The sequence below is a fragment of the Balearica regulorum genome, chromosome 10 (genome assembly GCF_011004875.1).
Source record: "Balearica regulorum gibbericeps isolate bBalReg1 chromosome 10, bBalReg1.pri, whole genome shotgun sequence".
Classification (NCBI taxonomy): Eukaryota; Metazoa; Chordata; class Aves; order Gruiformes; family Gruidae; genus Balearica; species Balearica regulorum.
The window spans coordinates 2,531,489-2,819,463 of NC_046193.1; the positions used below are offsets into that span (position 1 = coordinate 2,531,489).

The following is a 287,975-nucleotide window of genomic DNA, read 5'->3' on the forward strand; positions in this document are numbered from 1 at the left end:
GCTCTTGGACATCATTAGAAGATTCAGAGGATCCTAAATTTGCCTCATTATGGTTCTTAGTCATCAAGCATTTTGAAGGAGAGCCCACATTTGCTTTATTATTTGTATACTGAAGGCAATTTATAGATTAGAGTTGAATACGTCAGAATACCTGGTCTGCTTATAGATACTAACATCGCCTGCAGCTTTTTGTTTATGAGAACAATCTTTCCGTCTGTAGAGGCTTGAAACCCTGTGTTAATTTTTATGAGACTTATCTGTCTATTTGTATAACCTTGAAGTAAGTGTTACTTCTGCCTTGACGTATCAAGGAATTTTTTTTCAATTCATGCTTTTCCTTCCATCTGAATTGTTTAGCCATAGAAATGTGGAAATCTTTTGGTTTGAAGGTGGGTTTTTTTTGTTTTCTTCTTTTTTTTTCTTTTTTTTTCTTTTTTCTCTAACATACTGCAGTAATATCTATTCAGTAATAGTCTGACTCAGAATTAGGAGCCAGGTACTGAAAACAAGTAAAACAAAACTTCAGAATTAGCTCAAGAAGCCATGGATGAATAAACAGGCAAATGTGGTTAAAATAATCTAACAATAACAGAGGCCTAAATACTGAAATTATTAATATTTCTAACCATTTTACAGCAATATCTCAGGTAAAGTTTCATTATAAAGTTAAAAGAAGTGTGTTAGCTGGACACCTCCACAGAGTTCAGATTTAGCTGTGCTGAGAACAGAAACAACGCTGTTCTCTGTGCAAACTGCTGGAGAATATACCCATTGAGTTTAAGTGTCTGAATAATAGAGGAGCCCTCCCCAAAAATCTAGGCTTTAACATGCAAATTTTTTACAACTCCATGAAACTGGGAGCGTTCCAAAAAATGGCAGGTATTAATGAACATCTGATTGTGACTATAAAGTCATACTTTGAGTCTAGACTTTTAATAAGTTCATAAGTAAAGCAGAAATACAAAGCATAGGTTCGAGTTTAATTAAATTGTGTGGATGAAATAGGCATATCTAACTCAGTCCAGATAAATCAAACAGGGCTTTCAGAGAAGTATTACAACTACCATATCATTTTATTTCTTTTGTAAGCATTATATTCTTTTAGCAAGTTCATCCTTTGAACAGAACTCATAAAATATAAAGCAGAAACAGTAATATTGACTTAGGTACAAATTAATCAGATTTTGTAAATACAGATTTTTAACAGATTGAGACAGGAGAGGAAAAAAAAATTACTTAGTCTGATTTCCTGCTTAAGATAGATTTTTAGGTAGTATTTGGTACCTCATTAAATGTTTCTTTTAGAAAGATAGCTAATCTTAATTTGAAGAATCAAGAGATGAAGAACCCATGAATTTTCTTTGGTAGTTAAAAATATGCCTTATTTATAATTTTAATTAATCTGTTTACCAACAGAGTGTGGGTTTTTTCACACATGGAACATAGAAAGCCAATCATTTTTGTATTGGTAAAGAAATAAAATAGGCTACAAATATATTATCTATTGTATAATTAATTCTGGAGTTCCTTTATACAGTAATAAAATGGTCATAATAAAGAAATTATCAATTTCTCATACAGCTTCTGTTTGCATTATTTGATTGCACAGTTTTTGATTATGTGGACTTTCTCCTCTGCTTATCTGAGAGAATTCCTAAGTTTGACTGGGGCCTTTAAGCATTATAAAATAAGAATGAAGTGTCAAGCTCAGGCCTTCCTGAATCATGGGCAGTTCTTCCCTAAGTTCAAAGAGAAGCAGAAAAAGGCCTGTCAGCATCAGTTCTAGTTTTAAAATTAGATGATGACTTGTCTTTACAAAAGATCAATTCTACTTTGTTTTTCTTATTGGATATAAAAGTGTTAGTTAGTTCTTTTCATGTAAAAGAACTGCATTTTATATTACTTTAATCATTCCAGTTTTCATGGTAAGTATTTTTGAAGAGTTTGATGCATCTGAAAAAAACCCAAAACTTGTTTCTGCGTACACTTATTACTGAGTGTATATTATTAATATTTTAATTATTAAGAAAATTTGAAGCAGATTAAATTGAACCATATGGCAAATATAGACCCACTGAACTGAGAAAGAGTACTTTGTGCAGTCTCAAGATGGATAAGGCTATTAGTATGGACCAAATAACCTCCCTTAAACATTTTTATGTCTCTTTTCCATCTTAATGAATGATTTTTTTTGCAACAGGTCCTAAGGTGTGCCAGGTAGGGTTTTATGGTTTGATCCGAGGTTCAAACAATTAATATATTCAAGAGACTCTGTCTATGATATTGTGATTTTTAGGACTGGCTTGAAAAGGGTAGAAATCTTATAAGGATATAGAAGTGAAAGATTTATACCTCTTCCTCTCTCTGCAGATATACTAGTTCCAGTTTTCACTTAATTATTTTGATGTTTCCATTGTGTCTATGCTTTAAGTCTCTAGGTGCATTACAGAAGTTTAAAATCACAAATCATACGGTGTGTCCCATCTCAGTATTCTGGATAGAATGAAAAAATATCTAGCCAAACTTCTAACATCTAGAGGGCAATCTCATACACTAGCAGTGTGGCTATAAATCTAGCAGTCAAGAACAAGTTCTGATTGTGGAAATTGCATTGGTTTAAAGTAATGGAGTTTAAGCAAGCTAAAAAACTATTGTATTGCTGGCTTTTTTAAAGTTACTTTCTCTTGGGTTATGTAATTTTTGAATTAATATATCTGGTGTTCTTTTATGGATAACAAGAACTTTGTCTTAGCGTATCTCATTCTGTCTTTATTGGCAGTTTTTGGTCTGGGAAGATATTTTTGTAAATAGTATTTCATAATATTCCACTACACTCCTATCTTCATTTTTCACATTCTCTGTATACACACTTTTACTTGAAGGAAATCAGAAGTTTCAACTGCTATCAGTGGTGTTCTATACGGATATATGGCAAAAACCTATAGTATAAACCGCATTTCTTTAAGTGATGGTAGAGGACTATCCCTTGGTATGATTCCAAACTCTTTGGAGATTGCACTCCAGTATTGTTATACTGCATTTAGTATGCTGTGCCTCGGATCCAGCAAAAGTGATAGGGCTAGGCATAATACAGATTTTCCATAGATAACTGTAGAGCGGGTCAAAACAAGAACCCTTTAAACTAAAAGTGATCCTTCTTTTCCTGAACTTTGAGGCTTAGATAAAAAGAGAACAAAAACCAAATCATGCCTGCTTTAAATTCACTAAAGCCAAGATCACACCAGGCTGCCTACCTCTAATTAGAATGTTTTTTTTCATGATCTTTGGTCTCTCCCCAACTCTTGACTTCTCTGATTTCATTCTCTCTTGAAGAGAATAACTTTCTCTCTAGGGTTGTCCGGTTCTTCTGTAAGTGGATATTATCTTCATGTTCCAGTCCCATTCTGATCAAACAGGTCCAGATTGTGTATCACACACAGATAGCAGACAAAAGAATATATAGGAATAAAGAGGCTGAAGCATATACTGCTATCCATCAGATTTGTTAATCCGTCAGAAATTGATTTCTGAAGGAATCATTTTAAAGCAACCAAAAATTCATGGCCATTTTGAGTCTCATTTAAAACGTTTATCCTAATGTCTTGGGTGATTTAAGTTAAGACAGATTTATGAATGCAGCTTACTCAACTTCAGAAATTCAGATTTCTACAACTGTACGTGCTTAGACATCTTAAATTAGTAGCTGATGCAACCAAGACTTAGAGTTGTGCTAATATAAGATGGGAAGGAGGTGGCTAGTCTTGTGGTTAAAGCATGGGACTAGCTGCTGAGAGGTCTAGGTTCTATTCCTGGTTGTGTCACTGACTTCCTGTGGGTCACTAAGTCACTTAGCTGTGCCTTGTTTTACTCATATATAACATGGAAATAATACTTAATTGCTAAAGCACTGTGAGACTGAAGTCATTAGAGTTTCTACAATTATTTTACGCTCATAGAAGGACGTTGTGACCTGTGTCAGCAGGTCAAAACCTCTATTCCTAATGTCATTCCTTTCATGTAGTTTGCTATGTCTTTCTCAGACAGCAATCCATTGATTCCAGTAAAGACGACTAAAACCCTCAAAAGTGCAAACTTTAACTTAAAGCATCTAGAGAACTTTGCTTCCAGGTTCCAGTTAAACATTTGTTCATGAAGAGAATTGAGTTTTCTTTGTGAGAGTGTGAGAAAGGTAGTTTTGTGGTATTTACTCCCTCATAATTGTTAAAAAAGAATTAATTCCCCCCCTCCCATTGTTTCTTTTGGAGGACTGTGTGAAGATCTCTTGGTACTTCCATTTCCTATAACCTTTGTCCTGTTTTATAGTTTTTATACATTGTTGTGATGGAATTAATTTGAAATACTATTTTTAAAATCCCTGCTTTTTACATATTTTACTCTAATCTCCAGGGGTGCTCCAGATAGATGTAGGAAATACTGTCGGTCAACTAAATGCTGATTCTGTAGAAAAACAGTATACGCTGCAGCTACTAAATCCCAGCGAAAGTCATGGAATCTAAGAGCATCTCCTGGTATACTGCCTAGCCATAAGGATTAGTTTCTCAGCATTTCAGTCACAGTGGCATGGATCTCACGTTCACGTTACCACAGCTTTTATTTCTATTGCAGAGGGAAACTCTGGAGGGTTTTAAACCAAGGAGATTGGTGTGTCTTTCACATGTCTGGTAAATCAGGTTCATATACTTAGATACTTAAAAGCATTTTGAACATTTTGTAATTCTCCAAGACAGATAGAGATAGTAAAGACTGAAAGAGAATTGGATTGCATTCAGACTATCCCATAGATTTAATTGTGTTAACTGAAATACCTTCATTACTCTCTGAAATACCTTCATTACTCTTTACAGCAAATGGATTGCAGAGCTTTCAGTAACAAAACCAAAGACTAAACTAAGCAGTTTCTCGTTTGTCTTTGTGATTAATATATATTATTATAATGCTAAGCATCCTAAAATTATGTCATTTTAGTAATATCATTTTTTCTGAAAGAAAAAATAGGAGGAGTGGCATAACAGTAAAATGGAAGCATCCTTTACTTATATCTCACAAATTGTATTGCAGAGGCTTCTTTTTTCCACGGAAGTGGTGACCACTGAGGTATACTCCAACAAAATACACACAAAACTCTGGCTTCTAACTTTTACACATGGATTCACAGGCAGTGGTGTGAGACTACTGACAGCTGCATAGTGAAAAAGTACATACATTTTTGTAGTATTAGGGCATAATATTTTTCAAATGTTGTTTTGTGTAAATGTACACAGATGCTAAACTCAAAGGCCTCAGATGACAGTTTCTACTGCGTAAACAGTATCTGCTTACTCTGTGATTAAATCTTCAGCATAAAAATGTGCTGCCAACATGCATGGAATTTTGCTGGGCAGAGAAGCAGTAACTTTAATCCTTACTGATCATTGAATATTGTGTTGCAGAAGTACAAGAAAATTAAATATGGTCAGGCAATAGAGCTTGAAATAGCTATTATATTAAAGTCATCATGTTTCATTCATGCAAATAGTTCCACTGGTTTGTCAGCTGCTCTTCTGAACTGACTCTTGTTAGTCTTTTAAATAAATCATTATTTAAGATCTTAAGACTTAAAAAATAAAGTTAATAACTGGTTTTTAGTCTGTGCTAACCATTAGAGGATGCCAGGTAACTTTAGCAGTGAATCAGGGGCTATTTTGGGAGAAAAATATTACAATAATTTGCAGGAAATAACCTTTTTGTTCCAAAACAGCTGTCATTGAACACTATTATATCTACAACAATTAAAATTATCTTTGGTAACTTTTAGTATTTGGCATTGCTCCATTATTGTTCAGTTAAATATTTTTCAAGTATGTTAGGACTTCTGCCCACTGTGTGCTTGAAACCCTTCATTATCAATACAGAAACTCTCTCATTTTTGTCATATTGTAGTCTCTCATGGCAGGACATGTGATATCTTGTGTGAAGATTCTTTGCCATTCTATAGAATGGCAACAGGACTTCTGCTGAGCACTGGTGACTCAACATTTACAGTATAGAATTTGCTTTTTAATGTAAAGTGTTGAATGCCAAAATAAAAAAAAAATAATAAAAAGGAATGTACTAGCTAACATATAAAGTGAATTAGGAAACATGTGCAAACATCCTGGTGAATTTAAATAGCTGGTTGGATCAGAAATGGAGGAAAAATAACATTAGGTCAGGAAAAAAACACAAAGCAGCCAGAAACCTTGTATTTCTAATTTAGGATATAAATACTCACTGCTAAAAAATTCTTTGTTACAAAATGTAATTGATTAAAGAAAGGCAGTTTTAGGGGGTGTTGTTGGTTGATGGCTTTAATATGCTTCAAATACTAATTAAAAATATTTCCACAGTGCTGGGATTTTTAATTCTCTTAGGTTGTAACTAGCTGATGTGCAACTAACGTTTTGTGTGATTTGTTTTTCAGAATGAAATGTTTATTACTTGTATTGTAATAGCACTTGTGATTCCTATTTATGGCTTTGAGTCCTCAGTATTAGCAGAGCAGAACTGAAAGAGTATGCTCTTCAAAGAGTCTATCATACGTACGTAACATATGGTAATGTTTTATTAATAGCACATTTGCATACTATGGTATGCTTACTTGTATTTGCATCAGTATAAGTTAATATAGAAGCGTCCCCTCAATGTGACATGTATCAGATACCATCAAACTCATTTTTCTACATAAGATTTTACTCTGTGAACCTAATTATTAGTATTTTCTTACCCTATGTATTGTTGTGTTAGCCAAAAAATGCAGTCTTGGGATATATAGAGGATATTGTGTTTGATTTCTGGTATTTGACTTTTATATATACTAATAAATAATGAAATGTAGCAGTTTAGTACACTGTGGAGTAGAACCTGGCAACCCCCTATTGTTTCAGTGAACTAAAGTAAATTTAATCTGAACTCTCCTACTTCCATTTGAAAATTTCTGACATTTGGGCTGCATCACCCCTTTATGTGTTTATTTGTCTCTGTGGACCTTTCATTGTACTGTGTACAGTTCTTTGGTCCAGCAGATGAACCCGAAGTAGTACTAGGTTACCGAAGTATAAAAAATAAGGGTAGAATGGTGGGACAGAAAATTGGATTAAATTGGAAAATTATAATTGAAATTTATTTTGTATTTCATTTATTCCAGCTCAAATATGCTTACTTCTTACAAAGTATCCACATATAATAAGTGATTTGTGTTGTGTGGAGTTAGACTCTTTGCTAATTTTTTTGCTATAAATAGGCATTATATATAATTCGAATTATAAATCACTGCAACCCAATTTTTTGTAAGGATAACATATAACATACAGATAATAAAATGTATCACAAAGCAGGATTTTCTTGTCATAGCCCCTCTTAGAGTATAACAGTACAAACTGGGTCACAACTGAAGTTACATTTTGAGTAACAGCTGGTTTTCCATAATTTGTTTTTTCAATAATCATTTACACCTGCTTCAAATGAACACAGAGTGAGCAAAACATCGTTTTAAATGAGGGTGAAAAAACTTTACAGCTACTTCTTCCAGATAGACCACAAAAGTTTCAACTTGCTGGGGAATAGTACTGATAATTTCACTCCTAGAAATGGATGGATTACTACTGAGACAATATGGAAGTTGCAGCAAAAAAGCTTTTTGGGAAAAAATGGCTTGTTTGTAGACTGTGACTTCAAGGACATTTTTGCAGGCAGGATAGAGCAACTTCTCATCTAAATTACAGTTGTATATAATGGAGTGAAAGCATAAGAATAAATGTCCAAAATGCAAAAAGCAAAAGTTCAAATTTAATATTCTATATTGTAATACTAGATGCAGAGGGGGAGTATTGTAAGATTTTAGCTTTCATTGTGATTATTGGGAGAAAAGATAGCAGAATGACTTTTGTCTCTAGATATATGTTGAGAAGATTACTAAAAATGGGAAAAAATGTTACTGGTTTTAAGAATTTAGCCTGTTCCTCAGAATGAAGTTATTAAACCCCCTAATCTTAGCTCAGAACAAAGAAGTGATTTAGGGTAACTGCTCTCACATATGGCAGCAAACTCCTTCCATTCTATCTTTTCTGTCTCCAGTTTCCTGTTTACTCATCACGTGGCTGCAGTCTCTTTTTGTCTGGAGTTCTTTATTCATGAGTGTACCTTTTTTAATTTACTTGACTTTTTTTTGGTTGGAAACCTCAGCTCCATTTGTACAGGTTTTTCCCTGAGCTATTTGTTACGTAATGTTCCTATTTTTTAAATTGTATGATGTGCTCTCTTATGGTCTGACATGTTTACCAGTTCAGGTTTTGAAATGCTTTTAAACCTTTCTTCAAATTAATGTTTGTATTTTTGAGAAACAGTCCTTGTAAAAATATATGCATGTCTATTACTGCCAGTATTTTTTGAATCAGCAGTATATCTTATTTCCTAGTTACATTAATTTTCTTCTCTAGCACTCTGAAACCACTTAAATAGGGATAATTAATAATGATTTCTAGTAGCAAGGTGAAACTAGGAATGTGGAAAAGAAAATAAGGCAACCTGGTATGAGATCTGAGGGTGTGACAGCAAAGCCAAATGTTAAATTCACCTCTTTCTGATTGTATTATCTTCCTGTCTTTTAAGAATGATTATCTAAATATTTTATATTCATGTTTCTAGAAGATCTGGTAAAGTTATTTATAAGACTGTATTTGTGTTCCTTCACACATCTAAAAGCAATGTTATAGATATTTCTTCTCAACATTTTGAGTAGTGTTGACTTCCAGCTACACTTTTACACTGTACTGCTTTTCCCTATGCCAATTATCTATTACCCTTAAGCTTAAATAATAACAATTGAGCCGGTGCTGATGCTCTTCCGTATGACCATTTAAATAAATTATAAAACTTCCCCATAACTAATTTCAAACTGAAATATATCCTTCAACTCATATTAAAAGTAGAGAGTTGCCCTGGACTTAAGCCAGTCTTTTAAAATCCCTTTTAAGTGAGAAAGGACTAAAACTGTTTTAGTTTGCTTAACTGTTATCTTGTAACCATTGGGTTTCTGTTGGAGAAATTATCAGTCTGCCTATGCCCCCAAGCTTTTAAAAATCTTTTCTTTACACTTTTGTTTCTATTAAAAAGGCCGCCACACCACTCTTGCTGATGCATTAAGACAGAGCACAAGTGGGCATATCCTGCTGTCAGAAATGTGCGCACATGTGACTTACGACAGGAATTGTGTGGGTGTCTGAGATCAGAATTTGGTCCAATGCATGCTCTGCCTGAATTAGCATCCCTTTTTGCTGTGCAGTAGCAAAGAACTTCACCCAATGTCCAAAAAAGGAGAGTGCATCGTGATCTGCAAGTGCGCAGCTGGGGTCCCAGGGGGTCTGGCTGGAGCCCTCGGCAAGTTGGCTTCCTGATGGGAGAGCGAGAGCAGGGAAAGGAGGGAAACTTTCTAATGTAGCTGATAAATGGTGTGTATGGTAGGGGTGGGGTCACAGACAAAAGGAAAAAAAGGCGTTCTGAGGTTTCTTATAACAAGGAGCAGATTTTCTGTGTTCTTCTGACCTCATTATTACATTAGCTGAAACACTGTCTTGATTTTCTTTTTGTGCTTGGGGAAGCAAGGACCTCGGAGGGCTTTTTGATCTCTTCTGGGTACTTTGCAGCAGTGATTCCAGGTGTATGCTTCAAAACACATCTTTTAGAAAAAAAGGGCATTAACAAGAACCAGTTGTCTCTTTCTACTGCTGATTCTCTCTGTTTCAATTAGACACCTTTTCTATTCTCAACCATTGCCATCTTTTCTATTCTCAACCATTGCCACTAAAAGGGATTACAGACTAACACAAACTACTTAAAAGAAATACTTCCTTAATATAGAAATTTATGCTTAGTATGTAGGGCACCACAATACCAACAACTAAAATCCCAAACATCAAACCAAAAGTAAAATAACTGTCAGAATCATGATTAAAAAGACTTTCCAGATTTTTGATTCACATAATAAAAAACATTAAGCAAAACCAAAATTAAATTTAAGAAGGGTTGACTTCTTAGGTCTGCCTTCTACTTGTATTTAAACACAGATCTCCTCTTAAGTTTGAACTTGTTCCTTAGAAAAGCCTATACTTTGAGTCCTAGAGATGCAATAGAAAGACCTAAGAACGTGCTGCAGGCTGCCTGAGCTGACGGAAAAGAGTCTTCTTGAGTCCTGGAACTTTCTGCCCTGCCCGAATGGTGCATCCTGTGACATGTTCCCCAATATCCCATTTGTCCTAATAAGGAACTGGCCAATCTAACAGTGGGAAATGGAATTCAGAGGAATAATTCCCCCAGAAATTTAGGGGGAGTTCCCTTTCGAGGAAGAAGGACAGCTACAGTTTGATTAATCGCCTTCTGGGCAGCAATGTTTCAGAAAAGACAGACTGCAGGTGGGGAAAACTGTGTGTGAGAGAGGACCTGTCCAAGACATGAATGTTTCTAGGTTTATTTCCTGATAATGTGGGTCTAAGACTGTTCACATCAGACCTTTTGGAGAATAGTTTTTCCAGCTATAGAATCTCATTTGTTTTTAAAAGTTTTTTTTTTGTTGTTTGCAATTCTGTTGTTTTATCTTTTGGTGCTAAAATTTTTTAAGTCTGCTTTGAGCTTTCTAAAAAGGATTGCATTTCTTTCATGTGTGATGTTACCTATCCTGTGATTAGAAAAACTGGCATTAGTGAGACACGTTGAAGAGAAACATAGAACCTGAATTACCTATCGTGCTCCCTTAGGTGAATGTCTTTCACTGGTAGTTTATGGGCAGAAATGTTAAACATTAAAAATCTGCTCAATTGTGTACAAGATTCTTTGAGTAGATAAATGACCCTGTAATAACTTAAACTCTTAAAGCAGATGTTAATTAGGCTGTGAGTAATTTTTAAAGCATTGCCATAGTGATAGTTTCCAGAAGGTTTTCTGCTCAAAGTAGAATTTGTGAAGTTCCTTTTACAAAGTGGCTTTAGTTATTCCTGGAATATAAGTGAATAAAAATGTTTGCATAAATTACTACTTTTTAATGTTCTTTTAGGTTCTTAAACCAGTAAGGTGATCTGACCTGTTTATGGACTTCCTTAAAGGATAGAGCTGTATTTTGAATGATACAAAAGTTGAGTAAGTTTTCTGTGTCACAAAAGATCTTGTGTATTCTCTGTCAATTTTAAAAGTAGCATTGTAGTACTAGCACTTAAACCACAATCCCATACATAGAGTCACAGCAGCATAGAATTGTTTGGGTTGGAAAAGACCTTTAAGATCACTGAGTCCAACTGTTACCCTAGCACTGCCAAGTCCACCACTAAACCATGTCTCTAAGTGCCACATCTATACGTCTTGTAAATACCTCCAGGGATGGTGAGTCCACCACTTCCCTGGGCAGCCTGTTCCAGTGCTTGACAACCCTTTTCGTGAAGACATTTTTCCTAATATCCAATCCAAACCTCCCCTGGTGCAACTGGAGGCCATTTTCTCTCGTCCTTTGACTTGTCACTTGGGAGAAGAGACCGACCCCCACCTGGCTACAACCTCCTTTCAGGTAGTTGTAGAGAGTGAGAAGGTCTTCCCTCAGCCTCCTTTTCTCCAGACTAAACAACCCCAGTTCCCTCAGCCGCTCCTCATCAGACTTGTGCTCCAGACCCTGCACCACTTCATTGCCCTTCACTGGACACGCTCCAGCACCTCAGTGTCTTTCTTGTAGCGAGGGGCCCAAAACTGAACTCTGTACTTGAGGTGCAGCCTCACCAGTGCTGAGTGCAGGGGGACAATCACTGCCCTGGTCCTGCTGGTCCCACTGTTTCTGATACAAGCCAGGATGGTGTTGGCCTTCTTGGCCACCTGGGCACACTGCTGGCTCATATTCAGCCGGCTGTCGACCAACACCCCCAGATCCTTTTCTGCCAGGCAGCTTTCCAGCCACTCTGCCCCAAGCCTGTAGTGTTGTCTGGGGTTGTTGTGACCCAAGTGCAGGACCCAGCACTGAGCCTTGTTGAACCTCATACAGTTGGCCTTGGCCCATTGATCCAGCCTGTCCAGATCCCTCTGCAGAGCCTTCCTACTCTTGAGCAGATCAACTTGGTGTCATCTGCCCAGTGACTGAGGGTGCACTCGATCCCCTCGTCCAGATCGTTAATAAAGATACTAAACAGAACCGGCCCCAGTACTGAGCCCTGGGGAACACGTTTACTGTCACTACCATGGAACAACTTACATCAATGTAGTTATTTGTATGTGTGTGTCAATGACTGCAGGAATCACGACTTCATTTTATGTCTAACAGTAAGATGAGCAGAATATCATCTCTTGCTCCTTTCCTCATAACTATGGGTAGTCTCTGAGGGGGTGCTTTGCCCCAGTTCTTTGTTTTGGTTAGTGGTCTGCGGTCCATTATGGAAACCAGACATTTGTGAACTGAAGAAGAAAACTGAAAAAAAGAGTTATTCTCTGCAACTTTATTTCTCAACTCTGAAAAGCTATTTCAGACTCCTGTGCAATGATAGTTGCATGGATGAAAGCTAGTAAGCAGACAAATACCCATTCCTACTGAAAAACAAAACATACTTCTTGTACAGAAAAAAAAACACATTAAAAAATGGAAACTGTGACTGACAGCTTTTGCTTGGACTTCTAAACACATGATTCCTAAATTTGAGGGAGAGGATGATGCTAGAAAGTGTTAAACTCATGAGGTGAGAGAAGGAACTTTTATAAAGTTATTAAGTTCTAAAAGATGTTCTATACAGATGTGCTTTGCTCAAGTGTTAATTTGTGCCTGAAAATGATCCTCAAGTTGTCTCCTTATGGACAACTTTTCCCTGAATCTTCTCCTTTTCTGTGGACACTGAGGTGCTCTTTTATCTTTTCTCCCAGGATAACTGTGTGCCAGGTATTTCTGCCTGACATCTTTTGTTGGTGGCTCATTATAGAGTGTTAAGACTGAGAAAAGGTCCTGACATCTTTCAGCACAGCAGCTTTGCATTATCAGAAAGTTTTTCATTGATGTAGGGTTCTATTTTGGCTGTATGTGCCAGAATGGATTTACAGACATGGCATCTTTATGTTTGATTTCAACACAACCAAAGAATCCATTTACCAATGAGATAAGAAGTGATGGAATATTAATAAAAAAAGTAATGTTTTCTGAATTACTTAACAGTTTATATAGGCTTCTACATTGCAAAGACCATTGGAGGACTATTGATACAGCTTAAGTGTACTCGTGTGTGGGAAGCTGTACTAGAAGAAAGTGAGAGCGCTGCACTGCACTTTATTGTTACAACTTGTAGACATCAGGGACTCAGACCAACCTATAGAAGGTAAAGGTCAATTGACTCAGTAACTATCTGTGTGTGGGGGGTTCTACTAGCAGTGGAAACTGGAGAAAGAGGTAAGAGATGTAATAGTTAGGATTTCAGCTACACAGATTCAAATTAAGAATATAATTGAAACAAGTCATCTAGAAAGTGATGTATTACTACCCAGAGCCTACAAACCAAGTTGTAATATATCTCTAGAATATACAGGTGGTTATCAAGAATTAGTTAAAGACTTGCTGAGCAATTTCTGGGGAGGTTTGTATGCCTTTGTATTATGTGGGAGATCAAATCAGATACTAATCTTTCCTGTCTTTAACATCCACATCTGAATTTTGAAGATTGGTAGTATCAAACAATTATTTGCCTTTGTCTGGAGTTGCTTTGATGCATTCTTTCCACTATGGTAAATAATTTAATGAATAGTAAAATCCATGTAATGTTTCTCTTCACATCAGGTTTATTATCTGGTGGGGTTTTTTTTTCCCCCTGTATGTTTCCTTCATTCCTTCCATAATCTAAGTAAGTGAAAGAACATCAATGCTTACAGTATTTTATTTCCTTTGCAGTGCTACTTCTGCTTTATAGTTTAATTCTGTGAAATTCTGTATTTAATCTCAGCTTCCTAAATGTTCAGATGTACCACTTTCTGGTTCTTCTCTAGTTTTATATAAATGCAAACCATTTGGCGTGTCTGACATCACATATTCTGCCAAACAGCAGAGAAGCTAATTGAAATACTCTGAGTATTTCAGTTTCAATCTGTGGGCCAAATTCTCAGTTGTCATCAACTCAGTTGTCGTAATCATGGAGCTCCGCAACACTACGTGGATATATGCTGATACAAACTGAGACTATGGCCTACTATCTGTAATTGAGATCCGTTGTTCAGTTGCCTGATGGAAAGGAAATTTTTTTTACATCCTGGTGCTGTTTTCTCCAGCAACATGGTTTCTCAGTAATTGCCACCTTTGTCCTCCTCATTACAGAATGTGCTATATCTAGCAGTTAAGATGAACTGTTGTACCATCCAGGATTGAATGGGGCAGCGGTCACATCCACTCTTGGCAAATAGTTTCAGCCTTGGATCCTGTTTCTTGTATCCTGATGCTGAGAGTTCTGTTTACTACAGTTTTCACAATAGCCTTTGAGAATGAGTACTCTGAGAACACAATAGTGTACCTCCAAAAGAGTTGCCAAGAGGAAAAAAAAAATAGACTTCCTTCTTTGGCAGTGGTAGAATATAGGTAAGGCTAAGCAGCGTTCTTAGCCGGCAAGAAGGGCATAACAATATATTTTGACTCCAATAGCTCGAATGAAGTTTCCTTTGAGAAAATGATTTTTTCTTAGACAAGGGGAGTCTAGAATGACTTTTCTCATTAAAGAAGATTGCATATCAGGGATAGAGGAAAGGAGGATGGAATTCAAATATTTAAGGAGAAAGAAAACTGTGGACATCTCTCTCATAATTCTCAACCTGCTATAGACCATAGGTAGCAAGAAATGCAATTTAAAATAGAGGATGCTGTGAGTGCCTATGAAAAATATTAGGGCATCTTGTTTATAGGCAATGTATCACAACTGCTTATTAAATATCATTAAGAGAAATTCTAATATGAAAAAATAGACTGTGATATCATGAGTACCCAATGAGATGTTTCTGGAAGTATAGGAGCAGTCAGAGAATGACCTGGGATGTACAGGACTACTACTCCTCATCGGGTACACTGCTACTTGATCTAGTTCCCAGGAATTTTTTTCTTATTTGGGAGAAAGACAGAGGGGTTGAGGTAGGAAGGAAGGAGGATATCCATTCTACTTTTTTTCTCATCTGTGGAGAAGGAATGATATATCTGGCACTGAGGTTGGGCTTGGAGACCAACCATGACTCCTAGAAGCGACATGGCAGAGGTAACGGTGCTAAGGAAGGGACTGTGCATGCTCTTTGGTTTTTTATACTATAAGGGAGCGTATCAGTAAAGGGCTGGAGGGATAAAAATCTAAATGAGAATACTTTATTGGGAAAGGGAAACAGAAGAGACAGACATATAATAAAGGAAGAAATAGGAAGAGAAAATAGATGAGTAGAGAAACTTCAGCTTCTAGATTCCCAGTCGTTAAGATTTCCGTATAGACTGAGATTTTAGCAGTACGGGTGCTGATTTTGAGTTGGCCAACAAAAATGAGAGCTGTAGTCTCCTAACTCAGGTACTAGCCTGATTGTGGGTGTTGTGTATGCATGAGGCTTTGTTGTTGTTTTTTTTTTTTCTTTTCAATTATAGTGTTAGTTTTGTTCATCAGGATTTACAACGGAATTAGTCAGACTTCCACTCAAAAGACATGTTTTTTAAATTAAGCTTCAACCAAAGAACAAATGGATTTAAATTACAGAAAAAAATGTTCCATAAAACTTTGAAAAGTTCAGTAAAGCGCCAAACATAAATTCTAGAGGTCTGATGAAACCCCCTGTACTATAGGCTCCTTTTTTCCTCATCTCAGCTACCCTGTGAAGGATTTCAATGCCGCTGCTTTAATTTGCAATGCCTTCGAAATAAAATAGGACTTGTGCCTTAAACACATCTAAATCTTTCCATAATCTCACTTTATTCCAAACTTCCAATGTCTGCGTTTCAGTAATTACACCGAGGGTGCTGGAAATTGCGACAACATCAGTAGAGTATAGGTGAGCTATACATGGGTCATCCATAGGGCAGGTGTACCCTGGTAAGGCACGTTGGAAACTTTTTCACGTTATACTGGCCAGATGCAGTGATTGCTCTGGGGAAGGGGAGGATGAGAGAATGAGCGTGGGCGGTACACGGGAATTCACTCTGGTTGGCTGAAGGCTCCACTCTAAGTAGAAATATGCTGACTTTTGTATGTATGTGATAAATGTGTTTTAAGAATAGCAGTGATTTCTTAATCCAGTTTTGCAAGTACAAACAATTACAATGCCTTGTAAAATAGTTGCTTAGATTCCATAGTCCCAATGTAACAAAGATCAAACTGCTTTGCAGCTTCTGATGATCGCTTTTACTCCTGTTTGAAGGACGAGGGGAAGGAATACCAGAGTTTGAAATCAAATATTCATATCTTAATTTCTTTATATGAACTTCTGGGGAAAAATATTAGAAATGGATCCTAGTGTTTTATTCTTTATTCATGGATGGCAGTAAGTATTGGCAGCTTTAAACACAGTGGCTATTTTGTGCTATAAATGTGGTATGAGTTTTCTGACGACCCAGTGTATATTGAAGTACAGAAGAAAAGCATTTTAGTTCTTCAGGACAGAGCAAACCAGTTTTTTCTTAACACTTGCTACACTAGTGATGGGATTTGCTAGATTATGCAGTTCTTTTTAAGGCACATGGGGGATGAAAATATTTTATTGCTGTATGTATGCAGCTATATTTCAGTTTCGAAAGGGAGAAGAAAGCATATAATTACATTTAAGCTCTATATGCCCAAAAGAACCCAAATCTGGATCTTCATTTAAAATAAGAAATGTGCATTACTGAGGTATTCTCTTATTAAGCGCAATCCCTAATGAACAGTGCTGCAGTGGCATTTGAAAACACACAGAAAATAAATCGGCACAACGTGACACTGGGGGTTTTTTTTTGCGTGTATAAGATAATCCCAGGACTGATCTGGCATATGCTGTCTGAATTGTCTTGCATCCCAAGGGTGAGTTACTAACACAAGGCTCCACCATTGAAGGTGTTTACCCTTTTAAAGTAGGGATTACAGAATCTATGTACAAAACTACAGTGTAAAAAATTATGAAAATGTGGTTGGTTTTTTTTTTATAACTGGGATGCTATGATGTTATGAGTTTAATTGCAATTGTATCTTTCCTATAGGTAGCGTAGCCAAGATCTGTTTCAGAGCCCATGGGTGGAAAAAAAACCAAGCCCTGTTTCTCTTCTTTTTCTGTTCCCTCATTTCCCTCCCATCTCCCTATTGTCAACTGGGGGAAATTGGCAATGAGGTTGTGTGTGTGCACGCTTGGGTTGGGGCCAGAGGAACAACCCCAAAAGCCTCCTTCCTGCAGCTGCGATAAACAAGAAAGTGAAATGTAGTGTGTGCATACACTCAGCCAAAGAACTTGACACAACAATTTTAATTGTAGAGGTATTTTTTTCTTTTTTGTTTTTTTTTTTTTTTTAGCATGCTAAGTTTTTTCCTTTGCACCAGGCTTTTAAAATCATGCACTAATTTTCAAAAGGATTTTGTGATCATAGGTAAAATGTAGGACATGATTTGGCTATATTTTTGTAGGTCATTCAGTTATTTGTAGCTCACTGTCTCTCTGTTACTCATACTATTTCCTCTTTTTGCAAACCCTTTTCATATGATTTCTTATTGTCTGGAGGTGGAAGTTTCCAAGCTAATGCTGCTCAAGCTGAGTTTAACAAAAGAGTAAAAGTGAGGAAATAATTAAATATATTTGAATTTTATCACACTTTCAGTTTTAATAGTATTGGGACTCTTAACTGCCATATAAGTAGTTTGGAACAAAAACTAATACAAGCTTGTTGCTGTACCACATTCGGTAATAACTTCAAATTTCCTTATGGCTATGGGCAGTAGAATTTGTCTGATCAAAAAGTGTACATTTCCACTACTTGATTAGGAGCAACTCCCCTATTTGCTGCAAAGTATAGGGTTCATGGCATGTGATTAAGCAATTATATATGCCATTGCCCCCTGCTGGAAAGCATCTGAAATACTTATTTCTAGGTAAAACACACATAAGGACAATTTTTTTTTTTTTTCTTCCCTTAGTTACTCAGGAATTATTGTCATGGCACACACGTTCCTCCTTCCAAATTGATGAACGGCTTCGGTTTTCAACATTGAAACTGAACTTAGTAAATAAATTTAATAGCAGTGTCTCAAAGTGTGTTGTGGCATTAAGACAGAGGAAGCTTAATTTGAAAACTAAAAGAGAACAGCAAGCTGTCTTATCGAGATTTGTTTCATGTCTTTAATATTTAACATTTTGGCATAATAATAAGCAGGCAATATAAGTTCAAATTCAAAACATAGGTGTAAAGATATAAAACCCTTATGAGCAGCTAGAAATGAACTGAGATTAGTTAGTAGCCGTCTCACAAAATCAATAAGATCGATCTCCTGAGTGTTTGCATCAGGCAGAAGTCGTATCAGATGTTTGTCTGACGTTGGTGGAACTGGGTGGGGTAGCAGTTGTTGAACGGCTGCAATGCCTTTGCTTTTGGTGATTAATGCAAAAGCAAGGAACTTCTAACACGTGAACATTGTATTAACAGCGGCTCAGCCAACAGTGTAATGACCGAAACAGTCATTGAATGACAAATCAGTAATTCAGTACATAAGCAGTACTACTTTCAGGATCTCTGTGCATTGTAGAAGGGATAAGATAGCAGAAAACTTAGTTAATTAATGTATCCTATTAGTTTTCCTTTTTTTGCTTTTGTTTGGATAATATTGTAAGTCATTCAGAATCGTTACAGAAGTTTTCACTGTGAGTTTTGGGTTTGGTTTTTTTAAAAATACAAAATATGTGGTAATTATATTAATTAATATCAGGAAGCCAACAGCCAAAGAACAGCTACAGAGTGTCTCTAGGGAGACGATGGCAATAAACTTGGAAAATCCGTTCTAACCAAATCTGCTGAAGAGAGAAGACAGGCGTTTTGTGTTGAAGTGAGTTTTTGGCATACATTTTCTGTACACTGTTACAAAAGCTTATGTGCTCGGAGTAAGCAATAACACAGGTCACTGAGTGCAATCACATATGAATTATATATTGTGTGCATTGTGAAGCAAGAGGCTGATGTGAACTGTCTTTTCTCTTGGTAATTGAAAAGCAAGTCTTCGGAGCAAGATGCACAGAACTAGTGAACATAGATACGTAAGTTTGAAAAATATTTCATTGTTCAGAGAGCACCTCATAGTGATTTTTTTTTTTTTTTTTTTTTTTTTAAATTTACTCTGCTTTTGGGAAAATCCCCATCCTCCCCCAGAAGCATGAAAGACTTGCTAAGCCTTGGGGCCCAGTGCTGTTCTGGGTGAACGATGGATACCCATCTGGGCTTCTGTCATTGCAGATGGCACTGGCAGTGCCTCCGGGCTCTCATGGAACAGCTCGCCTGTCGCTCTGCAGTGGTTTTCTTGGAAGGGTCCTATGGCCTCTTGATCTCTGTTGACCAACGTTTCGTCCCTGTGGTTTATCTTTCACAACAGAACAAGTATATTAGTATTCTGGTATGCTCTTCATTTCACTGCCACTTTTCCTGTAAGGCAGCATAATTGGTCATAGCTAGCAGTTACCTGCTTTTCAGGATTTTTTTGGTAAAATAACTCTTTGAGAAGATAGCTGATGCTTTGGAGAGAAAGGAGGCTTCTGATTTTTTAAGCAGCATGTTTCTACCCCTCTTTAGCCCTGAAATTTTTATTGGTATCTTGAAAACTACGGAACACAGTATTTGCATTTGGGAAACAAGTATTTCCTCCATTAAGAATATACCCTGTGAAATACCGACATGCACACTTCCATTTGTTTGAAACGTAAATGATCCTTGTGCTGGGTAACAATCAATTTTGCAATGTTATGGCCTTTTCTGGCTTGAATCCTCCTTATAGCACACACCTGTTTTTTACCCCTCATTGATATTAAAGTAAGTGTAATTGGCTTGTAAATGTATCGGACTCCTTTTGGTGTGGGTTTTATGAATAGAGTATGCTTACCATAGCAGCAATTTGGGTGCCAATATTTCACATAGAAAACCAGTCTCCTCAAAGTCCAGTGTGTTCCAAGAAAGTGACCAACTCCTAGAAAAATGACAGAAATTAGTTTAATTATTGTAAAACAACTTTCAGTGGTGTTGCAGCAAGATCAGCTAAATAAGCAGAAAATCACTTAGCCTTTTTTGTGTGTCAGAAGCTAAGTAACTGGGGGATTGATCGGTGGTGCTGTTACATTGCTTTCAATGCTGATTCAAAAGGGCATGTTGCTGAAAACCACAGCTGGCATTAAGATACTTTTCTAGATTAGATGGATTGTATTTTAGAACTGTATTGTGCAAATTGGGCACAAAAGTTAGTCTTGACTTCATCATTATTTCATCGCCTATTTGAGACTTATTGAACTTGATGCAAAGGAAATGGCAGACTTCAAAAATTGTTTTTAAAGTTCCGTTCAAACTTCATGAATACTACCTAGAATATGCAAGTTCTTATTTCAGGAGAATGAACAGAATTTCTGGAACACGGTATAATATTTGACAATGATTGATTGACTTAAATGAATGTGGTTCTTTTCTTGTCTGTGTCAATTTTATCCCCATATGTTTGTAATTGTTAGGGATCTTTTCAGAGTCCTTTTCTAAGAACGAGGCTAACTGGAAACGTAGCTTTCAGATTTTTCCAGTTCTTGAAGGCCACTTTTTAAACGTAGCATAGCCCAAAGGAAATGTTTGGTCTGTCATTGATGATGAAATTTAGTCAGTTAAGGTCTTGTGATATCTTGTTAAAGTATACAGAGATTGTAATTGCTTCCTGTCAGCAGTCAAGGAAGTGATTTAAATATTAGAAAGCAGGGACAGAATGGAAAGCAAGGTGTGATGGTCTGAGCTTTAGTCAGAGGACGCTGTAGTTTTGAGAGCAGAGGTGCCAACCTCGGCTGATGCTGAGTGGTGAGGCAGAAGTGTAGACAAAAGGCCAGATACAAGTATAAACTGCCTGCAGTTGGATGCTCACTCCAGTACTCAATGACAGGCCAAACAGCAAAAGTCTTCAGAAATGGGTATAATTTTTCCTGATTCTGCTATTTCTAATGCAAACTGACTGATTCAGTGCAGACTAAAAACAAATATGCAGGTAGGTTTACTCAGTTTTCACAAGTCTTTCTTGTGAGGGAAGGAACATCAGCATGCATCTTCCATGGGTAACTTGCACAGTTGCAGTCCTCTTTCAGAAGAGGTTTTGGCAATCCTTCCAAATTTAACTTTAACTGGGGCTGGCTTAACGTAAGGGATGCAAACTCATCACTTAGAGGGAAGAGGAGAAAAGCCACAAGAACTGTCCTGTGGGGTCAAACCAATGGGCAATATAATTCAGTATTCCATCTCTAACTAATGGCAATATGAGAAGATATTAAGAAAAAGATATTTTACATAGTTAATTTTGATAATCATGGTACTTTGGTGTAGTACCCAAAATATAGACTACTGATTAATGAGAATTTCCTGAAATGTTCTATTTTTTCTTTGAACTGCTATAGAATGGACAAAATTCTGCTTTGAGGGGGCCAAAATCAAAGAAAAAAGGACTAATTAATCACCAGAATTACCCAGAATATTTGCTCTGTCAATTAAATTTTAACTCCAAATTAGAATTTCCTGTGCTATATGTTGTACTAACTTGCAGAAGTGAGCTGGTAACTCAGTAGGGAACAGCTGCTGAGCTGTTGAAACAAATTTCCTGCTACCACTGCAAAGAAAGCACGTGCTAGAATGGTATCGGTGAACTTTGCATGGCTCTTACACTGCTCTGAACAAAGGCTGTCAAGCTATTTCTGAGTAATCTAACATTCCCATTTTGCCTGTTTCATGGCATTTTAAGAGAAAGTATTAGCGAAGGTTCACCATCTTCCAACCGGAAAGAAAATGGAAACGCATTCTTCTGTATTGCTGAGTCACTCTGACACTCTGAGCCAAAAGCTGATGCAATTCTTCTTTTATCACCGGAAGATCTCTTTGGTAATCACAGACACACCTCTTATTTCAATAGCTTCAGTAAAGGGCTGTTGATTCCTCAGACCTAACCCAGCGCGTACAAATCACATCGTTGTTTTCTAGTCACAATCTCTAAGAATAAAGGTTTAAAACTTGAGAGGCTGCAAGGGGCAGGTATCTAAGGGAATTGCAGTCTTTTGTCATGGAATTGCGAGGTGGCTTAGGCACAGAAATCCAGAGGAAAAGCACTTGGAAAATATGGAACGTTATTCTAATGTTTTGATGTGTATTTAATTCTTTACACTAGTTAAAAATTAATTTTGTGCTATTTTCTACAATAATCTGTTTTTAATTGTAGCAGAAATTTGAGCTTTAACTGAGTGTAAATACAAGCACTGTAAAATAAATTCTCCATTTTTCAGTCACTTCTATAACGCTGTTCATAACACATATAATAAACATATAACTAAGCAATTTCTGTATGAAACTAAGTTAATAATGTTTTGTTACTAATGGAACGAGGACCTGCAATGTTGTTTCATTTACTTTCTGTGATCAACTTGATTAAGGAGAGATGATACTGCCCTAAGAGTGTTAAGCTTGATCTGGTAAGAATTGTAATTAAAATTTTACTAACCTTTGCATCAAAGGAATAAGCCCAACTTTAGCAAAATGTTAAGCTGGTGTTTTAGTTGGCTATAACATTAAGTACAAATGAAAAATTACAGGCATTCTCAGGAGAGTTGAGAGGAATGAGAGATCAATGTATTGCTTGCTTTACTCTCAGAAGATCTCCAGTTTAAAAAATAATTGATATTCTTTCTTCCACACCCTTCTGCCATAATTATGTAAAGAATCTGGATTATGCTTCCGACTTGATTTAACTGTTTTATAATAAGTCACAAGCATACCTTGCCTACTTGATGATATTCCTTTAAGGTTGTGCCAGTCTTTCCATTATTAAATCATGTTTAGTGTTATATACTGGTTACTTAAAAAAATTCATTTCAAGCTTGAACTTGCTGTGCATTCTGAGCTAGCCATATGTGTGAGGGAGCACAAAAAGCATCAGTACTATTTAGCAACTTAGCACATTTTTCAGTTTAATGGAAATTTTGGCTTTTCTTGAAAAAATGTTTATCATAATGAGGGCTTGAGTTTGTTAGTGGGGAGAATACGCACAAAAATAATTAAGATCTGCATTTTGTGTATACGGTCTGTGTGCTGCCCCTATATATTCCTCCCTTCGCACCCACCCCCCATCATAAATCTGACCCATTTGTAGAAAGTTTGACTTTTGGTTTGAACAGGAAGCAAGCAACTAAAAAGGAAGACTTGTGTGTAAAGAGTAGGAAGGATTGTAGGTTTTAAACACAGCAGTTCAGATAGATAGATAGATACAGGAGTCCTAGTTACCCACTCTGCTACGATTCTGGCTTGTTAGTTCTTCTGAAATTCAGTATTAGATGAGAATCGAAAACAATGGTGGGTCTTTTTCTAACCTTTTTACTTATGGATTTTCCCCACACCCCATCCATTCCCCAACCCCCACCCCCCACCCCCCGTATCCCAGAGAAACGCAGAGACTTTGCAACTCAGTATGGCTGACCAGTCTAAAGAAATTTTTAGTTTGGAGTGCTATATGTTTTGTAGAACAAGGTAGAGATTTTTAATAGCTGACTTAGTGTTTTGGGAGCGTTCAAAGTGAAACACGAGGTCCCTTACGGGTCACTACGTAGAATTCATAGCTGGTCAGCGTACTTGCTCTCCTCCCTCTGAGTTTTATGGATGACCTACTGAAGGTCAAAAAGAAATGTTGATTTCAAATGCCTACACCTCAAGAAGATGTAGTAAAACATATTTGAAGAATTACTGCAAGGACAGTAAAATCTCCTCTTCCTGGCTTTGGTCTGAAGAACAAGTGTCCAAGTAACTTTATCCAGCAGCTCTATTTCCCAGTACTCTGGTAAATTTGTTGCTGACTCCAGTAACATACCTTTTTATACTTTCAGTCTAAAAAGTGACCTGGTCTGTAGTTTTTCTTGGACATAATTTTACTCCCCATTTTTCAGAACAGATGATTGAATTCAGTCTTTTCATTCAGTCAGTTTTTATTATCTGCTATTTGTTAAGAGAACTCAGGCCACTTAAGCCTCCAGTTTGGTTTTTTGTTTTAGGGGGCCTTTTGTTTGGTTGTTTGTTTTAAATCTATTTTAGGTTTTCAGTGTAGTCAGAGTTAGGCTAATAAAGTCATCCTAATAACTCTTTGAAAGGTACATTTATTATATCTAAGTCTGATGTTGTGAACACCCCTCACACCCAAGCTCTCAACTACAAGTGCATCCTGTGCTAATGCCTAATGCTATGTGGGATTGCCAAGTGGTCTCTTATCCAAATACTTACGAGGCTGGGGACTGCTTAATCTCTGAGATCAGGGAGACTTATTCTGATGTGGCTGTAGACTCTAGACAGTTAAATTTGCAGAAATCCACTGAAGGCAGTTTGCTTTTCAGAAGTTGCTGAGGGCATAATTTGGCTTTTTGCAGTTTGAGGGTGGGCTGTTTAACCTGAACAAGTTCCAGCTTGTTCAATTGTAATTTAACAATATATTTTCCCCATACTTGCTGTGTTCCTCCCAAGAGATGCTTGCATCTCCTTGATGCATGAAAGAATACCTGTATTTAATGTACATATTAAATAAGTCGGTAAATTCTCACATAATTTTACATTTAAAAGTACTATTTGAGGTGTGTGTGTATATATAATTTTGTCAGATGCATGTATAGAAATAAACCAGTCTTTGCTCTTCCCTTTTGTACCTCCTCAAGACATGTAATCTACAAAGCAGGAGAATTGCATGATAAAGTGTGCCAGAGTGGAATGCATAATTATTCCAGAGGAGGGTAAGTCAGTTCAGAACTTGTACTAACATTCTTAAGGGCAGCACGAGTCTTCTTGCCATGAAATTACATCAGCTCTCTGTGGCCCAGAGTCAATGCACATGCTTTCCCTTTCTAGTAAAAAAAGGTGTGAAAAATGCTAATGTCTTCAAAAATGTACTGTAGAACAAAGCTGAGTGAACGAATATTACGGTGTGGTGTTCACCTGTAAGTGAACTTAAGGGGGGGAAGAGATTGAGGCATTGTAGTTTTAAAACAACTGGTTCACTTTAATAGATTAAGTCATGACTTGCAAACAGACAAAAAACATCTAAATAAGAAAAAGAATGCTTCCTTGATCCTAGTTCAGAGACATTCCCATAACAGGTGGGGCAGAGGCCTTTAAATTACAGGTCTCCATATACCCAAATTTGTTACAATTCCATCAGGCAATGGGAAAAGACATTTTACAGTAAATAGCAGTGGATGCGGCTAGCAACACCCATTTTCAAGATTGTTAGAAGATGAATGTTTGGTTGGAATTGTGTAGTAGTAACAACAACAGAGTTGGAATCTGTTCTACATGGAACCACTACCCAGTTTCCTAGGACTCTTGAGATGACGCATACAGCACTTACTGCCAACTAAGGTACTCCGATTGTCACCAAGACAAACAGTTAACTAACGCAGCTCAGCGCAGTTCTGATTTACTATCATTTCTATGTAGTAATTAGACCTGGTTCAGCTAGTGGATAGGGAGTGACTAATTTCCATTTCCTCATGAGGAGAGGGGAGGAAAGGAGCATTTCCTTCTTAAGCTAGAGTATCTGGCACTTGCAGCTATTTTGGTGGATTGTGCGAGACAAATCGTACATAGACTGCAAGCTGATAGGGCACCTTGGCAGCAGAATTTGTTTGCTCACTGGATTCTAGTGGCAGTCTCTTTAGTAGCATGCTGTCTTTCTTGCTGCACAGGGCCAGAGCAGCATGTGGTCTACACATAACTGAAGAAAATAAAGAGTATGTGGGGAAAACATGCCAAAGATATATCCACGCTCATGACACTACTGTTACTGCGGGTCACAAAAAAAAGAAAAATGTGCAAAAAAGCAGAGACTACAGGAGTTTGGCTTGAACCCACCAAAACTATGAAGTATTCAGTGATGAGAGATACAGTCAGGATAGTAATCTACTGTTTAAAGGGCCCATCTGGAAGATTTACATAATCATCAGTTGGAGAGATCTGTACAGTAGATCTCCAATTAGAGCACCCTTGGCAAGGGAGGTGTTAGCTTATGGCATGCTGCACTTACTGAAGGGATGCTTTGCCCCTTCTTCTTTCTTTGTATGTTAAAACTCCTCCTCACTTCAGGGGAAGAGGCATATTATAAGTGAAGCTGTGAGACGCTGACGTTTCATTACAGTGGGTGGGAATCAAATAAATATATTTTTTTTCCTCACATTGAGATCTTCTGATTATCTGAAAAATTTTTGCCCAATAGCTCCAGTTCCCACAAACAGTATTTCTGGAGACTTAAATGGCAGAATTTTATGTAACGTACCTGAGGGGTAAAGGAAAAGAAACATCAGCCTATCCTGTTTTTGCTTAACAGCAGAGCTACTAGAAGTCTAACATCCATGGACCATATTAATTCTTTAGGTGATAGTCTTGACTGTTCTGAGTTACAGTAAAATCAAAACCACACTTTAGGTTTTGCTGCAGCCTCAGGAAGGCACACAGCATACTAGCAAAGCACAGCTCTTGTTAATTTTAGTTTCATGCATCTAAAGTACTGTCTAGCACTTCTTCAGCACTGCAGTAATTCTGTAACTGATGGAGCAGATCTAGCTATAAAATATTACATCCCTATACTAGATCAACTCTTAAAAATGGTTGTCACTCAAACACTTGTAACAGACTTTTGAGAAGCAGTTGTCAAATTAAAAATGGTTAAGTACCAGCCCATATACATTCCTTCTTTCTTTTCTGTTTCTCATCTGGATAGACAGAAGTTCTTTTGTGTTGCCCACCTATATGCTTTTAAAAAAATCTACATAATCTTCTACCAAAATTTCATTCTTAGTTAAGAAAGCAAGACAAGAACATGAACAGTCAGCTTTCAGTTATTACTACTTACTCAAGCTATCTGCATGGTGTCAGGAAGCATAGATCAGTGCAAGGTGAGAGTAACAATTCAAAATCTTGCCTTTAAACAAAAATTCAGCTATTCCTTAGAGCTTATAAATCCTTAAAGTAGAATTTGGCTGATTGGGATTGGTCAGAAAAACAGGCACATGTGAGGAAAGTAGAAATGATTAGGAGGAGAGACAAATGCTAACAAAAACCATGTGGAAAGAATTAAGCTCCCAATTAATCCATTCTTGGTCTTGTCAGGTTAGCTTACATTTTCCTCCATTTCTGTTACCCTGTTACCATCCATCACTTTTATAGAACAAAGATTTAGCCATAAAGCCAGGTACCTTCTCCTCCATAATGTATATTCTCTACTGGGAAACTTAAATGTCAAGTAATGTGAAGTTGATCAGTTTTTAAACACCGCATCCACCCTTGGAAGTTCTGAGCAATGCCACTGCTAAGAGAAGTCAAAACTCCAGTACCAGTAAAAAATACTGCTTTTTTAAAAAAAAAAAAATTAAAAAAAATCCTCTTTCTAATTCTTTGTAACATAACCTGTGGGAAAAGAAATCCATACCTCTTTTATTCCTGGGCTCTCTTTAAGTGAAACAGGAGGATAGTCTTTCTGTTGTTCTTCTCAGCTTATTTCAAATTTAAAGAACTCACTTGATACTTTAGACATTATTTGAACTCTTTCTCTTTTTAAAAAGGTTAAATTTTATTTGAATTCTTTTCTTGAATTAATTTTTGAGCTGCAAGAATCTAACTACAGATGAGCAAATCAATGCTTCATAAAACTTAAACTATCATCTTGAGGTGGAATATTTTTCCTTAGAAAATGAGGAGGAATTGAGGAAAACAGGATTTCTGCAAATTTGGCGGCTTATTTACATGACTGAATATGCATTTGGAAAACTAATTTCTAATTTTAGGTACCTATTTTGAAAATTCTGATGAATTTACATCACTGTTGCGTATCCTGCCTAACCTCCAGCTGCCACTGGAGTACAGCCCAGGTCTCCCACAGCTCCTGTACCACACCTGCCAACCCCTGCACGGCTGTCTTGGTCACCAAGATGGGCATCGTGATAAGAGATCTGAAAAGGCACTGGATAGTTGTGTTGAACTTAGCCACCTGCATCCTACCCAACCTCCATGGAAGCTGCTGTTGATGGACAACTTGCTAGGAAATTTATTTCTAGTATTCAACCAAATACTGGCAACACCCATGTCAATGCACAGACAATATGCACCAACATTTTCAATTTTGTAAATAGGAGCTTTATTGTATGCGAACTGTTCATTGAGACAACACTGGCTCAGAGAAGTGACTTTGTTCTTGTGGAGTAGGAAGTATACAAAGCACACACAATATTTACAAAGTACCTTGGTACTATTTTGACTAATTTTCACTGGAGAGCTAGTGGTTGTTTCAAAGCTAGATTAGTCACTTTGCCCATAATTATAGTATCTTGAAATCTGCTTCAGTGTTTTGAATTGGCTTCAGGCCTAGTGGTCAGAAAATGGCTGCATCTCAATCTTAAACTTGATCAGTAGCTCTGCAGATTTCATATTATCCTGATTTATAAGTGAAAGATGAAAAAAAGGTGGAGTGCTGTACATGGAAACCTGTGGCATCATAAGCTGCATCTCCACAGAAAAGGTGCAAACGAAGTGCAGACCTTACGTTCCTAGGCTAATGTCCATAAAGTTGAACAACCACAGACACTCAGATTATTTCTGTCACCATTTATGGAACCCTAGATAGCATTGTATTGGATAACTGCGTATTTAGAGCTTGTGCGTGAATTCAAAGCACAACCTATTTCATGAAGACAAAATGGACAATAAATGTTTCAATAGATTTTTTTTAGAAAACCCCATTTTTTTCTGATTAGTTTTTTGGAGATGTGTTATAGATTGCTCAAAAATGTCTTAACCATGAAACACTGCATAAGGAACATAAGCATGCATCAGCTTGCATGTGACACGCTTTAGCACGCTCGGAGGTATAAAGAAGTTTTGGCATCGTGGAGAGGCAATGTGTTATGTACATTGTGTGGGAGGATACACCATGCAGATTTGATTGCATCATCTTGCTTTTTTTTTTTCTTTTCTTTCTTTTTTTTTGTTCCAGATGGTAAAACAAAGACTGTAGTGAAACCCGTTTTCTCCCAGGAAGAGGTGGGAGGGAATTTTATATGAGCGAGAAACTTTGCCTCAAGTCGAAATCTGGGGCCTGGACTAATGAACTACCTGTAATTCACATTGTACTAAATATTGCTGAAACTAGGCATGTACTAATCATGAACCGTGCCAAACTATGCATAATTGCTATGCTTTCTCTGTAGCAGTAATTAATTTGCGTTAGCAACTTTGATTAATCTTTCTAATCTAAAAGTAAAGTGCTTCTCAGACATGAAAGGCTCTATAACTGCTCAAGGTTGTTATTGCAGCCCAGCGAAGGGTGTTTCGATCCAGTGGGGGGCAGGAGGGGGACAAAACTTTAAAAAAAAGTATCTAAGTACAGCTGATATTTATGAACTCTTATAAAAACTATTAACAGTTAAAGCATTCTGTTCTGCCACAGAATTCATCGTCTAAACTACAGGCTTCTGTACACACTACATTCCTCCTGAAAGAAAAGGGAATTGTCATTAGTTCAGTAAGAGGGCTTCTCTGAGGGCTCTTCCACAAAGACGAGGGTTATATGCCGAACAGAGAGACCGAGATTCCAGCCTATAGAGGGCAATGCTAGGTATTTAACGTTTGTAACATCGCAGTGCAAACTTACCCATAAACTCATTTTAGTCTTGACCTGGAGGAGAGCATTGTGCTAGGCACGATTGTTCAACTACAATATTGAGTCAGTCCTCGTTGCAGTCCAAAAAGGGTGTCAGCTGCGTTGCCTGCGAGTGATTTGGACACGTCTGCTTTTCAGGAAATATATATGCTAAGATCGTCAACTTAGACTGTGTTGACAAACAGAGCTATCAGATGCTAATGTACAAACTAAATTCTGACATCACTGGCGATTAAAGTTTCCATACTTCATTGCCAACCTCCTGGCCTGAGCCAGGCTCTTCACCCAAAGGAATCCAAAACGGCTGAAAGGATTTACGTCATCAAATGGTGACTGTGATTTACCCAGACTTCATGAACTATTGGATCAACAAGCAGTAAAAGTTCTGAGGCAAATAGATGTGTCTCCACAGACCCATTACAAATCCCATAGGGTTTTTAAGTTAACGTCGTGTTGCTCGTTGTCTCCCTCAGACATGCTAATATTACAGTTCATTTTTCTTGTTTCCCCTGTTAGCACTGTTTCCTGGCAAGGAACACTGCTGCATGTAATTCATGATAGGCAGAATGACGTGATGATCATTTGGAAATGGATAGTCTAGAGATTACTAATGAACTTCCGTTTGACTTTTAGATAATTTTTTTAAAAAAAATTGCTATTAACTCAAAGCTTTTGGAAGTTAGAGAAATATTTTTAAAATATGCAACTTATTAGAAATGTAAATGCGATTCCTAGAATTTATAATTTTCTATGATGCTGATTCAAAAAGGGAATTATTTGTGGTAGTTTGTTTTCTTACAGTTGCGGTTTGTGACCACATATTTTATAATCATAAAGCTATCCTTTTGATATCAGTCAAAATAGACAATATATATTGATGTTGAAACAAGCTTTGTAGAAGACAGTTTTTAAATCAGGCATGGGACTTTACATTTATTAGAAGGTGTTCACAAAAATAAGGGTAACATCATGCATATTCTTTGCAACTAAACCCAGTTATGGTTACAATTTGGAAATAAATTTAAGTAGACATATGGAGATACAGTAGTACATACACACTCTTATTTATGACATTAAGTTAGTGTACTGATAACTCTCAGCAATACATCAGAAGTCTACAACCAGCTGACGGAAAGATTGTATAAGGAGGAAGAAACTGCTGCCATTCCTCACATTATTCATGTGGCTTGACAAGAATGTCAGTGTGAACTGCCTCCTAAATTTGGGAGGCCAGAACAAGTCAAGACTATACTTTTGCAGTACAAAACATTTACACACAAAATACACATGCATTGCAATGCATTGGAAATGGGTAAAGCAAGGAGAAACCCATTACTCAATGCTTTATTAACACAATTCTACAAAGGAGTCTCAAATAGGATTATATAGTTCAGTCACAGTAAGGCCACAATATTACAACGGATAAGGACCTTAGAATTCGGCATTCTGTGTTAGTAATAGAACCCTTCCTTCTTTCTAGGTTTTTATACATGATCCTGAATGGTATCTCATCAAAGTCCTTCCTTTTTTTTTCTTTTTTTTTAGTTTAACATATTGCTTAATACAACAGTTAGCACAGTAGAGAAGGGTACTGTCACAGGGAAAACAAAACCTATGTAACATTCACGTAGTTTAGACTATATGCTAGGTGCATTTAGATGAAGCTGGCTAATCAGAAAAAAGACTAGCAAAGGATTTCCTCAAGTTTCGAATAGTTTCAGCTTTTGCTTCGTCTTCATTCACAGATGATCGGAAGAAGGATGATTCTGTGAAACTGAAGGCATTTGTCAAAGACTGCGACTTGCTGCAAGACAAAAAGGCAACATGTTTTGTATGGTCATATAGTCTACCAGCTTCCAGCCACATACAACTTGTACAAACTATGAGAAAAGGAAAAATGTCCATGAGATGTAGACAGCTGGTGTGTGAGAAACTGGATATTCAGCACAAGCAATAGAGTTAGAGGTAGCAAACAGAGCTGCTGCAGCACAGCGCATTCCTGCTTTGGTTTGAGAAGTAGGATAGTCTTTTTCTTTAGAGAACACACTGCTTTTTTCACAGATCTGAAAGAGTGTATTCCAGTAAATTGGATGATGTAAATTAGAACTTGAGAGAAAAGTGGGCCTGCCTGCTAAATCCAAATCACCACCCAACACAGGATGATTAATAATTGTGTTCATTAGGGCTGCAAACAGTTATGCACAAAGAAAAATTAGGTATATCGGCAAGAGTTTGAAGAATTAACCCTAAAGGATTCTACAGGACATTTGATCCTTAATAGAGGCTTAATGACACTTTATATCTTTTTTTAAAAATCCCCAAATCAGATATAATTTTTCTTGTCTACAAGGAGTTAGTCTAGCAATGCTATTCTGGTTTTAGTGCTATCGTGTAACCACAGTGGAAGTCTCTGTTAGCATGAATAAAATAACATACAAGAAGGAAGATGTCTGAAGTTTAAAACTTTAACTCATTACTTGTCAGAGAAAATATTTAAAAAGTAGGCTTGAATTCAAATAGAAAACATTAATGAGTTATAATCTTTTTATGCAGATATCCATGCATTAGTAACACTAGTTAACTGATTTCAGTTTTATCTCAGTACAGTAACAGGATTTCAGTTTTGGCTATAGTAAAACTGAAACACTTCTTATTCACATTGTCTTATACTCTTCACGGTCTGCAACTTCTCTACCTCTAAACTAATAATGTACAGCAAACAGTGCTACAGGCGTTTTAGGTTTTTCATAAATTATAGTTGTGTTAATGAGAATAGACTGATAAATGTTTGTTTGTACTCACTGAAAGAGGGAGGGTGGGAAGCAGCACTTGACTTGATTAGTAACACAATAAGTAGCCTAATTAAATATTTATTCACAGATTAATAACATGTACATACAGGTTAGGCAACAGCATGTGGGTGAATACAAAGCAAACACATGCAAATAGAGTTAATCCTACAGGCAGGAGATCTGAGTCTTGGTGTGGACCTGAAGCTGCTTCGTGGAAGTTAGAAAAACTACTCCTCTTATGGCTTGCATCTTAAAAAACTTTAACTTCTCCTTGTTTATTTTAAGTAGAGACTATTCTCTTCCATGTGAAGAAGAGAAAGATGAATCTAGATTTGAACATGGAATTTGCCTTTCTCCTAGAGGAAAGGGAGAAAGCTGGGAAACAGTACGTGGTACCTCTGTCCCTGTCCTTAACTGTTTTTCTTAAATGTCAGAAGTTCACGATTTAAGTTTCAAGCTATAAGCTAGTTTCCATCTTGCTTAAGAAAATCGACCTCCCTATTCTCTACGTATACTTAAATAATGGATGAACTAATTTGAGTTTTATGACTATAAATCAGAATAAAGAAATACACTGTCCTAGGAGGACAAGGAAAAGATTGTCGTCTTTGCATATTGTCACCTGATGCGTCTTTTCCACTGAATCGAGCGCAGGTGAGCACTCAGAATTGGTTCACACTAGTATTAGCATATGAGTAGGTGGAAAAATACAAGGGGATCCGTGTTCCTTGGATAAAACAAAGACTACAGGCCAGACCGTGCTTACCAAAATAAGTAGAACGTGTCTGTGACTCTACCGGCAATAGTGTGTGTCAGGATCGCTCTCTTGAAAAACAGCAAATCATTGCTAATACCTTCCCTGTGTTTTCTGTTCAGCGGGTTTAGGCTGTGAGAGGGGATACAGCTACAGATCCTTTCCATATTATTATTCTTTACTGTAGCCCACGGCTGGCTAGATATGGCAACGCTGGCGTGCTGTGCGTTAGGGAACCTTCCAGCAGTGAGATGACTACAGACGGTTTTCTGTGCGAGTCCCCTCTGGCCAGGGCTGGTGTGAATGGCTTGTGCTCTACGGTCAGCAGCAGCGCGTAACGCGAATGAAGCGCGTCCCTAAGGAAGCGCAGTGCGGCAGCCACTGTCTAGCACGTTCGGTTGTTCCTGAGATAGGCCTTCTGAAACTGGAATCTGCTGTCTGAGTGACTGCAAGGTTAAAAGTTGAAATAAGACTTCCTCTTTTCTGTGCAGGCTGACAGCACACCCAGATTGTGAGTCAGTGACGTAAAAAGGAGAAAACAAATACGAGAAAGATGATGAGTTTTCAGACCTAGTTGGGGCAGAAATTGCACAACTAATATAGGGCATAACTAATGATACTGTCTTACTAACTGTAAACAGCGAACGAGCTTTTTGAGATGTCTTAACCTCATTTTAGACTTGGGACCATATGTACATTTTTCCCAACTATTAGACCATCTCCCAAATTACAGTTGCGACAATGAAATCCGTGTTATGGGGAGAAAAGCAAAAGGATAAAGCAAATCTTACTTAAGTTGTGGATGAGACTGAGGCTTCTGTTGCGGAGCAGGCTGTGGAGCGGGCTGTGGAGCTGGCGGTGGAGCTGGCTGCGGCTGCGGCTCCGCTTCCTTTGATAACCTGGTGCTGGAAGGACCTTGAGCCTGGGGACGCGGTTGCTGAGTTGTAGGTCCAGGCGGACGCTGTGGCTGGGAAGCCGAGGGCTTTGCTGACTGCCCAGGGGGGTACACGCGCTGGGGCTGCAATGGCTCCTGGCTTTGTGATTGCATTCCTTGGGGTTGCACTGGGCCCCCTAGGTTCAGTACAAGAAAAACTTCATAATGTTATAGTATCAAAGAATTCTTACTAGATTTCATATCCAACACTTTATAATAATCTTTGAATGTGATTAATTCTACTTTTGAGGCAAAATTCTATTAATATGGACTGCCGTCTCTTGCAGTCAATACTACTAATCACAGCTGGCACATTAGTAACTTGCTTGGAGCCCCTATGATTCATCCTTAAAATTGCTAAGTACCACCAAATTTATCCCAGCAGTAGCGGTACTGACTTCCAATCCAAGCAATGGAGTTAACACCCAGTATAATTTTGGCCCGGCTAAAGTAGAGGCTGCGAGATAATCGAATATACCAGCAATACCTACTTCAGCAATACAGCCAGTATTTTCTGTGTAGGTACTGCAGTTTTGCTCCTCCAAAGTTTTAAAATTATTTCTGTAATCTTCCTCTTAGATTCACTCTTATAGCAGTAAAACAACTTTATACTGTAATTTTCTGGCTAATTTAAAGTCTTTTGATAACTTATTTAACTCCTTAGTGAAATATGCCAAGAACATTACAAGAAACACAGGAAAGTCATTACTAATTCTTTACCAAGGAGGTATTTCCACTGAGAAGGAAGCAGACTGGCAAAATACTGTATCAAGTGTGACACTACAATGTGCAGCAGACTTTGGTTGTGAAATCCATGGCTGAAAGATGCTACATCATCATACAGAGGGGTTTTGGTTTTTTTTTTTTTCTGCTTTCTGACTGAAATAGTGCTGTGTCAGGTATCAGTGGGCATGCTGCTTTTATCTCATATCAGATGTCTGAATGTGGTTTTCTGGGCTGATAGTTGTTATAACTGAATCTTTATTCTCGCACGTGACAAGGCACACGGGACATCTGCGTTAAGGGGAAGAAAGGACAGGATGAAATTCTGAGCCATTTGTTTGTATAATGTTTCAGTCAGGGTAAGAGCTTTGCCGAACAGTAAATATTATAGAAGACAACTGATCTAGATGTTCTGAACATTTGGGAATTTTTAGTCTTACGTAGATATTCAGTCCCAGTAAGAGACTTAATCTATTCAGGTCTCTAAAAGAAAACCTTCGTATCTGGAAGTACTGCTGCAATACACGATATTTTTTTTTTTTTTTAAATTGCTATTACAGTTAGCTTTCCACTTACTATATGAGATTTCAGTGTATGTGTCTGAGAACAGCATGTACTAATGCTTCAATAAGTTTTAATACAGTTGTATCAGCGTGTTGTGGTGTAGAAAGATAAATAGCACGTACTGTATGTTAAGGAATGTGCCTTCATTGTTTATTAATTTGAACCACTTTCGTAGGAAATATTTGAAGGTGATAACATGGTCTTGCAACATCTTAATAAGGATCGTTTTCTTATTAGTCTCCTTTCACTCAATATTGAAAACCAGAAAGGTTTCTTTCCCCCACTTGTACATACAGGCTTGAATGCCAGAAACTTTACACTGAAGACAGATATAACTTTCTTTTATTGCACATTAAGCTGTACAAGATATTTCACATAAAAGATATACTGCTGTCACACTTCCAGCATTTGCTCACTTTCTTGCAGCTGGGTTGTACAAAAGGCAACAATCATGAAAGAAACTTTTACCAAAAATAACTCAACAAAACTGAACATTAAGCCTACACTGTAAAACATCTGTTCCCTGTTACCCACAATATTGCACCTAAGCATGCTTACATGCAGAGAGACATTTTGGCTTGCTTCTCGTCTGTGGTATGTAGTAATAGTGTGTGCCCTTGTAAATCCTTTACAGTCAACAAGCCGAAAGCTTATCTGAAACACCCATCTCCTCTTTGCACACACAACTCACAAACGTCGTGTGAAAAGCACTTGTGAATGCTTGTACTACTACATGCAAAAAATACCAACTGCTTTAAATAAAACCAATCATCAGATTCATGTCTTCACCCCAGGGCAGTATGGTTTATTCACTTTTATGGTGTCTGGAGGGGAGGATTTGTGAACCTGATCCTAAGTGGAATTTTCTTAATATAGAACAAAATAGCCAATGCCATCATTGGAATGATCACTGACCCAGACAAATGCTGATCGCTAAAGCAAAATATTCATGTAATTTACTGATAGGTAGTAAACAGTAGCACTTACCACAAACATTTAAATAGCTAATAATGCATACCTTAATTCTCATCTTACCAGCCAGCTTGTACAAATAAAAGAAACACTAAGAATGATGATTCTCACTGATAATTTTTTCCAGTGTTTGTAGGGAAAACAGAAGTAGAACATAAGGCTGTTTTCCCTTTAAACAAAATTGTTTGCACTAAACTAATGGCCACTACTCATCTTTGTACATATTCAAGATTAAAATTATAGTTTTGTGGCTCACTTGCAACTAAGCTTTATGGTATGCTAGCAGTGTGTAGCTTGTGATTCTAGGCTAGATTTCTCACAACAGATTAACTGCCTGCCTGTGTATTTCTCATAATATTACATTATAAATTGGTTATGCAAAAATCACAAATAATTTACCTACAGAAAATCTAGCAGTTGTCAGACATCTCAAGTCTTTTTGCATGTTTGATTTCAAGCAATTGTTATAAACCCTATTTATGTGGATAACGCTGGGACTGAATTTTCTTCATAGCTATCTGGGTAGTTCTAGGTTTTACACAGTAGACCTGAGTTGGTAAAGAAAACCGCTGACGTTTTTGCCTTGCCTTTTAATCACAGGGCAAGATCCCGAGCTGGTTAAAGGTACCTTGGTCTACCATCTCCTAACATCTCAGTATTTGAAAAAAATGAGCTCTTACAGGAAGTTTAACAGTCCTTGAGGTACTTCTCACCAAAGAATCTGGGATTTAACTCTTAGGTAAGCAGAAGATTTTTGAAAGTATTTGCATTCGTTTTCATTAAAAATCTCCATAGATTACTAATTCAGAATGACAACAAAAGGTACTACTTAATTGAAATAGGATACATTAAATACTCACACTTTCACTGAGATATTGCACATAGGTGGCCCATTTACATAGCTTTGTAGCTAATAATTTAATGCAGAATTACTAAAAATATGAATACCAGTATGTAAAATAGAAGATATTTTAAATATTCCTTGGGAAGAACTGTATCTTCTGGAGTCACTAAAATATTAGACTTCCACTTGCGTATAAGTACAACTCAAATGTTAACAAACTTTATAAAATTATAAATAAAAAGCCTCACTAGCAAATTCTAATCTAGACTTTTAAAAATATATCTGGATCACCTGCCTATTAGTCATGCACACGCACAAAAAAATAAAGGCTATGAGTACAGTGTGCACACACTCACAGAGTAAGCAAAACTATTTAGATTTGAATCTCGGTGGTATTTTACTTAACGATATATAATACTCAAAAAATACTGTCTAACCATCCATAATGTACAGTTGCACTGGGCTCTAAAGAGGCACATTCTTTGTACACTGTTGACAACAGCCCTGAAATCACAAATTTTACAGAGAAAGGTAGGTAAGCATTACACGCACAGACATGAACAAGTAAACAACCAGACAGTATAGTTGACACTGCATAGAAAAAACACAGTCCAGGTCAGCACTGAAACAATGCAAAAATTGAACAAAACTGGTATGTTTGCTTTTGAGATTGTGTGTTTGTTTCTTTTCTTTTTTTCATTTTTGCTTTAACCCTTGCTTTTAGTCTCAATTATCTAAGTAGCCTGGACTTGTTTTGGTCCTACTGCAACGCCATTACAGTCGAGAATGTACTGTAAACAACCTTGAGGTGGTGGTCGCTGAGGTGGGATTTTGTTTGGCTCTGGCTCCTTTAGTGATCCACTCTGGAAAATACATTTGAAAACAGAAGAGAAAAAAAATTAGAGTAGCTTAGTTCCAATTTTCCACTAATTTGTCTTTATTTTCATTAGAAATCTCTTTATTGGTTGGGGCCGAACATATACTTTTAATTTACTCCAGATAACATTTTCTAATTTAGTTGCTGTCTGACATGATATATGAATCCTGGACTAATCCAAAGCTGAGTTCTTAAAAAAAAAATTGTTTTCCCTTTGCAGCATGTGATCCCGATACACGGAGTGCCTCCTCAGCTCTTACCTCTATTTGTGTACAGCTTTTCTCCCTCAGTTCCTAGCCCCTCGAACGCCTTTTCTGTATCTCACTGCTTCTGCTCTCTTTTTTTAGGATAGACTGAATAGAAAATGGACTTCAACAGATACCTTTGTGTAATTTAAGAAATAATTTCTTCTTAATTACATTCGCTTGTATCTGGAAGCACTAGCACAGCAGGATTTTTTTTGCTAGTGATATTTTCACTTTGATTTGCTGACAGTAAATGGGAAGGGAGATGGACTGCTTTAGGTTAGCTGTTTTGCTAAGCAAAATGAAAGAAGGAAGCAAAAACCACAGACAAATAATAAAAATAATTGAAATTACTTCATGCTACTCCATCTGACATGTTATTAGAAACACATGTAATACTTAACTTTTCAAAACAGGAGATTTATTTGGCAGTATCCTTTTCAAATGTATACTTGTCGAGAGGAAAAGATGGGCCTGAACCAAAACCTTGGAGCAGAACACCCTCCGGGAACATTAGCATTTGAATCCAAACTTTGTCTTAGGCCCATCTCTAATATTTTGAAAACTGAAATATGTTAAATCATTGGACAGAATAGCTTGGGGTTTTTTTTAAGGATCCAGAAATTAAACTGCCATCTGTCAAGAGGGAAAAAACCCAGAGTGTATTAAATAGTAAATGTAAAATTAATTAAACATGTTTCTTGCAAAGCTTACTTTTTTTTTCTGATAGATTTGTATTTGATCTTAGAACCACAGAAATAAATCTTACTCATAGTGCTGTGAATTCCTGCACAGCAACGAGAAGTTACACTTTTAAATGCTACAAGACAACAGCGCTCTATCGTATGCAGCTGTTGCAAATCGCTTTGTCTGCTTTAGCTATGTAAATAAAAGGACGTAGGACAGGTCCAAAACTCTAATTATTGTGAATTACCAACCTTCAGAAGACCAAATGAGGCGTAAAAATGATACGTACAAAATGAATGTGGCAAAATCGGATCCTTACATTAGCTGAGCAGTTACATAGTTCTCGGAAAGCATCACTGTAAGGAGGAGGATACGTGGAAGAGAATTTCAAAGGGAAAGACAGCCACCAGAAAATGTTAAAGTGCTTTAGTGTGGGTTAAAGTCTTCTCTGTTTTGTTTCTCTCCTTCCTCTAATTTTCTGAACCACATGTAAAAGCTGACATTCTATCCTATGTGTGTTTCAGTAACGTTAAGTATTTGCGGTATCCACTGTCTAACGCTCGTGAGCTCACTGAAACAACGTGCATTTACATCGGTAACTCCCTGGATACCTTGAGAAGTTGCCCTGGAGGAGCGAACTCCTTTCATACTGAGTCCCATTGTTCTGGCGCACCCGGCACCCTCCTCTGCACGCCTGCAGGGCCCCCGGGTGCGGGTGTTGCAGAGCGCCTGTCTTTCCTTTGGGGCTGCGGTGACACATGGCGCTGCCCTCAAAGGGAAAGGAGAAGCACTCGGGCTTAAGGACCTCCAAGAGTTTCTTTCTGGAGGACCAAGCAGATCACGTGACTGTTGTTAGAAAGCGTGCAGACTATTTTATAAGGAACATTGCCACGATTACCACGCAACAGACTTCCTAGCCTCACAGAGGGCCCTAAACCCACCCATACGGTTCCCGGCAGCAGCAGAGGATGGCTAGGGAGGATATGAGCGTTGCTATTTTTCTACTAAAACAAAAGTAAAAGAATTATGTAGGCAAAACTCATCTTTTATTTAGAAACTGAAAACACAGGCTGGCAATTTACATTCACATCTACTTTAATGTTAAAACAACATCTGCAGGGCCTCTGTCTCCTCCATGCCTTGAGGCTGAAGCAAATCTGCCATTTGTTCTTGCTCCGAAATGGTCTCAGGTTTTATCACACACACACACCACCTAACTGACTTGACATGACAACATCAGTACTTATGCAATCTGCCTATCTCTCCATCTTAGAAAGAAATTATTTTATCCTAAATTAAGCTTTCAATAAACCTTATAGAAGCTTGCTAATCCTTACCTCAACTGTTCTGAAAGTTCAGAGCCTTTCTGTTGAAGATGTATTTCCCCCTCTCTAGTCACTGACTGCAGCTGTCCTGATTTACCACCCACACATCCTTTTTTTCACCAGCTATCACCTGGTGCTTCCAGGAACCTCACCCACACTCCAGGCCAATCACATGGGTATATTACTTTTGCTAATTAGCCAACCCACCCAGGCTGACCCAAAAACTCTAATTAGCATTACATTCCTAATTGAGAAATCTTACTCATGGTTTTTCAATGGGCTGTAGTAATGCAGTCCTTTTCAAGAGCCTTTCTTTCAGACAGTCAGAAACCTTGATACTTGATATTAAAGACAAGCTTTGAACCAGTCTTGTTTGCTGTCCTGAGCCAAGACCTCTAATAAAATCCAGGCTTCTTCTAAAACACCAGTTGTTGGCAAATTGACTACAGACTGTTATTTCTCACCTCTCCAAGGTGGTGTGCCAACGTAATTGTAAGAGCTGCTAACTCCTTATAGGCAACACAATCCCTCTGAACAGAGATGCTGGACTAGACCTGTCCTGCAGATGTATTCACCCCTCTTGGTTTTTTTTCTTGTCTTTTTTCCTTTGTTGCCCAGCCTAGAAGCTCATCCTCCCACCACCTTCTTTTAGTACAAACACGTTTTCCTGCACACAGTTCCGATCTACAAACTTGCCTGTTGCTGAGTTCAAACGCTGCAGAACTCAAGGACCAGAATGCAGAATAGATCATGGAAAATGACCCTGAACAGATTCTTGTTTGGATGCTCCGGGCTAAAGAGCAAAACTAGTAGTACAGAGGCTAGAAACGACAGTGTTTAGTATGGTTTAGGATGACCTAAGGGAGGTGTGGTAACTGCTGTCGTAAGGAGCCCTCTTGGTTTTCATTTTATGAAACACAACATTCATATCCCATCCAAATTCCCCAAAGAGAAGGAACTGCTGATGTTGATAGTAACGTTATATAGAACTGCTTATAGAATCTCTCCTGTTCAAAGGCGATTTACTGTTTATACAACTATTCTTAAAAAATACAACTTTACTTGTGGAAACCTCTAAGCCACATGAATGCTGAAGTATACTATAGCGATTTCTCGACTCTGCGCGTAACAATTGATGCTTTGGTGGCATAATGGTCTTTAAGGATATTGGCTAAGTTAATTATAACCAGAGCAGAAAACCCACTACTTGTCTAGAAGACAGATGTCTCTCAATGTCTCTGTAGCACTGCCTTCCTTTCCAGACTTACCTGAAACAGTCACCTTAGAATTTTAGGTGTAGAAATGGAGGAAGGAACTATTTGTTCTTCAAAGCTTGTTGTATTAGAATTTGATCAGTGGTATTACTTCTTTTTCTACCTTGTATATTTATATAAATGCAGACTGGATTCATATATACTTGAATAGTCTGAAGAATGTTGAAATGGGTGGGAGCAAAAGCAGCAACTTGGCAGCAAAATAGCCCTTGGGCAAAAGAGATGCTAAACTGAGTCCCAGCAAAAATTGATTTTGATTTGGCTGAGTTTGAAGATTTTGTGAACTACAGTTGGAGCACGTATAGTTGTTCTTGGGTTTCGTTTGGTTTTCTTTGTAATGCAACGATAGAAGCTTTTCATAGGTATTTCAATATTTGAAGGGAAAGCCATGTTTTTCAGGTCAAGAAGTAGAGGGATCAATTGAGAATTGCCAAAATACGAGCTCAGTTAGATCTCATAAAGGAAAAAAGAATAAATCGTAAAACAATTAAGTAACAGGATAACTAAGAAAAAATGTGATTGCTAAGCAGAGAGGTAATTTAAGTAGGTGTCAATAGTAAATGAATGTTTAAGGTGTCCTAGATTATGATAAATACAGCAGCAAGGGCAAGGTGGCAGGTGGGATAAAAGCTAAAAATGAGATGAAGATGAAAAATCAAAGATCTTCCTGGGCTCATATTGGTCAGACCAGATACTCTTCATCTCGGAAATTAAAACCAGCTGACTCATGAAATACAGAATTCCATACCAGAGATCTCTAACAACTGGAAAGGTGCAAGTTACACGGGAGAAGGTTAAGCACTAATATTACAGGAATTACATTGTGGGTAAGGAAAGGGCTGCTGAGGAGACAGGCAGGTTATTGAAGGTTATTGAAGGAAAACAATGGGGGGGGATAGAACTGGGATGTAGAACTCCTGTAGAATTTTCATTCATTGAGTTGGCACAAAAAATTAGTGGTGTGCTACTAAAACTTGTACATGATACAGAGCTGCAAGACTACAGGACCAAAATATCCTAAAGAAAGAATGAAGTTGATGAGTGAAGTTTATAAAAAAAAAAAAAATTTAAATGCGATGTCCAAAATAATTTATGGACTAATAACATGCGTCTGTCAGAAATGCAGAGCTCACGAACTGAAATCTAACGGGAAAGATTTGTGCAGTGCAAAAACCCCAAAACTTATCACACGCTCAGTGAAGTATTTCCAGCCAGTGCTGGGCATGATGCTGTGTATCATTTACATCAGATGCTCAAGGATGAATGTAAGCTGATCAGGTGCAGAAAAGTGCTATTAAACTGACCGGGCAGATGGACGAGTCTATACCTGCAGCATTGGGAAGGACATGTCTTGCTTAGTTTAGCAAAATAAAGGCTTGAAGGCAGTACAGTTTCTTTTTATAAATATATTATAGTGGTAAAGAACTAGGCAGAAACCAAGCTGGACTAAAGGACAGAGCAAACCAAGAAGAAATGGGTATAAACTGAGTAACACTGGGCTGGAAATAAGCACATACTGTATCATTTAGCAAAGCAGTGAGGTCTTGATGTGGCTTTCAGATATGGAGCATCCCAAAATAAGGAACTCCTTAGCACCTTGTTGCTTACTGCTTTATACATTTGATGTGTGGTGAGTGTGGCAGGGACACTGACGGCTGCTGGTTCAGACCTTACTGGGTTTGGGGTGAATCTGCCATAGGTGATATATCTGCTTTATAGTATTGCCAGCGGCGCCGAACAGGACCACAAGGGGTTTGCTATTTATGGTATTATATATTCCCCGTGGACTGAGAAAGGCAGTGAAACAGGGCTAGTTACAGCTATAATGGAGAGATGTGGCAAGGCACACCTCGAAAAGAAGCCACCTTGGCTTTGTCTAGTGCAAAGGGGGCAGCTAAAGGAGAGTTGGCTCCTGCTTTTTACAGTGTTTTGGAGTACTGGTATTTAGTCTTGCCCTTCTCCACTGAGGAAATCTGTATGGAAAAGATACTCTCGGCGAAATTGATGCCAGGCTAGAGTTTCTCATGAGGTTGTGATAAAGAATTCAGAAATTTAGAGCAGCTTTTGTTATTGCTCAACCAACTTTCCAAACTACCCATGTAAAACCATTAAGATCTTCCTCTCAATGGGAAGGAAAATGACTGCTAAGAGCAGCGTAATTTTTACTTGAAATAGTATTCACAAAATGCACTGGAAAAGATTTGCGTTTTTTTAAACATCAAGAAGTATTCTAACTTGGATTTATAGACAAAGTGCTTTTCACTGCTAGATAACTAATTAATTCCTAGAGAATAGTTTCCTTCTTGAATTTTTTTACACACAGTCTTAAAAATGAGTACCCTGGTATGGACTCACTGCTGTTAAAAGGTACACTCCAGTGTCTTCCCTGAGATACTGAAACAGGTGACCTCCCATTGTCCATTCCAGCCCTATTTTCTGTTATTCTGTTGAACAAAAACGATCCCACCCACCCCCCAAAGAGATGAGGTTTCTAGAGAAAAAGTAGGATGTTCATTTGTCAGGGATAACATTTCTTAAGAAGTAGCATCGCCTGTAGAAGCTAGATGGTCTCCTCCCAGAGCCAATCAGTAATTCCAATGCAGTCTTATTTTATTGCAGCTCTTGCTCAAAGAAGCCAGATTTCAACTTCTGTTTTTGAACAGGGAACATTAAAAGTCTGCAGTTGCAACAGCAGCTTTCAGGCAGTTCCTTCCAGTGAAAAAATTGCTCCCCATAGACAAAGAAGGAATGTGGACTATGGGATAGGAGAGAGCTCCCCCTGCGTGCTACAGCAGCTGAGACGCAAACATGTATGCGTGCATGTTTGTACCAAAGAGCTGTGAGAAATGACAGGCAAGTGGAAGTGGTACAGCACATCCAGAAGACTGTCCACCTGCTGGAAAGTTAAACTTCCTTACCCCTTTCTCAGTGTAGAGGAAAAGGTACCCCTTGGGGCTTGAGAGTGCTAAAATCCTATGCTGTTCTTTAAGTTGTAAGGAAGGTTTTGACCCTTGAACCCAGGGACTTTGACCCCGGCTGATGCTATGCTGCATCTGCTCCTCCAGTCTTTTAAAAAAAAAAAAAAAAAAAAAAAAAAAGCAGCAGATTTTTTTAAAAAACATGGGATGGCAAGTCATCCTTGCATGAACGGGAAGAGATTAAGATCTGCAGAAGTTCATCCTGAGCCACAAAGATCCATCGTTACTGGATCCATTCAGAACTGAAGTTTACACTTTGAAACAAGAGTCAGGGAAAAAGATGGTGGAGCTAACTCGAGACCAGAACGCTACTATATGAACCTCTCCATCAACGGTTGCACACGTTTCTCTTCTTGCGTCTCCTGGTGCGGCACAAGTACACAGCCACACAGAGGAGGTACTGGTGGTTGGTCTGAACTCTGACAAGCTTCCCGAGTCTCTCCTAGGAGTTGAGAGATACTGGAGAATGATATATAAGCAGCTGAAGACAAGCTTGCTCTACTGGCAGCTAGCCAGACGGAGCACCGATCCACCACGAGATTAGTGTCTGAAGCTGGGAGCGGGGGAGGTTGCTTCTTTTTTTCCTACGGACAAATCAAGAATATTTGAAAATGAGCTGCTCTGTTTTGGATTTTTCTGTAATTTCTCTTGGTGCTTATCCTTGTTTAAAAAATTTAATGCATATTTAGCACATAGTCCTTACTCAAAATAAACTGTGGCAATGACTGCTGGGGAGAGGGACAGAATCCTTGCAAGTTAAACATGGAGTAAAGCCAAATAGCTTTGCTTAACACATTATGATTTAAAGGTCAGAGAAATCAAATAAAAAAGTCAAGTGGAGACAGAGAATGATAACAAAAAAAAGTAGATGGGAAACACCCACCACAGTGGGGAAAGGAAAGGAGACCAAGGAAAAGCCTCCAAAAAAAAGATATTTCTATTAGGTTCAGCTTAAATAAACAAAATCAGAGAGTAAAAATAGATGAAAAATAAGATAAAATAAAAAATCAAAAGGATGTTATATGATAGTAATTATAGCATTAAGACAAAGCAGAGAGATCTAACTGAGACTTTCCTTTTCTATTTGTGTATATGGCAGCTATTGCCTGTTCTGTAACGATGGGATTACTGCTTTCCTTGTTTTCACTTCAAAAAGGCTGGGTTTTTGCTCTATAATGGAATAAGGACATTTTTGAAATCTCCCCAAAAATGCCTGTGGGACAAGAAAGCTATTTCTCATAGAAGTCTACTAAGTGCTTATAAAGGCTCATCTATAGGGGTGGGCTCATGATTACTGAAAAAATTAAATGTTTTCCTTGTTCTTGAGGGTAGTCACCATGGAGTTTCAGAATTGTCAAAGATAGCGTCTGCTTCTGCCAATACAACTGGCAGATTGTGAGATGATCAGAAGATCATCTGGCAGAAGATAACAAAAAAGTTAACAAAAGCCTCATTTTGTTGTGTGAATGAAGACAAAAAGAGAAGAGTATTTTTGTTATGTTTGAAATAAACAAGGAAAAGTATCTATTAACTAGTGATACTCGTTACCTTTTTCAGTTTTAGCTAGCATTTTGTTGCCTCCTATAGTATAAAATGATTAGCATTAAGGCTATAGCACTATATCCTACAGACAACTGAAGTAATCCTCATCATCCTGGTCCTGAAAGGACTCTCAGGTTGCCTGTGAAGCTTTTTCCTTCTGGCTCTTCTAACGAGTATTTCTGTGAGCAACTCCTTCTCTTACCACGCTTTGCTCGGCTTGTCTGCAGGGATCATGTGCTTTTCCAGGTACACTGCTGGTGATGAGCATTCAATATAGAGTATTCAGAAATAAAAAAATAATAATATCAGGCCACAACCTGAAAGCTTTTATTTCATTTGGACAAATTTCTGTTGATGTCAGTAGAAATTCTGACCAAATAATCCCAAACCTTTAATATATGGCCCTTAGTAAATTCTCTCTTACAGTCTAAACGTCATCAGATCCCTTCAGAAGGGCACTGTAAAGGCACATTTGGTTAGCTCTTGGCACATCATTTCCAAACAAGCTAAGAAAGATAAGCACTTGTTAGTGTTTTGATTTAATCATCCTCATTTAACGGCTACATTCACAGCTAACCACCAAAAGCGTTTATGTAGACATTTATCACTAGCAAGTATCCAGCAAGCTATTTACCTGTTACTTCTGTTGATGAGTGAGACTAAATAAGCAACAGAATTGAGCAATACATACGTACCACCCTTACTAATTACTCCATCTACTGGTACAGGATCTTAGGAAGTATTTCAAAATAGGTTATCTTAACTTTCATGATCAATTTGTTAGTAAAATCTCTGCTCAACATTTGTATATGGCATCCCACTGTTTTTTAATTCCTGTCAATAAAAAAAAAACCCCTTGGGATTTCTTTTCCTGCATGAACTTTGTTTTTAATATATTACAATACCTGAACATCAAGTTCAAATGCTCAAAATAAATCAAGCTTTGTGTAATTATATGGACATCCTTCACCCAGCAGTTAAAAGTCTGAGTCTCTGCCTCTGTTGTGATCTCTGTCACCTCTATGAAGAACACAGTATCTGCCCTGAATAGGTGTCTTATTCAAAGCTGGACAGAACAGCCTTGGTGTCGGGCGGAAAAAAAAAAAAAGCTATCATTTTATACTTGTGATAAATAAACTTGACTGTTGTAAATTTTGCTGGAATGGAGTGTGCCTCAAATGTGGCCTTTTACCAGGATGTGGTGAGCTCAGGGTCCATACGTGTTTATTTTCTTCTGCTTTTCTTAATTCCATACATTTATATTAGGATCTAAAAGGCTAAGAGCTGTTTTTCTTGTATTTTCACAAACATAAAATAACTAAAAAGGTTAAAACCCCTTTGATTAAAATAAGCATCTCCTCTTCCAAATACGCACAGCTAAACATTGTGTGTGCATATATACACTTATATATACGTACGCATTAAGGCAGCACATTAAAATATGTTCCATATTAAAATAATGAAAATAAAGGAAATAAATACATTACAATAACATTGTGAGAAATTTTTGAACAGGGAGCATTTAGTATTTGTAAAATGCATACCCAATTTCTTGTTTAGTGTGAGACAGCTTCTCTAATGCGCTGGAATATTAAATAATATGCAACTCTCAAAATCCGTTCTCTCACAAGAGAAGGAGTCACAAGATGTCGCTGTGATGCAAATAACCAAACCTCACTGCAGGAAAAGGGGCATTCACTCTGGAGCGAACCTCCAGTATTGCAGAAATGACTTGTAAAAATCGTTTTAAGGTGACAGGGGTAAGGATGGCTTCTGAAAGGGACTGTGTTCAGTGTTCTGTGACGTAGTTACGTCCCAGCAATATTTGTCATTGTTCCTTACGAGTTTTGAGGACAAGGTTTTAGATTCTCTGCCAGTATTTTTAGGAAGGCATCTTGCTGCTGCCTGATCTCCCTTTCAGCCACAACAATAACTCAGTAAGTATTTTAATATGAAAAGTCATTTGGTTACTAGGGACTACGATGTAAAAGAGCTTCCAGGCAGACGGACAGTGCAAGTGGCAAAGAATAACTATTTAGATTTTGTTTGTAGTCATCGATGGCTGTCAAAGTGCATACGGACTCTCTGAGGTAAACACTGAACAGAAAAAAATGGCAGATTATAGATTTAATGTGTTCAAGAATCACAGAATCTGCACCTCTGAGGTTTCAACACAAGCGAGGCAGTTGTTTGAGGTCCCTGCCTTCGGAATTTGCTCCCTCCGGCTCTCTGACAGGGAGCACTTTGTTGGCCTTCAGAACATATTGCAAGGCCAATCATTTCCATCAAGATTTGGCTGCGCAGCTCTAAACAAAGACTTATTTTCCTAATCATTGGTTTGTTTTCTGATGGATGGTTAATTGGAATAGTACTGACCATTGCGGGCATTTCTAAATTGAAGCATTCTTTTATGTACGATGCACCCAATGCCACAGTAGTGGGTAGATTATAAATGATTTTTAAAAACCCATGTAGATAATCAGGGAATTCAAAACATGGCACATCTATAGCTGTACTATTGCCTGTAAACCGTTCATTTAAAAGCAGAAGTAGCAAAACACACGTTTTACTCTGATATTTATATTCCTTTGGTTTCTAAGACCACACATACATATGCGCATAGTTGATTTGGGATAACTTACTGGTTTTGCATTTTATATGACCTGCAGAAATATGCAGTATCCCCCTGCCCCGCGAATGAATGGACTGCATTTCTCAAGATTAGGAAATAATTTCTCAGATTAGAAAAGGAGAAGACTATTCAAAGATGAAAGGGACAGCTTGTTTTAACAGACTGATTTTATTCTTAGGAAAACAACCTAGCTAAAAATTAACTACACAGGAGGTGATACCTGTTTTAAATACTATAGATCTGTTTCACGATTTTCCATTAAAGCTGGTAAGATGAATGGGTATTTGCAAATAGCACCTTCTGTAGAAATTCAGATCCCCTCTATCTGTCCTAAACTGGTGGATAATATGACAAGGCAAATTTTAAGGAAGCAGAGTCTGATTAACTGAGAGGAAAACTAACAAACATTGCAAATATTCTGAAGGGTTATCTCTGGCTTTGGTCAACTTTAATTGATCCTTTTAATTTAAGGATAGGATAAAGGAAGATAATTAATGTTGAATAACATCCTGTTGCTATTAGCAAAAGCTGGATTCTTCAGTAACCTAAACTTAGACATCTAACCAGCAAATACTACCTTTGGATTCATCCAAACTTTTTTGTTTGAGTGGAAAAACCCGTTTCATGGACATGATGAGTGACAGCAATGACTGAGGAATTTAGGACCTTTCTTAAAATCTTCCTCGTGTCCTGTTTTCATTCTGGACTTATGTAGGCAGTTTTTCTTTGGAAATGAGTAAAAACTTTATTTACATACCACAGATACCCAGTTTCTTTGAGTGACATCAGTAATCATAAACATTCCTCCTTCTTCTTCAAAATCCAGGGAAGCATGCCTACCCATGACCTTACATTTTCCCCAAAATGTGAAATATCAAGTGCTCTAAATGACTGTGAATCTATTCATGGTACAATAATGTCTATTACTGTTGTAAATTTTGTTTTATGTTGACTCGTATGCTCTGGGAAACTCCAAATTTCACTCTTTGCTTCATTTTAATATACGGCTAATTTACTAGTCCTAAAAGAAACTATATCTTGGCATAAGGTTATTTATTTTTTCCCCTTCTTGTCTTTCTTTTTTAGTGCTCTTTACAATGGACTTGAGTCATGTTGGATGGAAACTTCTCCATTGTATGTGGTTCCGTGGTTGAAACAATTTTGTGCTTAGTTTCAAGTGGCTGTAATATAAATAGAAGCCACACTACTTTTTTATGTGGGATGGTGTATTTTTATAACTTAAAGCATGATGATATATTTGAAGAACAAATTAGTCATTCTGCCTCAAGAACTAGTCTGTCTGAGGTATGCCACAAAATTGTTTTCAAATTGTTTACCTGGTGTGGAGCCTACTGGGAGTAAAAATAGATTCTTGATTTAGGCTTGGTAATTCCTGTATTACAGTTTGGCTTACTCTGTTGCTTAGCTGATTACCATGGAACTGCGCTGGTCTAGAGCAGCAATACAGTCCATAATAGTTTATGGTCAGAATGTATCGTCATGATTTATTCCTTCAGTATATTAAAAGAAGTACATGAAAGTTGTAGCTGATAATGCTGCTCTTGATCAGACCTGCTGCCTAGCTAGGAAGACACGAAAGATGCTATTTAGCATTTATATAGCACTTTTCAGAGAGTCATAGAATTGTGGAATGGTTCAGGTTAGAGCAGACCTTTTAAAGATCATCTAGTTCAATGCCATGGGCAGGGACACCCTCCACCAGCCCAGGTTGCCCAAAGCCCCATCCAACCTGGCCTTGAACACTGCCAGGGAGCCAGGGGCAGCCACAGCTGCTCTGGGCAACCTGTGCCAGGGCCTCACCACCCTCATCATAAAGGATTTCTTCCTGATATCCAATCTAAATCTACCCTCTTTCAGTTTAAAACCCCTTTCATGTCACTGCAGACCTTGGTAAAAAGTCTTTCTCCATCTTTCTTATAAGCCCCTTTTAAGTATTGAAAGGCCACAATAAGGTCTGCCTGGAGCTGTCTCTTCTCCAGCCTGAACCACCCCAACTCTCCCAGCCTGTCTCCATAGCAGAGATGCTTCAGCCCTCTGAGCATCTTGGTGGCCTCCTCTGGACTCACTCCAACAGCTCCATGTCTGTCTTGTCCTGGGGACCCCCGAGCTGGACGCAGCACTGCAGGGGGGGTCTCAGGACAGCAGAGTAGAGGGGCAGAATCCCCTCCCTTGACCTGCTGGTCACGCTGCTGGTGATGCAGCCCAGCACACGGTTGGCTTTCTGGGCTGCAAGCGCACATTACCAGGTCATATCCAATTTTTCATTCAGTAGTATCCCCACGTCCTTTCTGCAGGGCTGGTCTCCACCAATTCATCACCTGGTCTGTGCTGATGCTGGGGTACTGCCACGATCCAAGTGCAGGACCCTGCCATCCAGGTCCCTCTGGATGGCATCCTTCCCTCTAGGGTACAGACTGCACCACTCAGCTTGGTGTCATCTGCAAACTTGCTCAGGGTGCACTCAGTGCCACTACGGATGCCATTCACGAAGATATTAAACAGTAGTGGTCCCAGTACAGACCCCTGAGGGACACCACTTGTTACTGGTTTCCATTTGAACATTGAGCTGTTGACTGTAATTCTGGACATGGCCATCCGGTCAATTCTTATCCATCCGACAGTCCACCCATCAAATCTGTATCTCTCCACTTTAGAGGCAAAACGTTTATGTTCTTAAGAGACTTTCACAAAAATACCACACTCTCAGAAGTTATTTAAAGCATCAATAAAATAAACTTCACAATTTGTAAGCATGGAAATGGAAACACAACGAAGATTTCCAAAGGCTGAAAGGTAGCAAGGCCAGGGGCAGAATTCTGCATCCCCACACTTTAACTGTCACGCCATGTAAGACAAAATAAGTGAAATGCATCCATTTGCAATCTTTGACACAAGTTTTCTAGTACGCTAAACATCTTTCAGGAGTTTCCTAGGTTTGAAAGGCATTTTCATTAATTGCAGCACATAAAAAAAAATTATCATGTAATTTCATTTCTCACAAGAACAACAAGAACTATTGTCTTAGTATTCTTTCTGACATCCTCAGAGCAAAGATTGTCTATGACAGTGCTTCCTATTATTTCCATGATATTTTATACAGATGTAACTGAAAGGAAACAAGACAGAGCCTGGTAATTCACCGAATCCACAGTTTACTGGTAAAATCACACCAATACTTGCGCTACTTGTTTGTATCTGGAGGTAATCTCATTAAACATGACAAACCTATAAACCATGTTGATAACTTCCTGAATCCTTGTAGTTCAGGGTATGTCTGCATAGTTTTCCAGAGGAAAATTTTAAGCTTAAAGTTAAGCTTAAAATAATAAAGTAATAAAACAAGATAGTCTATTTTAAACTCAAAAGCTTCCTACCTGAGGCTGCTGAGTGGCAGTGGGTCTCTGAGGAGATGGTATAGAAGTTTTGGACAACATTTGGTTCATTTTGCTTACGACTAGATCAGTTATATGTTGCCTGTCTTCAGTCTGATGCTCACCAATCAGAGGCATTGCACAGTCCATGACCTGTGAAATAAAATACATCTGCTAGTGATAGGGCACCAAAGTCCTTATTCCACATCCGTGTAGAATGTCAGGTCATCTCTTTACTTAATTGTAAGTAGTGTGGCTGCAGTGCAGCTGATGCAAAAAAGAAGTAAGAATTTCTACAAAGAAAGCAGGGTATCAGAGAGGCAAATAAAAATGTGTACATTTCCATTCTCCATGGGGCAGGCTAACTGTTCAGCAATTATTTAATTCAGACAAATAAAACTAATACTGAATTCAGTCACGTCGGTGGGTTATAAACATTTGTTATTTCTACAGAATATTTGTTATTTCTACAGATATTTGTTATTTCTACAGCGTATCTACTTTAGGCGCATCGGCGTTTGTTTCGGGGGAAATAAAAGCGTAATGTAATAACCCCAACTATTATTCACAATGGCACTGGACATTCTTATTTCAACAATAAAAGGATTTAATTCACTTTGAGAAACTACAATCCTTTTTCTAGCAAGGCTATTCAGAAAAAGGTGAAGGTGTGCCACCTGCAGCCCTGCGTCCTGCTGTTTCTCACCGGTATGGATCACAGGTGACAATACAAACAATAGCATTAATAAGAGGCTGTCAGGGATAAAGCAGTTCATTAGCGATAACGTACTGTGTGGATGTCATTATATCTGACCCAGTTAGATTCTTTGTACACACTGAGTTGTGTCCATCTAACTTTCAGTCCGTGAAAAGCTGTCCAGCCGCCAAATTTCACGCAAGATTTCTCACTAGTGTAGGCAAATCACGCCCTAGGCACAATATTACGCTCTGCTGGGAATAGAGAAGGAAAGAATCATCGGTAAGGGATCCTCACGGGTTTTGCACAACTGCAGAAGGATCGGTGAGTTTTATGGGGGTGTTTTAGTACTTCCAAAAGCGCACCTTCCTGTGCCTCTTTGGCTTCTGAGGTTCCTTCTCTACTGCAGGTAAATGGAACAAGACTGAATAGGTTCAACAGAGTCAAAAGAGTGCTGGAGGACTCTTGCTGCCACAGGCAACTCTTAAGTGCTAATGGTCAGAGAAAGACCTTAAACCGCCCTCGCTCCTATCCGACCTCTTGCAAAAGGACTAGAAGGGGAGCGCTGCTGCTGGGAGGCAGGGCTGTTTTGGCTAGGGAGGCTGATTCTCGTCTCTTCAAGTGGGCATTCTGCTGTAGGCTGTTGCCTTGAGCTATTTTTGTTAGTTACCCAGCTTGTGCAGTTGAAGGGAAGATACTGAAATTTTGTGATAAGACCTGATTCTGCAAATATTTACAAGGTGGAAGAATTTTGTTATCTGTAGGGGTGCCACAGGGATCAGACCCATGAGCATAAAGCTAGTGCATCTGCACTGTATGGATCCCTCCTGAGGTGGAGGGGCTATAGTGGGGACAACAAAACTCTTTATCCAGCAACCCCCACACGACACTTTATCTCCTTTATAGACAAAGAGCACAGTTTTACCTTCCTTCTTTTAGATATTCAGGTGCTTCTAGGAATTAGACACACAAATTGGGTATTTAAAGAGATGTTTGGATTTAAAAGAACATGCGTGTCCATTATAACTCTGGAATATAATCTTTCATCTTTCACAGCAGTTGGGAATGAGCTGCATTGTAAATAATATTACCTAAACTTGAGGATTTTCAAAATACTGTGCTATAGAAATTCTTACTGAGGCTGACAAAAGACTACTTTGTTCTAATAATGAGATTAGTTTGAAGCCCAAAAGCATTTACATTATTCTTCTGTTTGTCCATTTACAAGAGACACTGGCACTGTGTGTTGGCAACCAAAATGTCAGCAACATTTTTCTGGGATTTTCAGATCTAGCATGTCTCCTCTAAGCTTCCTCACAGCTAAAAGCCTTTAAAATAACCCCAAAGTACACAATGAAATGATAACTGAAATCCAGAGCAAACGTTTCCTAAGAAATTAATGATTTTTTTTCCACTCTTGGGCCACATCAACAGTATTGCAGAAATGCTTAATAATTACACAGTAAGTTTCTATAAAACTTACCATATTTTTTAATAAACATATTTTTAAGTGGAATATAACCAATGTCTTTAATTAATTGAGAGCAAAGTAGTGAACCCATATTCCTGAATGGGTAAAATGTAGTCCAGCTGGTTGCGTAGCTCTTGAAATACAAAATTTTTCTGGATTTACTTTAGTATTCACTTCCGCTGAGTTATTGGTATTTCTTAAAATTGTTGTAACACTTAAAGTTCCACTTCATTTTATCATGAGTTTTTTCTTGCAAGAGTAACACGCCTGGAGGGATGAGGCAACCGTATGTGCCAGATACCTGGGCCAGGACTTTAAAATGTTAATAATGACTGAGTGTTAGAATGTCTTGATGTCAGCGTGAAACAGACTGGATGTTTGGTGGTCCGCTGCAAAACGTCTGATTTTCAGAGAGGGAGTTATGTCTGTGGTCTAAAAATCTGCCCCCCCTGGAAGGCAGGCATTAATGACAGTTTTGAAAATGTTGCCCCTCTCACTACTGGGTGTATGTTACTCCCCTCTTACCCAACCACAGAAGCAACGGTTGTATGTTTCACAAGTATGCAAAGAAAAGCTCACTTTGTTTACCATCCACTTACATGAAAAAAAAACCAACCAACTTGGAATGACTGTGAAGCAAATTGCCTAAAAGAAGATCCTGCCAAAGGATTAGAGAGGATTAAGATCTGGAGTACTGGATTTTGACTGAATTTCTATTTTTAAATACTTCTATAACAGAGATATTGCCATGTTTACCAGAACATGTGGGAAAAGTGTAATTCTCTGGCTAAGGATAAACAAAGAAGCCTTGAGGTGTTGCTCAAAACTTCATGCCCACTTCTGTAGAGAAGATCTTACGTTTCCTGAAGACAGTATTTTAAGCATTGCTGCCCTATTCATATACTGAGGCAGATTCAAACGCATATGACATTAAAAACCATGGCCATTTGGCCTTGACAATCTTCTGTCACTTGGACAGGTTTTGATGTCATTAAACCCCCTTTTGTTTGTTGCCATACTTAACAAATGTTGTCGGCCAAAGATACGGTGAACCTAACACTGAACAAGTACTGAGTCAGATGCCAAGTCCCGAATGATGATAAGCTATAATGTGTTCTGGTGCTTTCCTGAAGTACAAAGACAGGAGCCAAAGTGGTAAAAAGAGAAGGAAAGGCATTGGATTATCAAGAAAACTACTGATCCCAAAGTGAAATGTAAAAGATCAGCAAGGTTTAACAGCGGTTCAGCTGCAGGACGCTGCTCAGTTTAATGCCTGACGGGACTCTGCGAGGCCACGTGGGTGGGCAGAGGTCAGAGCTGGCCGGAGGCCGGAGGGGCTCTTACCACGTGCACTGCTGAGAGCGAAGGGCTGGAGGGTCCCCAGCACCGCATCTCCGCCCGGCCATGCCCCTGCCTGCTAAGAAGAGGCTTTGCTCCCCTCTCGGTGTAACCGCCGCGGTGACTCTCAAGGAGAGAAGTTAACTTTCCTAAGAGAGCTGCTTCTGCTGTTCCTTGGCAAAGCAGCTAAGATCAAGGTGAATACTTTACAGGGTGGGTTTTGTTGTCTTTTTTTTTTTTCTTTAAGAGAATGCAGTCTGTTTTCCTTCCTAGTAAAATAATTAATGACAGTTATCAGAAATCAGTCATGTTTTATATAAATGTATCTTAAGACTTAAAAATATTTTGGGCAATGCTGACAGTTTTTAAAACCCGTGAATGACTAACAGGAATGTCACGCTGGCATTTCCCCCACGTTAGCGGACTTGACAAAGTTTAAACATACACAAAGCATCCTGTTTATAAATAGTCTATTTACAGCCTGTGCTAGTTTTAAAATATAATTTCAACACAGCCATTATTTTTTTTTTCAGTACCTACTTCAGCTATTTAAAATATTGGAGTTTCCCAGTAAGAGGATTTCATAGAAAAAAAGACATCTGTAATTCATAAAGTCAAATATGTTACTTTCGCAGATGCCAGTAAAAACACGGGTCACTATGAATTACGGTCACTTAATTCATATCACTTCTATCTGTAATTTATATGCATTTCAGTAACCAATTCTATGGGAACAATTTCTCTTACCACCCAGAAACCATATTCTCAAATGCACTTAACACATCTTCGTATTAAACTGTAAGAGACTGAGTGTGTATATTTAGCAGTAGCAGCAGAAACGTTTAAGTCAAGACAATACTGTGATGAAACAAAACACTGACTTTCAGTGATATGACCTTTCAGTGAATATTTTAGTCTGTGCCCTCCACTGCTAGTGTGGATAAGGCAAATATTTGAAATTTGGGCTGCAAGACAGAGACTGGCAAGAAAGAGAAGAGAAACGCTGTTTAACTCTGGTGAATACGAAAGGAAACGGGATGGGATTAATAAAGGAGCCAGTGCAATTATAAGATATCAGTAATTGCAAAGGGATCATCATGGCTGAAGGAGCAGCTACTCTGACTGCCACTTGCCAGACGCAGTTCTCCATTACCTAAGATGTTTACCACCAAAGGATCAAGAAAGATCTCTGGCTTCGAGCTCTATGGAGACCAGCCCAAACGGTGCTGGGAAGGACGGAGTTGTGGAGGTTAAGGGAAGGGCAAAGGTAAAGAACTCTGTCGATATGGCAGAAGAAAAAGGCGGTTGTCAGGATCCTGAAATACAAGAGTATGAAGGAACGGCTAGAGGGCTTGCAAGTCAGAAGTGCCCAAGGAGTCTGACAGAATAATGATGTGTGGATTTCCGATGGAAAAAGACCTATGAATGAGAGGAGAAGATATGATAATTGGTAAATGCAGAGCGAGGAGAAATTAATTTCATTGTGAATCCAGGTAATTTCGAAGGTCCGTGCTCAGGAGTGTGAGGAGTGAGAAAAAACATTTACTTTGGTCTGTGAATAAGAGAAGCGGGACTGTGTTGTTGCTTTAGAATGAATGTGTTATTCTTCTGTGTTGTTTCTGTGGGACCTGGATGTCTCCAATTGCGGTGAAAATTTTGACTGTAAAGGCAGAGGCTGATACAGATTTTAATTTAAGAGTTCTAAATTTGGGGAAAGTAACTGACATTAAGGAAAACTATTAGTTTGAGGTGGTCATTTAAGACTGAACGGGACGTAAGAAGAGATGGTGTGATTTCTGAGAAGGAAGGGAGTGACTGGATATGAAGTAATCACGGGGCTTTCCCTGAGGTCTCTATAGCAGATGCAGGAATAATTTGCAATTGGAAATGTAACCACACCTGAGAGGTCGGTAGGGGATAGTACAGCAGAAAATCAGTGGTGACGGCTAGGAAATTTTTACAGTCCCTCCTGTAGTGGCTGAAGAACAACATTTGCAGAAAAAGAAAGAACAGCTGGAAAAGTGAATCAAGCATTCCGAGATGAAGGATCCAGTGCCTACAGACAAATTTATATGGTCTTGTTTTAATCTGGAATGAAAACAAACCAAGCAAACGATTTCTATGTCCATTCAAACTTGATGGATGAAGCTGAATTTGTATGTTGCAAGCTCATGCAAATGTAGTAGATTAAAAAAAGTCTAAAAAATATCTAGAAAATGCAGTTAATATATCTGAGAAAAATTCAAGCACTTTGACGAGAATATGTGGAAGGGATTGGTTTAATCTACAAAATAACAATTAAGCTAACATCACAATGAATTTTACCTGTGTTCACTGCCCTACTAATAAAGTATGGTTCATTATGAACAAAAGAAAGCATTAAGATGGTCACACATAAGAAGTGCTATTGTTGCTAATTTAAAAAGTTACAGGTATTTTGACAACAGATACAGTAAACATAAATATTATGTGAAAGTAATATTAGTGAATAATTATTCTTAGGATGGAAACCAAATTATTAACATTATTCACACAGGTTAATAATTATTGCTCCACTCAATTGAAAACTAGTGTCCTAGCAAAACAAATTCACCTTCTCCATTAACTATGTCTCTAGATACGCTTTACTTTACTTTTTTGTCTAAAAGAACGGCTGATGTCATTATTTCCGGAATGGTGTCTGGAAAATTTCAATGGATTAAATCTGTTACTTCCAAAATGTAAAAAAAGGCCCAGAAGAGTTCATTGAATAAAGTGAATTATTTCTATCACATGAAACCCACATATGCATTAATGAATTCAGCACTAATGCATCAGAAATTTGGAAAAAATCTTAATTAAAAAGGCTAGTTTTTTCTAGAGTTGTACCTGCTTAGCCATTTCTTATTAAGTTATATTAAGTCCTATTAGGAATAATTAAGTTATATGAAGTCCTATTAGGAAATGTAGGAACGCTCCTTGTTTTGGAAATATGAATCTTCACAGAAAGATGTGGTCTTAATTATAACTTAGTTATATCAACAAACGAGTAATTTTAGACTTCAAAACTTCTTATAGTACCAGATCGTAAATTATGAGAGACTTCTGACTTTCTCAACTATTACAGCTGGCTTTAGGTCCCTTACTAACCTGAAGAGAGATTATTCTTTGATGGAAGGAATACCACGTCAGTATGTAAAAAAATCATGACCATTATTATTTGCCACTCCTGCACATATTTATGTGCCAAATCACATGATTTAGAGATAAAGTTCTGTTTCTAGGGAGTTTTTAAAAATCTGTTTATTATAGGAGACTTCTATCTACAATATTGGCAAACATGGTAGAAACAAAAGTCCCTCTCATTTTTTTTTAGGATAGGGTCAGAGCAACTCTGAAGTTAGCCATGCTTTGAGCAGAAGGGTGGAGTAGGTGACCTCAATTCTAAATATGTCTATGATTTGTGATACACCACTTACAAGGATATTACCAAATATTACTAACAGAATATATTTTCGTATCTTTGTCCAGTCTCTGGTGCTGAATTTTGGAAATGTCTATGATTAAGATAGAAGAATAAGGAAGCGTAGCTTCTGAGCACTTGCAAGTACAGTATCAGGGGCTCGTGCTAAGTAACCTCGTGCCATAGTTAGTAGCATAGCTCTGAATCGTAGATTGAATAGTATAGCTGGCATTTCCTAGAAAGCACAACTGTAAGTAAAATTGTGCACAACTCCTGCAGGAGGTCCAGGTTTCTTCTGCCTGTGCTCCCTTCTGATGTATTCCTTCGCGTACTTTGGCCAATATTATTCAGGACACTGAATATGGGAATATGGATGTCTGCAAAAGAGCGTCCTTATGCTGGTGCTCTACACCTTACACAGTATATATACTCTGGTATATGTTCTAGGACTTTGACAGACTGCAGCACCTTCAGGAACGGTGTCTGTTACACCAAGATTTAAAAAAAAAAAAGAAAAACCATCAAATTCTGTTTCTTAATTTCTTATATTGGCTTACAGTGGCAGAAAATATTCTTTCCAAAATCCAAACAGTTTGCATCTTTCTAGGTTATAAAGACTTGGAAGCTAATTTTAATATAGCTTAGGGTAAAAATAAGCAAGTAGAAATAAGACACCTGCGGCAGCCACCCACCCATTCAATTTTGAGCAAAATTTGGGAGACTGCCCGTGAGGCCACTTTAAAGGATTCTGTTACATTTGTTCTCTTTTACTGCATTCATCATCATGATATGAGCTTTTGTTTAGCTTCCCAGAGGTTTGGTTTTCCAAGAATGAATCACGAAAAATAATATTCTTTGGAGTCAGAAACATGAACAATGCTTAAGTATCTGTTCCTTCTAGATTAAAACTACAGGCGTATTAATTTGAAAAGGGAAAGATTACAAGTCTGTCTTCTATTTCAGAAGTTTAATGAACCTTAATTTGATGTCTTATTAGCAAGAATTGGTGAGACAGTTAAAAAGCTGTGTGTTGCAATGATGTGTTAATAAAATTCTTGTTTCTACAGATAGTTTCTGGCATGGTGATGCCTGGAAGCTGAGTATTCCAATTGAGATGAAAAGAATAGACACTAAATGAATAGCTAAGATTGTTATACAGAATAGTAACTTGGCCTTCCTCCTGATCAACCTGACAACCCTTCCTTTTAGCTAAGTGATTCTTTAGTTCATTGCTTCCTAGTAGGAGTTTAGAGATAGCTCTTTGGACTAAAGGAGAAACAAGAAGAACCACCAAGTTGTTCTAGAGAAGAAAATTTCTTCCAGGGAACGACTTTTAGAAAACCACGTGCTTACAGCCCCCATCTAAGAAAACCAGAGACCTTGTAGCTTCACAGAAAACAGAGGTAGTATTGTGTTGGAATAATATTACACCTTCAATATTTTGTCCTTCCTGTCTTCAGACAAATCGGTCTGGATTTTCTTCCTGGGGATGCAGAAGGTATCCCTCAACTGCATAGTGAGAAGGCACAAATGGACATCCTTCAAAATTCCCCTGGGAATAGCATTTGCAGCAGTGTGGAAAGATGAACGGTACACTAAATGTGTATACTTTTCTTAATGTTGGGGAAATAATAGTAGTATTGGCTTCAGCTTGTTCAAATGACTAGAGATCTCTAGGGTGGCTATACAAATAGGAAGACACTGATGCACAAACTAGCACTGGGGAACCGAACCAAATCTATAAAATGGACCCAAATTTAGCACCCAAAGCTATAAAATGTGAGAAGCTGTACTTAAACTGCAATTTCTTGCTTTTTATTACATTGAGACTTACTTGGTCAAAGGAGCATGCACATCCCACGAGGGAGACATCTGCAAGAAGCTAACAGTAATAAAGATCTGTGTACTTCTTTATTTCTTAACAAGGTTTATGTATGCAGAAATTAAGTGTCTAGAACTATACTTCAGTGTCACCAAACATCCTTTAATTTTATTACAGGAGATCCCTCTGAAGTTAATTTCTGTCTAGAGTGCTGAGGATATGAAGGATACTTTAGCAGAATTCTACCCTAACTCACATCACTTGGAAGCTGGCTGAAATCTGTCTATGCCTTCCTACTGGTGGTTACACTGCTTCAATGTTCCAACTGCAGAATCAGGAAGAACATATCTGCATACATTATTTCCTACATTAGGAAATTCGTATGCTTCTTCTCAGATCATATCTGCAGAATTAAAGTGTAATACAGAAACATTTAGTTTTATAGTAGGTGTACCATCATGATGAAAACATGAGAGCGTAGGTTTCAGTATGGGACTGCGGTTGGAGTGTAACCCTAGTATTTACGGGCTGATTGTCCTGCTCAGCTACTGGTTCTTGATTGCAGCATGTACGTGCTAGCTTTAATAGCACAATTCTTTTCCCATGTTGAAAGTACACAAAAGGCGAAAATTTTTCCTATATTGGTGCAGACGGTCTTGTGGTGTTCATTGTATCATAGAATTATAGTGCAATAACTGTTAAAATTATAGTGTAGTAACTGTTGATGTAAGCTGGCTTTTTATTAGGAAATGATAAGTTTTACAGATGTTGTTGGATGTGAACTTTGCAAACAATCTACATTTCAATGTCTTATCCAGATTCTAAATATTCTTGCTGATGAGCATTACTATCTTCCAAACAATTCAGCTGATTCTGTAGAACAGCAAGAATTACCACGCTTCTATCCACTCTTTCTTTAATTGCAACATCTATTACGTACACTACTTAAAATGCTTTCTAAACCCAGTTCCTGATGTATCCTGCAGTTCTCAGAATTCTCTTTGTTTAAAAGTACGGCTGTATCTGGCACGGAAGATCAGGGGATTTCTTCAGAAGCAGGAAGTGGGGTGCTCTGTTGGTCCATGATATAATTTGCACTGGCTATTTCATTTTCAAAAAAACTGTTCCCCCTTCCCCTCTTGCCCAACAGACCTCCCAGGCCTGATGCAGGAATTAGGTTGTAGACCCGACTTCAGTGGAAACAGTCGAGTTCAGTGAATGAAAATGAAGTGCATTTAGTCTGGCAGGAATTTGCTAACTGAGGAATGCCACAGAAGTGACAACTGTTAAAATAAAGGAGACATCCTTCACTTCCACTAGAAGCAGGAAAGGGCCAACTATTTTTGTACAGAAACAGCAGGATGAAAAGAAATCAGGGAATAAAAGAGATCGGTAGGAGAGACTAAGTAGCGTGGATTGATGCCAGTCATTTCTCAGACCAGCTTTAGTTACCGTGTATAAGAAACACCATTGTTTTATGTCTGAAACCTCTAGTTCTTACAAGAATATACTCTAGTTTTGTATCTTTTTGCACATAAACTTTCAGTTTTTAATTATTACCTTATAAGGTAAGATAACTAAGATCTTAGGTCTTAAAATAATCTACATTATTTCATAGTTTAATTTGTGGGGTCAAAATTTCTTGGGTTAAAGTCAACCAAATCAGCATGAACTATCTCAAATGTAATGAATTAAGATCAATGAGTGTGTGTGGAAAATGCTGAGACCCGTCCTCTGAGGGGCTATGGAACTGCAGAGCATCCCGCAAAGCTTTACATGGCACACGGGAGGTCGCCGAAGCCCAGTTGCTGGAGAGGAGCTTACTTGGGAGCAGCAATCAAGAGGGAGGGGAAAGACCGCACTGTATGAAGGAGCAACAGAGGAGGCTTAGTACGGAATCCTAAATTTTATGCTACAGTTAGTTTTGATACAGTAAGACACAGTACGTTCTGATTTGGCCAGGCAGACTAAGGAAACAGGACTTCTTGACATCTTCCTCAGCATCGCAGGAGGATTAATTCTGTTTTGCTGAAGGTTTAATGCTGCAAGCTGCTTAGTCCTTTAAAGTGCTATTGATTGGTTTGGGAATTATTAGCAATTGCAATGGTGTTAAACAAATTTGTGAAAAGTGAAGAAAATACATAGAGCTGTGACAAGACAAAGATTTTTACTTCTACAAAGCTCTTCTGTTATAAATGGACACAAATAACTAGAGAGGATCAATCCATAATCTCCAGATTACTCCCACAGTTTAGAAAACATACTCTTGCTTTAGCAAGCGTCAACCTCTTTTACAGTGGGGAGATTCGGAAGATCCTTGCCTATCTCCTGAATAAAAATCGAAGAACATGGAAGATGCTGAAGAAATCCTGAATTGCGTGATAGGCAAGTGAGGATATCTTGGTTTATGGCTACAGAAAGTTACATTTATCCATAATAAATTTAAGGTAAATGAGAAGCTTACACTTTTCAAAATTATCTACAGCAAAAATGTCTAATTCATGAAGAATCAGATCTTAAAGGTAACATTTAGGCTAGAAAAAAGTAAAGTTATTTCCACTTCATTCTTAATTTCCCTTTCCATGTAAAGGTATAATTTTGCTGGGGTTCCCTTGGGATAGTGCTATCTATAAACCTTCCAGGAAAAACTAGTAAGCCTGCTCAGGAAAGAAATCATAAGGGTTGGGAAAATGTGACATCCACATTTGGTTTTGTTCTGTAGTTTGTGTACATTTCCTCAAACACTGGAAGACATTACCATATATCTGGTTACTTTTCCCAGCAAGTGTTGCCACTAGCTTGGACATGTGGCTTTGTATTACGATTTAAACATTGCTCAAAAATACACAGCCTTTCCTGAAACGGAAATAAGCCAACACGTAACTATCACAAATGTTCTTTACTTGGGTGTTTGCAACATAAAACATATATTGAAAAGAGTGGGATTGCTTACCTCAAAAATATAATCTTTTCCATCCTTTCCATGTACAGCCTTAACAGCACAGATGTCCAAACCACCAAATATTTCAGAACAGGTGTCAACCCAAAGCTTGTACCTGTTTCATAAAAATAATTTTTTCTGTGAGTATCTCCTCAGGCTTTTGTTGTTCTATAGGCTAAACCTAATAACGTATTAATATGATGTTTCCTCCAAAGTCAGAATTTCCACTATGTAGTCAGTTCTACTGAATTTGCATTTCTCAGAATAGTGGCTTAGAGATACTGGCCCGATTACTCTACTTTTCCCAGCAGAATCCAGAAAAGTTGTGGCTCTGTGTCCTGAACTAGTATTATGCTGGAGTCTGTCCCAGTTTATACTGGTCCAAACATGCATCTGAACTGTGAGTAACCTGAAGATAAGATATGCTGAAGCACAAACAGCGTTTAGCTACATCCCATCCTGCATTTCCAGGGCCCTTACGCCAGTACAGTTTGCTAGTTGTGGCTCTACTTTATGGCAGAACTCCACGGACAGGGGATTTATCATCTGACCAGTTTTTGTGGCTTTGGTGATGCCATGAGGTTTTACAAAGTAGGGAACAGGGCTTCTGTTTTCCTGTGAAATTCAAACTTGCTCATCTGCGCACAGATTCTTGTCTATTATGATTGGCAGTGTACTTAATTATGGATGGGCTTTATTCTTTTACCAGGAAAACTAGAGTGAGAGTCTCCCTCTTAAATTACAGACCCGACTGTATTCCAAAGTAGCAATGGTATCTTTATACGTACATCGCTTAACAAGGCAAAAGAAAAATCAAGACAAAACAACCCTTAAGATGATGCAAGAGAAACGGATGTATGACACTACGTAAAAGTTACGTAGCATGCTGACAAGGGTAATATTCTTTGTGTAGCGTTATAGACAACTACAGTAGAATCAACAGAAAGGTAAAGAATTCTGAGGCATTCTACAAGTCCTAAAAAAAGCTAGTGCTTCATACGGTGTTGAACATAAGAACTCCTCCATTTCATTTCTAACCTCATGGTAAGAAATGTGGACCGAGGAATGAACAGTTTACCCATTCTACAGGCAGTAATACGATTTATTTTTCTTGCATGAAGAGCTTTATCCATCCTATGAACAGAGAGATTTTCTGACTAACAAGGGAATGAAGTGGGACTTACTAGAAAAAGAGTGAGGCAATTCCTGTGATCAAGCACGGAACTGTTAGTGACATAACGGGGAGCCATAATACTTTGCTGAGAGCGTGCTGAGGTGATGTAAGATGTGTGTTTGCTCAATGGCAAGGATTGACTCGCAGGACACAAAATGGCATTGAGAACTTTCATTAACTAATAGCATAGCTGTGCATGGGCACCAGGAGGTGATGATACGATCTTGACAGGTTATACAGGCAGATATCACGGTCCCACCGATTGAAGGACATGTTTTGCTTTAAAAAACCCCCAAAGTTTTAAAGCAGCCATTTATCACAAGCTTTTTTCTCTTTCATTGGCTAGCGTTTCAGTATAAATGAGAGCTATTTCCTTTTACAGACACTCTCCTGATCCAGCCTTTGAGCCATGATGATAGATTTGCCACATCATAGTATTTTCCATTGCAAAAAACCGGATGTAATAAACATAGCATTTCGCTTCACTGTGGGATCAAAGGAAACTCATTGCTGGGCTGAGAGTCTTATTCATATATAAATATCTTCAGTAATAGCATCCTTTCCAAGTAAACTTATTAGGTCACATTCTTCGTATTTTCTTACATCAAGTTTGTTCCAGTGGAAAAGTTTTTCTTTTAAGCAGAATACAAAGAATTGATACAACTGTTTGAAAAAATCCTGATGCCAATATTTTAGCAACAAAAACAATTTTTTTCCTGTGAGAAACATGTTTTTTGTCCAAAATGAGAGGTTTTTTTGGATGCCTGACAATTTCGACATCTGTAGATGCACTGGCTGACTGGCCTGCTTGCATGCACTTGCTTACGAATAACTTTTTTTTTGCGGTAAAATACCAACATGTATCTTAGACAGTCACAAGGACAGCAAAACTTCTCTTACAGTAAATATCTGGACTTTATATGAAAAAAAAAGAAAGAAGACATTTTCTTTAAAATACCAAAACATCAATCAGATCCATGAAAGTATTTTTAATAGTCTATCTGCTGCCAACAAACACAGAGCTGGAAAAATACAGTTACATTTGGAAAGAGAGGTCTTGGACGGACTAGCCTGTAGCGTTTTAAACCCAAGGTTTGCACAGTAGGTTTGTCAAGAGGTCACGGTTCTTATTTCCAAGAGCCAATATAGTGTGCAGCAGCCTCAGAACTGACAGGCTGAATACAGCCTTGTTCCTCAGGTGTCTGACATGAAGTAGCTGGTGTGCCAGAGGAGGGGTGCACAATTAGCACGGGTCTCTCTTCTTCCGGTCCTGTCTGGGGAGCGGTGCCTCTCTGAGACAGAGGGCTCAACAAGAACGTGGAACATGGAAACGCGCTTGTTCTCCGCCTCGGCATTGTCCCTTCCTCTGCCACCTTCTTCCTTCTCTTCTGAATTTCTAGACCAAGATTTGTATTCAGTCAACAATGTCAGTTCAGGCACTGCTTTCAGAACACTTCTTCCTAATTCATGAGATGTATTAGAAATGAAATGCACGTGCATCAGATTCGATTCTTTTGCTATGCCCTTAAACTACTTCAGCTCCTCAGAAAACTTCAGTTTTCCTTTCTCTTCCTTGCTCTGCTTTGTTCACTTCAGTGGGCAATCAACCAACCGGTGTGGCTGTGTGCTACATACCTCTTTCTGTTCTGAGAAAACATCCATCTTCTCTATGCTCTTCTCTTCATCAGCATAAAAGAGGTTTTGTTTGGTTGGCTAGTGTTTTTTTAATGGGAAAATACCTGTTATGTTGTAATTATCTTAGATTCAAAAGTGGAAGCAGAAGCAAAGCACATAGAGCATTTACAGGGAGGTAGCGAGGCACGGTTAGCATTTCATACTCATTACCCATACTTGGTATTGTTTAGTTTTCCTTACGGCAAAACTAAAGTGCCTGTGTTTCTCCAGACTGTAATTAGACACACTAAAGCACGCTCTTTCTTTTCCCGCTCAGTGAAGGCATAACCTCACTTTCAAAAGGAAGGTGGGAGGGGAGTGAGAAAGAGAAAATAATGTGGCTCCACTCCATCCCCAGAGGGGAGATCAGTGAGGACACAGTCTAGACAGGGGTTGGACAGCAGGGAGCTGTAATTCCCGTCTTACTTGTTTCCACCTTTCTCAGGGCAGGCAATGGTTCAGTTCTTGTGCCTCCTTCAGCTCGTAAGAGGGAACAAGTTGTAGGTTCCAGACTTTAAAAAAAAAACCCCACAACCAAACACCAGAAAAAGACTACTGCTCAACTTTAAAACACCTTTTAGATTACTCTTTCATTGTACAGAGTTTTTTTCAGCTTCCACTGGTAGCAACCTTTAGAGAAGCTGAACAAAAGAAAATTCATAGCCATCAAAAAGCCTCAGGGGTTTATTTTGCAGGGAAAAGAGGTCTATATGTTGTGGAGGAACTTGGAGCAAATGAGCAGTATTGAGAGAAGAGTTCTGTCATTAGAAGACCTGAGCTTCAAAATGGTACTGTGAGGAGGATGTGTTTGACTGCATTGCAAAAAGTATCTGGTGTAAGGATGGGAGAGAAAAAGAAAAGCCCAGTAAACCAAAGTACAGAGCTGGAATGATGACGAGGGAAATAAGCTTCAGTATATCCCAGCACGGGGGTAAAAAGCCTCACAGTAGAGTTTAGTGGCAATTTCAAAAATGCAAAATAAGCAATTTAGTAGGACTGAAAGTAGAAAAGAGAAATATGATTTAGATAGGCAAAGTTAAGACTAGATTGCTTGGTTATAATAGGTGATGTAGAAGGAGGGAAGTTTAAAACACTGTGGCATGGGGTAAGACTGTTAGGTAAAAGAGGACAAACGAACCACAGGAGATGACTGATACGTTGAATCTGAAAAATGGAATTTTCTGAAGGGAATTCCATTAGTTTTCTAGGTGCAGATAGGTATGTAGGAACACAAGGGTGCACGTAAGCACCTAAGGCTGGTACTTAGTTTGGGTGTTACTTAGTTTGGGTAGTAAACTCTGAGACAAGCCATAGGGAAACTCTTGGCTCATATTCTTTCATCTAATTCAAAGGGTTTTTTCCAAAAGGAATGGGAGACATGTGGTTACTGTGGATTGCACATCAACAATGTGATTTTTAAAAAATTCATTGAAAATAAAATTCCATTAATTTTTTAATTACCTTTTACATGAGACTTGACTTACTTATCTGACATAGCAATTTGTTCCAACATTGCAGAGCCCGTGTTTGTCTTCCAGTTTCCAGATATGGAAGTTCTCCTGAAAGGGGGAAGATATTACAAAGACAGCCAGTGGTTTTATATTTTCACTCTTAAATTACTCTGATTTTCAAATGAATACTATATCAGTATTTACACCTTTTTCATATCTGGCAGGTTATAACAGAACATCTACACCGCAAAGAATTCTAACAGGCATCGCAATTGTCAGTAACACGCATTTCACTGTAGGCGTCTTATGAAGTATGACAATGCTGTGAAATCTGTGTTCCCCATTTATTCATTTAAGATCTTTTTTAAAAAAAACCCTACTACAACTAAGTGAAAGTGTTAGCAATAAGCTTTTATCAATTATAAATGGACTGAATAGCTTGTAACATACTATTACTGCACATGCCAAGAAACTGAAGCTTCAGCTTCTCGTTTCAAATCCATACCACTACAGAGTTAGGTCCCAATACTTGAAAATCAAGATATCTGTCTTTTTACCATCTCCAAAGTGATCTCAGATCTGTTTTAGAGCTGGCTTTTGGATTATCCTCCAGTTTATGTCAAGGCTTGAGTATACCATCTTTTATTTAATCTCTAAGAAAATAAAATCATACAAAGGTTTTTTTTTTTTTTCTCAGACCTCAGGACTGAGAAGATTACTGTTTTCTGAAACCTAAATGCTGTACTGGGAATAGGCTAAGGATACAAATTATGAAGTGTTTCCAGTTAGTAAAATAATAGGAACATCTGTAATGTATTAAAAGTATATTAGGCAGCAGCTACAGTTTTCTCTCCATTTTTCTATTAACCTAATTACGAGGGTCAGTAGCAATTGTGAGGGAATGTTGACTTTTCTATGGGAGCCTCATGAAGTTAGCTGAATTTTAGAGCATAAAGTTCTTGTAAGGTGCCATATTCTTTGTGATGTGGGAGAAACTAGTGAGAGGGGAGGGCACATGTTGAGTGCTGTGTGTAAGGTAACTTTGCCCAGTAATAAGGCTATTTCGTGATTTCTACTTCATTTTTCAAGTGGTATTTATTTATATGTCTGTACTTACAAATTAAAAATTTTAAGTTCGTTACCACTCTACGCACATATTCTGCATCAGAGAGCTAATTCTTCTTGCAAATAACAAACTCTATTGCAGACTTGTCAAAGGCATTCACTAGCACGTACTATTTCAGGTGTCTTTTAGGAAGCAAGATGTGACCAAATCAGAAATGTCCTGAAGACTTTTAGCAAGTATTTAGTTTGAGATCCTCAGCTGCACTGATGTAATCTCAGCACTACTGACTAGAGGAGGAAGGATGGTTTGCTTCAAGCCACGCTTTCACTCCCCAAGGTGAAAGGTCCTCGGCCGAACCTGAAGCAGTCTCATGACTGGATGCTGGGCTGGCTGTAACGATGCTGTAGGGACCAGATGAGGACTGAGAGGACTGCTCCGGGCACAGACCTAACTGGTGTGATCTCAATAGCTGGCAGGCTGGAGCCATCGATGCTAGGTCTGTGACACACAACTCCATAACAACAGGGCTGTTCCATCGGGCCACCCTTAAGCGATACGAAAGTACCTGACCAGACCACCTGGCACTTCAACCCCTAGATATGATTTCTGTATTTCATGTATGATTGCCTTTACTGAAGTAGTTAGGTTTCCCACCCTTCTTGACTTATGTTCTGATAATTGCTAAGGGTCTTTCACGTCATTATTTCCTCCTCTTTTACGAAATACTGAATAATATAGAAAAGAACTCCTAATACTTTTGAGTGCTTTGCACTTAGGCTTAACGTGTTTTCACTTGATTTGGTCTTTGCAAAGAAGGAAGAATTGTTTTAAAAGAGGGGAAAAAGGAATTACGATTAGTATAAACAATTCATAGTAACGTGAGCTTCCCCTTTTCAAACACGTTTCTGCTTTATTTAGTACCATTTAAAGTACGCAATCCAAATTGTCTGGACAGGGACTTGTAATCAGAAAAATATGTAGAAATGTCTCCCTACAATTCTTGTGCAGGCAGCCTGCTTAGTGGTTTGATTCTATGGCACTGTCTGGTTGATGCGCTCTACTTTTGTTTTATTGACCTTTTGATCAAAGTACATTAAGTTATGGATTCAGAGTATTGCTTTTGGAGAGGAGATTTAAATTTAGTGTTTTCGTATTTCTGTTTTTCTTCATTGTGTGTGACCCTTTTAACTCCATTTCCTTGAAGTCAGATGAATTCTGTAATGGTACCAAGTGCAGTTAAGTATGTGTCACAAAGCGTTTTGAGGAGCTGTGGTATTTAGAGGGATCCAATGTTGCATTTTGGCTATAATCTCTACTGACAGATGATAAGCACCAGCGTTTTGTGAGTCATGGATCCACTTATACCACAATTTCCCACAGAATTATAAAACTGAAGCTCTTAATAACTCTCTTTAAACTACAAAAACAAATGTTCAGCTGGTATTTTTTGTGGTGGCTCTCTAAGTACTCTGTTCCTGTGTCACAGAACCAAATGAGAACCAGCTGTAAAACAATATTCTACTGACATAATGTATATGTATGCATATGAAGAATTTTTCAGACATTTGGTAAATCTTCTTTTCATGATGGATCGGTAACAATGGATCGGTATTTCATTTTTTGGTGTGATTTAACTGTATGAAAGAACCTAGAGAAAAAAATGATTGCTAGGCTTTTAGCATTTGGATGAACCCATAGTTTCTGAGTAGAAACTTAAAAATAAATAAAAGGTAGGAGGAACAGGCTGTCATTTTAACTTATTTTTGCTGTCCCTTAGGCCAACTGCTCCTTCTGTGAAGAAGAAACATTTATGTTTGAAAATGATAAATTTACCATGGCTGACTCTTCCAAAATTATTCTGGAGTCTGAGCAGCATTTAAATTTCAAGTCAAAGAAACAACTGTAGGGCGCTCTCCTATGAAATGCAGTGGTCCAATTTCTACCATAGGGAACGAACCATCAAGTTACTAAAATTGCGTCTGACTGCTGGTGTCTGGCGGTGTGTCATAACCATTAAGAGTTGGGCCTTATTGCTAAGACTTTTGTCACCTGGGAGCTCTAAGATAGAGAACAATCAACTCCGTTTATTATAAACAACAGAGGAGGGGAGAGATGGGTAGCACAACACAAGAAATCTGCCTGTCAAAGCACCAACAAGAGAGAAAAGTACTGTCCTATGCATCTAACTATCCTTACAGGGAGAGGAAAATTTGACCCTAAGTTGGTGGAAAGATACAAAGGAATCTGATTTAACAAGTCCTCTATAAAAAAAAAATCCCCTTCCAACTGCTCCTTTCTTTAAATGAAAAAATAAACAAAGCTTAGCAGGAAAACCACTCTTATTCTCCTCCTCCCAGGCACAATCAACTTAAAAAAAAGTCTAGAAAGTCTAAACCACTGTCTTTCCAGAGAGTATGACAATGAAGCATGGAGTCACCACATCAGCTCAGAGACTCATCCAGCAGTCTTAATCTTATTGGTGCTTATCAATTTTGCAACAAAAGGTTGAAAGAATATAAGTTTTTGGCTCACATGTATGCTTTGTAGTTACTGCCTATCTTTTGGATCCTGATGTCATATTTGGAGTCTATGAAGGGTTCAGTAGTGGCGTAGGTCTGAGTAAGTGCTACCACGCTGGCTATGTCCTGAAAATCGTAGTGGTTGTCTACCTTGATCTGTAGTCACCATACCACAAGTAAACAGCATATACAAAAGAGAAAAGAGCAATTAGGAACAAAATGTAGAATTCAGTTGCAAATGGCATTCATGAGAAGCATCGGTTTTCACAGTGTCAGTTTATTAAAAAAAGTATTGGTTCTTTTATCTGATTCCCAGATTCTATAACATTCCTCCATTAAAGTATCCATTTTCTAGGCAAAATATTACCTATATTACCTGTTCATTTGTAGGAAGCAATTTGCAGACAGTGGAATTTTATTTTGCTTTTCAATTGGCAATTGTTAATTTTAGATCTGCAGGTTGTAGAATATTTCACGGTGTGATAATATGCAACACTAATTTCTACAGAATTCTTGTTGATTCGGTAAATTGCTCATGTAGCTGAATGTATATGGAGCCCACCATGTACTATCACATCATGTATCTCCCGGGAGGGAAGAGACGAAGGGGTCATGACATCCTGATGAGTGGAGCACATGGAGCACAGAAGGTTGGCTCACGACAGCAGAACCAGTTTCTCTCAGTTTTCCCACTTCTCTGCAAGGAGTCAGGCTTTCTAGGAGGGGGATTTCCTAGTTGTGGAACACTGTGCTAAGGCTGGTACTAAACCCATCAACTTCAACATCTTGAAATAAGAAGGAGGTGGAGAAGTGGAGAATATTGATTTAGGGGTAGAGGGAGAAGGAAACTTTAGAGGGCAGGTGGAGGACAGAGACATTACTTTTGGACAGGGAGAGCACATCTCTACGGTTGACTTCAAGGAAGCTGGCTCAGGTGGGGAGAAAAAGTGACTCGGAAGAGAAGTCTTAGGGCTGGTAGAAAATGGGAGAGGGAAAGCAGAACTGCAAGAACACACTGACCCAAAGTGCATTTCAGAAAGGTCAGGAAAGGAGGCAGGGATTAGTACTTCTCATGTTATCTAATATTAGGACAGTCTGCAACTCTTTGCAAGCCCAGTGTCTTGTTTGCTTGCACTGTGCCCTGGTACTTAGAAGGGAACCTGTGGGCCAGAGTGCCACAGCTGTGAGATGGGATCTGCGCATTAAATGCGGTCTGGGGGGCGAAAAGAAGTCTTAAGGCCTGAGTATTTGCTCTCAGCTGGAGAACAACAGGGAGTAATTTGCCATTTGAGAGCTGCAAAACCAGACACAATGCTGGTTTCAACTTAGTTTCTGAAAACTTAATAGCATATGCGAGTCTAATTACGAGCAATGGAAACAGTACTGCTAGCAATGCCTTTAGGGAGGACCAGGGTACGAGGAGAAGCTTTGCTTGGACTCTGACAGTAGGCATTGCACTACAAAAGGCTGGCATTTAATCTTTAAGGATTTAAAATATTTTATAGCTTAAAAAAATTCTAGATTTATTTCTAGGCATTTGATATGTTGAACATTTCTGTGCATTATTTCCCTTTTCTATGAATGGGAGGTGATCTAGAAAGTTCAGTATAAACATTCTAATACTTCACATATGAAATCCACAGAAACTGCAGTTTAAGCAGTTGGTGGTTAATTCTGCTCTCAATTAAATTGGCTGCTGGATCTCCACTGACTTACTAAGTACAAAATAAAGCAAAACAGTAATAGGCAAAAGAACGTACATACAGTACAACTTGCATAATTACTGAATAAAACACAATTAAATCAGTTTTGTAGTTCTATTGCTATATTATTGCAAATATTATGTTCATGGAGCTTTTGGAGGCTCATGATGATAAATGTAACTATTCTCTGATGATTTTGAAATCTAAAACACTTAAAGCACTGAAGTGTTTTCACCGAGAAAGTGGTTAATCTGTAATGGCTAGAAATTTGCACTGATATCAATGAAAGCGGGATTTAAATCATATCCCATTGAACCATCGTTGTGAGATAAGTGATAGCAAAACAGCTGTACTCACCACTGAAATGCAATTACTTTGGAGAAAGAAAGCAGCAGTTATATAGTGGTACGAAACAGTCACAGAGAATACATTAAAACAGGAAATGAAGAGAAGTTCAGTATCAAGCTGAAACTAATAAAGAACCAAGGCAAACCCTTCCTATATTCCCAGGTCCAAAAAGATGGACCGTGCAAACAGACCTTGACTCTTAAATAGTTTCACTGCAGTCAACTAAATTAATAAATAAGGTTCTGCTTCAGGAAAGCATCTTGGCACGTTTCAAAGAATGTCCTATACGGGACAATGCATGAACTGAGAAGGCATCAATGTGAAAAAATATTAGGCATTTTAGTATTTTCCGAAAGAGAGGTGCTTTCTTGAATAATACACAAGCAGAGATTTGCAAGGGTAGGGATCTCAGACAGAATTTGGACAACGAAAAGTTAAAATACCCAGGAAACAAAAAACATGCGTATTATTTTAGACAAACACCCGGCCTCCTAACATGCAATAAGTAGCATCTGCACCTTGCCCATGCCTGAATGAGCATGTCCAATCTTCACGACGACAGGAAATGTTGGCATTGTTAGCTACAGGGGAAAACAAAAAAGACATATTAGAGAGAGTAACCATGAATCAAATGATTAAGCTACATCATTCATGGAAATTATTTGAAGATGACCATAATGCAGCCAAAGCTGTTGTTGCCATGGGCGTCTTCGAACATGGCATTCATCTGTGTAAGACTCTGTGTTCTGGTGAACGACTGCATCTGTTTTCTCAGTGCTATGGTACTCCCAATACATACAATTGGTGTACTTCTCTCTTAACTTTTTTGTACGCCTTTCTTTTGACTTCACTTTTTAAAATGAATTTTGGCCATTTCCTATTTTATGTTTTGCTAATGTGTTTTCTGACCCATAAACTCAACTCTCCAAGGTTATAATAATTAATGATGTCGAATTAATCACCTTTTTCCTTTTCCCCTTGATTTCCTTTATTTAGCAAGGCTGTAAATTCTTTTTGGGACCACTTATGAAAGCAATGATTTCTAATTCACCAAAAAACCTTTCTTTAAAGGCAGATCCTAGCTTCTGTTACAGAATACCCAAGTTCTCTAGGGAAGGCTACAGCTTCTGCATAGAAAATAATAATTCAGCCACTGATTAGGAAATCAAATTTGCAAAGGCATATGAATATGTTTTATTCAATCAAATGATAATGGTTCCGTCTCTCAGAAAGTTCTGTGAATAACCAATTTTTTTCCATCGTTCATCTGAAGAAGTTTTACATCTCCCAGTCATGGGTACAGCTGTCACTTCTTTTTCTTCCACCTAAAATGTACATATATCGAACCTCTATCAACCAAGCATAAATACAAATACTGAGTAGAACAGGATTATAATTAGAAATAAAAACCTGAACACCCTCCACATGTAATTAAACTGGGCAGCAGTAGGACAGTAGGCGTTATGGGGTCTGAAACCTGCATTTAGTACCAAATTTTAACAGAGTAAATACAATCAAGGGCAAAGCTGATGCTTTAGAAAAATAAACTAAGAATTATTAGAGATTTGATGAGAAATTTATTTTCCAAATACTTACAAAGCACTGTCAAGAGGTTAAATGGAGTTCACACTTATCTCACTGTGCTTTGCTCAACATTGCACAGGAACACACAAGCACAAACAGATATTTACATGGAAGATGTCATGGGATTGTAAATATTGACCGTAAGATCAAGAGAGAAAGAATAGGAAGGTCACTTGGCTTTTGGTAATATCCAAATCTATTTGCAGGGCTATAAAGCTAATTAGAACTCACACATGCTTTTCGTATATTTTAAACATTTATTTTCAATATGATTTAAGGATGCCTGCTTTAAAAATACTTTAACTGAAAGGCAAATCTGCACGAGAACAAGTGGGCATTCACTGCAAGGCACATTATTACTTACCATCAGATTTCCAGTACAATACATGAATCTCTTTCCTCCTTTTTTTTTTTTTAATGGACTTTCTCTGGCTTTCCTAAAATGCATCCCAATGCAATATTGTTTTGTTCTGACTTCTTTTTTTAAAACATATAAAGGATATCTAAGCAAAGAAAAGCAAGTTGCTTCTTTTTTGATGGAATCTCAGTTTCTGCTCTGCCTGATTAGAAGAAAAAGGAGGAATCTTTGGACCTACTCTTTTAACATACCCGAGTTTTCAAAGCCTGATGAAACCAGAGGCTCCCACAGTTGTGAGCTACACAGCACAGGCCGTGGAGGTTTGTCACTGATTTCTGCATCAAACCCAAAGCTAGGGCTAGTATGTTTTTTCAGGAGAAAACCAGATTTCACTTAAAGACTTGCAGTCATGAAAACCTGACTGCAATCCTAGTTAAATTATTCCATTAGTAAAGATGTCATATACGTATCTTCTGCCAGGGCATCCTCCAGATTTGAAATCAAGGGTTACCACCACAGGCGAGCAGAGCATTCTGAAAACCATCTCGTAGTGTTTTATATCACATGTGTAACTGTAGCTGCCACATTTCAGTGCCTGGGTAAAGGCAACTCATATTTTTTTTTGAAATTCTGGGTACTAACATTGTAGGAATCAATAACTATGAAAACTTTAAAAGTCTTTTATTTAACTCTTGTTTAGGAACCATTTCAAGAGTTGGTCTTTAAATCTAAAATACACATAATTGCTTTTTAAAGATCTGTTTCAATCTAACCAATCTAAGTTAAGGCATGTAAGCATGAAAAAAATTTGATTAGTTTCAAAATAGCCAAAAGCATTTGCAAAAGCATTCTACATACAGTAAAGGTCACCTATCCTGCAATTTAAAAATAAAGTTCTTGCTAAACTGTAGGACTGTAAAGTCCTGTGTAGTCAACATCTAGTCACTTATTTATTGCCTTCATATTTTAAAACTAGTCACTTGGTTTTTTTCACATTTTTGGGAGGAGGAGGGGGAACAAATCATTGCCTGACTCAAGATTCATAAGGGCAGCACCATATTTTTATGATTGAACTATAAACTACGGAACCGGGGTTGGTAATGGAAACGCTGACAGGCCTGTAACTACAGCAATACAAATGGCACTCCTGGAACTGAGAGGACCACGTATCTTCCCATGATTCCAAAGCTGTGGAATCCTCTGTGGGCCACAGGAACAAAAACTAACTGAAACAAAAAAAACCCCTAAAAACCCAACCCAAACCAACAACAACAACAAAAATCCCCAAAAAGAAACTCAGAAAAACAGACTAACATCATTTAAGGCAGTAGAGTTCCTGTTGCCCTGGAGTGCGCTATCAAGGTTTCCTGTGGTGTGCCACATCCCAGCACAGAGAAGAGGTGGCTGCAGGGGCAAAGGCCTGAATGCTGCGTTTCAAACATCAGGCAGGAAAAAGCAGGTAGCCCAGAAGGCAGACAAATAGTACGTGATCCCAGCACTTCTCCTCTTCCCATCTGTCCCTGTGACAGGCCCATGGATCCAGGGCTGAGGCAGTTGTTGTTATTTCGGGTTTTGAACAGCATTTCCTCTGTTCCTGCTCTTGCTGTAATGACCGCGGCCGTCCCTTCGTACATGGGGACTGGACACGTGCCATCACACAGTCACTTCCCTGCCACTGACCAGTTTTCAGCTGTGCGTGGTATCGCTCTGTCAAGCAATAACAAAACCTGAAACTTCTTACTGAAATTATAGAAAACTCGATTTGAGGCCTCCCCCGCCTCTTCCCAGTCTGCTCTTTTATGTTAATTCCTGCTTTAACACAACCGGCGGTCTCAAGACTTTTCATACATTTGAGTAAACATTATGTACCCTACAACTGTGACAGTACCACCGAAAACTTACCGGCTACATGGGTTTCCTTTTAATTTACATTAGAGTTACTTAATAGAGAGATACCTTGGAAGAAGATTTCACATGTATCAATGGATCCACTTTAAATAGAGCTGATGATACTAACAGGACTCATTACGTGTTTTCTTTGAAACGTGTTGTTGCTGGGGGAAAGGCCATTTTACAAAAAACAGTGCTTATATTTCAAAGGTTTTCTTAAAAAGTATAAATTCTACTGTGACAAATAAAAACTGAGGGGAAAAAAATCAGAAAAGATCAACAACAGAAATTATATTAAGACATTTGACAAGTTCATGTGTATGACAGATGGAAATGGACTACACCACATGAACCCTTGCACATACTTATAATACACATGAGATACATCTGAGTATTTAAAAAAATAATTAGGATAAACAGGGCTTCTATTATAACTTAAATAACAATGCAATAAACTATAATTATTAATTAGAGAGAAAACAGAATATAGGTGAAGCACGCAATGCAATTTTCCACAGTTGTATATGAGTATGATTGGATTGGTAATACATATCAGTAGCAACTGGAAAAACCGTCATGGCTCTTTGTAGGAACCACAGACAAAATAGTTAAGATCCATTTCTGGTATTTGCTAATACGGTATCATTAATCAAAATAACGTCACTGAGTATTCCAGCATTTTACCAGCTCCTAAAAATGACAAAGGTGGATTCAGTCTATACACTTACATTTCTGTGGTTTTAACTTCTTACACTGTTATTTTAAATAAATGTGAAGTCTCAGTTCAACAGAATCTTAATTTAGAGTAAGCTGCACAACTCACTTCCATGACTAGGACTAGGTACTACTAGCAGTAGGTACTACTTTGATCTGTGAACTTGAAGACATGTTCCCTAGGAGAGCAAAAAGTAGATTATGTTTTGCAGACAAAAGGCAGTAGTAAAAAAAATCTTTTGAAGCAGAATCCTTTTAAAATCTGGATAACAGTATTCCTAGGTTTCAAACTGAGAAATATTTAGCATGGAAGCTGCTTTACTGAAATGACATGTTTTAATGGTTTCTGACATATACTAATAGCACAAATTAAATCTACATACTCAATGACCAGACAAATCTAATGGCTGTTACCACAGGGCACCTTCAAACTGGCAGTTCGTTCACGTTTGACGGGAGTCTTAATGAGTAGAGCAGTAATACTTTAAAATCTTGGCAGACGGGGCGCTTGTCTAAGTGTTAGAAGTCTAACTCTGTCTCGGTTAACTGCACTGCGGAAGGGTTCAAGGACAGAGGAGAATGAGGGATTAAATATTAGGAGTGATTAAATCTGTAATGGAAATACAACAGTATATATGGGGTTAGAATGTGACTGTAATATCCTGTCTGAAAAATCGTCACGTTTTTAATAACATGTCTATCTTCGAATAACTGTATGTTAGTATTTTTCATTCAAGAGCTGATTTACATGCCACTTAACTCTTTACTATCACTTTTTTTTTTTTTTACATAACTACCATTTATTTTACTATTTTCAAGGCAATCCAGTTGAAAACGGTTCTTTTCATGGTCTTGTATGAATGTCACTAAAATTGATTCTGTAACAGGCCTAATATGGTTTTTTAGATGAACATATTTGAAGTTAATTGGTCTACTCCTCAGAGGAACAATGTTTCTAAAATGAGTGGATTTGCTTTTTCAGCCATGTACTTGCAATGGGAATCCAGCAGCTGGCAAGCTGGCTCAAACCTGAGCTTCACTGGTAGACCTTCTAAGTGCCGTGAGATCTGGACTCCACGATCTCCACAAGTAAACTGGAGGGCAAAGTACAAAGTAAGCACTTTCAAACCACTTACAGCAACTGTAATATTCTTTAACTCTTTTACATTACTGATAGGAATACAGACAGCGACCCCTCAACATCTCTCACAGTCACGGATTCTCCATTCATTTTTCACCGCATCTATTCGTATTAGTTTGATAGGAGCAAAGACAGAGCAGCAGGAACTCATGACACACATTATGTCTGCAGTTTTCCATTTGCTTTTTTTGTTTCCCATGCTACTGACAGGCAACTAGCAAAGTAATTATAGTTGCAATTAAACTATTTAGATTTACAGAGACAAAAAACTATCTTAAATGGGAGTTATACTGATGGAATTACTAAATCTAGGGAGAAATTTGACCCAATATTCTAAATTTGCTGAATAAATGCTAATTAAAGCAAGTGTGCATTCAAAGGAAATAATTTGGAAATATATCACAGAAGCATGTCTCTCATGTCATTAAGTCTCACAGAATTAGGTCATGACATCTGTTGGGTTAGCTAGCGTGAGACCGCAAAGCTTTTGAAACTGCTGGTGTTGGAAGCAGTAAGTTATCAAATGATCCTCATTAAGGCTTGGAACGCTTTGGATTTTTACACTTCTGTTGATGTAAATTCTTACATCAAACATTCCTTTTCCACGTCACTAGGGTGATTTGGAAATCGGATTCAAACACAAACTAGGTTGAAAGATTCATTACTTACTAGTAGAACCAATTTTAAATGCCTGAAATCTGCAAAATAATACTGTACTGCACTTCTGAAATGTCAAGATATTTTCAATCTGTTGCATATGTTGTTTTCATAAAAGATTTATGGCTGGCCTATCTTCTGTTCTGATCCCACGTATTAATAATTACATTGAATGAACAGGGAAATGCAGAAAATTCAATCAATTTCAGAAAACACTGGAAAACAGAAAACACAGAAAACACTGAAAAAATTACTGGTCTTTGCTTTTGCTAGAAGATAAGGAAAAGTTGCCAAATTAAAACAGTTAAAAAATATGCTGATCAAATGATATAGGCACTCAAAAAGAGCAAGTACTATGAGAATTGCTGTTGACGCCTCATATAACCCTTAAAAACATGGGTTCCAGATGACTTCATGAACGAAAAAAGCTCCTGACCTGACCTGGTGATGCACAGTAGTAAACAGCTAAAGGGGCTGCGTTCAGAATATGTTTCAGTTTCAAAACTAAGCAGACCCTGCCAGCCAAAAATTAAGAAAAACTAGTTAAGGATAAAACATACTGCTTCCCCCTCCCTCCTCTCTCGAAAGCTGGTAGAGCACATTTTTCTTGTTGAGGAAAGGAAGGAATCCATATTCTTCTGGCAGACTTTGTTTGTTATCCAAACGTAGAGTGTTTGTAGAAGTCTTCACTAGCATCATTCAAAACAGGGGGTGGTGGTGTTGAAATCATCACTTTGGAACTGCCATGTAGTATGTGCAGAAGAACCAAGAACCAGTTGGGCATGAAATTCAAAAATTAAAAAAAAAAAAAACCAACAAAAAACCCCCAACAAACAACCCAAACCAATGAACAATGTAAAAACTGCTCTGCGGACAGGAAGGTATTAAAAAGATGCTACGACTCTGACCTCTGAGCAGCTAATTAACAAAACCATAAAGCTCATGAATACTTATCTACTCATGAAGAACTGCACTATTTTTACACTATACTACTACTTGCATTTTCAATACACTTTCATGAAAATAAAAAGTAGAATCAGTAGTCTGCCATAGTATGTCTCACTAAGAAGTACCGACTACTTCTCTCCTTCCCAAATTCATCACTGTGATTTCCTTTAAACTGAAAATTGTGTACTGTGCGTGCAGTTCCCCCGGAGCAGCAGCAGCAGGGAAAAAAAAAAAAATCCTGTTACTTGAACATATCAACAAGACTCATGTCCTTCCAGTGAACCTGACAAAATAAACTTAACTTTGGTTTTACAAAGAAACAAAACACACATTGTAACTGGAGGCAGCTGGCAGCGCCATTAGTCTGGTGAATGTAGGTTCACTCTTCAGGATTTGTGTAGCGATCAGAGATTTGACATCCCCTTCTTACAAACATACTTCTGCCTGGCCAGTTCATTCTTTGCTAAACTCCAGCCAAACCTAAGGCTCTTGGTCAGAGACTCTATTTAATTTTTATTTTTTTTTTCCCTGAATGGAGTCTAAGTTAGTTGCAAGGTGTGACATAGTTTTACCACAGTATTTTTTGAAGGAATTGTCTGACTAAACATAAACTTTGAAATCACAGCTGGTGATTTCAACCGGTATACACCCGGTTCTGTGAGGTTCAATGACTAGCACGCACCCCACCCCCATTCATACCTGTTGGGTTTTGGCACCGTAGGACATTTTTATAGATGGTAACACTGCCCAGAGATCTCTATATAAAACCAGTAGTGACTAGTCACTAAAAATACTTCCATTTTTTATTTTGTCTAGCTATGAAGCACATCTACTGTTAACTACGTTCAAGTTTGAAAATGAAATGCTGTTTGCTAAATTCTGACAATTATAGATATTTCAGTTGTTTAATTTCTAACCAACATACTCTAGAGAGTATAAATTTCATGCATGCAAGTTCTCTGATAAGAATAAAGCTGACCTACAATTAGAAACACTTCTAATTAGATGAGCATGAAAATCTAAAAAGCCAGTTACTTTCATGATTCTCTTACTGACATCACCACAGCAAGGGCAATTATTATCATTGCTTGTTAACAATTCATCTGCATCAGTGTTTTAAAATGGAAGATTCTTCGTACTATGAGTTTACAAAGATAAGTACAATTTTATTATATTAATTTTTAATATCTAGCCACCTACAGAGTTCATAAATCTGCTTATCACGCTTTTTACTATAGTAAGAAGTATTCTAGTTTGATTTACTTACGCAATTCCGACAGGCACCATGATCATCTTCTACAATCTGAAGTGAAGGTTATTTAGTTAACCAGTTATATATATAGTCACAGTCTTCATCTGTATTATTGTTGGTATTTTTCCATAGGTAATGGAAATAATACCTAGCCTTTCCCAGTTCAGAAATTTTCTGGAGATTGAGAGTCTGGTTTACTAGAGTGTCATCCTGTGATTTCTTCACTGTAAGTCTATTAATTTAAGATAAATCCTTAAAATGTAAGCTTCATACATTAAAGTGCTCAAAGGTTTGCAAGTTGTTCTGCAATTTAAGTATTTTTGAACAATGGTCAGAGTTACATAATATAAACTATTTTATTTCCAAGAGATATAATTTGATTTCTTGTAAATTTACTTTGACTTCTAAGATACAATGTAAAACATAATAAAAGCTGTATATAAAAATAAAACTAGGTAAAGATCATCTGCTAAAAAAAAAAGGCAAAAAAAAAAAAAAAGCCCTCTGCTGGCAACAATACAGAGAACACAGGTTTTTGAAGGTGGTATTCACCGTGGCTTTAATGTCCTCATGGTTGAGCTGACTAGAAAAGCCACAATAGGAAAAAAAAGAGGAGAGGAAAAAAAATGTAGCGACAAAAAAAAAAAAAGATGTTGCATAAACATGACTTACCTCAAGTTCAGTGTTTAAATATTTATCTTTCCAATAATCCCCAGGCAAAGTTCATTTAACCACTCTAGTTCCATGTAATTTATTTGTGGAATATGCATCAGACTAAATCTAATTTTGCTCTGCTTACTTTGGAGAAAGAAAATTAAAAGTAAAATAATGAAGGTGGCCTTTTATTAATTTTTTCTTTCCCAGAAACAGGCAGGAAGAGTCCTAAATCAATAAACAAGCAGAAGATGTACTTTCTCTGGTCTATTTGGTTTTAAGGAAACACAATCTCAAGATAAAGCCAGGGCTCAGCACGCAGCAGCTCTTCGTCACCAGCAGGGGTAGCTCATCATATTCCTCTCTTAATTAAGAAAAGCAGAAACATCATGCTTAAACAGCTCTTGGTCTCAACAAACACAATTCAGATTTTCCACTGCCTTGTACCTTGACAGAAAAAAACTAGGTGTAAAATTCTATCTGTACGGAGTAACGTTTTATACTGCCTTTACACAAGTGGCAAGCCAAGGGAGAATCTGATATGCTTTGTATTATCTTTTTAGAAATATGGGAATTGGAGAAATCTAAAAGCTCAAGTGGATAAAAAGAGGAGCGCTTTCATTTGATCAGTGTGCCAGGTAAGCAGAGAGGCAAATGTACCTTAATTGTGATTTCTTTATTCAAAACAGAGGGTTAAAATAGTTTATAAACTAAAGTGCAGTAGATTGGTCCCAGGGAAAGGCTGGGCCACCGCAATTCCCTCTGAAATTAACAGGCGTTGATGCAGAGTCGGGTACTCTGAGCATCCCTTTTACACACTTCCTTCACCTGCCATTACCACCACCTCCTAAGACTGGACCTTACAAAATCCTCTTGGTACTCACTGAAATCAATACAAGTTTTGACAGGATCTTAGTGTACAAAGTGACACTATCAAGTAAATCTGAACCAGGAACTCCATGTAAAATACCTTTGTCCCCACAACTGTTTTTCAATTAAAAAAGAAGAGTTATCTAAATCAACATAGAAGCAATTTGATGGTAGAACCCCTTTTGATTTTTAATGCCTGTACAGCATGAAAACAACAATTGTCATTAAAAAGAAAAACATTAAGTATAATGGCAGCAAATCAGAAAGAGCAGTTCCCACAGCCCGCTCGCAGAAATTCTGGAGAAGATCTTTGCAGAGACAAACTGTATTTTGATTCTGGCATGGCAGTGTTTCATTCCATTCCAATCATTCTACCAACTATTTAGCTAACTGCTGCCTCTAAACCCAAGTAATATTTTGCCACCTCATAACAAAATTACCCAAATTGCTGTGACTATAAACTGTATGGGGGTTTTTTACTGTAGTATTTAGGAAGTGGCAGCTATAAATACCCTCCCTTTTGAAGCAGACTATAGTACACATGGAGACACTGCAATTGAAAATCCATGAAAGCTCATCTATTTTGTGAACTGCCATTCTAATTTTGAATTTTCTACATGATTCTACAGTTTTTCTACAGGATGTGTACTGTGACTGTATCAGTTAAACTGAAAGGAGTTTTAAGGAAAAATAAATGCGACGTCAAATGAAAACCAGGGAGAAAAGAACTCTAGCAAAGCATCAAGAAGGTGACAGATAAACTGTTAACTGGGGAGAATCCTGCCTGCTATCATTCCAAAATAAGATTCACGTGATGCTGCAAAGGGCTGGCAGGTGGGAGGAGAGAGCAGGTACAGTGAGGAAGGGCAGAAAGAAGCATGGAACAGAGGTGATCTGGCAGTGCTGCCTCTCCCCGTGTCAGCTCGAAGGGCGATGCACCTCACCCATCACCTTTTGCCCCTAGGAACTCCCGGGGAAGAGAAGAAAATATCAAAGTCAGTGAGAGTTTGCTCTGGAGTTCAGGGGAAGCAGCAGGTCACTCCATGGGACTCTGCATGCATGGCATCCAAGAGCAGACCTAGTGTTTTTAATACGGCTCTCTGGGGGCTGTTAGAGGAGAAAGGAACAATGATGGTAATTAATGACCAGAATGCTGCTGATAGATGGTAACGCTTCATAATAAAAATTAACCAGGATCGTGACAACCCACAGTACAAAAAGCCCCTCCAGAATTAGAAGTCCTGTGCCAAATTAGAATTCCCATTGAGAAGAGATGAAGCTGATCATAAATTTAACTGTGGTCAGGTTTCCTGCCTTGTTGCTGTATTGCACACTTCCACAAATACAGTGGATTATCCCCAATCCTCTTTATTTTCTTGCGTTTCATTGGAAAACAGAAATTAGTTGTTCAACGCTAGACTTACTTAGCTAGACAGAAATGAGAAAGAGCCAAGTGTTTTTTCTACTGTGTCAATAATGAATTGAAGGAATCGGTGACTATATCCCTTGATAAATTAACTTTTCTGTTTCTTATTAGCAAGCATTAGCTGTATCAGAGTCCAACCAGGGAGCAGGCACTAGCTTGACTAGTATTATGACATAATTTGCTATGATATCATGGCTTACTCATCACACTAAAGGAAAATTGACATCATAACATGCAGTGTAGTGAAAGAAACCCTGTATTTATACAAATAGTAAAAAGACAAAGTGTTTCTTTTGCTTCAGTCTGCTTATATGTATAAAATGCTGGCTACAATTTCTCTACTACTATTTAAGATACAAGATTATTTTGCTTAAAAGTTACTCGAGGAATATTTCTATTTTTGGGGGAATAATCATTCTATTTTACAAGGTCAAGATCTAACTGTACTGCAGAATGGGTGCTTGAGCTTACGGGGTTTTTTTTAAACTCTCTAAAAGAAATTTTCCTAACACAACAAAAAATACTAACAATATACAATATAAAAAAAGACAATGCAGCTTCAAGCTAAGACCTAATGCTTGCTGATTCTGTTCAGAGGCAACAGGTACTCAATCACTGTACTGCCAGCAGTGGAAGCTACAGGGAATATTTGTCTCCTCTGATGAACAGACTAAAAATGTATTTTCTTGCATTTGAGAGAGCATGTTCCCAAGTAGAGATTTCCAGACTTATTAATTCCCTTTCAAGTGCTATGATGTAAATATGTCTTTGCCTACTGTTTCAGAATGAGGAAAATAGGAGTTCTGCTGAGGTTTCAAAAATCCTTGGCCTTTTACATTTTAATGGTAAGATTGTTATCAATGTTGACATGAAGAAAGGTGAGATGCTCCTATCAAAGAACGGCTCATTAGTTAGACTTGCGTGGGAAGCAGAACAGCCAGTTTCAAGTCCTGGCTTTGAAGAAGTCCACGTACCCCAGGACTGACTGGTGTCCATAGTCTGCTTTTCCTGCTGCTGTTGTGACCAGTTGTTTCACCTTAGGGTTGAGAAACCTTCCAGCCACGAGTTTCACTAAAATCCACATTACCGCTGGAAGGTCTTGTTGCGTACAGCATGTTCCAGGCCTATCCCTTCCAATGCTGACTGGCTCTAGAGAGACCTACGGGGAACATAGTTCTTGAGTAAGAACCTCTCTTGCGGCCCTTTGCTTCTCTAAGTGCTTTAAAGATTCCACCTACGTATGGATGGCTTTGAATGACTCTTAAAAATTATTTCAAGGGTAGCTGCAGGCAACACTATGTGAGATCGTAACTAAACCGTGTTTTATGGCATTTGTACATTTACCATATGAGATTTAGTTTTAGCATGTTTATGCTTCTACACACTGAGTTGAATGTAAGTACTTAATTCTCAACTATGTCTACAAGATAGTTGTGAGTTAATTTTTAAGTTTTCACAAAATGATTTTAAAATTTTGTTATGAGCATCGTATTTTTAGTTTGTACAATTAGTTGGATTGCACTAGGTATAAAGGTCTTTAAGACATGCAGAGCACGGTAGTTTGATGTGCTATTCTGGACAATCTTAGGCAAAATGTGCCTTAGTTAACCATCAGGTAGATAGGCCTGCATGCTCAGTGTTAGAGAAGACAGTTTGCCCAGCATATTTACTTGTTATTTGAATTTTACTGAAACACTAATCAAATAGGTCTATTTAGATCATCTATAGCAGCAGCTGTGCAATGTCATCTGGAAACCAATCAATGGCTCTCAATTATTTCCTTCATCACTTTCCAATCCTACTGCCCTAAGTCAGATTTGAAAATCAATAGTCCTGGAACTACGGACCACAGAGGCCATTAAAATACCTGCTTGGGGGGGAGGGTTGCGACCGCCTTGTAGCTTGAACTTCCTGTGTAAGGTTTCAGCCTCACATCTTTTTTTATCTTTTCACTCACATGAAAAGCTTCCTGAAAGAAGTAAGCTTCCTCCAGGTAAGAGCAGAGATGTTAACAGGTCCATATTATTTTTAAATGTTAGTCCTAGACTTGGATCCAACCTTGTAGATTTGAAGCCAAAACTTCAGCTTGAAAAAATGAAAATCGAAGTATGGCTGTTTGAACTAAAGCACGACATAGTGTGCAATGTTCCAGGCTTGGTTTTGAAGTAGATCTAAAATCAGAAAATGAGACCCAATTCTAATAATTCTGAATTTTGTAGGGTTTGTTTTGTTTTTTTTTTAACAGATGGAGTTTTTTGGGGGGCGGGGGAGGGAAAAAAAGAATCAGAGTACTAATAGTTGTAAAACTGACCTCTCACTGTTCAAAACTAAAATAAATCTGGTGTTGTGAAACATGTATGCATCTATATAAAGATAACAAGCTACTTTGTGTACATCTAAACCCCAAGAAAATACATTTTCATGAGTCTGGACTGAAATGGTTCAAGTTATGTTAATGAATTTTCATTTCCTAAGCTTGATTTGTGAAGAGACAAAATATGCAATCCTTTAAGCAGTCCTGTCCTGTGTGTCAATCTACATACGTATTTTATTACTCTCTAATCAAACCTTACGTTGCTCCCTCATGAAACAACTTCTTTATAAAAAGAGGGCGTGCACATATCCAGATCTCTACAGCAACAAAAGATCTGAAGTCAAAAAAGATTTCCGAACTCTTGTACTTATGTCTGTGTTCCATGTATAACATGAGCCAGAAAATACAGATACAGATCTGTGTTGATTGGGGCTTACATGAATAAGGAATGCAGAGCAAGAGCCGTGCCTCCAACATACACCATTGGTATATTTTTCCTTGTTATTTTAAATTAAATCTGTGATGAAATAATAAAAAAAAAATGCCTTATATCGCCGCTTTTATTTTTAATTCATTATTCCTTGTAACTACCAATTGTTGAAGGCTCACAAATAGAGCATTGAAACATTGCCTTTTCATGAATGAAGTTCTGTCCGGCCTGCAAACAGGGACGTCATTTCAAGAAAATGCAGAGAAGTGCAGGGGAAGATCAGGGACTGCAAATGAAAGCAGAGCTTAAAAAAAGGACAGCTTTGTTTACTTGACCAAAACAGAGAAGAAGGTAGCAGAACTAGTTTTTAAACTCAAGCTGGAGGGAAATTTGCTAGAAAAAGATAAAATCTTTCTTCTGCTAAAGATCATAAAATCAGCTTCAGATACTTGTAAAAGATGTTTTCTGTAAAAGCTTTTGATTATTAATAGTTCTACTGACTCATAACAGCAACATTGCAATGCTTACCAAGGTAACCTCTCTGCTGGTACAATAACTGTCACCAATGATGTGCTTTTTCCTTAAAGGAAGGCGGAGTTAGGAGTTACTGTCGGGGCCATAAATAAGAGGGTCCTATGTCAGGGAAATTAGAAGTCCGTTAACATAAGCGTATACTCAGAGCGAGCATTAGAGGGCTTTCCTAAACCATCCGAGTCTGTCGAAATTGAACTGCATGCGGAAGAAATCAGATAGCTCTTAGGAAGTTTAGCTATAAAGCCACCCGTAAGAAAGCACTTTCTCTTGGCTGAGCGATTAAGCTGTGCTTAAGGCAACATGAATCCTGTACCGAGTACCTTGTTGTTTTCAGTGCTTCTACTTCTGACCCACAGAATTGAGGAGCTGGTGGAGGCGTGCAGCTGTGCCCCTGCTCATCCGCAGCAGCTCATCTGCGACTCGGCTTTAGGTGAGTCAGAACCGCCGCGTGCTTTTAGCTCGGACGGTAGGAAATCAAATGGAGCTACTCCAAGGGCTGGGCTGGGATTTTGTACGGCTCTAGAGGAGTATGTTTAACCAGGTGGCTTAGTCTCTGTAAGGATTTTACAACAAAATGACTGCAGAGAGGGCTACGGGGGAAAAAATGGTAGTAGCTGTTCTGCTTTTCTTGTTTTTCCAGAACATTTTGTGGTTACAAATTGTTGAAATTGCTGTATTATTTAGTGCCTTTTTTTTTTTTTTTTTTAAACAGGAACAGTTTCTATATTAGGTCCTAACTTAAGAGTAAGCAGGGAAGTATACCTGAACTTTCAAATGGCTACTGTTAACAGTATCTGTAACAGAATATTCTCTCTAAATATGTCTGCTAGGTGTAAACTATGCACACAGATATTTTTTATAGCATTTTTGGGAAAAAATAACCCAAACAAAACAACGCCCCAGATAAAAGTCCCCAGTGATAACATGTTGAAACACTTGATCTTTGTTCTGCTCTACTACAATTTCTTTAATTGGTTGTGGAGTTTTTTGTCATTTTCCAAAAATACTGGAGCAGAAAACCGACAGGCCCTTTATTTTCTGCAGACAAACTGGCTACAGCAGTTCTGTATAAATATAACTTTCCAGTCTTTAGGACAATTGTGTTTCCTGATATTCAATCAGCACTCTGGTTGTCAAACAACTTACAGAAAGAAACTACAGATCTCAAAATTAGACTGCATGGGGATAAGAAAATGTGACATTTTGCAGCCTTTCGATTTCATTAGCTCAAGCTAAGGCTGGTTAGCTTCCATCTAGTGTGAACAGTAAATGTAGAACATGAGTTTCCAAAGTGTCACAAAATTAGCATCTCTATGGGGCAGGCAATACCTTCTGCATACTGATCAATTGCTTTTATACCCTGACAGAAAATCTTTGTAGCCATGACAAACTCTAAGCTCTGTTTGTGGCCATCAGTTAAATTGTTTTTTAATCTGGTTGTGTTAAGCAACCTTTTTCATTAAGTTACCTACACCAGGCGTTACAAACTTGGGGTCGTTTGAGGTGTGAAAGAAAACAGAAGTTGTGCTGCCAGGAGTTTAACCATGTATGTGTACATTTAACTGTATTAGTCTGCTGCACTCTTATACACAAGTGACAGTTTTTCAACAGACTTAATGTAGACATTTTTCTAAAGAAACAATTTCACACTATAGAGGAAACTCAAAATACTCATTATGAGCCATCTTCCTTAGGGAAGCCGTTCTGGCCAGTCTTCTTACGTATGTTAAGATTTATTCCATTCCTAGATACCTTTTACAAATGGTAGATGTATGCTACTTGTTATTTATATTTAAATACTGAAGACTGTAAAATAAAACTACTTTATATTTGGACTCGACGCTCAAGCTCTCACTTCTATAAATATTCCTGTTTAAGTAAACTGTACCTTTTGGCTAAGGAATGTTTATATCAAGGATCCCTTTGTTTAATATTTATAATATTAAAACGCTATTTTAAACTGATAAAATGATAGACACATGTACGTAGTCATTCATATAAATATGTGTATACATATTTTTAGATCTGCATTTGCATATATGTAGATATAAAACCTGCTCTAAGTATATAATTTGCTTTGGCCACAACATCTTGCATAAGCAGAGCAAAATCACTTTAAAGGAGCAGGAGAAGAGCAGCGGAGTGCCCGCCCTGCGTAAGAGAAAACTCCACTAACCAGCCTGGCACAGCCAGCCCCGGGGTCCCCGATGCCAGCACTCTGGTTTTTCATGGTTTTTCACTCGGCGTGCAGGCGGGAAGGCTGTGGCCTGGGGCTGCCCCGGGGAGGGGGCAGCAGGAGGCCGGAGCCCTGGACGCAGCACCGTCCCCTGGGAATCCCGGCCGTGCCCCCACGGCTCTGCTTCGCTTTGAGCAGAGCGGGTTGGAAGCCCCACCTGCGTCCTTAGGGCCGGCTGGTTCTTAGCAGGGGCTGGGAAACCCAGGCCGTGCCAGCGAGTATCCTGCCCAGTAGCATGCCTCAAACTTCTCCTGCTAACATCACTGTACTTAGAGATAGTATTTTTAAAGATGTAAGAAGATTAAATTGAAGATTTGTACTTCAACGTTTTGAGACTTCCAAAATATTGATAAACAAAGAAAGGGACAGCTCTTCAGCTACCAAAATCTGTGGGAGTTGAATGCTAATCCAGCTATTTGCTGAGACTATTCAATTTTTTCAGTTATTTTTAAGTTCATCCATCTCTCTACCCAGAAACACATTCAAGTATTTCCTTGCAGAATAAAACCCTAGCACAGCTTATTTAAAAAAACAAACAAACAAACAAACAACAAACCATGCCCTGCCTTTAAATTCTGCAGTAAAGTAAAAACTGAGACCAAGTCTCAGTCTTGCTTATAGAGCTCCAACAACTACATGGACTTCAGCTACTGCTTTATTTCTCATTTTCACTATATATCTGGAACATTTTTAATTTCCTTTAGGATCACTTGTGATTTGGGTGGAGTGCAAATGGAGGTGGAGGGGGTTGAATCAACAGACATTACTTGAGCCACTAACTGAATGTGTGAAGCCACTCAGAAACCTCAGCATATATATGAGATACCCAAGAAAAAAAAACAAGCAGAGAAATTAATTAAGTCTGGGACAAGCTCTTTTCACTTTAACTTTTGTTCACATGATTAGTGCTGTGACACTTTGTCTTCTACTGTCAGGAGGCTTTTGTGGCTTTACTCTCTTTCTAAATACCCAGAGTTACCACACAACCTGAGTAACTGGATAGAAATAACAGGCTTTCTGACAGACCGAGAGTAAGAGAGCACTGGTGGTGCTGCAAGGTGCTGGCTAAAACTAAAACGAGGAACGAGTGACGAGCCCTGCAGGTGTCAGGCGGCTGTACGCCGCAGGATGGACAGAAATGATGGGTAGTAAATCCTGCCTGAATGCTGTGCCAGTCCCGCCGTTGTTAATCTCCCCCCTCAGCCTTGAGAGGTGTGATTTTGTACAAATTTGAGCAGCTTTCACGAACTTCTCAGTAGTTTTAAATTTCACTTCAACGAGAGGTAAATCCTCATTAGTAGGCGGTGCCTAGCACCATGAAGATACACACCCTTTATAAAAAAAGGGAGATGCATTCCTTTTGTGTTCTTCTAACTGGCACTGAGGCCCTCCTCACGTGTGCCGAATGCCCTCCAACCCCACGGACGCCTGCGCTTCTGAACGGGACTGTCACTGGAAGTGGAGAAGGGAGGTTTGTGGAAGAGCAGTTCCTCGCACCGCACTGCTAGCTGTCAGGGCAGGCCCCCCACCAAAGAACCGGGGAGGCTTTCTCCTTACAGCAATGGAACGTGGTGAGGATGTGCTGTTTAACGTCTCAAGTGCAGTAGTGAGGCACCACAGTTTCTAGCCGATACAAGAAAATTCCTCTGATAATGGCTTTTTTGGAGAGAAACCGTGGGTGCAACAGAGTTTATCAGATAGTGTCAAGAGATTGCCCTTTTTGCCACTGACTTCAGTCTTCCTGGACTCAGTTCTAACCCAATGTTCACATCGAATTAGACAATCTGCAGAGAGAAATGGTGTCTGTGGAGAGGCCTGATTCCTTTCCAAGTCTGTCACTTTTAATTCATGCTGGTTTTTCCCCCCTTAGGCATACGCAAGGTTACTTTTTGGACAGTAGGACAAATATGTAAATATTTTGCATTTCTTAGCTATGTAACACCAGTACGCTATCTTTAAAGTTAGATGTATTCTTTCTGATTTAAAGTGCCTGTGGGTTGTTTCTTCTTAAACATATATTGAAAATTATATTTTTACTGAATATTGAGCACCACACTCCAACAGATATGACTAACAGGTCTTGAGTACAAAAAAATATATAATATAGCTTCAGAGAATAGTTCCATAGCTTTGGAGAAGAGTGGTACATATCGAAATATGATGGCAGCTTTACAGCTGGAGCTTGGCAGCATTTTCAGCCTGTTAAAATCTCGTAAGATCACCGAGATCAGACATTGTAAAGATGTGCCAGATGATATATTAAATTTTAATCACATTTAAAAGTAACAGTAAAAATTTTATTTAAATACACCAGAATTAAGTTTTCAAAGTTAGCTCCTCTGGGATAAAATTACAATATGCTATTTCTTTGTTATTGAATCTCATATTAAAACGTTCACGGCTCAGTGTCTCATGATTTTGCCTCTCTGCAATATAATATCTAGTTTTGTATGGGAATGGATTAATTTGTACGTTATTAGAGTGGGGAGTAACTTTACCTGATGGGGAAAAAATCAGCACTGGAAAATGTATTAGGAAGGTAGACAGGACTTCTTCCAAGTTAGGGGAGAAAAGGTGAACAGTGAAATTAAAGCAGACTTTGTATTTCATTCTTACTATATTAACGTTGTGTGTACTCACCATATTCTTAACCTCACAGAGCCTACTTACTGTGAGCAGCATGATTACGCAGACCCTGATTACCTGCCTGTTGAGGTTGATGAGCACCTTCAGCAGGAGTTTTGACACAAAATTAAGCAGCTGTCTAATTAACCTTCATGTGTGTGGGAGTACAGTGTTGACACAGACAATAGTAACCATACCGTGTAGCAGAAGACCATTAAAGACTGGGATGCAACAGACCTTAAGTCTTCTGTGAGGGTTTCAACAGTCGCATAAAAGAATCCCAACTCTTGCCTAGGTGTACTTCTAGAGTAACTCCTCACTGACTGGAAAGGATTATGCAGCTACCCCGTCTCAGTGGTCCCGCACAGAAATGAAAGCTGAGTTTCTACTCCAAGAATTGTGAATTTGATATAGAAACAATGTACTGGGCTTTTGCAGTTCTAGTTCTCTCTCAAACTAGAGGCAAAGCAGAGCACCTGAGCATGTTTCTTGCAAGAATTATTACGAAAAAGCAGTTGCAAGACCATATTAGTGCCATTGAAAGAGCACGCTGCCAGAACAATATTTGCAGAGCCCTAATTATATTAACCAATGAATCATCTTAAAACCAGCTAGAAATTATACTAATCTCAAAAGTGCTGTTATTCATATTTAGTAGGTTTAATGCAGAGGTGCTGAAAATGAGGTAATTCTCTTACCCTCATGCCCTCAGCAAGCGGCTGAGGCAAGCTGAATTCCAGTCCTGTGCTCAACAGAGTCCCACAAGTGTTCAGAAAACAACATTGGCATATAGGAATCATTGAAAGTCGTACTCTTCCCTATGTCCGCTTTTTGTTACATGACTAATATTAAGTTAATTAACAAAAATTATTGAGAAATAGACATTGTAGCCTTAACTCCTGTTTCAACAGACCTGTAAATGATACAAATACCAAAACCACCTTTCACCTATTTTGGCTGTATAATGCCCTACAAAGGGGATACGTTCCTTTACTTCTGTAAGTAAGAAAGATTACATACTATTTTTTCTTACTTGTATGTTATGCATACTCTTATACACATTAATGGCATTTTCAAATAAAATTTAAAAAACCCTAGACAACATAATTCCTAGGAAGTTACTTAGCTTAAAGTAGCTACTGATGCACTTAGAGTGAAACTCAACACAGAATAAAATATCTGCAACCCCACAAAGGCCCATCACTGGTACAAATGCCTGCAAATTACAATTATGTTATAATTGCAGTACACATAAATTTCTTGGCATCGCAGCCTGAAACTTCTAAATGCTTTCAAAAATACAAGGAATGACTGCGGTGCTGTTAATGCCTATGTACACTTACATGTGTTTGTACCTGTCTTTGCTGACTGTTCGATAAAGCACTTGAGTATTCACGTTCAATGAATTGGAGTGCTGCTATGGCAATAGCAGTCAGTCCTTCCATTTGCAGCTAACATTGAATAAAATGTAAGTGAAACAGCTTCCTAGGATAAAGACTGAATTTCCTGCTTGGGAATAGGAAGTATTAATTGAGTAAGATCTACAAATAACCCTACATCTACTTCAGGTTTTAAGGCAGGAGCAAATGTTTGGAGAACTTCAAAATTCCATGTCCAGTTAGTTTCTTAACTTGCTTTTCAGTTCTGAATGTAAGACTTAAATTGCATTGCCAATATCATGCAACTCTGAAAAATAATTTCCAATCTTCTGTAATTACTATTCTTCAGAACCCTGCCATTTAAGCATGAAAATGGGGCTCAGTCTGGAAAAATGCAGTCACTCTCCTTTGCCCGTTGAACTTTTTCATGGCAGCGTTCCCAACAGCTTAAAAGTTGTAGCTGTAAAATGAGGTGGCATCATGAAACGGGACAACAGGACAGAATTTTAAGGAGACAAATCCACTGAGCACAAGACTCCTGTCAATTAGAACACAGCTGACAACCATCAAATAATTCAGCTTTAGTGAAAAAAGCCAGAGCTGAGTATTGTGTAGTAAAATGACATCTCAGAAGAATTATGCCAGTTGCCTGATTTAGAAGTACCTCAGTAACACTGACTCATTGCTGAGTATAAGTGCAGGATAAGAAAATCAGGAACTGTGTTACTTTTATTTAAAAGCATATTATAGTGCTAATAAACTAAAGCCCCACGATTTCACAAACAACATTCTACACACGCTGTGTGGAAAACAAAATGCAAGCTTAGAAACAAGATTCAGTAATATAAAACACAGAACATGAAAGACTGCCAAACTCTTAATCCTATTAATCTACCAACTTTAATCCCTCACTTTCTCATTAAAAAGTATCTCAATAATGTGGGGTTTCTTCCGCACGAAGGACGGGGCATGCAGCTATGAATGGAAATCTACAATAACATTATGTATGTTGTTCTACAGACTTTGGAGTATAAAGAGAGTGTTATTCTTCAGCTGAAATTAGGCAGATGTTGATTACTAGTCAAATGATGTGGTATTTGAGGCTTGTGAAGTAGAGAGAAATATTTCTGGTAACATGAGTAGCAGCTGTAAAAACAGTGCAGAAAAATAAAACTGACCTTGAACAACATTAGGAAATCATGCTATTTTTTAGGTAATATTTAAGTTAAAAGAATACCACAGGTCTGTTAAAAATGCACTCACCTCTTCTATTTGAAACTTTATAAAATCTAGATTTTAAAACTCACTCTCATAAATTGAATGTATTCTTCTAATTTAAAAAAAAAATATCAAACTGCATAATCTTCTGGTTTAACAAGGAAGGCAAACCCAATCAACTGTTGCCTTCAACACAAGGAATTTTTGCATCCCGAGCCAAAAACACACAGAGATTCACAAACCCCTGACCTACCTGCGAGTCCTAATGAGCTTAAATATAGGCGTCCTACGTTCTGAAAGCCTCAAATGGAAATGCATTTTGGATGCAGACTAGCAGTTTTGTGTAATAAAACAAAAAGAGTAACCAAGTTCTGCAAAGAATTTAGGTTGAAAAATAATACAGTGCAAATTGATATCTGTATGAAATGATGATGAAATAATCCTTCGTATCTGCTTTATCGACTTCAGAAATATTCATGGGATTTTCAAGAAAGTGAGTTGTTGGAATGCAGTAATTCTCTCTGAATAAAAATGCCTTGAATAACAGTGAATGATGAAATATCCTAATTTATCACCTAGAAAAGAAAGGTCTCTCACTGTTGTCTTGTGTAACTAAAACATTTGCACAGTGGCTGTATTAATTGGGTGGAGGGACCCATACTGATCAACACGTTAAACCTTTTCCAATGCCTTTGTGACCTTTCCCTTCAAAGTGCAGTACGTAGGTCTAGGCACCATCTTTTTCTCCTTATTTTCTATTTTGCGTTGGGTTAGTAGAATTTAGGTCTGGCCTAATGCTTGCTTTAGACTAATCTTCCCCTTCAGAAATTCCCATGGCGTTTTTTAGCCTGAGTGATGAAACTTTACCATAAGGATTTGATTTTTCAGTTACAGATACAATGGTTATCTCACCACACTTACCTTCTCACACAGCTGGAAGCACCACCAAGACTAGGTGATGCTCTTCCATATATTGCTTTCCAGAAAAAAAAAGAAAAAAAGCCTGCTATTGTTACAGTTTCGTTCTTCAACAAGCTCTGTGGTTACAGATCCAAAACACTTGTGTCCCAATAGTACACTAAGTTCCACTATTTTTCTGATTCCAGAAAGTGTGGTTCAGTTAATTACTGCTGATCATTAATCATTAATGCTGCTGATTTAGTTATTCTACAGATGGCTACAAGCATTTATTGACGGAATATCAGAAAACTAAAATACAAAGCAGGAAAAATAAAATTGTCTTTACATCCTAACTAGCATAAACATCTTATGAACTAAAGATTCCTTGACTTTGGGTCTAGGAGCTGTGGAGGAAGAGTGAATAGTAACAATGCAGACTTACAGTTAAGAAATCCATCCTGCAAACCCAGAGGAAAAGACTTTTTCAGATTCACTCAGTCTTGGGCCAGTTTTGCTGCTGCTGCTGCATTCTGTTTATATCTGGAATTAAACTAGTACGACAGCTTCAAACATCTGAGTGGGGTTACAGTTTGGAAATGAAACTGCTGTTTGCTGATCTGTCTTGCTGAAAGATAAATTGACAGATGGGCTGTTTGCTAAACACATTTGTTCTTTTTCAGCTGTTTAAAGATCATTCAATAGCATCTTGCTCAGTTCTCACAAGAGGAAAAAAAAATGTATAGGGGTTTAATGTTAGGTTTCCACTCCCAAAAGAATAAGGATGATCTGGTATTGCAGCAGCTATCCTGAAGTAATCATCTATCTCCCTATTGAAGTCTGGAACAATTCAAAGCTTGCATAATACTTCAGAAATCAACACCGCAAAAGAATGGCTGCAGTCTTCTTTGTCCTGTAAGCATCAAAAGCAAAAACTGCGTGGAACACCTGCACTGTATGACTGCCACAACATCAGACATCAGAGAGATTTGCCAGATTTATTCTCACTGTGGTGTATTGTTCTATCAATCTCATCACCGAACTGTTAATATCGTCAATAATTTGGCAGCACTCCTGTGGGAATCCAGGAGTCATCTCTGATTGCCCACAAACACTACACAAACCATTTTGACAAGATGCATCAGTTTTCATTCAGTACCTAGACTCAACTTCCAATCTCCCCCCTCACGATCTGGAATCTTCTGTATAAGAAGAAAAAAGTATGTGAATACTCTGAAACTATTTTTCAGAGGTGATGATGGTGGCTGGCAAGTTTTGATTAAAAAAAAAAACCCAAAACCAAAACAACAAACCCAATTGATGGTAAAGCATTTGGACATCCATGGCAGAAGTGGTCTCTAGTTGATGGGAACTGCTTGACATAGAAAGAATTATGGCCACTGTAAACCATAAATATATATATAATATAAAATAGAAGAACAGAATGAAACAGACATATTTTGCATTAAAAGGATGGAACCTAAACCACATGGATGCCCAGTTTTTCCTTAAAGAAGTTAAAAATTAGTACAATAATGAACAGAAGATTAAGCCCTTTCAGTGTTCCAGTAAATTCCTAACAACCAGATTCGGAAAGATCACCAATAAATTTGAATCAATTTGCAAAAGTACAAGTTGCCTAGGAGTTTAACTCAGGATGTTTATTGTAAGTAAGGACAGGGATTTACATGCCTCCAAATTGAAACTGAAGCAATAAAAACTAGAGTAGTTTTTGAAACAGAGTACAGACCTTTTTGCATGCAGTACAGATTATCTCAACTCAAAATATATGAAATGGAGTTACAGAACTAGCAGAGCCTTTTCCTGGCCTGAGAGCAGAGAAAAATGAAGCAAATTATAAATGGGAAGAGGATAAAAAATAATTGCACTTTTATGAGACTATAGTTGGCAAATCCTTCAGCATGAACAGAGAAACCAGAATATTTGCTGTTAAGGGACTCACTTTGAAAAGGTCTTAAACATTTCAGGTTAAGGGCACTTAGTAAGCCATAACACTACTCTCATGGTACTGGCACTTGATAGTATTACTCATTACTTTGTTTCATTAAAACACAGCAGACGTGATCCCTGCTCCAAGCTACCTATGTTAACATACGCACAGATTTCCACCACTACCTACCATATCAATGGAAACACGTATTCGCTTACTAAGTGAATAATATGTGAATGCTCAAGCACCTATATACAGTACAGACGCATCGACTGTATTTCATACCTCTCTTCTCTCTTCTTCAGAGAATTCAGATAAGAGAGCCTTGTTGCTAATTCTTTTGGAAGCTAACACATGCAAATCAAATACTGAATCACAAATGTAAGAAAAAAAAAATCTTTCTCCTAAAAATTATTTCTAAGTGTCCAAAATAATCTGCTTTAAAAATGTCAGTGTATGTAAACCTACATGTTAGGTATTTAATTACTTATTTTAAAACATTAAAATAATGTTAATCAATCTATAACTTTTGCCTTCTTTTGGCAGCATTAGCAATACCTGTGAGTTTAAGCCAAAGTTACGATGCTCCTTTTGTATTGCCAATACTTCTTTCTTCCTTTCATATGTGTTTTGAGAAATTATAATATTTTCTATATACAGATATATGAATACATCTTACATGAATATTTAAGCAAGTTAATTTGTTTTCATCATTGGTGAAATGCAAAGCTTTACAATAAGCAAATGTGGCAATTAAATCTGTTACATAACTGAACAATTTAGCATATTTAGTTAAAAATACGGCAAAGTTGCATAGGGAAAGCTGTAATGCTGTACATGGGACAGCTGCTCTAAAGTATGGAGTAAGACTTTTACAACCTCTTGTACGTATTAGAGGTTTTGTAAGCAATATAAATCAGCGTCCAAAACACATTGTTTTATTTAGAATTCTCTCCAAACTATCTATTCTATCTTTTCTATCCTGTGCAGTATTGCTTTAAAGTGGGTTCATTAATCTTTGCCGGTTGTGACAAATTCTGTGCGGATTCCTCCTTTTTGAGGTTAAGATTATTCTCTGTGCCTGCTGACTCCTTTCCCTCTCCACAAGAAAAGCTAAGCATTAAATGTCTAGTTTCCAATCTAAAGAATAAATTTAATTTTTCTTTTTGGTCATATCTCTGTACTCATGGAACCTACGTATTCAAAACTGTCGTCTTGCGTTCCTCCGGCAACCTTGATAGTTTTACTCAGCAGTATTCTTCTTCAAGAGACAAGAAGGTCTTACAAGGTTTGTAAGATTGTACCATAATATACTGCATATAGTATCTATAGCATCTAGACCCAAAGAAGGTAAATGAAATACTGTGTCTGTACTTTATCTTCAGACTTCAAGGCATTTCTCTGAGACTCCTAGCATTATTTTACCATAATTTGAGTTTAGGTGAATACAGTAGATGCCTGTTCTGCTCAAACTTTTAGTTAGTTTGCTTTCCAGTTGTTCACATTTCCATTCTCAGCCAGTTACAGAGAGATGCCTGATTTAAACCGGAACCAAAGCTGACCTGCAATCATGTATGCTGGCCAACTACTCTGCACACAGAAATTCCACCTGGGGCAGCTCTTTCGTTCTAGAGAGGAAAGAATTACAGTCCCTTCTGTGATTTCATGCTTCCTCTCCTCTCCAGTCTCATACTGAATCCGCTGAATTAACTCACCTCCAAAACTGAAGACGGGCACTGTTGAAAATGTCATTACCAGATTTCCCCCCATTCCTCTCTTACAGAATACAAAGTATTTTAATACTTGTATACTACAAGGAGGGGGTGGTCCTGGTTTGTGCTGATCACGAACAGGGAAAGGGTAACAGGGTGCTAATAAACCCCTTTCTTTCTTAATCCTCTGATTAAACACTCTGACAATAATCACCTGTCATTTTTTTGCAAATGTTTGTTAACAGACAACACTTGGCTTAGTTTGTTCTGGCTGTAATGTAACCTGTGGCACTACCAACGCTGTACTGCAGTCTCTAGTTATTTCAAAGTGGTTTATCCCGATATTCAAATGAAAGTCATCACTATTATGTCATTGGTTAGTTAATTCATCAATTCTGGGAGTTTCCCTTATGATACTGCAAAACAAATACAGGCATATAAATTTAAGAAAACCATTTATAGTTAATTGAAATGAGGAGTCTCAATTAAAAACAGACAGGCATATCTTTATCAGATGGTGTAAAGTTGTATTAGCACCAGTAGGAATTACCACCAGGTAAACTGAGGATTTACTATGAATTTCTATTTTGATACACCCAAGTAGGAAGATAACCCCCATTTCATAGTGGGGGTTACAAAAGGAGCATAAATACAAAAAGAGTATAAACGTAGTTTTACAAATGGTTCATCAAATGCCCTTCCCCTCTCTGCTATTCAGAAGGAAGAATGGAGAGCTCAGAATGAAGGAAAAAGTACGTGCCTGGAAATAATACAGGCGCATCATCCCAGGACCAGAAACAGCCATTTCAGCCCTGCGAAGCCCAGAGCCATCCCAGTTGTTCCCTGGTTTACTGTGCAATTATTTCAGATTGCTGGACCTAGAAAATTGACCCCCACAGCTCCAAACAAACAACTTGGACTCTGTTCTCCTGCGTGTTCTTTCGATAAATGCTTTCAGTGAATGTATAAACCCGAATCGCACCACAGCCACTGTTACATGCCAACCATGTTTTCTGTAGCCTATGAGCAGAACAGCAGAACTGCTATAGCGCAGGAACACCAGCAACTGAGTAAGAATTACTGCAATTTCTGTAGTAGTGGTATTTACTTCCTTTGGATGTATAAAATAGCGCTGGATCTCACAAAAGTGTCTGCAATGAGGCAAAATCCAGAAGAGCAAACCTCTTTCATTAATCTCCATTGAGAAAAAAGAATCTATATATATAGGCTCTTGATAAAAAACCTCACCCCCCAAAAAAAATTATTAAAAAATCACCAAGACTTTTGGACAAGAAGAATTTTTTAATTGAAACATCAAGTTTTGAATAAACTCAAGGTCTCTGCAGCTGGGCTCCTGCAGTTGTCACTGTGGCATTCCCCCTTGAGCCATACTGGGGGTGGGATCCTGCAGGACCCGGAGACATTTATCCAGCAAGTTGAAGCCAATGCCCCCCAAAGAGGAAAAACAGTTCTGTCAGACAGACAGATAGGAGTTTTAAGTAATCTTACAGTAGAAGGGTGAGCAGAAACCGCTGCCTATTGTGAATGTTTTCATTTTGGTGAAAAGACACATTTATATATATAAAGTTCATCGGCATACGGGGGGCTTCAAAATTACGTACTTATGTATTATGTGCCCATAGTTCTGCTAGATTTCATACCGCGTACTCTGACATGTAATTTCAGAAAAACACTTTTGTTTTCTATTTTTGCACATTTGGATACTTTCTTCTACCTGTTCCCATAAATATTTGGGATGCCATCCTCAACCCATTCACCTAACAACAATCCACTTTTATTTAGATCCCTCTCCCTGTGCCACTTATTCCTTGTCCCCAGAAGAGCAATAGCATCTAGCAACAGCTCGATTGAAGTGTCAGACATTAAAGAGACAGGTAAAAATAAGTGCTCAAAAAATCACTCCTCATATTATAGGTAATTAAATGAAAGGGCTAAACTGAGGCAATAAAATATAAGAAAAAAAGAGCTGCCTGAGTCATTATAGCAACTTTTTAGTAACTTAAGTCTTTCTTTTCTTGTCAACACAATTTTTTAAGACTCATTTCAAGGTTTTTGTAGCAAAGCTGATTCTGATTATAAAATTGTGTGATAAGAAATAAACTTTCTTGATTTCTTGAGAGAAAGACTGGTTAAAAGTGAAAAGGATTAAATCTCTATTCAGATAGCTATGCTGTAGTCTGTAAACTTGGTCTGAAGTGAACGGGAGGCTACAACCAAAACACAGATTCTTCCTCACTACGCCTATTTGAAGGATGTTGCTACTCCTAGTTCTGATCTCAAATCTATAAAGGGATCTAATTATCTGGATGTGTCAGGATCTAATTATCTGGATGTGTCAGGACTTATTATTATTATTATTATTATTATTATTATTTTCTACCCCAAGCAGCAAGAATATTCAGCAGAAAGGATGCAGAAGAAACCAGAGATTTTAATTTGCAGTTTAGGTACCTATTTTTGGTGCAGTTATGGAGGTGCCATTTCTAAACTTCACAAGTGGCCTCAGAGGCGCCTAAAAGGAGATAAATCCCAGGGCAAACCAGGAATACAAATGGCTGGCACAGTCCCAGTACTACGGCTTCCCTGCATGCAGAACCACGCTGCTTTGTTCATGGACCTCAGAATCTACTGCAAGGCTAAGGGACAGGATGTAGCCTTTCTCGTTACAAAAAGCAGCTGAGGCATCCCAGTCTAGACAACCTTGCCCTTCTATTCATTAGCCTACCTGCTGCTGAAGGCCTGGAGCTCATTAACTATGGAGTTCTGCTTTAAGCTGCACTCCCTAAACAAAAATATAGTCATTCACAAATTGTAGGTATTACATAGTTTATCACTGATACAATTGAAACTCCAATGCAGCTAATATTTCAAACTGGATGCATCTATCGTGGTGATAATAATCTATAAATCTCTTTTAATTCTAGAAGACAGTGAAATATTTTTCTTCTGATAGAAATCATGCCCCAGAAACAAAAATACTGAACTGAACCCAACTCAAGTAAAACAAGAGTTTAATAGGAGTCTGTATTTCTCATAGTACTGTGATCTTAACACATCTGACAACTTTATTCAGGATGTGCCTTGAATGTTGTTAGAGTCCAAGCAGATGACAAAAGAGATTTTCAAAGCTCCAAGTTTCTGCCTCCCTATCTGTCCATCTTTAAAATTTATACTCTTCTTCGCAATATTTGTATTTTTACGTAAATTTTATTTTTAGGTTTATATATTTAAAATAAGAATGCACATAAGCAATTATGATTTCTTGGTCTTATGTCCAGTAATATCTTAAATATTTTCCTATGTAAGTATTTTTCATTATATAGTTGCTAATATTTAACAGATACTGGGGGGAAAAAAGATCTGATTTAATTGTCAGTTTTTACATTCTGCCTTACCTCCTATTTCTTAGAATAATAAAGTTAATCTGGAGATTAAACTCCAATTTGTTTTCCTTTCTGAAGGAGTAATAAAGTTGATAAAGTTGCCTGTCTTCAAACAATAGTACTGTGACCAACAGGCTAAATAGCATCATCTTAAACTTGAATAAGTACAATAAGACTACATAGAGTAGTATCATAAAGAATATATTATTTAAGAATACTAACTTGTAACAAGGAGAGTAATTCTTCATTGAACGGCATTCCCTTTGTTAATGCCTTAGAAATACCTCAGAGTCCAAAAAGATACTACTTTTAGGGAACACAGGTATTTCAGTGGACGAGGCGCAAGGATTTACTTTATTCTAATTCCACCTGTATCTATGACTTGTTAGGGGGCCTTCAGTATACTGCTCAATTCTTTGTGGCTCCTCTTCTGTGAAAAAGATGGTCATATTCCATTGCATATGTCATTGTAGTGCAGTAAAATTAATCTAATAGCAGTGAATTTCTTTTTAAAAAAGCCCCTAGTATAAGTAGGTCCTCATGATCATAAAAAACTGTAATACACAAGGTGACAGTACAGTTTATTTACAGATCAATAATTAGTGAAGCTAATTTCAGAGAGAATTCACCCAGGTTTGGGAAAGATGCAGTTAATGCCTAACTTTCTACTCTTATTGTATATAAACACTTTTGTATTGTATAAAACTTAACACTTTTCTCCTGACTGTATAAACACAAATATATCCGATGTTATACTCAGTAAGTTCTGCCCTTTACCCAGTTCAAAATTACCTTGTGTTGTAGAAATGGGAGATGCTTATTATTCTTCAGGAAACAAGGAATGAAACTGTTCTTAACACATTTCTGATAATGAATGTGCAATAGCCAAGCTGAGTTATGAAGCTACAAAGTGGGGATAAAAGTTTAAATTTTATAAAAGTACCATGAGTTACAAAATGCAAGTTCCACAGAAATGCTACATCCCACTACTGAAAGATTAGAGTGAATGTCTTTTGAAAAACAGTATATATTTTTAACGCAGGACGAATTTGAGGCAGACTGAATTACTGGTGTTGGAATATGAAGGCTATGCATATGTATTTCATATATGCAAATTCCTCATAAGGAACCAATAACTGCCTGACAGCTAAAATGCCATTATTGCACTAAACAACCAGAGGTTGTTCTCAGTCAAAGAGAGGAGAAACCAAGCCAGCCATGCTATACTTGAAACCATTTCTTGAAAAGAAGTGCAGACTAGGAGGAATCTGAAGTTCTAACCACCCTCTGAACCACGGCCGAAGAGAGCGAGATGGCTCGGCCCAGGAATGCGACATCAGGAAGTGCTTGTGGTTAAAAACAGAAGCAACCACATGAATAAGAGGTTTTAGGAGACAGCTAGACGACACTGATTGAAAAAAAATAATAGAGCATGGAAAAAAAAGAAAAACAAGATGGATTAAAAGGCCCAAAAAGATCTGTGTGCATTTGAATCTGGTTTCAGGAGAACAGAAAAGTAAAACCCAAATAACTAAAGATTTAGACATCCTGTAACAATAAAACTTTCTTGTTGTTAAAAAAATAAAATAAAAAAAAATCTCAATTTGGTCTTCCTTCGCCATCTGGAAGCTTTCTCTTATACAAACAAATGAACGAAACACACAGAGCATAAAAATCGTTTTCATTTTCTTCTACACACCCAGAAAAAGATCTCTTAATGACAAATCCCAAAATGTTATACTTTCAGCCTTGCATAACTCCATGGAGGCCCTCTGAGCAATCATTGATCATCTGTAATGTTCCTCTCAGTGCTAACAAGCAGAATTTAATAAAAATATGAAAATGAGTAATGTTTCAACATTAAACACAAGGGGAAAAGTAGTTTTAATTATTCTACAAATGTTTGCATTGAGTAGGCAGGAAAACATTTCCTGCATATAAACCATGTGATGGCCTTAAGAAAACAATGGAGCTAGCACCTAACTCTCGTCTCACCCCTTACCTTCTATATTGAATGAACTCTTCAATGAGAAAACCTTTTTTTTAGGAAGTAATGATGCAAAGGAAAGCAACGCAAACCAAAACAACATGATTCTAATTTGACCTTTCCAGCAGTATAGCACACACAATCCACAACACTTTTAATCTGGAATTAGATCAAAGCACTTAAGAAGTACTGTTAATTTGTGGGAACATAACACATCTGCAGATGATTAAAGAGATGCTGCCACTTACCATTTGAAATGAGGAATTTGCTGTTCATACTTAAAAGAACTCTTTCCTTCCAATCCAACACATGCAACTGAAATGCTCCTTTAAAAGAGTTTCGACGGCTTGAGAGGAGGGAGCAGTGTGCCAAAAGATAGAGGACTCAAGCTTTGAAGCTGTAGGCATCTGCATCATGTTGATTACTACATCTAGTTTGCTCTGCTAATAAGCGAGGAAATGAGAATTGCCCATTATTAGATGGGACTGACCTCTACTTGGCTGTAAGGAAAAGTACCATCTGGGTTTCTTATTCCTTTTCTTTAGATATGATGTTTAGAGGCCAACGTATCAAAGAAACGTCTTTTTGGGAAAAGCATGATTTTGATGCCAAAAGATCTTTCTCTGCATCAGCTCAGTATTTTTTTCAGTGAACGGGAAGTATGAGGATTTCACTGTAAGAGTGGTCAAACTCTGGAACAGGGGCTGAGGGAGGCCACAGAATCTCCACCCTCAGAGATACTCAAAACTCAGCTGGACACAGGCCTCAGCATCCTGAGTCAAGTTGAGCAAGAGGTTGGACTAGACCTTCAGAGGCTCCTTTGAACCTAACTTACTCTATGAAACATCATATGCCTGTTTCATACGAATTTTGACAGAATGGTTCCTTCCATCATGAAAAATAAAACAAAATAAAAAAGAAGGTGTCTGAGAGTTGCCCTCATACTGAAGAATACTTTCCTCGCACAGATCCATTTCTGCCCAATGGCGAACTGGATTTACAGTTGAAGTGGGGTTCGACTGTTGATTGCTCCGGCCTTTGCCAGTATCCCTCCGTGCAGATACAGATTGTTTGTTCTAACAAGCACTACGTCTGCAGAGGAGCTGTAATAGCAGCCATGCAGAACCAAGCAAAAACAAGACTCTAAATACTTTCGGGGCATAGAAGTCCCCAGAGAAATTTTGGCCATATACTGCATTCTTATAATCCTGTCATTCTCTGTACCTAATAGTCCTGGTATATCTTAAACAGCATATACAGGAGAGATGCCTCAAACGGATAGGAAAATAAACCACTTCTTTCATAAAATCTCATACTTTCCTCGTTTAAAGAATAGGAAATAAATAAAATGTGTCAAAAGGAGGAGTAATTAATTTATACAGGTTTACACAACTAAGACGTGGTGTGTTAAGAAAAATGCAAAAAACTGTGGTCTCAGAAAAGTGAATGAAAGACTATTCTCTTGTCTTCTGATTTCATGCACAAAATTGATGCTTTAATCTTGCCTGACACAGTCTTTCGAAGCGTTCATTTCAAGTCTATTGAATTGATGAACAACTCTTCTGTCATCAACAGAAGTGTCCCTTTCCTTTGCTCTCTGATTATAATGATGGGTGTTTTATAAAATTTTAGGGGATTCAAGTCTAACAAAGATTTTGATCGACAGTTTTTGTCAAAACTAATGGTAACTTAATTCAGATTTCCAGATTCATGGAAATTCAGATTTATATCATAGGCAGCCCACTTATTTTTATTTTCAGGAGTTAACTCAATCTAATGTTCTTATAGTAACAAGCCTTAAAATCTACTTCTAGCTGAAGTATAAAAACAATGTTAAAATCTATCAATATACTTTTTGCTATTGCTTGTAAAATTAGGCATATGGTTATTTGCATTTAATTTTTTTTTCTCTATTACAGTGATTCGAGCAAAAATATCCAGTGAAAAGGTGGTTCCTGCCAGTGATGATCCTCTTGATACCCACAAAATGATCCGGTATGAAATCAAACAAATAAAGGTACATGGAATCACTTAGCTATTTTGAAGTTCAATGCCGATAACCTATGTATATGACTACAATTTAGGCCCTAAATGCTTTAAGCTGGAAAAGGCTCCAGCTGCCTCCATGGTTAGACCCAGGTGAACTGCGCAGAATAAATCAAAGTAGGGATAAAAAAAGAGAAAAAAGAGAAAAAAGAAAAAACTGTTCCAACATTCATGAGTTGCTTGCTAAATATATTTTGATGAAAATTTTTGGTATTCACAATTGCTTTATGAAGTCGTTATGAAAACATACTTCAATCTATGAATGGTGTTCAATACACGTGCTGTTTCTGGCGGCGACTTGGTCACCTACGTTGAATTATGGTATCGCAACTCCCCAACTGGATGATGTAAACTTTATAAACAGAGTAAAGCATTTCCAGCTGCAATAGCAAGGACCTTTGTTCATAAGTGCATAGGGATATTTGCAGAAACAGGAGACCTTCCCTGATCTCCCCAGAAAAAAAAATTAATTTGTATGAATGTTGCTGGGAAAGCAAACACCACGTGGGAGCAGCCAAAAATACAATAATTCTGAATCTTACGGGATTTTTCCATTATTTGTTCGGCTCCAATAAGGAGACATATTCATTAACGTACTTTAAGAAGACATCTTGAGCCCATTCAAGTCATCATCAAACTCTCACTGATGTGAAAAAGATCATGATCTACCTGTTTCTGGAATACACAAAAGATAGGTAGGCTCTTGCAATTAAAATGTGTTACTGTGGGGATTTTTGTTTGGTCTGTTTTAAGTTTTCTAGGTGGTTTTATCTCTCATTTTTCATGGAATATTATTTTGTATTATTTGTATTGACTTTTATTATTATATTTACTAGAAACACCTAAGTAGGTCATTATGAACAGCTACATGCTTTCAAAAAAAATTCAATCCTTCAAATTGTATCAGTAGATAACTTCACAAGAGTTTTACTAAGAAAAAATTATGGTAAAGAAGAATACGTCAAAATATTCACAAGGATAGTTATCACACATGACTTCTGTTAAGGTTTTATAGCTATTTCAACAAGCCCATTCTTTTTGCCACGCTAAAACAAATCCCAAAACTCTTCACCATCTGCCACTTTCTGTCTATGATTCATAAACTACTAAGGATATTTTCAAATGTTTCTTTACAGAAATAAGTATATAAACACCAGAGCAATTCTCTTTCCTCCCATTAGCACTTTAAGTTTGGGTTGCTACCCTGCAGCACTTCAGTAACTTCACAGAAATGCAAATCATCTTACACTTCAGCACAAAAAAGAATGAGAAGTCTAGTCTGTGTTATTATTTTCAATCTACAATCCCGTTCTTCAGTAAAAGCACAGTGAAATCCCTGAAATACATTCATTTATTGGAGCTGCTTTGGAGTTTCTCCTAAATTTTTGTAAGTGGGGGCCTATTCAAAACTCAGGCATCGGTAAGAGATCTTAATTTAATTCCACTAAGCTGCAGAAGGCAAGTCAGCTAGGACTGGACAAACCGGAGAGATTTATTCTCTAAGAAAAGATGCTCTATATCATTGCATACAAGCTTAGACTAAAGACAAATGGGTCATAATAGTCCCACTTGTCAAATTCTTACTTCTGGCCAGAAGTGCATTAAGAAGAGGCAGGAGCTGAGGCTTCCACCCTGGCATGCAGGCTGCTCAGCTGCCTTGGGACCTCTCTAACAAACTCAATGGAAGGATTTTTCTTTGAAATCTCCAGCACACAGAGTGGGCAAGCCTACAGGCGCTTCCGTAAACTGCCAAAATCTTTTGTGGGACGGGTAGTAAACTCAGTGTGGCACTGAAATAAATCCAGAAAGGCAACTTTGGCTGTGCCTGGTAAATCATACAGGAACTGACAGAAAGTGATGTAACCTCAATAGAGCAGGACAAATCACAGACTAATAACATCACATTAATAGCTTGTCAGAGATCCTCAAACTGAGCCTCGTGACATCATTTGTGTATCTCAGTTTCCTGAATAACTGAGAACTTGGTTGTCCAGAGCAATAACTTGATATCACTATTTCTTACTATTTCCCTCAGACGATAACATTTAACAGAATCTAAATCAACAGCGCAAATCAAATGGGGGAATATTACCTTTCCACTAGTACGGTCTTTCTTCTCTTGAGTGCTTACAGACCGATTTCTCATATTGCAAACTGGATGACCTGCAGTTAGGATGAACTGACAGTCCTTTTAACGTCAGATGGCACTGATCACGTGGTTCTGGCCAACCCTGTGCACAAACATTCACTGGCTTGGGGGGACATGCTAAGAATTCACTTTATATAACATAGAAAGTAAGAATAGGCTCTCTAGTCATCTCTTTTGAGCTGTAGGATCTAACAAACTAAAACACCATTATCAACTCAGTATTAGTTTTGGTGAATACTTTTCAAGCCACACACGTATTCGCACTTCTCTCAGCAATTCATCTCCCCTCTTGGAAAAGAAACACGGAATCTATAGAGGTCACATTTTACTGCAACTGTAAATTCAGCACAATGCTGCTGTTTCTCTTTTATATTACTCTGGGCTGTTTGACATGTAACATTAGTGTGGCTGGTTTATGCTACTCCTGTTAGAAAAACTGTATTTCTGTTAGTTTAAATCCAGTGCATCAGGCATAGCATTAAAACATTGGTTTTTGGGGGCAAAATATTAACTATGATTTTGCTGTTCATTTTCAGAAATAAAAAAAAAAAAGAATAATGATGGGGTTCATTCATCTTATATATATGGCTTGGCATGTTAAGAAACCATATGTTTTTTCAATTACTGCTCTTTTATTGCAATATTTACAGCATTATACTAAAGAGAGAAGAAAATACGTGATTTATATGCAATTGAATATTTGTCTTCATAATATTGTTATTGACTGGGTCATCCACACTTACCCTGAGGAGGCAGCTAAATATTAAAACAGTGCCATTAGCTTTTGTGACACTGTCCTATATTATCAGAGTAGTGAAGTAAGGCTCAAGATATTACTGTCATACGTGAAATCAACACATTTTACCAAACTAAACTAGAATAAGCAAAATATCTAAGTATTTTCCACACAAGCGGTATGGGTAGAAACCCACGGAAAGAATCAGACTTCTTTTATGAGAGGGTGGGCTCCCCTCACAGTGGGAATACAAGGAGGCATTTGAGCTAAATACAACGGTATCTACGCTTTACAGCAATGCATGCCGTTTTAAAGCTAGATATTAATCACTATATAAAGCTATGAAAATAAGCCATGTTACAGTTGAAAAGGCCTAGAGAATAACAAAGACGGAAGAATGGAATTATTATAACAAGAACATGCCTGAGACAATGAAAGTAATACAAATAGTCTTTGAAAAAAGTATTCTAAAATGTTAAAGCAATAGCTGAGCGCTGCTCTCAGTTACATCCGTCAGAAGGCGCGGGCAGCGCCAACACAGACTTTAGCATCAGGCTCACCTCTCGCTATTCCCCCGCTCCCTCACCCTACTGCCCTGCCTCAGCAGAGTCCTCCCAGACCCTCAATGTAAATGGGCCATACCATAAGGCAGAATGGAATCAAGCCATCTTATCCCTTTACAGTGTGGAAGTATCCACACTTTTAGGAGATGAGAGAATATGATTGAGAAGATCAAATATTATTTACTGAGTTAAACCGAAGATTATAATCTTAAGAAATGCTTTAACAAATATCTAGGTCAAAACCCGGTCAGACTGTAATTTCAAAAAAACCCCAACAAAATAAACACCAAACGCATTTAAATATTAACTAGATCTCCATTATCAGTTGCCATGGATATTTCTCTCTTCTTTTTTTTTTTAATAGCTAAATCAATTTGTGTTGTCTGCATAAAGCCTCAAGTTAATTTAGATCAGGTGATGAGATATTAAAAGTTGTACCCTACTACACATTGTAGCCCAACCACAGGTTTCTGAATGCAGAGAGAACTCACATCAGAGGATACCTGCACAGGTCACGTAGTTACTATGTACTAGACATCTACGCCTAGTACCCACACCCTGAACAAGGCAGATTTAAGCGTCTGGGCTAGCAACCAGGCAGATGCTCCACAACACGCATCCAGCCAACTCCTGCTTCCTCACGTGGCCATCTGTCTGAGAACTTTTACATGGGGCTGGCATACCAGACTATTTCTATTCAATAAAATCAGACACATTTTCATCATCATTATATGTGTTTTCTATCATTTTCACTGCTGCTTTGTACAGGATACCAGTTTGTTTCTTGTTTTGTTTTGGTGTGTGTGTTTCTTCTACTAAGTATTTCAAATTCACATCTAATATTTTTGGATCACAAGCCTGATGACAACTTTGGCTTTTTTATTCCATAAACAAGGCTTCAGAAAAATCAACATATTACAGTATATTTTCTAGTGCCCCTGTACCATTTAAATCTCCAGAGAGAACTTGAGTAACACGAACACATTTTCCAGTGACGCCAGCTGCAACTGGGAGAGCCTGCCCTTGGGCGCTGTGAGCCTTGCGATTGTCCACAGCTGTCAACACAGAGCACGATGTCACTACATGGGGCCCCTGAAGTGTTGGGGTTTCAGTGATGTCATATTAGGTGATGACAGGCATTCTGAGGTTGATTAGCATCTTATGGTTCCTTCTCACATTCGGACACAACTAATTTTGTTTTGATCTTTTAACGGCTTGCTTTAAGAATTATTTTCATAGTTGGAAATGCTAGTTAAGGAACAGCCAGTATGAACACTGCACAGGCTTTGATCCTGAACCTATCCATTTTGGTGCTGCAGGCTATAAAATCTAAGAGCTGGATGCCATTTTCCAACAGTTATTTAAGAAGGTCATGTTGGGCAAAATTCTGGATGTGGAAAACCAGCTAGCTTTAAGAACCGAATGTAAGAACGATGCTCAGTTTCCTACCCTGTTTCATGTCCTTGAAGATACACACCATTACACTGGTCAAGACAAAATTTCCCATATTAATATATATAATGCTGCAGCACCTTGTTGATGAATGCTGTCTCTGCACTACTCCTTAAATGGAAGATGGCAGCAGAACATAAATGGAAGAGAAAGCTTTAAAGATCCATTAAAACCACTGAAAAAGCACATTTAAAACCCTATAATTTTTTTAAAAAAATGAAGAGCTAATTTTCTTCTAAAAATAATGGACACATTTCATTTAGTGTAGAGAAGGGGTCTAATTCTTGGTATTTTCTTGTATAAGTTCTGACTTTAGAGCCTTTTTTAAGAGATATTTTTAAGATATATTTCTTTCAGCTGGCATTTGCAACTGTTTTTTCATGTTTGTTTTCCACTACTGACTTTCTGTTTCTGATAATTTTCAGATGTTTAAAGGATTTGAAAAGCTGAAGGATGTCCAGTATGTCTATACCCCTTTTGATTCCTCACTCTGTGGAGTGAAACTAGAAGCTAACAACAAAAAACAGTATCTTTTGACAGGTAAAAATGTAACAAAAATTAATGTACCTGTAAAAACAGAAGTAACTGCTTAGATTGACTTTGCAAAAACATGCCAGCCCTTGTTAAAAAAATAATATATTTATGTACTAAATCATACAAACACAATGAAATGTACAAATTGTGTAAAGCTGTAATTATACTGTGATCTTACATGTTTTCCACCCTTCATCCAAATTTCTTAAAGAAGTTTGAAAGGAAGCCAAGGTCAGTAACTATGTAATTAGTAAATCAGAAGTATGCCAGCATTATTTGTTTAAAACCAACAGTACTGATTTTCCCAGGAATGCAAACAAGCTTAATGAGACAACACACGTCTACGCGTATGCAGATTTGGGGTTCTAAGTAATTACAGATTTTTCTATAGAGTCCTGAAACCTAGTTTAACATACTACTGCATTTGCATTCATCCCTTGCTGCCAGGTGGTCAGCATCTTTTGAAAAATACCCTCCTTAGATCTTTTACATTTATTCAGCATGCAATCAGCAGAATAGTTCTCTCGGTTATAATTACATTCATTGAAAAAAGTGTGAAATGAGACTAATTTGGTGCAATTAGTTAAAAGCTTCAGGTATTCTTGCAATTTATTTCAGTATTTAGAAAACAGTTTTATTTGCTTGCCTTATTTTTCTTATTTTCCATGCTGTAGGTCAAATTTTAAGTGATGGTAAAGTCCTCATCCACTTATGCAACTACATTGAACCATGGGATGATTTATCCTTGTCTCAAAAGAAGAGCCTTAATCAGAGATATCAAATGGGCTGTGGCTGCAAAGTAAGTATAGGACAAAACACCGTCTATCGGTGGAGCTCACCTTACAGGCACCGACACTTTTCACTGATGGGAACTGGTGTTGTTTTTTTTTACGCACCGTATATTTTATGTTATTTGAGAATAAATACCATTTCAAGGAAACCTGCAATATACTGAATTAATGTACTATTTCCCGTTTAGATTACTACCTGCTACATGGTGCCCTGTTCGATCACTACACCAAACGAGTGCCTCTGGACAGACTGGCTGATAGAAAGAAAGCTATACGGGCACCAAGCCAAGCACTACGCCTGTATCAAGAGAAGTGATGGCACTTGCAGCTGGTACCGAGGTGGTCCTCCCCCAGAGAAAGAGTTTATTGATATCAGCGAACCTTAAAACGATCACTTCCTAAAAAGCCTTGGAGTCTAATTCCATCAAACATTGCACGCTCACAGCTTTGAACTGCCATCGTCTAATGTATCTGTTGCTTAGAAACAAAAACAAATTGTCCTGTACAGCTAAAGTACGAGTCTGTGGAATTGGCACTCACGCACGATGAGGAACAAATCTCCTGGAGGTAGCTACTCTGTAAAGTTATGCTTTGCACAGAGAGGCTCAAGCTGAGAATGCTCCTCTGTGTCCGCTAAGGCATAACGAGTTTCCCTTTTACCAATATGAATGTACAAGAACAAAAGAATTGCCAGAATTTTGTCCCCTATTTCTGTTAACCTACAGATTAAGAGAGCCCATGTTTTATCCCAAAGTTCATTTCTGATGAACTATGGAATGTTTTATAGAACTATTTTTTTCTGTATGAAAGTCTTCTGATACAAAAGAATTATTGTACAGTGTATATGTAAAGTATTATAACAATGTGCTATAAAAAAAAAATTCAAAAATCCCTGTATTTCCTTATCTGTTGAAATAAGTTGAACACTTCTGTGATTAAAACAATCTGTGCTCCATATTTTGTATGTTACTTATCTCATAACTTTCTTTATCTAGAGAGTTCTAACTTTCATTGATAACTAAGTTAAAAAAAACCAGCCTTGATAATCAAAATCGTCTTACCCAACTCAATGTTTCTATGGACTAGCTATACCTTCTTGAAAGAAAAGCCAGATGTTCTAATGCTTCAGCATTTTATGGGACCGGCACAAATAGTGACAGGCTAAAGCTGCTTATATTTACAGAAACCACATCCATCATCACAGCAGCTGTAGTACTTGATAATGCCTCTCTAAATATGTGATTAGGTTCATTGTATTTCAGCACTGTTAAAAGCCTTGGCTTTAGAAACTCCTGTAAAAATACATGCAATAGATAGCGAATAACTCGAACTGCAAGTGATTTCTAAAAAGCTCTCAAATATTTGACTATATTTAATAGTTTAAATTTACATTAATGATTTTTCATTCATGAATATCCATCATATTCTGTCATAATAAATTTGGTAACTCATGAACTTATATTAGAGAAGTGTTACAACATATTTTACCTTTTAGTCCTTTAGCATCTTAACTTTTATGAATTGATTACTGTAGTTAGTAACTAATTTCACACATATTTAAGTTTACAAAAGTAACTCAATGCACGGTGGTAAAACTTAAGAAGTTATTTCAGTAAATGCCAAAGTGTAGACAGTTGTCCAACTGCTTGCATTCTAGAAACTGGAGGAGAACCGTCAGGCAGGATATGAATCTGCAATAGCTGCCATTTCTGACATTTTTACTCTCTCCAATTTTCTTCATTGAGTTTCTTTCACTTCATTCCAATTTTGGCTAGAAATTACTCTCATGTATTCCCCATATGAGAATTCAGAACAACAGGCAGAGATTTAGACAGTTCTGTTCTTGTTTGGCTAGGTCAGGTCTATTTAAAGGTCTAACACAAACACTTTACTCATTCCTGCTACCCACAGGGTGGCATTTCCAGCCCATGGGCTCATTCAGAATCAGAGCTGTTACTCTCTAGTGCTTCAGGGGTCCAGTTTTCCAAATAGTTCCGTTAGTCTGTTTGCTATAGAGTCCTTACAAAATCATCAGGACTTAAACTTGCAAAAAAGACATGCACATCTTTAAGTGTGTAGGCACCTCTGATTCCATTCAATTAAATGAAGTAGTAGTTTGGACATAAAATTCAGCATGTCCTATGTATCTTGTCAAACCCTGAAATATGTTGCATTGGATATATAATGTCTACTTGCAAAAAAACCTGTATAAATGATGTTTGTGACATATTCTGTTCACATTTCTAATGTTTATTTTGACAATTGCATGAATCCATATTTAAAGGACAGGTTTGAAAACACTCTTCTGAGAATGAATATTCTTTCTTGCTTTTTTTGTGGCTAAACTCATACAATTCCAATGAAGTGCAAATGGTGCAAAGCCATCAGGAAGGCATGCTGTTATTCCTTTGAGGAATATATATCCCCTAATAGTCAATGTTTCACTTTTTAATTACTGTAAATCAGTTTTGTTGTTTGAATTTACAATCCTAAATTAAAACACCATTTATTTGTGATGTCAGATGTAAAGCCTAGCTCATTTTCTGCTTTGCTAAAGACAAACAAAACATTACCTAACATTGATTTGGACCATAGGAGACTTATAGCTATTTCTATAGGCTACATTTCTTCCAAAAAGGAATTGATATGGCAGAGACAATAATGACAGTGCTATTCACTGTCAGTGCTGTGCATTTATATTACTAATTTAAAGAAAGACTTAAAACCAGGCCTGATTTCCTCAAGTCAAACCAAAACAATTCCTAGAGAAGCCTGCATGAGGTTAATAACCATACAAATGCTGAATCAAGCACATGGCTAATTAATATTCAATACATGTAAAGTGTAGCATTTGTCTCCAAATCCATTTTGATGTAACGGTGTCTCTTGCATAGCACTCTGCAGCAAACATTTTCTGCTTTTTAACTCAACATAGTTCTATTTCAGTTTTATAGTAAGTAGACCTTAAACTTGACTAACCCAACTCAGATTGCCTTCTTTATGTACCTTGGAAAAATAAATGTTTTCTTTGATATTTATGAACAAACTGTAATATGAATTGTATGCCATAATTAGTTTATAAAAAAATTTTATACTTGACCTACCATAAAATATCCCATATGAGGTGTTTCAAAACTAACAGCCATCCACTTTGATTCTGTCTGAGCATAAATCTGGCCAAACTTCCCACAATGGATGGTACAAAGATTTTATTTTTTTTCTCGTATCAATAAATATGGCAAGAAAAGCTTTACAAAAAACCCTCTCAGAATGAGTTTTTATTTTCCCTGAGATTCAGCACTGCTAAAGATTATGGAAAGGATTAACTACAATGTGGCATTCTGAATATGTTCTTTTCCTATCAAGATTTTTACTGTAGTGGCATTGATATATTATCAACAGCAGCAGATTATTTTTACATTTCATTTTTACTTCTTGAAACTGTGTATGTGTTGTATGAAAGGTAAGAGCAGAAATATACCCTGGTACAACATTTGATTTTAATTTGCAAATGACTCACATGACTTACAATACGAGTAGGGAAAAGAACAGAGAAGGGAGACTGTACAGGTGAATGGTGGAAAAAACACCACCTTGAATACTACTGGCTTTTTCTCAATGTTCCAGTAAAGTTTTAATTAAATTGTCCAACAATTATGTTGGAAAAAGCCATTTTGTTTTTTTTTTTTTCCATGACAGACAACATAAGAGGTAGGAATGCAGTGAAATAAAGGGAACTAATTACTGAGGGAAAGGCTGTAGATATGACTCAACTAGCAATGAGTTCAAAAAGCCTTACAGCGTTTTGTATAGTTTTAATCAGTCTGAGATGAATGTTTGTTTCAAAAAGTGTTTCATTAAAGCAGCTCCATTTTTACACAAAAGAATGGCATCTTTGTTTATTTACCTTTTATTGCCGTCTAATGACTCAGTACAAATGATGACCAGAGTATGAAAAGCAAAAGGAACAGAAGCACAACCCTACCTCTGGCATGCTCAGCTGAAAACTCAATTCACAGGGATTTGGAGTGTTCCCCTGCTCCCCCCCACCCCAACTGGGTTGCGCTGGAGGGGAGGAAGAGAGCTCTACATTATGATTTGGAGAATAAGAAGGTAAGGGATGAACACAAGAGGAACGACAAGAAATTATTTTAAACTGTAAATATCAAAATCTGTAAAAGTAAATACAAATGAGGCCAGCTATTAATAAACAATGTTAGAAAAAACAACAAAATTTAAATAGCATGATACGATTTCAATTCATCAATTAGAAGACTGATATTCAGATCATCTTAGAACCCATTCTAGAAATCTGAATAATATGTTATCTTGTACCATGTTGCCTGATTATGTTTCAAGACACAAAGTTCCAAATAAGTCCTTCAGAAGGAAAAAACAAACAAATGAGCTTCAGCACAATGAGTTATTACAGCACCTCTAAACCACGTATGGCAATGCAATACTGAAATGCATTTATTTTCTAGATTAACTTTCATTATGTATAAATATGTAAAAAATTACTTGGTTTTGAAGAACATTAACCACTCAAAAGTTCAAATAAAAAGAAGTAACTTAACAGTTCAGACATCAATGAGCAATGTAGAAGAACGAAGGGGGGAAAAAACCACTCAAGTATTTGTTATACTCTTAAGCAAAATCTGCCTTATAAGCACATACACACAGTTTCTTGTTTGTGTTCTGTTACTGAACGTGAATTCCATCAGGTGTTCCACACAGCAGTTTGCAACTGAACTGGTAAGACCTTTTACAGCGTCACACTACATAAAAATTAAAAGCTAACAGATTAATTCTTGTCCCAGAATTACAGGATTATTTTTTTGTTTCTACATATGCTGCAATTTAGCAATGCATTAAAAGACCTACTTTTTCGATAAAATCATAGACTCGTAGAATATCTCAAGTTGGAAGAGACCCATAAGGATCATCGAGTCCAACTCTCTGCTCCTCGCAGGATGACCTAAAACTAAACCATATGACTAAGAGCATTGTCCAGATGCTCCTTGAGCTCTGGACAGGCTTGGTGCCGTGACCGCTTTCCTGGGGAGCCTGAATAATAGCTCATAAAATAATGCACAATAAATTATGCACAGGAAATTATAAACCAGCTTTAATCTTGGACATTCTCAGGAAAATGGAGATATAAAACTTACTACCATTTAAAAAAGCATATTGCAAAACATGAGATGTGCTTCTGCTTCTCCACCTGTTATCAATGAATCCCCAAGGGGCATGCACTTCCTTTGCATAAAAAAAAAAAAAAAAAATTTTATAAAGTTGCATATTTTCCTAAGAAATCCATCAACAAAAACCCCTTCCATTCTGAAAAGATTTGATTAGCTGGGACAATATTTAGATCTGCTGCTCCAGATCAGTACCGTTCTCATTTGGCTCTACAAAACTACTGTGTAGCAAATTTACTAAATACCTAACTGTGGTGAAAGCTCTTTTCAGAAGCGTTATATGCAACAAAAGAAGTGGAAACATCTGTGAGTTACTAGTCTAAAGGAACCCGAGAGAAATGGCAAAGCAGCATGAAGAGCCATCCTGCCACTCTCGCAACACATCAAAAAATACGGCAGAACTGCACCATACTGGGTTTGTTACCAAAAGATGAGACAGATGCGGGGAAAAAAGACGACTTCAGAAGAAATCTTAGTCAACTGCTATCACTGAGGCTTATCTTAGACGCCACCTATGACAACGAAGCGCTAGCCAGAGTCTCCAGACAGACACACAGCAATTACAGCTTGGGGACCTTACCTAAACAGCTAACATCTTTATCGTGGCCTTACAATGATACTTGAATCACAGCTGTGTGACATATGCTGAATGGATTATATTCTAAAAATAACTGATGCTTCTCTGCCAGTCTATTCAATCAGCAAATAGCCTCATAGCCTCCGTCCAGTGCTGAAAGTATTTCCTCTAGGCAAATAAACTCAGGAAAGAATTTCTGTTTAGAAACCATAAGAAAAGTAAGGAAAAAATGTCTGCCGTGTAAGACAGGTCATGAGTAAAGGTTGTATTATTTTTATGAATGCATTTATGTCTGTAAAGGACTGGGAATCAATGTCAGCTCAGGTACATGAAGATCACAAGTCATAACCACCCCGACTTTAGATGAGTTCAAAGTTCTACACTGACAGGCACATAGCTTTGTGCATCATGTACAAAGATAAAACCCACTTTGAACATATTATAAAGGACTAGGTTGAAAACAAACCATAAAAATAACTCTCAGACTTTAATAATTGTTCTGTGTCTTTATAAGCTTTTAATCTCTTAAAGATCTGAAGTTGGCTAGCTGAAAAATGACTACCTTCTCATCTGAAAATCCTCCAGTTAACCATCACAATGCTTTCAAGTGGTCACCCAGTTTCATCCCCCCCTGAAAGCTTCCAAAATGGCTTTTAAAATAGACAGTAAATGGGGGAAATGACTTGTGTGTTTACAGTTCCTGTTTTACAGAGACAGTAAGGAAAATTAGTATTGGTATTTGCACGTACCATTTCCTTGTGATTTGGATAGAATGTTTGCTCAATTAAAGGGAATTTCTCTGGACCCAGAGTTTTGTAGACAGAGACCAGCTGGGCAAACTGTAAAATAAAACAAAACAAAAGAAAAAGCTTAGGAGAGAAACTGCATTCTACCAAAACGATCTCATACTGTCGTCTTGCTTCTTGTCTTCTGTGTTTCATAAACTCAGCAAACACACATACACATTATACGCTTTCTCTCTCCTCCTCTCTCACATGCACACCCCTTTTTGATCCATCCAGGCTATGACTTGACATGCAGAGCAACAAAGAACACCACCTCTAAGAGTAAAGCCCTCACGTGTACAAAAATTGAAATACATTGGAATATTAATTTTCAGATACCTCAGAGTCTATATAATTTAAGCTGATTTTCTGATAATAAAATCATTATAATTTTGCATTTTCTACCACCTTTAATCTAAAGATCAGACATGTTTCACATTAATTTAGCCTCTGGCACCTTACTAACATTGAAAGACAATTTTGCAAAACTGGAAAACGCAGAAAAGCAGTAACTATGTCATATGTAACAAGTCAGGTGAAGAACAGACGAGAGCATTTTAATGTCCTAGGCTCCAGCCATGTACCATAGCCACTTGGAGGCAGTGGAAGAATGGCCAGTTAACCAAGATGTTGATAATGTGAACAGCTACATGTTATTGACATTTCTATTAATGTTTTCTCTAACACATCCATAGTGTGCTAGACCGTAGTAACTTAACACAGAAAGTAAAACAACATTTAAACACAAAAAGACAAAGAATTCTTTAATAAATAGAAGTGTATTTTGGGGCTGTTCTTTCTCTTTAGTGAACAGATCAACTCTTCTGTTGTAACAGTTCAAAAACTAAATCACTCTTGAAATCACAGCTTAGCAAGTGAGGTTTCTAGGGAGCAGGACGCCTTTGGCAGTCAGAAGACTACTATTGTTTCAAGACTCCAAAGCTCTGGCTTGTACATGCCTGTGATGTGTTTAATTGTCATTATGCCAACATGAGACATAAACAACTTAGCACAACAGTGTGAATAGTGGGATTTGCTGGTTACAAACAGGAAAAAAGCAAAGAACAATAGAACTCTGTCCATAATGCAGTTTGATCAAATACCTACTCTGTTAATGCAATTTAGGGTGCAGGGATAGTAAAAACTGTTTAAAGGGGGCGAAAAAAATGATGAAAGCTTTGCATCGCATTTCCAGCTGGCATAGAGAATTTGTTTAATTTAGCAGTGTTTACTTAGGTTTGGTAAAACACATATTTTGAAGTCCAGTGGAAAATACCTTAATCATGAGTAGTTTTCACCAAAAGCTTAAGAAATTCTAGCAGGATAGTGTGCTGTACAAAGCAGACCTCAAGGAAAGGAAATATTATCACAGCTACCAAAATAAGGTGGTTTGCAAATAGGATTCCTGACAACTTACTATTTATTTCTGTTCTTATCCAAAATCCAAATTCAAAATTTCATAAGGAAATACTGCCTATTAAATACATGATTTTTGCAAAACAATTGTTATGTTAAAATAAATCTATTCATCTATCATTAAGTAAAAACCTTTTAAAAAATCATATGACTGTATTTTCTGTGATTCCTTATTTTCTTTTCCATTTTCACAAGCAAAAAGACGAAAGTAAGCAAATGACATTTGTAGGGTTGGAGAAAGCTATAATTCAGATTTATACTAGAAAATGTTTGTTTACTTAAAATAAAATAGTATCAACCACAGATAACAAACATCTATCACTCTAAAGCACCCTCTAATCTAGTAATTAAGCTCTGAAATAGCACGTAGGAAAGGGAGGCTTAAATTTCCCGAGACAGAGGAGAGAACTAACTCAGATTTCCCACAGTCGGGGGGGAATGATTTATCATTTGCCCCTGCTGGGATGCTGTTTCACCTGTGTGTCTACAACTTTAGGAATCTTCTATCATTTTTCTCCCCCAAAAGAGCAACTTGATAAATTTAACCCAAATTCATATAAAACTTTGTCATTCTAATTGTACATCCTTAAACTGCTATAAATATTTTTTATTTTCCCTGATTCCTACCAGGCAATGTATGAAAAGAAATTCATTTATCATCAATTTTTAAGGGTGACCTGGACTATACCTTTTTATATTTTCCTTTTGAGCAGCTGAACCAAACAAACATCAGTTATACCGACTGAAGCAAAAGACCACTTCTGAAAATCCTGCTGTACCTGGACAGTGCGGAAGCTATAGAGAGCTTACAAATAGGCTGAATATAGAACACCACGTTGCCTGCTTTTCTATCCAGTCCAGGTTTTAAAGGTCTGCTGGAAACTATCCCAATAAGTTTGATTTGACATTTTTTTAGACTTTATTAAAAAAAAACCCCCACAAAACAAAACAAAACACCACAAAAAAAACCAAACCCAAAAGATCATATTAATGCCTTGCTTTGATTAGATTTTTGAAAATGTTTTGTTTTACTGGGCTAGCTAATATGACCTTAAATTACATCATTAAATCACAGTGAAGTTTATCAAATTCTTCCCTGGGCAAGAGCATCATCTTTTTAGATGATACACTACTGAATTATTATCTAATCCAATGCCGAATGTTTATAGATATAGATGTTCATGAAATAGAGAATAGTGGTAGAGCCAGTCTATATTTAAATGAAGTATTGTATATGGACGCTGAAAATCCTGGGAGATTTTAACAATTATCTAAAAAAAAAGAAACTTGGAGAGCTTAGTATTTCAGCAGGAGTCTTTTCAATATCTTAAGAAAAAACAAGAAAGTGGAAAAAACTTCTTTTAACTCTTAGTTTAGCTATCTGAATTTAATTCTCATCTTTAAATTTTACATCTTATTTTCAGCTTGAAGAGAGATATTCTCAGGTACATATATTTATGCGTTTCGGATTTTTTTTTTTAAAAGGAAAAGAGTGGGATTTTGTAACATTCTTTGTGATGTCAGCTCTTTTCTATTAGGGATTAAATGCTTTCACATCCAGGCCTATAGACTGTTCCTCCATAAAAGAACAGGAGAGCACCAGCTGCACTTTTTCTCCTCTTCAACAAAGTATGATACAGATAAGAACAAATAGTCAAAAAAGACACTCACTCCCTTTGATTTCACATAAAAGCTTTATGGGGTTTCATTACACCAAGAATGGAACACTATAAATTTGAATGCATACAGTGTACTGTAATCAAGCAGTGCATAGTTACAATAAAAAAAAACCCAAACCACTTTCCTAACTTCATAAAGATTAGAATAATGACTTTGCTTATTGCTTTAGACGAGTTAAAATGTGCTTAATTACACACGTCATCCCTGAAATGCTCAGATTTTTTTCCTGAACAAACTGCACAAACTTTTTCCTCAAAGATAATTAGATACGATATTTAAAATTAATTACTCCAGATGGTGCTTTGTGTTACCTTTAATTCCAGCAACTTCTAATCTCTGTCACCAGACTAAAGAATATATATCATTGTCCATTCCAGGCGGGAATTTCCTGGTATGTTGAACAAGATTTTCATGCCACAAGCTACTTCACATTTGCCTGTACAGTTGTTCCCAATCAGGGAAGTGCCACTGAGCTGTGTATTATAAAACCTTTTCTGTCAGAGATCTTCCTGTATGGTGAGCATTATCTGTGCTTTTTACAAGTTAAGGCTTGCTTCTACTGACAGTGGAAGAACTCCAGCCTGCCATCTAATACTTCATGGTAACAACTAAAATGATCACTAATTTCCCTGGATATTCTGTTTCACCAAAGCAGATGAGCTGGCATTCTCTAGGACTAGAGAAACAGGAAAACTTCAACGGGTAAACACATTTTGAATCCCTCTGTCTTAAAAAAAAAAAAAAAAAAGGTGCTTTTAGCTGAGACTTATCTTTGACTGCTTCAAGGTGTGGGCACATCTACAGAGTGAAGAAATGTAAAGCAATACCAGTTTACTTCTGGATTTCTGTACAGAAATTTGCCTCTTACCAAGTGTATTAAATGTGTATCAGTGTTTGTGGGTGAAATTACTAAAACAAAATTTCTAAGTTTCTAGTGTGATCTCAATATTCAGTATTGCTGCCAGCTTGCTTTGAACATGTAGTACTTAAAAGCAGCTGATGCAGAACAGTTTAAAGATCGGGCTGTTATACTGATCAAATGTTTAGACAGAGTAAAAGTTCCATCCTACCATATACTTAAATCATTCCTGTTTAAGAATTGATGAAAGACAGCTTTCCATGGAAGTGCTGTAGAGGTTCCTAGTATTTCTCTGTGAAATGCACACTAGAGTAAATTATGCCTGAATATGTCTATCATTACATGAGGGTGTGGATGGGGGCCTCAGCAACTGCATTTTCTCTTTCAATCTACAAAGGGAAGCTCCCTTCTCCCTGTAACAACTTACAGAGATCTCTTGTAGGTTCTGCAGGGTACGAAGCTGAAAGATTAACTGTTTTACATTATAGGCTGTTTTGTGTTACATTTCTATTATAGAAAACTAATAAAGATGACAAGACATTGCCTTTTTCTATCCCCTTCAGATAGCACTGTGAAAAATGTCCTGAAGTCCTTTTTTAGGCTGAAATGTCCATTTTTAGGCTGAGGCCTGAAAAGGTGACTGGTCATTCCAGAAGCACGTGATTGCCTTGTAAGAGATGTTCAGAAGCACAGACTAAGTACCATTAGCACAAACATATCAGGGTCGTTGGTGGCCAACAGATCAAGAGACAAACACTGTAGATCCTTCTGAGGGAGAAGAAACTAAGCAGTTGCGTGGAAGGGGCTGGGAGCGTACATTTGACACATGTACTCTGTGGGAGTCAATTTACTTTAACCAAGATTTTTGACTATGCCTGTATTATAAACACAGTTTCTGTATTTCTCTTTGTGGGTTTTGATTTTTTTTTTTTTAATTACTACTACCTGGGAAGTATTTGTGTTGCTCTTTTTACGCTCTTCATAATATTTGTTCTTTGCTGCAATTGGCTTACATTTCTTCTATTATGCTTTAGTAAACATTAAATACTTTTCCAGAAGGCTGAGTACATACACATTTGATTTGCTATTTGATAACTAAGTCAAGAATCAAGGGGAACAGACTGCTGCTTACGTACCTCTTTCTGTCAGCTCCTGCTGACAGACAACTTAATGAAAGAATTCAAACTTTCAAGGTCAATTCAAAGTTTGACATGGCAACTGAAGAATGAAACATCGCCTACAAATCAGTTTGGGCACATTAACAGAATACAGAAAAGATGGGAACTGACAAAAGAACTTGATGTTCCTCCAGTAGTTTTCCATTATTACAATGCAAAGCCAAAGACAACACAGTGGGACTACGAATGGAAAGACAACTTATAGGGAACCTGCATCATAATTCAGTGGTAGTTTTAGAACATAGATGAGTTGTTTTCTAACCCTTTTGCAGCCCAGCCTCAGATGAGAACACAGCGATGATCTCTGCCTCGCCAAGCTGAGCTGCAAACCCCCACTGCCTTTTTTATTAAAGCCCTACTGCTTGACCCATCACTCTGGGATTAGCGGCATCCCTTCCTTCCACCGTTGACTGCATCTGGTACTTCCTCACCTCCTTTATCTCCAGTGTCCTCCTAACGCTCTGGGGTGATTGTCTCCATCTACTGAGACAGAGCTACTAAGCCTGTGTGGATTGTGCTGACCCTCCCCAGAACCATCTGAGTGTCTCTGTTCCACATTACCCAGAATTTCCAAAGGCATGAGTACCTCTCCTCTGAGAGGCACATCTCTCCAATTGCTAATCACTGCTGTAATTAACTATGGGAATATTTTCACCTCAGAATTACATCAGATGAAATATAAAAACCATTTAAGAATTTCTACAGGATGCAAAAGAAAAGTCTTAAATAAAACCCTCATGCCCTTGGAAGTACTGCATGCAGAGCTCTCGCTTACAGATTACCAGAGTGCATCCATGAGAGAAAAAAAAAAAAAAAAGTTTTATACAACAGTTAGAAAAGCAGGATTTAAAATAAAAACCAGAAAAGGATCACAGTCAGAGACATAAAAACATTTCATCTTGGCTTGCAAAGTTGGGTAGCAAGGCATCTGGCAATGAGAAACACCCTGGCTAATGAAAGAGGCGGTGACAAAATGTGTAAACAGTGAGGAAAGTGAGATTTAAGGAAGACATGTGGATTAAAATGAAGGAAAAATAGCTATGAGCATAAAAGGTAGAAAACAGATCAAGACGTGTTTGTTAGAAAAGAATTAGTGAAAATTAGTACCATGAGGCCTAGAGCAAGAGGCCTTCTGGAACTTTTTATTTCAGAACGAAAAGTTACAGAGGGAAAAAAGAAGTTTATGGAACTGAGTCATTCAAATCAAAGCTATGAGGACTCCTTCTTGGATGCACTTGGCAGCAATGAGAATGTGCAGTTTATTCCACTATTACGGGAACATCGAGTTCAGTGTCCTCTTCAAGGAAACATTTGTGCACCTGTTTGTTTTAATGGGACTTGGGCATGCGCTGAAGCATTTCTCAAAAGGATTTGGGGCTCACTACAATAAAAAGACATTTTATTGTTTTGTGGGTTTTGTTTTGGGTTTTTTGTAAGAGATACTAAGATCCTGACACTTTCCAGTTAAAACAGTAAGTTTTTTTATAAAAACACTGAATTCAGTGAAACTTCACAGTAGAGGAGGGAATCTATCTTTTAATGCAAATTGAGGTTATGCAGATACAGCCCTCCCGTATTCACTGTCTTGTAGTTAGTGAAATTTTGTGCAGGTCTTCAGATGTGTCTAAACAAAGTTATCTTCAGAAACAAAGCACTATTTATGTACTTAACCACTGAAGCCAGAAGTAAATCCCATTTTAAAGCTAAACATATGGGTTTTTTTTTTTCTCTTAAATTGTACACAGATGCAATCATGTGCATCTACAGCTTTGTTCACAGAATTCAAACTCAGTCCAACTGGGCTTCTTATCTACATGGACTTTTCTGTCCCGAGATGCTGCCCCCATTTCATCACGATAAGGAAACATGAAAAACTTTTTCTCATAAGATCCCTGGCAAAGCTCTATGGTAGAACGTCATTCCTCAGACAAGACCAGCCAACACGCTCTCTTTTAAGCCCGGCACAGAAAGTCAGAGGACTTCTCTGAGGTGGCCAGCATCCAAACAGAGCAGTACTTCATAGCATTTTAAGCTGAACCATAAACTAAAGAAGACACTTCACAGACAGGTATGTTAGTTACTACACCTCATAAAAGAAACAAGGACAAGTACACTCTGCATCTATTTCTGGAGCTAAGAATAGAGGCTAAATGTAAAGGAATGACAGCAAGGAAATCAGATGGCAACAGTAGCACTGGTTGGAGTTTTGAAGATAACGTGGGACAACAATACTGGTGGAGAGGGAGAGAGGGGAGAGGAAGGAGTGGGGATTGCGACAGGGGAGCCAGCACGGTGCGAGGGATTTTCCTGGATGGGTGACACATGCCTTTCTCACAAAGGGCAGTCTAGTCCCCAGATTCTCCTCATCACTGAGTCACAATGGTCATACATAAAAGAAGCAGATACAATCTCTACCTAGATTTCGGCTAGAAAAAAATTACCTTCTTAGGTACTTTAATTTGGAATATAACATGCAGGCCTCCTTTTTAATTAAATATTAATACTGCACAAGAAATGAAACTTAATTTTCATAATCTAGCCTTCAATTATGGATGTTTGAGTTAAGCAAGCACAAAAGAGGGGTTTTGAATTTCAGTACTGTAGCAGGAACAGCAGATAATACAACATATATGAACCACAGCTTTACAGTCCTGGCTTTCAGACTAATCTTACAGCCTTTATTTAAATACAGTTTTTTTTTTCAGCAGAAGCTAAGAAATGGTTAACAGTCTGTTTCAGTTTTCTGCCACTAGAAATGTTCAATGCAATGCAAGCCCGTAATGGATGTCAAGAGCTCCCACTGCTGCTCTTTAGTGCAGAGAAGGACAGGGCAAAGTAATAACAACCTACCACAAAATTCAAGAATGTTGTGAAAAGATCTGAGTCTACTTTTGCATTAAATTAGCCTCATGGCAGTAAAAGCTGGTCAAAGCAAAATATATACATACTCAGTTTTATATATAAAGTACTTCATAGTTCAGGCAAAGATTGATGAATATAAAGCTGTAAGAATTACTCGCTGTATGGAACAGAAAACAAATCACCACTGCACTGAGGTATAGTCATTGTTTAAGGGTTTCTGCTTTTTTCAAGGAATTTCAAGTGAGCTTACATATCTTAGGAAAGAAAAATCGTTAAGCAAGACTGTAATATTCCCTTTCTATTGCAAGAATAGATTAAACTTATAATAGCTCTATAAAGAGGTGCAAAGAGGAGAACACACTGCTGGGTTTAATGTAGTTAGATTTCTTTGTTATGTATTTAAAGGAATACTTATTTATCAACTTTGCTCCAACTTAGTGTTCAAACTTGCTAGTAAATTGTCTTCTGACCAAAAACCTTAAAATGTTTCCACCTTCCTTCTGACACAGTTTTGTGAATTTACTTTCAGCTCTCGCGCTACAAATCCATCAACATGTTTTGCTTTAACTGGCAGACTGAGCAAAGAGGCCAAAATCTTCATTGGCTGACAGAGAACCAAACTACAGTTTTTTAAGCTTATGAAAGTTCGGCTGGGATAAGTACTGGAAGAATAGCACACATGGACGAATAGCACGTGTGGACAGTTTGTTCTCTGGCTTCACCATAGATACAGAGACATCTGCCTTCACTATGTCTGTAAACCCAATACCTTTCATATGAATAAAAGCCACAAAACTAGTTTTAGAAAGACCTCTACCATTCCTGTAAATATTTGCAAATAGGCAAATTGAATTTGTTACGGAGGTTGCAGCCATTATCACATGAAGCTGTTCAAACTTTACCACCCATGCGATTGTGTCCAGTGCCTAAGAAATCAGCTCTTCAGTGCTCAAGAAAGAGGCAGACAGCACCTGCCTTCCAGTCTTGAAGGGTGTGTTGGTTTTGCGTGGCAAGGTTTTGGTAGGGGGGGGGCTACAGGGGTGGCTTCTGTGAGAAGCTGCCAGAAGCTTCCCCTGTGTCTGACAGAGCCAATGCCAGCCGGCTCCAAGACGGACCTGCCGCTGGCCAAGGCCAAGCCAATCAGCGCCTCTGGGATAACATATTTAAGGAGGGAAAGAAACAACTTGGGGGGAGCTTTTGCAGCCAGAGAGAGGAGTGAGAAGATGTAAGAAACTCTGCAGACACCAAGGTCAGTGCAGAAGGAGGGGCAGGAGGTGCTCCAGGCGCCGGAGCAGAGATTCCCCTGCAGCCCCTGGTGAAGACCATGGTGAAGCAGGCTGTCCCCCTGCAGCCCATGGAGGGAGGATGAGGGGGTGTAGAGATTCCACCTGCAGCCCGTGGAGGACCCCACACCAGAGCAGGTGGAGGCACCTGAAGGAGGCTGTGACCCTGTGGGAAGCCCATGCTGGAGCAAGCTCCTGGCAGGACCTGTGGCCCCATGGAGAGAGGAGCCCACGCCAGAGCAGGTTTGCTGACAGGACTTGTGACCCCGTGGGGGACCCACGCTGGAGCAGTTTGCTCCTGAAGGTCTGCACCCCGTGGGAGAGACCCACGCTGGAGCAGTTCGTGAAGGACTGTAGCCCGTGGGAGAGACTCACATTGAAGAAGTTTGTGAAGGACTGTCTCCCGTGAGAGGGACCCCACGCTGGAGCAGGGGAACGATGAGAGGAGTCCTCCCCCTGAGAATGAAGAAGGGGCAGAAACACCGTGTGATGAACTGACTGTAACCCCCACTCCCCGTCCCCCTGTGCTGCTGGGGGGGGGCGGAGGTTGAAGCCGGGAGTGAAGTTGAGCCCTGGAAGATGGGAGGGGTGGGGGGAGGTGTTTTAAGAGCTGATTTTATTTCTCATTCCTCTACTCTGTTTTGCTTAGTAATAAATTAGATGAATTCCCTCTCTAAGTTCGGTCTGTTTTGCTTGTGATGATAATTAGTGAAAGATGTCTCCCTGTCCTTATCTCGACCCACAAGCATTTCATTATACCTTTTCTCCCCTGTCCGGTGAACGAGGGGAGTGATAGAGCTGCTCTAGTGGGCACCTGCCCCCCAGCCAGGGTCAACCCACCTCAAAGGGAAAGAAAAGAACTGCTCTTTTGCAGTAGCTTTCTCAAGTACAGGGGTAGGGAAAGGCCTTTAACAGCCTGTTTAGGTGGGCTCTGGCTGCCCACCGTCCCCATCATTATCTATCAAGTAGATCAATCTTGCCAGAATGGTCAAAACAACAAGAGAGTTCAGTACTGGCTCCAGGTTTCATCTAATGAAATATATAAAATGATAGCCATTCCCTAAAATACAAGTCTTAACCTCTGTAAGATTTATAAGTTAACAGACATTAAATTTGAACATCCCTAAATGTCTTCCCTGAGTTGAAGCCAGATTGCAGGTACACGTTCTTTAGCCTTGACCTTCAATAAGATCCCCTCTGGCATATAGAGAAGTGCAATAACCAGCCAAATTCTAGCCCATTGTTCAGCATTATTGTACAAATCTTATTTTTGGTAACGAGCACAGAATTTTCTTAGAGTGCAATCAATATTCAGTAAGAAATTGATAATTTCCTTCTCTAAGCCAGACATGGAATAGCATTGAAAGGTCTCATAGATTTACAGTAAATAGGTTTTCAAAAGACTTTCCTTCTTGTGCACATTCATTTTATTTCTTATTTGTTCTCCAGAAGATACTTTGACACAATATTGAAACTCATCTGTATGGTTGTGTCTGCCTATTAGCATAGCTTCAATAATTTGTGTCAACAGGAAGCTGGAATGAACAGAGTTCATTTCTTTTATATGCTCCTCCCTGCAGAGTGCCTACAAGATTCCTGCCAGTGCCCCAATCTGTTGCTTAAGATTATTAAAGTATAGCTTGAAGGAGGAGAAACACAGTAGAGCAACTTCTAACAGCAACAAGTGAAGGAGGAGAAAACAAGATAGGGAGAGTACTATAATACCATCAGAAAGCAAGACAGGGCAGATAAGGCAGACCTTCCAAAGAAAACAAGGTAAGAATATAGAAATGAAGTGTTCAATAAGAGTAGAAAGACAAAGACAGGTAAGTAGAAAATCATCTGCAAAAGAAATGCAAAGCAAAATACAACACATGAAAGCAGAGAATTATGTAAGCTTGGCAAAAGGAGCAAAAAAGAAAAATGTCAACAAACTTGCAGAAGAAGTATTTGGCTGTCTCCTGACAAACTGTAGGAAAAGAAACAAACAAGAACTGTGAGATTTACAATACTACCAAGTTTGACAAAAAGAAAAGCCCTCCCTCAGAATGTCTGCAGATGAGCAAGGAAATAAAAATTGGCATAACAAAGTGTTCTATGGCACTTCTCTTACATTTAAAAAGCTTAAAAACAATAAATTCCTACAATGAAGCAAAGTCCCAGTGATCTTTTAAAGATGTTTCAGTACAAGATGGGTTCACATCTGGAGGTCTATGTAAAAAATTCCAGGATCTTTCAGCTGTCTTGAAACTAATACAGATATGTCTCTCTTCTGTGTCTTAATTCCACTCTGCCAGCTCTTGACAGTTCCTATTTTTTTTCCTTGATTTCCCGCATTACTGAACCGATGCAGCAGTTTGTCACTCTGCCAACAGAGTTTACTTCACTTGAGGCCAACCCTGGTCAGCACCCAGCTTTCCCATCCGTGCGGTGACACACGTCTCTTCACAAGCTGTTATGGCTACACAGCAGCTTGACACACTACAGTGGGATTTCCACATCCCCTCCGTGACTACGTCAAGTCAGTATTCCAAGCTAAACACAGATTCTTCTACCAGCCTGGCAACACCTAATTAAGGTCACAGTGCTCACAAACGTTTTTTGTAGACCCATTATTATGCTGTAGGTTGTGTCATATTCTTCACCAGAGTCAATGTGTAATTAATGTATCAGCTGGTCCCTGAAGCCTTCTGTACCAACCACTCTTACACAGCCTCCCAAGGCACACCAACAAGAGAACAGATTTGCAGCCAGCTACAGATGCTGCTATATTTTTCCTCTGCAGTAAAGGAACCAGAACCGCTACCATGGAATTGGACTGATTTGATGAGAATTTTCTCTCTCTTCAATCATATACACTTGGTCTATACAACTGCAGCAATTCCGTAATCTCTGCAGCGTTGAAATGCTTATCACTATCTGAACCTAGAAGGAGCAATCCAGCTACTATAGTGCACGTGATTAGTATGTGACAGTCTGTGTTTAACCGGAAAAAAGTGTTCTATCTATAGCAGCCTTGGACATTGAACCTTACAGTCCCTGACAAGTAACCAGCGTCTGCACGTTTAGTATACTCACCAGTTGGCTCTACCTCACTGCATAATTCCATTTATTGGCAATCTACTACACACAGTAGGGGTGAAGAGATAATTATCTGTGGTATTCCAAGACTGCACCCCTACCACCAATATTTACAACTGAAGATAAAATCAAGAGCAGGGTTCAATTGATGTCATAATCATAATTTTGAGCAATTCACGATGCTCTTTTTACTATTATCAGACTTTGATAAATTCTTTACAATAGGTTCTGCACACCGTTAGACATGAGTAGAATTGTAAGATGGATCACAAATCCAACAAGGAAAGTATACAACACTTTTGCCTCACCTTAACTCAATATAACTGTAAATTAAACTAGGTAAAAGTTTTTTCCCATTTGAATGGTACAAGTCTTGCACAAGTCTATTACTTCACACATGACAATGCAATGAAACGTTCCAACGTGGCAAGAGAGGGTATGAACCTTAAAACAGTTGCTCCACAGCTCTGAACGTGCTCAGTAATAAAGAACTTAGTCTTTATTTATAAAACTCATGCTATCCCCCTCGGTAAGTAGCTTTCTGACATTCTTACTAGCATTTAAGTGAAATCCATCTCTCCAGCCACGATCATGAATTTTTCATGAGGTAGGTGGTAAGTATTATCACAGAAGTGAAATAACAGGAGCACTGTAGTAATCCCAGATCATTAACATATTTCAGTATGCAAACATCTCACCACACACATTCATTTCAATATTTTCTTTGCCATGGTTGCTAGCATCCTAACTTTTCAAAGGTTTATATGGTGCTTTGAACTTTTGACATGCATTCGAAGGAACTATGTATGTCCTGGCACCGGAAAACACAAGTTTTAAGACTTGTTTTCAGAAATGTTTTTAGTATGTTCCTGGCAATCTTCCCACCACACCCCCATCTTTCAGTAATATACCTCAGATGAAAGACAAATTTGCTGTCTATTAGCAAAGGCATAGAAACCCAGACAAGAGTACAAAAAGACTTCTGCTGAAAAATTAAGGGCAGGTGCTTCAGTGTCTAATGCAGGGGATGAATCTGTCCTCAGGACTGAAAACAGACTGGGCATCTGGAGCTGTATGTTAAAAAAAAAAAAAAAAAAGCAAAGACCTGATACTCTGAAGAACAGTCATTTCAAAAACAAAGATTTTGTATGTCGGCTTCTAACTTGTTTTATTCCATAGCCCTTTTATAATTAGTCTAACTTTCCTGACTTCCCCTTCTAGCAATTCTACACTACTCCTGATTTTACACTGATGTAAGAAAGATCAGTTTCCCATGATATACTATTTTTTCCCCCTGTTATTATAGAAACTGCAATTCACTTCTGCCACTCAAATTTTATGTGCAGGAAAGTCAATCTATTTCTCATCCACTAATAAAGATCGTTCCTTATGGCTTTATGTAGACTCCTGCTTTCTAATTTTTCCTAAGGATTTTGAACTTGCACTTTTTATAGAAATAGCTTCCATAAAAGTATCAGGTCACTCATGTTAACAAAGGAATTGTCCCAAAAGGCATCCTTTACATGCTATGAAGAAAGGGGACTGATCGATAGTAAGTCTAAGCACATGCTTCCTTACTTGCACTACTGCAAAATTGACATGGAAACTCACGACTGGTCAATAAGCTTTCTGAAATGCTTTCTGACAGTAAGACGTATTTATAAAAAGATGCGTACATGGATGAAGTGGAATCTAGTTTTCTTTTTATATGAATGTTAAGACTACAAATAATATAAAAATGCAATCGGAATTAGAGTGTATTCTAGTATTTAAGCCATGATGAAAAAGACAGAAATTTAAATAAGAAAATGTTATTAACTGCAAACATACAATTTCAGTTTGAACAAATCATGAAGTTCTGTATATAAAAGATTAGACTGGTAAGTGGTTCAACACCTTTAGTCAGTACTGTAAATATTAAACTGGTTTCTGATCTAGGAACTTACTGGATCTGCTAGGTTTTTTCTAGTTACAGTTTAACTAAGTTTGTATCAGTTCAGCTTAAATATGTGTTATGTGAACACTGGGGAACACTGCTTGATTCACTGGCCTGAAGTACATCTAGGAGCACAGCATGGGCATCAATGGTTTTTATGCTTAATGCTAGCACACAGCAAGAGATTGAAGAGTGCACCCTAAGGCACCCAAACCAGTTTGCAGCAGGGATTTCATATAGGCAGGGTAGCACGGATGAGTTCGGTGTCATCGAACTAGCTAGAAGACAATATTAGCAAAACCAACAATGCCTGAGTTCTGTGTCATTATCTGAACATTCATGAAAGTCACTCAATCAAAGGATCAATGGATTTTTACCCTCAGAGTATTTATTCTGGACATGGGTTGAAATAGGTTTGCATGACTTCTTGCAGCACTCACCCTTCCTACATCTGATGAAGGTTTCTTGATGTTCTGGGATGAACACTGTTGTCTCTACATCTCCCACTACCACAAAGAACAGAAACCAGGATATTCCAAGTTAAATGCCCGAACAAGCCTCCTCAAGTTTGTACAGAAACTATTTTTGTGCTCAAATTAAAAGTCCACGCTCCTAAGCGGGTTCTAACTAAAGTACAGTGCCACCACACATTCAGAATGGGAACCAGTCACACATCTGCAGGCTTAGCTTATGGCCACACGTGGGTAATACACAGAATTGTGGCCACTGATGGAGCAAAGTACGATCATGTTCACAACACATGAACGTTGCCTACTCAGCCTCACTGCACGTGACTTACAGTGGGGGCATACGCTCAGGCCCAGCTCTCTCTTAATGAAAACCACTCCAGGGAACTAGAAAAGATAATTAAAATGTGAAGGATGCTAGTTTGAAGCATGTGACCTGACACATTAAATGTGTCTAGAATAGTAATTTCTGAGAGGAAATAACTGAGTATTTCAAACAAAACATATTTTCACTGTCAGATGTAGAAATAGCAAGGTAGAAAAATCTCAAAGGAAAAAAAAAAAACATTCTTCCCTATGTTAAAATAAAATAAGATCAGCTTAAAAATATTTTCATTTCATTTGTATTTAGGCTGAGACATACTACTGATATTTCAGCCAAAAAGGGAATTTTTGCAAAAAGCAAAAATACAGATATGGCAATTCAGAAGAGAGCCATTTAATCAAAAACTCCTATGTCACATCTTAAAAAAGCTCCACCATAATTCAAGACTGTTTTTAAATTATTATAACTCTAAATTCAAATAAGACCTTGTAAGTACAGTACTTTATCATTTGTTTGTGAGGGGTACTATACAGAACAAAAGAGAGACAGATGGAACATGACAATCATTTTACACCTGTCACCTTATATTTGCTTTTGCCAGGTCTTCCAGTCATTATTAAGTAAATACTCGTCCAACTCCTAGTTACTCCTAGTTATTATTAAGTAAATATTCCTCCAACTCCTAGTTATTATAAGAGTGAAAAATCAGCACAGAAATTTTATGTGCAACAAGACCAGTTGTAAGAAAGAGATATCTTTATTGGTTTGGTGGAAAAAAAGCTATGACACTAATGCCACCAAAAGAGTATTACAAGGAGAAATTATTAATTTACTTTTTATTGCATCATTATTGCATATAAATGCTACTGTTATTACTTCATCGCCCAGCTTTATTGCATGCAATGAATCAAAGCATTAAGAAATGCCACACAGCATAGAAAATGTGATGTATTAAAATAAAGGATTCAGCAATGTACAACATGTATTCTGAGAAGTTATAAATGCTCTATCAATTATTTATTCCCCACTGTAGTTTACTGCAACATAAAAGTTTGATAACATTAGCAGCAAGAGGTATATGTTAAAATCTGCTGACAATTTTTCAGAGGGATTTTCAGAATAAGTATGAAAAAATAAACATCTTCAAGGCAATACAAGTATTAGAGTAAAACTTTCCTTTGGTGCTAAAAATATGGACAACTGTTCTTACTCAGACATCAGAGGAAAAAATTATGAAGCTTTGGTTATTTATAACAAGTGGTATTCTTTAAAATTTCATTAGCTCTAGGGCAAGTGAATACACCTATTAAAGGAATAGTGACTGCACCACTGATAATAATCTTTTGGAGCGCCACACTTTAATTTGTTTCTACTAACGCTTAGTTCCCTATGAACCCAAAAGAAAACTAAATTCTACCTCCATCATTACAAAGCATGTAATGAAAAACTGAATTGGCTTCTACACTAAAACTGGCAAATACCAGTGATTCTCCAGTGTACCTCATTACTCTAGGTGTAACTGGAAAGACTAACTCCTACCCCATATGCACAAGATTATGAAAAGAGCTTTCAAATGAGGAAGCTAATAGTTTCAGATTTCCTTGCTAAAGCATAGCCCCAAAAATTTCACAGACACTGGCTGAAAGTCTGTTTAAATTATGTTCAAAACCACAAATATGAAAAATATTCTCAGCTTGCTTTTCCCAGGCAAACTGTGAATAAACACTCTTTCCTCACTTGAGGAAGCATGTTAGCAGTGGATAGGCTTTCCGTTAGTTTCCTCACTTATTTCATTATTTCTACTACAAATATTTTTTTCTCTCCGTCTCTACACTGCCTACACTGGTTCTTTGAAAAAATGATTTAAATATCTTAGTTTACTTTTTATTCCTTTCATTATTGTTTCACTGCTTTGCTAAGTAATTTTGCAGTTTGATACTCAATATTGATGAAAAGGAACTAAACAAGCAAACAAACAACAACAAAAAAGTCACTAACTCTTTTTGCACCAGAAGAACTTTTCGGCACATCACTTACCACCCACGGTTTGTCACAGAAGTTATAGATTGATTCCAGGGAGTTGACGCTAGGGATGCCTGCGTACTGCATTCCAATGATCAAGTTACGGAAATCTTCGTTTTCTGCCATACTGAATGAATGTTGTCGAACAAGGACAAAATCAGGCCTGAATGACCTAGCAAGAAAAAGATATATTGCTAATAAGTCAATGATCGAATTGTTCTTCCTTCAACAGCAAACTCTTAAAAGGGAAAAATGGATAGAGAAGTACTAAAAGAACACTCAAAACAAAGGTAAATGCTATAAGACAGAAAGAATTATTGTGGCTTTATGAAACTCTGTACTGCATCATTTCTTAATTGCTCTTCAAAAAACATCAGCATCCAGTCAATAATGTGACTCCATTAAGGGCAGAGACAAATTATCCTGGCTTTTCAGGTTGTTTTCCTACTGAAAGATAGATCATATATACAAACTATGAGTATGTTCTTGGTTTATGAGCACCAGCTCCTGAGCAATGACAATCAAACTTCTTTTTCACAACTATTGCCAGACTGTTTTAAAGACAGCAAGAGATGAAGCAACCCCACTGCTCACCAAAGGAATCATGCCATAATTGGAGAGAATCACAATTCAACTTTTGACCAAGGCACTTGTCAAAATGAACTTCTAAACTTACAACTGCACTTACAACTTCCGTCTTTCTCTCTTGCATCTAATAAGGATTTCCCCTGTTGCAACCTCCACGGCTTCTTGTCCTACCACCATGCACCTTTGGGAACAGCCTGATACCATCCTCACCTTACTCAAAGCCTTCCATTTGGTTTCTGAAGAAGGTTATGCAAAACAGAAGATATAGTGCAACACGGCCACCAGTACAGGGGCAATTTGCTCCTGAACTTCACTGCTGAAAGGTTCTCCTCTGTATTCAAATTCTATAGGTGGAAAAAAACACTGACTAGCTTGAAGCTATCAAGGTCCTGAAAGAGGTATGACTGCAGGATAAATTAAATTAGTGTAGTAAGTTAGTGTAATTATTTACGTGCCTTGAATAAATATAAGCTGTATACTGGAGTGGAAAATTCCAAAGATTACAAAATGATTCAGAAATCTCACTCTAGGAAAACAAAACAAAACCAAAACAATTAAAATTCATGTGAACATTACTTAAGCAGTTTGGAGATTCCAGCCTGAATGCCGTAGTCAAAGTATATTAGCTGGATTCTTAGGTTGGCTTTCAAATGTAATGCATGATTTGGCAAGAGCAACATTATAAACATTTGCTGTTAAGGGTCACTATAATGGCACTGTAGACCAATGACCAAAACTTGTGAAGAAATGCTTGCCTTTAACAAGTTTAAAAAAAAACAAAATTAAAAAAAAATTGTAGCATAGTTCTGAGAATTTGTGCTCTAGGTTTCATGGTGGTGTGCCAAGTGTTTGAAACAAGGAAATTCAATTTACTGGCACAGCATGAGTATAATACTTAGAGGACTAATGATGCCTTAATCAAAATTGCAGACCACTCAGTGAAAGAAAGAAACCACCTCTATCATTTAAAATAGTGCGAAGGGGATTACACATCATCTCAAAGACAGCGTCATGTTTTTAAATAAAAGAACGGAATGTGTCCTTTGAAATACCAACTTAATGAAACAATTGGGGAATTGGGGGAATGTAGTTTAAAAAAAAATAAATTATATATTTTGCTTTGCAAAAACTCCTCAGAGGGAGTACATGATACATTTATGTAATTGTTCTAGTTCTGTAATTACCACTGGACAGAATGACTGTGAAGGTCATGAGAAAAATTTTAATCCTGGCTCAAGCATTTGTAAGATCCCAAACCTCAGTATTATGTAACACAAGATACCATTTTTTCACGGTTTGGTTTTTCATTCACAAAAACTGAAAAAAGCAGGTGCCTGTTACATACCTTTTTCTTCCTAAAATAAGAAAATTTCGTCATCAAAATTTCTATGATTTTACTAAATAATATTTTGCTCATAAACTATGATACAAGGTCACTTCAGACCTCAGATTAATAACAGATAAGATTTTTCATCTCAATATTCAGGCCTTTTTAGTAATATGCTCAGAGTCCACAGTCAACATGAACTTTGATACTAGCAGGACCATGCACCTGCATAGCCTTCTCACACCAGAAAGCATGCACACTTCTGCAGATCTCTCACACAGATTTGAGGGAAATTTATCAACAACGGGTAGTTCTACTTAGTTAAATAAATTACTGATAAAACTGGTAACATTATGAAATCCTTTGTCATCTCATTATCAGAGTTATCTGATAACTCAACAAGATTCCTCTGTTTCTTAACATAAGCAGCAGTTTTACCAAGTTTTCTCCTAAACCTTTGTAGATGGGATTTTCTAGAGGTTCCCAGCTCACATTAAGTATTGACATGTTCTGGTGCTACCCTGGCCTCCATATACTTGTTCTGTTTGGAAAATTCTCCACAAAAAAAGCCACTGGGGACCAGTGATCAAAATTTCCTGGCTCCAAACTTCTATCTTTGGGGAAAAAAAAATACAACCACCCTAAAAAAAAAAAAAAATTCTCTTATTCTTCTAAGGAAATAATCTTGTTGATTTAGCATAAGTGGTTCTTGTATTAAGCTGCAATATTTTGGAACGCACAAGAGATTAAACAGTTGTGAGTTTTAAAGCATAAAGTACACTTATTTTCTATATTTTTTCCCCCTGATTTTTTTTACATGAATGAGTAGAAATTTTCAAATCTTTTAGTTGGACAGATGTTGTGCAAAACCATGAAGATATAAGATATGCTGTATGCTGCTCAGCTCCCTGAATTCTTACTCTAGCCTAAATATAAACGCAAGCAGTAAACTACAAGGTCACTGTTAGTGGCTTGATCTACCTTTCTGAAAGCAATTGTTCAGCCAAACAACTGCTACACATAACTGATACATAGCTGTGCTGGCCAAAATAGGAGTAATTCCCATAGCTTAGTTAAAATATAGGACTGCCTGAAACTATTTTGCTAATACTTAAGCTTTTACTTTGCCCAGACGTACCCCTGTTTTTTTTCTCCCCTTACATTTACAGGGCTGTTGATGTCCTCATTGGGAAAAAAAATTGTAAAATTATCCTGTCTTCAATTGGAATAATCCTTTTTGGACAAAACAGCCTATTGGGAAATCTCAGGCTTTTAAATTGGAATCTTTCAAACAGACAGTGATATTCCAGTAACTATCCTGAGAGAAGTGCTATGACTTGGCCTGTTTCAATAGAAACTACTCCACATTGGACATAAATACTGCTCATTTGGAAAGGTCTGGCATGTCACCAAGTTATCAAGGCTGTTTTTATGTCTGAAGCAAAGACAAGGCCCAAATCAATAACCCTGACTCCCAATCATATATTCTTTACACCAGACTTCATTCCCATCTTAATCAAATCCATCTTTCATGTGATCAAAATGTCGAGAGATTTCTTCCCTGTCACTAACAGGACTTACTACACTGATCAGCTACTTTATTTCCTACTCTTTGTGCCAATGACCAAGCTGCGTTGCATCAATCAAAACCCCTACTGCATATATACAAAGAAATCATTCAGTACCTTTTATGCGCATACATTATGCCATTTACTTTTTTTTGCTGTTATTCTATTTAGTTTTTCTTACCTGACAACTTTAGTGCCATTTCGAAATACTTGGATATCTACTGCATAATTGCCATCAGCATGGGCTATTAAGTTGATTTCTGAAAATTCTGCCTATGAAAAGAAGACTCACATTAGTCCGTCTGGTTTATTGTACCTTTATTTTCCCAAGTCCCTTCTTTTAAGTATTGTATCTGAACTGCTGAAAATATATATTTGGAATATAATGAGCACTAGGAGGATATTAATACAATAGTATTTACCACATATGACATCACATTTGAATAAATTCTAATACAAAGAAAGTAAAAAGTAAAAAACTTTATGAAAAAGGACTGTGAGGGAGTAGCAAGTGTATTTCCTCATTCATGTCTGCATAGAACTGTAAAGATTGTATTTTTGGTTTGTATGGTGTCATCACATAAAACAATACAGACTCAAACATTTACACAAAGTTTTGAAGAAAACAGTAAAAAAGCAATGTTAAAATAAGTATGATAAATAAAATATTTTCTTATTCCATTTAGTGTCTCTTCATATACTTTACCCCTATTTCCTTTATGTGCATTTACTCTTCTTTTTAAAAGATCTGGTGCTAATGAATAATTGACTCACAAAATTCACAAATAAGTAACTTTTTCAAAGTATCTTCTCACACTGGAAATGTGGAATTTAAAAGGAATCACTTCCATACTCTGAATCTACAGTTACTTGAAAGGAAAGGACAGGATGTTTTTCATTTATCCACAGTCTTTCATCAGCTTAAACTCTCAAGGCACTTTACAATAACATTACACAGCAGAATAATTGAAATGCAGCCAACTGTCTTCTAGCAGATAAATAAAACCGTCTTTGCTATCCCGGACACTCATACAGAATAGAGAGTGTCAGAATTCTCATTAGTCTCCTCTTGAAAAATGGTATCACTGAAAGTCATCCTAAGTAAAATCTGTGTAAGGCTTTCAGAAGTTAGTGTCCAGTTAAGGCAAGCGTTGACTACTCTAACCACTGTTCCAACTCAGTAGCTTAAGTATGTGCTTGATTCCAAGCATGGACATCTCTTCATTAAATCCCATACGCTTATATACTTTCTTGGATCCGTGTTACAACGTTCTAAACACAAGGGGCAGTTTTAAGATTATTGTAAAAACAGTGCAAATGGCGAGAGACTGAAATATTTGTGTAAGTGCTGACGATGTTAAAGAATCATTTAAAATCTATTTAACCTGAGACTGACAACTGATCTCCCCGATTAATAAATCATATTAAACAATTATAAGTATTCACAAAACAGATTTTGTAGCTTAAAAGCTTAGTACATGATAGAAAATACTGTATGTTGTAGATAGGTTGCTGTAAGTAGTATAAAAATAAAATAATGCTCTCTGGTATTAGCAGAACACCACTAAAGCAGTTGTTAGTAACTCTGCTTGTATAGAACTGATCACAGTGTTGATGTGTTACAAAGCAATTAGTAGGGTTCAGCAACTTTCTATCTCTTACTGATTAAAGGTCGTCTGGTCCTACAAGAGATCATATGAAGGAAATTTTGGGCTTACACAGAGCTTTTGTTAATATTAAAGAGACAGTGTGTGTGATGTCAACTGCATGGTCTGATTTAGGTGTGAAGGGGATTTTGGGACAAAATGGCTTGTCTCCTTTTCCCTGTGTCTCCCTCAATACTCTTGAAGATCCCTGGCAAAGCTTTCCATGTTTCCAAGCCAAGAACATCAGCAGATATTCAATGGTGTAAAGAATGGAGCAAAGCTAGATGCTGCACTATTACAGTGAATTTAGATAAGCTGAATCCACACAGCCAGTGATAATTTTCCCTCACTCTTTGAAATTCCAATGACAAAACAACTGAGTTTAAGTACCAAAGCTTCTTATTACAGTAGCATCTATTCGTAGAATTCAAGGGTGAAAAGCAGTGAAAAGACTTATTTACTTCCCTAGTTTCAGAAATCTAGCTCAAATAAAAGAACCATAATTCTAATGCAACCTGAATTATATCTCCTATTTATTCAGTGCTTTTCTCTAAAAAAAAAGCCAAAAAACAAAAAAACCCCACCAAAACAAAACAACAACAAAAACCACATGCATGCTAGCACTGCAACCAGAGTGCATGTATATTCTTATAAGTGATACAGAAATGCAACATGGAATTCATGGAGCGTCTGGAAAATTCACAGTCTCTAAGCAACAATATTTGAGTATGACTTGTTTTTAATATGTTGTGCAAATTATGGTCAGAAACTTCTAAAAAGAGCCACATTAGAATGAAACACAAATCTTTGAGCGTTCTAGTTAACGTGTGAGATTTTTTTTTAAAGTACAAATGACTATGTATCTATCTATACAAACATATATATACACGTATATGTATAAATACACAAGTATAAAAATTAACATTCAGATTAAGTCATTTAGTTACCTGTTCCACCTTTATGTCGTATTCTCCATGGACCTTTTTTCCACGAAAAGCCTTGGCCCTGCAGGAAAGAAGGGAGAGAGAAAGATCAAGGATATATGTATCTGTAGATCAGTAGCTACATAAACCTTCCTGTATGGCCTTCAGCATCTTGAAAATACACATATATACGAATGGAATCTACCTACTACACATACACAAATTCTCTCTCCTTTGACATCCTTGTATCCTTAACATCCCATCACACAGTATTTTGGTGATAAAAAGCACACATAATGTGATTTTCAGCATTAAAGAGTATACTAAAGTAAACTGAAATACATATTTCACACTTAGTTATAATATAAAATGATTATACCACTATAAAGATGCAATCCTGCTCTCATTAGTCAACAATGCCAGCAGAAATTCATTTCAATGTGAACAACATTTGAACAACCACTCATGTTAATCCTTATCCACTTAGTTTATTTAGAAAAATTGGTTCATTAGAAACACTATGCTTAGAAACTTTATATTGTTTTCAAAGAAAACATGAGAGGTACTGGAGACTGTTGTCACCAAATCTGCAAATGCCTGATTTACTGACCAGTTTTGCTTTTTCTAGACTATAACTTGAGACAATGTAATGAATCTGAAGGAGAGTTTATATGCAAGCAAAAATCTGCTGTACAATCAAAAAACAGACCACCACAGAATATCTTCTTAGGTGTTAAAAAAAAAAATTAACTTTGTCCATGTTCAAAATACTATTGTATTAAACTAAATCTACCTCATAGTGAAAGTAATGTATATACTACATATTAAAACAATTCATTATTGCTTTTGGAAAATCCTTTTCCCACTGAGGTCCAGAAGAGTTTCACCATTGGTTTCAGTAGTGGAAGAACCAATCTTCATAATAATCAACTGAAAACACTGCCTTGGCAACACATTTTTCTCAAGGATATCTTAGGTAATGTGGATAATGGATGGTAGAAAGCAAAGAAAGTGTTTATACTGAAACTGCATAATAAAATATCACCCAACAATTAATTCTGTACAAATATGCAACTGGTAAGAAGATAACAATGAAGAAAGCATTTGCATTACTGGTTTATACTGTTTTCTTGTAACAAATACTTATGAAGTTTGAAATCTATTGTTTTATTATGGGAGGTACATACTCAGGATAATGTTATCAAATATTTTTGCCAATAACAAAAGTAGAAGTTAAATATACTGTATCACAAGTCTAGCAAAGAAATACTATTCATCATTTATTTTTCTTTCCAAATTTGTTCTGAAATTCCACGTAAGTATGAAAATTCTCTTGAAAACTTTGAGGATGTCTGGACACAGCTCATAGTGCTGTTTATGTTGAGGCATCAGCTGGACCATGTTAATCTAGAAGGTGCAGAAAAACCAAGGACACCTGAATTACCCTGGGAGATGTCTACAAGAGCCACAGAGCAGAGAGGAAGGTCTCATGTTCAAAGATAACACCACAACTGCCGCAGGAGAAAAGCAACCAATTCATAACAACAGACAGCTTACAAGCCTCTCCGGAAAACTAAGGTTTATCACTTTGAAGAATATTTAAAACTCCAGTTCTGATCGCCATGAATTTAACAGTAATGTTATTGTTGAATTTTACTGGGAACAGGCTGAGCTCCTAGATTTTATTTCCGATGCAGAAACAGGTATGGTAAATGCATTATTGGACGTCACATAACGCAAATTTAATTTAAATAGAATTATGTTGGCTACATAACACAATAAATGTTACAGTGAGGCTGCCTCTTGAAGACTGAAAAATAAGCTTAGAGTAATACTCAGTTTCTTCAAAGCTGAACGGTAACTTGAACTTAAAAGAGTAAACCTCCACAATGCTCACCCTAACAAATATCAGCAACTGATGACTGCTGAGAGAAAATGAAAACAGGAAACCACAAAGAGCCAAAGAGGGGCTCTTCACCGCTAAGCCCATTGCACATATCGGAATGTGCTCAAAATGTTAGCTAAGGGGAGATGCTGTTCCTTTAAATTCAGTCTTTCTACTTAAACATCACTTAGATGAGGCAACCTTTAAACAACTAAACTCTGGCATGATTCACATTTCAACAAATGACTTCAGCTTCGAAAATAAACAGTAAGTACTCAAGCAATCTGAGGCTTGAAAACAAATGTGACATTTAAAGAGACTTAATTTCAAAGTAGTTTTAACTAACAACTTGTATAAAAATGTGTAATATTCAGTAATACTCTCCAAATGTTGAGCCATAAACTGCAAAAATTTATCTTGATATCTCTAAAAAATAATTTACAGCAAGTCATGACTCAGCCATTTCAGAACAAACACTAAGAAATTCTTAGCATGAGTTTGCTGTGAAATAGAAACTAGCTTTCACATTACTTACTGTACTTAAAAAATATAGTCATGCCCTGCTTGAATTATTCCTATTGGCAATATGAGAAATGTGCAATCCCATCATAAAGGCATTTATTACATACATAATTTTTTTTTTTTTTTTTTTTTTTACTGAGGGGGATGGGGAACAAAATTCTTTGGTGTTACTGATTTACAGAATTTCACTGAATTGTAGTTTGAAATTCTTGTTACACCTTACTACTCTTTAGTACTAAGCACAGAATACCTGTGTATCAACCCTCCGAGCACCTCCGTAGAAAAGAATTCATGCTTTCAAGGTCAGGATCTCTAGACAAGGCATTTGAGAAGAGTGTGCGGTTAGCTGTCAGCATGAACAAAGTTAACAAAACAAATTTGGCTGTACACTGTTGATGATTTCTTGCACTGTATGTAGGGAAGAGAAGGAAAGCAAGCTGAAACACTGTGTAAACAGTTGTTTCCAAAGCATAGATGTAGAGGAAATAGACAGCTGCTAATATGAATGCCACCACTGGACTTATGAGCATGACCTCTTATAGTCAGAACCTTTTCAAGATATGTGACATATTTATGCATTTCTTGCTTCACAATTCATTTTCTGGATAAAAATCTTGCACATTTAAACTATAGAATACACAGTTGCCATAGATGCAGCCTAATACAAACTTATACTACTTCGTTATCTTTGGCAAGGACAACGGATGAAGTAGTAATCACAACAAGTGTTTCAATATATAAAAAAGACCTGAAACGTTTCCCTCAAACTACATAGCATCTACATACATTTCTACAGTATCTTACTATGCCATGAAACCAATGTGGTTTCATTTCATATAAATGAACAAAGCATTAAAACTGGTGCTACTTTCAACTGGCAGCAAAATCAACAGGAAAATAATTTGCTAACATGCAACCGGTTTATACAGCTTCAATTTGCATTTTTTACCACCACAATGATGAGCTTATCAGCAACAGTCTTTAATGAAGTCATAAGCATGCATCTAGCCCTGCAAACCACTGCTCACGTGTGCAAGTCTCTTATTTTCACAGCACTGCATACCCTAAACCGCTGCAATTTGCACTTGTCGATTTAGTGCAGCACTTGTAGTCCAATTTCCGTACAGGTAACATATTGTGCACAGGAATCAGTTCCGTTTGAACACTGATTTCTGGGCATGTCTGCACAGTGAACTGGGAACTAATTACTGAGCCTATCCATAAGAAGACTGCATGCTCAAAAATAATTATAGCATCAGTTTACTACAACAGGACAAAAGTTTGTTCCTCGTTTAGAACAGTAGCACCCTCTAGAGTACAAAACTGCCGACAGTTATAAACAGCTAGCATAATTCAAACAAGGTAACGTGCACATACACATACACACACAGTAGTCTCAAATAACCAGTTCACTGGAATTACCATACGCATGTAAAGATTTTGGCACAGCCAGCCAGACTTCCACAAACTCAAAGCCTGGTACACTAGCCTCAGTGACAGAATAGGGAATGCTGAAGAGAAAGCAAACCCAGTCTTCAAGTTCAAATCTGGTTAGAAATAACTAATAATTTAATTAAACTAAAAAAAAAAAAAAGAAAAAGAAAAAAGAGGACAAAAAAAAAAAAAGAAAAAGGGGGGGGGGAAATAGATTTCGTCTCAAAGTTTTTGTACCAGAAAAACTATGGTTTGTATGTGCTGCTGTACTTTCATGCTGAATTAGGAATAGTCAATCTACCTGCAGCAGTCAGTATTTTCTATTAATTTAATGGCAATATGACTGTGTCCAAGATGTCATCAGCATCCCATGCGCATCGCTAGGTGATCCAGTAACACAGAGTGGTAAACAATATGGAACACTGGCATAATACATTTGGTAAACTCATCAACTGTCCCATGAAAAAGCATTGAAGAATCTAATAAATTATATTATGAGAATTAACATTTCAGTGATAGAGTCTAGACTCATTCCAAGTACATGGTTTTTAAGACAACAGTTTTGTAAATATGTATTTTTTCAATATGAAATCAAAAGAATCTGCCAAGGAAATAATGGCTTAAAAACACGATCGCATATCATGAAGCTGCAATAAAGGATCATTTAAAGAAGTAAGATTGTTACTTCTTCCATATGCTGAGGACCTTTTAGGCTGTTATGCAGACTTTTGTAAATATATGAAAATCATAAGAAACATCAAAAGTAAGCATATAAGATTTGCATAGTATTTTCATTCTATGTGACCTGATCCACAACCTACTGAAACCAGTGGGAATCTCAATCAACACCAATGGGCTCTGCAACTCTCTGACAGTACCAATGTTTGCTACACTGACTTCCAGCCAACCAGCCTAGCTAACAGAAGTCATCGTTTGGAACTGCTATGATGATGCTATCATGACTAAACAGAAGACGTTATTAAGAATACCGTCAACATGCTGGTTTACAGACTTCCTTTTATTCACTTGTTCCACATTTCTGCAACAACAGACTGATAATCTCTTATGAAAAAATAGAATCATAGAATGGTTTGGGTTGGAAGGGACCTTAAAGATCATCTAGTTCCAACCCCCCTGCTGCGGGCAGGGACACCCTCCACTAGCCCAGGTTGCCCAAAGCCCCATCCAACCTGGCCTTGAACACTGCCAGGGACAGGGCCTCACCACCCTCACAGGGAATTTCTTCCCTATATCTAATCTAAATCGACCCTCTTTTAGCTTAAACCCATCACTCATTCTCCTATGATAAACAGTCCCTCTCCAGCTTTCCTGTAGCCCTTTCAGGGACTGGAAGGTGCAGTAAGGTCTCGCTGGAGCCTTCTCTTCTCCAGGCTGAACAACCCCAACTCTCTCAGCCTGTCTCCATAGCAGAGGTGCTCCAGCCCTCTGAGCATCTTGGTGGCCTCCTCTGGACCCGCTCCAACAGCTCTGTCTTTTTTAAGATAAAATACCCTATTTAAAACCTGACTCTTAAAGACCTTGATACTCTTAAATATGTTACTGAGATTCTGCAAAGACCCATTTGGATTTAAAACATGTTCTTTTTTTCTTCTGCACTGTGAAGTTATACTTTTGGCACTTGACCCAAGAGTATTTCACTCTCACGTAAAACAGTTATGTTTTCTCAAGCTATTACTTCATCCAGAAATTGTCTTAAAAGAAGCAGACCATCACTACAAAACAAGTGACAGAACATTTCAATTGCTGACTTTTAGTTCCAGTAATGCTCCCTGTTGAGTTGGATTTCATTAGATTAATGGTAATCTCCATTACGAGCAGCCTGTAAATTTGAACAGCAGCACATTTTATCGGCTCTGAAATAGCATGGCTTACATCAACAGGTTCCATACCTCACACTTGTATCAGGATGGTTAAGTTTTGCTATTAATCACTCAGTCTGATGAAATGTCATATTCAATGGAAGCACTGTAATGGCAAGGAGGCACAGATTGCTCTTTCCAGTTATTCACTGTGTGATCTGACAATTCACAGAAACCCTAAGTGAAACTTGATTAATTTCATAAAAACTTTTTTTCCCCCAGTATAACAGGCAGGACACAATCAATGCAGTTCTTCATTCTACATCATAGCCTAGCCTTTTGAAGGGGAAAATATACTGTTCATATAAAAAAAAAAAAGTGCTAGTTTCTGCCAATAAGGTAACATATAAACAATTACATTGTACCCTATTACTTAATCTATTGAGGTCACAATAGAAATGATTTCTGAACATCATCTTCTGCGCCTAATGGCACAACAATGGGCATTTTTTATTTTTAAATATCATATTGTTTCCACCAGTACATGTCTCAGTCTTCAGTGCATATCTTTACCTAAAATCCCTGTCTCGACTACTCCTATGCTCCTCTTGTCAATTGTAATATATGGAGGAGAATTACTAGGAACAAAACCAAGCACTTCCAGTCCTAGTGTATCCATCAGCACATGATGGAGTCATCCCAGATGGCAAAACACTGGAACCTATCAGATGGTTAATTCTATCAAGCTACAGGATTTCTTCATGGCTGATCTGCCCAGTTTTATTGAGGACCATAAAGCACAGCTATCTGAGCAGCTCAAACTTAACAGGGTAGTAGAAAACATCTGTAGAAAACAAGTCCTCCTCTGGTACAGTGCTCTCCTTCCCTGAATTCTGTAACTTTGAGCAGGGACTTTGTTAAACACATGTTTAAACACCAGAGCTCCTGCACGCAGCCTTTCCTCTGCAGAGGCATCGAACCGTTACACCCTTCCTCATTCCCTTCACCAGTGATGGCTAAATCATAAAAGAGCCGAGAGTAAACACTTTTCAGTGGAGGATTTTCCTGCTCAGACAGTAGAGATGCTGCCCAAAGAGATTCAGATCTAAAAGCATATTAAAAAAGAATGCACAAACAATCTAGAAATAAAGAATGCAAGTTTATTAAGCAGCAATTATTGCGTTTCCCTTTCTGTGCTGCACATCCCCCTTGTTAGAAAGGGTTGGTTTTTTTCAGAACAGCTTTTTATGTGGCACCTTCAGAGGCTTCCACAACCTCTTTTTTTTTTTCTCTTATTACGAGCCTTTTCTAACAAATTATCCTATTCCTTGGCATACATCAGAATGTTATCTTCTTTACTCTGATTATTTAAACAAAACAGAGCCATTTTATTCTTTCACAGGACAGATCTTCCAGCCCAAGAACCACGTTTGTTGCTTTCATCAGGAGCCCTTGTATTTGTCACTCTGTTCTGTGCCTGAATACGGTGTTTTCACTAGACATCCAATCAAGAAGAAAATGCCTCCTACTCTTGATTCTCTCATATGAGCTTAAATTTTCTGGGTCTTTGGAACAGCACACTTTACTGAAAATGCCTAATTTTCTGCCCATTCAAGCTGAAACAAATACTCTTTCATGACCAAATGCTAGTCTGTCTTTCTGGTAATGTCTCAAAATCCCACACCTCCCATTATGTAATATTTACCATTAGCCCATTACTTCTGTGCAAGATTTATAGTCATGATGTAATTTCTGTGGCCTTTTTTTTGTAAATTAGATGACAAATGAAAGTAATTTTAAACATTCATTCCCCCATCACTAGAAAACCTCATATGTGATGCAACATCATATAACCTTTTCCAAATCTGTTAGACTCATTAGAACAACCACTACACTTTCCCATGGTTAGGTTCATAAAAAATATTTTGTACTCATGAGATGAACAGAGAGTTCTAACTTTTATGCAGGAAAACATCACTAGTCAAATTACAAAATATTACTGTTCTAAATACTGATGAAGGTTTTAACGGTTCTTAGTGCTGTAAAAGTCAAACTGCATATTCTGTATCAGTTGCTATAAGATCCTTAATCTTATCTACTTAACCTTATCTATACGCAACCATATTGCAGGCTAAAGTGACAAAGTTAAATTCATCATTTCCAAGTCTCCCTACCAACTAAGTCATCTGTTCTTTCCAACGCCACATTCTGTCAACAACAAAGATAAAGTAGTTAATGAGCAATTCTACCATTTAGAAAGTAAGGCACTCAAAATTATCTGAATGAGTGGCAAAAATGTCACACAATGCAGCCATTGGTGGTTAGTTTATGACAGAAAAAAGCAAACCATCTAGAAATAGCATCTAGAGATATTTTAGTTTGGTTTCTTCCTATTCAGGTAAAGAAGATAAAGTGAGCCTAAAATACTTTACACTAACAGAAGGTAATTTCTGACAACATCTGAAATGCCACAAAAACCAGCATGGAGTGAAAAAAATCCTTGAGAATGAATCCACATTATTGATGAACTCTTCAGCAGAAATTTATCTGCCTTTTAATTTTTCTATTTATACATGCCTCTAAGCAAGATGTGTGATTGTGAGGTGAGAAAATTTGAATCATTTATGCCTGGAGACATTACAAGGTGATATTTCATATATAACATGTCGGGATATCACATTGTTTGAATTGTCACCTTTGAGGATCCTCCACTAATATAGAAGTTGTATCTTAAAAACCTCTCCAGCTAGTTCCCCTCTGTGCTTGTCCCATAGCTGAGATTCGGAACAAACTAGTTGACATGAGGTAAGAAAGAGGGGGAAGCATGCAAGTCGTGTATGTGGGAGAGAGTGTGCACGCCTTTCAGCCACAGTTCGTAGCTAAACCAGATTAAGTACAACATGAAACCTTCAGTCTTAATGTCAAATGTTAAATCTTCAGCCCCACACAGGGACAAGACCCAGGGGAAATACGGGGTAATGAGAGAAGAAAGGATTGCACAAGTGCTAGAACATCTTATTAGAGAGATACATACATATATACACACAAACAAAACCACACTCAATCAAAAGGGTGGCCTTTGCAAAGAATTGCAGTGATGATACAGGCAAGTCTGAGTATTTTCTTCCCACCTGGACCCCCACAAGCATTTCACGCCCTTGCAGCAACACTTCTGTGGCCCTACCAATACATGAGGTACAATACATTTAAATGAGCAAAGGATAAAAAGATTTTTCACCGATCAGCAATTGCTTTGATCTTTGGCTTAGAGATCCTTTCACCTCCATCACATAGATCTGGAGTCTCTTCCAATTCTATCACTAGCTTCATGTTACAGGGATACTAGAGGCTCCATTTGTATCAAGATCCCAAATAATTGGTATGAAACAGTCTTCGATGTTTCAACTAATTTTTTTCATGCAACTGAAACTTCTGCTTTTATGCTTATACTTAAGACAGTCATGTACTGCCCTGTTTCTCTGAGCAGACCAATGAGAAAACCTAGCCTTCATAGCTCTACTTAACTTGGTTTAGCACCTTCATAGATGCTTTCATAGAAAGAGTATATGGCTTTTGCTGCCCTCTTCTGTAGAAAGAAATGTATATCAGACTGGCTAAAAAATTGTTTCCAATCACAGATAAACACAACTTTACGGTCATGTTCCTGGCTTTACTGGCTTTAAGTTAGCTGTGCTAGTACCAATCCCTCTTTGAAAGAGCAGCAGGGGCCAGGTAGCAGCAGTCACATGCAGGAGCTGTCTGAAAACAGTGGAAATGCTTCATTATCACAGAGTGAGGTGTATGCTTGTGCTGAATGATGGATGTTATGCATGACGTGTAGCATGAACCTAACTTTGTAAATAGTTTTAGATCAACTAGAAAAAGCATATTAACAGCAATAGTACAAACAGCCTCTATGTATTTAATGCAGTGTTAGCAAAAACCCACAAGGAAATTAATCACTGACATCAATGTGGATTAAATGAATAGCAATTCCTAATGCCGTCTACACTCCTTTCCCATTTTCAGTTGAATTAATCAATACTATTAATTCCAGAAGGCTGCCATGAAAAAACAATTCCTTTAAGATACTCAAGTTACAATAACCATCAGAAATGCATCATATTGATAATTCTCAGTACAAATGGATACCAAGAAAATAGAAAATACTTTTGCCAGTATCACTTTTCCACTGGGTTTTTTTGGTTTGTTGGCATAAAATGTGGTTTAAAACAAACAAACCAACCCCCGTGTTCAGCAGGTGTAGCAGATTACCATTTTGCCACTTCCAGGGTACCTCCATATATTGCCTCTCTGGTCATATTTTCAGACATGCTGGTACTTTTATCCTAACAAATCACCACTACACATTTTTTCAAACAGGATACTACATTAGTGAAGACTGAAAATATAGTACTTGTTTATTAACTGCTACGAAACGTGCATGAATGGGTTCTTCTGAAAATATGGCAAGGAATATATTTTAGCAATAGTCGGAACAAACTAGTCGACATGAGGTAAGAAAGAAGCAATACTTTCACTAAAAGGAATAGTCTCTTCTGCTCAGAATTAAGCTTTCCAAGTACATTATAAAACTAAACTAACCACCTTGTATTTTAATATTATATTTAAAAGTATAAATCACATATAATATTGTCTGTACTTAAAATATTCATGTTTGGTTTATTAATTATAGTATACTCTAAAAAGTTAAATAACTAAGAGCCCGTGTTCCTGAGGATTTTCAGCTTGCTACTACAGATTAAAGAACAATAGAATTTTCCAGTACTTCTGAAGTTAGTGAATTGTATTTTTCTCTACAGTAAACTGGCACCACAACTAATACACTAGACTGGGAGCATTCTCCACCCCTTCCCCAGGAGAGGCTGACCTTGTGAATAGGGGCTTTAAAAATTCTTACATGGGAACAGTCCATAAAACTAAAAGTCAGGTAAAGTCTATTGGGATCTGTAACACAAAGCATACTCAAGGACGTTGTGACAAAGGGGAAGCCATTAAAGATGAGAAATGTGACCAGGATACCTGACAATAACTTTTAGCGAAGTAGTGCCTGACAGGTTTGGATTTTTGTAGGCAGCTGTGCAAACACTTTATTTGCTTATAGTGCATCTAATTAGAAGCTAAATAAATAAATAAATTAAAATCTCCATGAGTGATACATTCATTTTGGCAGAACTATGTGTTACAGTAATACAAAAATCTCACAATTGCTCACACCCTCATTATTTGTAAAGCAAAAGCCATCGAGTTTTTAGTGCTTAATGAACACCAGAATCAAATGAGTCCCACACTGTTCCAAGCATTTGCTGTGCAGCTGCACGGGCTACTCCGCTCAAAGTCTGCATTAGACTCAGGTCACATTCAGCTCTAGATATGGAGCAATATGCAATTGTATACTGTACCTCAAATTTGGGATTTTGAAATTCAACAGCGTGCTGATCTTTTGAGCAGAACTTTCCTGATGAGGCCGTGTTGCAAGCTCCCCAGCAGTCCACAGCCCTAGCTGACTGGCAGTACCTCCCAGATGTGAGGAGCAGAGGCAACTGCTGAACATGGAGTGGTATTCCAACATCTCTTCCCCTTCCCAGAGGAGCATTATCATTGTTAATTTTTTTTTTCACAACTAAATACTGTCAAATGTAATTATGAGATCCACTGTCAAACAACGGTAGTGTAACAGACATGAAACAAGATGCAAACAGTAGTCTCTTTTGACATACATTAAAGCACAGCAACAGCTGTAATAATTTCATAATTGAACCATTGACATCTATGGGATTAATTCCCCCAGTGCCTACAGGAGTGAGAACAGGACCTGTTCTCTTTTGCACACAATAGCAAAGCCTGTTCCAAAATCTCAAGATATTTGAGTAGATCATCTCTCTAGGAGCTGTACTGTGGAAAGATCGCTTTAAATTTAGTTGGCGACAAATAGCATGTTAGTTAAGGATGCCCAAGAGATGACCTGAATCCAGCCCTACGTCTCTTTGTGGGCTACACCCACCCACTTCGGTCCCTAATGGGAAGTGGCTAGCTTATGGTACTAGTCACCTCTCCACTAATGGATCCTTGGGCAACCACAAGTCTGCAGTCCATGGCACTGATTCATTTGGATGGGAGTTGTTAGAGAAAAAGACAGGAGTACTTTTCCCATGAAGATACTGCCATTTGGCAAAGATCAGAATAGCAGGCATGTGCAAGCCCTTGTTACGTAAGATCCAAAATCTGCAGCTAGTTACTGGTAAATATTTTTGCTAGTGAATTTATGACTCTGGGCAAGGATGATCTGCCTGGTGAGTAAACAAAACATGAACAAATAACAGCATTCAAAGTAAGAATATTTTTTTGATTATTCTACAGTCAGTCCTGTTGGGACAAAAATTCAGGATGTGTTGAAAACCTTTCAGACTCAGAGACCCAGGATACCCATACTGTAAGTTTAACTTGCTTAAGAGAGAAAGGCTGCTACACTCATTCTAGTTTGCTACTGCACAACACAAATTAGTCCGCAGTTATATCAGTGATGGCTTTGAGACAAGTCTCGTATCAAACTCCCACATAGTGGCATACTGCCAGTTTCTTCTAAAAGTCCTCCTTTTTTTCAGTTGTGAACTAGGAAAAAAACCCAGAACAAACCAAAATGAGCAAGTAATCCCTAAATTCCTAATGTAACAATCAAAAGAAAAGTTACCTGGATTTGCAGACATGGCTATTAATTTTTTTAAAGCAAATCAGCAAAATATTTCTGACTAGTCTTGAAGTCAGTATTTTCTATCTTTGGTCCTGTGTACACCACTTCAGAGGTTCATTCTTATCCCCAGTAGGTTTTATCACTTTATTTGCTGTACCAATATCTATTTTCTATAGCAATCAGCAACAAACCTGATGACCATTATGGTCAGTAACTTCACGTTAAGCTTCTGTAGTCTGAGTTTCTCCATTCTCATGAACTGCTTGCCATATTCTATTGTCCAGCAGGTAATTCAAAAGAAATTCATTGTGTTGAGTTACAGACAGAAACCTATGTATTTATTTTCTTGTAAAGACTTCTTACTAGAAGATCCCATTTTTTGATATTATACTGTCATAACATTCACTAACGGTGTGTAGTAAATAAGGACAGATTCTTTCATCAAAATTTAAGGGCAACCAAACCCAACCTCAAGAAGGACTGTCATAATTACAGGTGTTTCTTCTAAAAGCATTTCAAATTCTGTCCATTCAATCAGGATTACTTAAGATAAAAATTCTACTTCTCTTCATGTTATTTTGTATCTTGAGCAGTTCCATTAAACTTCATTAGGATGCCCACTTTCACTACTTTGCTGGAAAAGGAAAGCAAACCAAACCACGATTAATGTCTATAACGTCTGTGTTCATGCAATAACGAATCTCTGGATGGGAAATGGAACTTCTGCAGAAGTGCCAGCTTTTCCAAACCCACAGCAGGCTCACACCTACATTTTGGTCAGGCACTGCCATCTGCTGGGCAGAACCCCCAGAAAAAACAAAACTTCAGAGGAAATAAAATTTTTTTAGTTTGGAGTACATAACAATTTGTCCACCAGAAAGTATTAATTTAAAAATAATGGTGATTGAATTTTAAACTGAAATATTAATTGTTGTAAATAAAGTTTGAGCAACTATAAGCAATTTGAACAGTAATTTCCAACTATTTACTATTCCTACCTATTGTGTATTAGAACACAATATTCTACAAAATTTCTGAGGGAAAAGAAACAGCTGAAGCATTTTCTCAGTTGTATCTTAAATTAAAATAAAACAAATGAACCTATCACAACCCAAGGTATAGTGCAGCTTTTCACAAATTAAAAAGATACATGGGTACAGTGCTGACAATGGCCAAAAGCCCCCACTGACATTTGCTTTTACCTTCTATCTCAGTTTGAGAGATTGAAAAATTAAAAATTAAAATACAAAATTAAAAAAAGGCGTAATTACTTACTAAGAAGAGTAACAGCTAGGTTAGATTCCCTAAAGTTCTATTTCTCTCAGCGCTGAAAATCTCATGCATAAAGTTGTGCCAGGTGTGGAAAAAGGGAAGACGGTAGGCTACACCTACAGCTTGAGACCTTGTTAGCCTGTGGTCCTTGTTACTAAATGTAACACCCCTGTGCCTCTTCTGGCCGGTACACAGCTATCGGATCACGCTGGCCATCTGACAGCTAGGGTTAGAGAGAAAGAAGAGTTGCAATCTTGTGCTCATAAATTAATACAAGATAGGTCTAGATGTCAAAAATTGTGAGACAAAGAAAAATGGAAAATTCTCAGTATCAGTTTATGATTTTTTTTTTCATCATTCATCTGGAAGAAAGAACAGTACACACAGTTCCTTTTAGTCCAGCTTATCATTAGGTATCTATACAAATAATAAAGAATTAAGCAAAACTACCCAATTTTCATACTTCATAAGAGACTAAATCCGTCTTTCCTATCAAAGTGAGGACTGGCTTAGTGACTGCACATCCACATCTTGACAACAACCCTAGGTGACAGAAAGGACACTCAGAGGAAACTGGCACTGTTGATGGCTGAACCCTCCACCTTCCCTTACTAACTTCACTTAAACTATCACTTCATTCTTAGCACAGACTCCTTGCAGGACAGTGAATCCCAAAGCAATTCAGAACTCTGTTTTAAATATATTGGCTCAGAAAGGCACAAATTGAGGTGAGCAGCTCTGTCCAATGCAGTGTCATTTCCTTGGTAAGCCCAACAGAAAACAGAAGATCATTACTGTACGTTCAAACATATGCAAGTCCCAGTTAGAAAAATACCTTGAAAACCCTTCACAATCATGTCACAAATCAGACTGTATTTTGCACTTTGCTGCTGCTGAAGTAAATATATTGGCTCAGAAAGGCACAAATTGAGGTGAGCAGCTCTGTCCAATGCAGTGTCATTTCCTTGGTAAGCCCAACAGAAAACAGAAGATCATTACTGTACGTTCAAACATATGCAAGTCCCAGTTAGAAAAATACCTTGAAAACCCTTCACAATCATGTCACAAATCAGACTGTATTTTGCACTTTGCTGCTGCTGAAGCAGCTAATTGGTAGGGCTTAATATTGCCCTTTCTCTCAAAGATGTTCCAGAGTCTTTAATGACACTTGCAACGTGCCCCAGCACTTCCAGAAGCAAAGAGCCTACTGCGATAGAATTAATACTTCAGGCTGAGCCACAGCGTGCTCATCTCCCAGAACACATTTCACATGCCTCCTCACTAACAAACACTACCTCTGCTTATGAAAACACAAGCCAAAGAGCTGCCATTTCAATAACCAAAGTAGGCAAAAGAACAGAAATATTGACTAGCAGAGCCTTGCTATGCATCTATTCCAAGGAATCTCAAAATCTCAAAAAAAACATGAATTACTGTGTCATTCTCATCAGCACAAACGAGCAACAGACCAACACCATTCCAGATAACACAGCAAGACTGAGAAGCCTGCCTCCTGACCTCTACATCTTCACTTCCAAGTTGGAAATGAGTGCTTCACAGCAAACAAAGGGAAGTATTTATGAAGCAACAGAAACAGCAAATACGAATCTTTATGAATTACTGCTTTTTTAAAATCACAATTTTCAAAGGTAGTGGCCGAGTCTTAAAACAATTCATCCTTTTCATACATCACCGTATTCTGAGCATCCTTTCTGGATCTGACAGCTTGAAGAAAGTAGTTCTTCTAAGGGCTTAATTGAAAACCACAATATTATGATACTTTGATTAATTCTCAGTTCTAATAAGAGACAATATCAAACACATCACTTGATTTAGATTTTACTGAGTCTTTTTTTTTGTACTATCCCCCTATAAAAGGTATTACAGCTTCTTGTCTCATCCCTGGATTCACACCTTCTTACTCCTTTTCCCTTCTTCCCACCCCCCCACCCACACATACTTCAGACTTGAGCGCTTGAACACTTCTCAATCACAATGTTTATACAAAGTTTATATTTCATTATCACACATATCTTTTTTCTCTTTCTGTAGGCAGGCTATAGTTCTCAATTTTCTGCAAGAGGATCTGAAATTTTTTATCCTATTTCTCTGGGATGGAGTAGTCCTGGCAACCAAGTTTAAGTAGACTCCAAGGATTAGTAGTTTCTTAAGGTAAAATTTCTCACTCAAATCCTGCAATATGCTCCTTTCTGAGTATAGGCAGAAAACCCATTACCCTGAACAGATGGGAGAGAGTCTGTGGGAAGACAAAATCTGTTACAGCAAAAACTTAGAATAAATAAATAATAAAAATATCTGAGTCACAGGCCTGATAAAATCACAAGATTGGCTTAAGAGATCCCTCAATTTTAAGAGAAACATATATTTTAAGGGAAATAGTACACAATTCTTTTTATTTGCTATATGTTTTTGATTCCCTTCAAAAGAAGTGTAAGCTTATTTATTTGAAAGGAGAGCTGAGATTCCTTCTTGATTCCAAAAGCTGTAACCTTAATTTAAAAAAAAAAAAAAAAAAAAAAAAGATGCTCACAAGAAAATTCTGAGTGTTCACAATGTTAGGACAGTTAGTAAACTGCGTTGGTTCCTCTGAAGGTGTGGAAAAGCAATTGTCAGACCGTCTTGGCTGTAACTTGAACAGCTGTTATGCCATGACTACTGTTCAGCTCTAATTAAATCTCAGTGCGATCTCATTTGAGAACAGTAAGGACACAAATCAGGCCCAAAGAACGTACCATTACACTAACTGTATAAGCTTCCTCTATGATACAGGAATGTTTGTTTTTAACCTTCAAACTTGCTGAAACATGTAGTTTTTATTGACAAAAACTTCTCTGATTAATTTGAAATTGTCACGGCTTGAAAAAGAAGACAAGACATGAGATTCACAAAACCAGAAAAAAGATAAAAAATTACCATTATTCTTCTTTTAACTGGTATCTTCTTTTTCCCAGCACAGTGCTCTAGGATCTTTTAGAATGATTTCCTGACACTGGTACGAAAGACTTGAGTCTCCTAATGACAAAATCAGGTACTTCATACAAAAGTTGTACCCTTGTTCTTATACTTTCACCCCTTCGCTAGCTAGTGAAGCATTTTTTTATGACATGAAATACAGACTAAACCAACATTTCCTATATGCTTTCTGCTGTCTTCCTAGTCACTTAAAACAATGCAGTATATCAGTATAGTCACTAACAGCTACTTTTCCAGTTTTCTTTCGTCTCCCCTCTCAGGTTCTACTTTCTTTCTGCTCCCCTTTTTTTTTTTCCAAGTAGTTTCAGGGGTTTACTGCTTTCATACTCCTCATGTGGTCAGCAAAGTACTTTATGTCAAATAAAAAAATTGTGCCAATAATTTCGTAATAGTTTTGTGCAGTTTCAACTTGCAGTACTTCTGTTTCATGTTAAATTAGCTATTTTGACAACAGATGTCTAACCTAAAACTGAAGTGGTGGGTGTATGTCTGTGTATGCCTATATATATTATATATGTATACAAATACACATGTGCATACGTGTGTTTAGAGGTCTGCAAAAAGACAGCATGTCACATTTCCTTTACTTTGTAAAACCCTGGCTTTCTTTTAAAGAGTGCAAGTACTTTACCAGAGTCAAGAATCACTAATTATGTGGTATTTTGCAAACCATCACCAGGATGACAGAAGGTAAATTAACACAGTGAAACCTCCATTAACAACCATTCCATCATCTGTTGCTTAACCTCCTAATAGAGGCATAGGAAAAATATGCTCAATAACTAGGCTTTCTTTTTCTTTAAACCCACTATGCCAGTGATTTATAGATTTCTGGACAAAGCTTAATTGTATTTTTCCCAAGCTACACATTTCCAATGAAATTCATCCCAGAATGCACAGGCACACACTACCATGCAGTCAGTGACAATTTGTTGAACTACCCACACCAATATGATATGGAAGCCCATGATGGTCATAGTGACAGGCATGAAGACAAGGATGCAGAAGGTAATCCATAGTAAACTGAGAAGGAATGAGTTTGTGAGGATAGTACCAGCACAGCAACAGGGACTGTTCCTCAAATCAACCCACCGATGACTTTATATCGACCCTTCCTCAAAGAAATGGGATGAAGAAGGGAGACGGTGCTGGGTAAGTGGACTTGAAAGAAGAGGTGCAAGAAGCCAGAGGACCAGTGCAGAGAGACAGAACAGTTTCACAACCTCTTAAAGCTGACTTGAGCCCAGCGCTGTCAATCAACCATCTTTCTTGAGCCTCCTGTGGCCACAGCTGCACATTGCCACCCCAGCCTAGCAATCATGTCACGACAGGGTAAAGCCCATGAGGAGAGTGACTGGTCTCAACACTCGTGATCATTCTTGCTTTCCCAAGAACATTTGTCCTGGAAGTGCAACAGCAGGAAGGCAGAGACAAGGGAGAATGGCCTCTTAGCTTTAAATGACAGCAATGGTACGTGACCTTAAAGCAGCACACAAATCGATCCACAAAATCCAACTTTGTGCAGTTTGTAATTCTCAACAAATAGCACAGTTCTTTAGGGCTACATCTTGTTAATAATTCCTTATAATTTTTTAATATATATTTATACACAAAAAATCTTTATATAATTTTTATATATTTATTTTATATTTTTATATATTAAAATTCATTTTATATATGTTATGCCAATAAAAGTTTAATTTTATATATATCATATATTATATACATGATATACAGTTTTAACTTTTTGAAAAAAGAAACCAAAAGAAAATTATTTCGTTAGCCTGCAATATAAAAGATCAGTATGGCAAATGGGTGTAATGGCTTTAACAAGCGCCTTCTTTTAATAAGAATTTAATTATATTAACCAAACTCCAGAAGAACATTTCTTGGAGTAAAATTTGTGCTAGTCCAGTAAAGTCCAATACTCCCCATGGAGTCTGACTCACCAACTCTCTTAAGATCTTTATCATCTGAATTAATACAGGTTCTCAATGTCTAGTCAGTTATTCCAGTGTTGTGATATGAGACTAAAATGAAACTGTGGAAAACTCAATAGATTTCATTGGAAGAAGGACAGAATAACAACACCGCATTTTTTTAATGTCATAGGGTAAGAAGGCTAAAGACTAATTCTGAATTATCAGTAGCATTATCACCATCTAAAGTTTGGCAGTATGAAATCCCGAATACCATTATAAAGACCCCTTTAAATAAATCTCAGCTATCAGCTGAATACAGATGAGGACAAAGGTTGTACTCTTCTTCATTTGCAGTGAGGTTCAGATCTGCCAGCACACACGATAAAATTTTCTAATAAGCTAAAAAAAGAAAAAAGGAGGAGAAATAGCTTTAAGAAGCTCATGGAATCAACTGAGCTCGCTGCCTCTTCAAGAAATTTCCAAGCAAGTCAATCCGTAGGCCAGATAAAAAAATACAATTACATAACCTATCTTAACATGATATATATGTTCCTTACTCTGAAAAGTATCAGACTACAAAAGACATATGCTAATGTTTTCTTATTTAATTTTAAGCATTTAAACATACTATAAATTCATAGGTTAAAACTAGAAAAAGTGGGAGAATCATTTTCAAAAAAACCAGGTCAATTAATAGAACAAATAAAGAACCTAAAATCACAGTTTTACAGGCACAGGGGAACAAGATGACGATGCCGGTAAGAAAACTGAAAGAATAATTCCCTAACATACAGTCCTAGGTAAAGCAATTTGTTTTCCTTTACAGATATTTCTACTAAAAAGAATGGCATTACTTCAAAAAGGATTTCTCAGATGATTTAAAAAAAAAATAAAAAAATCAATGCCAGGTTTTGATTATGTAAAATACTAAACCAAAATTATTCTATTCTCATTTCAACCCATGACTCACTGCAAAAGTTAGTACCATGTGCCTGAGTCACTTGCACACTACTCGTGCCTCAAAGGAGGACGCATAACTCAGCGATAACTGACTCATAATTTAACATAGCAATAGTAGATCACTATTACCCTGTTCCAACAAGCATTTAAGTAGATACATACAGAATAATTTATGGCAGCTCATGAGTATGTCTTTTCTGACAAATGTTCATGTCCCATTAATTTGAATGGAACGCTTCTATGTATTATTCCGAACAACAAGACAGATAGTTCCCATTACACCAAAAGAGTTCACACCACAAAACCTTTTCAGAGGGCAAGGCAACTGTGTCACATGGACCACCAGCACAATTAGTTTCAATACTGGTAACCTTCATTAGAGGAAGATTTTGTATTTCAGCTGAAGTCAAAAAGCTCTCAGGATAAGAGATGTGAATATTTCCATCTACAAGAAAAATGTGGGAGCACTGAAGGAATTACTCATTTTTGCCCACTGTATCTTTTATCTGTGCAATTTGCTTAGCTAGTTTGGTAAGAGAAATGTATGAACACCTGCATATCACGGGCCAGCTTGTGCCTGGCAGATTTAACACACGAGAGAATTTCAACCACCAAAAAACCCTGTCTGCCCGGCAAAAAGACTGTTCTTTACCTCAAAATATATTCTATGCCACTTCCAAATAACTGGAAAATCATTAACACAACTGATATGTATGCCATAAGAAAGACATGTCCGAATGCTCAAGATGATCTGGGCAGAATGCTAAATGAAAATCCAGTACCAAACTGGATATAGATAGTTTATATATGGACCCATTAGTGCTCTTAGCAGACTTCCCAGTTACTGACATGGGGTTTGAAAATATTAAATCTCAACAGTGTATTTATTACTAACACCATAATTAGATGAGAATCTAATTTACAATAGATGAGAACAGGAAAGAAAAAGTATTATACTTGATGAATATTTTGGGAAAAAATAATTTTTCAAATAAAAATAAGAAAATGAAAACACATTTGGCTTCATGTGCCTTCATTCTCAGAGCTCACCTATTTTAAAGCTTCATATATTCCAATAAAGTAGTAGTTTTTCAGGGACTTCATTACTTCTGAATGCTTAGGATTGGCTATACTGCTGGCTTGCCAGCATTCTGGCACGCATAAACTAATCTAGACAAAAATGAATACCTACATTTTTCATTACTATCATTACTCTAAGGAGACTGTTCTTATCGTCACAAGAATAGAGAAGAAGGAATTGCCACAGCAAATAGGCCACTTCTTGCTATGTTTTCCTCTACCAAAATTTATATTATGGCTTCAAAGACAAACTCGTTTTAGAGATTCCACAGCTGAAGGCAAATCAACAGATGTCTGCTCCTCCCCACACACAGTCACTAAAAATCTGCTGCCTTTCTTATCTGCCTACATATGGCTTCCAGCCTTTATCAGTGAAAAAGAAAAACCCTGTCCCAAAGAGCACGCATCCGTTTGTATATTACTCTACCCTAACGAGTAGTAGACAGGGAGCTATTTATTCCTCCTCCATCCCATGTAACTACAAGATGCTATTCTTGACTGCCACTCTTATTTTATATTGTTCATACTGTGTGGGACAAGGCTCGTTCTTTTCTTAATGCTGCGCTCACTACAAAACAAAATCAGCCATAATTTACTCCTTGCAAATTGCAAGCATGCTTCAGACACCAACTGGCTTGAAAACTAGAATATGAAGTGAGTATTTAGCTATAATTTATCATTCTTTTGTAATGCTAGCAATGCAACACATCATCTTCTAAATTTCATCATCCTTTGCCTGAATTTTACATCCTCTTTCACAAATACACCAATGTCTTTAGTGTGCTTGAAAGTATGAAGAAATCTCCCAAATATGCTTGACATGAAAATTATCAGTAACAAAATCTCCTCTGGTCTATAGAATTTACACAGTAAGACATGCATAACAATGTAAAAGCTTGTGAAATCCACTCAATTATGAGGGTCTCCTTGCTTTAGATAAGTCCTTCTGCATGTGATTTAATGCTTATGGCCTTTGCTAAATTTGACAGTTTTAATTAGAAACAAGCCAGTACAGGTGGCACTGTACGAAAGCCTGCAGAGAAAAAAAAACTCAAAGGAATTAAAAACACAGAGAAAAGTGTGGGTTGAATGACAAAGTGCATTGTTCTGAAAGGGGAGTTAAAAGGGACGCTAATGAAAGCAGTTCAAGACAGTGCCAATTCAATTGGAATATAAACATAAAAGATTGCCAGTGATTCTGTAAAACGTGATGACTCATACCTTCTATCTTTCTCTTCTATCCACTGTAATGCTTCTCAAGCCTTATTCCCTTTTATTATTGTCTGCACATTTTTACATTCCTTTTACTCTTATAATGAATATGGTCCAAGTTGATTAAGAAACCTGATAAAAGCAAAGCCATACTGAAAGGTCTACTGCAATGAAGCACACCAGATACTTTAATAACCTGATCACGACAGCATTAAAAACAAAGAGGACTTTTTCACAGTATCTTGCTGCTGCATTTGAAATCATTAAATTTATTCCACCTTAAGAATAACTGTTTTTCCCTCTGTGAACAGAAATGGATCCAAGTACATGTTACACCAATTTCCTTTCTTTTACAGCCACACAATCTTAATAAAGCTGAAAATTCACATATGGAATTACAAGAAAAAAAACCCCTACCCTTTAGAAAACTGTATTTTTGCCAAGTAATCTTTAAAACATCTTAAACTGTTCTTTCTAGCTGAAGAGTGAACTTTCTAATCTGAAGAATTATTTCACATATCACAAAAAATGTTTTAAGTGGCTATATGACCAATATACAGAAAACATTTGCTAAACAATGGCCTTCCCAGGTATTCCAAGCAGGATCTATATTTTCTAATAGCTGTAATTTTTTAATTTATTCATTAACAAGATGATAGGTCTGTCAAGAAGAATGGCTTGTGTGTAAGCAACATGCATACACATTACCTGGCACACAGTACATGGTCATAGGTTCTGAGCTAAGAATATTGCAGATCTCCTCTGTGGATGCTTTGTGACATTTTAGAAGTGGTACTTAAAAGGTAGAGTACTCGGAATTTATCAAAAAGGTGCTTTGGAGGTCATATATCCCAAGACACTTGAAATTATTAATCACAGAAGTTCTGGCTGTACACACACATTTTTCAAAACTTATTATTATACTTTATCCTTTCTCTCCAAGCCTTTTTACCCACTGGTGTGTACAGTGGAGGGTAGCTGAAGGAATTAATTTTCTACTTTTAGGCATCCAGTGGCATAGGGCTTTCCTCAAAAACAGTAACAAAAAGCCACACACAGATTCAGAATCCATTACTACCAGTAACTCTGTAACAAAAGGATCCATAGAGGAAAGGACAGAAGAATTAAACTGCTAAGAACTGATATAATAAACTAACATCTGCTGGTACATGGGCTCACAATCATATTTTTATCTCAAATTTAGCAATACCTGAAATAACTGGTGATAACAAATGATGGATTATTCCATATTGTTACAGAACTGAATTATAAATGGGAATTTTGTGTCTGCATTCTGTATCCTTCATTTTGTCTTCCTCTCACTATAGTGCTCCAGTGGGATTTTTTCTTGAGAATTTTGAAAAGAAGAAATACTATTTAATTTCCAGGGGCGAGATTTTCCAAAATCCTGTTATGTTGCTTTTTGCATTTCTGACTTGAATATTTTGGAATACCACCAAGTCATGATTTGTATAAGAGGTAGTCAGTTGTGTGAATCTGTAATTACACAAGAATGCTTACAAATATTACAATTGGAGATACATCGTAATTTAGAAATCTCCCATTTAAAGAAAATGTTGCAATTTCTTCAAAAGCACTGTTCCATCAACATAATTACCATTTTTTAAAAAGCAACATGAAAAAAGGTAGGGAAAAATCTGCTGTATACTGGTCAAAAGAAAAAGCCATGCTTTTCTCATAACCCCAAACCTAGCACTTTCCAGCACACATGCTCATTTAAAAAAAAAAAAAAAAATACAATCCATACACATCCTTCCACACTGATTTCACAGAAATGACTGGCTATTTTCTGTTACTTGGAACATATTAACATAATTCACCCAACAAATAAAATCATGCTGCTTCCTTGTGCTTTAAGAGGTACTGCAAGAGGCTACTTATTTTAGTAGTCAGTCTAAATACACACACTCATTCTAGAAATACGTGGTCTTCTGCAAGCAGAAATTAATTCACTCTACACATACTCTGAGTCAACTGGAAGCCATCTAGCCACAGGTATGCAAGTTGACAAAATCAACTGAAGTCTTTATTTTATATACATACTTATATAGCCTGCTTATACTCACACACACTTTTATAGGGAGATGCAAACGAAGGTGCAAAGCACTTTATTCCACTCAGCCTTCTCCAAAAATTCCTACATGGTAAAGAAGGGGGATCTCTAAGTTAGTTGTGCACAGATTGATTCATGAGTTACTAGGAAATTAAATCCTCCCTGAAGGATCACAGGTGTGCATTCTTACATGAAAAAGAAGGACCACAAGTAAAAAATAAAAAATAATAATGAAAATTGCATTTGGCCACAGATCATAAATGTGTATTGAAAATATTCCCCTATAACTGGCATCAGAAGAGACTCTGAGGTGAATTCAATATGAAGTGAGTGTTGACTTTACTACCTTACTCACTCAGCCTCATTTTCTAACAGATGGTCAAGTGACTAACTCCAACCATGGGATCTCCCTCTAGTAGCAGCTAGACGAATGGACTTTCCTGGGGTCCAGCTGACTCAAGATGCTGCCACTCAATTAAGAGTCATTTTGCCCAAATGCCACATAGGAAACAAAGATGTTATAATACTTTTTCTGCAAAGAATCTATATCTGAAACATAGAATCACAAGAATCTATCACCTAGATTCAAATGTACTTCTGAAAACTAATAACCAATCAAGGCAGCGGCATTTCTATACTTCTCACAATGGCCACAGTTTAATGACAGATAAATATCGATGCCAAGGCCTGTGGTCATTCATCCAAGCGAAACACGGCACAGGCCCATGCTGGCTGCAGGCGCATTAAGCAGAACAGCACCACAAAGAGCAACTGCACACTCTCCCCCTTCATGACACTGGTACAGCAGGAGGAGCACTGCTGAGGAGAATGCAAATGCCTCCACTGCTTCAGAGCAGTATTTTGGCACGGTGCACCACTGCCCACTGTCACTTTATCACAGACACTCTAACTTTTCATCATGTATACCTGAAAAAATGCTTACCTAAATTATTAGTGTATAGCTTTGCACATAAAAACACAGAGCCTGGTTGGTACAAAAAGTGAAGCAGCGCAGGCTGTTGAAAGACTACTGTTATCAGTGGCACATGCCAAGTGTCCTGCAGTATGCGAATCTCAGCTAGAAGAGAGAGAGAGAGACACCTTCATCTTCACGACTCCACATCTCTCAAAGGATGAGGACATGTGGTCAGTGACATAAGCAGATTTAGTTAATTCATTGAACAGGTATATTGAATATGAATACAAATACGGAATACTATATTAAACACAGTATAAGCTATCAATCACTAAAAGCTTATTACATGCACTTTCTTCTGTGCAACATGTATTTAGTAAAGAGCTGCCGTGTTTCTGCTGCCTTCCCTGAAGCCGTGCTTCAGTCCTATAGCACGATTTCCACTGTGGTCATGCCTAAATTTCCACGATTTAGGCACTTAGGCATGAAAGCGCCTAAAAATAAAGCAAGTACTTCCATTAGTAGCAGCACTTAGCAGCTGAGAAAAATCAAGCTTCACAGTTAAATTATGCTTAGTAGAGCAGAATCAAATCTTTCTGCCTGCTGAGTACCAGTTTTACTTACCTCGCTTCCATCTTCCTCCCATCAGCAAGCATATAGGGCACAAATATGTACTGGTGAATTTAATTACTGTAAAATCATAAACAGCTGATAAAAACAAACTCAACACAACAAATGAGAAATCATAAAAGAGAAATTAAACCAAAATAATAAAATCTTATATCCAGGAATTAATTAAAACTCCACTTGGGAGAAGACAAGCCTGTAGATTATAATTCTGCTCCTGCATTTTCTGCTGGAAACTGTGTAGCCCCTGTGTTGGACAGAATATCCAGAATTAATCTTGATGCATTTGGACATGTTGCGGGGTACTTCACACAAGAGACTTCCCCACAAAAAGTCAGCCCCACCTGATGGGCTGTGCTGAGAACACCTGCCTGGAACTGTGCTGCTAGCTATTCCCAGCACCTGCTCACCTGGTCATAAAACGCCATTTGCCTATTCAGAGGTACTGCTATTAAATGTAAGTAAGGAAAGCTATCAAAAGACATGTAAGCAGCACTACTGAACAATATCCACCATAAATAATGAAAAATAGTTCATCTGGTTCACACAATCAAAATTCTTGCATCACAAAATATGAAGCAGTTCACACATTACACATTTTATATCATGTCCTATTGTCAGATATTCAGACTAATACAAATTCCAGTTTTTAAGGTGATAATTTCCCTGTATCATTAATTGCATCTGGCACCTAATGTATGATAACAGCTACACTGTACTTTATATCCTGACAAATACTCGGAACCCCCCCCCCATAATTACTAGTCACATGCTTTTTTCACTGATAAAAAAAATATCATATTATGAGACAGAATGTGTATTTAGTCTGATGAAGCTCATGCACATACATACACAGCTTTTACTGAAAGAGTTAGTTCAGTTTCCCATAAAAGCAAGGCTTGTGAGATCATCCTGCACCCCCTAACAATTTTTGAACCTTCCAGGCAATTCCAAACAAATTTGAGGGAGAATTTTACAATCCATTTAGCCTTGTAAAAATTTATTAAAAAAAAAAAGGTAGCAGAAAATACTTAAAACAGTGTCTATTTTCAAACAGAAATACTAGACACACATTGATAATTTCATCCAGTCATGTTAAGCACCTTCTATACCATTTTGGATACTCCTCTAAATCCTTTTTTTCTCCTATGTTTATCTTGAAATTATTCCCTACAAAAGTACTAAGAAATCTCTTCATAAAGCAGCATATTGTGTTGGGATAGGGAAATTCCCAGCTGGCTCTTTACTTCTTATTGAGCAATGGTCACCAGTATCAGAAAGGGATAGTCAAACAAATATATCTTTGGTGTGGTGTGAATATAAATTTGCTCCGCTATTCCCTTGCATATGGCACCTCCTAAAACCCTGCTGCCAGTTCCATGCTGAGCCGTTCCCATCTTCCATCCAAGTGTTCAGCTGAGCGCACCTGCTGCCCTGCGCTCCCATTGCTGTTGGCACTGTTAGATACCACGATGTCACATGCTATGTTGTTCAGCAGAGAAGAAAAACATTTAACAGTTTACCAACTGGTTTAGGCAGAACGCTGCTGTGCAGCAATAGCCAGAGAAATACTCAATGACAGCCGGCGTGAAGAAAGCCCGTGTGTGTGGTGCAGCTCTCTGGAAGGCAACTCTCCACCTCCTTAGAACTATTTTGAATTCTCCATCCATTTAGAAATTTCACACACATGGACAGTGACATAACTTACATGAATTTGGGGTTTCTGGTCACCTTCCAGAGACTCCATTAAAATAATCCATGGGCTAAGAAGCCAGAGACACTGCCTCTTAAAGTGCTTCTCTGCTATAAACCATAACTTTTGCTCTCTTCTTTGTGACACTCAAATCACTTTGCTTTCGGAGTATGTTTCAGCTGGTATCTCATGTAATCTGTTTGACAGAATCTGGGTAAAATCTGCCCCATTTCTGGCAACCAGGTCACCAAACAATTCTCTTCTCGGCTATTTGACTATATTAGAGACAGGATTCCTTCATCTACCTCACTGTTCTGCCCTCATATAGAAAAAATTACAAAGGCCTTGCAGAAGTTTTAGTGCCATCTGTCTCTTCCAAAAAGCCTTCTCCCCTAAAGATTTCATGCCTCAGTTCTCCAGTCATGACAAATTCCCTTAGTCTTTTTCCATTGACTGCTAAATTCCAGCTGCTTATTCCTTAGAGTGTGAAGAAAGGACAGCATACTGCACCAGTGATCACCTCTTGATGATCCTTACGGGCCCTTCCAAATCGAGATGTTCTATGATTCTGTGATTCTCGTTCTGTCAACTTCAGACTGCTAAAATGAGATCATAGTACAGATCAGAAAAAACCCTGTATTAGACTAAACACTGCATACAAATATGTGAACATATGCACTTTATGAAGAGAATACAGTTTCAGAAATGCTGAGTGGCAGTTTTACAGAAGAAAGTCAATATTGGTCCCATATGCAAATAGTAAACGAATTCCAGAATATTAAGTACCCTAAGTCAGTATTGGTAGGAATGATTAATATAGATGTGTCAAAGCAACAAAGTTAGCATAAAAAGGTACAAACCAGGTATGTTTTATTTTACAGTGCTCCAAGCAATAATTTCTTCTCCCATTTCCTATCAAATTTTCTCATACAAAAAATAAAAATCACAAAGTATCTCACACAAGATTTCTGGTTCTCAATTAAATGGAAGCTCTTTGATTGATGGAAGAAAAGCTATTGTTTTACCTCAGTTTAATATCTTTCCTCCTTCTGGAAAAGGATTAGAAATCAGAAAAAAAGTACATGAATGTTTGAATTTTGACAGAAAAATATCAATCAGCATAATAGTATACAGAACACAGAAAAAGCTTAGAGAAACAAAAACTACAGTAGTAACTGATAGATTCATGTTTCACACTTTACAACATAATTTCAAATAAGATAAGCAAAAGTGTTACAGAAAATATCTACCACATATAAATTAGGCCAGAAGCAATAACACTACAAGGGATTAGGCTTTCTTCTTCTGACACACGGAAGCATCAGACCTAGGCAGCACACATTGAAGAAGATGCTACAGACTTGTCTGTAGCAAAACGACAACCACTCCCTGTTAAAAATATAGGAAACCCTTTGGAATAGTGATTATAAGGCAGGAGGAGAAGGTGAAAGATGCGTATTCTACATATATTTAGCAATAAAAATATGTTCATTAACACTATAGAAAAGTCTCATATCTGTACCTGCTACATTGGCTGGAAATACTTAATAGAGGTAGGAAAAATGAGGTTAATAGAAGGCAAATTGAAATATGTTCATAAAATAATGGTTGATGTAAATTACAGGTAGATCAAGAATCTTTCTTTCTTCCCTAACAGAAAAACAAGGGTTCCTTTATTAACCCCAAGTTAACCCAAATGAATTAATCCAAATTCCATTTGGAAGGAGTGTCTGAATCAGTAAAACATTATTAAAGAGTGGCTATCATTGCCACAGAAAGTGCCAAGGTTTTAACAAAATTAAAAGGAGATTAAATATTCATACTAAAAACATTCATATCCAAAAATTCTATAATTTACAGCAGGCCATATTGCAAGAAATACTAAATTTAGAAATATTAAGTTTTTTAGATCAAGACTTTAGTCTACCTTGCAAGGAGAATATATTAAAGTTTATATACAAAAGAAGAAGACGTTTTACCCCTTTTATCTTTTGTATGTAAGTTTCTTTCCTACAGTATTTGGTGCTGCTTTTATTGAAATTATTGGACTAAATAATTGGTATGATCTGGTACAGAAAGTTAAAAGGTAAGCTTTCTTAATGTTAATGGCAGCATTATGTCCAATAACAAGACAACAGAAATACAAACAGATGCCAAACAATTGCATACATGGTGTTGATTTGATTAATTTATATTATGGCTTGTAGAAAATTATATATAGCCACTTTGTTCATACTCAAAACAGTAAGTAGTTCCACACCCCAGGGAAAGCAGCTGTTCATGCAATCAACAGATAATGAAACACATAATAGAAACTAAAAAAACAACCTCATCTAAAAGCCACGAGTTTTCCTAAGGATCTAACTGCTTCAGTTAACATATTTCACAGTTCCCTATCCAGATTTTTGTTTCCAGACAAAAATAAGTCAGTACAGAAAATAGCTTCTCCTCCTCTCCACCGTTAAATTATCTGTAAATTAGAAATGCTCTCTCCACTTGCCTACTTCCTCAGCAATGATATGAATTCTTCTATTTTGGCTTCCATTTTCCAGTTGGGGGCTGATGGTCATGACCGGAAGGTCATGAGAAGTTTGTCACAATCCAAGGGTAAAAGGGAAAGATGGAAAAGCACAAGAGAGGAGTAACTAAGGCTACATGACATATGAATTAGGTCACAAATTCAGAGATGAGATTCTAATATTCTTTCTTCACTTTGGCAAGCTTTGAACCAGTTCTGACAGTGGTATCACAGAGGCCTTACTAGGATTTGAACCTACAAATCAGAAAATTAAACAAAAAGGACTGCAATCTTCCTTTTCATTTCTAAACATCCTGGATATAACGAAGACATAGAGCTGAAGATATAAAGGACAATGCCTGTTTTGGATAATATTATCTACACAGTTCTTTAACATTCACAGTTAATTTGGCAGGGAATGTCTTCATTTGGATCAAAATATAGGAAAGAACTTTGAATTGAACAAACAGTATCTGACTTTAAAAAATTAAGTCCATAATTGTACAGAGAGTTTCTCTGACATGCCTGTGTTTGGCTTCTGGCCATTAAAAAAATAAAAAAAAAAAAAAGGAGAGAGATGTGTAAATAACTACAGAAGGCCTTTAATAGCATCATTTTGTTATGATCATTAAAATACCAGGTATTGTATTTCATAAACTCTGATCGTGCGAGAGAAATGAAGAGTGGATATATGGTACAGAAAAAAGAAGGAACTTCTCAGAAAAAATCTGCTAAAAAGAGATAGTACTAATGTTAGAAGATCTATTATTATAGTTACATGATTTCTTCAGGAAAAAAAAAAAAGGTCATGAGACTATGCTACAGGTTCAATATATAGACATAGATTAGCTTTGAGAATCACCTGAGCATAGAAAAGCACATTGTACTAAAGATGTGTGTAAACTTCTCAAACTCATCTGTTTGCACACAGATCAGATACTTGCTACTCTTTTAAGGTATACAAATGTAATACCATTTTTAATTTGAAATGGATACTTTAAACAGTTTAAAAATCTCTAATTTTTCTTGTTCTGATTTTCTAATGATGAAACAATATTTTGGGGTAATATTAATTTTCTGATGTAAAGACACTGAACATACACTCTCATCCTTCTCTCCCCACCCCCCTCCTTTGAATATTGTAGATTGCATAAGAGGCCTTTTTGTCAATCAAAAGCTTTTTCTTTTTTTGTACTGCTATTTTGTCTTTTTAAAATTTAATATTGTTGATGCTGATCCCAGGGCAAAATTATTAAATTACTAAACAAAAATTTAAAAAAAAAAATCTTGAAGCAATTTCTTTGAAATTATAATACAAAGAGGTAGATGAAAAAGTGATTGTTATTTCTGAAACAACCATTCCCTCCAACACAGACCTTACTTATTTTAGGCAGCGTTGTCATCCAATACTTGTAATGCATGTTGGAAGGACGGCAAGCCGATAGCCATTGACAAGGAAGTTTTAAAATACGACTGCAAGTCCACAGCATTATGTTTCTCAAGTACTTTTTGCAAATCAAACCCCAATTAGGACACTACTCCAGTTGTTAGACTCTAATGATGCATTGCAATAATCATCATAGGCACAAATACTCTAATTTCAAAGCAATTAGCAAGCCACATCATTTGTGACAGAACATTCTGAATATATCTGAAAACTGGCTGTGCCTTGTAGTTTGTTTTTTAACACTTCAACTCCATTTTTAGCACTAACAAAGAGAAATTATTAGCCCAACCTGTAAAAATCTGCTGTTGCATTGTTTCCAAAATAAAACATTCCTTTTCTATCACTGAAAGCATGTTTGCTATTGGAAAAACACTCTTGGAGAAAACTGAACAAGTATTCTGTACAAAATCTATTTAGGAAAAAAAAAAACAAATTAGTATTTTCCAGTAAAAGTCCTAAATTTGCCTGATATTAACAGCTAAATTTAAGAGCTGTCATGTACAAACAATATCTTTCTTTAAAAGAAGGATGTGACCATCATTAACTGTCATGAAAAATAATGTAGAAGACAAAGAAACTTTGGGGGTGATCCTCCACAGTACACAGATCTTCAATAATCCAAGATTATAACTGAAAGCAACTGATCATTTACGGCTCCAAAACTGTACGTCAAAACAATACCTTTTGCACTTACTCAACACTTGAGAATTCAATTTCTGTTCTACAACCCACGTCCACAGCACACCTTGTCTCTTAAAAACAGATTTTACTTTTTATTTAACTTTCACTAGGTAAGCTAGGTATATCTGTCAAATCAAAACTTCCAGTACTTTATATTCCAACAATTTTACAGGGACCTGCATCAACCTCCATATATAATGTTTAGACTACTGGAGGAAAAGCAAGGCAAACACTACTAAATGAGTCTAATGAACACTGTCTTTTGAGCCTGAAAATAGCACGTATTATTTCATACAAAATTATGCTGATCTTTTATTTTAACAGAATATATTACTTTCAGAGGAGATGACAAACACAGACATTAATATCATCAGTACTATGGAACTCTTTTCACTGCCTTTATCACTGACAAATTTTAGATCCTGAAAATATCTGCAACCTATAGCTAATAATGGTTAACAAAGATTTTATAATGGCATAAAGAATACACAATTTCTTCAGATACTAAGTTATGACTTTGAGAAATGGCTAATTATTCAGTAAACAGACATGACAGATGGGATTTGCCCTACTCATGAAGTTAATGCATCATCTGACACGATATCCTGCTGGAAGAATTCTGAAGGGTATGCAACCTTTGCTGTTCCTCTTAATATTTGCAAGTTTCTATTAAAAGATGACGACGACAACAAACTTTTAGCAGGTACCTCTGACATTACCACATCTAAATAAATTAGCACAACCACCAATCTGTTGTGCTATATTAAATCATGTCACGGGTTAAAGCTACCCTGCATCCCACCTTTAGGCAATTTCACCTTATGTGACACCAGGAAGACGTCACAAACTGAAACAGCTCCTGCTGGATGTAACAAGGTCTGTTAGGAACCACTCCAAAATACCAGTATTAAAAAGGAACCTACCACAACCAGAGCACAGACACATGTATTCCAAGGGTAGAAAGGAAACGTGTTGAAGCATTCAAGTTTTTCCAGTTTGAACTCCTCCCTAGAAAGTACAGATTTCCAGTAACAGACAACGGTGATACCAACATAAATGATTACACTTTGGACTGACCTCCACATATCTCAAAAGTAATCAAGTATCAGAAGCATTTTTCATCCTTTCAGCTCTAGAGCTGTACAACCCAGAAAAAATAAAATTCCATGTAGCAGATTATTTATTTCATAACTTATCTCTTCATCCATATGCACAAATTAAAGTCAGTAATGCTTGAACAGTTTTAAAAAAAGTAAAATCAGAAATCTTGAGAAACAACTGAAAAACATCCTGGAACTTGTATGTGCCTTTATCAAGGAAGAACAGATGAACTACACCAGATTTGAACCACCTCTGCTGCCAAGGTTTTACTTGCTTTTAAAGAACAGCACATTTACAGAAACTCTTTTACAAGCATTTACTTCTATTTTTTTTTTTAATTAAGAAATGAACTAAAAATGAATCCTGAAGGAAAAGAAGAGCAAAGAAAACAAACATCAGATACCTGAAGTCCTTTTAAGTTCTTTTCAGTCCATTTTGCTGCGAATACTATTATGATTATCCTCAGATGTCAACATATCATTTGATAATACGTATTTAGTATTAGTTAGGTATTAATTGCTGTTTGACAAGCAAAATGAATTAAAAACCATTTTGTTACTCATATTGCATGTAACTTTACTATGTTGTATGCACAACTCAAATCCTAAAAGAATACTCTGTTTCACGAAGAACTAGCAGAATTAATTCAGAAGTTTATCTTTAATTCCTATGACTAATGTCCTCTTGTGGAAAATATAATCAATGTAAAATACAGATATTAGCCAGGTTCATAACCATTTTCATAGGGATCTCAAGAACTGCCCAAATGAATTTCATCTCTGAGGAGAGGGAAGAGGGAAGAGGGAAGAGGGAAGAGGGAAGAGGGAAGAGGGAAGAGGGAAGAGGGAAGAGGGAAGAGGGAAGAGGGAAGAGGGAAGAGGGAAGAGGGAAGAGGGAAGAGGGAAGAGGGAAGAGGGAAGAGGGAAGAGGGAAGAGGGAAGAGGGAAGAGGGAAGAGGGAAGAGGGAAAGGAAGGACTGGCAAAGCAACCTTAAGTACAGAATATTTTAAAAATAATTAAAAAAAACAAAACAAACAGTGATAAAAATCAGGGAAGGCGTAAAACACCTGAACACAGGTGTTCCCATTACCATGGATAATGAGAGTGCAAATTTAAACAACAGCAAAAAGCTACAGAGAAATAAAGAAAAAAGATACACAGTGTGTGTGTATATAAACTGCTCCTATAGCACACACACACAGAGTACCAAACCTATCAGTGACGCCGAATAATTTATTGGCAGGTACAAGTCTCAAATGTTCTTAGCAAGATACAAATACAGCTAAGCCTAGAAAAAAGAATTACAGGTGACATTGATTTCAATTGCAAGTAAAGTGGAAAAAAGAAAAAATGATAACTTACAGCATATTAGTATTACATCATTGTGTTAAGGACAGGAAATTAAGAACAACTCTAATGTGTTGGTCTTTCTTTCAAACTATGTACTTCGAAAAAGCCACTATGTTAACCATAATCTCCCATCTGTGAAATTAAACCTATGGGACAGGTTATTTCAGAACGCAATGACAGTGACCTGGAGCTGACCTACAGATTCCAAGTCCAGAGGAGGCCACCAAGATGCTCAGAGGGCTGGAGCACCTCTCCTATGGAGACAGGCTGAGAGAGTTGGGGTTGTTCAGCCTGGAGAAAAGACGGCTCCAGCGAGACCTTACTGCACCTTCCAGTCCCTAAAGGGGCCTCCAGGAAAGCTGGAGAGGGACTGGTGACAAGGGCAGGGAGTGACAGGACAAGGGGAATGGCCTGAAGCTGCAGGAGGGTAGATGGAGATGAGATCTGAGGCAGAAATTCTTCCCTGTGAGGGAACTGGTGAGGCCCTGGCACAGGTTGCCCAGAGCAGCTGTGGCTGCCCCTGGCTCCCTGGCAGTGTTCAAGGCCAGGTTGGATGGGGCTTTGGGCAACCTGGGCTGGTGGAGGGTGGAACTAGATGGGCTTTAAGGTCCCTTCCAACCCAGGCCATTCTATGATGACGATTTAACCTTCTAATACAAGGCTTATCCAGATTCTATGGGACTGCAGATATTAATTCATCTTACAGAAACATACTCCAAGAATTGATGCTCTGAAGTGATGACCTCACTTATGAGACTCACACACTGATTTTTTTTCCTATAATAGCTACCACTGGTAACCTCTGCAGGTTTTAACTGCCTCCCTTTTTAGACCCTCTTTTTGTAGACATCTACAAAAATGAGGCAGTTAAAATCAGAGGGGTGGGGTGGTTTATTGTTTGAGTTTTGGTTTTAAAATACTGTATCTTCTTTACCCAATAGCTTTATAAGTTAATGCCCAGGAAAAAAGAAGTCCTTATATCAATGTGATGGAAATAACAAAGGAAAAAAGGAAGTTTTATAAAAATATTCTGACTCCCAGTTAGAGTGTATTTCTCTAATACAGGTACCCACAGTTCTCTTGGATAAAGAGAGAAACATCGTAAGTCAGAATGTGCACGATGGAGCTGCGTCCAATGAATGTTCATCCTCCATTGTGGCTGACATCACAGAAAGACTTCTGTCAAGATTTTTTCCCTTGCTAATTTGATACGTTTGGCATTGAGACATTTGTTTCTCCTCTTATTCTTCCATACCACAGATGATTGAAATGTGCAGTGTTATAATATAGTAGTAACACATCCCCTTTTCCACCTCAGTACTTTTCTTTGTTTCATATAGTTATTTCCCCTATTCCAGGCCAAACATGCTGTTCTTATCTTCCACTGTGATCTTCTCTGCTGCTTTAGTTCTACAGGTCAACTCCTTTCCTGCTCTAACCTTTCCTATCGTATTCTGTCTCACTCTGAGCTGCCTGCGAACTAACTTGGACACGATTGAATATCTCTCTATTTACCCATGGAAGACAGCCTTCTGCCTAATGTAAGGTACTGCCTGAGTAAAATAAACCAGGAACTGACTTTTAAGATGGCAAGAAACCTAAGGGTTGACACATTCTTCTGATAACAGTATTCAAAATAAAATATCATGCTACATTGATTACTATTTTCCTTATATACCAGACATAATTGCTATACAAATTATACCGATTTTATATATTTATAACCATTTAAGTATCTATAAAGTATATGCTTAAGTAGTTTTATAAATTTCACGCATACAAATTTTTTCACGCATCCATTTACAGTGGATGTCATTTTAAAGATGACTATGTTTTTGACATATAAATTTGAGTTCATTGCCATGGAATAGCTTCCTTGCACACTACGTTCTTTCACGTAACCTTCCTGCACAGCACTGTTACTTGTTTAGTTAATTGGTTTTCTGCAAGCTAGATAAGAGGTTATGTTGCCGGCTAAGTCTAAGAAGAATCTAATATCTTACCATAGGAAACTGCAAATCTGCATTACCCTAAAGATATGTGTACTTGAACATGGCCATAATTTGCTCATAGTTAACTTATCCATACAATCTATATTTTCAGAAACATCCGGAGCTTTGGCATTGCTCTCCCTTGATAAAAAGTACATTTCAGAAGGCTGATGAGGTGACTCATGCACTACTTAAATCTAAACTGAACATTCCTCCTTTGAAGTTAGTAGCTGAACGTTGACTCAGACTTTTTAAAACCCATAGACTACCATGCAAATTAATAGAAGATTTTATTACATGACTGTAAAATTCTATTTTTACATATTACTCCACTTCCAGAAATGCAACAGAAGAATTAGAAATTATTTTACATGAAGGCAACTCTGAAATTTTAAGTATTTGAGTATTGTGGAAACAAATGAAGGATAGCACATCAAAAACTCAAGTTTGCACATAAAGGTATAGCATTGTTAAAGATATAAAAGCAAACACTCTGTTAGGTTTAAAACAAACATCTTACCACTGCATCTCTCCATAATACAGCTTCACTTTAGCTATAAAGAGATACAACACATTTTCCATGTATTTTATTTCTGGGTTTTTGGGTTTTTTTAAATATTTGGGTACTAACTGGAGACAAAATGTTCAAATGCAAATGACGTAAGTCTCCATAAGTGAAATGGGCAGGATTTTGAATTGTGAATTTTGAGGCATGAAAAAAATGAAAACTTTCATAAAACTGATCAGCACAGCAATCTATATTTGAGCTATACTTAGAAATAAGTAACATAAGCTCCTAACACCTGGCTGTTGCAATCTGAATAATTGCCATATGCTGTGTGTGGAAAATATATGCAAATATATTATATGCAGCATAAGTAGATCCTGCCATAAACCTGTCTGGGGTTTTGTTGGGGTTTTTTCCCCTTTTCCCTTTCATGGAAACACCAGTAAAGCCAGTGGTTAATATTCACTGAATTACAGACATTTTTCAATGCCACTAGATTTAGTTAGTATTAGTAGGTCCTTTTATTTATGTTTCTGAGGTGATTTTCTGTACTTGAGGAACTCAACAAAGACACAAATTAACAGAAACTGGAACACTTCGTACCCCCTTCTCACCAACTGGTAGTGTTGCACAGGGGCCAGATGCAAAAACCTCCACCCCTGGGGTTTAATGCTTTGGTAATGCACAACCTGAGCTTCCACACAGTGGGTGGAAAAACGCCTTACAAGGTCCCCTGAGCGCAACACATGGAAATTACCAGTGACCTAATTACACATTCTCAGTTGAAATAAATAAATAGACTTCTATTGGGTTAGTTAGTATTAGCAAAATTCTGCTCCAAGCAAAACCGTAAGTCATAGAAAATCAAATATCAAATTGCCATTGTATTGGAAGGTATCTGTAGCACTCAACTGCTTGTTACTGAAACTAGCTTTCCAGCCCAGGGAATAAATTGTGCTGCAGTCCAGGAAAGACATTTACTAAAAGACATCTAGAAGTTGTGTAGAACAAACAAAAACATTGTCTTCCTATATCTAGAAAATACTAGTGAATTTTGGTAAATTTATCCTTAATAAAGTAAAAAAAAAATCCTCAAACAAAAAGAACCAAACCTCAAAACAGAAAACTGATTTTTAATCTGACCCTCTGACTTGAGTTACAATGTAATCATCCTTCATAAAAGAAAGTAGTATAGTAAGAGAGAGTATTTATTCACTATAAACAAATTATCAACATATAGTAGGTTTAGAAAAGTATAATAAACCCCACATTTCTAAGCAGACCCTCACCTCTCTATCAGGATTTACCCAGCCTGGTGCCTGCAATCCAGACTTACTTTTGAAAGCTGTTACTTGCTTTTACTGAAAAGGATCCTGATTGTGTTGGTTTTGCCTGGCAAGGTTTTGGTAGCGGGGGGGCTACAGGGGTGGCTTCTGTGAGAAGCTGCCAGAAGCTTCCCCTGTGTCTGACAGAGCCAATGCCAGCCGGCTCCAAGACGGACCCACCGCTGGCCAAGGCCAAGCCAATCAGCGCCTCTGTGATAACATATTTAAGAAGAAAAAAAAACCGTTAGAAAGAGCTTTTGCAGCCAGAGAAAGGAGTGAGAAGATGTAAGAAACTCTGCAGACACCCAGGTCAGTGCAGAAGGAGGGGCAGGAGGTGCTCCAGGCGCTGGAGCAGAGATCCCCCTGCAGCCCCTGGTGAAGACCATGGTGAAGCAGGCTGTCCCCCTGCAGCCCATGGAGGAAGGATGAGGGGGTGTAGAGATTCCACCTGCAGCCCATGGAGGACCCCACACCGGAGCAGGTGGAGGCACCTGAAGGAGGCTGTGACCCTGTGGGAAGCCCACGCTGGAGCAAGCTCCTGGCAGGACCTGTGGCCCCGTGGAGAGAGGAGCCCACGCCAGAGCAGGTTTGCTGACAGGACTTGTGACCCCGTGGGGGACCCACGCTGGAGCAGTTTGCTCCTGAAGGTCTGCACCCCGTGGGAGAGACCCACGCTGGAGCAGTTCGTGAAGGACTGTAGCCCATGGGAAGGACTCACGTTGGAGAAGGTTGTGAAGGACTGTCTCCCGTGAGAGGGACCCCACGCTGGAGCAGGGGAACAATGAGATGAGTCCTCCCCCTGAGGATGAAGAAGTGGCAGAAACATCGTGTGATGAACTGACTGTAACCCCCATTCCCCGTCCCCCTGTGCCACTGAGGGGGGCGGAGGTTGAAGCCGAGAGTGATAGAGCAGCTCTGGTGGGTACCTGGCCCCCAGCCAGGGTCAACCCACCACACTGATTTAGGGATGGATGTAACCCTGTATTGCAGAACTTCTCCTGGGCTTTATTAACATTCAAATCCTTTTCTGTCAAAGCAAGCCCTATGATCACCAAGACAACTAGGGTCGTATCTGCATAAACCAGTATTTTCTTTCCTGTGGTCTGAGGATTATCCAGCACTGGAACAGGCTGCCCAGGAAAGTGGCTGAGTCACCATCCCTGGAGGCATTTACAAGAGGTGTAGATGTGGTGCTTAGGGACATGGTTTAGTGGTGGACTTGGCAGAGCTAGGATAACAGTTGGACTTGATGATCTTAAAGGTTTTTTCCAATTTAAATGATTCTATGATGCTATGAAAACAACATTGATTAAATTATTAACACATACCTGTTGGGTTATGCCCCTGTCACCTGCAAAAGTAATGTTTATCCTGTCACCACAACCAAGAAATTCAGAAGCTAAACTTCTCCACTGGGTAGAAAGAGAGAACACTTCTTTTCAAAGCATATGATTCCAGTAATTTTCTTTACATAGCTTGCATGAAACCATTAGGTAAAATGTTCAGAGATCTGTTCTCCATTTCCCTTACCTTTCCATTTCTTTTCCAAAACAGTTCTCCTCTCCCTTTTATGTTCTTACATTAAACAAACTCAGTACGAGCAATTCTTTTGCATCTTTTTATGCAATTATTATTTTTAAACTGCATGTTATATTGAGTAAAACTGCGTGCTTCTAAACTTTGTGGTCTATAGAATCAAAACAGTTGCCTGGATTATAACTAATAATATTTAAACTCTTTTGCTGGAGTTGTCTCTCACTCTCAGTAGCACATCAAATCAACAGGCAGTTTACATGCTTGGTTGCAGTAAAATTCAGTTCCATAAAAACAAAAATCATAACTTTATTGCCAAAATCTGGGATGCTGTTCCGAGTTTGGTGGATTATTATATAAGAATTTCAGTCCTGTAAGCAAATGAATATATTTAAGCTCCATATATTATAAAATATATGAATTTTTATGATTAAGATGTCATGACTGTGCCAGAAAGTTTGTTCTTAAGATCCAATTGAACCTTAATTACTGCCAATTGCAAATACAAAATTAATTTCTAGTAGAACACATCATGTATATTAACAGAAAATCAAAACAAACCACAACTATCTCAGGACATGTAAAAATTATAGTGAAGCCTCTTATTAAAAGCCATCAACCTTTTCTGTTGGTGTTACGGAACCCAAGAATAATTTCTTTGGAAACAGAAGGGAGAAAAAGGGGGTGTGGGACTTACTGGAGCAAGTCCAACACAGGGCCATGAAGATGATTAAGGGAAAAGAGCATCTGATACATGAGGAGACTCTGAGAGCTGGGACTGTCCAGCCTGGAGGAGAGAAGGCTCCGGGGGTATTTATCAATGTGTATAACACCTGATGGGAAGGAGTAAAGGAGATGGAGCCAGACTCTTCTTGATGCTGACCAGTAAAAGCACAAACACACACAAGAAATTTCATTTAAGTGCGTGTGATGATGTTTTGCACAAGTTGGAATAACTATTTGGCTATCAATTAGTTAAATAAATCCTTTAAATCATCTCTGTCTACTGATGTGGCAATGCATTTTGAAATCAGAGTTCACTTTAAAAGGGAAAGGACCATGTTTATTCTGTGCTTTTACAGCACATGCCATGTGTTTCTGGTTCAAAAATCAAGCTCCTACATGTCATTATGACACAAACCAGTCACAACAGAAAAAGTATATTGAGGCCAAAATACTATTAGGATGTCTGTCAAAAGGCCTCAGAGCAGTACAGAGCCTGACAGAGTGAACAAAGCGCGTGAGTGTAAGCAGACCCCCTTCTATAGTGTCAAACAGCTTTAAATTTCCTGTCACTATCAGACTGTTCTGACAGATGCTTGGTATTATTTTAATCATTTCTCATTAATTAGACCAAGTAACTTATGTAGATACAGCATAGCTGAAAATACAAAATATATTTCAGTAGAATAACTGTATGCTGGAGCCAATTCTCATTAATAATTTATGTAAATTAATGTATAAAATAAATGCTTTTCCTCTTCTTAAAGAGAGGGTATTATCAATACCATTATCAATATCAATCTTTAAATTTTCCTCTTTTCAATACAGTTATTTCAAGAAATAAACTGCTGAGAGCATAGCTCACATTCTTCTTGCCATGAACCCATTTTTCAACTAGGGGAAGTGGAAACAGACCAAGCATCTACTCAGCACGACTCTAAATACAAGCTCCTGTATTTCAGAGAAAGCTCCGTCCTCATTCTACTCAAAGAGCTGCAACTGAGTAAGCAATTTTTATATGGAGGAGATTAAAAAAAATAATAATAAATTTAAGCAGGTGGACAGTTACTGGTATGGAGAATGTGTTTCCCTTCCTGACCTCAGTTCTTATCAACAGAATTGTAAACAGAAAAGACTGCAATTCATTTTTTCCACAGAGCTTTTGGGAGCTATAACTTGCCCTTTCATAAGAATATGTAAATAATTTCCATTTCTCTCATGTGTTCCTGTTCTATATTTTGACAACAAGCCCTTTGTCACTGCTATGGCTCATCTTTGCACGAGCTGGACTAGTATTTCTTTTAGATTTTCCAATGGCAGAAGTGACCATCAGTGCTTTAAATTCTGCTTAAGTAAGACTTAGGTACCTTGAAATGGTCATTCAAACAGTAGTTTCTGACTTGTCTGTTGAATGCATACAGCTCCTGTAACGTAAACAGTTTGTGCTGAAATCATCCAAGATGATTAGCAGGTCTGCTGTCTACTCATTTGATATTTTTTTTCCTGAACTAGAGAATGGCACATACTAAAAAGGCAATTCATTTTTCTTTGTTCACTACAACTTTAATGGATGTTGACAAATTTATAAGTGTACATGATTGACGGAAAGACTAATGTAACAAACTGAATTTGGATTGAGCCTTTTTTCCTAATAGGCAAACTAAACATAAAAGCATTCCTCAGCTTCATGGCCATTGTAGCTGTATTTTCTCTCAGTCCTATAGGTCCTTTCTTACTTTTCTCCCCCACCAGTAACACCAACTTTTACATATCCTTTTTGCCCTCCTGCTTCCACCTTGCTGTCCACTACTACTGCAAAGAACTAATAGTTCCACTGCAGAGGACTGCCAGACAGCACCAGTCTCTAGTACATAACAATACGGGATGAAAAGCACACAGGTAGAAAACCAGAAATCTCACCTATTTTCCTTTCATAACACATTCTACAATGCTTTAAAAATTGGTATCTAAATACTAATTTCTAAAAGCATTTCTATCTACAAAAATGACATAGTTCAGCGGTGTAGTTATGTCCTGACTTCTAATTTTGCAAATCCACAGCTGGAGAGGTACAAACCTATTATTGACAAAACCCTATGACATAGTCTGCTGACATGGAATGCTGAATGCCTAAGTTTCATCCTTAATGCTTCCCCAAGTCTAAGGAGTTAAGTGATGCCTAAAATCAGCATCAGTTGATTTTGAATAAGGTCTGTATAGCTTGAATGTCATGTAGCTTAAATGGCTTTCAAAGCTGTGAGACACAGTCTAAAGAATCTAAGTCTACAAATAATACACAACTATAAAGTACACGATACAAATGTGGTTATCCACATGGAACTGAACATTTATGCAGCTATAGCAATTTTCAGATTGGATGTGCCTCATAGATTATCAATGAGGTCATTAACACATAAATATATTTAAGTCTTGTAAAAAAGTTAGCATATTTTAAAAGTGGAAAATTTTTGTCCTATTTGCAAAAAAAAAAATTAATATATGAGGACCAGGTATTTCACCAGAGAAAATAACTTTAAAGCATATAAATATCCTCTGAAAGAGTAACTTGAAATACTAGGACTGGAACGCCCTTAGCTCTGGATAAGCACACAGTAGCAATCTGGATCAGCTAAACCAGCTCAAAACTCACAGTTTGTACTCTATTTTCATATGTACATATGACAGCAGGTATACTTCTCTATTATAAACTCCAGAAAAAACATGCAATAATTATTTTACGTCAGCCTTCATGCTACAAGCCCCCACAAAAGATACCCTGACTGTGTATTCGTCCAGCATCATCATAAGAGAAGCGATTTCTCTCTCAAAAATACAAAGCCTTGAGTGCTTTTTAAAGAAATGTGTTAGAGCAACCTCCTGAACGAGACTTCAAAGAGCCCATGCAAATCTCTTACTGAGATCTGTATTTCCTGATTTCAGAATGGTGACTAGTACAAGGATCTGTGGGTATTTAGCAACCACTTAAGATGTAATATTCTTACTCTTGCATATTCACTGAAATATATTGGAATTTGCTGCTTTTCAAATCTAAAGCTTTTCGCAGTTCACTGATATGAAACATGGAAAATAGTGTGGAAGAAGTGGTTATCAAAGTCATATTGTGTCAGTATCACATCACTTTGCAATACAACAAAAAAAATAATCACGTCAAACTACTGGATAGTCTAACTTATAAAACACATTCTTCAGAGGTGAGTAATTTCTACTATCTTATAATAATGCATAGAATTGAAAGTATATGCACAGTTTATAATTGTCTAAATTCTATCTTTTGCATTGTACAGAATTAATCTTTATTTGTCAGTATGGCAGTCTGCTGTGTCCCATTCTGTCACTTTAATAGGAAAGTAAGTGAACATAGTAAACATACTATAGAAGATGTAGAATAGATTTTTTCATACCAGAGTAAATCCAACATAAAACAAAAACTGCAGTGGGGGTGGTTATTTGCAGCAAAGCAAAGCATAGCATTTGCAGAAAAGAAAGAGGACTTATCAACATTGACATAATTATCATAGCTGGAGATTGATTTTTGTGTTGTCCAAGCCTGTTATCAAGTGCAATCACTGACAAAGCACCTAACTTCCACCTATCACACACATTACTAAAATGACTCTGTGAATTCCACAGCCATTCATTAAAGTAAATGAGGGAGGGAAGAGTTGATCAGATGCCAGGTTTTTCTTCTGAGGTACCTCCTTCCCTTTTGTAGGGAAATGTAAAATCTTGCGTGTTTCTAAATTACTAGCTAATGAGGAGTCAGGCAATGTATATGAACAATGTGGCAGTACGTCTGGAAAAAAAAAAAAGCAGTGACAACAAAGTACAGATAGAACTACATGTACCACTGAGAACAGTAAAGACAAGAGTTGTATATAGCCTTATATAGCATGTATTCATGCACTAACAGACGTTCTCCGAAACATGTTCAACCAACTCATGATTTTAGCAGCAGTATACCACAGATAAACCACCTAACAGTCTAATGCAAAAAAATTTTCAACAAACACCCTTAAGTACCCTCAATCCCCTATGGATTTTATTGGTAGAGGAACCAACTCCAGCTGCTCCAGATAGGCACTTTTAGTCCATCACGTAAAGTCATTTCAGGTCACAGTAATGCTGCTTGATCTTAAACCTAAAGAAAACCTAGGACTGTTTTGCCAGGCATGGTAAGGAACATGATTCTGGAGACACAGTTAGCAAGGAGAGCAGTTTCCCTTTGCTTAGAGAACCTGAGAATTAAAAAACAAACAAAACCCACACATCGCAGGATTGAAAATCCACTTCCAGTCAGCCTGGAACATGAAGGTTCCTAGTTAGAGCATACATTGCTCCAAGAACTGGAACCTGATTGATTTAAGATGACATATCATGCCAAGTTAGACCTGATAAACCATAACATCTGAAGAAACAGGCAGCATCTCATGTTTTTGCTGGAAAGTCAACTTACGATAGTCAAGTTCTCATGAAATGTTTATTTCAGTACCAACACTGTTCTTTTGTTACTTAGCACAGAGCTTTCAGAACTTATGCTACCTTGTCACTTTTCTTAAAAGCACACACACAAAACTCACCAACATAAATGTACTAAAATAGTGTGTTAGGGAGGAAAAAATTCCAAAGAAACACACAAATAAGCAGTCATACTTAACATGCAGGAGAAAGGAAAGGAAGAACACCAACCTAAAACATTTACATTATTAAAATGACAAATGCCTCATTTTTATTTCCTCTTTCAATGGGAGTTTAGGCAAGGATCTCGATGCAAAATACTAGAAGTCATGTTGAATTAGATGAGTATTTTTTCTTTATAAACATATAAACTGTTGGTTTAATGTCTCTAAATGCAAAAGACCCTTTTCCTGTCATTTAGCCATTTAAATATTAATAAGCTTTGTCAACCACTAAATCTGTACTACAACATTACTGAAAGGAGATAAAAATGTGAGGACATTCAAAATGCACTGAAATATCCACAGAATACTAAAAACAAAAATTAAAAAAAAAAAATCCGCAAATAAGGATGAATATTTAAAAGAACAAACATGCTGGGTCATGCCAAAGGTCCACCTGGCCTTGATTTGGTCTCACATGGTAACACAAGTCGATCTTAACATAGTTAGGCTACTGCATATCTTGTTGAAGGATGACAACTATGTCCTAAACCCTTGACTGTATTGCTGGAAGCAAAGTATTCTGGCTTTGTATTCCTACATGCTTGTCTTGTTCTAGCACCCCAAGTAATCACTGAATTCTACAGAATGAAACAACCCAGTACTAATATAATAAGTTGTCACTATCTGACAGCTACATCCATTGCAAAATGTTTCCATATATGTTCAGTCACTGCACATAGCTATCAAAAAAAAAAAATCTTTATCAGAAAGAATATTAGAAAAATAGTATCTTCTGCTCTGAAAAATTGGCACTGGTTTTATCACCAACAACTTGTTGTATAAGTCTTAATTTTTAAGTGGCAATATTATTTGTTGACAGTTTGGGAAACCAGGTAACAGACTTTTTCATGAGTACAGTGTTGATATGCTAGAAAACAAAGTTTTAAAGTTTCACTTTCCACTGTTGGGATATTCTGTTCTATTAACAGAATTCTCTGGGGTTTTCCCCTCACTGCAAAAAAATTATTTTCCCTCATGTAAACCTACCTGAAGAAACAAGTACACCCATGAAGACAAAAGTGAAAAAAGTTAAAGTGAATAAAATATCTCATATGAGTTTACATGCAAGAGATTTCTTAGTTCTGTTAATTCTCTCTCATCTATTTCAGATACTGCTATAATTATTTAAAACAAAATGTGCTAGAGACATGATCAAATAATGCTGAGATACTGAGCCAAACTGCAGATTAAAAATTACAAGGTCCCCAATTAAAAAGCAGCTTCTCTTTCATAAATTTTGCTTTCACAATTCTCTGTCATTTTGAGGCAGATAGCAAGATATTATCTTTCCCAAGAGTATTTACAGTAGGAAACATTAATTTTCTTTTTGAATGCTGAAGAAGAAAGATTTTGGCCTTCTCTTCTTTGGTACTCAACCTGTGAGCTGTGTTTGAAAACTGCCTTTTGAACTATAGCATCCCACGGCATCAGTCACTTCTCGCTTTTTTCTCTCACGGCATTCGAGCGCTGCCCAGCTGATCGAGACAAAAGCACTTCTCAAGCTCTTTGACAATCAGATTCTGTACTGGTAGATGGTCCTTCGAGTTAGCAGTATCTCTATTCTTTTCAGGAAGAAGAGAGAGTAAGAGTTCTTCGCATTCACTTTGCTGTCACAGATAAATTGAGTTTGTGAGCAATCAAAGCAGTCAGCAGCTCCATACCCCATGTAAACAACTTCAGAAAGCAATTACAGCCTGTTCTTCCAAGCATGGAGGAACTTAGATTTTGCAACCTATTTTAAATTCTTTCATGATCCTAATTTCAAAAGCAACAATCTAAATTCAAGACTATGAAGACTCTTTTGTGTACATTTAAAATTCTCTTCCAAATCCCTTGTATCAAATGCCAGCTGTTTCTTCCAATCTTGTCTAGAACTGCAACCTACTGAAACATATGGACTGGTAATAAGACATATATTTGCTCAAGCAGAACATCACTGACAGTTCATAACAGGAATAATCCTTTCTCAGTTAGTGGGTTTTGAGACCAAAATTGGTAGAGAGAAAAAAAATTGTAAACTTCTGCAATAATCCATGGATATACATTAGAATTTACTTCTTTGCTAATAAAATATATTGCACATTCTTCTCTCTCAAGCACGGAATGATTGTACTCAATATTTCTTATCTCCCAATTTCATTCGTTGTCTGAAATACTCTTCTCCCACTGTCTTTAGAGAAAATACACATTATTTCATTTCATTAGTACAGAATCAGCAGTAAAAAAATACATTTGATTCATGAAATAGTCACCTGATCTTTGCAATCTGCAAAATGAATTACCACTTGCTTGAGGTGCATTCCAAATTAGCCTGTCTGTTCCTACAGCTTCAATAGCAACTACTCAGCTGACCTGTCTCTGTGCTTCATTCCTCGTTCCACATGCATGAGAACCTGTCTGGAGGCCTGTGTTGTAAAGCCCATTATCTATTTGTATAAATACATATATAAATAAGTAAGCACAAATAAAATACAAATACATAATATTTGTGTTATCCATTTATACATAATACTATACATAACATTATTAGTACAAGTTCCACCTGTATAATTTTCAGTGAGCTTTATTTCTTGAATCTTTGCAAAAACTTTAACTTTTGTATAGCTTCTATCCAATTTTTCTTGCAAAACCAATTTTTGTTCCAAGTGTATATACTTTTTCTCTAAAGCAGTAATAGACAAGCAGTTTTAGAAACAATCACACCCATCCCATGGAAACCTGTCTTTGAGTATCATGAACATTATTAAATACATTATCAAATGCTGACGTTAATTAGGAGAACAAGCAGTAAAGAAAGGCAAGAAAAGCCTTCTGCCACTGCAAGCAAATTTTGCTGTCAAAAGCTGTCTTCTGAAAAAATAATTAATGTAACTGTATCTTGGGTAGTGCGAAAACAAGCTAGTCTCGTGGAGCCCAAGAAATAAAAGCAGTTAAGAGAACCACAGATTTCTATTTTTACTTTCTTGAGTGTACTCATTTCATAAAGTAACAGATCATTATGGTTTCACAGCTATTGGGAGTGTTTAGGGGTATGTTACATTTCACAGGTTTGCCACCAGAACTACTGAAGAAACAGCTCATGAAGTTGTGATACTGTCCCTTTAAGTCACACACACAAGCACAGTTAAGACACCAATGCACAATCAAACCTTTAGGATGACTTCCGTACCTGCACAGACTCTCTCTTTAAATCGAATGGTTAATTTCATCAATAAAGTAAATCCAGTTAAATATATAGTTTTAAAGCCCAGATCAGCCTTTTTTTTTTTTTTTAAGCCAAACATTTTTTCCATGCATTTAGAGCCTTTGTGACAGTCTACAGTAGCATTTGAAGCATACTCATATATTGTTTACATAAGGAAAAATACTGGATTAAAGGAAGTATTCCGACATATATGTCACTACACAGGACCCTATATCATAAATGGTTTCAAAGGTGGATGTAATTTTGCCTCCTTGCTTTCTTTGCAAGCCTATTCTGGAATAACATTACTATTATCAGCAGAAACTGTTGTCTGATTTTTAGACACAAAATCAAAAAGGTATTTGTTCTTATAACACTGTCCTTCACATAGCAAGCTCCCCTACGCACCTTCATACATTCTAACAGTGCAGGAAGCAATTTGGAATCAGACAGTAACTCCTAAACAAACTGCCTGGAAGGTTGGTGAGTGTCACGCATGTGTTATACAGGTCAATGAAACTTGCTTATTTTAGATAACCTTTACATTGGCTTTTATAGGGCCTAAAGGGAGTACTGAGACAAACCAAGACATTAGCAGAATGGGAGAGGTACAGACACAGTGAAGATACTGTCTTTAGAGTCTGAAACAACACTTTCCTACGCTACCCAACTTTCAAACAGTGGGGAAAAAAGTTTTACGTCAACAGTATTTTAGAGCCTCTCAACAATGCTTAGTATTTTACTAACCTAACTTTGATCAACTACTCTATTGTCAAGAATGTTGTTTGTAAATGGCCTAAGAAAAACCTTGGTATGTACTGTAAATCCACCTGAACACAAACGTTACTGGAAGCTTTTATTCTCAAGATAAAATTTGAGATGTATTTTGCAAACCATTTTGTTAAGGTAAATGATTTTTACTAGTAGGAAGACTCTGAAAAGAAGTTATGAGATGAAAATTCAATATTTAGGCATATTGATGCAGTAATTTGCTAGGAGAGACTAGAAATAACACTCTCCAGCCTCATTTTAAATTACTGAAAAAAGAACATAGTTTCCCCTTGCATCAACAGCTTCTCAACAGAGAGCTTCCAGCAAATGAACTAAGAACTCCCTCAGAAAGATACTTTCAGTTTCTTCATGACACAGCCTCCACTATCAGCTGTGATTTCCTATGCACACACAAGTAAACACTCTCCCTTTGATCTAGCTACTATTCCTTAAAGAATAAAACAAACAAAGCAAGCCATAATTATAATATACCTCCAGAAAAAATCCATACCTATTTTGGCTACTTGATCACTGCTCTCCCTTACCAATCTTAAAGTGCCTAACTACCTCCAGGAAAATGAAAAATGACTCAGGGGGAAAAGGCCACTTCAAGAGAAGGCAGCTGACCTGCTGAAAACAGAGCTACGGGTCACTTTTATTGATCAGTGCCACTTTTATTGATCAGTGCTTTGACATAGCAATGATGTTCCTTCTCATAGCATGAGATAATAAAAAAGATTTTCCCATTTCCCTCACGTGAACTGTCTGAATAGACAAAGCTAAAACTTTTCCATCTACGTGTTTTTTTCTGGTTTTCTATAGATTCTTGTCCCAATGTCTTATGATTTAGTTTTGTTTCTAATATGAGTCTACCACCAGAGATACCCTATTCACAGAAGTTCCCTGTATGTACATAACTACTATTATTTTCTGTATAAGATTGCAAAACATAAAATGAAACAATTTTTTAGATGAGACTTTGAAGTCAGTCAGATTCATTGGCAGAAGTTACAGAAATAAGCAACAGTACTTTTAATTATGTACAAATTGCTTATTGATTTAGTCTTATAATTGATGTTATATCTACGCATAAGCATATTGTAATTCCAGTGTCTATGTCATCGTCCTCTTAAAAAGAGGAAAATGTGCTCTTTGAAATAAAAAAATTTATAAAATTCCACAATTGCTATAGTTTTGAAGAGACTGATACCCATTTACAACATATTTGTTCCAAAAAAGAAAAAATGTTACTATTTCCATTATTTTTTAACCTATGCAAAAATAAGCACTGTCCCATTTTTCCTCTTTTGCACCTACACAATTGTAGCCTGCATGGGATTCTAGCTTTGGTGTTTTCCAGAGGATCACCTCCAGAACAAAAGAAGCCCAAAAAAGAGGACAGCTCCTCTAAGAAAGACAAAATGCCTGTAAAAAAAAAAAGAAATTAAAAATAATTTTAAAATTTCCAACATCTCCTATTGACTAAGCATTAACAGTGAAGGGTAAAACTGTCACTTGCACTACAGGGAACTGCTAACTGATCCGAGCTGACAGCGTTATCTGATGAGGATACTATATGCCAAAAATTTAGCCTGCCAATTCTTGCTCTTCCATCTCTCCAAAAATTACAAGGAGGCTACAATGAGAAATACCGCACGTAGCCCTATTATGTGTAAGTATCAAGAGAAAGAGGAATTTACTTCAAATAAGGAAGAAGATTAATTTAAATCTTACATCAGAGCCATTCTAAAAGTTAATGAACATAAACTATAAACAAACTGATGATTATTTTCTGATGTTTGAAGTTGCAAAATATTAAGAGCCATAATTAATGTAAGAAAATAGAATCAAAGCACAAAACTCTTGAAATTTGTCAAGAGTTGAAAGAGAAGCAAAACACAAGTTACAGAGCCCTGACTACTGAACTGAAGGATGAACCCCAATACACTCACGTTGGGATTACAAAAGGGAATTATTGAAGAATTTGCATGAACTTTACAACGAAGAGATAGCATTCATTTGCTGTTTAAAGCTATGCCTTTTTCAAAACTCCCACTAAACGTTGCACTTTTTGATACTTCAGAGAGGAAAACTGAGTTACCACCCTTAACTGTAGATGTTACAATCTGAAATACACAGCTTACCTTACTGATGGCAAGACTGTTGCAGCCAGTAAGGCTGTGCTTTTACAACCTATAATGTCCACTCAGTTATTGCTAGCAGATAATAGTTTTCATAGAGGACTTAAACACTCTGCACAAAGTACATTTGTGCAGAGTACATAGTACTCTGCACCTAAAAACATTTTCACTGTAATTTATTGTCCTTCCATATTTCTACTCTCTGTTAAATAATTTGTAAAAATCATTTTACATACTACCCAGTAGTACACTGGCCAAGTATAACCTAATGAAGTTGGCTTTGGCAGTCCTTCCTGGCTCACTTCCTTTTGCAGATGTAGACTGAAATTATTTAGCAGCATTGCTGCCAGCTGTGGCATTGCTGAAAAGCAAAACATGTGGAAGCTATATGGTTTTACCATAACATTTAACTGTGCACACCAGTCACAGAAGCTAATCACAAAGGGAGCAGGATACAAAACTGTCACAGTGTACAAATATACAATTTCATTATATCATTCATATATATATTTTTAAAAAATCTTTTTAACTGAATAAAAATAATAAAAACCTCACTTCCTGACAGATATCACATCGTATTACTTTCAATATTAAAAAGTGTCACACCTTAGATAGCCCTGTGTGGTGAGTCACGAAACACTGGTTGAAGTCTTAGTGCCAAAGTGGCAGTTCTCCTAATGTTAATGGTATAAACTTGCATTTTTCCTCTAATGAATATAATCCGCAATGTTGAAAGAAATGGTTCAGTTGAGGTAGAAGGCTTCTTGATGGGAACACAGGCAAATTAAACAGAACAGAAGGTTCAACAAGTTGTCTTCATTACTCACAGGATTTAAAGCGATTTCCACGACCAAGTAAGATTTTGTTTAATTTATAGATCAGTACTTCTTCCCAGAGATTTTGAGAATGCTCCTGAGGTCACTATCCGGCGCTATTAGATATAGCATAGAATTATGCTTACGGGCTTAATGCACAAAATGTTAATTTTATTACAATTAAAATATTTAAAAGGCTATGTTTGCACACTTTACCTGCAAAAATTTCCAAAGATTTTGCAAGATTTATGAGCAAACAGAATCTAAAGTAAAGCTTAAATCCTTGATAATTTTTTTTACTAAGTTTTTGTTCCTTTCTTTCTATAAAACAATTTAAATATAAAAGTCATCTTACATAAATAATTTTGACTCAGATAAGACAGCCTGTTATTCAACATTGCGGTACAGATTCTTTATTTTGCAAACAGCAAACATATTATAAACATGGGCATAATTTTTTTAAAATGCTTTTAATTAACGCCAATACCCATAACATAGCTCAATTACATAAAAATAAGCTTTGAAATTGTTACCAGATACAGTGTAGTGGGTGACACATCATGCAAAACTTCTCTTATTACAGAGTTTGGAAAGAGAAAAAACAAATCCTGAAATTTTAAATACGCATTTTAAAATATAAAGTCTTATGAAAAATTTAGCAAAAAAGCTTGGTTTACTCAGCAAGATAATTTTGCCAAATTAAAAACTTGGATGCTACTTAGAAAAGTAAAAAAACCCCCAAAATTACCAAATCTGAAGAAAATAGTAATAATTAAAAAAAAAATACAAATGCAAAACTAAAAGATACACTGCAAGAATTGAAAGACGACTAGAAGTTCATGTCTCCAACATTTTCAGTCAGTAGAGAGCAGGTAATTTCTTAATGCCTGCCTTTCTGAAATAAAACTAAATAAATCTGTGATTATTCAATCCAAAATTACTCTCTGCAACCCATACTTTAACATTGTTGCTGCTACTCACAGGAACTAAATCTAAACTACTACTCTTTCTGGTAGCAATAAAACATTCACTAAAACTGTCTGCTGCCACTTTTTTATCTAAAATGGACCCAGAAATCAAAAGCATCATCTTACAAGTCAGCTGAACCTGTCTCAATAATTTCCCAGAGAAAATTTATCTGGAATCAAAGTTGCTTATAAATATCCTGGCCAATTCTTTCATAGTTTCACATCTTACATCTGTACATGTGCACAAACATCCAAAACATTTCCTAAGAGCAATCGACTGAGGAAAACTATTTTACAATCAGCTCAGATCCCATTGATTAATCACTTAAATTAGAAAAGGGTATGAAGCATGGGGAATTTTCTGTTCATTTTGCCAAGGAAGCTTATAAAGAAGAGCAAGAATAATTTGTTAGATAACATTTAAACACTTGTATAGAAAACAAACTAAAGCTGTAATCTTTTAAGTCTTTCAGAATCTCAATCTAAGCTTCCCAAAACATCTTCCCAACTGACACTTTTTTTTTAAAATAAAGCCTATCAGATTAGTATCATCTTGAAAACGAAGATCTTTGCTGCACGCCTGTTTTCTACAAAACATTGTTTAAAATGTGTATACCATCAAGATGTTTTCAAAACAAAATTGTAATTACCCTTATAATTTACAAGAATTCAACGAAGAAACAAAATTCTGAGAGTTAAAAAAGTTGTCCAGTGAGTTTAGTGAGAAGGAGCATTTTTATAAAGTAACAACTGATCAGGTATTAGAAAATTTTTAAATCAAAAAAGGTAGTCTTGCTTTAATCTGCTAGGCGTGGATACAACTTCAAACAGGAGCATTAGGAAAAGCTGATCCACAGCTACCTGACATACTGCACGGATATAAAGCAGGAAATTGGGATGTTGGATGTACATAATTTTTCCAGAGTTTGTACTGAACTGCAGTAAAATATTTTGTCAGTGGCATTTGACTTAGGCATTGGACTTCCACAGTGGTCAATTCTACCCAATGAAATGCTAATACTGATTAGAAAAACAAGATTTGCAGAGTTAGACACATACGGTAAAGCTGCAATACATGGACCGTGGCAATAGAGCCCCTGAAAGATTCTGAATGGATGAGAATGAGTGTGCACACACACACATCCTCAGTGATTTCCAAACAGCAGGACACAAGTCAGTAAATAATTTCAACTTTTGTCATTCTATCTATATGTGGTCTGTCATATAATTTAGTTCTAAACTTTGAAACCCCCAAACATTAGAACAGAAAACCAAGAATCAATTCAAGAAGAACTAATAGCTGCCATACTATGTAATACAAGCACGATGCAGTACAAGTACATTTTTCTTCTTCACGTCATTTTGAATGACACAGCAATGCAGAGCCTGGACAGCGTGTAACATTCGCTATGTCTTCCCAAAAACACAAGCACTCTTTCTCAATTCTCTGCTTTTCACCTCCTGAAGATTCTGACAGTTATCCATCACCTTTGGCTTTTTAAAGAAAAATAGTTTCAGTAAAACATCTGATAGCTTTTAAGATATTATAAGATATTTTAGCAGGAAAAAAGAAGTTTAATTTTTGTTCTGCTGATTTCTTCTGAATAAAAAAAAAAAATCCCTGCTGAAAAATGCAGACACACTTCACCCTGGAAATATGATAAATTCCTAGTGTTTACAGAGGATAAAGATGTCCCGGTACTCACATTAAAGATTTAACTGTTTTATTTATACATTTTTCCACCCTTCTCACTAAATCTGCTTTATTCTACAGATGTGCTTTCTTTAAAACAACAATCTTACATCTCTTGTACACATACAGAAAAGACTCTCCTATATACCTCATCCTTGTGTCAAAAAGAAGCTATTAATCTGCTGTATGGAACCAGAGAACATGCGTGGGTGTCAGAAAAATGTCTGTAGGCACTAACAGAAGGGAAGGCTACAGAGATTACTGCAGCGTAACCACCCACAGACATCTTATCAGAAAAGAGCAGCAGCTGAGTCATGGTGCTGACTTCCACCCAGAGAGGGATTTTCTCTAAGCTGAGATACATTTCTGTGACGATTAATTTTTCATTTTCAAAGGATTGAATTTCCAGCATTTTGAGATTAATTTAGGAATTTATAAAAGCACACCCTTATTCCCATTTGAATGGTTAATGCTACCTTTCCCTTTTCCCCCCAATATCTCTAGGAAAACTTTTGCTGAAATCCAAGGATGAAATAAAATACCTTTTCATTTAAAAAAGAAAAAAAAAAAAATCAAATCAGTGGAAACTTCCAGGTCCTTTAATTTAATACAAACAATTGTATTTATTTAAAATACAAATTATTTGCCTTGTACTCAAGTTGTTTGGTTTCAGTTTGGGGTTTTTTTTGTGGTTTTTGTTTTTCTTTTATATAGTACAAATATGCACAATGTTCTATTAATCACAAAATCTTTAACAGCCCTGGAAATTCAGAAGACCGATCCAAACTCCAAACTTTTTACAATATAATTGCTTGCAATAGAAGCCACTACTTTAAAAAACATATCGCAAATCTGTTCCAGTTGTTTGCTACAATGGAAAAAGTTTAGTCTTTACTGTCCATCAACTGTCAGGAGGTCAATGCACCATTTTTCAAATCATAAGGAAAGTGAGAGGAAAAAAAAACATCCAAAGGCAAGGTTCAGAATTGCAGGAATTATATCATCACCAAATCAAATAATAAAATTATTTTTTAAAAGTCAAATGAACAAAATATATTCTTTGCTACCCAAATACCTTTAATATTTCAACATGGTTAACATACGGAATGCAAGATTGAAGCCCCATTATAATTACTTAGCTTAGTAAATTCTATGTTAGTATTTATGTATTTAATTCTAACTTTGCTAGACTCCTGTGGGGATAAATAAGCTTTGCTACTCGTTCTAGAAATGTTTAAAAAGCAACAAAGAAATAATGATAAATAATAATTCAATGCCAAAAGCATCCTTTTTGTTTATTTTGAATTCCGCTGCTTTGTACAATGTTAGATTATGTATTTGTGGAATATAGTGACAAAAATAAGCTACTGAAAGTCAATTGTAGTGCATATACAGGAAGTTAAAGCAGCATTTAAAAATACTAGTTATTTTATTTTTACAATATTCTTAATAGAACATAAAACATGCATTCCTAGATCTTGGAATAAACAGAGTGAAATTTAGAATTTTTTAATTACTGTAGATTACAAATCCTTCATTCTTCTACATTCCCCAGTATTACCCTGCTTTACAATAGCTTACATTATTTTTTTTAAATTTTATTACTGTTACTGAGTGAAAGTTACCAGTCCTCCTCCCTTCAAACAAAGCTACGATACATGCTCTGTGATATGCTACGATAAAAAGATATGGCCACAGAACAGAGAAGCAGAAATAAAATGCCATTACAGCACAGGGAAGTGCACAGAGACTGGCTTTAAGCTATCTGGGCATCAACACCTGAGCAGGACTCAGGACCTTAATTGTGCCCTGTGCTGCAATTGCTGATTTCCAGTCCAGCTAATTCTCTATGGTTTCTACTCAAGTGAGCCAAATTGACACTAGCATATGTTTATCTGAACTATATCATTTCCTCTGTATGTACATCTTGGGGAAATGTGGCTCAATTTTGCAGGTATCTCTGACTAGGATTTAAGTCCATATGCTTTATTCTAACAGGATAATTTTTCATTGCTAAATTTAAAAATTCTGAAACTTCAGGAAGATCCCTACATCTCATCAACAAAAACATTCCTGATTTGTCAGAAAACTAAAAAAAAGAACAGACAATATGGGGTTACCTGCAATTTCTGTATTTATTACAAATATGAAGTTGCTGTGTTTCTAAGTAATTTCCTGGGTCAATACCTGACCAACGGCTATAATTAACATCTGTATCAACTCTGCTCATCCTTGCAGAACTGAAGCCTTAACTCAAAGCTGTCCAACTCACAATTTCACCCTGATCTTGAATTTTGTAATTTCTAATGCTGTGTCCTATAAATCAAGCAAACACCAGTAACAAATAACTGGTTCAGAAAAGCCCTGCCATTTTTTAAAAAGGTGAATAACCTGTTCACTACATTCTGCAGTCTGCCATGAGGGTTTGCTTCTCTAATAATTCTTGGTCTTAACTGCAAAACATATTAAGCTGCTTACGAGTGTTATTACTTCTTGCACATGATTCTCTCCTTAATCACAATCAGGAGTCAGATGAAAAATTTGAGATTACTAATGTACATTCCGTCTCCATGAGTATCCTGCAATATACTTTAAAAATTCAGTACTTGTTCAATCTGATTTCTCAAAAGCTGAACTGTTGAAATGCTGAAAATGTACAAAACAAAAGGGCATGAAAAATCAGAAGCTGATGCGAATTTCAAACACTCCTATGAAAATATAGTTTAAATATTCTTCCAGTTGTACTTGCAAGTCACTAGATAACAGATTAGAATGTTAGATATTACAGTAATTTCTGTATAGTGCTATTCAAGCACTGTATTGGGATAAAAGGGAACATGAATGTGAGTCAATAATAGATTCTTATGGATAAATATTCTAATGAAATATAAGTGCTAGTACTTCTAACTTTCTTTGATTAAGTTTGTTAAAGAAGCTATTTTCACACAGACAGCAAGAGCACAAGGAGAGAATTTTGAACTATGACAACCTAAACACCAGTGATACTGTAGTTTAGATATATAGCAAAAAGATAATTTAGGTACAGAATGTGTTTCAACTTATCAATGATGCATTGAGTATACCAATAACTAGTCATGAGAATTTTTAAATCCATTATAACAGCCTGACAAAGGACAATTTATTCTAGCTCATGCAGCAAATTAGCTACATGCCCTTTACAACAAGCTGAGTACTTCTAATCACTAAGAGCTGACAACTAAAAGAAAAAAACACTCTATGTAGGACTGGGAGAGAGGAAGGGATGAGGAGGGGAAAGCAAAAACAATCCCTCAAGGAACATGTATTAGGGAAAACTTTGCTCAGTTATAAATGTACCTATCAAAATGAATTGAGGGAGCAAAGCGATCAGAACAAACAGCTTATAGCCATTCAGAGTGCTCAATTTCCATTTTCTTGTGTTTTTTTGGCCTAACCATCATGTGTATTAATAATGCTATTCATAATAGGCTCCTGGAAGACTACAGAAATAAAAAAATATAATTACCATTAATCCAATAAAAATAAATTCCAGCAAACCGACCCATCAATGGCTAAGTAACAAACAGACTGCAGGTCTCAAGTCATTTTACGCATATTTTTTTTTCCGAAAAAGTGCTACTATTATAAACAGAAATGTACAATTTCTCAAAGTGAAAAAGGTGTAAGTCAAACACAGATTTATCCCACTAAAATACTGCAGAGAGGAGCTGAATATTTTTAAAACAATACCTGCATTAGCTACATGGATAATTTATTTACAACACCAAGCTGTGTGGTGTGGTCAACATGCTGGAGGGACAGGATGCCATCCAGTGGGCGAGACTGAACCTCATGAAGTTCAACAAGGCCAAAGGCAAGGTCCCGCAAAGGAGTCAGGGCAGTCCCAAGCACAGCTACAGGCCGGGCAGAGAATGGATTGAGAGCAGCCCTCAGGAGAAGGGCTTGGGAGTGTTGGGGGACGAGAAGCTCAACATGAGCCAGCAATGTGCGCTCGCAGCCCAGAAAGCCAACCGTGTCCTGGGCTGCATCACCAGCAGCATGACCAGCAGGTCGAGGGAAGGGATTCTGCCCCTCTACTCTGCTCTCCTGAGACACACCACCCCCCCCCCAGTACTGCATCCAGCTCAGGGGTCCCCAGTACAAGACAGACATGGAGCTGTTGGAGCGAGTCCAGAGGAGGCCACCAAGATGCTCAAAGGGCTGGAGCACCTCTGCTATGGAGACAGGCTGGGAGAGTTGGGGTTGTTCAGCCTAGAGAGGAGAAGCTCCAGCGAGACCTTAGAGCCCCTTCCAGTCCATAAAGGGGCCTCCAGGAAAGCTGGAGAGGGACTGGTGACAAGGGCAGGGAGTGACAGGACAAGGGGAATGGCCTGAAGCTGCAGGAGGGGAGATGGAGATGAGATCTGAGGCAGAAATTCTTCCCTGTGAGGGAACTGGTGAGGCCCTGGCACAGGTTGCCCAGAGCAGCTGTGGCTGCCCCTGGCTCCCTGGCAGTGTCCAAGGCCAGGCTGGATGGGGCTTTGGGCAACCTGGGCTAGTGGAGGCAGTCCCTGCCCATCATGGCAGGGCGCTGGAACTACATGGGCTTTGACGTCCCTTCCAAACTAAACCAGTCTGTGATTCTATGTTTTAGAAGTCAGAAAGGCACTTCTGAGAAAATGTGTTTGAATAATGGCAAGTATTTCATTTGTTGGCAATTATTTTAAATATGCGCTAAGAATTATGTCACTTTTTATTCCACGATGAAAAAGTCTACACTAAATTTTCCATTAGCTTCCAACTTTTTCATACAAGGAGTCAGGAAATAAAGGAAGGTGAGCAGAAAAAGAATTTCCTAACTGAAAATTCCCAGTGGACTCTGACTTTCACATCCTTATGTGTATTGTTTTGAAAGGTAACAGACACCACAGTTGATTACTAATGGCGTGTGGGAAGTGAAACTGTAACAAATGTCAGAATGATCATGTGAACAGAGCTCTCCCCAGCCACAGAGCTATGCTGCATCTGCAACAACACTTTATTGACTTGTGTAAATTTTGTCTAGTAATACTTTTATTTGCTTAAAAGATCTTCCGAATTTTTTTTTTTTTTTGAGGCATTTACCTTAGTTTGTAGCTTACACTAGAAATTTATAACCAGCATGTCATAATTTTTTCCATTTGAAATAAAAGATGAAAAATTAAAGTCAGGAATAAAACTTTCAGAAAAATCACCTAATCCCTAAGAAGCAGTCTGAAATAGTTCCTTCTAAAAGTAGCAACCAGTAAAAATTTCAAGACTAACCATACCACACTATTTCTCCCAAACATCATTGCTAGCACATGCGGATACTTAATTGCTCACGTGGGAAAATTGCAAGAGTAAATAATCATAGTTATTGTGACAGTACATGCCTAATTACTATTTTATATCTTTCATTGTAACTTGCAAGCCTCCAAGGTAATTTCATGCTAAACATTCACTTTGGGTTTCAACATAGGGGTCAGATAAGAAGTGGTTAATAAAAAAAATACAATTACACAAAAAACACAGATACTTTGATTTTTCCTCTTCATCCTTTCCAATTTCAATAATACTTTCATTTGAAACAAAAGCAAGTTCTGACATTCTTATTAAATAAAAACTTCAACTTTCGAATAGTTCTAGAAGTTTGCTCTTTTTTTTAACACAGTTAAGCTAAATGACTGCACACTGACCTCAAAATGTATTTAGCAATATTAGTGGAGACAGCTGACAAAGAGAATTGTAAAAGACAGTAACTGTGCATCATTTTATCTCAGTTTAATTTCAGTCTGAACAGAAAAAAGCTATTCCATTTGAATAGAATAAAAGGACCGACATAGGCAAGCCCTGTGTAGTGGCACCTAAAAAGAATTTTTGACAGTGTATGAAAGATGATTGCATATTTATAATTTTAACTATCTGATCAAAGCTGTTTCTAATCAATTTATTTTCCATTTACATACTTAAAGAACTGCTACTAGCCTTACAGTCATGAATTTTTACCTTGAGTTTTCAGGCAATGTTTCAGACAAAACAAGGATTTGTCCTTGTTATGCAGAACAGTTTCATGCCTTAGACAGCTCTTTCAGAAAAATATCCCCGGTTTACTGCAGAGACATATGCATATGTACATATCTTCACACACGTGCACATTAAGCCCTCTCGGTGCACAAAATGAAATTCATTTTGTATGCTAACTTGATTATCAGTTACAATACACTACTCAAACATAGACACAGCAGAGATGTTGACTTTGATCACCCACGCATTATTACAAGATGCTTTTGCTGATTAACATAATTTACTTTGATTTATATATTATACATAATCCTATTTTCCACCACAAAAGTTATTTGCTAAAGTTCCCAAACTGAAAACATTCTCTTCTCGAGTAGGGTATCTACATCTAAAGAATTTCTAAATCATCTATCAAAAAAACCTAGTCTAAAATACAGGATAATTTAAGAAATACAAAAATCTACTTTCTACTCTTGTAATACTTTGTCAAAATAGAAAGTCGAAGAATCCTATTAGTAAATCAAAAATTCTGAGGTGTACACATTTCAGCATACAGTAAGCATACTGACTTTAAAAATTCTCTTTTGCTTACTCAACTTTTAAAAGACAACTGTATCTTTTCAATGACCCAGCATGAAAAGTTGATGTTTACTTGTTCTGATAATAAGACAAAATCATATATGGAAACGTCACTATTTGTTATTCTTCCCTTTTCTGTGCAACCTCAGTATTTGCAAAAGCGCTATGACAAACCTGCAAGCAAAATAATCCAGTGCAGAGATCTTGTGTACCACTAACTGGTTGAACTATTGGTCCTCAATTCAGCATCTAGACAGACTGCCAAACAAGGCGACAGTGTCATTTTCTGAGATCTGGCTCTACACTTACTACAATCTGGAATAAGATTGCTCATCTATCACTTTATAACTTCATATGCATGGGCATAAATACATTGAGTATTATATAAACAATAATCTTGTGGTTACAATTAGACATTGTAGATAACATTGATACGGTATTAGAAGAATATCTCAGTTATTCTGAGCAAAAATCCTAGCACTGACAAATACATTAACGTTGAAATTCTTTGAATTCTTAATCAAATAATTGGGATAGGGCCAGTAAAAGCATTGTTTTTTGTTTTTTTTTAAATTAACATTTATAAACATCATTGCCTTAGGTAAAAGCTGACACAAGTACAAACAACTCAGAGAACATATTTGAAAAATTATGGCAGTCTCTTTCAGAATTACTGTTTGCCCCTCGAAAATAACTGTTTTCTCAATATCAGTTAGGTTTGCTTCCCTTCAAACACTCATTTGAAAATTCACGAACTGGAAATGAGCATTTAAATGAAGTAACATGTGCTTTAAATCTTACGCTAGTGTTTGTTAAGCAGTTATACGCACAAAGTCTTCAAACCATCTTGATTGACAGGTAGCAGTTTGCCATATGTTTTTTCTAAGGCTGAAACCAATACTGGAATTCTGTTCCACAGAAAGTATCATAAATGCATTGTTCTAAATCATCCAAATAAGCAGTGACTAACAAATGCTCAGGAAAAAGCCTACATTAGCCCGACAACAACCTACCTCATGCAAACAACAACCTACCTCATGCACGGCAAACCAGAAAACAGTGATTTAATTATGTTGTTACAACGTAAAATCACACACAGGCTGGATTTCAGAATAACGGTACCTGGCGTGTTTATTCTACATCAACAGCTTTCCAGAGTGCTGCTCTTTAAATATACGGACATTATCACCAAGGGACCTGGATGATTCATCTGCAAAAGCCATCACACCAAAACATCTCATTTTACTCTGAAACCTACTTGGAATCTGATATGTCATCAATGCACCACCTAACAGCCAAGGATTTGGGGCTCTCAAATGTGTTCTTATAATGGGTCACACTATTCAGGAGAAACAAACAAACAAACAACCCCCAAAACTTCATCAGCTGCCTAACTTCTTGGAAAGGACTTCTAACAAACAAAACCCTAGACAACCACTGCAAGACTTCAATTGATAAGACCGCTGTGAGATACTCACCAACCTGAAAAGAACAGATCTGCAGCCTGCTTCTACCCACACATTTCATGAACAAAGACCAATCCAGTGGAAGTTTTTTTAACAGAACTAATGTAAACCTTAACACACAGTAATTATACTTTATATTAGTGTCTCTTGACTCCTCTGAAGTATTACTACTGCCAAGAAAATTAACCTTACTCTCTTCTATGTTGAATTGCTGCTAATTCATACCAGACATTTCTTCCGTAGTAAAAGAATGAATCAGCACAAAATTCTAGAACATGTGTACAACAAAAAGAATTCAGGTAGAGCACAACCTCATACAAAATACTGAATAGCTGAATCCCATGCTTTCCATCATTACCACCCATACAAGGGATTCTCCACGTGACCTGTCTTAAAACAGCTGAGTGGCTTTCCAGTGGCACAAACAGCCTGCTTTTATTCCAGTGCAACCCAATAACATCAGAGCAACAAAACTACAACCACAGAAGTATTCTCTAGCTGGACAAAAATTCCCACAAATTCTTCTTTTAAAAAAAAAATTGTACATACAGATACATATATGCACACATACGCACAAATACACCCTTCATAATGATAGCACACTACTACTAAAGCAACATCTTGCTATTAAGACTAATGCCTGCCTATTTAAACCTCATCCCAAATACTTAAAAAACATTCTTTTATTCTAAAACTTTAAAAGTGCTACCATAGACACTACTGTCATTTATTAATATTGTATGCAACACTTTTACAAGACTCAGGAAAATTAATTTTGGTTATTGCTTCAAAGACAGAGGTCTCATAAAAGAAACATTTTTCCAAATTAAAAATATTCCTGTGACTTATTTATCTCAACCAGTAGACGGCTAAGACAACAACTACTCAGCAAAAGAAGTTCTGTAGTCGCAGCACATAATGTGATCACATTGCCACTCAGTGGAATCTGACTTATTTATTGTGTTTTATGATAAAAACTTTTTATTGCCCTTCCAGAATCCCAGATCTGAGATGATGGCTTTTCTACTATTAACCATTTTTTGGTCCCACAAAGGAAAGAAACCTTTGACATTTTTTACCACTCTCTCAATGATGTACCATGATAAAATGTGCATATATATGGAAAGCTTTCATTGGAAATGCTCTTCAAAGCAAAATAAATCATTGAAGCAAACTAAGAGGTAGTGAAATGGTGGTGAATCTTCCTCTTTGGAACCATCCTGGTTTCTTTAAACTAAATGTGAGGCTTACGAGACTATGACTGATCTCATATTGGAGTTTAATCTACGAAATCTGTATTGGTTCAGTAGAATTACAATCAGTTTTTATTAGTAAGAAATCAGAAGCACTAAACAAGTAACAAGGTTAAACAGAACAAAACCAAAGTTAGATGCAGAGATATGTAAACAAATACAACAAAAAGGTCATGTTGCTACCTTGTTTTTAAGCTAGAGCTCAGCACCAATTTTTTTTCCTTTTGGAATTCACTTTAAATCAGAAAACTAAAACAAGAGACATTTTAACTTCTGCTTTTTTCCCCCAGGCTTGTTTTTATCCCCCACATACACTCACCCCTGGTTTCTCCTGTGAGAAGTCAATATTATCACAACAAAAGATCTCAGCATCTGCCACAATGATCATCAGAAACTGGTAAGAGTGTAGCTCAGCGGATTTCAGCCCCTACAAACGAGGTGATTCAGCAAAAAAGTGAATGTTTCACGAACAGTGAGTATTAGATTTGCAAGGTCAAAATGAAGAGATAAAGGCACTTCTTGCACGAAAGAACCACTTGATTTTCAGATATGCTTTGAAATAGTATTTAAACTTGCACTCAGTTCTGAAACACCTAGTCAAAAGTTACTGGAATGCAGATACTTTTGACTCCTAAAGACGGGGACACATCCACACACAAATACAACTTGGGTTTCATTACTAGCTCTGCCACAAGCTTTATGTCTTTTCCACACTCACATTCTCAAACACCAAAGTAATTACCTGCAGGAGCTTTCCAATAAGCAGCATACACTGTTGGTATTTTATGACTGTTTATATTCAATTTGGAATTACATAAAAGCATGCTCCCCTCTTCTAATGCCTATTTAACAAAGAAACACTTGCTGCATGCAAGACGAGACTAATTAGCTTAAATCAGAAATACAGAAGCTTAAAGGTTACTATCGCAATAAAGATGCATCGGCAGTCTGTCAGAGAGTGCCCAACTCGACACCAAAGCACAAACTGGCTCCAGAGGACACAGTATTGCATTAAAACCAAGACTCCAGTCAGCCGTGGCTATGTCCTTGTCCTGCTGCTGTTCACAATGTGTCAATGCACTTCTCCAAAATGCATTACACATTATTTTGTTACTATGTTTCTTAATGAGTTTTATGACTTTTCTTCACGTTGAGCAGTGGAAACAACTTCTTACTACAGTTTTAAATATTCATGAGGAAACTGCACCTATTACATCTTTAAAGACAAAATTCTAGATTTTTATCTGTTCATTGTGAGACTCTCTAATGCTTATTCACTCACAGTTCATTTCTATAAAGACAAGATTTTAAAAAATTGGTTTTTAGGGCAGGAAATTATAGCAAATGTTTTCATTAAAAGTCCATATCATTTTAGTTTAATCTATTTCTCTGTAATATATTTATAAGAATATTTTAATATGGTATAACCTGCAAATGGAAACAATTTATTAAATTAATCTATTAGTTTGTATCAAATCATTTTATGTGGGTGCTTTAGAACAGAATTAAGATATTCAAAAGATTTTATCTGAGGCTGTGATAATATTTCTTAATCACCTGATAAAAATACAAATAAATGCATGTATGTAAAAGGATTTTTTCAATAACTCCTCCTAGCAATCAGTGTATAAAATAAACACCAATATCCAACTGGGATACAAGACTATAGAGATCAAATGGTAAATCAAGCAAGGTCAAACATGGAACAGTCATTACAAAAAGCTAAAAGATTTTAATGGTTGGACCAAAACTGCCTTTTGTAACAACTTCTGGCACCTGACAGGCTGATGGTGGTTTTGTTCTCCCTATCTACGGGGTCTACGGGGGGGGATGGGTGGAACAGGTGATCACACTTAATTAGACACCAAGCATCCCAGAGTTTGGGGGTTTTTAATGAAAATAGAGAAAGTACATGTATGCCTCTATCTGCACGAGCTGAAACCAAGTCTCTGATTTCCACAGAGGGAGGAAAAAGCTTCTATTCTCCTGCCCCTACCCTAAGAGCACAGTAACTTACAAAAAATGGGCTAAGACCAAGCCAGCACAGGTGTTCAGATGTGAAAACAATGAAGCAAACATTGCTCACGCTCCTTCCCAGCTGCACTTAAGCAACAATATTGTGACCCCTCTCGTGTCTTCTACTTTCTGCAATCACAGATACAAAGCAAGAAGGATAAGGATAACTGCAGCATGCAGGAAAAAAAAGGTTTTTCAAAACCTGGAGTTACATGTTCTTCAGCACTGTCTACTGGTCCAATCCATTAATTACATGAATCCTGCCAACATTTGCAATTCAAAAAGGAGTACAGTAAGCAGGCATGTATAATGGCAGCCCTGATCAGCTATGTCACCCTGCCAGCTTGCTTGCTGAGGGCAGCCACAATCACAGCACAAGCCCTAGACATCCCACCTATTGCCTGACACAGCTGAAGCAAAACCCACCCAGCCTTACCTACAGCTGGGGGCCAACCCTGTTCTGCTTTAGACAGCACAGGTCTGTAGGAAAACCAGAAGCAGCCTCTTTAAATTTAAGATTCAGTGTCTTCTGAATTAAACATTTCTATCCCTTTTGCTTGCAAATATATAAATGAAGATTTGACCTTAGTAACCAACTTTTTGTTAGGAATCAGTTTTGCAAAAAGAGTTCATTAACATTTCTGTTTTGGCCAGGTAGGGACACACTTGTGGTGAAAGTGGGTACTGTAAAACGGACAAAGTCTTTGCACTTTTTGGAAAAGTTTAAACTAGTCTTCAGTTCATGTTACCATGAATACCCTTCATTACGCTCCTCCAGCTGGCTGTCTAAAAGCACACTAGCTTTCCTTGGAGAAGTCAAGTTTGACTCAGCACAGATAAAACTGTTTAATTAGCAAAAGCAGCAGTGCAATCAAGCAAGCATTTTGCATTCTAGACCAAGGTATGATGCTGTCCCCCCACTCCTGACGTCTGTAAAGTCTTATCACCTCATTACACATTTTTTTTCACTCCACAAGGTAAGTAGCCTCATCCTTGGAAGCACTATCATTATTCCAGGTAACATTTACCTTGTAATTTATTTTTCCACTTTTTGCCATATACAACATAGCTTTCTTTGCCAATTTACTCTTTTCCATTCTTTGCAACTTTTCCACCTACTCGTAATTACCCTTTGCTGCTGTGTTCATCCCACCAGGTCTAGAATCCTTCTGCAGAGGTGCTATATCCAGATCTGACTGCCTGTGCTTGTCGTTCTCTTCTTCAGACACAAGTTTATACTCAAACACATATTTTTCACTAAAGTCTTAGCACATTTTTAAATGCAGATTGCAGTGTATCTTATCTACAAATGTATAAAAATCAAAATCATCAATTTATTATATTAAAAACAGATTTCTGCAGTTTAGAGCATCCACAATGGCTAGGCTGGCTGAAGAGCTACAGGTGATAAAATGATGTGATATTGCATATGAATATTTTTGTAGGTGACTATCGCATGGTACTATTAAGAACTGGGTACTAAAAATGCATACAGCGAAGTCACGACTTTAAGTATACATTGATACTGTGAGAATATTTAGCATCAATCTTTTGAAGAAATCTTTTGGAGAAACAGGGTTTCAGCAAAAGTGTGTACAGTTTTGCAGTGTCCTAGTGTTTACAGAATGGCAAGTAACATCCCTTTAAAGCAAGTACAGTTACATTAAGTCCTCTAGACATACTTTTTCAAGACAAATAAGACAACATCTAATAATATAGTTTTTAATAACCTTTTGTTTCATACTGTTCCTATTTCAACAGATTACAATTTGCTACTGGCAAATCATTATCAAATTCTGAATAGATTGCAAGCAGAATTTCTTATTTTACTTGGGTCTAAAGTCTACAAAGCAATTTATTATTGCTTTTATCTCTCACTTCAGTCTTGTTACTTTGAAATATACCTACCTAAACCCCATTATTTCCTTGCCAATTTTCCCATTCCTTTCTATTAAGGCAAACTTTAGAAGAAAACAGTGGCAAAAATTTTTATTATTACCTATTTGACTAAACATGTTACTATAGGTTTCATTAAGCTTCAGAGAAGCTTCTGTGGTCTTTTCAGAGATAAAGTGAGGGGGGGAAAAAAAAAAAAAGAGATTCACCCAGATTCTGAGCGCATAGGACAGGGATGGGACGGGGGATGACACCACATAGAATCCATCCAGATTTGCAGTCAGCACCTCATATACACGAAGTTGCCTAAAATAACATCAGAGCATCTATGAGCTTGTTTAGATAGAGCAATACACAGAGTATGGAGGACAAAGCGTTTTCCACTAAAAGCTTTTTTTTTTTAAATATCTAGTCAAAAAGGTAATCTCTATCAGGTACTGTGTTTTGCTATTTATACTAATATAGCCAAGTATCACACATGACAGAACTATAGATAAACAGAAAAAAACTGCAATTTTTTCTTAGACCAGCTTCAAATACTAGTACACATATCGTGCAGTGCAGAACAGTATCAGCCTGCCATTTCAGAGACAGACATGAAATACAACTTGCATGAGATTGCTGTATGCTACAAATTCAGATTTGTTAGCATGTTACGTTACATACTACAGTTAGTTCAGCTGCATGTCCTTGTTCTCAAGTTCTTGCCCAGCGCAGACTTGTTCTTCGTCCATCTTTTAAATATTAAGTGACACAGCTCAATGATAATACTTCCACCCCTTCAGAAAAACACATTCAGTTGCTTGCACTTGATGAGGAGACAGAGTTCAAAACAAACTTTACCTTGCTTTGCAGAAACTCAACGTTGTTTCATCTGTGTGCCCGAGTGTATCCTCCCAGCCAGCAGAGAGATGTGTTGCTTATGCTCATGGCAGCCCCTGCTTATATGTCTGCATCTCTCCTTTAATTATGTTGCTATCTTGATTGCAAAAATGGAGAGCCCTTAATGCAGAGTTGAAAACCCTAGCATGTGCTGGGAAGTAGTACTGAGGTGACTACGTGGTTGTAAGAACCTGCCTAAGCACATATTGTCTTCATGTAAAATCTGGTTGCCAGCTCCAGCTTGCAGTACTAGGAACTCAGTCCAAAGGCCAACTAGAATTAGACTGCAACATGTCAATTTTTTTTTTTTTAAGATTCAGATGAAACTTCTCACAAAGATAATTTTAAAATGTGAAGTTTTCATATGAACCAAAAATTAGAGAGAAACCAAGGTAAAATCTTTATCACTCTTGCCCAATCTCAGGGATCTTAAGGAACCTGTTGCCTCCTTCAAAGATTACAGTGTTATAACAAATGCAAGGTTACTTCTCCTTTAATATTAGAAGCTTCTTGTTACAAAAGGCACAGCAGTTCTTAATTACCATTTTAAATTAACAGAAGTATCTTATTATATGTCTTTTCTTCCTATATAAAATAGATTGATAAGATTACCTTTTCCTTACACTCATTGCCTGAAGGCATGACATTTGGTCACTCTTAAAAGCTTAGACCTTTCTAACCTTGACTTGCTTTCCAAAACTTCTCACCTTCGGCCCCTAAAGGAGTGCCAAGGGATCCTTTCAATCCCCCTCCCCCCACGCAATCACTACTAGTTCCACCTTTGCCCATGTCCTGGGTTTCCCTCCTCGCTTTATATTGTGGCTTTACGCTTTATACTAGTAGGAGGGTGCTTTGCAATGCCAGGAGGCTGGCAAGAACATGGTCCTTCTAGGCAGTGTCGTCCCCGAGGACTAGAGAGAGCTCTGGCAAAGCAGTTGCCCTCATTTATGCATTACTAAAATCTAAGTGGCACCTTCTAAAATCAGAAAACTTGCTAACTGAAGACTCATACTGAATGCAACAAAAACTGCCCTTACTAAATCAACGTGTTACTATCAAATAAGATAAACTAGAATTTCAGTTCAACTGTAGTTAGGAAATACTAATTAAGCACAATTGAACCATCCCTAATGAACAGAAAAATGGCAATGAATTTTCATTGTAGCATACAAGTTGTTTGGTAGTTACCCCTACATAAAACAACCGCACATTTATTTTTAATTGAAACTGTTTTCTACCTTCTAATAAATGCAAAAAAAAACCCCAACCAAAACCCCCATTCTGCTCACTTCAGTAAATTTCTGTATCATAAACCAGTGTTTTTCTGCACTATGTGTTCGTATTAAAAACATTTATTATGAGCAATGCTTGTCCATAAATGACTCGGTAATTTTAAACCAGAAAGTTTGCTCTTCATATAGCATTTGTCCCAGCCATTTGGAAATTATATTTTGGAACTATCACAAGATGACTAACTACAAAGGCAGTAAACATTACAAGAAATGCATAATTCTCTGGGGGAAAAAAAAGGTAGATACTTATAACAACATTTGTGCTTAAAAAATACAAGAACATAAATTTCCAACTTGATTCTTTTTATAGTTTCATTGCTACTGCCAATGAGTCTTATATTCAAGCTTTAGAGCACAAGACAGACTAAGCAATAATTAGTTTTCAATACTGAAACAGCTTTCTAAATATTACACATAAGCTTTTAATAAAGCTAATAATCTATATACACAGTGTTTTGGCACCTTGCCACTGATGTATGGCCTCTAATCAATTGCTTGTTCAGCATTGAATATTCCGCACATTTTGTATACAGAATAAAATGGTTGTTTCCTGAGGAAATTAAATACATTTTTAAAAAAACTTATCTAGCTGAAAATTTTGGACACTTGATGCAGACAAGTAGCTAGGAAAGGAGAATTAAAAGAAAAGGTTAAGCAAGCCACCTAGGTTCTAATTTAGCTCTGTTACTAGCCTCTTGGATGACCTTGAACAAGTTGTTTTACTTCTCAGTTTCCTCCATTTGTAAAGATGTCAACAGAGACACCTAAAGCTGTAAAACAATCACTGAAATCTATTACATAAAATCATTATTAAACCTAACAAGTGGTTCTTGACGCTTTCCCCTCCCCAACTGATCCATGAAACATCTGTGAATCAGACACTTTTCTACTGCATCTTTAAATACTTCATGAGGTTCTCAACCAGATGTGGTAACGCAGAAAAGGATTTTGGACATCAGTGAAGATATTGAAAATGTCTGTTCAGTGTGCAGCTGCAGATGAAAAGAACATGACATTAAAATGCATAAAGACTAAGCCAGAAAATAAAATTAGCTTTTCCAATGCCTTTATATAAATTAATAGTACTGTTCATTTGAAGGAGTGTTTGCGTTACAGGTCATCCCTTCTTTATGGTGATACTCTGGAATGACAGAAGGTTTCAAAGATAATTGGTGAAAATGATCGTTATTTGCTTTCACCTTTGGACCAATGGATCCTTTATTGCATAAAGTGACTAGGAGAAAGTATTCCATGAGAACCAGAACCAATGAAGACCGCTTGTCACGGATTTGTCTCTGACAGTTGACTACAAGCTTTAGTCTGCTTTCATTTTTTTCCTTCACTTGCCACTGAGGCATGCATAAAGCTACTAGCTGGTAGCAAGTCCTTGGTATCAGCTCATTTTGCAGTCCCACCTTTAGTAGTGGCCCTTAGAGGTCTCTCTCATCTACGTAGCTGCAAGTTTCCAAAGAACCTATAGGAAAAGAATTATCTTTCACAGGTCTAACACATCTTCAGATGTTACTGGAGAAAGGGGAGGATAGTTTCACACTATGACTGCATTTGCTCTCTTTCCTTAAGAAGTCAGATAATACAACATGGTAAAAATATACAAATTAGTAAAGATAAGTTAATGCTCCCATTTTCCCCTGATCCTATGCCATAAAAAAACTGAAAAGGACAATTTCAAAACTTGTAATAGGACAAACTTCTTAAGGCAAGAAAATGATAAAAGTCATTGAGATCAAGATTAAAAAATGCAAGCAACAATTCAGCATTAATATATGTAGACTATCCCATATGATTACACTAATGACAATAACACTGAGTTACTAAATCTCAGATTTCACGTGTGAGTCAATCTCTGAGAGAAATAAAATATATTAGAAACAAAATATCTTTTTGACGCTAGAGGGAAGAGGCAATATCCTTTCCTGACAGAAGAAGGTGCTTAATACTTCCTCTGACCCTTGCTATAAAGAAGATACTGAATTAGTAGGATTTCAGTGTGAATCAGACTGAAATTCTGTTATTTCTATTGAAACTGCAATCCAAAAGCAATATATATTTTCAATTTGACAAACACAATGAAGCTCAAAACATTACAAAAAAACAAACGCCCAGCATACGATCTTCCTCTCAGGATTAACATAAATCAACTGAAATTGTTTCTTAGGAGGCTGCGTGAGATTTATTTAGTAGTGTTTTTCTTGTTATTGACAGGGTTTGGTTAGTGTATCACATGACAGCAGCTCTACATACCTCATCTTGCTAAACTGTACGTCAATGCATCATACCAGGCAGAGCAGCTAGTGTGCTGGCCATCAGACCACTGAAAATCATCTCTGGCCAGTTCCAATCCTTCAACACTTTTTTTTTTTTTTTTTTTCCAAGTTATCATACATATTTCATTTTAGCCCATACAGTCAAATTTCATAGCAGTTCAATACATGTCAATATGGACATCCATACTTCCAAAGGTACAGCACAAACTTTTCTGCATGTTTTATCAGAATACACACGTATATATTTTTAAAAATTTATTTTAAAATCTTAAGTTACAAAATTATTAGCTTTTTGGAGGGGAAAGAGCCAGTACAACAACGAACTGTTCTTTCTAGAACTAGTACATATCCACGTCATATACTATGAGGAATGAAAAAAAATAAAAAGAAAAAGAAAAAGCAAGCAGGCATGAGTAATCTTGTGTAGATTTGTGACTACATCTAGTCTCCTACCTGGAATGCTGTAGGTGGCATTCACCATGCAAAGGTTTAAAAGCTTTGCTATTGCCGACAGATTGTGCTGTGCTAATTTTGGGTGTATTTATCAAGTACGTAAAACATGCCATGTTTATAATACAGAGGATGGCTTCAACAGATATAGAAAAATTCCACCAAAACCAAACTTTATGAACATATACAGTTATTTACTTTACCAAGCAAAAATCTGTGCACCATAGAATATTAAATAAATAGACGTATCTGCAAGGCAGTGAGCAGTGTCCATGGATGCATCTCCATGACGTAGGTACAGAGGCTGTCTTAGTCTGGCAGATACAACAACCTTTTTTTTAAAAAAAAACGTTATTTTTTTTTTAAAAAAAAACCAACACAAAACCAAACACAGAAGAAAAACAACCAAAAATGTAACAGGTAACATTATCTTAACATTAATAACACATGTGCTATAGATAAAAAGCTTACATTTTTGTTTCAAGTATTTTATTAAAGTACCATTTTAAAGCAAATTGTATTAAATCCTAGAACTGTACGAGTCCATCTAGACAGCAAGGCTATAAATTTGAGAAGCTGACAATAAAATCAAAACCCCACAATCCTCAGTGAATGATGTCAGTGTTATAAAAACATACTTGTTTTACTCAGTATTATTTTAGGGCACTATTAAGACCTTATATACTGTAATTAGCAACAGCAAATGAGACGATTCACCGCTTGATGTGCAAACACACATTATAGGGAAACAAGTTAGTGAACGGTTGGTAGGTATACATCCTTCCTACAAAACACAGCATCCACCAGAGTCATTCGTGATAAACAGGTCTGAAAAAGCTATATCCTCTCCTACTGGTAGCAGCCAGGCACAGGAAGAAATGAGTTGACGTACAAGTTTTAATGTTTTGTAAATCCCACATTTTTTAATGGTGATAGTGGAAGCAAAACACCCACCCCAAACAAACCCTGCAAAGTTAATTAACGTAATCGCACAAATTCACAGGGCTAAGGTAAAACTGAGGGCTGGTCCTCGATATCCTGAAGGACCTTCACCCAAACACGCATTTTAGACGTTGCAACAGAAGCGCCGGGATCTGCGTGAAAACAAGTCCGCTCATAAATACGAACAAACACACGTAACGCTACAACCACACGCAGTTCAGAACAGAAATTCGTGCCTAAGACACTCAAATCCTACCTGCACCTACGCATAAGTTCTTTATTTCGCTAATGAACACAGGATATGGGTTTTTTTCAGGGCGGTAAATACGTTTTATTTAGCGTTTTGATGGAAAACGGCTTCCATTCCTAGTCAGGCGCTGCAGGGTTTGCTGGTTTTTGCTCCATCTTCCAGTCCGTAACGCTTCGCTTCAGCCCCGCGGCTGCCGCCTCAGCGAGGCCGGGCGGCGGGGAGGCATTGCCCATTGCCCGGCGGCCCTCCCGCCGCCTGCCCCGGCCCCAGCCCGCCGCAGAGCCTCACACCGCCCGCCCCGGGGCCCGAGGCGCGCCTCGCCGCCCCCAGGTGAGCCCACATCTGCCGGGGAAGGGAGACCGATCGCTGAGGGGGCACGGGGCCCGCGGGGGAAAGGGACCGCAGCGTGAGGGAGGGGAAGGACGGGGGAAGGAAGGAGGAGGAGGAGGGCGCAGGGGGGGCATGCAGAGGCGCGGGGGCACTTACCAGTCCGTGTGCGGCTCGTCGATGACCAGCAGCAGCTTGAACTTTCTGCCGGCGGCCGAGGAAACGGCGGAGGAGGGATCCACCAGACCGGCCGAGGCCGCCGTCTGCTTCACGGCGTTGGAGAGGGAGCTGAAGAAGCTGCTGCCCGTCGACTGCTGCTGCGGCGGCGGCGGCGGCTGCTGCTGGGGGGGCGCCGACTGCGGCGGCTGCCGACGCTCCGCCGCCGGTGAGGCAGAGGCAGGGGCCGAGGAAGCGGAGGGAGGCGGCGGCGGTGGCTGCTGCGGCTCCGGCCGCTGCAGGTCGGTCATGTAGCCATTGGGCAGGTTGGCGATGAAGCTGCTGTCCGAGAGCCTGCGCCGCAGAAAGTTCATCATCTGGCCGGGCGAGAGAAAGGCGAGGCTCTGGCGAGGAGCGGGAGGAGGGCGCGGAGCCGGGGCGGGAGGGCGGCGGGCGCCGCGGCGGGCTCTGCGATCCGCAGGCGGGCTCGGTCGCAGCCTCACTGCCGGCCGGGGCGGGAGGCGCTGCCTTCACCTCAGCGGCGCGGACAGCGGCGCCTCGCGCGCGCCTGCCGCTCCCGCCCGGCTCTAGGTGGCAGCCGCGCGCGGCGCCGCGCGAGGACGAGGACGAGGAGAGCAGCGGCCGCGCCGCGCACGCGGAGCCTCGCTCCCGCCGAGCCTCGCTCCCGCCCCGCCCGGCGGAACAGCGGTGCCCGGGGGCCGCCCGGCCGCGGGGGCCGGTGGCGGCGGGAGCGTCGTTTCCCAGCGAAGAACCCGCAGCCCCGCGTCCCCCCCCCCCGGCAGCGCCGAGCCACCGCGGGGCGGGTAACGCCCCAGGAGTCAGGGGAGGAGGTGCGCGGTCCTTAGCGTCCGTTACGAGCGCGAAGTTTTCGTCGCAGCCCTAACGGGTCAACGCACGGCGCGGGAGGGCAGCACGGGCACCCTCAGCGCGGAGCCGCTTACGGTTGCCAGCAGTGCTCATCGGCGCGACGACGGCGTCGCCATGAAGTTGAAGACAATTGCCGGGAGCGGCCCCGATCGCTCTGCTGGGAACGGCAGCAAGCTCCGAGCCCCCGCCCCGCCCGGCCCGCTCCAGCCCGGGAACGCTCTGTGCCGGCAGCCGCCCCCCCCCCGCACCACCGCTGCGAGGGAGCGACGGCGGGCACCGGCATCGCCGCCCGCACAGCCCCCGGAATGCCAATGCAGCCTTGTCTCGTAAACAGCGGGGGTGCGTGGTTTTAAGGGTGGTGGTTTGGTTTTTTAATTAAAAAAACCCGAAACAGTTCAGTGAAGGTGAAGCGCTGCGTATCATCAGGCAATTTTACATCGCCAAGGAGAAGCACGGGTGCGTTTTCGTGTCTTAAAGCCCACAGTTTTTAAGAGCAATTTGAATTCGCCTTCCCTTGAGTTTGGGATAATCACTCCGTGTTTTAACATAAAATTCATACTCAGCCTTTATTGTATGACATAAGCATTTATCCAAGATACACCTAATCGCAAACCATTTTGCAATTGATCTTTACAGGCCATGCTGCGTGTAACAGGTGCTCTGAGATTACACACGGTAAATTCACGCAGCAGTTTCTTGCAGAGATTTGAGAAAGTTTTCCCGATGCTAAGACTTTCACAGTTTAAAGTTTGCATGTTCAAAGGTAGAACTGCATAGGATTCTTTAATGAATCACTGAATTTAGAGAGTCACATAATATGTCATGACAGAAAATTAAATCCAATATCGAGGCTAGCGGAAGACGCTTACTTTTTTAACACCAAAGACAAACTGGGGACAAACGTTGACTCTGCCAAGCCATAATATAGGCCACCCACAGACACAGCTTTGGCATTAAGGGCACAGAGAAGACTTAAAACGGGGAAGAATCCTGGGCTGTGACTGCAGATAGAATGTCTCGTCACTTCACCAACCCATGGCTTGTACTGCCGGAGAAGTTGTGGAACTGCACTTACATCTAGATAAATTTAGGTCTAGCGTGATCTAGAGAGAGAATAATCTTCTCCCAGTAGCGTTAAGATATCTCAGGGCTATTCGTATATCTAAAAAGCTTGTATGTAAGTGCAGTAACACAAGTTAAATCATCTGCAACACGGGACACAAGTCACTTGCAGAGAGAGGTAGAATATTGCACTTTGCCATGGCAAGTGCACAGGTATTATTTCTGCACATGGTAATATCAGTAAAGATGATAAAAATCACAAATCTGAGGCATAGGCTTGAATAATTGCATCAGCAATCTCCCCCCTTCTCATCTAAAAAGCAGGAGGCCAGCATAAAGAAAAAAAGGACCGCTTATACTTTCCAAAATATGCAGTTTTATACAATACAAACTGTTTCATCCTCCCAGTAAAGAGATTACTGAAAAACATTTTTAACCAGTCCGATACTGAAAAATTATATTTAGATATTTTTTAAAGTTACCATTCTAGATTGAAGGGTGACTGTATAAACTTGCCCCCCTTTGGACAGACCGCTTCCTATACGTACACAGAACCTGCTTATTTTACTGACGGAAGTCAGTCGATCGTGCAGAGCAGGATGAACCGTGTTACACTTTGCTGCGCACATTAACAAAAGTATTAGCCAGGTCTCCGTTACAGGGCTGAAATCTGTCTTCAGTGTCAGCTGCGCTCTGTGTTATGAAGGCAAATACATGGAGCAAATGGAAGTGATAGGGAGCAATTTGAATGTCAGGATCCATTACTATAAAACGAAATAAAAAATGATTAAACAGAGTGGGGTTAGGCTGCTCAAATTTCAGTGATGTAAGATCTATCCTTGTTAACATATTTGTGTGGAAAACTTGGTTTCTGATTGATGAAAGCTGACTCCTAGCCGTAGTACTTTCCTGTATATTCTCAGTCCAGCCAAACAATTATTACTTTAAGATTATGCAGACTGATTCTAATTGTAATCATGGCCAGCAGACTCTGGTACAGCTGCTCTTTGAATGCACCGTCTCTTCTATATGAACATCTCATAAATTCATACTTGGGGTTTTTGTGGGGTTGGGTTTTTTTTTTTACCTCTTTACATTACCACTATATGCTGACTAAAATTTTTAAAAATACCAATCATCCTCAAATGCCAGACTTCAGAGGTTTGGTTTTCTTTTTAAACATTCCATAGTGTATGGTAACAACCTTATAAATCCAAAACTGCACTAAGGCAGCTGAATTTGGTCAAAGTCTCAAAGAACTTGGTCCCTAGTGCAAAACAAAACAAAAAGCAGGGTTCTTCATGTAGCCTTGTTGTCACTGTGAAAGGAAAACTTTGTTCAAAGAGTACCAGTAGAATATTACAGAGAACTTGCTAAATTTAATAGTACATAAAACCGTGCCTGAGAAGAACTAACAGCACTTTTTGTCCAACCTACTGTTCTTGATATTTCAACACCTCACGACACATTTGTGAGATAATTCAATGTGATTATATCTATTAGGAAGTGAGAATACTGAATCACTGGTATGTTAAGTGACAAAAAGAGTCAATATCAAAGCAGAGTGTACAATAGCAATTTTAAATCCAGGTTTGTTTCCTAACATTGAAATCACAATACAAAAAAAGATCAAGTTATTGGGGATTAGTTGTGTTGGCAAACTGAGAGGAAAAGAAGAAAAAGAAAGGATGAAGCATCTGAACTGCTACACCTTATAATGACTTATCACATCTACATACCAGTATTAACACAGAAACAACTACAGAAGGATTCATGTTAAAAAAAGATGAGAAATTCACAGGCAGGTTAGGGCCAGCGTGGTTTGATTTCCTATTCTTTTGCTAGTCTAACGTACAACTAAACTTTAGGCTGGTTAAATGCCTCTTAAAATTATGTTAGCATTTTAGAGAAGTAACTTTCAGATAACCGTATGTGGTGGAAATGAAAGAGACAAGTTGTACATGCTAGAAATTGGGGATACCTATCACTTGAGCAGATTGAATCCAATACATTTTAAATTAAAACTACTTAACATCTCATGTTATCAGCTATTCATCTACAAAAATATGCAAGTCTACAAAATATAATTACATTTAATGGAGAAAAAAATGACTAATCTTCTCAGCCACTACGCTGTACCTTATACTATGCATATAGTAATGGAGAACAGAAATGAGAAGAATTTTCTTTGCATTTATGTGCTAATCTGCATTCTAAGCCCCATTGAATTCTACACATCACATCCTTAGCAAAACCATCCCATTATTTGAGTGAATTGTGTTTGAGGCGTAGCCATTCACGCCATTCTTTCAGTTAAATGTTATGTTCAGTTCTGCATACGCAGTCCAGTCTACCAGAAGGAAGCCAGCGGCTGCCTGCACCAGAGGGGAGTGCAAGGGTGCTTGGAAAAGTAATTTGCACGTTTCCCAACCACTGACCTGCCGAAAATGGGAACAAGCCAGAACTGAGGGGAAGGAACATTGCTGGCAGATGACAGTGTAACTGAGTCTGGAATAGCAGACACTTAGTCCTATTTTCATGATAAATGCTAAACAGAATCTCTGTGCTGAAAACAAGTCACACACAGAAAGTACTCTGGAGTGTAGTGTATCACCTGGCAATTCTCGCAGAGATCAGCATTACCCGGCTTTTTAAAAGCCTCATAATTTATTTAAACCCATGCTAGCAGGTCATCAAAAATTTTCTTACAAGCCCCACAGAAATATGACGCTTGTTTGTCAGAGATAAAGAATATACATACATATAAAGACAATATAACAGACATACGTGAAGTGGATGTTTGCTATGTGCCAAGGATGTTATGCAGCATATAAAGGCAACATACAATATGTCGCCCATCTTTAATGTCATATCCGAGTCACTAAACAGCCATAATGTTGATAATACTCCTGTTCACCCCTTTCCCATAGTTTATTTGTAGCTGATTTAAAAAAATATTTTTCTCCCTTAAAAGACATGTACCAACTAGTAGGATAGCCACAGTAGTCACATTAGTCTAAGATTTCATGAACGGTAATGGAGTCACTTGTGTCAGTGCTCTGTCAGTGTGAGAAAAATGTTTCTATGGAAATGGATTTGCTGAATTTGTGAAGTTTTATTAATTTTTGAATATTCAAATATCAAATTCATATTTCACCTGCGATGCCTTTCTTAAAAAGCTGGTCCTTTTCTATATTCTATCATTTGTATTATTTATATCAAACATATCCAATTTTCCAATTTGCAGTTTTCCAAACACAATAGGAACATCTCTCAGAGGTTCCTGACCACCTATTCCAGCAATCCCCCACTTTCACTTAGTTTGATTAGACAGCTTCACCGAATTCTCCCAGAACTCCTGCTGTTACAATGTCCCTGAAGCAAAAACATGTCAGCTTTCTGTTTCTGATCTTCTTTGAATTTTGTTGTCCAAGGTGGCAGAAGTACAGTTAAACCATATGAAGATGTGACAGAAATAAGCACACCGGGGAGTAACTGCCTCAGTTATTGCTTTAGAAGGGACACACAAACCAGCTTGATCTTTTCTCAAATCCAGGCTCTCATCTTTTGAGGATTAACAGAAAACACAAATTAACCAGAATTGTAGACATTTAAATGACCATCTGATGAAAGATTAAGTTTTTATTACCTAGCCTGTTCTCTTGGTATTAATATTTTTTTTTCTGATATACCTACCTACATATGTTTTGAATCATGTTGGGAAATTTGACTTTGAGTTTACAAAAAGTTCACAAAAAACTTAATAGGAACTCGAAATACTAACTGAAAATATTTGCAGGGTGCTATGTGAAATTTTTAAGTAATGTCTTAATACATAAGGGCTGTTTTATTTATGTCAGTTTAGTAAATATTTATGTGGCCTTAAGTAATTTCACATTTTATAAGCATACCAATTCCAACAGTTCTGTACTGGCAAGAAGGTCCCACACATGGGTGGGGGAAGTCCCAAGCACAGCTACAGGCCGGGCAGAGAATGGATTGAGAGCAGCCCTCAGGAGAAGGGCTTGGGAGTGTTGGGGGACGAGAAGCTCAACATGAGCCACCAATGTGCGCTCGCAGCCCAGAAAGCCAACCGTGTCCTGGGCTGCATCACCAGCAGCGTGACCAGCAGGTCGAGGGAGGGGATTCTGCCCCTCTACTCTATTCTTGTCAGACCCTCCCCTGCAGTACTGTGTCCAGCTCTGGGGTTCCCAGGACAAGACAGACATGGAGCTGTTGGAGCGAGTCCAGAGGAGGCCACCAAGATGCTCAGAGGGCTGGAGCACCTCTGCTATGGAGACAGGCTGGGAGAGCTGGGGTGGTTCTGGCTGGAGAAGAGAAGGCTCTGGGGAGACCTTAGAGCCCCTTCCAGTCCCTAAAGGGGCCTCCAGGAAAGCTGGAGAGGGACTGGTGACAAGGGCAGGGAATGACAGGACAAGGGGAATGGCCTGAAGCTGCAGGAGGGGAGATAGAGATGAGATCTGAGGCAGAAATTCTTCCCTGTGAGGGAACTGGTGAGGCCCTGGCACAGGGTGCCCAGAGCAGCTGTGGCTGCCCCTGGCTCCCTGGCAGTGTTCAAGGCCAGGTTGGATGGGGCTTTGGGCAACCTGGGCTGGTGGAGGGTGTCCCTGCCCATGGCAGGGGGTGGGAACTAGATGGGCTTTAAGGTCCCTTCCAACCCAAACCATTCTTGGATTCCAAGAAATACACTGTACTAATCCTTCTACATTTACAAAGAGGACTTGATTGCTGGATCAGATGTAAAAAGCAGCTCCTCGGCTCTTGCCCCTGGAGAGCAGCTACTAACCACTCAGCCTCCCTAGAGGAAAGCTTCTCCCCTGCCCCCAGCTACCCCAAGGACACTTAGCAGAAGTAGGGAAGGAAATGCTGTCATCTCTAGAGTGCGCAGTGACTGAACTGAACTAACTTGTGCCAATGTCAAAAGGTACATTTCGTCTCCTTGTCAGTACAAAAGCCAAAAGACTATGGCAGTATTTCCTTAAATTTGAAACCACATAGCATTCCTGAAAAGAAGAAGAACAACAACAACGTACTGTAATACACATCATCTGTGCTCAGCAGTCCATTAGATCTTATACAGAAAACCTATTACAATTTACTTAATCATAATTTATTAGAGACTAGACTTTTACCCTTGCAAGCTTTGAACATGGATAAATTCGTACTGCAGAAGAGGGCTTTGTAGTCTCATGAATAATGCTTGCTGAGATGTAAGAGGGAGTTCAAAAAAATTCTCTATGAGACATAAGAACAACCTGGAATATAGATTGTAGCCTGTCTGTTTCTATGAGGGGAAAACTATAGGTCAAATAAATTATTACAGGAGACAGGTCTGTTAAAATAGTTTGTCTCTGTTCCAAAATCGGAAGTTATAAACAACAGTAACAGTTATCTTTCCATTTCCTACTAATAAATGTTATCTGATTTTTTTGATTCACTAGATCCTGTGCTTTAAGGATTTTTATTTTTTTAATTTAATTTTATTTTTTAAATACATTGATAGAAATATAGAGGAACTTCAAGCACATTGTACCATGTAATTCAGACTCAAATACTGCTGGCCTTACTCAGACTAAACCTCTGTAAAGGCTGAAGCCAATCTTGACACAGCCACTGAAGCCACAGAAATCTAAATAATCAACTTTTAAATACAACTTATAGGAAAAAATTCAACCATTACACACATGACCTGACAAATTGAGTCTATAATAAAGCACATTTAATACATATCAAATTTATGTGATAATATACATAAAGTATATCTAAAATACTGTTTACTGGCATTGTATTTCTAGAGGAATGCAGCAATAAATGTGGTATGCCTATATGGCCTGCTGTATTTCTTGTGTTTTCTACTCTTTTGCTTTTGAGACCATAGCCTTTATTATCCTACTAATCTCAGAAACAGGTTGTTTATATCTTTGCATCTCAGTGACCAGTGTTTTCCTCTTAAAATCCAGAAGATTGCTTTATATTACAGAAAATCAGCAAATGAACTGACATAGAAGCCTCAGCTGTAAGACACAGTATTTTGCAGATGAGTAAATGCAGTCTTTCTAAACAAAGAGTTTAGAAACCACACATACTATGTAGGGAGAATCCTTTCAGCAAAAACTTGGACATCTCTCACTTTGGAGGAGAGCCACCATCATGAAAAGGAACAAATAGTAAATGAGTAACAAAAATAAGACACATTCACAGTGAATATTACATGGGAATTTGACCAAGACAGAAGTATAAAGAACAACAGAAATTCCTCACAGGCTCTACTCGATGTATTGATGCCTACTGTATAATTTAGAACTTGACTTTGTTTGATATCTAAAGAATAAAACTAACAAGGAATACTACACAAATGCCATAAAAAAGTACAGAATACAAAAAATGTTCATCTGCTAAGAACATAGAGCTGAAGGCACCTATGCATACACTCAGATGTACTGTGCTTACACAGGAATGGGCTTTTTTGGTCCTTTAAGATCTGAAGATTTTCCTAATCAGAGAAAACCTAACAAAATAAAGAAAATTTTCATCCTCCAAATAAGAGGCTAAACAGTATATGAATGTCCTCATACCAGATCAAAAAGTCTGCCAGCTAAGTCATACATAAAGTAAATTTAATTGGCACAGAAGTGTTTTGGTCTGGTTTTTAAGATTTTTCTTCTGCATTTTTTAAATTCATGTTATGAAATTTAGGGAAAGTGTCCTACCATTCTGACTCATATTCTAATTGATAGAATAGATAAATGTGATATCAACTGCAACACAGTTATGTAGTGAAAAATAAACCCAGGGCTGGCATCTAATGAAAAAGAATAAAGCACTGTAAACCACAATTCTAGATGAAATTCAACAAACAAAATATGGCATTTACATCCAGTCTGGCCTTCACAATAAAACTGTAGTTTTCTTTTTAAATGACTTATCAATTTATTAAGATGAATGCGCATTTACCTAATTAATTGACTGCTTTAGTTACCACAAATTAATTTTGAATTCCACATATGTAAAAACCTGATAAGCCATTAACGTGCAACATGCAAGAGGAGCAAAGAATTGAAAGAATGACAGCACATGAGCTAAATGATACAATTATGTTTTGTTACTAATTTTTTTCTCAAATGAATTAAAAGCTAGTATGTGCAATATGCATAGGATTCAAAAATTACCTTTCATCTCACCGTTGTCAATGAATGCTGATCTATTTTATAAAATAAGACATAAAATGTCAGCTGCTATATAAAGTAAAACTTTTTAATTAATAGGTAAACTATACAATGTAAGTCATACATTATGTTTATGCAGACACATGTATTACATTATGTGCAGATATAATTACCTGCATTCCCCATACTCTCCTCAAGTTCATTAGCTAAAAACATAGAAGGGACACACAGGCTGGGATAACCAATCTGCAGTACAGCTTATATCCCCCCCCTTTTTTTTTTTTAAAGAAAGTTCAGCTAAGATTTTCTTGGCCAAAAATTTCAGTTTTTCACCTTTAATCCTATCCAAGAGTTTTACAGCATGTGTGATTTCCTGAGGATATTATTGCATTGTTTATTAAATTTTAATAAGACTGTAGAATATCTTTGTTTTCTCAGGAGCCAATTCCTTAGTACCGAAAGCTGAGACAGTTTCACTCTGCAGAAGTGTTATGCTTTGAGTAGACTACCAATTTTTCAAGGCCCTTGAGAAAGCTAGATGTGTCTTTTGGTTTTACTTGCAATTCTACTTCTCTACCTTGCTTACAGGAGAAAGTACAGAAATACTCTCTTAGCCCTCTTGTATACTTGCAGAAGTTAACAATTAAGCAATAGTTTGAAAACAAGCACATCTTCAAGTATTTTAAAAGCAGAGTTCACTATTTTAGAAGTTTGAGTATACTGTATGGTTTTCTATATGACAATATCAAAACCTTATACCTCAGTCCAGTAAGCAATAAAATTAGGCAAAATGATGCCAAGTAATTATTCAAGTTATTGAGTTACGTAATCTATGCCTTCAGACTGGTCTTTCCCAAACATTTCTTGAAGAATCATGAATGCAACAGAATTCAACGCAGTTTTCTAATAAAGGCCAAGCGATGAAGTAAAAGTCATCACACATTCCAATGTAAATGCATGCATTCAGCATCCCGCAGATTGCCATATCCTAAGAGCTAAAAGACTGAAATATCCTCCAGATACAAACAGGGAAAAATCAGGAAAATAAAAAAATTGACAGCCTTGAGCTATCACTGTATTTCTTACTTTTGTAGCAAAACTAGAACTTATGATCAATCACCTAGCTATATTCTGCTGGCAAAATACTATCATACCTCCTTTGGCACAGTGGAAGCTGGCTCAAAGTCTAGAGCATCCCATTCAACGTGCACTTGTCTATTTTAAAATTAACTTTTTAAACATAAAGGCTACATTTCTATGTAATACAAAAGAACACAAATACATCATTTACTGACAAATACATAGCAATAGTAGGACTAATTTAGTTGCAAGGTTGAGAATCAGAGATTCTGAGGAAAAGTGTGGGAATATGCACCTATGAATTCTGTTCTTATTAAAGAAAGAAGCAGTTTGTAAAAACAACTGTATTTAGAGGATAATTCAAAACTTCTGGCAAGTCTAATGTAGGAAGACAAACTTCTGTTGGTTTTTATAGTTTAGGGCCTTAGTATGAAAATTACATTCTGACTTACTACCTTTAATACACTGCGTACAAAACAGTGCAGGCCTTAAAGCTAACACAAGTACTCTCAGTTTTACGTTCTTTTTAAAATTATTACATGTCAACATGTCAGTCACAACTAATCTCCTAGAAGACACAGGTCACAATCACTGACTACTACATTGTTTATAAATCAAAAATGAATGAGTTGGGGTTCCTAATTAAGGACATACACTATGAATTCTATGATCAAGATGACAAAAGTTCATATTAAACCTGTGGCTCCATGTCTCTATGCCAAATGTATATAAACCGCTTTTTAACCTGAAATCTTGTATCTCAAGTATCCTTGTACAACAGCACTGAAGATACAATGTTACTGAAACATTTTTAGACTTTTTTTAAGCTGTTAAGACTTATTAATTTCTAAAAATTAATTTTAAAACAGACACTGTGTGCCCACAACAATAACAATGCAGAGATTGACATAACTTTGGTCATTGTCACTGCAATTAAAATCAGCAAGCCCCACATTTAAAATTGTTAGGCCTTTTTTGTCTCACTTCTTGCAATGCTGCCAAATACACTATTATAATCTTCAACATTCTGCATAGGTTTTGTCACATCTGTCTTCATAGGTTTCTTCAGGAAATTATTTCCCTTTTGCTGCTTGTAGTGAGTTCAATATCATCTGTTTGTTACGCAATGAAAATTCTGCCTAAGAATGTTTAGCCTAGCAAAAGAAAAAAAAAACCACCCAAAGAGGGTAAGTGATCTGAAGAATTCAAAGAAAAAGTTTACTATAGCATATTGGACTGTGAAACAGTTTGCCTTGTTGCTCATTGAAATCCTGAGAGCTGGACAAAGTCTTATGCAAATAGCCAAAAAAAAATTCCTCTTCTCTTTTTACAAATATGTAGAATTTACACACATTCTCCTTTACAGAGATTTAAAAGCCTGAATATCCTTATACATAACCACAGAGTAAAGTGAAGTGAGAAAGGACACTTCTCTTGCATTGAAGTCGACTGTGTATCTGCTGCTAACTTCGTGCTAAATTCTTGATTAAATCTGTCCAATAGAGTAACAATAAATGGTAGTCCAATGGATTTGCTGTTATCGGGTAATTTTCATTTTGTGTTTAACCAGAGTAACTCTAGTACTAGTAAGGAAATTTAATATTGTAAAAATCATGCTGTAGTAAGTTCTGTATTGAGGGAAGCACTCTGTCATCATCTGTATAATGATTATTTATGCCCTGAAATAAACTTATGGCCTACATCACTATAAATGTATGACCATCTAAAGATGAGCAGCTTCTTTAGTTGCCCATTAATGATAAAACAGCATTTCAGAGGTTCCTAATTTCACCAGACAATTGAGAAAGACCTCTGTTCCAGTCCATACTTGCAGGACTTAATCATGAAGTCTAAGCAATATTGCAGCACAATCTTAAGCATATGTTCTACTCTGCTCTTGGATGTAGAGCCCACTAATAATCAGTTGGACATAAAATACATGTCTGCATGCTTTCTAAAAGCCAATCTCTATGATATTTCTTGTTAAAACTAGCTGAAGACAGCTATACAAAATATGGATACTAATCTATCCGATATATTTTTGTAGTGTCAAGAAGAATAGTGCATCACAGTGACATGTTTATATGATGTTGTGAACTGAACTCAAAGTAATGGTTGTTAATGTGCTGTAACTGCTCTTAAAACTGTCACATCGGTTTTTAAGTTTTATCTGTTTCATTAAGTGCTATACTCCTTTCTGAGACCACAAATGAATGAAAACTGAAAGAAATCTCCTTTCCAATATACTCTTCGCAATCAATAGGACTAAAAAGATGAAGATGCAAGACAGAACAACAGATTTAGGTCTTTACCAAGATTTGATTATCTTAGCAAATGAGGAAGACTTTCTAACTTGTAATACATTTAACTATTTCATCATGCAGTCGCATTACATTAATCATATATTTTAAATCACTCCAAGGGTAACTGCACTTTAAGCATTTGATTTCTTAAAACCATTGTAGGTTTAGAGGTTAATTCTGTTTCTTCTACAGAACTGAAACAGAACAAGAGATAATCTCTGACATTTGACACTCAGAAATGCTATAAGACTTTTTAAAAGTTATGTAATAATCCCTTTCCCATCCTTTACAAAAGCATATACTAAAATAATCTTATTCCTGTTATTTTCAGTGTGAAATAAAATGAAACTAATACAAAGTACATAAACTAAGTTACATTGTTCCTGATTACACAATATTTCTTTGCTTATAGGGATTAATATTAGAGCTTTTTTAAAGTAATATAGTAGATTATAAATTCCCCAAACCTTATATATCTAGACGTTACACAATCAGCCATTGACCTTTGCTCAGCTGTAGTTCCTTCTAAGCTGTTCACTTTAATACCTTATATTTAGATTTGAACATAAAGCATTTTGCAATGGTCTGGGATGAAAAACCTAACCATCTGCCCCTTAACAGAATAACTATTACAGCTTGTGAGTGAAAAAAAATCAAACCTCAGCATGGAAGACAGACATGAAATGTCATGAGATGGGAATCAGTGCCGAGATAAGAGCCCTTAAAGACAACTTTTTCTTAAAACAAGATATTAAGTCTTATTCAAAATGCATTCAGTGGACTTATTTCACTGAATTTAGCTCTGATCAAGAAACATGGGCATCACTCCAAGGGTGTACCTCTTTCTCTGCCATCTGTTATGACGAGGAGACACTCAAGTTATACTCATTTCCCTCCCCCAGTAAATAAGTGAATAAATAATTTTGACAGCTGGCAGGACATTTTCCAGGAGAACATCGCAGTATGAGAACTGCCTCCTCCCACAACAGCTGTTGTCTCTATAGCATACAAGGGAACTCATTGTGCAAACATGGGTGGGTTCCTCTACAGCAGGAATCCTAAAATGATAATTAGTTATGAGACAGCATCATTTTTTCCAACTGTGAAAGCTATAGGGGAGATTTTTATTTCAATGCCTAAAATTTTATTTATAGAAAAATATTTAGTATTTGTCCTGTGTGCACAGCAGTTATAACTTTCTGTCAAGGACTCATGGTGCTTTCTATAAGCTGCTTTTTCACATACCAAAATCCATGCAGAAATATTAATGCTAAACATAAGGCAATGAGGGCAATAGGAAAAGTCAGATGCTTACATTTTGCAAGAAATCTAGTTTTATTGTAGAATTTGACAAAGATGTTGAAATTCATTACCTAGCTTTATGTATAATTAGTGTGAACTTTCTTTTGAGACTGCATCTTTTTACAGAAAATCCTATGTTTTGGTTCCATATACAGGGAAAAGATTCAATTTCAGGCAGTACAGTCAACAATTTAGAGTAGCTGAGTCACTGTATTGTAGCAACAGTCCTCTCGCAGTAGAAAGCAAATAGATTAGCTAGCCTCATCCAAGAGGTGAGGACATCACCGTCCAGGAATACGATTAAAACCAGAATCCAAAAACCTTGCATCTTTAGTGCCAAGGACATTCAGTTATATCATTATAAACCTAAATAGCATTTGCATAATATAGAGCTGATTAACAGATGCAGATCAGTAAAGGTTAAGTCATAAAAATAGACTAGTTTGCTGCACACTGTAAGAGTTTCAGTCAATGCTGTATTTATGCAGTAAATTAACCCTTAAATCTGATGTCTCTGTCTCCAGGAATCCTTTACAGCCCCCAGTTCATTAATGAGGTAGCACAGCCTTGTCTTTTATCCAGTAAAGAGTCTGAAGGCTCACAAATAGCTCTGATTATGGCCCTTAAAAAAATTAAAATAAGATGATGAGTTTGGTCATCTGAGTTATGTGGTTTGAGTGAGAAAGTCTTGCAGCATACAGCAAACTTCTAAGACTTTATCTATTATTGTTACAGGAGTAGTCATTCATTAGTAGTATGAAACAATATTTGTGTTCTTCAGCAGCTGCTTCTCTATGGTTTGTTCACATTTTGTAAGAGAGATCTGGATCTCTGACGGTATTTTATTTCACATGCATTTATGATTTAGATGGTTGCATTACTGTAGTACTGCATCATTTTTATACCTGAAATAATCTTGTGTGTCAGCTGCAACATGTAGGGAGTACTTTGAATGCACTTAAACACACAATACCTGCAATATCTCCCAATCAAGTAGTGCTCTCTCGTATTAGCTGGATGACAAATTCACAAAAGGGCCACTTAAACAGCGTTCAGTGTTCTGTAATTTTAAAGGATTTACCTCTGGTAAAAGTAAAGAGCTAGGAGAAACAGATCTTTGTGCCCTGACTCATGCTACAGTGAAGTGTTTCTCCTTGACTCACTCATGCCACCAAAAGGTGCATTTCCCTAAATTCCCAGTTCATTTCCAGGGCTCCATATCAAACACCAGTGAAAAGAATACAAATCCTAAACCACTATCTCTCCCAGGGTTAAGAGGGTTAAGCTGTGTGGGACCTTTGGGATGAAAGGTACCTGCATAGAAGCGTACATGCCAAGTCCCTCTTCCCCCCCCACCGCTCCAGTGGAACAGAGAGATCACAGAGGGGCTTGGTTCCATTGCCAACTCTCTCACTGCTCCTCTGCTGATCATTTGGCTTTCTATCCACATACATGAAACGTGAATAACTCTGCTCACTATTTTTTGCAGTACAATCCATTACCCTTGGGGAAAGAAGTAAAAACTTAAAATCCATCACTACCTTTCCCATATAAAGTCATGTTTTGTCACTTGGCAAATCTTTACCAAGTCAAGAAATAAGTTTTTAGCAATGGTTTTGAATTCTAAGAGAATAAAAGTTTGTGAAAAACAGAAGACAAGGCTTGTTGTGAGTCTACTTCAGCTTAGTGATCTGATGCAACCTAACAGTTGAAAAGGCTACATGACAGCAGTAGCTTATATGAAAAGGTATAATGCCACATAGGTACAGAAGATAAGAATACAGTATGATATACAAACAAACAAATTACAAGTCTGCAAGTTAGGCATTCAGTCAATAATAACTTAAACTACTAAGATCTTTTCCTAAAACACTACAGTGCTGAAAGCACAATTCTTTCATTTATGTCAGAGAAGCAATCCTAAGATTTGTGACAACATAAAACATGACAGCATTCATTTTATGACATAAAACTGATGAGTACAGATTGGACAGTTTTATGTTACAAGACACAAGGGAAAAGCATTACCTGGGAGACAGAATGCAGGTACATCTTAATTGTATTCCAGAGTCCAGGCTTGCTTTCATTCAAAGTCCTGCTACGTGTCAAGACCATGAAGAACTCTGCCAGACATCAACACAATGAAAAATACGTCAATAACCGTGCTTGAGTTTGGAGAAAATCAGAATCAACTACTTATAAGGAGAAGCATTCCATCATTTCAATAGACATTACTTGGATCAGCCATGATACCTTCCCTGTTAACATCACTAATTTTTTTTTTTCATGAAGATATGATATATGGACATAACTTTACCAGTTTACTGCAGTTAATTGGGCTGAGCTTTCCACAGCTAGTAAATGCAACATTCAATGTAACTGCATTAATACCTAGATTTTCAGTCATCTATTTTGTATATTTCTCAAGATTGCAGTTATGTTTTACTAAGCAACTAATCTATCATAGCCAAAACAGATGATATTTCCAGTATATCTACCAAAACATTAGTAGACTACCATTTGTGATATGATATTAATTGTGCTAGCAAGTAAACCAATTTAAAGCATAGGTCAGAAATATCCACTGAAATTCTTAACGACCAGATGGCTCAGTCATAGTGATGTTGCTTGTTAAAAAAGATAGTTTCGTTCACAGCAGTGTTCTGAGAATGGCTAATGTTTTTTTTCAAATGCGGAAAGAGGAGGACGATACTGAATTTTTGCATTTAGTGTTCACATAGTTCTAAGTAGGAAACAAAAGCTTTAGTGTTCAAATAGTTCTAAGTAGGAAACAAAAGCAAACATTAGTCTTTTCATTAAAATTCACAAATTAGGAAAGAAACAAATTCGGACTCAATAGAGTACCTAGCTCCAGTTGTGGGTTATTCCACATGGCTTTGTTTTCCAGTCTAACTTCGCCAGTTGCCACTCACTCACAACCATCCTTATTCATCTGATCCACAGCTATCGTATTTTTGGCACAGAGACAACAGGAATAGCAGAGAAAGCCAAAACAATGTTCAAACAAGCAACTGTTTGGAGAGGTTTGATAATAAACTGGAAGTGCAGTGAAAATTTACTATAAAACAGATAATCCAGAACTGCCATTGCCAAAATTTTAGGAAATTAAACAAACACATTAACAAGAAATACATTAAACAATTACAAATAATTCTTGCGATAGATTTCACAATTTTAAAACATCTCAAAGTTGACCTCCAGTAATTGGTTTCCCCAGTACACCTGTTCATACAGGGGGGTAAGGGGAAAGCCTAAAACCAAACACAAGCAGAAAGTTTTTCATTCAGAAGTTTACTGGCAGTTAAGGCAGAACTAATTTACTTAAAACTATCCTTACTTTAAGTGAATTTCTAATAAGTTTTGTATCCAAAAATGCACATTTAAAGAGAACAAATTCCTCCGAACTAGAGAATTAATGATAGATAGGCTAGAAACTAGAAGATTCTATATTTTAACTCAAGGTTTGAGAGGTAGGCTCATGGGAACCTCAAGATCTTCAACAAGGCCAAAGGCAAGGTCCCGCAAATGAGTCAGGGCAGTCCCAAGCACAGCTACAGGCCGGGCAGAGAATGGATTGAGAGCAGCCCTCAGGAGAAGGGCTTGGGGGTGTTGGGGGACGAGAAGCTCAACATGAGCCAGCAATGCGCGCTCGCAGCCCAGAAAGCCAACCGTGTCCTGGGCTGCATCACCAGCAGCGTGACCAGCAGGTCGAGGGAGGGGATTCTGCCCCTCTACTCTGCTCTCCTGAGACACACCACCCCCCTCCCCCCAGTACTGCATCCAGCTCAGGGGTCCCCAGGACAAGACAGACATGGAGCTGTTGGAGCAAGTCCAGAGGAGGCCACCAAGATGCTCAGAGGGCTGGAGCACCTCTGCTATGGACACAGGCTGAGAGAGTTGGGGTGGTTCAGCCTGGAGAAGAGATGGCTCCAGCGAGACCTTACTGCACCTTCCAGTCCCTAAAGGGGCCTCCAGGAAAGCTGGAGAGGGACTGGTGACAAGGGCAGGGAGTGACAGGACAAGGGGAATGGCCTGAAGCTGCAGGAGGGGAGACGGAGATGAGATCTGAGGCAGAAATTCTTCCCTGTGAGGGAACTGGTGAGGCCCTGGCACAGGTTGCCCAGAGCAGCTGTGGCTGCCCCTGGCTCCCTGGCAGTGTCCAAGGCCAGGCTGGATGGGGCTTTGGGCAACCTGGGCTGGTGGAGGGTGTCCCTGCCCATCATGGAAGGGGGTGGGAACTAGATGATCTTTAAGGTCCCTTCCAACCCAAACCCGTCTGGGATTCTATGATAAGATTTGATATTCTGATACTGCATTTCCCAGCTGGTGACATATGTTAACATTCAAGTAAGGCCTGTGCCACGGGCTCAAGAAGGAAAAAGAAGCAGTCCTGTGTATCTGTGAAGTGGGGATAAAAGGAGAAACAGGAAAGAAGAGAGGACAAACAGTAATGTAACTGAAGACACCCAGGGATTTGCAAAAGAGTGAAAACCCCTGGGGGTAGCATTGGCAGTCTGGCCCCCGCCCCCCGCAAAGGAAATGATTGAACAGTGATGGCGGTGCACACTGTGGGGATGGCTCACAAAGATTTGGGAGTCACTGCTTTAGTGCGTGTGTACACATGTACATGCATATTCTCCTCCACTGGTTTCTGAGCAGACCTCTCAGTCATTATAAAGTGATCATTAAAGAGTGACCTGTACACTTTGAAGCAAGAGAGTAACTCCAGGCATCTTAGTTCTGCTCAAAAATTCAAAATCCTAACAAAACCCAGGCAAAATCATGACCTCCTTTCCAGAAGTACTCTAGTTCTTAGCTAGTAAGAGACCACTTCTTAGTGACTGCCTGTAACCAAAGGAAATACCTGTTAGCCCTGTCAATCACTTTGCATCCAAATAGTTATGTTGAATTTCTAAGTTTGTAGCTCCATTCTTCAGTGCTGGCAAAACTTGACTTCTCATTAGTCAGGCTGATACAAACATAGCCAGGACTGTTTTCCCACCACAGAAGAATTGTAGCAAGTTTCCAGTTTACTTCTACAGACAGACAAACAGTATGCATGAACAGAGAAAGTGAAAATAAGTGTATAAAATTAATTTTTTTTTTTATAATTACAGTAGCTAAACTAAGTGAAACAGAGGAAATGCTTCAGTCATTCAAGACAGAATGCATACAGGTATACTTTAAGAAATGTGTAAGAATAGGTTAATTAAGCTACTCCATTGAAAAAAGCATTTAAAAATCTAACACAATAAAATTTTAATTCAGAAATGCTTGACTAATTACAAGGCTATTATAAAGGAGATGGAGACAGATAGAACAATGCTATTCTCCAGCATTTGCTAACAGCAAAGGATACACAAATCCTACTCACTCCATACTCTCTAGATTTGTCCTGTCCTTGCTTGGCAAACTAAAAACTCTCCCTCAGTTTCAGTATTACTTTCACAGTTGTTCCATGCCTAAAACAGAAGAAACATCAATAGGTTTTAATAGAAACCTCCATTTAAACAATCATTTTACCTTGCTTCAAGTTAATTTCTTAATGTTAATGGGTGTGGGAAGGTGATACATAGAAAAAAAAACCTCTGCAGCTTATAATACATCCCCTTTTTGCCCTTCATCCCCAGTTAAATCAACCTTGTCGCCTAGACATCTTTTCCAAAAAAGAGCAGAATATTTTGTTAAAAGTTTTGCCTGATATTTTGTGACCATTTCATTGCTACTGACATGTCAAACAGGCTAACTTACTGGATTTAAACAAAAGTCTTTAGAGGTTTCTCCAGTCATACAACTTAGCTTATGGAAGAAACACACTAAAACCTCCTCCAATTTTCTTCGCTAATATGAAAGCGCAAGCGGGTTCTGTGACAGTGGCTCCATGTATATCAAAGAGAATTTAAGAGATAGTGAACTAGAACATGCTTGGTAGAAACATGCAGACTGACAGAATATTACTAGGCTAGTCACAATAGTTTAGTAGCAGTTAATAGGAAAAAAAAAAGCCTCAATGTTGCAGCAGAATCTTACTGTAATTAAGCCAATTATGAAAGCCAATCTCTGCAAAACAGTAGCATGTCCTGAGAGATAGATTTAAGTTGACTGGATATTGATGAATGAACATATTTGAAAGCAGAACATTTCTGAAATGTTATAGAAACATGCTGGACATTTTATTTGTGTGAACGCATTATGAGATCTGCTACTGTGTCTGCTCTGCGTCTTGCTTCCATTTGCTAGTCTTGCTCTTCTGTTATGTGTTATCATTAAGAAAGCAAAATATTTGGGAAAATGATTACTTCTGACATCCCTTTAATTATAGCCTGCAGATACTAGGATATTAAAAGTCATCAAATAGACTGTTTGTATAACCAGTTAGAGTAACAGTGTCAAAAACAAGGGTAAGCCTCTTTTTTAAAAAAAATATATATATATTTTTAAGAAAAATAGTTTTCATACTTTCAGTGACCAGAAGATTCCACCAGCTTAGTTATCAAGCAAAAATAGAAACAAAGGAAGTTCAACTTAAACGTAAAGAATGAGTTTTACACAGAAAAATCTAATAAGAGGGAAAAAAAAGGCACTTTAGTTTCCCTAGGAAACTCACTTGGTCCAACTCTCCCACCTTCTGTTCTTAACCTACCAGTCCTGCTGAAAACCTTTTTTTACTTCTGGCAATATATTCCATTAGCAAAGCTCAATCTGAAGGCAGGCTGGAAAGTTCTACAACATTCCAGTAGCATTTATCTTCTGATGATGTAGAAATGCACTTTCAGATAAGATTTGGGCTTGCAAACACACACCCTGCTGGCTGTTACAAGAACAGCAGAACAACAAAAAAAATGTATTATTAGAAATAACATTAATAAGAGTGCCGGGGGATTTCAGGGATATATTAAGCTGATTTAGGCTGAAGAGATTTGGTTCAAACAAAAATTCTTATATTTCATAAATGAAGTACTAAGCAGTGTATTTTAACATGCCAACAACAATTACTTTGCCCTAAATAAGCTGATAGATGATGCGAATGTGATGCCTGTAGTTGCTCTGCAGTATGAGTCACTAGCTGAGATAAAGGAACAGAACAGAACCCCAGCAATACTGCTAAAAGCCATAACGTACTTTAAGTATGCCTACTCCAGTGACGCAGTGAGAATGATGCTGTCCTCCTCAGCTGAATTTTCAGTGTCCTGAACCTGCAGCTATGTAGTTAGTGCCTAGTATGTTTTCTCTCTGAAAAGCCAAAGGAGCTACACAGTAAAAATGCTATAAAATCTATATTCAATGCCCTTATCTATCATTTTCAGACATGTTTATGGAATTTCACATCAGCTTTTACATGGGAAAACCTTTAGAAGACAGTGGGTTTGTACAGACATATGTAAGTAATGCATATGCATAATAAGACAACAGAGATAGGTAAGAGGCTTATGCTATGTTGCACAACAGGTAAAAATGCACACAATGGAAAGAAGTCCCATTGAAAATGTGAGTGTCAGACTGTCTTAAAGCTTCATCCATTTAATTGTAAGCTGTGGATATTGCATACATCTCAGGGAAACACAATCTCAAGATGGATGATAAGGAGAAGCCATCTCCCTACCAATCTTTACAGCAGGTCAAAAAAGACAGGACCTTTCTTTGCCCCATCACTTCAAACCCGTTGTGACTGTATGCATATAGCACAAGGTTTCATATAGATAGGGGTTCATTCTTAACTGCTGCGCAGCACAGAGTTATTGCTGGTTTCCCACATCTTGTGCATAAAGTCAGGGAGGGCTGAGAGAAGCTGGAACAGAGTAGAGTTATGATAAACAAATGGCCTCACCGAACTAACAGCAGCAAAGGCAGCTCCATAATGCCAAATGGCCCATGTACAGAACATTTTTTTTCAGTAACTATTTGAAGGCATGATTATATTTGCTCGTCAGATTGTCCCATAATTACAACAGTTATGAGACTGCATACTAAGTTATGGCTATTCCAAATACCTAAGGATTTTTCAAGATGGAGGTGCCTGTGTCAATAAGATTCATAACTGCATCCTTAAAGTGAAAACTTCTTCAAAGGTTTTGATTAGTCATTCCTCTCACTTTGGACCACAATAGGTCCAAAATAACTAAAAGGGCTTTATCTCCGTTGGGTGTATCTGCTAAAAGAGCAGTCATTGAATGAAATGAGGTGTTGAGACCTGAGTTACAGATACGTCTTGTAATTTAACATTCATGTTTGGTATGTAATCTTTGTGAAAAAAGTTGATGGAAATAGTTTTCAAGTTAATGAAGGTTTTCAATATAATGACATACTTTCCAGTTCATTCTCATATTTTCATTTGATCTTTGAGAAAGCACTGTTTTAATTATTTTAAGTTCCTGTATTATTCCATGCCATGGTAATTCTAGCTTTTCAGAGGTATTTTATTCTGATTTTTCGTGTCATAATCTTGTCCCAGTGCAAATAAGTAAAGTTATGAAACATTAACTACTACCTTTGTAATAGCTATCCTGTTTATTTCTATCCCAACTCTATTTTCAATATTTTATGGTTGTAGAAATAATCCTTCTCAATGAAAAGATAGCTCAATTTTACTTGCAAGTATAATAAAAGCAATCCATGCTCAAGGCTTAAATGCAGCTATATCCTACAGGTATTTCACTTGAGTCACTTAGCTGAGGATAGTTTAACTCTATTTTAAGCTTTAGTAACGTAAATTAGAAGTTTTGTAATCACAACCAAGTAAACCTGCACACTGTCTACAGTCATGTCCTTGTTTCTCTGCCATCAAGACAAGTGAAACAAAATTACACAGCTCTAAAATATTTTTTTTTTTAAACTCTGCTACTATAAGAGGAAACTGTAGAGAATGCAGAACTGAATTAAGCAAATAAGACAACTTCATTTTAGACACAAGAAACCATTCAGGCTGACATTCAGTTATTACATTCTTATAGTCAGCTTTTGGTTTATATTTGAGCTTTTATTCAAAATGTGTTTCAGTACTGACACTTAGATAAGAGCATCCTTCAATCCAGGATAGCCAGAAAGGGGTGGAAAAAAAATCCCCACCTACAAAAGATCTCCAGTCCCTAATATAACACATCTAACTTCTTGTACAACCTGCCACCTTTTTAATAAGCCTGGGATAATCATCATGGATCCATCAAAATATAAAGCATTTGTGACCTCAGTAGTCAGTCTTCTCCCCCCATCAATTCAAAAAGGATTAATTCTATGTTTTCACAACTTCTTAGAACTCCCCTTAGAGAGCTTCTAGGCTGATTGCATTATTATTTCACTCTTTTTATAGCTCTCCTGTTAGAGCTCTAACGACTGCTTCATTAAACAAACTGATTTTATCATAGGTGGTCTAAAGCAGGTATAAAATATTTATCCAGGACTTAAGTAATGAAGGATGGCTTTGTTCCACTGAAAATTTGTGGAATTAAAGCTATGCTTAAAACAGTTTGCAAAGTTTTGTCAATAAGACATTTCCTTATTCCATCATCTGACATTACCGCCAAGGGAGGAAGACCCACGGGAGTTATTGACACTCAGATTGTTCAATATTATGAATATGCAAAAATAGGACCTAGTCACACGGATGTATGCAGGGAAAAAAAAAGACATTTGAACATGTTTAAGTATTTAAAAACCCCACAAACCCCCCCCCAACCACCCAACCCAAAACACTGTGCGCTTTCTCCCTTACCAGATTCCCCAGACAAAACATACCATACAGAAATACTGCCTAGGAAATACGTAGTGAAGGGCAGACTACATTTCTCTAAAAGAATTGTCTGGAACACATTCTATATTCAGCCCAGCAGTAGGTGAGGCAAATACAATGTCAGCAGGTGCATTGTCACTAGAATGCCATACACTATTCCTCGTAATCCTGTTGGAAAAAAATAAATACTTAAGATAGGTTTGAATAATTGTAACAGACAGCTTATTCTCAACAGAGTACCAACCATGAACCACCACATGCCATCTTTAAGGCAAAAAAGATCCTGGACTGATTCCATTGGGGTTTTCCCCCCATTTTAAGTAAAGGAAAAGTTTATGTAAGTTTATTGCCATACATGTGTTTAGTCTCACTAAATGGATTTTATATTCGTTTGTTATTTATCTTTATGCAGTGGGTTGACCCTGGCTGAGGGCCAGGTGCCCACCAGAGCTGCTCTATCACTCCCCTCGTTCACCAGACAGGGGAGAAAAAGTACAACGAAAAAAACTTATGGGTCAAGATAAGGACAGGGAGAGATCATTCTCTAATTATCATCATGGGCAAAACAGACTGACCTTAGAGAGAAAATTCATCTAATTTATTACTAAGCAAAAGAGAGTAAAGGAATGAGAAATAAAATCAACTCTTAGAACACCTCTCCCCACCCCTCCCATCTTCCCGGGCTCAACTTCACTCCCGGCTTCAACCTCCTCCCCCCTCAGCGGCACAGGGGGACGGGGAATGAGGGTTACGGTCAGTTCATCACGCGGTGTTTCTGCCACTTCTTCGTCCTCAGGGGGAGGACTCCTCTCATCATTCCCCTGCTCCAGCGTGGGGTCCCTCTCACGGGAGACAGTCCTTCACAAACTGCTCCAGCGTGGGTCTCTCCCACGGGGTGCAGACCTTCAGGAGCAAACTGCTCCAGCGTGGGTCCCCCACGGGGTCACAAGTCCTGTCAGCAAACCTGCTCTGGCGTGGGCTCCTCGCTCCACGGGGCCACAGGTCCTGCCAGGAGCTTGCTCCAGCGCGGGCTTCCCATGGGTCACAGCCTCCTTCGGGTGCCTCCACCTGCTCCGGCGTGGGGTCCTCCACGGGCTGCAGGTGGAATCTCTACACCCCCTCATCCTTCCTCCATGGGCTGCAGGGGGACAGCCTGCTTCACCATGGTCTTCACCAGGGGCTGCAGGGGGATCTCTGCTCCGGCACCTGGAGCACCTCCTGCCCCTCCTTCTGCACTGATCTTGGTGTCTGCAGAGTTTCTTACATCTTCTCACTCCTTTCTCTGGCTGCAAAAGCTCTTTCTAACTGTTTTTCTCTTTCTTAAATATGTTATCACAGAGGTGCTGATTGGCTTGGCCTTGGCCAGCGGCGGGTCCGTCTTGGAGCCGGCTGGCATTGGCTCTGTCAGACACAGGGGAAGCTTCTGGCAGCTTCTCACAGAAGCCACCACTGTAGCCCCCCCGCTACCAAAACCTTGCCATGCAAAACCAACACACTTTATCATCAAGGTTTCATGACTAAGTGTTATCCTTCTGTGAACTGCCTCATGACCTCATGCTCTCTGAATATTTTGTAACACACTGATTTTCAATACTCTTGGGTAGAGGTATTTTGGTTTGGTTTTTAAATCAAATTAACATTTTCAGCACTTCAATTAATTGTGTAAATTAATCATTCATTTTTTGGTCATTTGGTTGAAATAAAAAATTATTTTAATGATGGTTTTTCTAAAGGTAATGATTTTGATCCAATTAGGCTTTAATAGAGAATGACTTAGTATTAATCAGTATTTTGCAATACTGAATTACTGTCTTCATCAAAGGGGCTAAACAAAGAAACTTTTAAAGTCACTTCCAAGCACGGACAGAGGAGGAGTGGGTGATACAAGCATACTTCATTCATATCCCACACCTTTTGTGTTCGAAGTAGAGCAATTTCAACAAAATAGCACATCTCAAATAATTTCCCCTTGAAGCAGATCTGTGAACTCATGTAGTTAAAAGGGACTCAGGTAAGCTTTTAAATTTTGAGTTTGGGTTTTGGTGGGGGTTTGGGGTTTTTTTTGTTTTGTTTTGTTTTTTTCTTTCAATCAAGCTGATCATCACAGAACAAGACATACTGGTTTACATTAGCCCAAAAGTAAATTTGCTTTTGTAAGTTATTTATTATAAGTAGGACAGATTTAGCAGCTCTTAAGGATAGTTATTAAATATTTAAAAACCCAAAACAAACAAGCCTTCATTTCAATTCGTAGGTATTGACTGATATCTTCAGATTGATATTGTCTCTTGCTGTTGTCATAATATAAGGCAATGAATCAGTTAAGATTTGTACCCTTACCAAAAAACCCCCCTAAAAATGGAATTTAAATGAAAGCATAGTGTTTTCAAGGCTGAAGTCCAGCAAAGCACTTAAACACACCTACATATTTCTCAATTAACTCAATGAAACTACCCCTGTGGCTTAAGCACTTTGCTGGATGAAGGCCATCTAGAAGATGATTTCTGCCCTTAGGATTGTTCAGAAAAGTCTGTATAGCTCTCAAGTCTCTGCTCTGTGAATATTTAATTTCCATTAAATCCTATTCAGTATCTACCAGTTTCACTGCCAATCTATTTTGCAACAGTTTTCCTCTCAAGAAGTGTTTAACATGTAAAGTTTATTTATAAAAAGTGAATGAAAGAGGAAATACTATAAAACCATGTAGTCCGCTGGTATCACTCAGGAAAGGTGTATGGAGCCTTGAGTCAGCCTCTGTCCCAGACAGCTGCAAAAACCAAAGACTGACAGAAGAGCCAAAGGAGATGCTGCACAAGGGAAAATTATATATTAAAGAATGGCCTGGGGAAGACTGGGAACAACTGTAGAATATGAAAGCATCAACAAATCAACACAGTCCTGTTCCTGATTTCTTTAGAGACAGTAAGAAGAAAAGCATGACTTCAGAGGAATTAGAAATACCATCCCTTTCTCCTTTATCTACAAAAGGCAGTAGATATTCTCATCACAGCTAGCTGGGCAACATGCAGCTTGGAGCACTTTGAGGCAAAGCCATTAATAGCAGGGAGAGGTGTGAAATGGCAAGTCAGAGAGGGAAAGACAGACACCAAAATCTGATTATTCAGTATGTAGCAAAAAACATGGGAAACATCTCTACATTTTCTGAAGCTGGATGACTTTGCTGTTATTATTCTGATCCCTTAATAACCCAAGGGGGCTGGAGGCTGACATCAAAACAAATACAGCCTGTGGCGTTGTGCCCAAGCTCCTCCGAGGGGCTGGCAAAACATATCACAACAGCTTCAGAATATTTACACCACATGCCCCATTTAAAAGTAATTCAGTTTACTCTTAGAAAACACAAACTGAATGAAAGATCTTTCTGTGAGTGAAAGCCCTCAAAAATACTTCAGTTGCGAGGGGGAAAGGGAAAATACTTGAGAACTGTGATAGAGATCCTCATCTGTCCTTCCCTCACAGCGCTACACAATGAAATCATGAAATACAGAGGGATTGCCATAGGAAAAACAACAAATATCATTGCCTTTCCCTTCTAAAATTCTCTCAAGCATGAGAACTATGAATTGGTATCAAGCTACTAGAAAGAATGTTTTTCAGTTAGTCTCAGTAAAGCAACCAATTTCTTAATGAAGAGCAAATACAGATCTTGAGTAGTTCTTCAGTTGCACAACACACAAAAACAGAGCTTAACTAGGGAAATCAGTGCAGTCCAGTCAGAGTACACCAAAAGGATGGTAAAAGAAAAAATTACAAAAAACATTCACGTTCCAAGGGCAACATTAATAATAAATTCATACTTTTGTAATTGCATAACAAGGCTACCCAAATCACTCAGTGCTTCAAGTATTAATTAAGCAATACAGTACCCCTGTGAGGAGAAACTGATACCCATTTCACAGAGGCACAAAGAGGTTAAGGCACGATTATACTCTGGATTTTCATTTTGCTGTCTTCCTGGTAGTCTGGGAAATTGTACTTTAATAACCTCTAATGGCTTTGCATGGACTCATTCAAAACTGATAGACGCTAATTTTAAAACACAGTGTACTACAAATTCAGTGGATTATTGATGTAGTAATGCAGCTAAACTTAACTATTTGCTTCCATCCTAATGACTCAAATGCAGTTTCTTATTTCTCCCAAGATTTTGAATTGCCATAACACAGCAAGATTCTGCATTTCCTATCAAATAAAAAGATACACTGAAAGTACTTTGGTAGGAACAGACCCAGATGTGTGTCACATGACATAAAAAGCTCAAATTGAAACATAACAAAACATCCATACAGGGAAGTTACAAATCACAGAACTCTTAGATTCAACAAGAGAGAGTGGGCTAATAGAGTTAATCTCTTTCTCCTTTATATTCAGCTCACCCTCCATCACCCTATTCCCATCCCCTGCTCCCAGACCCTGCTAATAAGTGTCCCAGACATCAGTTTCTTTGCTGGGCTAAGCATGTCGCCCTCATTCCCTCTTCCCATTAACATTAGTCAGTGTAGTACAGTGCAACACAGCAAATGGCAGAGCCATGGCTATTTTGGTTAGGATCTCAGCCTCGGTACAGCTTTTCCTGAAAATCCCCTTAAGCTTACTCCCACAACCCCTGTAAAAATACAGTTTTTTAACTGTTCTTCACACGAAGTACATGAACAGAAATTGAAAGGAATTTAAGATTAACTGGAAAAGTCTGCATTGAAATAAGTCTGAAAAATTTTTGTCTTTCACAGTTGATAAAGTCTCTTTCACCTGTTGTCCCTAAAAAGCCTGTGGTTCAAAATTTGCCCACAAAAGTGTCACTTTTTTTTTTTAATGGTATCTTTAAACTGAGTTTCTTTATCATATACATTACACTTTGCTACGTAAGAAAGTATAATTGTGTTTGTGTCTCCCAATATGCTCTTTCCAACTAAGACTTGCTATGTCATAACTGCATTCTGCGTGCAGATAATCACATTAAGCTTTACCAGAGCTCTTGGCTTATTAAAAGCCCCTGCCTGGAGACGATCCCAGCTCTGACCTGGAGAGGAGGGCTGGTGCTAGGCCCACACTCAGCTCCTAAAGCAGGCTCAGGCTCTCATCACTGCAGCGTGGGAGGGGACAAAGGAGACACCACTGAACAATAGCTGTGCCACGCAATGCCCGGGGCTATGGGAGGCTCTGCAGTGGTCTGGCAGCGTTAAAACCACCTGCACAGGCAGCCAGGGAGGGGAATGGGATTGTTTCCCTCATCTTCTGTGTTCCTTGCATGAGCCATGCCCTCATTACCGCCCTGAAGAATGTTTTTTTTCCAAGTAGCTCCAGAGGCCCGAATACAGTCCCAACCAGGAAAGCACTGCTACACCACTCTGCAGGACTGGCAGGCACAAAGCCTGCACCGTCACGCAGAGACACCTCAGTAACCCCAGGTAACGCCACCACTTCAACCCTCTTCACATTCATATCAAGGGACTGAGGTGGGATGTACGAAGGCAGTAGGTCACCAGGGGCTGGATTTATCTCCGCAGTGAATGTACCAGGCAGGTCAGCTGCACGGCTCCCCAGCCCACAACACTGTGGACACAGAGGAGATGACCACTAACTTAAGCAGCTTACAATTTAATTGAGGCATCACCAAAGCCCATGTTAAAACGTCACAATAAGTTTTTAAATGCTAGCACTTTTATGTTATTGACAAATCTGAATTAATGGAAAAAATTCTATTCAAACAGAAAACTAAGTGCCTTGATCCTGTATTCTGATTTACCCGTGCAGATAAACATACCAAGACAGGATCCTGGTGAAGACAACACCATTTTGTTGGTAGTCATGTGGGTCAGAGTACATACAGAGCTGGACCATAGCTTCTTTCTACCAAAAAAATGACCCCAAACCAAAACCACACACAAAACAAAAAAAGGTTTGAAAACATTTTGAGCTTTACTAAAACACCACCATGAGAATGAGAAGGCCGAAAGGCACTTACACTGAAACCTTCATTGTTTAAAAGTATTGCTGTTAGTTTCCTAACTATCAGAAAGCAATTTCGTTCAGGGCAGGAATGGTTTTTGTTGCTTAGTTACCCTACTTTTTATTCTAAAAGAGAAAACTCATTGCATTGTTACATAAGCAGCAGTGTTACATCCACCTCGAGAAAAACACGATGAAAACCTGCCTTACTGATAGGAGAGGCTCACTGAATAGATTTACATAAAGAGCATAGGGTTTGTTTCAATTTTTTCTTTTGCACACAGCTTTGCTCCAGATGGTCCAAAAATGCTCTAGATGTAAATGCTACCGTAAGATATGCTAGAGAAAAGACTATGGAACCTCAGAAAATTCTTTGGTCTCTTCTGCAAACATAAGATAGACTAAAATGCAAAGAGTTAGATGCATCTTATCCCAAATGCTCCCAGCTCACCAGGAGCAACTTACTTTCAGTCCTGTTGTCGCCTGTTAAGAAAAACAATAGAACAAAACAGAACAACAACCACCACAACCCAATAGTGGGTCAACGTCACTAACAAGTCTTTCTCACTTTGTTTTTTCTGGTAGGACAAACCACTCATTGCAAATTAAATGGCTGCTTAGTTATCAATTTAAGTTCTGTACACAAAGCGGCGTAAAAAACAAGTTTTACATCTTTATCCTTAAACGCAGGGAATTACATGCATATAAGCTTTGAGGGAAGAGAAGAGCGAGGACCAATGAATGGGTTTGGAAGCTTGGTATTCTTCCTGCCAGGCATCGGAATAGAATCCTAGAATCTTAAGGTTGGAAAAGACCTTTAAGATCATCAAGTCCAACTGTCAACCTAACACCATCCATGTCTACTAAACCATGTCCTGAAGTGCCATGTCTATGTGCTTTTTTAACACCTCCAGGGATGGTGACTCCACCATGTCTCTGGGCAGCCTGTTCCAATGCCTGACCACACTTTTGGTGAAGATTTTTTCCTAATATCCAATCTAAACCTCCCTGATGCAACTTGAGACCATTGCCTCTTGTCCTTTTGCTAGTTACTTGGGAGAAGAGACTGACCCCCACCTCACTACAACCTCCTTTGAGGTAGTTGTAGACAGCAACGAGGACCCCCTGAGCCTCCTCTTCTCCAGACTAAACAACCCCAGTTCTCTCAGCCACGCCTCATCAGACTTGTGTTCCAGTCCCTTCACCAGCTTCGTTGCCCTTCTCTGGACATGCTCCAGCACCTCAGTGTCCTAGATAGTTCTAGATCAACATAAAGCCTGTTATGGAATGCTATCGCAGTATAATCTCGTTCCCTTCTTAGCTTACTCTTACATTCAGCATCATCTCTGTAAACTTCCTGACTTATGAAGAAGAAACAAAGGGTTAAACAATACCAAGAAAGGTTATTCTGGTATATCCAGCATGGTCACAAAGGAGTAGCAGAAATACATAAAGGAAACTATTTTCATTCAAGTAGTAACTTTGGATTTTAATAACATGAAGGGAAGGGAATTCTGCTTGCGACCACTAGATATCTATTACAGGCCTAACTTTAGACATATTGGATATTCAAAGTTGAATCTACATCCAGTCTGAATAGTGGCATAAAATTCAAGGGGTATCAGATTTTGATAGCTAGTTTTCTCCCCAAATCTGAGAAGCTGATTTCCTGTATAAAGACACATTTTACTTTATTTAGCTACAAGTAAAATAAAGTAACATCAAAATGAAGTAAAAGCCTGACTAATTTTAGGAGTGATAACAAGTGAAACCTGTGTAAAACACAAACACCACATTTTTTATTTTTATTTTCAGATTGCCCCGACAGGACCTTGCACTTGCCCTTGTTGAACTCCATGCAGTTTGCATGATCCCACCTCTCCAGCCTGTCCAGGTCCCCGTCCCAATGCCAACCCCTGAGGAACACCACTCGTCACCGGTCTTGGAGCTAGCAGAGAAAGGATAACAAATCCTAAAGCAGTTTAGTTTTTTCTTTTTAACAGATTAGCTCTCTAACATTAACTTCTAATTTTAACCTATTGTTAGAAGGTTAGATGAACATCTTAGATGTACATATTTACCCAACTATAAATAAAAGCTGCAAGTACTACAAATTAATGCTACAGTGTCGGTATTATCAAACCCTAACCACACACACACACAAAAAAAAAAAAATCACGCTTCTGGTCATTTTTAATTTAAGAAGTGATTACTATTTAGTTTCTAGGAAGAAAACACAGATGTTCTGTCTGGCTGATTCTGCAAGCCTTTCATGTATTGCTTCCCAGGATGAAAACCAAGCACAGCATAGTAAAAGAGACAAGATAGTTAACCTATCTGAATATTCACTCTTAGTGCTTAATATGTGTGCCAGACTGGAAGGAACAGTGCCCATACTATTTTAGCATTCTCCTGAAGGCCAATAATGGTACTTTCATTTTCTCTAAGCAAGAGGAATTTTGACTTTAGTAAACGTTGCACAAAGCGAAAGGCTCACTATTGCTATTCTGTTTTTCCTTGTAGGCATGTTCTGTGACCACTGCTCATTACAATTCAGTACATGTCTCAGTCAGTTTAACATTGCACTTTAAGAATCACAGCTTCAATTTATTATTTTGAACATGTCTCACATTCATTAGTAAAAGATGATCTAGCAGAATATCGTTTTGTATGGAACGAGAAAGACTGAGTCATGACAGGTTTTATAAAGAAGAGAAGGCCCTGATGGATAACAGTCATTTAACAGTAGTATGGAGCATGTTGTACAGCTGCACTTTTGCTCACAACAGGGAAAAAAAGCATTAAAATATTTGGAGTTTAGCCAGAGAAATAAGGAATAACTATTAATGTTTGTACCTTGGTAGCTGCCCCCTGGTACTCTGAAGGTGAAACAACAAAATAAGTTACGTCCAAAAGTTACTCATTTGATTGCAATAATCATGTATGAAACTACTTCTGTTGAGTGCTACCACATTCATTTTTTCCACAGTGCTTATCACCCCATCGTCCTGGGTTTCTTACCTGAGTCAGATTATATTGCAGTAAGTCTCTAAAAAGATGAAAATTATGCTAGCATATCAGCCCTGTGAGAGGAAAGACACTTTATCACTGTAGGAAACTCTAAACAATGATAGGAGTAGAGTTGGAGTAAGATATAGAATAATCTTTAAACATTGCTGTCAGTGATACAAAACTAGATGATAGATTCTCATTTATGTATTACCACTAATCAATATTTATTCAGCCAAACCTTTCTGTCAAAGCAAATATATCCCACATTGCTCTACTGTCAATAGTTCAGTCAGAAAGCCAGTAAAATATATTTAAAACACCCTCCACTGTCTGCATTAAGTAGCATGACTATCACACACAGTTTATTTCCTCTCTCATCCCCTGACCACAGCCAGTAGAGCACGCTTAAAAACGGTGTCTGATAACACTGTTACGTGCTTACGCTAGTCAAGAAAACATGGAAGATTTGCATTCATACTTGGAGTAGAAGGTAACAAGGTTTCTAATAATACTTCTACTGGAATTCTTTCTGCTCTGAAAGTAGGAGATTCCAAAAATCATTAAAAAAGAATATAGAGTGATGTGTAAGGAGAACGTATCAGGACTGGTAAGTTTTACGTGCTATAGGTTGATCCTACTGATCATCCAAACACCTAAAATAAAATGAAATTCATTATGAAAACCACAGACTAAGCATTTCAGACTGATTAGCCTAAGTATGCTACCTTTTCTGTTTCTAGAAGTTCCACATCATGCTGCTGACAATCTTCCAGAGAACAGTATGTATTTTACTAAGTACATTAAAGCTGTTTCTTTTCATTCTCCCATGTAATTTCAGAGTATCTCTGTAAAACCTAAATGTTTCCTCATAATTCAGTTAAAACACCCTGAAGACCTGATAAGCAAAAGATACATAGGTTGATAAGAATGTTTCATGTGACAAGAATTAGTGAAAGACAAGTGACTCAGTAATACTGGGATTTAGAACAGCATAACATGGGTAATCTCAGAATGTCTATTGTGCCTAAGCTAGACTTCCAGAAAAACCTGAAAGCAAGGCAAAAGAGGTATATTACTTGCAGAAATACTTTTGGTTTTAGTTTATTTTAATAAGATCTGTTAGAAATGAACCCACATAAAGCATACATCAGAATGAGCAGATTTAAATTATCTATCAACAGATGTCTCCAAGACAAACAGCCCCGAAACTCCTCCAGAATGTTTCTGGACACCTGTAACTTGTGGCTGAACAATAACAAAGCCCAAATGAATGCAATATGCTGTCTGTTCTCCCTATCACTGCAAGCCTGAGAGCATTTACAGCTTTAATCCATTGTTCAAGTGCAGCAGAGAAGAGTCTCCAGGTCAGTATCAATATATCTGTTCCTAATGACAACTGCAAAAAGACTGGCTACCAACTCCTGTCTCAAAACCAGCCAATTGAATAAACAGGTCTTAAAATGGATTGCTTGTACTGTATGTAGTGGCTTCAGCTGGTACTGAATCTTCTATACTGGGCATGGGCCAAAACATAAAATTAGGTCCTGACTTGCAATGGATGATGAAAGAGGTAGAGAATGGAGACAGTACAGTTTACAAATGGAAAGCCAAAGTATAAACAGCAAATGAATTTTCCAAGGGCACAGTCATTATTCAATGGGCATTCAGAATTCCAGACAGTCTTCAGTAACAAGATTTCCTTTCCTCTCTAAGAAATTATCAATTAAATGCATTTTAATTTTTAACTGATCTGAAAAATCCTGTTAACCTGATCCATGACCACAAATGCCTTAACTGCAGAAAGCATCTCCTACTGATTCACTATAAATTAGTAGATTATTAAAATCAAATGCTACTGAGTAGCTTTCAAAACTGTTTCTAAAACTTCGACTGTTTTGCAAACAATGCTTTTAGCCCAAATATAGTATCTATACTGTAAAAATAGATTTGTGTTTGCTTTTTCCTTGTAACCCAAGTATACAAACAATGCCAGGGCATAAAATTGCATGTGTGCCACAGTCACCAAAGAGAAGACTGCACATCCCACTGGACTGTGCTTACACGGGATGCTCCATGTGGCTTGGGATGCAGGCATAATACACATGTTGCATAAATACATTGCAAGGAATTGTCTAAGAGACAGAGACTTGTCTAAGTGTCAATCTCTTTCCTGCATTACACAGATTCCATGAACACCATTTACAATATCTTCAAAATTACCCTCAAAAATGCAATATATTAATGCTTAGATAAATTACACTGGTTGGTCATTGATAAATTAATGGGCTTTTAAGATGGTGACAAAACCTGTGGATGCTATATCATACTATATCAGGAAAGATATGTTATTAATAAGTAGATATGTAAAAAAAGACTATGCAAAAATTCTGTAAAGTCAATATTAAATGCAAATATTTTTCTCTCAGCTTCCTAGAAGTGAAGCTTGTGCAATCATGTATTGGTATGCCATGCCTCCTTTTCCCCTCTTCGGTTTTGGGACTGTTGGCCAGTTTCAGCCAAACTTGACAGAGCTTGACAGTTATATGAAAATAGGGGCTAGGCTGCAGAATGAAAGTTACAGCACAGATGACATGGTCTGCAACCACAAACATTTTCAAACCAGAGCCACCTCATCCCCTAAGATAGCAAAGCCAGTTCTATACTTCTGTAGAACACCAGACTTAAACCCAAATGAAAACGCAACACCAGGGAAACGCTGTCAGTTGTTCATATGCCCCAGGACTTTTCACATCTGTTACTTATCTGTGAACCAGGTAGCAAATGAGACTATTTGTACCAGCAATGCCTCTAATTATCTCCATGGTTTTCTGCTGGCCTATCATTAGCTAGATGGCACATTTTTCTTGGTTTATTTAACCATCCCATAGTTGCAGGACTATCATCAAGGTGCAAACTGCATATTAGTCAAATTAACACAGCATTTAGTCTATGAGATCTGGTAAATTAGTGTTGATATCAGGAGCATGTAGAATGCTTTCCCCAGCAAGACTCTAACACCTCGTTTGTTTTGGAAAATGCTTCTGCACTTTGCCAAAGCTATAGATCTCTTTTTCATCTACTCTGACACAATGTCATAGAAAACCAGCAGTGCTTAGAAAGGGATTTACAAAAATAGTAGTTATTTTTATTTCCTTTCATCATATTAAAAGGTAACTTAATGGATGTCACGAAGTTTGAAAGAAAAAGCAAATCTCATTTTTACTTCTACCCTACTCAATCTCTACAGAAGTCAGCATAAGCAACATGGAAAAATCAAGATATCCAAAGGAGGAGAGAACGCATTCCCTAGTTTACCTGAGAATTCAAGACTCAGATAAAAATTTAAGTAAGAGCAGGCTCAGGCTGCTTAACAAGTATTTGTCAGTATTGCCATATCCTTAATAAGTTTTCATGAATGAGTGAGCAAAACAAGTATCTTTCCATCTCTGGTATTTACATACTACCCATTGACTTGCCTATAGCTATTCGTATCCAAAAGCCTTAAATAATTAGTATTAGAAAGATCATACCAGGAATATCCAAACATCTCTTGATAAAAATTGGGTTGTACAATTCAGTATCTCAGTCTTATTTCATCAATTTTACTCCATTCACATTAATGAAATCAGTATCCTACACAAGCTTTCTTCTCCCTATCCAAATTTTCCTATTAGGGAGAGAAGTACTCGTTTTCTTTTTAAAATTATTTAAATTGTATAACACGGGACATCTTATGAGGAAAAGCTATAACAATTTTTTTTTTAAGTTCCAAAACAAAATCACATGTAATTGGTTATAAAACCCCATGATGTAAATAAAAACATATAGGAAAAATCTTAATTACTGTCCAAAACTGGTTTTGTTTAAAAGTGTGTTAGCTAAGTTTACTTTTCAAGAAAAAGTGGATCTTACTAAAAGTGAAGGTTACTGATTTTTTTTTTAAAGGAGAAATATGGTATTTCTTCTCAAAAATTTCCTGATACCACCATCATTTTACAGACATTAGGCACATAGTAAGGTACAACAAAACTCAGAGTCAGTTCTTATTATAGAAAGCGTCATGGAACCACCACTACTCATTTTACATAGTTACAGCTATTTTAGTACCACACAAAATAATAAAATGCTAGCCAAGAAAAACCCAGTATTCAGCTAAATACTAAGCAAACACACTTATTCTGCAATTAGGCTTATTTAAGAGAGATGGTAAACACTGAAAAGATCAGCAGGTGTTTCAGTTGCTCAGTGTTTTGTCTGTAACCTGAGGTACACAAGCCAGATTATGCAAGCAAATGTGTTGGTAATTTTAGGCTGCCATGATTTGTCGTCCTTCCACCCTGCTTCTCTTCGCAATACAGATGAGTACAGCAACAAAACCATCTGAGATTCTCGTGTGAAACAGCTCAAAGTGCAATCTTGGAATTTGGCCTGGATCTTTTATTACAAAATGGGAATAGGTTTTAACTGACCTGGTTGAGCACAGTTCTAATGATGAGCCCTACAGAATGGATGGTTAGACAGAGGAAGGCAGCAAACTGTGCTTGTGTTTAAAATCTCATTATTCAATTCTTTAGACAAAAAAAAAATATAAATATTATCTTTTTGATCTTGCTAAGATTAAAGGTACATAATGACAGGTAATTCATGTGGCAAGGACCCTCACAGCTCTTAGGGATTTCCTGACCAGAAACACACAGGTATGTGCAGACCTAATACATTACACTGAAAATAAACCTGATATGTCAAAAAAATGCAACTGCAGCACGTTTGTGACAAGATGCACTGCACATAGACCAAGGCCAGTGTTTCCTGGATCCGTTAAGCTCATTTTGCCCATACTGTTCCATCTGCCTGTGGGTAGAATTGTTACCATCTAATAACTCTTAACTACTTGATAGTGCTGTTTGCATAGCCAGATGTTCAGTAGTGCAGGAAGATGCAATCACCTGCATAATATGTTTGCCTGTAAACCAAGGATTTGTACTGGAAATTCAGGCTTTAGGTGGGCCGAGTTACAGCACCTCCAACAGGAGGAGAAACCAGTGGAGAGGAACCACAGGACAGGAGAGGGGAGGGGATGAATGGACAGAGAGACAGGTAAAAATTACATTCTACATTTGCGTTCCTTATATTTAGGAGAAACTGCTCAGTCTGTAAAGAAGAGGGGGTTTAGCTTGCGAAAGACCGGCATTCAACCCAAATCAATATACTTCTGTATCAGTTTCATTTTTTTGCAGTGACAAGTTCTGAATCTGACATAACTAAGTAACTAGAGATATAGATACAGCTTAAAAAGAGTAAACCTTATATTCTTCTCAGACTTTTCTGATGGAAATTATATACCAACCTTCAAAACAGATTTATAGAACATCTGAAGACTTTTATTAACACAAATTAAAGCATGTAAAAATGTTTTACTGAGGAAAAATATGCACTAGAGAAAAATCAATTCTATTTACCTTTTCAGACGGAAGATATTCAAACATGACCACCAGTTATGTGTAAAAAAATAAAAAAGGCAATACAAGCAAAACATACAACTGCTGATTCTGTTTTACACCAAAAAGCAGAAGAATTCTTCCCTCCTCGCTCAAAAACAAAAATCCCCCAAACCAACACCTCAGAAACAGCCAAACCCAAATCTTATCTGCCAATTATAGGTATCCTGTTGTAAAGCCTGTTGCAACAAACCAAAGAATAGGAAATTGCCAGGGCAAGCTAACTCCACAATCTAAGAGCATGCTGTTCTCAGAGATGGGAGCAGGAAATGCTTGTCAGTACGATGTGTCGAGTTATGTCAGAAGTGTCACTGGAAGCAGGACATTCTGCTCCCAACTTAAGAGTTGCGTCTTTCTATTCACCTATCTTGTGCTCTCTTTTCTCCTGAACAAAGAAAAAATGTATATGTTCCAGTTTAACAGAAGTGTCCTCTACAATTCTACAGTCACTTTGGAGTTTTTTTAACCTTTGAGGGGTTTTTAAGCCATTACCATATACAGAAGGTAGCAGAAACTACGTACCACAGTAACAGACCTCTCAGTTTATTTCATGCCACTGTTTTCCCTCAAATCAGTCACCAACACTCTTCTGACTCAAGTTATCTGTTGAAAAGAACATACTGCACCTACATAACAGTATTGTGTAGCTATTAATGGGAGGTAGTCAAGCTTGCAGCTAGTTAGATTTTTAGATTAGACCATCTCTTTTAACCTCTGATTCAGCATCAGCAAGTCCCGTGTCTTCATGGGACAATGAACTGGAATCAAGCTCTACGAGATTGCTGGCATTCGAAGAATGGAACGGAACCTAAATTTTAAAACCATTTAAAAATGAATGGCTATACAACAGTAGAAATGTAAAGAATCTGGGTTGCTTAAACAGCTAAGGTATACATTTTTTGCGGGGGGAAGACTGGCAGGTAGGACCAAAGGGATGCTTACTTGAACCTGTGGGAAAAGCAGGTTAGCCAAAGCTTTCAGTGCATCTTTTAATCAAAAGCTCTCCATGTTCCAATATAATGCACTAACTCATTGCTTTATACTTCCTGCCTATTTTCCAGAGGTAGCCTGTTGCCATGAAGACAGCCTTAGTTAACAACATTATCATTTGTAAGCTCCTCTTAATAGATACAAGTACTAGACTTTGTGTTTTGTAATAGTTTTAAGACTAGAGCACAGCTCTACTGAAAAAGCTGAGAAACCTCACAGAAGAAATCCTCAATCTATAGGGCGCCTGTGACATTTAACGTTTTTGGAATATTTTGCCATCAGTCACATTCTGATTCATATTACATTGCTAGCTTCCCTCCCACACTGCATGCCACTTGAAGAGATGGTGATTTGTAAGAACAAAGCCTAGTAAAAACAATATTTAAGAACCTTTCAGTTACAGAGATTATGCATTATAAGTGCCACCTATTTATAAATCAAGTTTCTGCTGACTACATCTGGCAAATCCATCAGGGATTGCTAATTTAGAGGTTATTGATGCAAATCTGTCTTCTGGTAAGAAAAATAAATCACTTGAAATGAAAAATGGCTAGATGTGCATAACCACTACACTCCATGAAGAGGGGTTTTTTAATTGACTAGAATATGCAGTCCTACTTTACAGCTGCTGGAGGTAAGCGTCTGCTGCACAGAACAACAGCTTGCTTCCCTATACGTATAAGGTTACTAGTGTGCAAGTTTTCTTGCCTTTCATATCCACAGTTTATTAAACTTCCTCACAATTACCTTAACACAGATATTTCTACTGCACAGTATCTAACATACTTGGAAAAAAATAAAATTGGGGTTATGTATGAAGCTGAACACAGTGATAGGATTTTTCCATGTTGGTCAGCAGTGCTTTGATGATTGAATTAATCGTAATAAGAGTCAATGCTTTGCAAAAAATGCCCTACCTCTGAGGCTGTGGTGACTTAAAATGATTAGGCAAACACAGGTTTTGCCATGGGAAACACAGTCCTTATCTCTCAGGTGTTGGAAGGAAAGTATAAAAGTTAAAATTAGAAATTTAGCTCCTGTTAACCTTCTTATGGGGGTATTTGTGTCACCACTAAAGTCAGGGGTTTGGGTCTTTTCTCCTAAAGCAGCTAAACAGAAGTATTTTCATTTTCACAGTTCCAGTAGCAGTCAACCTACGTCACAAGTGTCACTCCAACAAGTGGCAAGACCATACCCTTGGGACAGGTGGCTCAAAAAGCTTCATTCACTTGAAGAAAGATCAGAAAATCCTCCACAGTAACTGGCCCTTTCATTGCTCCTCTGTGAGAATCCCATCCTTATACAGTGACAAACTAAATTGTGTAACAATACTTGTCTTCTAATAGTAAAAGCCAATCTAAGCAGTAGCAAGCAGCTACAAGAAAGTAGAAACAACTATGAAAAAACACCTCATCTGTAAGATTACTTATTTAGAGTGTATAGACATATCCAGAGAATTTAATGCTTCTATTTAGTCAGACCTAAAACAGACTTTCTGCTGCTTTCAGTTTCAGTAATAATTTCAGGTCTCGTTTTGGGAGCTTAATTTATTAATTAAAAAACTCTCTTCAAAAACTACAATTACAGCTCTTCTATTTCAACCATTTAGCTCATCCTGTGCATTCCATATTTTCTTAAAATGATCTAAGCCACATTATTATGTATACCAGACACAAACCAAGTGAAAAAACCCAAAACCAGATGAGGACACAAGGAGAGCAGAAAGTTATCTGGAAAATGCTACTAAATTAAAGCAAAAAGCTCACAAGTAATACAGTTGTTCAGGATGCAAAGAAATAGTTTCAATACTTACACAAGTATTAATGCAATTGATTAAATTTAAACATGCCATTAGAGAAAAGATACAGCCGTTAGAGAAAAGCTAAGTAAAATCTTCTAGGGTTCTTTAAAGAAATCAGTCACTGTATTTGTTAAAGTTACCCAAGTGTACTAAATGGGATTTTTCAAGCCTCTGACATCTCACTGAAGGCTCTTCATGAAAAGAAGTTCTCCTAGAACAAAAAGAAAAGTCTTTGCATAGACTAATGCTTTTAATAAATAAAAGAAGTTAGGAATAAGTGGATAGTTTTCACAGAGGAAGAATATTAATAACAGGGTCACCAAGCATGTTTTGTAGGACTGGTACTGTTCAACACTTGAAGTGTTCTGTAAGAAGAGTGAAGAACACCAAGTTTTCCAGTATACTAAAATCTAAAGCAGACTTCAAAAGATCTCACTGAGTGACAAGGATGAAATGAAAGACACAGTATCAAGAAGTGCAAAGCAATGCATAGTCAGGAAAAATTATTTTGCTTACCCAATTACACCTTTAAAATTAGCCTTTTCCTTGAACGTTCTCTAAGAATCTAAGATCAATATGAAAAGGCACTCAAAATGTAAGAACGTATTAGGAAAATAATTGAGAAGATTAGAGGATGTTTTGCTACTTAATAACACACTCATGATGAATGCTTTGGGGAACTGAGACTCCCACTGTCCCACCTCAAAAAATACAGATGTATTTCAAATGATAAACAGAAGGGAAAAAAGTAATACGGAGTGCAGAAAAGTCTTCATGTGGGAAGAACTGAGGAGCCAGGGATTCCTCAACCAGGAACAGCAATGATAAGAGGTGGGAAATTTGGGAGAGTTCTGCAATGTAACTGAGAAACAGTTATATTCAAAACCAAAAGGAAAAACTTGCTGTGGAAGACAAGGTAAAAAATGCTCTTTAATTAGATGGCTTAGTAGAAAATACATCTGTGGGTGGCTGTGAAATAAAATGATCCATCTGACAAACAGGATGCTACGGTAGCATCTGACACAAGCTTAGAACTGTCTGTACAGCAACTTAGAAACACAATTGGCCAAAACTTGTAAGGTAGCAAAACAAGGGGCAGCAACCACAACTTCAAGCTTGGGACCTTCATGTTGGTCATTTACAGAAATGTCTTCACTAGGTAGTGCAGCACTGGAACAGGTACCCAGAGAGACAGTGGGTTCTCTGTCCTTGGGTCAGCTACACAAAACGATGGCTGACCTCATCTAGTACCAACAACAATCTTGCTTTGCATAGGAGCTTAGACTGCACGATCTTCAGAGAACCTTTTCAGCCAGTGATGACTTCTACAAAAATTATTTTTCTACTGGTCATTACCTAAATGATAGCTACAGGTTGTTATCTGAAACGGTATATTTATAAATGACTTGTGTGAACGTTCTCACGTTCTCTTTTAATAGAGATAAACATCAAATGAAGTTTGGTTTGAAATCCTTTGTGCCAGTCCCTTTCCTGGGTAAGGAGGCCTACATTCACCATACAAGATTTCATGTGACTTGCTAGAGCTGCTTACACTGCTTTTGGTTCTGGCACTATTTTGTTTAGCACTAGTTTAGGCTTCTGTATGCTCTGCTGTATCTGGACAGGCATAAAGTTCATACAAATAGAAGCAACACGCAGAGGAGGGCTGTGGGCGTTTAGTCTCACGAATTACAATTACCAGATAGCAAAAGCATTGTCATGGGAACACACAGGAGTCCCTTCCACTCTGATTCTCTGAGTGAATGATATACTGAAGTGATATGTAAAGAATTACTTTTGCAAATATTAAAATATTTTCTTTCCACAAAATTCTGGAACAAAACTGGAAAATTAATTTTCTTTCAATTAGAATGACTACCCACATGTCAAATTATCCCATGAGAGAAAAATTCTGAGTCTTTGCTTATCCAAAATGCGAAAGAGAGAGAACGTAATAAATCTTTCATTATTTACCCTGTCTCAGGATAAGAAGTAAACTGTGATATTTTTGTGTCAAGATTTTCTCATTAAAAGATTCCTACCTCTACCAGATAGTTATGAAATAGCTTCTGCTCTCTAAGGGCTTGTCTAGGCAAAGTGGGAGAAGGTTCCAGCTCACAACTTATCATAAATTTCATCATCCTTCCTTCTGGAAAACAGTCAGATAAGTGGGTTGTTTCTCCTTTAATTAGAATGTAAAGGGCAGAATTGAGGAACTGTGGTACATTTATCACTCCATATGTCAGTGTAAAAGAACGCCAAAGAGCCTCAAGCATTTTAAAAGATAAATGTGTCATAAGTGTTTAGATTAAGCTAAACAAATATTTTCATCGTTTTAAATCAAAACACCTATGACCATAAGAAGGTGTTTTTCTCCCTGTTGCTTTTCACCATCATTTCAACCACTATGTTTTAAAGTAATTTTAGCCTGTTTTTTTCCTACCCATACAAAGACAATTGTCTTAACATTACCTTGATTTGGTTTTTTTTTTTTTAATTAATGGTCTGTATGACTCACCATTTTTCTAAATGTTTTTATCAGTTTGTCCAGGCAATCTTTTTTTTTAAGCTTTCAATGTTTTCCAGCAACTGGTCTATTATAGCAGGCTTAAGATCCTCTTGAAAACCACTTCTACAATTTCAAAGAGATGTCTGTTTAGGCATAGGTGGTATAACTTTTTTTTAGCATAGGAAGGGGAAATTCAATAGTCTCTGTTTACTGAACAGCTCTGACTCATCCTGTCCAAGCTGTCTGTGCTCTCAGTGAGGTGGAGGCATTCTGGAGAGGAGGACAGAAAAAAAAAAAAGAGTGCAAGAGAGCAAGAGAAAGCAAATGTAATCGTGTCATTAGAGACTGTATTCCAAGTTATACACAACAGGGAGCTGAATTAAGATCTTAAATACCCAGTGTTAAGTGTTGTATTTTCCATGTTCAAAGAGCAAAACCATGTGCTGACATCCTAATTGGTAGTTTATAGAGGAAATATGCAGAGGAAAAACGGCATCACTTAGGAAGCAAAATACTCATTCTGGCCTGTCTCCAAGCAGCATATTTATGTTTCAAAACACAGCATACAAAAAAAAAATCATAGCTACTTATATCACACTGTTTTGTTTTGCTTGAAATTGATAGAATTTAATTTGATTAGATCTATCAGGTAAAAATTTAAATGTGGGCTTGATTCTATTGCTGTAAAAACTCTTAAATCCAAATACATCATTTCCTGCATATCTACATCCTGCACAAAAGTCAGTAAATCTCCATAGGAACTTGGCTAAAATTAACTTGTAATACTTTCTTTCAGAAGTGTGGCTGGTCCCCTTAAAAATAACAGGGATTTTTCTTATGAGGTTTAACTGTTACAAACGATTCTGTAGAACTCTTGCAAACATCTCAGCCCTGCATACAGTATTGGCTCAGTCTTCAGAAATAACTTTTCACTGTCAATCAAAGGGCTTGTCAGATGAAAGCGAGAATATTGTTTCTATCCCATCTCCTCCAGTTCACTGCAAAAGGCTGCCATTTAGCTTTCCTTTCAGTACTGTAGATGATGGATGAAGATTATTCAGATCACAGAACAGATGAGTGCTGAATATACACTATGAAGAAAATCTTCCATATGCTGTTTCAGACAAGTCATTCACTTGAAGCCACGTTAGTGACCCATGTTCCAAGTAACAATTTCAGAAATATGAAGTCATTAAGTAGGATTTCAATTTACAAATCCCATCTTATTTTTTTACTGAAGTATGCTAACTTTGAGATACAAACAAATTATGGCTAATGAATTAATATTAGCACTTCATTAAATAACTCTCTTAATTTCTAACTGCCATGACAAGGATTTCTGGAAAAGGTCATACAGCCTTATGATTTACTATATTTATCCAGTACTTTTCAAAAACACCCTATGGCAATACTTTAGATTTTTTTCCACTCTTACAAATTTAGAGAAATGCTGTAACTTAGCACAACACTGTTCTTCCTATGCTACTACGGGAATGGTGGAATAGCAAAGCCTGTATTTCTGACTCCAGTTTTGCCTAGACATTTTAGCATGATGGCTAAACAGTGATCTCTGCCTGCACTCAAGCTGGTGGAAGCTGTGAAATTGCAGTTTGCATAGTGCCAAGTCCAGGGTAACTTCTCCAAAAGCAGGCAAACAATGGTCTTGTCTTCTGCCAACCCAGACGGAGTAGCACAGCCACTGGGGGAATGTCTCTTAGGTTTTCTGTGTAGGGTAAATATGTACCAATACAAGTCAGCCCAAACAACAAGGTTTTTTTTTTTTAAAGCCTCTACTTACATTTGGGCCAGCCAGCAGTGTCCTTCAGTCATTGTAAGAGACATCCCCTCCATCCAGGGACAATCAGCCTTTTTTAAAGAATATCCCTCTTGAAACGTATGTTTGTTTTCCTCATTCTAGGTGGGAAACATTTCAGTTTGTGGGTTAAGGTCTAGGCAAGACTGCTTTATTAATTCATTATAAAGTGGATCTATTTGTTCACCATTTAAGGTGCTCATATACTTTGCTAAAAAAGAATACGTTAGCTCTGACTCAGCATGGTGGTAGGTACCTTCTCAGTTCCTGTTCAAGGTGCTAGCAGTGTATATGCCTGTCTTTAAGTATCAGTTCCAGAAGGACAAAAAGTAGTAACTTGGCAAGATTAAGAATCAAGCCCAACAGAACAAGTTTCTAGCTTGTTTGGAACGATTTTTAACAGTTTTCTCAGCTTTCTTGCTGCTATTCACTATCCCACTCCCTGAGGTAATGGGCTAATTAAGCCCCAGAAAGGATGCCTAAATAATGTAAGTACATAAGAACTTTCAGTGAAGTGACTAAGGAAATGCTGGCTTATCACTGCGTCTTGCCTCTTTGCAAGAGCCATGCCTGTCAACAACAGCTACCTTCAGAGTTGGAACAAAATACCCATCTCACATAGCTGTATTTTCTCTAAGAATCTGCAATATGTTCTCAAAAAAACTTCTATCTTATTACAGTGAAGCAATAAATAAGTACATAAGTGATCAATGAGTCTAGAAAAATCATGTTAATCTGTATGAAGTGTCTCTGTTGTATCATCTTAGTGAAAAGAAACTCTTTCAGTAGTAACATAATGAAATTGTCAAAACTGACTTGTTATAAATCCTACTATGTTAGCTGCACCAAGTTCTTTATTCTTTCCCCTTATCCTCTTCTCTCCAAAATATATTTAGTTGTAGGACAAGAAAGTAAGTATTGTAGGACTGCTGAGAAAAGCCCTGATGTTCAGCTATCAAATGACAAAAGCTTTCCAAATATTTTTAATGAATATGTTATCATAAGTTATTTCCACATCTAATGTCAGAATGTAGCAGCAGGTTTTTGAAGTACCCTGCAAAGGAGATTGATTTAAAATCAAAGATCCAATACCTTGTTAGACCCATTTAGTTTTTCACAGAGGACCAGAAAGACCTGGAGTTCTTTATTTTCCTCCTTCTCTTGATGAGTCACTGCTTGTGACATCAAGACATTGTGCAGACTTAGTGTCTTTATGAAGATTAAGTAGTCTCATGAAATGCAATTAGAATGAATTTGTACTTGTCAATTTGTAATTACATTCAGAACAAACTTTACATTAACAGCAAAATTAGAATCTAGCAATAGAGAAATACAGTCTGCCAGGTTATTTCTGTCCAGTTCATTTCCCTATAGCAGTAGTCAGAGATTCAGAAGGGAGCATTCCGTTCTGATTTCAGCAGTAATCCATTTATGTCCTGAAGCAAAATATGGTAGCATGCAGCCAGGTACTAGGGCTGTCTCCAAAAATACAGGGGTATCTGGCTCATGGCTACTGAATCAGATGCATCTCACTGGCTCCATTGAAGAGGGTTTCTGGGTAATCCAGGAAATAAGCAAGAGAGGTTTAAACAGGAAAAGTTCTTGGGTACTGACCTACAGAATGCACTGCTTCGGCAAGGATAAACATGCAGTCGACCCGGCCCACCACTAGTAGCTTTCTTATATTGATCTTAAATGTCTAGACTAAAATTTTTTTTTGCTATGATAGTACTTCTTGTACCTCAGTCAACTAACTCAGTATTCATCTTACCTGATTTTCTTTGGAGAGCGTAGCTGAAAAGCTTAGCTATATAGAATCAATACAAGGTACCACTACTTTTATTGCCACTTCCTCTACTTTTTGACTTGATGCCCACCACTTGGACCAAAAAAATACACTAATTTCCTTAGTCTTTCCTTCAAGGAAGAGTTCTCACCAGAAAGCTCTAGCTTGGTTGTTCTGCAGCATGCTGTATGTTTCTACGGGACACATTGTTACAGGATTGTAGATGCTCACAACCTTGCCTCTAGCACAGATCAGACATATAGGCAAAAGACGGTACTTCTCCAGTTCTCTAAAACAGGTGACTCAATACTAAAAGAAGCATTCAAAACACTGCTTGGTATTTTTAACCATGCAAAAATAATACATGCTAATTACTATGCCCGGCACTCTGTGTTTTAAGGCAAGCTACTTAATTACAAAGTTTCCTCAGGAGCTCTGTGCCACACCTTAATTCAACAGCAAAATGGGCACATATACAGTGAAATACAAAGCATTTTGTACACCAAAGTTTCAGTTATTTCACATATAGAGAAAAATATTCAATATCTCCATGTAGATATTTTCACTATTACTGCAAATTATATCTAAAAAGCGCACATAAAATGAGCTACCTGTGCTGGGGATGGGCAAGATGGAAGTAGTGGCTGCAGGCAGACAGCTCGGTGAAGGGGACACAGGAACTCTGAGCGGCCTGTTCAAGAAGATAATTTGGTGCTCTCAGTCTTGCAGGTCAGTGACCCAGCTGATGCTGGCCTCTCGTGACCTGAAACAACAAGAGGCCAGCCAGTCACTTGGAAACACATAAAAGGAAACTAATTTGTATTGACAATGACACTCAAAGAAAGGCAGTGGAAGAGCATTTCAGGACTGTTCAGAGAAAGTTTTAATTAGACATGGTCAGGAATTTGCCAAAACAAACTCATTAGTCTGTTGGCTGTGACAATTGGCTACAGTGTGAAAACCACTGCTTCAAGTCCTTGTTCTGTCATTCTCCCATATCCCGAGGCCTCGCCAGTCGCCTGCTCTGTGGCCAGCTCTTTCCTAATATGTGTGTTTCATCTTGTACATATATTCACAATTCAGGATAAGATTTTCAAAGCGTGGATTTCGGATGCTTAGAATCTTGGCAATAGAAATACTTACACATAGTTATGCAGCTCCAAAAAAAAAAAAAAAAAAAGACAGCTGTTTAGAAACTTCTCTCAAAACTAGACAACATCTCAGCCATAAAGACCCTCATTTAGTATAATGGAAGACTACTGTTTCTGGAGAGAACACAAGTCTTAATATTTCAGGTTATTTACTGTATTCATATTTTCTTACTCTTCTCAAAAATGTTTTAAAAAGTCTTAGTATGATCCCAATAAGGAAGAGGGATTTTTTTTTTTTTCCTCTAAAATTTTGCAGAACAAAAGAATATTTCTGTGACCATCTTTTAATATACCATATTTGTGGTTATGCACATGCAAGAACATTTTGTTGGCTCACACTCATATGTGGTAAAGAGAAAGTTACAACTGCTAAAGACTACAGACAGTATTAAATAAGAATGAAAAATACTCCTGAACTTATCTAAACAAAACTGACCATATTATGTGAACTAATTACCTTCAGTTGTAATGTCTCAAAATCTTTGGATCTAATCCAAGTTCCTTCCCATACAGACATTTCAACTATGTTTAATGTATCTAGAATGACTTGACAGAGAGATCAGTCTCTTACTTCACTCAGAAAAAGCTAAGGCAAACAGACCTTCATTTTCTTCATTATCATGCAGTAGTTTGTAGTCTATTCTGCTCTTCCCCAAAGAAGCAATAATATTTATCTACAGCTTGTATCAAGTATGAAAAACTATTTCTATTAAATTGTTTGTTTACTAACAGAAACTTACAGTGTGCTCATCTTCAAACACTCAGTTTTACATTCCTATCCATTCTGTCACAAGCATCTCTATACTCTAACACCTTATGATTCAAGGTTACCAGGTAGTCTTTACCATCTTTTTCCTTGGATTTTATAGAGTGGCCAGAGTTCTGCTTGAATTTCTGCAGCATTGGGCTTTCTTTCACACTGGTTATAAGCAGTTGAAAATCACCTGCATACCAAAATATATACTATTACCTACTGATCTGAGTAGTCTGGGACACAGGTTTGCAAACCTGTATAGGAACGCACAAAACAAAATTCCTGCAGAAGACAGGAGGGCAAGTTATTTGAACCATTTCAAGAGAACATTCTTTTTTCTATTGTGCCTTACAGTACTCTTGTCACAGCATGCTTGGAAAAAAATGAAAAGCGTTGCACAATAGAAAATACATTTACTCTAGCATGCGAGACATTTTTAATGCTTTTGCTGTCTGACACATCACATGAGACAAATTAAATACACGCCAAGCATCAGAAAAAAAGCACAAGTGAGAAACACTGAAGAGGAGGATAGAAAAAGCACTGGAGTTTCAAGGATGTGGTTGTGGGTTTTCAGACACAATGCTACTTTGATGAATTGATTAAGCCAAGAACTCTACTCATGCTAAGCAGTTCTTAAGTACAAGTCCCTTTGTTGAACCCTGTACAAGGTAAAACATCTTTGGCCAAACCTTTCAGTGCCATACCATGGCAAAATAAAACACCGTTTACAGGCCAGTTATGTTTACATCAAGAGTTAGATAACGCGTTCTCTAATGAAAAGGGCATTTTATTACAAGACCTCATTTGAAGGAATGACACAGCAAAGTAAAGCCATTAGTTCCGCTGCCCTTCGTATCTGGGGCAAACAAAAGCCAGGTGTTATGGACACTGCCCAACATTCCTGTTTGGAAATGGAAGAGCAGTTTCTTGTTCAAGGTCATATGTTAAGGGTAGTTTTACAACCAGAGTTCTAATAGTTACTCAGAACTAGGCACATCATTCTGCTGTATACATCAGAATTCCTAGTAAGTATAGGCTGTGGGAAAACAGCCCTTCTTCAAGAAAACCCATTTAAACCTTATTTAAAACCCATTTACTCACTCTTAAAAGGAATAAATACTTTCAAATGATGGGTGAGCACATTTGCCAAGATAGTATAACCAGCATGCCTCTGTGTGTTGTACAGTATTTAGTACTGTCTGTATACACAGAAGTCAAGGAGAAAGCAAACTTTTGGTTACTAAATATACAGTAACATTTGTCCTATTTAAAGGAACTTACATGCTAGTAACTTAAATTAATATTGTAGATAAATTATAGTAACTTTGAAATTTCCTAACCCAAGTCATTTTCTAATCTAACCCTGATATGTATCCTGTATCAGATACATGTTTCTAGTTGTTAAAAAAAAAAAAAAAATAGGCTTTACAGTTTGGGTTGGTGTTCAGGCTTTTCTTTCCTGGAAACTTCTACTGTGGAGTCTTTATATAAGCTGGATGAATTACCAGAAAACACTCTCCAAATAGTTTTAAAGAGAAATTATACAGGCTTACCCTTTAATAACAGAATTATAATAAGATTAAAATACAAATAGAAGAATGAAATTTTAATTTGTAGTAGAAAAATTCACCTTCATTTTCACATTCTAAGGAGAAGAGAGACAGAAAAACAGAACTTCTAGAATACCCAAGAAGGGACAGATTCCCCCCCCCCCTTAATTTAAACACATAATTTTAAAGTTGATTTTTAAATTGCATTTTTAAAAATTTTACAATCCAAATTAAAATCAAGTGTTTAAAGACAAGGAGCACTAATTTTATTCTCAAAGCACTGAATTAGTTTAAACACAAAGTCCATGAAAACACAGACATTTGTCCAGTTGGGGAAAATAAGATATACAAGGTAATGAAAATGAAATGGAGACGGAAAAAAAAGCTGCACTATAACAAATGGGATTTATACTTCTATTATCTGAAGTATTCTGCCCTCACCGCTCATAAATGGTAAGGAGAGTCAAAATAAAGTCTGGTTTAGCATTAACAGATGTTATTCAGCTACTGCAGGCAGTCATAAGTTATAGCCCTTACAAATGCTATATACAAGCAAAGAATTTAACTGTCAGGACCACATTAAAAGCAGTCATGAATACATCTTAAACTAAGGAATTCTTCTGTATGACTTAAGACTATTAGAGAGATATGCAAGAGCCCAGAAAAAAACTAGCAGATTTTTATCTAATTATACTAATTTATAAATTTCCTTTAAAGAGTTCTAAATAAGACATTTTCTATACATTTATTCATAAACATCAGCATCTTTATAAGATCAAGACTGTTATAGACATAAATGAAACCTGAGACTGAGCTGTAATTCTTTTCTCTTAGATTAAGCAAAAAACCTCCTTGCTGCCCTGAAAGAGGAAGACTGTTTTTCTCTCCTCTCTCTATTGGCCAAACACATTCACTTTTGCTTGCCTGAGGGCTGTCTGGTGCTTGTCTGCTGACAGAAGCAGTGACAGCTGAATAAAGAGCACGGTGTTTTGCCAGGTGATAGAGCTGACTCAGCCTACCTTGCCTTCAGGCAACCCCAAGAGCTGGTCTGGAGAGGGGAAGAGAGGTGTGGGATCCTAGGGAAGAACAAGGGAGAATGAAAGAAGAAGGTCTTGCGACTTGCTCAAAAAGCAGAGAACTGTTAATCCACTGTATCTCCATCATGAAGTTATAGCCCTGTTTAATACTAAACTTCAGCTTTTTCCTCTTACACATTGATGAAATTTGTATCCTATTATATATAAAATTTATATCCTAAGTATGTATCAAATGAGATTAACAAACCTCTCAGATTTTGAAAGGTTAACCATACATTATTTTTCTTATCTTGGACTTATTGTACTGCTGAAGTTGTTAACATGGACTTTCAACATAAGCCATAATTTTGGCAACTGTGAATTGTACTGCAGCAGTTATAATAAACTATTATTAATGCAAAAACATCATTCTTCATTTATCAGAGGTGCCTGCGTTTCCACTTATTTCTATTTGAAGTTCTGGCTTTGCACTCTTTTCAAGTAAGAGACCTTCCAACCCTTTGCCTTTTGGCTTCATCAGGTTTGTTCTCCACTGATGTTGTTCTACAAAGATGCACGTGAGACAGGACTGATATTTCCCTTGCATGTTTTGTTGTATGAGACCGCCAGACATACAGCTTTGCTCTCCAGAAAAGCCTACTACTCAAACACTCCATCTTTCAACAAGGACTAGTTTCTTCTCTCAACTAAAAAAGCATGAGCGTAAGAAAAAAACAAAGTGACCACCTTACTCTTCCTTTGGACTTCAAGGCTTGGTTTCCAACAAGTAAATGGAAAGGGTAAGTCTGACATATCAGAAACTAACAACTAAACAGTCTTTTTCTAATCCTCTACAAAAGTCTCTCGCCAACACCTCACTATTTAAATATACGGTTCATGCTGTAACCTTGCTGAGTCAGACACACTGCCATAAGCTCAGCTGCTTGGCAAATTCTGCCGTGAGGTCAGACAAGCTGTGCAATTCCAGAAACTTTTGCCAAGAAACAACTCAAGGGCACCTTAATAAAGGGCATTCTAATGCCTAACAGGAGGTATGTCCTCTTATTGCTTATTTATCAGCTGTCTCAGAAGCCATATTCTTCATACCCACTCATTTGTTTTTCTAAACTTACCTCTTGTTTTTAACTTGTGTTCAAGTATTCAATATAACCTATACACCATGGAAGCTCTTCCAGACTGTATATGTTGCTATAGGAACAGATTATTTCACTTACACAGCTCTCAAATGGTCAAATTGGACAAATGCAGAAATCAACAACTGCAAAACTGATTACTCTTTTCAAGTTCATTTTGAGCATAATAAACTTCAAGAAATGAATCAGCAAGACATTTGGCAACTGAAGGCAAAAAATCAGATCTGAAGATAACTTTAATAGGCATCTTAAATAAACTATATAACATTCACTTGAAATCTGTTTGCTACTCACTGTATTATCATTTTTGGATTGATTTCTCACCAGAAAAATAATCTTCCAGGACAAGGTTGTGTTTTGCACTTACTGAAGAAAAATTTACAGTATTTCAGTAACAATATACAATACATAAGCATGAGAAGAGATAGTCTGTTTTCATGTCAGTCAAGATAAAGTGAATGCATGCATATATGTAAGTCATGTGGCAATGTCTTGCAGTGCAGGCACAGCAGCACAAATGCCATTATTGGCTCATACTGAACTCCAGGCCATAAAGCTGCTTCCACATGCACATGGGTTGTTACACATATCAATAGAGAATATATTCTTAGGCAGTTATCCTGGTGTCAGCTGGGATAAAGTTAATTTTCTTCCCAATAGCTAACATGGTGCTGTGTTTTAGATTTAATATAAGAATAATGCTGATAAGAACAACTAAAACATCAGTGTGTTAAGTAGTCAAGGACTTTTCAGCTTCTCATACTGCCCTGCCAACAGGAACGTAGGGGGTGCAGAAGAAGTTGGGAGGGGACATGGCCAGGACAGCTGACCCCAGCTGGTCAAAGGGATATTCCATACCATATGACATGCTAAGCACAGAAACTGGGTGGAAGCTGGCCACAGGGGCCGTAGCTACTCAGGGATAGGCCAGACATCAGTCAGTCAATGGTAAGCAATTGCTTTTTATTTGCATCGCTTGTTTTTTGGGAGGGTTATTTCCCTTTATTTTTGTTACTCTCCTTTTCATTACAATTTATTGTTATTTTATTTCAATTATTAAACTGTTCTTACCTCAGCCCATGAGTTTTCTCACTTTTATCCTTCCAATTCTCTCTCTCCCATCCCACTGTGGGGGGGGGGGGGGGGAGCGAGCGAGCAGCTGCATGGTGGATAGGATTGTTTGTATAAAACTAGATTGAGAAAATATACATTTCTTGCAACTTCTTAGTGCTCAATAAATTTGTTTGCCACCAATTTCCTGTTAAAATTAAGCAAGGAAAGAAAACTTTAGGAGAACAACCATTTTAATTATTAAATCATGTGCTGTAATAAGGGTTACATAGACTGACCACAAAGAAAAAGGCCAAAATGATATTTGTTGTAGTTAACAAAAAGGCTCCAGGTAGTCATCATATGTAATATTGTTGAAATACAGTATTGATATTTAAGCTGGAGGGAAGGGGAAGCAGAATTGCTGTCACTGTTGTAATTTTCTGGCCATGGAATACTCTAGAATTCCACAGAAAACTTTACAACCTACAAGCAAATCACTTTTTGAAGTTTTGTGATGCTAAAGGTTATAGACATTTTTTTCATGGATAATAAAGCAGGATTAAAACCTGTAACTGAAAAACACCCACAAACATAACACATAGACAATAACCACCTTAACTGCCCTCATACATTTGAGATTTTTTATGTTATCAATGATATATCTAGATAATACTGTGGTACATTTTTGGCTAAAAAAACTTAGGATCTGAGTATTTTTTCATAGTGTGTTATTCATATATTCATGAACAGGTCACTGGGAACCTTGTGTAAAATGGCTTCCTATTGCCATTTACCAGCCTGATTCCTGACAGCCATCCTGAGCAAAGGCACGAGAAACCTCAGAAATATTCTACCTAGTCTTTGCATCTCACCTTTCTGAAAGCGTGCACAGCTACTAGAGAGTGTAATATTTACTTCAGACCAGAGAGAAGGTGAAGAGCCAATAATTGCTTTCATGCACAGAACTGCAGCTGACCATTTCTTTTGCCTTCCCTTCTACATTAGCAAACTGACCAGTGGGGACCGGGCCAAGAAAACACAGGACCAACAGATGGAGTGGTGATGCTTCAGCCTGTGGAAGGTCAGACTCACCCCTAAGCACTCTGTGTGGAGTCTCTGGGTTGCCTTGTGCAACTGGAGCAGCTAGAGATGAACATTGCCAAAACCTGCAGTGCAAGATCTGGGAGCAGGAGGTCAGGCTGGATTTATCAGAGCTTGGAGAAACTGGAAGGAAAAAAATATTGAGTGTTGTATTCTGAAGGGGAAACTGAAGCTTGCAATAAACTAGAGAAGAAGGGTGGGTGATAGTACACTGAAGGAAGAGAATGAGAAAGAAAGGGAAAAAATTAAAGGAAGATGCTGAAATAAAACACTGCTAACCTGATGTAATGAGAAGTACCCTGAGAAAAATACCTACGTGAACAATCTCAGACATTTGATTGAATTAAAGACGGACAATCTTCCATGAGTATATTTTTGACAGGAATAGTGTTTATGTCTCTGAATCCAAAATCAGGTTTTGCTACTTGCAGAATACACAAGACTTGAATTTCTGATGCTTGAATAAAGAGTGAATCTGTGACTGCATTTTAAATTCTAGTTATGCTGCAGATGCTCAAGTTTTTCTGCAGCACTTTGACTAATTCATTCTCTCTTCAGTATAACACGAGTATTCTTACACATCACTTTATTACTCTTCATCCTAGAACTGTATTAAGGATATGACTCAATGAGCTGTTTCTCATATTTTAGTAATTTTATAGCAGGTTAGGTTTTAACTGTATGTCCATAGGGTATGTCACAGACAGAAAAAAAGCTTGCTTTGCACAACCAGAGGCAGTGTAAACACCTGAGCTCTCACACTCTGCTGCTCAGCAGGTCTTATTATTGCAGGTAGAACAAGCTCTTGGCTACATGGAACTGATGGCATGCACCTGCTCAGATTAGACCTCAAGAGAAGCCATGCTAGCAGAAATTTCCACAATACATTGAGAGTCTTCTGTTGAAGATGACCCTAATATACTTTCCTCTATTTGTCCTGTGGGAAACATGTCTTGGTATTTTGCAGCTCAATTTTTCCCCCAATGCTCTCTGTAAATGAAGAAAAAAAAAAAGTCATTTGTTTCATGATTCATTTTTGTCTGCAAATCTCTGCACATGTCACCACGTAAAAAAAAAAAGCACACTCAGTGCCAAGCTGTGAAGTATCCTGCATTGCCAATGTGCTTTTGTTATTTGGTTACTTAAGCTACATACTATTCTTTAAACTCAAACGTTAAATCTTTGCAAGTCACAGAGGGCTTTAAAATCCATCCCAAAGATAGTAATATGTATTCCTCTGTTGCTATTAGTGAAGGAAATAGTTTTTTTTTTTTTTTTTATATAGTTCCCAGAAAGTCAACAGCAAAACTTGACATTGATTCTAGCTCTGGAATGGAAGAGCCTTGAAGAAGTGAGATCTGAGCCAGCTTAATTGGCTTGAATTCTTTACAAATCTGGCTTAAAGTAGGGGAACTACTCAGTCAATACAGTATTTTGGGAGGCAGTGCGTTTTATTCTGAAAACATAAGTTTTAAGCAATGACATTTCAATTATCTTGGAAGAGAGCAGAAAAATAGATCTGAGAATTAAGCCTCCTACATGGCCACAGACCAGTAACAGAATGCACAAAGCAGCTGTGCTAACTTCTTCTGTGCTTCTACCAATGAACTGCAGCGTTCACCTTGAGAAATGCCTCCCAAGATGGCTTGTTATCAGACAATTTTAATTATTCAGACTGATAATAGTAGAACTGTACACATTTCATAGGAATACTCTTTCTGTGGATATATACAAACATCAAGAACTAGTTATTAGCTGGACAGATTTCACATAGCCAAACTGAAGTCACATCCTATGTGAAATGTATTGCTGTCACCGGACAAACAGTAACAGTGTCAGTCCCCTTTTAAAGATCCAGTATACATATATACACACACACGTACAGGATTCTCCTTGTTCTACTTTTTAAATTCAGGATACCTGTAAAGATGAAAGATGTCTTGTTTAATTAACACAGGAATCTTTCTCCTTAGGAATATGTAATTAAACCAGCCAAAAATAGCTACCCTATAGACTTGTTAGCAGCATACTGAAATTCAAACCTTAAACAAAGCACCTACCCCTAAGCAGCCTAAAATAAGTATAGAGAAAGGAATCTAGTCCTGACCAAATCTTTAAAAACAATCTCCAAAATTCAAGAATATCAGAACATCAACTTTGGGCATACATTGGCTATGTAATTACTTATACTGACAAAAGGGTTAACAGCAACTTCCCATAGGTTGAACTCAAAGTATCAAAGGTTTGTGGCCCATGTATGCACAGAATAATTAGGTCACACAGCATTAATGAAGCCCCATACAGTTGAATTCTGAGGTAAAGAGTTAGCAGAGCTGTACAACCCTTCCCAAAGGCTACAGAAGCAGCCTCGGTTTCCTCAAGGATCAATACACATCTAAATCCTGACATCATTAGAGCACAAAATGACCCTTTCAAGAACTGCTGTCACAAATATTTTTAGCTTTATAGAAGCTGATCTACATCATTAGAAGAACAGACTGTTTTGAACAGGGAAGTCAGATATATATGTTTTTCTATCAACAAACATTTGTTATTCTCATTTACTATGAGGATAAACAGCTAGTTCACAAATCATCTGAATTTTAACTGTGTTTTTTAGACATCACCAATTAGAACCTAAGAAAAAGCACTAAAAATAGCCAGACACGCAGCTGACATCTCCCTGATTCAACATGGGAACCTTCTGTGCTGACTTAGAAGCAGTGACTAACACAACTACTTTCAATGTGTGCTCTTCCCTGAACACTGTCACACACAAAAACTACTTTTTTTTCCCCTAAATAAGATTGATAACTAAGATGAGTAGGTCCTGTCCATTCCCCCTCCTACTCCCCCAAAACCAAATAATTGCTAGATCATTCAGGAATTCAGTGAATAGAGCAAACATCCAAAAATTAATATATCCAGAAAGCAGTAGTTTCCAGTTGCTGGGAAAACAACTCTTCTGATCTGTATTCCAGGTCCATCACTGCAAATGATTTTTTTAAGCAAAAGCTTTCTTGTGCTTCCAGGCTTCTGGTAGAAGTGTCTGTTTTGGCTCTGACAGAGCAGAAAATGACAGAAGCAGTAGTCTGAGAAGTAAGTAAAAAACACATGGAATATTTCAGGAACTCAACCAAGTCAGAAAGAATGAAACTTTTTGCTGGTATCACACGTCAATATTATTGTTACTTCAGATTAAACTGAAGTGTGACCTCAACACTCAGGAAGTTTTACTGGACACAGGATTCATATGTTTGTATTGTTCAATTACTCTTCAGTTTCCTCTAGTTGTAGAGCTACCTACACTGACAGACAGTAGTTAAAAACCTCCATCTAGAGAAAACTCTGGGGGAGTCACAATATACTAGAGGTAAACTATCCCTTTTCATTTCTGACAGTGGGATTTGTTAGAATAGTATGATACTTTTTACAATTTTTATTAACACATAAGGGAAGGAAATCAGAAGAACATATCAACCTATTAAACAGTTTTCAGACACTCAGATATGTAGTTAGAGCAGAGATACATTAGGAGCAGAGAATTAATTACAAATTACTGGGGAAAACCATTTAAAGCAAAGCAATGTATCACTCTAGGAGGAAAAGGTGCCTAATAATCTTGTGAAAAGTTTGCTTTTAAATATATTACTTGTTTAGCTAAGAGTTATCTTAGAAAAGAACCAAACAGGAATCATATAAAGTATATGTAAAAAAATCTAAATAATCCAGTTTATTTTTTTAAAATTATAACTTTAATAACCTGCATATAAGTAAACATGAATTATGCTACAAAAAATGTCAAAGAACATTTTATGTGCATCTGAATAGACCAAGGTGATGTGCGTCCTGATCCTTCAACAGTTTTCAAAATTTCAAAGTTTCCCACTAATCCTAAACATCAGGGCAAGTAGAGCATCTTGCAAGTGGTATTCAAATTCAAGTGATCAAGGTCAAAAGCTGTGGCTTTAGAACCAAGATGTTTTAAAAAACACACTTCAAGCTCCTGTAATAATCTTTCATTTAGCATTTAGAATTACTCATCCAGCATTTCCTTCTTTTTATGGGATTTCATCACATAGTTCTCAATCTTTGGAGCACAGAATTTTTGCAAAATAAGCAAGTGTTTAAGAACTATAAGTTAGCTAAACTTCACTGACAGCAGACTGTTCAACTTTACATGCGTCCATCTATACAGTAGCTCATTGAGTTCACACATGAGCTGCAGTCGGGTCACAGTCAGAAAAGAATAACCGCACCCCTTCGATTTAGAGACACTCTTGACAATTAGGAATTACTTTTCTCAGTTTTAGTACCTGAAAAAGGATATATTTAATGTTGCTTTCTCCACAGCTGCATATTTGCATTCAAACAAGTTAACCTTAAGAAAAGCGAACAGCTATTTATCCTCCCTAGTTATACACAGGGGCTATGCTATTAGGACAAGTTTCAGATCTTGTTGTAGAAGGTGTATTTCTCTCCTAGTGCAACTTTGCTCCCTGCTGTATGTTATCTGCTGCCTTGTTTAAGGTAATTCTAAATGTGTAAAGCAATATTCCTTTTACCATTTCCTTGAGGAAGCTTGCAGGCCTGTAATTAAATAGTTTATCCTGAAATGCATATTCAACTCTTCCTTTTTTAAATTTTAATTCATCTTTGCTAAACCAATCACCTACTTTTTAATTAAAAAATCATATCTGTCCATATAATTTGATACCATTTCCTTGATAAAACACTTAACGAGATTTTTGTGAAACATTCTGATTTTAAAACATTATACCAGATAGCTTAAACAGTCCCATCTACAGCATCTCAAATATGAGGGACAAATTCTTAAAATTAAGATTTGAAGGGAATTATTGGTTTTAGTGTAATGAAAATAGATTTAAGAATCTATTAGTCAATGTAATTGTAATATGACACTAACATTTAAGAAAAAATATTTGACAGATTATACTATTCATTTCTTGCTTTAGCATTTCACATGTGTGAAAGAGTTTAGTTTTATCAGCTTATCACAAATTCAAGGAAATTCAACAGTAATGACCTGTTTTGGTTTGAAATATAAAGACTCAAAATCCAAAGGATATTTTACCCCAAACATATGCATAAACAAATAGACATAGCAAGTCTACCATTGAGAATCTTAAAGTGCTAACAAGGCCAAAAGCAAGAACATCTCATAACTTATCCTCTGGCAACAACAAATCTTATATATATATAAAACCAAAACTGATTTATTAGCCACAGAGGAAGGTTCAGTGGTCTATATCCAGAAACTACTGTTTCAGTACCAAGATATTTCAAAGGTAAATAAATTCCAGTAATTCATAGAAACATAATACTCTAAGAAAAATGGCAACATAGTCTGATTCAACCTTTGTAAACATTAGCAAATACTGACATGAGTGACTATTTCAGCACTGAAGTATCACCTACTCACAGTTAACCAGCTGACTGAACAATAAGCAAACCCAGGCACAGATACTAATACACCTGGATAAAAAAAGATTGTATTACACACAGGTCAAGAAGAGGGTGTGTTTACACAGCAGTCAAACTCTGTGCTCTTAAATACACCTAGCTTTAAAAGACTAAGAACTCCATCCAGTGAATCCTAGACTGGTTTGGGTTGGAAGGGACCTCACAGATCATCTAGTTCCAACCTCCCTGCTGCGGGCAGGGACACCCTCCACTAGACCACGTTGCCCAAAGCCCCATCCAGCCTGGCCTTGAACACTGCCAGGGATGGGGCAGCCACAGCCTTGCTGGGCAACCTGTGCCAGGGCCTCGCCACTCTGACAGTAAAGAATTTCTTTCTAACATCTAATCTAAATCGACCCTCCTTCAGCTTGAACCCATTCCCCCTTGTCCTGTCACTACACTCCCTGATAAACAGTCCCTCACCATCCTTCCTGTAGGCCCCTTCAGGTACTGGTAAGCCACAATTAGATCTCCCCGGAGCCGCCTTTTCTCCAGGCTGAACAATCCCAACTCTCTCAGCCTGTCCTCACAGGAGGACAGAAGAAGAGTAAGTGCTTTCAAAGAAAAGTTTCAGATTGATTCTGTCTGGACTTGAGAACAGCTAACAATTTGATCACAGAAAAGTCTGAGTTGGAAGGGAACCCTGGAGATCATCTAGTATAACTCTTGATCGAAGCAGGGCCTTCGATTATGTTTTGTGAGGCCCTGTCAAATCTAAAATATTCTAGTAAGGGAGACTCCACCATTTCTCTGGGAAAATGTATTCCAGTGTTTAATAGCTCTTGTGGTGAAGGGTTGTTTGTTTTTTTTTCTTCTTATATCCAGAAAAGTTTTCCCCTAAAGCCGATTGTGTCTGTTGCTCTCTTTTCACAAGGTGACAGAACAAGAGGCATCTCCATCTTCTCTACAACTTTTAGCTTTTGAAAGACTATAATCAGATCCCCTCTCTTCTCCAGGCTGAACAAACCCAATTCTTCCTTTTCTTTCAATCTTTCCTCATATACCATGTTCTCTAACCCTCTAGCTGTCTTGGTTGCCTTCTGCTGGATCCTCTCCAGTTTTTCAATGTATCTTGTGAAACGAGGAACTAGAACTGGACACAATATTCCAGATGTGGTCTAAAAAGCACCAGAGTGGAATAATTACATCCCCAATTTGCTGGCTAAATACCTGTGGGCACAGCCCAAGACAGCGTCTGCCTTCATCGCTGTAAGGGCATGCTGCTGTTCATTTTAGCTTGCGATCCACTGTGACACCCAGGTCCTATTGCAGCACAGCTACACCTAGTTGGTCAGAACCCTGCCTGCACTGCTCCCTTGGATTGTTCTGTCCCAGGTGCAGGGCTTCATGTTTATATCTGTTGAACTTCATGCAGTTCTTGTTGGACCTACCTTCCAATTAACTGAGATCTCTCTCAGTGATCGGTTTTCCTTCTAGTGCATCTACCTCTTGTCCAGTTTAGAGTAATTTGTAAGCTGCGTAACTATGCATTCAGTCCAGTCATGCAGATTGTTTATAAAGCTACTGAATGCTTTTGGACTCAGTTTTGTCCCTGAAGAAGTGTACTTGTGACCAGCTGCCAGGTCAGCTTTGAGCCACTAACTACTACCTTTTGACTTGGCAGGTCAGACAGTTTTCTACCTCTGCTCCAGTCCGTCTCTTACCAGTTTGTCAACAAGGACATTGTGGCAGCCAAAGTGAATGCATCCATTCATGACATACATGAAATATACAAAGTGTTTATGAATGACTAATTAAGTTCATTTGATATCGTGCTTTTTATAAGTCAAATTAGTTGGAAGTTTTGAATCTAAATAAAAGGACAGAGAAACACCTTTTTAAAATAAAATAGAAAAGAGAAACAGCTGAATTTTAATTATCCAATTGTGAGTCCACTGAAGTTTAAGATACTATGTTCTGCAAAGTTCTTCAAAGATTTCGTAACTACAAAATCTCTACTACAAGACAGGCCAAAAGAAAAATATTCACCACAAAAAAGATCTAGCTTACAATTGCTGCTCTGCAAACTAGTTCAAATCCTCTAAGATTCTTCTAAATAACAACACCAAAGTCTTATGGAATTAAATGTAGTGACAGGACAAGGGGCAATAGCCTTAAGTTGAAGGAGGGAAGATGGAGATGAGATCTGAGGCAGAAATCCTTCCCTGTGAGGGTGCTGAGGCCCTGGCACAGGTTGCCCAGAGCAGCTGTGGCTGCCCCTGGCTCCCTGGCAGTGTCCAAGGCCAGGCTGGATGGGGCTTTGGGCAGCCTGGGCTAGTGGAGGGTGTCCCTGCCTGCAGCAGGGGGTGGCACTGGGTGGGCTTTGAGGTCCCTTCCAACCCAGGCCGTTCTATGATAAAAACGGAATAAGAAAGTAAATATAACCTCTATTTAGGTGAACTGCAAGTGTGGACTGCAAACATTTCAGACAGATCTACTTAGGCACTTCAAGGAGCCACATTTATGATGAAATAAATGAAACATTAACCCTACAGGACTAACTAGCTACATGAAAATGCCCCTTTAAATATTTTTTATTTCCACTACAGATATCAAAGTCCATGTGAAATGCAGATAAGCATGGTCATTTCTAAATTAGTATACAAAAGATCAAAAAATACATTCTTAGTTTTCATGAACATGATGCATTATTGCCATGACATTATAAGCTATAGTCAATACTAAAAGCTCCAGTTTTCACAAAATATTAATTCCATTGAGTGTATCTCTCACTATAACAATTTCAAATAAATCAGCTTAAGTAATGGAAGAAAAGCTAGGATTCCACTGAATTAATACAAATGAATACTTTCATAAATGAGGAGCTGCAATGACAATTTGCCCTTTCATCTATGGAAGGAGGCTGTTTATAATAACATAGAGCCTCTACTTGGACTAGAACCTCGAAAGGATGAAGAGCATAAATTAAGACTTCTTGAGGGACAAAAAATTCCTCCCAATTCAGATCAGCTTCTTAATGAAAATGAAATAAGTTGTCTTAAACTGACACTCTAAAGACATGGTCATTAATCGTGTGTCAGTCATTTCCTAGGCCCATGCCTTCACTCATCTTTATCCCATTTTGCAGTCCTGCCACCTCACTCTCCTCCCTTTCTTGCTTCAGGACACTAAGTGCCTTACCTAGCCTAGCCAGGTAATGGAAAGCAGCAACTGCTACTACTTGTTTAGTAGCAGAATTGCAAAAAGGATTGTAGGAGATAAACGCTTTGTGCTTTCACACAGCCCACACGAGCATTAGCTTAAAATATCACCGTAACATATTTTTCAGTGTCCCTTGCTGTTTACTCTGCTTAATGATCCTTTTCATTTTTTGTGTGCACAGAATTTCAATACTGCTTTAGTAATAGATGAGAATATGCAGTTTAGTGGCTACAATTATGAGCCTACTAAATAATGCACTGTATTAAAGCTGTAACTGACTTGCTTATTAACAGATTCAAAGATATTACTATAATTTAGGCAGTTAAATACACTTGAATTCAAGCTGTTGTAAAGTTCCCCCAGCACACAATTTGTACAAGCAAGCTACAAAGTCTCACTCACTTTCACAAACTGCTATGTAATAAAGTGTGGCTAAGCTATAGTTAACAGTTGATGAACTAGAATACATAGGAATACCAAAGAATCACTCCTAAATATATGGTGAGCATTCAGAACCTCAAATCATCACACCCTTAGCCTAACACACTTGACATGGCTTATTACCATCTATACACATCATAGGAAAAAACAAGTCCTTAATAAATGTTATAGTTAATTACACAATACACACTTTTAGAATTACTTACAAAATGAAATTAAAAATAAGGATGGTAAGGAAACATCCTATTACAGGCATTGCCCCCAAAAGCATTATTCCATTGAAATTACTTGTTACTGAAGTTGCCTTCGAGAGGTGTTTCATCACCTGCCTATCTACTTCCAATGAACAGAGCCATTGGCAAGCCAGCATCTGGTGCTGCTCTAGGTTAATGCCACTGGGAATACAGAGTTCTGTAACCTTGCCAGAGCCAGGGCTGTTAATAATTCAGGAGTGCAGAGCTGAAATAGGAAGTACTGAACTGGGGATAACCTATGGCTCCTATTTGTTCCATCTATTAATGGTACAAGGGAACACTAATTTGTTGCTGTTTGAAGTCTCCACAGAGAGAAACCCCCCCATGTAAAGTCACTTTTTCTTATCACTCCTATCCAAATACAGAAAATGAGGTGCAACTTCTCTGAAAGCTTTAAGGTGGGACACTAGTTTAAAACATTCAGTAAGAAGAATGACAGTGCTATTGATCACTTGTGCAAAACAGTGTTTCCCAGCTCCCACAGGATTTCAACTGGCAATCCATGATACTTGGTCTCATATAGAGGTCAGTTCCCCATAGCTCAGAAGTCACTGGGGACAAGCTAACTACTTGGCCTGCGGTGAAATAGCTTGCAGTACACCACCTGCAGGAACACATCACGATTCTTGTCTCGCAATGTTTCACTGCATCCCACAGAATGATTAGTGATGCTGTGTAAAAATATGTTCTCTCACACATTGCCAGTCTGTCACAGAAATCCTTTCCTGACTAGAATGAGCAAGCAGACAGAACCAAGGTGAGAAGAAGAGTCACAAATTTCAGTATTTAACCAACTTTCTTTTTTCTATTATCTTGACCATTATTTTCACCTGGTAAAAGTCAACTCATTGATTGTAACTGTTGCCTGGTAATAATATCTCAGCAAGAAAAGGGTAAGCCTTTGCGTGGTGATGACTGAGCTGATTTCAGCAACAGGTCTGGAAGAGACACCTAGAAATATCCAGCTATTTCTCTGTCCCTGCTAGAAAACAATCCCTTGGATACTGATGGGTCACAAATAAGCTAGTGGGTGGGTGTGTGTGTAAGCTATAACTAATAAAGTGTAACAAATAGCACACATTCCCTAAACAGTTCGAAACTAAGCAAAAAGGCTTGTGTTTCCCCCCCCCTCCCTGTTTGTTTAAAATCAGTATTTTCCATTAGAATCCACAGGAGGATCTCCAGGAGGTAATTCAGATCTGATACAGAAACGGAGGACACCTGGTGGTGTTTAGTTGTTAGGGTATGCAAACAGAAAGCCAATTCATACATGTCTGCAGCTGCACCAGCAGCAATTAACAGAATCCATGTTTTAAGTTAAAAAAGAGTGATGGAGAATTTAAAATATTTTAACTGCAGAAACACACAGAAATTTAAAACAAATATGATACGAGTTTTGATTCCTGATGCAGTCACTACTTTATGAGAATTACTCTTTATAGCATTATAATGGTTACACACAAGAAGTAGCAACTCTACAGTCACAGGAGGCTGCCACCTCCAACAGACACATGCTATGGAAAAGTAGGACAGATTCCCCACTACTGAAAAACTACAGGACACAAAGTTGTCAGTTTTGGAGGAATATCCACAGAGGAAGAACCAAATGAGCTTATTCTTGGGAAGCAGTAGCACCACAAGTGAGGTACTTAGCACCACCTAAACCACAGCATTTCTGACACTGTGGAGAAGAATCACTGGTCCATACAGAAGCGCACAGGAGACCTGAGCCCAGTTCCAAACTGCCAGATCAGCTCAAGCATTGACAGACTGTAAGTATTCAGATTTCCATATCGTTAATGAAAATTGTTATTTTTAGCTGAAGATGCTGATATTAAGAGAATTCTGTGAAGATCTAACCCTGAAACCTTCTATAATATTATGCTTAGCATATGCTTTGAGCTGCATATACCATTTGACATTCAGACACTGAACAAAGTCAGCCTCTCAGACTCCTTGATTCTAAGGAGCTAGAGAACACAGTGGCAAAATAAAAATCAAGAGCTACACCTGTAGATAAGCTGTCTAGTTACATGGGGGCTATTCAAAGTATGCATCTTATTGCCAGTGGCAAAAACTGAAATAAAGGCTCAAGGTCAGACTTTTGTCATGCTCTCTCACGAGAAATGTACTGCAGTAAATAATAGAACTTGCTTGACAGAAAAAGAAGGAATAAAAGCAAAACACAACTGTGCAACATACAGAATATTGTACCCTTCCTGATACAGCTTTAAAGCACGGAATCAGTGACAAGTAAGAAAATTTTATTTAAACCCCTCCAAGTACTTGTATCTTTTGAACCAGCACTGTCAACAGAAGAAGTAGTCTTACCATCTCTCTTGCTTGTACCAGCACAAACATGTGGTAAAGCACACTAGTGACCTGGTTAAAACTAGACTGGTTTTTTAAAAAAAAAAACCAACAAAAAACCACAGTTGGTTTTAACCCACACCAATTCCCCAATCTGTTCTGATATGCAGCCACGCAAACACCTACACCAATACAAGCGGCTAGAAGAAAACTGCTCCCTTCAACAGCAGGGCTGGCTGAAAGTGTAAATGAAACTTAAGACCTTCTGGTGTTTGCAGATTTTCTTACCAAAGTTAGCAAAGCAAAAGTTAGACTGAAAAACAGATTACAGGCCAAATTCAAAGTCAGTACAAGACATAAGATAACTTTACATAAACTTTCAGATAAGCTCTTTAGAGAGTCTCAAAGTTTTGTCTGAAATCACAAGCTATTAGTCTCAAAACTAACTGTGCTATTGAAACAAAACCAATTAAGAGTCAATAATAGATACAAGAAACAAGTTTTAGACTTAATCTAAAATAGATAAAAGCCAGTTAAGGAAACACAATAAAGAACACAGTTGCAAGAAAGCTGGAAAACAAGGCATTTAGGTTATGTGAACAAAATCTACCTTGGAAGCCTCAAGGAGAGGTTTTAAGCTGGTTAAGATAGAGATGGACAATCCTGCAATACCCTAGCAACCTTGTTGCCCAGATTTTCTTTAATGCACAAATATTGAAACAAAAATGCTCCAGATATCTTATTCCCCATCAAAAGTTTGCTTTGTTACCTTAACTTTAAATATTAACCAACAGCATACAACTTCTTTCTGAAAGGTTACCAGTCTGTTCATTTTTAAACATGCTTTCCCCCCTTTTTTTTTTTATTATTAGAATAAGTGCATTCTAGGTCAATACCATCTATTTCTTAAGTAAAAAAAATACTTAATAACCTTTTGATTTTACTTTAATTTCATGAAAGTAGACTTGCCCAAAGAAGACATATAAGTTACCTATTTTTTCACACCTACAGATTTAAGACTTCTAAACAAACAGGCATCACAAAGGCAGCATAGCAAATTCATAGAAGCATAACATCCTTTTCCTTAGCTGAGTTACTGCCAATTTAGTTGAGCTCCTGAATGCAATTTAAAGGCAGGTTGGGATAGGAGTCTTCCTTATTAGTTAATCATTTTCATTCATAACACCTTATGTCAATTAAACATTTTTATACTTTTTCCTTACTCATGCTTTCCTCCAGATAATTCTAAGGATGAGCCACTGTTGTCCTACTCTCTTCTGATCATCTTTTTAATAAAATTAATGATGGAGAATCATGGATCTCTTCTCTTATTGAGTTTGCTGGTAGCTATAAAGAAGGTGAATAAAGTTTATAAAATAAACTTGACCAGTAAGTGAGTATATTTGAAAGTTTTCCAATTAAGCTAAGTGATTACAAGAAGAACGTGTTAAGCAGTACCAGCTACTTATACCACCTTTCTTTGTCAGCTAATTTAAATTCTTAAGTAATCAAGTTAGATTGTTTACTAACCAGTCAGGAGTTACCTTTTATAGCAGAAAGCAATAAACACAGGCCCATGATTTAAAGGTGACTCTTTCAAGTTTCAGCTAATATACTAAAAAATGGAACATTTAGTAAATGTATTCACACTGGTTCTTGAGAATGTGCCAAACTAGTATAACTAGTAAAAAAACCCCCCTGTATAAAGCCAATACTTAAATGGGTGAACTGTCATCTAATATAGTTTGCACCCCAACATTGTAGTCAGGATGACAAATACCAGATGGTCCTGCAAAAATGTTTCTTTGGATACTTCCTTAAATTGTGCTTTATAGAGTTAGATCCTCCTCTCAAAAGTAATGCAAAACCTTTTACTAACCTAAGCAGTAGGAAAGAATTTTGAATGTGAGCTCAACAAATCTACTGCTCTTTATATTGAGTGCCACGAAGTATTTAAATCATAGCTATTAATTATAATATAACAATTAATATCAATATATTATTAATACAATTAATAATTAAAATATTTTTACTAAGGAAAGAACAAGGTCTATACTTATGACTAGTTAAGTCAGTGAAAAGACACTACTGGGTACTGAATCACAATCTTGGTGGAAAACGAAAGCCTCCAAACCCCAGTCATAGTTGGACTTTTGGGACCTTATTATTCAGAATAGTAAAAATTCAGTTAGTTACAACGTGATTATTTGTAATGTAAATGCAGGTTCCTTTTAGTATACTATGGTTTCTCCTCTGAAATTGAGTATTTAGAGCGGAGACTTCAGAAGGGTCTGGCCATCTGAGTCATCTGATGTAGAAAAGCTAAGAGTGGAGCTCTGATGCAGTTTTATGATGGCACTCGCCTCACACAGTTAAAGTTGTATATTATTTGCTAACAGTAACAAGGATTGTTCTCTTGCATCAGGTCCTCCCTTCCAATATTCCTAATGGCCAGGTTTACACACATGCTAATTTATTATATGCTAATTTATCATCAGAAAAACAATTGTATAGATGGTGACTTAACTGTGTTTATCAAACTGCGTTTTCTGTATCGGAGAGTTACAGATCCTTTCATATGTTAGTTTTACGCAGATGTTATGAGTCCAGTGATGTCTACAGACCTAATCATGTTTGAAATTCAGCACAAGCATTAAATTTAGCTTGGTAATGCCTCAGACTGGATGCGATCTGCCAGCCTTTCCTCAGAACAGTATACGGCATAAATAAGATATTTTTAAAGCCATAAAACCAAGGAAGATAAAATGTGATCTTTGGCAAGACAGATGCAGGGAGGAATAAAATTGTCAGGAAACAAGATACGCTTCAATCTCATGAACCATTTTTATACTAAATGTACTCTCATTGAGTTCAGATAACTTTATTATGTAGGACTTGAAAATTAAAACCAAGCCAGGCTCAGCACAAGGAGAGTGTGAGACAATC

General features: G+C 37.6%; 2 protein-coding genes across 2 annotated transcripts; one reads left to right on the top strand and one right to left on the bottom strand.

Annotated features, from left to right (window-relative positions):
* Positions 1-30,803: 30,803 nt before the first annotated feature.
* SYN2 (synapsin II) lies at positions 30,804-219,676 on the bottom strand. Its single transcript, XM_075762742.1, has 13 exons — positions 218,651-219,676; positions 144,285-144,342; positions 141,873-141,964; positions 138,224-138,380; positions 121,064-121,153; positions 74,603-74,665; positions 72,047-72,189; positions 68,482-68,556; positions 64,162-64,264; positions 52,442-52,591; positions 38,289-38,349; positions 34,241-34,520; positions 30,804-31,707 (listed from the first exon to the last, which is right to left on the bottom strand). The coding sequence occupies exons 1-13, from the start codon at positions 219,022-219,024 to the stop codon at positions 31,572-31,574; spliced, it is 1,782 nt and encodes a 593-aa protein (XP_075618857.1). The 5' UTR covers positions 219,025-219,676; the 3' UTR covers positions 30,804-31,571.
* TIMP4 (TIMP metallopeptidase inhibitor 4) lies at positions 88,957-117,796 on the top strand. The gene is made up of 5 exons (XM_010302406.2): positions 88,957-89,286; positions 108,185-108,282; positions 113,637-113,751; positions 114,420-114,544; positions 114,725-117,796. The coding sequence occupies exons 1-5, from the start codon at positions 89,157-89,159 to the stop codon at positions 114,920-114,922; spliced, it is 666 nt and encodes a 221-aa protein (XP_010300708.1). The 5' UTR covers positions 88,957-89,156; the 3' UTR covers positions 114,923-117,796.
* Positions 219,677-287,975: the final 68,299 nt, after the last annotated feature.

Excerpts from the sequence above, each read along its gene's own strand:
- TIMP4 (XM_010302406.2), top strand. The coding sequence starts at position 89,157 with ATGAATCCTGTACCGAGTACCTTGTTGTTTTCAGTGCTTCTACTTCTG. Across the intron at positions 108,283-113,636 it reads ATGAAATCAAACAAATAAAG|ATGTTTAAAGGATTTGAAAA; the intron begins GTACATGGAATC and ends GATAATTTTCAG. Across the intron at positions 114,545-114,724 it reads AAATGGGCTGTGGCTGCAAA|ATTACTACCTGCTACATGGT; the intron begins GTAAGTATAGGA and ends TTTCCCGTTTAG.
- SYN2 (XM_075762742.1), bottom strand. The coding sequence starts at position 219,024 with ATGATGAACTTTCTGCGGCGCAGGCTCTCGGACAGCAGCTTCATCGCC. Across the intron at positions 68,557-72,046 it reads AGTAACTACAAAGCATACAT|GAGAACTTCCATATCTGGAA; the intron begins GTGAGCCAAAAA and ends TCCCCCTTTCAG. Across the intron at positions 34,521-38,288 it reads TCAGCGACCACCACCTCAAG|GGGGCCCAGTGCAACCCCAA; the intron begins GTTGTTTACAGT and ends TACTGAACCTAG.